We start from the raw sequence: 228,880 nt of genomic DNA, 5'->3' as shown, positions 1-228,880 counted from the left end.
ACCCTAACCCTAACCCTAACCCTAACCCTAACCCTAACCCTAACCCTAACCCTAACCCTAACCCTAACCCTAACCCTAACCCTAACCCTAACCCTAACCCTAACCCTAACCCTAACCCTAACCCTAACCCTAACCCTAACCCTAACCCTAACCCTAACCCTAACCCTAACCCTAACCCTAACCCTAACCCTAACCCTAACCCTAACCCTAACCCTAACCCTAACCCTAACCCTAACCCTAACCCTAACCCTAACCCTAACCCTAACCCTAACCCTAACCCTAACCCTAACCCTAACCCTAACCCTAACCCTAACCCTAACCCTAACCCTAACCCTAACCCTAACCCTAACCCTAACCCTAACCCTAACCCTAACCCTAACCCTAACCCTAACCCTAACCCTAACCCTAACCCTAACCCTAACCCTAACCCTAACCCTAACCCTAACCCTAACCCTAACCCTAACCCTAACCCTAACCCTAACCCTAACCCTAACCCTAACCCTAACCCTAACCCTAACCCTAACCCTAACCCTAACCCTAACCCTAACCCTAACCCTAACCCTAACCCTAACCCTAACCCTAACCCTAACCCTAACCCTAACCCTAACCCTAACCCTAACCCTAACCCTAACCCTAACCCTAACCCTAACCCTAACCCTAACCCTAACCCTAACCCTAACCCTAACCCTAACCCTAACCCTAACCCTAACCCTAACCCTAACCCTAACCCTAACCCTAACCCTAACCCTAACCCTAACCCTAACCCTAACCCTAACCCTAACCCTAACCCTAACCCTAACCCTAACCCTAACCCTAACCCTAACCCTAACCCTAACCCTAACCCTAACCCTAACCCTAACCCTAACCCTAACCCTAACCCTAACCCTAACCCTAACCCTAACCCTAACCCTAACCCTAACCCTAACCCTAACCCTAACCCTAACCCTAACCCTAACCCTAACCCTAACCCTAACCCTAACCCTAACCCTAACCCTAACCCTAACCCTAACCCTAACCCTAACCCTAACCCTAACCCTAACCCTAACCCTAACCCTAACCCTAACCCTAACCCTAACCCTAACCCTAACCCTAACCCTAACCCTAACCCTAACCCTAACCCTAACCCTAACCCTAACCCTAACCCTAACCCTAACCCTAACCCTAACCCTAACCCTAACCCTAACCCTAACCCTAACCCTAACCCTAACCCTAACCCTAACCCTAACCCTAACCCTAACCCTAACCCTAACCCTAACCCTAACCCTAACCCTAACCCTAACCCTAACCCTAACCCTAACCCTAACCCTAACCCTAACCCTAACCCTAACCCTAACCCTAACCCTAACCCTAACCCTAACCCTAACCCTAACCCTAACCCTAACCCTAACCCTAACCCTAACCCTAACCCTAACCCTAACCCTAACCCTAACCCTAACCCTAACCCTAACCCTAACCCTAACCCTAACCCTAACCCTAACCCTAACCCTAACCCTAACCCTAACCCTAACCCTAACCCTAACCCTAACCCTAACCCTAACCCTAACCCTAACCCTAACCCTAACCCTAACCCTAACCCTAACCCTAACCCTAACCCTAACCCTAACCCTAACCCTAACCCTAACCCTAACCCTAACCCTAATAGCGGATCTAACCCTAACCCTAACCCTAACCCTAACCCTAACCCTAACCCTAACCCTAACCCTAACCCTAACCCTAACCCTAACCCTAACCCTAACCCTAAACCCTAACCCTAACCCTAACCCTAACCCTAACCCTAACCCTAACCCTAACCCTAACCCTAACCCTAACCCTAACCCTAACCCTAACCCTAACCCTAACCCTAACCCTAACCCTAACCCTAACCCTAACCCTAACCCTAACCCTAACCCTAACCCTAACCCTAACCCTAACCCTAACCCTAACCCTAACCCTAACCCTAACCCTAACCCTAACCCTAACCCTAACCCTAACCCTAACCCTAACCCTAACCCTAACCCTAACCCTAACCCTAACCCTAACCCTAACCCTAACCCTAACCCTAACCCTAACCCTAACCCTAACCCTAACCCTAACCCTAACCCTAACCCTAACCCTAACCCTAACCCTAACCCTAACCCTAACCCTAACCCTAACCCTAACCCTAACCCTAACCCTAATAGCGGATCTAACGGATCTAACCCTAACCCTAACCCTAACCCTAACCCTAACCCTAACCCTAACCCCTAACCCTAACCCTAACCCTAACCCTAACCCCTAACCCTAACCCTAACCCTAACCCTAACCCTAACCCTAACCCTAACCCTAACCCTAACCCTAACCCTAACCCTAACCCTAACCCTAACCCTAACCCTAACCCTAACCCTAACCCTAACCCTAACCCTAACCCTAACCCTAACCCTAACCCTAACCCTAACCCTAACCCTAACCCTAACCCTAACCCTAACCCTAACCCTAACCCTAACCCTAACCCTAACCCTAACCCCTAACCCTAACCCTAACCCTAACCCTAACCCTAACCCTAACCCTAACCCCTAACCCCTAACCCCTAACCCTAACCCTAACCCCAAGCCCTAGCCAAACCCTAAACCCTAACCCTAACCCTAACCCTAATTCAATATGGCCGCCCGGACGTCCAATGCCCGAGAACTACATCTCCCGGCATGCTCTGGGCATCCAACATGGCCGCCCGGAAGTCCAGTGCCCGAGAACTACATCTCCCGGCATGCTATGGGCATCCAACATGGCCGCCCGGAAGTCCAGTACCCGAGAACTACATCTCCCGGCATGCTATGGGCAACAAACATGGCCGCCCGGAAGTCCAGTGCCGGAAAACTACATCTCCCGGCATGCAGCGGAATCCCAACATGGCCGCCCGGAAGTGCAGTGCCCCGGGAACTACATATCCCGGCATGCTCTGGGAAACCAATATGGCCTCCCGGAAGCCCGGTGCCGGAAGACTACATCTCCCGGCAAGCTCTGGGAAACCAACATGGCCTCCCGGAAGCCCAGTGTCCGAGAACTACATCTCCCGGCATGCTCTGGGAAAACAATATGGATTCCCGGAAACCCGGTGCCCAAGAACTACATTTCCCAGCACTCCCCAGAAAATTGAGCCTCGCAGCTTGCCGTAGGACGCCATTTTTTGCTCTGTTACATTACCGGTTTCGTTTTGTGTTTATGGAGGGTTTTCCCGCCGTTTTGGGGGTTTCCCCTCAATTTCGGGGTTTCACCTCTCCATTTCAGAGTTCTTCCCCGCAATTTTGGGGTTCCTTCCCCCAGTTTGGTGCTTCGCCCCCCCAGTTTTGGGGTTCCCCCTCCATTTTGGGGATTCCCCCCAATTCCAAGCCCCCCACAATTTTGGAGTCCTCCCACCATCCTTTCTTGGCCTGCCACCCTAATATTAAGGTTCTTTCCCCCAATGTTGGTGTTCTCACCACATTTTTGAGGTTCCTTCCCTTAATTTGGGGCTTAGCTCCCCGGGATCTGGGGCTTCAACCCCAATTTTGGGGGTCCCCCCAAAGTTTGGGGATTCCTCCCCAGGTCTGGGGGGGGGTCCACATCCAATTCTGGAATTTCACACTTCCATTTAAGTCTTCTTCCCCCCAATTTGGGGGTTCGCCCACCCTATTTTGGGGGTTCCTCCCCTAACTGGGGGGGACACAACCGATTTTAGAGTCCCCCACCCTCCTCTTTTGGGTTCCCCCCTAATATTAAAAGTTCTTCCGCCCAATTTTGGGGGACCCCACAATTTTGACGTTCCTTCCCCTAACTTGGGGCTTCAACCCTTCAATTTTGGGGGGCTCCCACCCTCTTAGTTTGGCCTTCCACCCTAATATTGGGCCTAACCCCTAAGAACCCTGACCCCTAACACTACGGCTCCCACGGATCTAACCCTAACCCCTACCCCAACAAACCCTAGAAACCCTAACCCTAAAAACCCTTACAGCCCTAACCCGATAAAATTTACCACACTAAACCCCTGAAGACTGCTGCTCTGGGGGGGTCCACATCCAATTCTGGAATTTCACACTTCCATTTAAGTCTTCTTCCCCCCAATTTGGGGGTTCGCCCACCCAATTTTGGGGGTTCCTCCCCTAATTGGGGGGGACACAACCGATTTTAGGGGTCCCCCCCAATTGTAGAGTCCCCCACCCTCCTTTTTTGGGTTCCCCCCTAATATTAAAAGTTCTTCCACCCAGTTTTGGGGGACCCCACAATTTTGACGTTCCTTCCCCTAACTTGGGGCTTCAACCCTTCAATTTTGGGGGGCTCCCACCCTCTTAGTTTGGCCTTCCACCCTAATATTAGGCCTCACCCCTAAGAACCTTGACCCCTAACCCTACGGCAACCACGGATCTAACCCTAACCCCTACCCCAACAAACCCTAGAAACCCTAACCCTAAAAACCCTTACAGCCCTAACCCGATAAAATTTACCACACTAAACCCCTGAAGACTGCTCTAGGGGGGGGTCCACATTCAATTCTGGAATTTCATACTTCCATTTAAGTCTTCTTCCCCCCAATTTGGGGGTTCGCCCACCCAATTTTGGGGGTTCCTCCCCTAATTTGGGGGGACCCGACCAATTTTGGGGGTTCCTCCCCTAATTTGGGGGGACCCGACCAATTTTGGGGGTCCCCCCCAATTGTAGAGTCCCCCACCCTCCTTTTTTGGGTTCCCCCCTAATATTAAGAGTTCTTCCGCCCAATTTTGAGGGACCCCACAATTTTGACGTTCCTTCCCCTAACTTTGGGCTTCAACCCTTCAATTTTGGGGGGAGCTCCCCCCCTCTTATTTTGGCATTCCTCCTTAATATTGGGCCTAACCCCTAAGAACCCTGACCCCCAACGCTATGGCAACCACGGATCTAACCCTAACCCCTACCCCAACAAACCCTAGAAATCCTAACCCTAAAAACCATTACAGCCCTAACCCGATAAAATTTACCACACTAAACCCCTGAAGACTGTTCTGGGGGGTCCACATTCAATTCTGGAATTTCACACTTCCATTTAAGTCTTCTTCCCCCCAATTTGGGGGTTCGCCCATCCAATTTTGGGGGTTCCTCCCCTAATTGGGGGGGACACAACCAATTTGGGGGGGACACCACCAATTTTAGAGTCCCCCACCCTCCTTTTTTGGGTTTCCCCCAACATTAAGAGCTCTTCCGCCCAATTTTGGGGGACCCCACAATTTTGACGTTCCTTCCCCTAACTTGGGGCTTCGACCCTTCAATTTTGGGGGGGCTCCCCCCTTACTTTGGCCTTCCACCCTAATATTGGGCCTAACCCCTAAGAACCCTGACCCCTAACACTACGGCTCCCACGGATCTAACCCTAACCCCTACCCCAAAAAACCCTAGAAACCCTAACCTTAAAACCCTTACAGTCCTAACCTGATAAAATTTACCACACTAGACCTACGCCTAAAAGCCCTAACCCTAAAAATTAAGACCCTCTAAACCCTAACCCAAAACGTAAAGATTCTCAAAGCCCTAACGCTGGAGACCCTAACCTTAAAAAAAAAAAAGACCTTAAAACCCTAACCCTAAATACCTGACCATAACTAAAACCCTAAGACCCTAACCCTAAAAACCCTATCAACACTAAAACCACAAAATACTTTAAAACCTTAACACACTAACCCCCAAACCCTAACCCTTATACCTCCAGCCCTAACAACCTTAAAATCCTAACCCTAAACCCTGAAAACCCTAACCCTGAAACCCAACCCTAGTGCCTTAGCCCTGAAACCTTAAAACCCTAACACCTTGTTAGAAACACTCTGTAACCAATAACATAGGCTCAGGCAAGAATCTCAGTGAAGTAGCATTTTTATTCACGATTGCAATGGCAGGCGTCCCACAAACTACCTACTAGTTCCATAACACAGTTTATATAAATTTTTTTTTCCTCTCGGTGACCAGGACCCTCCCCAGTTTCCCCATTGACTGGGTAATCCAAGTTCACGATCTACCCGGTGCTTCACTGAAAATACACAGCTGCTGGCCTGTTACAAGTCGATTTTCTTTTTTCCTTGACTGTTTTCCTCTTTGAGGTGGTAATGTTTCTTACACCGTGATTTCCAACCAATTGCTCTAAGGATTCTGGTTGTCTGCATTTCACAAGGTTGTCTGGTAAGCTTTCTTATCACTGCAAGCATATCTCGATACCACCTTCCTTCCCTCTAAACAATGTAACTCTGTGCAAAAACATTTTTATTCCCACAACCTTGATCCCCTTACCCTAAAATCCTTATTCCCTTTAACCCTAACAACTCTAACCACAACCCTAACCCTTCATATCAACCCCCCGACGCTAATGACACTGACTAATGATCCAAACCCCAAACTGCCCCAACCCCAGGAAACCGACAAAGAAACTGACATGAAGCTGAAAACTACAAAAAAGGCAAAACCCTGGATACAGACCCCAAATCACAAACACGCGACCAAAATGCTACAGAAAAGCCCCAGATGCAGGCCCCAAGCACTACAGCTAGGCCCCAGAAGCTCAAGACACATCCCAAAGCCAAAATGCAAGCCCCAAATGCTACAGAAAAGCCCCCAAACACCAGACGCAGGCTGCAGAAGTCTACAAGCGGGCCACGACCCACCCCCAGACGCAGGCCCCAAAGGTGTACAAGCAACTCCCCGCCCTCCCCAGAGGCACACCCCAAAGGTGTACAAACAGCCCCAAACCCCCACGACCCAGACCCCTACAGCATAGAAGCAGCTCCCAACCCCATCCCCCAAGGCACATGCCCCAACCCCCCCCAAGGCAGGCCCCAAAGGTGTACAAGCAACTCCCTCCCCACGCTCCCTCCCCAGAGGCAGGCCCCAAAGGTGTACAACCAGCACCCGACCCCCCCCCCAGATGCAAGCCCCAAAGGTGCACAAGGCAGCTCCAAACCTCCCCCCCAACCCAGGAGTCCAGTGTACGAGCAGCTCTCAACCCCTCCCCAACGCAGGCTCCTATACTGTACAACCAGCTCTGAACCCCCCCGCTCCCCAGACACAGGCACCAAGACCCCGCAGAGAAGGCCCCAAGGGTGTGCAAGCAGCTCCCAACCACCCCCCCCGAGGCAAGCCCCAAAGCCGCATACAGGGAAGCCCCTAGCGTGTACAAGCAACTCACAACCCCTCCCAACTGCAGGCCCCAAAAGCGTAGAAGCAGCTCCCAACTCCCCAAACGTAGGCACCTACAGTGGACAAGCACCTCTCAACCACCCCCCAGCTGCAGACCCCAAAGCTGTACAAGCAGCTACAAACCATGCCCAAGGCAGGACCCTGCAGTGTACAAGCAGCTCTCACGCCCCCCCCCCAGATACAAGTCCCAAAGGTGGACAAGCAGCTCCCAACCCCCTCCAGATGCAAGTCCCAAAGATGTACAAGCAGCTCCCAACCCACTTCAGATGTAGATCCCTACATTGTACAAGCAGCTCCCAACCCCCACAGATACAGATCCCTACATTGTAGGAGAAGCTTCCAACCCCCCCAGATGCAGGCCCTGACCCCACCCCCAAAACACAGTCCCAAAAGGTGTACAAGCAGCTCCACACCCCCCCCAAGACACAGGCCCCAAAAGCCTAAACATATGCCAAGCAAGTACTAATGCAGGTGCCAAACGCTACAGACAGGCCCAAAAGCACAGGCACACGCCCCAGATGCTCGAGGCCGAGACGTAACTTGGCTTTCTGAATTACTGGAAAGCGGCTTTCCTTCTCAGCGAGGTGTGCGCAGGCTAGACAGGATGGGGCTTCAGGCACCTCTTCACCTGTGGAAACACACTGCCATCAGGCACTGCCATGCCAGACAAGCTTTTTCTGTTAAAACACCCTTCTCAGATGCCCTGCGGCATTCAAGTGACCTGCTTTGCTCCGATTCTAAAGACTAGTGTCACAGCCCACCTTGCCTGTGGCACGTGACCAACAGAAGAGAAAGCAACCATACCGTTTGGAAACCGTCACTGCACGTGCCGCTCCTTGATGCTCTGTAACCTCTTCTCAAATCCTCAGCCACTTCTGTGTAGAGCCTGCCATGACACCTTCAAAGCAAGATGGATACCCTTCGCAGTCACCTTGTGCAACTTGGCCATTCTGCTCCACTGCTCCACTCACGACCAGCCTGCCCTTCTCGTGCTGCTCTTCAGAGTGCAGCTTGGCCCCTCTGAGTCTGTGCGAGGCACCTGCGAAAAAAAAAGAAAAGCATAGGCCGCGGCAGCATCCAAAGCCGCAGCACAGCTAGGACAGGTACTCTCACCTGCTCCCTTACTCTGCCCCCTCACCTGCCCTCGAGGCAGATGCTTCCATCTGCTCTCTTAAGCCAGCTACAACACCTCTGGAATATAAACAGGACTTTAACTGTATTTTGTGTAGTTAAGTAACTGCAGTGACAACCGCACCCCTAAAATAACTGCTACATCTGTTCATCGCTCACCTTGCCAAAACCAGCTCTGGTCGTGAAGTCCCAGGTTGTACGCTGTGTTTCAGCTTTAACAAATGAAAACAGTCAGAAGATAATCATTCAGATGCCAGCATTAGCACCCATCCCTCAACAACACAAGGGACCCCATGGCTAATTTTATCATTTCAAAACAGCAGCCCCCTTACCTCAGCACCTGGAAAGTAGATCAAGCCAGTCACCGGGTTGCCTACCGAGTCCTTGACAGTTCCAAAAGGAGCTCTTTCCTGTGACCAGTTCCTCCTAAGGTTTACCCCTCTACTGGGGAGGGGAACGAAATACATACAAAAAATCAAAACCCCACATCTGCGAGCTTTCAAGATTCAATGACAGACCTCTCCTCTAGCACTATTCAAGCACTATGCAAACAGCTGCTCGCAAGCAGCTCAAGTCTCCCCCTCCACATTTGCCAAACACCACGGAGATGACTCTGTGCCAGCTGCCCTTCAGTACGTGCCCAGAGGCAGAGCAGATGTCTTTGCCAAAACAGTCCGGACAATGTATTAGTACACCGCCACGTTAGCTACCATCACTAACTGCCAGGCAGGACAGCTCCAGGCCAAACACACACACACAGGCACGCTACAAACATTACGAACAAAACACACAACACAAGGCGCAAAAAAAAAGAGGACTCCCAGAGGGAAGCCATACAGCGACAGCAAGTCAGAACAGGTGCTCTGCAGCAGACCCAAGGAGAGACTCAAATGTCACGACATGCGACTGGAAGCAACTGCCAGAACTGGGATGATGGAGGCATAAAAAGCCTGCCTTCAAGGCAAGAGACCAGAAGGATGGGGAGTGCAAACCCCAGAAGAAAAATGCTTCGGAAATGAACTCCCAAGACAGAGCTCCTGATGAAGCCCACATGACTTCCGCAACAGCGAGGATGGAAACAGATGCCATCTGAAACAGAATATGATGCACAAGACCTGAAACACATCTGCGCTTTAAGCTGCGACTGCAAGTCAAGAAGTGCTCAGATAAGCCCTACGATGATGAAACAAGCATTTAGGACCTTTGGTGTGGCTAACAAGTTGCCCATCTAATCCGTCCAGTGGAAAAAGGCAATGAGGATATCAAGACCTGAGGAGCGTGTAACATATGATAATCGCATCAAGAAACATTTGATACAAAAAAATTACACGCACAGAAGAAATGATCTCTTTAGGCTCCCACTGCAAGACAAGAAATGCCCAGCTTCCGTTTGAGCATCAGCATTATTCCAGTGAGGTCAAGTGTTCAACACCCTCAGGACGGCTTCCCCAGGGCCTGCCAAGCACCAGGAGCAACAGCACAGCACAGACAACACAGAACACAGACACCAAGCTGGAACTGCCCTGCCTGGCACGTGCTCAAGCCCTACCTGACAGAATCCCACGCCCCCACACACTGTCTGACCGTGATCAATCCTAAAAAGCCCCATCCACAGCAATGACTTAAAAGCACAGACCCTCGCCCTATGTGTGCATTCAAAACCCGAAAGCAAACATAGCACTTGCCCCGCAACTTAGCTTGGGAATGATGGGAGGCAGGTTCCATCCTCATCAAGGAACACGAAGGCTAGCCAGGACATTGCTTCCGGCACGAGGCTCCTCTTCATCTGCAGAAATAAAGTGCCATCGGGCACTGGCACACCAGCCAAACTTCTTCCAGTGAAACACCCACCTCAAAAACAAAACAGTAGTCCACTGACCTGCTCTGCTACTGAAGTCAGATAGACCAACTCCAGACAACTGCCCTCCTTCCCCTGCCAACCACCCCCAAACACACAGTATTTGCCCCTGGACTTAATTCTCAGGGGTCACAATCCATCCTCAAGGTGGACCACAGAGGCCAACTAGGATGTTCCCAGTATCTTCTTCGTCCCCAGAAAAGAGGAGTCACCCAGAGGTGGGACCAATAGACTACCAAACCAAAACCAATGCCCTTTTCCCAACTTTTCTCCACTCACCTTCCCGATCCAGGCTTAGCGCTTCCATTTACTGTGCTGAGCCAAGGTCACGTAGCTTAGACCAAGGAGAAAGAACAAACAAAAATGACAATCCACAAAACAGTCTATACCCACTCCTCTTCTTTCCTCCCCTACCCCAACAGCCAAGAAGCCCCAGACCCACGTTCCCCAACCCAGTACCACCGCTTCGCTCACCTAACATCCCAAGGAGATGCATCACCCTCGTGCCTCATTCAAGTGTCCGTGCCCATGCCCTGGGCTACAAGAAACAAAAAGAGGAGGTCATATCCGTGATGGACACGCAAACAGTACAGCTCCTTGCAGAGGACTCAAACACAGAGACGAGAGCCAGAAAAAAAAAAAACACACCCTCAGGTCCACAAATACCAAAAGGCCATGAATGCACAGCAGCCCCAACAGGGGTAATCACAGACTTCTCCTTTACAGATGAGAACGGTGACCCTGCTCAGTCTCTCCGTAATACTGCACTTATGCGGTCAAGCCCCTTCTGATGCATACTGAAGCTCCTTGTGAAGCCTCTGGACAGTTATGCAAATGACTTGATATACCTAGAGATTAAAAGATAACTCAAAAAAAAAGGAACCGTACCCCACCATTTCCCAAAAACAAGTTAACCAGCAACACCTCCTAAGCACACCTCTATTACGTGAATTCCAAGCACTTAAAAACTAGAAGGCTGCAACGTCTAAAGACTCCACAGCCACACAAACCACAGGCAAAAGCTCCAAAAATAAAACAAACTGTCCCTAACCCTGAAAAAGACTACCCCTTACACGCCTACTGCTGCTCTTTTCAGACACATGCTTACACAGGGAGCTTCGATGATACTTATCTCCTAAACCCTGCTCCATCACTTTGCCACCAAGGTTATAACTTTCATAATATTTGCCTTAATTCTGCAGAAATCATAACGGACCCAGAACCACAAAGTAAACACACAAAGTAACACTGCCATCCTATCCGTAAAGACGCTATAACAATTACTCACCTGAAGAAGAGCTGCATGCAATACAGGCACCTATTACTAGATTGGTTTACTCTAACAGATCCTACTAGTTGTTACCTCACAAAGATGGGCGTACCGGTCTCTACTTGGAAACGCATCAGTCCATAGACTCTTAACCACCTAAAGAAACCTGCAACTCACTGAAGGAAAAACAAAGCACTTACCCCAAAGTGCAGCCCAGGCAGAATGAGCTCTCTGATGGGATGCCTGTGACTCAATGACCACCAGGCCCTCCCTGGAACCCAAAGCCAGTCACCTGGGAAAGGGGAGGGGCAAAACACAAGAAAGTAGAAAGAGGAGAAGCAGCAGCTGTGGTTTATTTTTTTTTGCTTCATCTTTGAATATTGAAAGCTTTTCTCCTCTACAACTCCTGTCTCAGGAACCAAACAGCATTCCAGTGACCTGCTTTGCTCCTATTCCAAGGACTATCACAGCCCACCTTGCCTGTGGCACCTGATAAACAGAACAGAAAGCAACCACAGCAGCAAAAGCCACTGCACCCTCAGGACAGTTACCCTCATCCCCTCCTTTACCTCAGCTGCTTACCTACCCCACGTGGCAGATGCTTCCACCCGTTCTCTGAAGCCTCCTAGAGCACCTCCAAAAGAGAAACTGGAATTTTACTCTATTTGATGTAGTTAAAAAAATTGCAGCGACAGCCGCACCCCAAAAATAACAGCTACCTCTGTTCATCACTCACCAGAGTCACTCCAGAGGTAGCTCGGGTCGTGACGTCCTGTACTGCACACTGCGTTTCAGCCTGAACAAAGGAAAACACAGTCAGACCATGAACATTCAGCTGACAGCATTAGCACCCATCCCTCAACAACAGAAGTCACCCCATATTTAATGTTTTCGTTTCAAATAGCAGTCCACTTGCCTCTGTACCTGCAAGTTAGATCCAAGCTCGAAAGGAACGGCCACCATCACCCATGCCACCTGGGAACACAGAAGGACAAAATGACCGCTGTGCTTGCAAGCGACCACCTGCCACATTGCTCCTCTGTCCCAAACAGCCTCACCTCAGACCCTCAGAGGGAAACACCTGAATGTCTTCCCTTCGCTTCAGATAAGGGATCACCAGGCTGATAAAACTCTCACCTTCCCTCACTGCTCCGTGACACGGGGATTTCCCTGTCCAAGACTGCACGAAGCCCCTGCAGAGACGAGAGAAAAGCACACCATGAGGCACCTCACAGCCACAGCGTACCTGCTGCAATACCTCTCTCTTCCCAACTCCTTTACTTCAGCTCCTCACCAGCTCTGAGATTCTTTGCTTCAGTTTCCCCATTGACTGGGTAATCCAGGTTCACAATCTATCCGGTACTTCACTGAAAATACACAGCTGCTGGCCTGTTACAAGTCAATTTTCTTTTTTCCTTGACTGTTTTCCTCTTTGAGGTGGTAATGTTTCTTACACCGTGATTTCCAACCAATTGCTCTAAGGATTCTGGTTGTCTGCATTTCACAAGGTTGTCTGGTAAGCTTTCTTATCACTGCAAGCATATCTCAACACCACCTTCCTTCCCTCTAAACAATGTAACTCTGTGCAAAAACATTTTTATTCCCACAACCTTGATCCCCTTACCCTAAAATCCTTATTCCCTTTAACCCTAACAACTCTAACCACAACCCTAACCCTTCGTATCAACCCCCCAACGCTAATGACACTGACTAATGATCCAAACCCCAAACTGCCCCAACCCCAGGAAACCGACAAAGAAACTGACATGAAGCTGAAAACTACAAAAAAGGCAAAACCCTGGATACAGACCCCAAATCACAAACACGCGACCAAAATGCTACAGAAAAGCCCCAGATGCAGGCCCCAAGCACTACAGCTAGGCCCCAGAAGCTCAAGACACATCCCAAAGCCAAAATGCAAGCCCCAAATGCTACAGAAAAGCCCCCAAACACCAGACGCAGGCTGCAGAAGTCTACAAGCGGGCCACGACCCACCCCCAGACGCAGGCCCCAAAGGTGTACAAGCAACTCCCCGCCCTCCCCAGAGGCACACCCCAAAGGTGTACAAACAGCCCCAAACCCCCAAGACCCAGACCCCTACAGCATAGAAGCAGCTCCCAACCCCATCCCCCAAGGCACATGCCCCAACCCCCCCCAAGGCAGGCCCCAAAGGTGTACAAGCAACTCCCTCCCCACGCTCCCTCCCCAGAGGCAGGCCCCAAAGGTGTACAACCAGCACCCGACCCCCCCCCAGATGCAAGCCCCAAAAGTGCACAAGGCAGCTCCAAACCTCCCCCCCAACCCAGGAGTCCAGTGTACGAGCAGCTCTCAACCCCTCCCCAACGCAGGCTCCTATACTGTACAACCAGCTCTGAACCCCCCCGCTCCCCAGACACAGGCACCAAGACCCCGCAGAGAAGGCCCCAAGGGTGTGCAAGCAGCTCCCAACCACCCCCCCCGAGGCAAGCCCCAAAGCCGCATACAGGGAAGCCCCTAGCGTGTACAAGCAACTCACAACCCCTCCCAACTGCAGGCCCCAAAAGCGTAGAAGCAGCTCCCAACTCCCCAAACGTAGGCACCTACAGTGGACAAGCACCTCTCAACCACCCCCCAGCTGCAGACCCCAAAGCTGTACAAGCAGCTACAAACCATGCCCAAGGCAGGACCCTGCAGTGTACAAGCAGCTCCCCCCCCACCCCAGATACAAGTCCCAAAGGTGGACAAGCAGCTCCCAACCCCCTCCAGATGCAAGTCCCAAAGATGTACAAGCAGCTCCCAACCCACTTCAGATGTAGATCCCTACATTGTACAAGCAGCTCCCAACCCCCACAGATACAGATCCCTACATTGTAGGAGCAGCTTCCAACCCCCCCAGATGCAGGCCCTGACCCCACCCCCAAAACACAGTCCCCAAAGGTGTACAAGCAGCTCCACACCCCCCCCAAGACACAGGCCCCAAAAGCCTAAACATATGCCAAGCAAGTACTAATGCAGGTGCCAAACGCTACAGACAGGCCCAAAAGCACAGGCACACGCCCCAGATGCTCGAGGCCGAGACGTAACTTGGCTTTCTGAATTACTGGAAAGCGGCTTTCCTTCTCAGCGAGGTGTGCGCAGGCTAGACAGGATGGGGCTTCAGGCACCTCTTCACCTGTGGAAACACACTGCCATCAGGCACTGCCATGCCAGACAAGCTTTTTCTGTTAAAACACCCTTCTCAGATGCCCCGCGGCATTCAAGTGACCTGCTTTGCTCCGATTCTAAAGACTAGTGTCACAGCCCACCTTGCCTGTGGCACGTGACCAACAGAAGAGAAAGCAACCATACCGTTTGGAAACCGTCACTGCACGTGCCGCTCCTTGATGCTCTGTAACCTCTTCTCAAATCCTCAGCCACTTCTGTGTAGAGCCTGCCATGGCACCTGCAAAGCAAGATGGATACCCTTCGCAGTCACCTTGCGCAACTTGGCCATTCTGCTCCACTGCTCCACTCACGACCAGCCTGCCCTTCTCGTGCTGCTCTTCAGAGTGCAGCTTGGCCCCTCTGAGTCTGTGCGAGGCACCTGCGAAAAAAAAAGAAAAGCATAGGCCGCGGCAGCATCCAAAGCCGCAGCACAGCTAGGACAGGTACTCTCACCTGCTCCCTTACTCTGCCCCCTCACCTGCCCTCGAGGCAGATGCTTCCATCTGCTCTCTTAAGCCAGCTACAACACCTCTGGAATATAAACAGGACTTTAACTGTATTTTGTGTAGTTAAGTAACTGCAGTGACAACCGCACCCCTAAAATAACTGCTACATCTGTTCATCGCTCACCTTGCCAAAACCAGCTCTGGTCGTGAAGTCCCAGGTTGTACGCTGTGTTTCAGCTTTAACAAATGAAAACAGTCAGAAGATAATCATTCAGCTGCCAGCATTAGCACCCATCCCTCAACAACACAAGGGACCCCATGGCTAATTTTATCATTTCAAAACAGCAGCCCCCTTACCTCAGCACCTGGAAAGTAGATCAAGCCAGTCACCGGGTTGCCTACCGAGTCCTTGACAGTTCCAAAAGGAGCTCTTTCCTGTGACCAGTTCCTCCTAAGGTTTACCCCTCTACTGGGGAGGGGAACGAAATACATACAAAAAATCAAAACCCCACATCTGCGAGCTTTCAAGATTCAATGACAGACCTCTCCTCTAGCACTATTCAAGCACTATGCAAACAGCTGCTCGCAAGCAGCTCAAGTCTCCCCCTCCACATTTGCCAAACACCACGGAGATGACTCTGTGCCAGCTGCCCTTCAGTACGTGCCCAGAGGCAGACCGGATGTCTTTGCCAAAACAGTCCGGACAATGTATTAGTACACCGCCACGTTAGCTACCATCACTAACTGCCAGGCAGGACAGCTCCAGGCCAAACACACACACACAGGCACGCTACAAACATTACGAACAAAACACACAACACAAGGCGCAAAAAAAAAGAGGACTCCCAGAGGGAAGCCATACAGCGACAGCAAGTCAGAACAGGTGCTCTGCAGCAGACCCAAGGAGAGACTCAAATGTCACGACATGCGACTGGAAGCAACTGCCAGAACTGGGATGATGGAGGCATAAAAAGCCTGCCTTCAAGGCAAGAGACCAGAAGGATGGGGAGTGCAAACCCCAGAAGAAAAATGCTTCGGAAATGAACTCCCAAGACAGAGCTCCTGATGAAGCCCACATGACTTCCGCAACAGCGAGGATGGAAACAGATGCCATCTGAAATCGAATATGATGCACAAGACCTGAAACACATCTGCGCTTTAAGCTGCGACTGCAAGTCAAGAAGTGCTCAGATCAGCCCTACGATGATGAAACAAGCATTTAGGACCTTTGGTGTGGCTAACAAGTTGCCCATCTAATCCGTCCAGTGGAAAAAGGCAATGAGGATATCAAGACCTGAGGAGCGTGTAACATATGATAATCGCATCAAGAAACATTTGATACAAAAAAATTACACGCACAGAAGAAATGATCTCTTTAGGCTCCCACTGCAAGACAAGAAATGCCCAGCTTCCGTTTGAGCATCAGCATTATTCCAGTGAGGTCAAGTGTTCAACACCCTCAGGATGGCTTCCCCAGGGCCTGCCAAGCACCAGGAGCAACAGCACAGCACAGACAACACAGAACACAGACACCAAGCTGGAACTGCCCTGCCTGGCACGTGCTCAAGCCCTACCTGACAGAATCCCACGCCCCCACACACTGTCTGACCGTGATCAATCCTAAAAAGCCCCATCCACAGCAATGACTTAAAAGCACAGACCCTCGCCCTATGTGTGCATTCAAAACCCGAAAGCAAACATAGCACTTGCCCCGCAACTTAGCTTGGGAATGATGGGAGGCAGGTTCCATCCTCATCAAGGAACACGAAGGCTAGCCAGGACATTGCTTCCGGCACGAGGCTCCTCTTCACCTGCAGAAATAAAGTGCCATCGGGCACTGGCACACCAGCCAAACTTCTTCCAGTGAAACACCCACCTCAAAAACAAAACAGTAGTCCACTGACCTGCTCTGCTACTGAAGTCAGATAGACCAACTCCAGACAACTGCCCGCCTTCCCCTGCCAACCACCCCCAAACACACAGTATTTGCCCCTGGACTTAATTCTCAGGGGTCACAATCCATCCTCAAGGTGGACCACAGAGGCCAACTAGGATGTTCCCAGTATCTTCTTCGTCCCTGGAAAAGAGGAGTCACCCAGAGGTGGGACCAATAGACTACCAAACCAAAACCAATGCCCTTTTCCCAACTTTTCTCCACTCACCTTCCCGATCCAGGCTCAGCATTTCCATTTACTGTGCTGAGCCAAGGTCACGTGGCTTAGACCAAGGAGAAAAAACAAACAAAAATGACAATCCACAAAACAGTCTATACCCACTCCTCTTCTTTCCTCCCCTACCCCAACAGCCAAGAAGCCCCAGACCCACGTTCCCCAACCCAGTACCACCGCTTCGCTCACCTAACATCCCAAGGAGATGCATCACCCTCGTGCCTCATTCAAGTGTCCGGGCCCATGCCCTGGGCTACAAGAAACAAAAAGAGGAGGTCATATCCGTGATGGACACGCAAACAGTACTGCTCCTTGCAGAGGACTCAAACACAGAGACGAGAGCCAGAAAAAAAAAAAACACACCCTCAGGTCCACAAATACCAAAAGGCCATGAATGCACAGCAGCCCCAACAGGGGTAATCACAGACTTCTCCTTTACAGATGAGAACGGTGACCCTGCTCAGTCTCTCCGTAATACTGCACTTATGCGGTCAATCCCCTTCTGATGCATACTGAAGCTCCTTGTGAAGCCTCTGGACAGTTATGCAAATGACTTGATATACCTAGAGATTAAAAGATAACTCAAAAAAAAAGGAACCGTACCCCACCATTTCCCAAAAACAAGTTAACCAGCAACACCTCCTAAGCACACCTCTATTACGTGAATTCCAAGCACTTAAAAACTAGAAGGCTGCAACGTCTAAAGACTCCACAGCCACACAAACCACAGGCAAAAGCTCCAAAAATAAAACAAACTGTCCCTAACCCTGAAAAAGACTACCCCTTACACGCCTACTGCTGCTCTTTTCAGACACATGCTTACACAGGGAGCTTCGATGATACTTATCTCCTAAACCCTGCTCCATCACTTTGCCACCAAGGTTATAACTTTCATAATATTTGCCTTAATTCTGCAGAAATCATAACGGACCCAGAACCACAAAGTAAACACACAAAGTAACACTGCCATCCTATCCGTAAAGACGCTATAACAATTACTCACCTGAAGAAGAGCTGCATGCAATACAGGCACCTATTACTAGATTGGTTTACTCTAACAGATCCTACTAGCTGTTACCTCACAAAGATGGGCGTACCGGTCTCTACTTGGAAACGCATCAGTCCATAGACTCTTAACCACCTAAAGAAACCTCCAACTCACTGAAGGAAAAACAAAGCACTTACCCCAAAGTGCAGCCCAGGCAGAATGAGCTCTCTGATGGGATGCCTGTGACTCAGTGACCACCAGGCCCTGCCTGGAACCCAAAGCCAATCACCTGGGAAAGGGGAGGGGCAAAGCACAAAGTAGAAAGAGGAGAAGCAACACCTGTGGTTTATGTATCTATTTATATGGCTTAGCTCAACAGCATGCAGGGTGCAGACAAGAGAACTGGGTTGTTTCTAGAAGCAACAATCCCCATGTTTTGGCTTCAGCTTTGAATATTGAAAGCTTTTCTCCTCTACAACTCCTGTCTCAGGAACCAAACAGCATTCCAGTGACCTGCTTTGCTCCTATTCCAAGGACTATCACAGCCCACCTTGCCTGTGGCACCTGATAAACAGAACAGAAAGCAACCACAGCAGCAAAAGCCACTGCACCCTCAGGACAGTTACCCTCATCCCCTCCTTTACCTCAGCTGCTTACCTACCCCACGTGGCAGATGCTTCCACCCGTTCTCTGAAGCCTCCTAGAGCACCTCCAAAAGAGAAACTGGAATTTTACTCTATTTGATGTAGTTAAAAAAATTGCAGCGACAGCCGCACCCCAAAAATAACAGCTACCTCTGTTCATCACTCACCAGAGTCACTCCAGAGGTAGCTCGGGTCGTGACGTCCTGTACTGCACACTGCGTTTCAGCCTGAACAAAGGAAAACACAGTCAGAAGACAAACAGTCAGCTGACAGCATTAGCACCCATCCCTCAACAACAGAAGTCACCCCATATTTAATGTTTTCGTTTCAAAACAGCAGTCCACTTGCCTCTGTACCTGCAAGTTAGATCCAAGCTCGAAAGGAACAGCCACCATCACCCATGCCACCTGGGAACACAGAAGGACAAAATGACCACTGTGCTTGCAAGCGACCACCTGCCACATTGCTCCTCTGTCCCAAACAGCCTCACCTCAGACCCTCAGAGGGAAACACCTGAATGTCTTCCCTTCGCTTCAGATAAGGGATCACCAGGCTGATAAAACTCTCACCTTCCCTCACTGCTCCGTGACACGGGGATTTCCCTGTCCAAGACTGCACGAAGCCCCTGCAGAGACGAGAGAAAAGCACACCATGAGGCACCTCACAGCCACAGCGTACCTGCTGCAATACCTCTCTCTTCCCAACTCCTTTACTTCAGCTCCTCACCAGCTCTGAGATTCTTTGCTTCAGTTTCCCCATTGACTGGGTAATCCAGGTTCACAATCTATCCGGTACTTCACTGAAAATACACAGCTGCTGGCCTGTTACAAGTCAATTTTCTTTTTTCCTTGACTGTTTTCCTCTTTGAGGTGGTAATGTTTCTTACACCGTGATTTCCAACCAATTGCTCTAAGGATTCTGGTTGTCTGCATTTCACAAGGTTGTCTGGTAAGCTTTCTTATCACTGCAAGCATATCTCAACACCACCTTCCTTCCCTCTAAACAATGTAACTCTGTGCAAAAACATTTTTATTCCCACAACCTTGATCCCCTTACCCTAAAATCCTTATTCCCTTTAACCCTAACAACTCTAACCACAACCCTAACCCTTCGTATCAACCCCCCAACGCTAATGACACTGACTAATGATCCAAACCCCAAACTGCCCCAACCCCAGGAAACCGACAAAGAAACTGACATGAAGCTGAAAACTACAAAAAAGGCAAAACCCTGGATACAGACCCCAAATCACAAACACGCGACCAAAATGCTACAGAAAAGCCCCAGATGCAGGCCCCAAGCACTACAGCTAGGCCCCAGAAGCTCAAGACACATCCCAAAGCCAAAATGCAAGCCCCAAACGCTACAGAAAAGCCCCCAAACACCAGACACACTCCCCAGAGGCACGCCCCAAAGGTGTACAAACAGCCCCAACCTCCCAAGACCCAGACCCCTACAGCGTAGAAGCAGCTCCCAACCACCCCCCCCCCCAAGGCAGGCCCTAACAGTGTGCAAGCAGCTCCCACCCCCCCCAGACGCAGGCCCCAAAGGTGTACAAGCAGCTCACAACCACCCCCCCAGAGGCAGGCCCCAACCCCCTCCAGACGCAAGCCCGAAAGGTGTACAACCAGCTCCAACCCCCCCCCACCAAGACGCAGGCCCCAAAGGTGTACAAGCAACTCCCCACCCTCCCTCCCCAGAGGCAGGCCCCAAAGGTGTACAACCAGCACCCGAACCCCCCACATACAAGCCCCAAAGGTGTACAAGCAGCTCCAAACCTCCCCCCCAACCCAGGCGTCCAGTGTACGAGCAGCTCCCACCCCCCCCCAACGCAGGCTCCTATACTGTACAACCAGCTCTGAACCCCCCCACTCCCCAGACACAGGCACCAAGCCCCCACAGAGGCAGGCCCCGAGGGTGCACAAGCAGCTCCATACCTCCCCCCCCCAACCCAGGCTTCCAGTGTACGAGCAGCTCCCAACCCCCCCCCCAACGCAGGCTCCTACACTACAACCAGCTCTGAACCCCCCCCACAGACTCACCAGACGCAGGCACCAAGCCCCCGCAGAGGCAGGCCCCAAGGGTGTGCAAGCAGCTCCCAAGCCCCCCCCCCCCAAGAGGCAGGCCCCAAAGCCCCATAGAGGGAAGCCCCTAGCGTGTACAAGCAACTCACAACCCTCCCCAGAGGCACGCCCCAAAGCTGTAAAAACAGCCCCAACCCCCCAAGACCCAGACCCCTACAGCATAAAAGCAGCTCCCAACCCCACCCCCAAGGCACATGCCCCAACCCCCCCCCCCCCAAGGCAGGCCCTAACAGTGTACAAGCAGCTCCCAACCCCCCCCAGATGCAAGCCCCAAAGGTGCACAAGCAGCTCCAAACCTCCCCCCCCCAACCCAGGCTTCCAGTGTACGAGCAGCTCCCTTCCCCCCCCCCCCCCCCAACGCAGGCTCCTATACTGTACAACCAGCTCTGAACCCCCCCGCTCCCCAGACACAGGCACCAAGCCCCCGCAGAGGCAGGCCCCAAGGGTGTGCAAGCAGCTCACAACAACCCCCCCCCCCCCCAGAGGCAGGCCCCAAAGCCCCATAGAGGGAAGCCCCTAGCATGTACAAGCAACTCACAACCCCTCCCAGCTGCAGACCCCAAAGCTGTACAAGCAGCTACAAACCATGTCCAAGGCAGGACCCTGCAGTGTACAAGCAGCTCCCAACTCCCCCCCCAGATACAAGTCCCAAAGGTGTACAAGCAGCTCCCAAGCCCCCCCAGATGCAAGTCCCAAAGGTGTACAAGCAGCTCCCAACCCCCCCCAGATGCAAGCCCCAAAGGTGCACAAGCAGCTCCAAACCTTCCCCCCCAACCCAGGCGTCCAGTGTACGAGCAGCTCCCAAACCCCCCCAGCGCAGGCTCCTATACTGTACAACCAGCTCTGAACCCCCCCAACCCCCAGACACAGGCACCAAGCCCCCGCAAAGGCAGGCCCCGAGTGTGCACAAGCAGCTCCAAACCTCCCCCCCCCCCCCAAACCAGGCGTCCAGTGTACGAGCAGCTCCCAACCCCCCCCAACGCAGGCTCCTACACTACAACCAGCTCTGAACCCCCCCCCCCACCCCCCACTCACCAGACGCAGGCACCAAGCCCCCGCAGAGGCAGGCCCCAAGGGTGTGCAAGCAGCTTCCAACCCCTCCCCCCCCCCGAGGCAGGCCCCAAAGCCCCATAGAGGGAAGCCCCTAGCGTGTACAAGCAACTCCCCACCCTCCCCAGAGGCACGCCCCAAAGGTGTAAAAACAGCCCCAACCCCCCAAGACCCAGACCCCTACAGCATAGAAGCAGCTCCCAGCCCCACCCCCAAGGCACATGCCACAACCCCCCCCCAAGGCAGGCCCTAACAGTGTACAAGCAGCTCCCAACCCCCTCCAGATGCAAGCCCGAAAGATGTACAAGCAGCTCCCAACCCCCCCCCCAGATGCAAGTCCCAAAGGTGCACAAGCAGCTCCAAACCTCCCCCCCCCAACCCAGGCGTCTAGAGGACGAGCAGCTCCCAACCCCCCCCCCAACGCAGGCTCCTATACTGTACAACCAGCTCTGAACCCCCCCACTCCCCAGACACAGGCACCAAGCCCCCGCAGCGGCAGGCCCTAAGGGTGTGCAAGCAGCTCACAATCACCCCCCGCCCAGAGGCAGGCCCCAAAGCCCCATACAGGGAAGCCCCTAGCATGTACAAGCATCTCACAACCCCTCCCAGCTGCAGGCCCCAAAAGTGTACAAGCAGCTCCCAACTCCCCAAACGTGGGCACCTACAGTGGACAAGCACCTCTCAACCACCCCCCAGCTGCAGACCCCAAAGCTGTACAAGCAGCTACAAACCCTGCCCAAGGCAGGACCCTGCAGTGAACAAGCAGCTCCCCCCCCACCCCAGATACAAGTCCCAAAGATGTACAAGCAGCTCCCCCCCCCCCAGATACAAGTCCCAAAGGTGGACAAGCAGCTCCCAACCCCCTCCAGATGCAGATCCCTGCAGTTTACAAGCAGCTCCCAACACGCACCCCCAAACGCAAGCCCATACTGTGTACAAGCAGCTCCCAATCCCCACAGATACAGATCCCTACATTGTAGGAGCACCTTCCAACCCCGCCAGATGCAGGCCCTGACCCCACCCCCAGACACAGTACCCAAAGGTGTACAAGCAGCTCCACACACCCCCAAGACACAGGCCCCAAAAGCCTAAACATATGCCAAGCAAGTACTAATGCAGGTGCCAAACGCTACAGACAGGCCCAAAAGCACAGGCACACGCCCCAGATGCTCAAGGCCGAGACGTAACTTGGCTTTCTGAATTACTGGAAAGCGGCTTTCCTTCTCAGCGAGGTGTGCGCAGGCTAGACAGGATGGGGCTTCAGGCACCTCTTCACCTGTGGAAACACACTGCCATCAGGCACTGCCATGCCAAACAAGCTTTTTCTGTTAAAACACCCTTCTCAGATGCCCCGCGGCATTCAAGTGACCTGCTTTGCTCCGATTCTAAAGACTAGTGTCACAGCCCACCTTGCCTGTGGCACGTGACCAACAGAAGAGAAAGCAACCATACCGTTTGGAAACCGTCACTGCACGTGCCGCTCCTTGATGCTCTGTAACCTCTTCTCAAATCCTCAGCCACTTCTGTGGAGAGCCTGCCATGACACCTGCAAAGCAAGATGGATACCCTTCGCAGTCACCTTGCGCAACTTGGCCATTCTGCTCCACTGCTCCACTCACGACCAGCCTGCCCTTCTCGTGCTGCTCTTCAGAGTGCAGCTTGGCCCCTCTGAGTCTGTGCGAGGCACCTGCGAAAAAAAAAGAAAAGCATAGGCCGCGGCAGCATCCAAAGCCGCAGCACAGCTAGGACAGGTACTCTCACCTGCTCCCTTACTCTGCCCCCTCACCTGCCCTCGAGGCAGATGCTTCCATCTGCTCTCTTAAGCCAGCTACAACACCTCTGGAATATAAACAGGACTTTAACTGTATTTTGTGTAGTTAAGTAACTGCAGTGACAACCGCACCCCTAAAATAACTGCTACATCTGTTCATCGCTCACCTTGCCAAAACCAGCTCTGGTCGTGAAGTCCCAGGTTGTACGCTGTGTTTCAGCTTTAACAAATGAAAACAGTCAGAAGATAATCATTCAGCTGCCAGCATTAGCACCCATCCCTCAACAACACAAGGGACCCCATGGCTAATTTTATCATTTCAAAACAGCAGCCCCCTTGCCTCAGCACCTGGAAAGTAGATCAAGCCAGTCACCGGGTTGCCTACCGAGTCCTTGACAGTTCCAAAAGGAGCTCTTTCCTGTGACCTGTTCCTCCTAAGGTTTACCCCTCCTACTGGGGAGGGGAACGAAATACAAACAAAAAATCAAAACCCCATATCTGCGAGCTTTCAAGATTCAATGACAGACCTCTCCTCTAGCACTACTCAAGCACTATGCAAACAGCTGCTCGCAAGCAGCTCAAGTCTCCCCCTCCACATTTGCCAAACACCACAGAGATGACTCTGTGCCAGCTGCCCTTCAGTACGTGCCCAGAGGCAGAGCAGATGTCTTTGCCAAAACAGTCCGGACAATGTATTAGTACACCGCCACGTTAGTTACCATCACTAACTGCCAGGCAGGACAGTTCCAGGCCAAAAACATAGGCACGCTACAAACATTACAAACAAAACACAGAACACAAGGCGCAAAAAAAGGACTCCCAGAGGGAAGCCCTACAGCGACAGCTAGTCAGAACAGGTGCCCTGCAGCAGACCCAAGGAGAGACTCAAATGTCACTACATGCGACTGGAAGCAACTGCCAGAACTGGGATGATGGAGGCATAAAAAGCCTGCCTTCAAGACAAGAGACCAGAAGGATGGGGAGTGCAAACCCCAGAAGAAATCTCTTAGGAAATGAATTCCCAAGACAGAGCTCCTGATGCGACCCAGATGACTTCTGCAAGAGTGAGTATGGAAACAGATGCCATCTGAAATCGAATATGATGCACAAGACCTGAAACACATCCGAGCTTTAAGCTGCGACTGCAATACAAGAAGTGCTCGGATCAGACCCATGATGACAAAACAAGCTTTTAGGACCTTTGGTACGGCTAACAAGTTGCCTTTCTAGTCTGTCCAGTGCAAAAAGCAATGAGGATATCAAGACCTGAGGAGCACGTAACATGATGATCACATCAAGAAACATTTGATACAAAGACCCGAGGAGTGCATGACACAGAACACACCCTGCAGAAGCAGCACTACAAGACAAATAAACAGATGGGAACTGTCCTGCCTGGCACATACACTCACACTACAAAATAACCCCTGCTCCTTCTATTAGCCTGGTGACCCAGCCTCAAGCAGCCTGAAGGTGACGCAGCCTCAACCACCCTCACAGTGGCACCAAGTATATTCAGCCGGCTGGCTCCATGCTGCTCCGGCTCCCAGCTCCCATCAGCCACACCACATATGCAAATACCAGGTGCCCCTCAACTTAGCTCTCAGATTGCTGGATGGTAAATTCCCTCCACCTCAAGAAATGCACAGACACTGAGAGACATCTTAGTCCATGGCCAGGCTCATCATCATCTGCAAAAACAGCGTACCAGCATTCACTAGCACACCGGCCCTGATGCCCACCTCCTCCGCAATACTGACTACCGCTGAAGCAACATACGGTTGTGCTCACCCGTTCCTCTCTGAGTCCAAGCTCCAACAGTACAGCCAGTATCACCCACACCACCTAGGAAAACAAAGGGATAAAATGATCGTTGTGTTCTCAAGTAATCACCCACCACACTGCTCCTCTATCCCACCCAGCCTCACCTCAGACCCTCAGCAGATTCTGAGGAAGGCCTGCTGCAGCACCTGCTAAACCAGGGGAAACACTTCAAGGACTTGCCTTAGGGGGACCTTGCTTAGGGACACTGACTGGGCTGACGACCCTCTCGCCTTTCCTCAGCACTCCACAATGTGGGGATTCACCTCTCCAAGGCTGCAGGAAGCACCCACAAAAGAAAAAAAAGGCAGATCCTCAGGCACCTCACAGGCACAGCCTACCTGCTGCAATACCTCTCTTTCTCTAGCTCTTTTTCTTCAGCTGCTCACATGCTCCAACTCGGCCGGGCCGGCACCACGGACTGGTGGTGCTTTCCACACTGCTGGAAAGCAGGCTTTATCCTCAAGGCACGTGCAGGCTAGATGAGATGGGGCTCCAGGCACCTCTTCACCTGTGGAAACACACTGCCATCAGACACCGCCATGCCAGACAAACTTTTCCTGTTAAAACACCCTTCTCAGATGCCCTGCGGCATTCCAGTGACCTGCTTTGCTCCGATTCTAAAGACTGATGTCACAGCCCACCTTGCCTGTGGCACCTGATCAACAGAAGAGAAAGCAACCGCAGCGCTTGGAAACCATCCCTGCACGTACTGCTCCTTGTCACTCTCCGGCCTCATCTCAAATCCTCAGCCACTTCTGTGGAGAGCCTGCCATGGCACCTGCAAAGCAAGACAGAGACCTTTCATAGTCACCTCGTGCTACTTGGCCATTCCGCTCCAACCCAGCTCATGACCAGCCCCCCTACTTAAGCAGCTCTTCAGAATGCAGTTTGCTCCTTTGAGCCTGTGCGAGACACCTGTGAAAGAGGAAGAAAAGCATAGGCTAAGGCAGCATCCTAAGCCGCAGCACAGCTAGGACAGTTACTCTCATCTGCTGCCTTACCTCTACCCGCTTACCTACCCCAAGGCAGATGCTTCCATCTACCCTCTTAAGCCAGCTACAACACCTCTAAAACAGAAAAGAGGGGTCACTTAGAGTGACAGTGACAACCACAACCCAACTATAACTGCTCCGTCTGTTCATCGCTCACCTTGCCAGAGGCAGCTCTGGGTGTGACGTCCCAGGTTGTACGCTGTGTTTCAGCTTTAACAAATGAAAACATATAAGGTAATCATTCAGCTGCCAGCATTAGCACCCATCCCTCAACAACACAAGGGACCCCATGGCTAATTTTATCATTTCAAAACAGCAGCCCCCTTGCCTCAGCACCTGGAAAGTAGATCAAGCCAGTCACCGGGTTGCCTACCGAGTCCTTGACAGTTCCAAAAGGAGCTCTTTCCTGTGACCTGTTCCTCCTAAGGTTTATCTAGGACTGGAGAAAAATAAAAACACTCCACATCTGCGAGCTTTCAAGATTCAATGACAGACCTCTCCTCTAGCACTACTCAAGCACTATGCAAACAGCTGCTCGCAAGCAGCTCAGGTCTCCCCCTCCACATTTGCCAAACACCACAGAGATGACTCTGTGCCAGCTGCCCTTCAGTACGTGCCCAGAGGCAGACCAGATGTCTTTGCCAAAACAGTCCGGACAATGTATTAGTACACCGCCACGTTAGCTACCATCACTAACTGCCAGGCAGGACAGTTCCAGGCCAAAAACATAGGCACGCTACAAACATTACAAACAAAACACAGAACACAAGGCGCAAAAAAAGGACTCCCAGAGGGAAGCCCTACAGCGACAGCTAGTCAGAACAGGTGCCCTGCAGCAGACCCAAGGAGAGACTCAAATGTCACTACATGCGACTGGAAGCAACTGCCAGAACTGGGATGATGGAGGCATAAAAAGCCTGCCTTCAAGACAAGAGACCAGAAGGATGGGGAGTGCAAACCCCAGAAGAAAAATGCTTCGGAAATGAACTCCCAAGACAGAGCTCCTGATGAAGCCCACATGACTTCCGCAACAGCGAGGATGGAAACAGATGCCATCTGAAACCGAATATGATGCACAAGACCTGAAACACATCTGCGCTTCAGGCTGCGACTGCAAGACAAGACGTGCTCAGATCAGCCCTACGATGATGAAACAAGCATTTAGGACCTTTGGTGTGGCTAACAAGTTGCCCATCTAATCTGTCCAGTGGAAAAAGGCAATGAGGATATCAAGACCTGAGGAGCGCGTAACATATGATGATCGCATCAAGAAACATTTGATACAAAAAAATTACACGCACAGAAGAAATGATCTCTTTAAGCTCCCACTGCAAGACAAGAAATGCTCAGCTTCCGATTGAGCATCAGCATTATTCCAGTGAGGTCAAGTGTTCAACACCCTCAGGACGGCTTCCCCAGGGCCTGCCAAGCACCAGGAGCAACAGCACAGCACAGACAACACAGAACACAGACACCAAGCTGGAACTGCCCTGCCTGGCACGTGCTCAAGCCCTACCTGACAGAATCCCACGCCCCCACACACTGTCTGACCGTGATCAATCCTAAAAGGCCCCATCCACAGCAATGACTTAAAAGCACAGACCCTCGCCCTATGTGTGCATTCAAAACCCGAAAGCAAACATAGCACTTGCACCCCAACTTAGCTTGGAATGACAGGAGGCAGGTTCCATCCTCATCAAGGAACACGAAGGCTAGCCAGGACATTGCTTCCGGCACGAGGCTCCTCTTCACCTGCAGAAATAAAGTGCCATCGGGCACTGGCACACCAGCCAAACTTCTTCCAGTGAAACACCCACCTCAAAAACAAAACAGTAGTCCACTGACCTGCTCTGCTACTGAAGTCAGATAGACCAACTCCAGACAACTGCCCGCCTTCCCCTGCCAACCACCCCCAAACACACAGTATTTGCCCCTGGACTTAATTCTCAGGGGTCACAATCCATCCTCAAGGTGGACCACAGAGGCCAACTAGGATGTTCCCACTATCTTCTTCGTCCCCGGAAAAGAGGAGTCACCCAGAGGTGGGACCAATAGACTACCAAACCAAAACCAATGCCCTTTTTCCAACTTTTCTCCACTCACCTTCCCGATCCAGGCTTAGCGCTTCCATTTACTGTGCTGAGCCAAGGTCACGTAGCTTAGACTAAGGAGAAAGAACAAACAAAAATGACAATCCACAAAACAGTCTATACCCACTCCTCTTCTTTCCTCCCCTACCCCAACAGCCAAGAAGCCACAGACCGACGTTCCCCAACCCAGTACCACCGCTTTGCTCACCTAACATCCCAAGGAGATGCATCACGCTCCCAGCTCCTCTTGTGCTCCGAGCATCTCCAGCATTTCAGGAACTGGAACCGCTGACACCTGGCGCGCCTCAGGAACGTGGCAGGAGATGTACTCTGCTCTTTCAAGGTGCTTCCAAAGCCTGCATAACAGGCAAAGCAGACTAACACAATCCACTGACCAACTCAGGGCCCACACTGCCGTCCACTCACCCTCGTGCCTCATTCAAGTGTCCGGGCCCATGCCCTGGGATACAAGAAACAAAAAGAGAAGGTCATATCCGTGATGGACACACAAACAGTACAGCTCCTTGCAGAGGACTCAAACACAGAGACGAGAGCCAGAAAAAAAAAAACACACCCTCAGGTCCACAAATGCCAAAAGGCCATGAATGCACAGCAGCCCCAACAGGGGTAATCACAGACTTATCCTTTACAGATGAGAACGGTGACCCTGCTCAGTCTCTCCGTAATACTGCACTTATGCGGTCAAGCCCCTTCGGATGCGTACTGAAGCTCCTTGTGAAGCCTCTGGACAGTTATGCAAATGACTTGATATACGTAGAGATTAAAAGATAACTCAAAAAAAAAGGAACCGTACCCCACCATTTCCCAAAAACAAGTTAGCCAGCAACACCTCCTAAGCACACCTCTATTACGTGAATTCCAAGCACTTAAAAACTAGAAGGCTGCAACATCTAAAGACTCTACAGCCACACAAACCACAGGCAAAAGCTCCAAAAATATAACAAACTGTCCCTAACCCTGAAAAAGACTACCCCTTACAGGCCTACTGCTACTCTTTTCAGATGCATGCTTACACAGGGAGCTTCGATGATACTTATCTCCTAAACCCTGCTCCATCACTTTGCCACCAAGGTTATAACTTTGATAATATTTGCCTTAATTCAGCAAAAATCATAAGGGACCCAGAACCAAAAGCAAACACACAAAGTAGCACTGCCATCCTATCCGTAAACATGCTATAACAATTACTCACCTGAAGAAGAGCTGCATGCAATACAGGCACCTATTACTAGATTGGTTTACTCTAACAGATCCTACCAGTTGTTACCTCACAAAGATGGGCGTACCGGTCTCTACTTGGAAACGCATCAGTCCATAGACTCTTAACCACCTAAAGAAACCTCCAACTCACTGAAGGAAAAACAAAGCACTTACCCCAAAGTGCAGCCCAGGCATAATGAGCTCTCTGAAGGGATGCCTGTGACTCAATGACCACTAGGCCCTCCCTGGAACCCAAAGCCAATCACCTGGGAAAGGGGAGGGGCAAAGCACAAGTAGAAAGAGAAGCAGCAGCTGTGGTTTATTTATTTTTGCTTCAGCTTTGAATATTGAAAGCTTTTCTCCTCTACAACTCCTGTCTCAAGAACCAAACAGAATTAAAGTCACCTGCTTTGCTCCTATTCCAAAGACTATCACAACCCGCCTTGCCTGTGGCACCTGATAAGCACAAGAGAAAGCAACCACAGCAATAAAAGACACTGCACCCTCAGGACAGTTACTCTCATCCCCTCCTTTACCTCAGCCGCTTACCTACCCCACATGGCAGATGCTTCCACCCGTTCTCTGAAGCCACCTAGAGCACCTCTAAAAGAGAAACTGGAATTTTACTCTATTTGATATAGTTAAAAAAACTGCAGTGACAACCGCAACCCAAAAATAACAGCTACCTCTGTTCGTCACGCACCAGAGTCACTCCAGAGGTAGCTCGGGTCGTGACGTCCTGTACTGCACACTGCGTTTCAGCCTGAACAAAGGAAAACACAGTCAGACGATAAACATTCAGCTGACAGCATTAGCACCCATCCCTCAACAACAGAAGTCACCCCATATTTAATGTTTTCGTTTCAAATAGCAGTCCACTTGCCTCTGTACCTGCAAGTTAGATCCAAGCTCAAAAGGAACGGCCACCATCACCCATGCCACCTGGGAACACAGAAGGACAAAATGACCACTGTGCTTGCAAGCGACCACCTGCCACACTGCTCCTCTGTCCCAGCCAGCCTCACCTCAGACCCTCAGAGGGAAACACCTGAACGTCTTCCCCTGTGGTGGTTTTACAGGGGTAGGCGACCGAGCTCCACCAAAACCGCTCTCTCACTCTCCCTCCTCAGAGAAGGACAGGGAGAAAATACAAGGAAAAAGGGCTCAAGGGTTGAGATAAGGACAAGGAGATTACACAGTAAATATCGTGATAGGCAAAACACACTCAGCATAGAAAGATAGAAAGATTTATTGCTTATTACTACACAATGTAGAGAAGCGAGAAACAAACGAAAGCAACCAAAAGCACCTTCCCCCCCAACCACCCTCTTCCACCTTCTCCCCCCCAGCGGTACAGGTGATCGGTGTTTATGGTCAGTCTATAGCGCTTCTTTGCCGCCACTCCTTCTCGGACGCCCTCATCCCCTGTGCTGTGGGGTTCCTCCCACAGGATGCAGTCCTTGGTCAACTGATCTGGCATGGCCTTCCCACAGGCAGCAGCTCTTCCAGAACTGTTCCAGATGTAGGTCCATACCACGGGGTCCATCCCTCAGGAGCAAACTGCTCCAACCTGGGTCCCCCACGGGCAGCAGCTCCTGCCAGCTCACCTGCTCCTGCGTGGTCCCCTCTCCACGGTCTACAGGTCCGGCCCGGAATCTGCTCCGGCAAGGGTCTTCCACAGGCCGCAGCCTCCATCAGTGCAGGTCCACCTGCTCCACCGTGGCCTCCTCCACCAGCTGCAGCATGGAACCCTGCTCCACCGTGGTACTCCGTGGGCTGCAGGGGGACAGCCTGCTTCACCATGGTCCTCGCCACAGGCCGCAGGGGACTTCTGCTCCGGCACCTGGAGTACCTCTCCCCCTCCTTCTTCACTGACCTTGGCGCCTGCAAGGCTGTTCCTCACTCCTCTTGCTCTCCCAGCTGCTGCATGGACCAGCGTGGTTTTTTTTTTTTTTTCCCTGTCTTAAATATGCTCTCACAGACGCGCAAACAACATCACTTATTGGCTCCGCTCAGCAGCGGGGCCCTTACCTAACATGGGGCAGCTTCTAGATTCTTCGCACAGAAGCCACCCCTAGAGCTCCCTGCTACCAAAACCTTGCCACATAAACCCCCCACGTCCCTTCACTTCGGTTAAGGGACGACCAGGCTGACAACACGCTCGCCTTCCCTCACTGCTCCGTGACACGGGGATTTCCCTGTCCAAGACTGCACCAAGCACCTGCAGGGACGAGAGAAAAGCACACCCTGAGGCACCTCACAGCCACAGCGTACCTGCTGCAATACCTCTCTTCCTAGTTGCTTTACTTCAGCTGCTCGTTAGCTCGATCTAAGATAAATGTGCCCGGGCGGCGCCGCGCCAAAATGTGCCCGGGCGGCGCCGCGCCAAAATGTGCCCGGGCGGCGCCGCGCCAAAATGTGCCCGGGCGGCGCCGCGCCAAAATGTGCCCGGGCGGCGCCGCGCCAAAATGTGCCCGGGCGGCGCCGCGCCAAAATGTGCCCGGGCGGCGCCGCGCCAAAATGTGCCCGGGCGGCGCCGCGCCAAAATGTGCCCGGGCGGCGCCGCGCCAAAATGTGCCCGGGCGGCGCCGCGCCAAAATGTGCCCGGGCGGCGCCGCGCCAAAATGTGCCCGGGCGGCGCCGCGCCAAAATGTGCCCGGGCGGCGCCGCGCCAAAATGTGCCCGGGCGGCGCCGCGCCAAAATGTGCCCGGGCGGCGCCGCGCCAAAATGTGCCCGGGCGGCGCCGCGCCAAAATGTGCCCGGGCGGCGCCGCGCCAAAATGTGCCCGGGCGGCGCCGCGCCAAAATGTGCCCGGGCGGCGCCGCGCCAAAATGTGCCCGGGCGGCGCCGCGCCAAAATGTGCCCGGGCGGCGCCGCGCCAAAATGTGCCCGGGCGGCGCCGCGCCAAAATGTGCCCGGGCGGCGCCGCGCCAAAATGTGCCCGGGCGGCGCCGCGCCAAAATGTGCCCGGGCGGCGCCGCGCCAAAATGTGCCCGGGCGGCGCCGATCACAGACCTACCCTTTACAGATGAAAAAGGTAACTTTGATACAACCCTGCTCAGTCTCTTGGTAATACTGCGCCTACGTGGTCAAGCCTCTTGTAGTGTGTAATCAAGCTCTTTTTAGTCCTCTGGAGAGTTACACAAGTGCCTTCATACGTCTAGAGATTCAAATATAACCCAAAAACACAAGTGGATCCCACCATCCCAAAAACAAGTGAGCCAGCAACCTCTGCTAAATATCCCTCTAGTAAGTGATTTCCAAGCACTTAAAATCTAAAAATCCATAGACTCCAACCTGCCCAAAGAACCCTGCAACTGACTGAAGGAAAAACAAAGCACTTACCCCAAAGAGCAGCCCAGGCACAATGAACTCTCTAATGGCATACCTGGGGCTCATATACCATTTGGCCCCGCCCAGCACCCAAACCCAATCACCTGGGAAAGGGGAGGTGGTAAAGCACAAGAAAGTAAAAAGAGCACAAGCAGCACAGCAGCTGTGGGGTTTTTTTTGGTGTTTTTTTTAGTTTTGTATTTTGTTTGTTTGTTTTTTGTTTTTCTTTTTTTTTTCTTTTAATCTGGTTTAGCTCAATAGCATGCAGACTGCAGACAAGAGAACTGGGGTTATTCTAGAGGCAACAATACCCATGCTTTTGCTGCAGCTTTGAATATTGAAAGGACAATATGACCAAGCAAGTAACTGAAATTTTTTCACCTAGAATTAGCTCAAACCTTTATTTATATAGAAAGAAAAATCTGGGAGCATAACAGATTACATGCCAAAAAAAAATCAATTCCATGTAATAACATCACTCGCAGGAAAAATCACGTACTTGAGTAGGCTATCTGAAAACCAAAAGGCTATGCTGATGGGTCAAAACACACTACAGGACAATGGAGCCTGGCCCTCTGCTGCACCAACTTAAAACTCATCCCTACACTCACCAAGGTGCAACCCCAGCCCAAACACAGACACACCATTTCAGCCTCAACACAGTTTTGGAAACTGCTGGAAAGCAGGCTTCAACCTCAGCGAGGCGTGCTCAGGCTACACGGGATGGGGCTTCAGGCACCGCTTCACCTACTGAAGAAGACCACCATCGGGAGCTGCCACGCCAGACGACCTTTTTCCTCTGAAACACCTTTCTCAGGAACCAAACAGCATTCCAGTGACCTGCTTCGCTCCTATTCTAAAGACTATCACAGCCCACCTTGCCTGTGGCACCTGATAAGCACAAGAGAAAGCAACCACAGCAATAAAAGACACTGCACCCTCAGGACAGTTACTCTCATCCCCTCCTTTACTCTATTTGATGTAGTAAAATAAGTGCAGCGACAACCGCACCCGAAAAATAACACCTACCTCTGTTCATCACTCACCAGAGTCACTCCAGAGGTAGCTCGGGTCGTGACGTCCTGTACTGCACACTGCGTTTCAGCCTGAACAAAGGAAAACACAGTCAGAAGATAAACATTCAGCTGACAGCATTAGCACCCATCCCTCAACAACAGAAGTCACCCCATATTTAATGTTTTCGTTTCAAATAGCAGTCCTCTTGCCTCTGTACCTGCAAGTTAGATCCAAGCTCGAAAGGAACAGCCACCATCACCCATGCCACCTGGGACCTCAGAAGGACAAAATGACCGCTGTGCTTGCAAGCGACCACCTGCCACTCTGCTCCTCTGTCCCAGCCAGCCTCACCTCAGACCCTCAGAGGGAAACACCTGAATGTCTTCCCTTCGCTTCAGATCAGGGATCACCAGGCTGATAAAACTCTCACCTTCCCTCATTGTTCTGTGACACGGGCATTTCCCTGTCCAAGACTGCACGAAGCCCCTGCAGAGACGAGAGAAAAGCACACCCTGAGGCACCTCACAGCCACAGCGTACCTGCTGCAATACCTCTCTCTTCCCAGCTCCTTTACTTCAGCTGCTCACCAGCTCGAACTGAGATTCTTCGCTCACAGCGCCACGGCAAACTCTGCCCGGGCCACACAACACACACGGCACAAGCTACATTGTTTAATGTTATAAGCGAGACCACGCAATTTTCTGGTCTATCGAAGATAATTTATTTATTAAGTAAGCAGGTACAAGCAAAACAGCGCTGGGCGGCTGGGGAGTCTCCGCTCCATCACAGCACGCAACTTTCCCTTTTCAGTGTCGCCGTTTTATAGCATCCAAGTTCGGCTTGTCAGGACTTGTTGAATCTTCTGAAGCTGTGGAGTTCGTTCTGTTTCTTTCAATGATCATGCGTTGTGCTCGTGTTCAAGGGTAGTAAAGCAGCAAACAGTATTTCACAGAGTCTTTGTTTTACCAAGGACGTTTATCCAACACCCCCTCCCCACTATCTACTTGCTTAGTCTTCCCCCTCAACAAGGTCGTAAACTGCAAAACCTTGTCTTCTCAGCAGATTCTCTGAATTCTTTTTAAAGACAATGAACAAACACCTGCTAATTTATCACAATCCCTCCTTTTTCTTTTTCTAACATATTTTGTTCATTGATGAATTTTTGAAGCACTTGTTTGCTCAATATTAAAGTTGCTGCGTCATCCTCCTCCTGTTCAAGAGATTCATATTTCGCACACACAAGCATAAGTTGAGCTGCCTCTAATCGGTTTTTTACAATTGTGATTATTTGATTGAATATACGTGGTCCAAAAGTTAGTGTAAATATGAGCAGCAACAAAGGTCCTGCTATAGCTGATAGCAGTGTAGTGAGCCAAGGTGAGTAATTAAACCAGGATTCGTACCAGTTTCGGTGGGCTTCATTCTCCCTTTTTCGTTTTTCTAGCCCTTCTCTCAATTTAGTCATTGTATCCCTCACCACTCCAGTATGATCAGCATATACACAACACTCCTCTCGTAGGGCTGCACACAATGCTCCTTATTGTAGAAAAATCAGATCTAATCCCCTACGATTTTGTAGTACTACTTCAGATAAGGATCGCACAGATTTCTCTAAAGCTTATATAGATTGCTCGATACGGGCCAAATCCTCATCTACAGCAATGCGTAACGAGGTAAATTCTTGGCTTTGTTTTACCAGAGATGTAATTCCAGTTCCGGCTCCTGCAGCCCCCAGAATCATCAGAGTGGCTAAAGTAAGAGCCGTAATAGGCTCTCTCTTCCTTAAGTGGTTTTTTGCCATAGCATGTTGGATGTACATATACTCCTCAGAATGGTAAAGAATCCTTGGGATAATTACTACCTGTACACAGAAATCATGAGACGAGTTGAACAATTTCAAAGATAACATGGAGTCACCCCCAGAGACGAACATACCCATCTGGTGTTATCTGCTGGTATTAACCATTTTTCTTTGTCTAACTGTGTAACATTTTCTGTAATATTGCATAGATGGAACTTCTCACCAGGGACCGTGCCTACGCATCTGCCATTCCCAGTTACTTCCGTTAACGTTATTGCTACATCCCTTCCCCAATTGCATTGAGGGGGATCGGTTTCGTTTGAACGGGTGGTCTCTCCCAGATCCCCAATGGCGTCGTAATATGGGGGCCTTATATCAAGACATAACCAGCAAGGTCTAGGCACGTCTGGATTTGTTTCATTCAACAACTGATAACTAGCATTCACGATTCTCCATATGTTATTCCTGGTCACCCCTTCATTTCTAATCCCGTACTCCGGGTTTACTGATTTATTAGCAACCTCCAGTGGTTTAGGGCTATTAGGAGTGTCCTGGTTCCAGTTAGGACAGAGTTAATTTTTCCTCATAGTAGCTGGTAGGGTGCTATGTTTTGGATTAGGATGAGAAGAGCGCTGATAACATGCTGATGTTTTAATTGTTGCAGAGCAGTGTTTACACCAGGCCAAGGACTTTTCGGCTTCTCGCTCTGTCCTGCCAGCGAGCAGGCTAGGGGTGCAGCAGGAGCTGGGAGGGGACAGACCCAGGACAGCTGACCCAAACGGGCCAAAGGGGTATTCCATACCATCTGACGTCATGCTAAACAATATATAGGGGTGGCTGGCCGGGGTGGGGGGCCGGCTGCTCGGGGATAGGCTGGGCATCGGTCAGCGGGTGGTGAGCAATTGCATTGTGCATCACTTGTTTCTTACACATTATTATTATTAATACTATTATCATTATCACTATTATTATTATTGTTATTATTATATTCCTGTCTTAATAAACTGTCTTTATCTCAACTCACCGGCTTCACTTTCCCGTTTCTCTCCCCCATCCCAGAGAGGGAGGGGGGAGGGTGAGCGAACGGCTGTGTGGTGTTTAGCTGCCAGCCGGGTTAAACCACAACAAGGAGTTAGCATTCTAAAAGCTTGTGTAGGCTGAATCCTCAAAACACTCCCCGACAGTTTCTGATTTCGTCCCACCCGTTGGGGACTCTTCGTCTCTTCCTTCTTTATATAGATGATGCCTCCCCTATCAGTCCCCCAGCAGTAGTTATCTGCTGAACAACATGGTGATCTTCCCATCTAATCAGGCTCCATTTAAAAGGTTTGTGAGGGTGCGCAGACCCAGGAACAGTGTAAACAATCGTACCCATTACTATGTATCGCAAAAAAAAAAAAATGGCTAGGGCCCATTTTCCAGAGTTCTTTACCTGGCCACGTAATTCCCCACCGTTTCACTCTCTGCCTCGCTTGTCGGTTCGGTTGCAGCGAACTACAAGGTGCAGGTTCTTCTCGGCAGCAGCAGTGTTCTTCAGGGGAGTTTCTCAGGTAACCGCGACCTTTTTCTGATCAAACAGGGTCCCCTCTCCTCCTTTTTACGATACATAGACAGTTAGACCATACTTATCGAGTTCGTTTCAACGTGAGCTTTAAGTCATCAGGGCCTGCGACCGCTTCCCATTCGCTTTTCTGGATCGGTCCTTTCACGCCACTGGCATGCGTTCACCCCTTCTCAGCCGTCCGGATAGCCGTCTCTGTGATAAGTAAAACAACATAGGAGCCTCCCCACCGTGGTGTTAAAGACATTTCTTTCCATGTCTTAATTAGAACCCTATCTCCAGGTGGTATCCTATGGATTGCTATATCTAGCCACCAAGCCTTTCGCTTGCAACTCCCTCCGTCGGTTCATAAGCTGTATTAAATAAGGTTTTAATTGGATATCCTGTACCTGGGGATCAGATGGCATCTCTAAATCATAAGGCATACCATACAGCCTTTCAAAAGGTGAGATTCCGACATCGGCTCGGGGCTATGTCCGGATATTCAATAGTGCAAGCGGTAAACATTTCACCCAGGAGGTCTTAGTCTCTATCATAAGCTTTGTTAGTTGCTTTTTAATTTCACCATTCATTCGTTCTACCTTTCCCGAACTCTGAGGATGCCAGGGAGTGTGATATTCCCATTTAATTCCCAGAGCCTTCATCGTGTCTCGGGATACCTTTGACACAAAGTGTGGGCCTCGATCAGAGTCAACTGCTTCTATTACCCCGTATCTGGGTATGATGCTTTCTAATAATATCTTTACCATGGTTTGAGCTGTGGCCCTTGCCGTAGGGAATGCTTCAACAAAGTTTGTGAGGTGGCCTACAATAACTAATAAGTATCTATAATCGCCCCGTTTTCGGAAGTTCAGTAAAATCTAATTGAATCTTTGCAAAAGGTCGATGTGCCAATTCTCGTCCTCCTCCCGGGACCCTTTTTCTCATGTGTTGAGCATTTACCCTCCGACAAGTTACGCAATCATTTACGATCCTCTTTGCTATATTATAAATCCCTATACACATATAATATGTGGCAAATTGATCCACCAACGCCTGAGTACCCCAGTGCGTCTGTTCATGAAATCTCCGTAGCACCCTCATAGCTACTGATTTTGGTAACACTTCCCGTCCATCAGGCAGTACCCATTTCCCTTTATCGTTTGTTTTTTTTTTTTTTGGAACCCCCATTTGTGTCATCTTGTCTTCTTCTGTAATAGTGAAACAGAGTAAGGGGAGGGGAATGGGTCCATTCGACCACAGGGAGTTAGTCGGCCTGCACTTGTAGCAGTTTTTATAAGGCGGGCTTTCTTCCTCAGAACAATTGCATTCAATCCCATCAACTCCCCATTCACTCCAGCAATCATAACATGGAAATTCCTTTAAGTCTTTCCCACAGTATTAAGTATTATATTAAGCATTTATATATTATGTTATTAATTATTATATATTAACTATTAAGTATAAGTATTATTTCCCACAGTCTGGGCAATCTTCCTTCATTCTTATAATTCTTCTACTCATTAATGCTGCCCTTTTTGCCTCCTGATCTGCTAGATTATTACCCCTAACCTGAGGGGTGAGGCCTTTTTGATGCCCTTTTATATGTACTACGGCAATTTCTTTGGGCTCTCTGATAGCTTGTAAAACCTGGGTAATCAATTCCTGATGTATTAAACCCTTTCCTTGTGAATTGATGAGCCCCCTTTCTTCCCATATTTTACCAAATGTATGTACTACCCCATAAGCATATTTTGAATCTGTATATATTGTACCGCTTTTATTTTTCAGCAATTTTAGGGCCCGCAATATGGCATATAGCTCGCAAGTTTGGGTGTACCAGCTAGGACTCAAAGGTCCAGATTCCACTATCTCAAAAGTTTTCCCATTTACTAACGGGAAGGTTTACTACCTTCCCTGGGGCACCTGATAAGCAGAAGAGAAAGCAACCACAGCAATAAAAGCCACAGCACCCTCAGGACAGTTACTCTCATCCCCTCCTTTACCTCAGCCGCTTACCTACCCCACACGGCAGATGCTTCCACCCGTTCTCTGAAGCTACCTAGAGCACCTCTAAAAGAGAAAACTGGAATTTACTCTATTTGATGTAGTAAAGTAAGTGCAGCGACAACCACACCGCAAAAATAACACCTACCTCTGTTCATCACTCACCAGCGTCACTCCAGAGGTAGCTCGGGTCGTGACGTCCTGTACTGCACACTGCGTTTCAGCCTGAACAAAGGAAAACACAGTCAGAAGACAAACAGTCAGCTGACAGCATTAGCACCCATCCCTCAACAACAGAAGTCACCCCATATTTAATGTTTTCATTTCAAAACAACAGTCCACTTGCCTCTGTACCTGCAAGTTAGATCCAAGCTCGAAAGGAACGGCCACCATCACCCATGCCACCTGGGAACACAGAAGGACAAAATGACCACTGTGCTTGCAAGCCTCCACCTGCCACATTGCTCCTCTGTCCCAGCCAGCCTCACCTCAGACCCTCAGAGGGAAACACCTGAATGTCTTCCCTTTGCTTCAGATCAGGGATCACCAGGCTGATGGAACTCTCACCTTCCCTCACTGCTCCGTGACACGGGGATTTCCCTATCCAAGACTGCACGAAGCCCCTGCAGAGACAAGAGAAAAGCACACCCTGAGGCACCTCACAGCCACAGCGTACCTGCTGCAATACCTCTCTCTTCCCAGCTCCTTTACTTCAGCTGCTCACCAGCTCGAACTGAGATTCTTCGCTCACAGCGCCGCAGCAAACTCTGCCCGGGCCACACAACACACACTGCACAAGCTACGTTGTTTAAGACACACGAGCTGGAACATTCCTGCCCAACAACCAGTGGCATCGCACAGGAAGGATGCCGCACGCTCCTAGAAACCAAACCTACCAGTCCTGAACAGCTCCCCTGCCAGACAATTCCCCACCTCCTCCTGCCAACCACGCTCAGCACACACACGATTTGGCCTTAAAAAAAAAAGTAATAACATACACACACAAAAAAAACTACTGAGCTCCACAAATGCCAAAAAGCCATGCACACACAGCAGCCCCAGCAGGGGTATTCACAGACTTACCCTTTACAGATGAAAAAGGTAACTCTGATACGACCCTGCTCAGTCTCTTGGTAATACTGCGCCTATGTGGTCAAGCCTCTTGCAGTGTGTAATCAAGCTCTTTTTAGTCCTCTGGAGACTTACACAAGTGGCTTCATACGTCTAGAGATTCAAATATAACCCAAAAACACAAGTGGATCCCACCATCCCAAAAACAAGTGAGCCAGCAACCTCTGCTAAATATCCCTCTAGTAAGTGATTTCCAAGCACTTAAAATCTAAAAATCCATAGACTCCAACCTGCCCAAAGAACCCTGCAACTGACTGAAGGAAAAACAAAGCACTTACCCCAAAGAGCAGCCCAGGCACAATGAACTCTCTAATGGCATACCTGGGGCTCATATACCATTTGGCCCCGCCCAGCACCCAAACCCAATCACCTGGGAAAGGGGAGGTGGTAAAGCACAAGAAAGTAAAAAGAGCACAAGCAGCACAGCAGCTGTGGGGTTTTTTTTGGTGTTTTTTTTAGTTTTGTATTTTGTTTGTTTGTTTTTTGTTTTTCTTTTTTTTTTTCTTTAATCTGGTTTAGCTCAATAGCATGCAGACTGCAGACAAGAGAACTGGGGTGATTCTAGAAGCAACAATACCCATGCTTTTGCTGCAGCTTTGAATATTGAAAGGACAATATGACCAAGCAAGTAACTGAAATTTTTTCTGCTGGAATTAGTTCAAACCTTTATTTATATAGAAAGAAAAATCTGGGAGCATAACAGATTACATGCCAAAAAAAAAAATCAATTCCATGTAATAACATCACTCGCAGGAAAAATCACGTACTTGAGTAGGCTATCTGAAAACCAAAAGGCTATGCTGATGGGTCAAAACACACTACAGGACAATGGAGCCTGGCCCTCTGCTGCACCAGCTTAAAACTCATCCCTACACTCACCAAGGTGCAACCCCAGCCCAAACACAGACACACCATTTCAGCCTCAACACAGTTTTGGGAACTGCTGGAAAGCAGGCTTCATCCTCAGCGAGGCGTGCTCAGGCTCCACGGCATGGGGCTTCAGGCACCGCTTCACCTACTGAAGAAGACCACCATCAGGAGCTGCCACGCCAGACCACCTTTTTCCTCTGAAACACCTGTCTCAGGAACCAAACAGCATTCCAGTGACCTGCTTTGCTCCTATTCCAAAGACTATCACAGCCCACCTTGCCTGTAGCACCTGATAAGCAGAAGAGAAAGCAACCACAGCAGCAAAAACCACTGCACCCTCAGGACAGTTACTCTCATCCCCTCCTTTACCTCAGCCGCTTACCTACCCTACATTACCTACCCATACCTGCAGTTAAAAAAACTGCAGCGACAACCGCACCCCAAAAATAACAGCTACCTCTGTTCATCACTCACCAGAGTCACTCCAGAGGTAGCTCGGGTCGTGACGTCCTGTACTGCACACTGCGTTTCAGCCTGAACAAAGGAAAACACAGTCAGAAGATAAACAGTCAGCTGACAGCATTAGCACCCATCCCTCAACAACAGAAGTCACCCCATATTTAATGTTTTCATTTCAAAACAACAGTCCACTTGCCTCTGTACCTGCAAGTTAGATCCAAGCTCGAAAGGAACGGCCACCATCACCCATGCCACCTGGGAACACAGAAGGACAAAATGACCACTGTGCTTGCAAGCGACCACCTGCCACACTGCTCCTCTGTCCCAGCCAGCCTCACCTCAGACCCTCAGAGGGAAACACCTGAACGTCTTCCCCTGTGGTGGTTTTACAGGGGTAGGCGACCGAGCTCCACCAAAACCGCTCTCTCACTCTCCCTCCTCAGAGAAGGACAGGGAGAAAATACAAGGAAAAAGGGCTCAAGGGTTGAGATAAGGACAAGGAGATTACACAGTAAATATCGTGATAGGCAAAACACACTCAGCATAGAAAGATAGAAAGATTTATTGCTTATTACTACACAATGTAGAGAAACGAGAAACAAACGAAAGCAACCAAAAGCACCTTCCCCCCCAACCACCCTCTTCCACCTTCTCCCCCCCAGCGGTACAGGTGATCGGTGTTTATGGTCAGTCTATAGCGCTTCTTTGCCGCCACTCCTTCTCGGACGCCCTCATCCCCTGTGCTGTGGGGTTCCTCCCACAGGATGCAGTCCTTGGTCAACTGATCTGGCATGGCCTTCCCACAGGCAGCAGCTCTTCCAGAACTGTTCCAGATGTAGGTCCATACCACGGGGTCCATCCCTCAGGAGCAAACTGCTCCAACCTGGGTCCCCCACGGGCAGCAGCTCCTGCCAGCTCACCTGCTCCTGCGTGGTCCCCTCTCCACGGTCTACAGGTCCGGCCCGGAATCTGCTCCGGCAAGGGTCTTCCACAGGCCGCAGCCTCCATCAGTGCAGGTCCACCTGCTCCACCGTGGCCTCCTCCACCAGCTGCAGCATGGAACCCTGCTCCACCGTGGTACTCCGTGGGCTGCAGGGGGACAGCCTGCTTCACCATGGTCCTCGCCACAGGCCGCAGGGGACTTCTGCTCCGGCACCTGAAGTACCTCTCCCCCTCCTTCTTCACTGACCTTGGCGCCTGCAAGGCTGTTCCTCACTCCTCTTGCTCTCCCAGCTGCTGCATGGACCAGCGTGGTTTTTTTTTTTTTTCCCTGTCTTAAATATGCTCTCACAGACGCGCAAACAACATCACTTATTGGCTCCGCTCAGCAGCGGGGCCCTTACCTAACATGGGGCAGCTTCTAGATTCTTCGCACAGAAGCCACCCCTAGAGCTCCCTGCTACCAAAACCTTGCCACATAAACCCCCCACGTCCCTTCACTTCGGTTAAGGGACGACCAGGCTGACAACACGCTCGCCTTCCCTCACTGCTCCGTGACACGGGGATTTCCCTGTCCAAGACTGCACCAAGCACCTGCAGGGACGAGAGAAAAGCACACCCTGAGGCACCTCACAGCCACAGCGTACCTGCTGCAATACCTCTCTCTTCCTAGTTGCTTTACTTCAGCTGCTCGTTAGCTCGATCTAAGATAAATGTGCCCGGGCGGCGCCGCGCCAAAATGTGCCCGGGCGGCGCCGCGCCAAAATGTGCCCGGGCGGCGCCGCGCCAAAATGTGCCCGGGCGGCGCCGCGCCAAAATGTGCCCGGGCGGCGCCGCGCCAAAATGTGCCCGGGCGGCGCCGCGCCAAAATGTGCCCGGGCGGCGCCGCGCCAAAATGTGCCCGGGCGGCGCCGCGCCAAAATGTGCCCGGGCGGCGCCGCGCCAAAATGTGCCCGGGCGGCGCCGCGCCAAAATGTGCCCGGGCGGCGCCGCGCCAAAATGTGCCCGGGCGGCGCCGCGCCAAAATGTGCCCGGGCGGCGCCGCGCCAAAATGTGCCCGGGCGGCGCCGCGCCAAAATGTGCCCGGGCGGCGCCGCGCCAAAATGTGCCCGGGCGGCGCCGCGCCAAAATGTGCCCGGGCGGCGCCGCGCCAAAATGTGCCCGGGCGGCGCCGCGCCAAAATGTGCCCGGGCGGCGCCGCGCCAAAATGTGCCCGGGCGGCGCCGCGCCAAAATGTGCCCGGGCGGCGCCGCGCCAAAATGTGCCCGGGCGGCGCCGCGCCAAAATGTGCCCGGGCGGCGCCGCGCCAAAATGTGCCCGGGCGGCGCCGCGCCAAAATGTGCCCGGGCGGCGCCGCGCCAAAATGTGCCCGGGCGGCGCCGCGCCAAAATGTGCCCGGGCGGCGCCGCGCCAAAATGTGCCCGGGCGGCGCCGCGCCAAAATGTGCCCGGGCGGCGCCGCGCCAAAATGTGCCCGGGCGGCGCCGCGCCAAAATGTGCCCGGGCGGCGCCGCGCCAAAATGTGCCCGGGCGGCGCCGCGCCAAAATGTGCCCGGGCGGCGCCGCGCCAAAATGTGCCCGGGCGGCGCCGATCACAGACCTACCCTTTACAGATGAAAAAGGTAACTTTGATACAACCCTGCTCAGTCTCTTGGTAATACTGCGCCTACGTGGTCAAGCCTCTTGTAGTGTGTAATCAAGCTCTTTTCAGTCCTCTGGAGAGTTACACAAGTGCCTTCATACGTCTAGAGATTCAAATATAACCCAAAAACACAAGTGGATCCCACCACCCCAAAAACAAGTGAGCCAGCAACCTCTGCTAAATATCCCTCTAGTAAGTGATTTCCAAGCACTTAAAATCTAAAAATCCATAGACTCCAACCTGCCCAAAGAACCCTGCAACTGACTGAAGGAAAAACAAAGCACTTACCCCAAAGAGCAGCCCAGGCACAATGAACTCTGTAATGGCATACCTGGGGCTCATATACCATTTGGCCCAGCCCAGCACCCAAACCCAATCACCTGGGAAAGGGGAGGGGCAAAGCACAAGAAAGTACAAAGAGCACAAGCAGCAGCAGCTGTGGGTTTTTTTGTGTTTTTTTTTGTTGTTGTTGTTGTTTGTTTGTTTGTTTTAAATCTGGTTTAGCTCAACAGCATGCAGACTGCAGACAAGAGAACTGGGGTGTTTCTAGAAGCAACAATACCCATGCTTTTGCTGCAGCTTCGAATATTGAAAGGACAATACGACCAAGCAACTGATTTTTTTTCAGCTGGAATTAGCTCAAACCTTTCTTTACATAGAAAGAAAAATCTAGGAGCATAACAGATCACTCATCAAAAAAAAAATCACCAATTCCATGTAATAACATCACTCGCAGAAAAATTCACGTACTTGAGTAGGCTATCTGAAAACCAAAAGGCTATGCTGATGGGTCAAAACACACTACAGGACAATGGAGCCTGGCCCTCTGCTGCACCAGCTTAAATCCTATCCCTACACTCACCAAGGTGCAACCCCAACCCAAACACAGACACACCATTTCAGCCTCAACACAGTTTTGGAAACTGCTGGAAAGCAGGCTTCATCCTCAGCGAGGCGTGCTCAGGCTCCACAGCATGGGGCTTCAGGCACCGCTTCACCTACTGAAGCAGACCACCATCAGGAGCTGCCACGCCAGACCACCTTTTTCCTCTGCAACACCTTTCTCAGGAACCAAACAGCATTCCAGTGACCTGCTTTGCTCCTTTTCCAAAGACTACTACAGTCCGCCTTGCCTCTGGCACCTGATAAGCAGAAGAGAAAGCAACCACAGCAGCACAAGCCACAGCACCCTCAGGACAGTTACTCTCATCCCCTCCTTTACCTCAGCTGCTTACCTACCCCACATGGCAGATGCTTCCACCCATTCTCTGAAGCCACCTAGAGCACCTCCAAAAGAGAAACTGGAATTTTACTCTAATTGATGTAGTACACTAACTGCAGTGATGGGCACGAAAATGTGCCCAGATGGCAGCAATCACAGACTTACCCTTTACAGATGAAAAAGGGGACCCTGCTCAGTCTCTTGGTAATACTACCGTGCTTATGCGGTCGAGGAACCGTACCCCACCATTTCTTAAAAACGAGTAAGCCGGCAACACCTCCTAAGCACGCCTCTATTACCTGAATTCCAAGCACTGAAAATCTAGAAGGCTGCAACATCTAAAGACTCTACAGCCACACAAACCACAGGCAAAAGCTCCAAAACTATAACAAACTGTCCCTAACCCTGAAAAAGACTACCCCTTACACGCCTACTGCTGCTCTTTTCAGACACATGCTTACACAGGGAGCTTCGATGATACTTATCTCCTAAACCCTGCTCCATCACTTTGCCACCAAGGTTGTAACTTTGATAATATTTGACGTATAATATTTGACATACAGGCAAAGACTCACAAGTAAGCCCCGCAATTCGGCAAAAATCATAAGGGACCCAGAACCACAAAGTAAACACACAAAGTAACACTGCCATCCTATCCGTAAACATGCTATAACAATTACTCACCTGAAGAAGAGCTGCATGCAATACAGGCACCTATTACTAGATTGGTTTACTCTAACAGATCCTACCAGTTGTTACCTCACAAAGATGGGCGTACCGGTCTCTACTTGGAAACGCATCAGTCCATAGACTCTGACCCACCTAAAGAAACCTCCAACTCACTGAAGGAAAAACAAAGCATCTACTCTAAAGTGCAGCCCAAGCAGAATGAGCTCTCTGATGGGATGCCTGTGACTCAATGACCACTAGGCCCTCCCTGGAACCCAAAGCCAATCACCTGGGAAAGGGGAGGGGCAAAACACAAGAAAGGAGAAAGAGGAGAAGCAGCAGCTGTGGTTTATTTTTTTTTTGCTTCAGCTTTGATTATTGAAAGCTTTTCTCCTCTACAACTCCTGTCTCAGGAACCAAACAGCATTCCAGTGACCTGCTTTGCTCCTATTCCAAAGACTATCACAGCCCACCTTGCCTGTGGCACCTGATAAGCAGAAGAGAAAGCAACCACAGCAGCAAAAACCACTGCACCCTCAGGACAGTTACTCTCATCCCCTCCTTTACCTCAGCTGCTTACCTACCCCACATGGCAGATGCTTCCACCCGTTCTCTGAAGCCACCTACAGCACCTCTAAAAGAGAAACTGGAATTTTACTCTATTTGATATAGTTAAAAAAACTGCAGTGACAACCACAACCCAAAAATAACAGCTACCTCTGTTCATCACTCACCAGAGTCACTCCAGAGGTAGCTCGGGTCGTGACGTCCTGTACTGCACACTGCGTTTCAGCCTGAACAAAGGAAAACACAGTCAGACCATGAACATTCAGCTGACAGCATTAGCACCCATCCCTCAACAACAGAAGTCACCCCATATTTAATGTTTTCGTTTCAAATAGCAGTCCACTTGCCTCTGTACCTGCAAGTTAGATCCAAGCTCGAAAGGAACGGCCACCATCACCCATGCCACCTGGGAACACAGAAGGACAAAATGACCGCTGTGCTTGCAAGCGACCACCTGCCACACTGCTCCTCTGTCCCAGCCAGCCTCACCTCAGACCCTCAGAGGGAAACACCTGAATGTCTTCCCTTCGCTTCAGATCAGGGATCACCAGGCTGATAGAACTCTCACCTTCCCTCATTGTTCTGTGACACGGGCATTTTCCCGTCCAAGACTTCATGAAGCCCCTGCAGAGACAAGAGAAAAGCACACCCTGAGGCACCTCACAGCCACAGCGTACCTGCTGCAATACCTCTCTCTTCCCAGCTCCTTTACTTCAGCTGCTCACCAGCTCGAACTGAGATTCTTCGCTCACAGCGCCACGGCAAACTCTGCCCAGGCCACACAACACACACTGCACAAGCTACATTGTTTAAGACACACGAGCTGGAACATTCCTGCCCAACAATCAGCGGCATCGCACAGGAAGGATGCCGCACACTCCTAGAAACCAAACCTACCAATCCTGAACAGCTCCCCTGCCAGACAATTCCCCACCTCCTCCTGCCAACCACGCTCAGCACACACACTATTTGGCTCTCAAAAGAAAAAAAAAAAAGAACATACACACACAAAAAAAACAACTGAGCTCCACAAATGCCAAAAAGCCATGCACACACAGCAGCCCCAGCAGGGGTATTCACAGACTTACCCTTTACAGATGAAAAAGGTAACTCTGATACGACCCTGCTCAGTCTCTTGGTAATACTGCGCCTACGTGGTCAAGCCTCTTGTAGTGTGTAATCAAGCTCTTTTTAGTCCTCTGGAGAGTTACACAAGTGCCTTCATACGTCTAGAGATTCAAATATAACCCAAAAACACAAGTGGATCCCACCGTCCCAAAAACAAGTGAGCCAGCAACCTCTGCTAAATATCCCTCTAGTAAGTGATTTCCAAGCACTTAAAATCTAGACATCCATGGACTCCAACCTGCCCAAAGAACCCTGCAACTGACTGAAGGAAAAACAAAGCACTTACCCCAAAGAGCAGCCCAGGCACAATGAACTCCCTAATGGCATACCTGGGGCTCATATACCATTTGGCCCCGCCCAGCACCCAAACCCAATCACCTGGGAAAGGGGAGGGGCAAAGCACAAGAAAGTAGAAAGAGAGCACAAGCAGCAGCAGCTATGTTTTTGTTTGTTTGTTTGTTTTTTCTGGCCTAGCTCAATAGCATGCAGACTGCAGACAAGAGAACTGGGGTGTTTCTAGAAGCAACAATCCCCATGCTTTTGCTGCAGCTTTGAATATTGAAAGGACAATATGACCAAGCAAGTAACTGAAGTTTTTTTCAACTGCAAGCAGCTCAAACCGTTGTTTTTATACAGGAAGAAAAATCTAGGAGCATAACAGATTACACACCAGAAAAAAAGATCAATTCCATGTAATAACATCACTCGCAGCATAAATCACGTACTTGAGTAGGCTATCTGAAAACCAAAAGGCTATGCTGATAGGTCAAAACACACTACAGGACAATGGAGCCTGGCCCTCTGCTGCACCAGCTTAAATCCTATCCCTACACTCACCAAGGTGCAACCCCAACCCAAACACAGACACACCATTTCAGGCTACACGGGATGGGGCTTCAGGCACCGCTTCACCTACTGAAGAAGACCACCATCGGGATCTGCCACGCCAGACCACCTTTTTCCTCTGCAACACCTTTCTCAGGAACCAAACAGCATTCCAGTGACCTGCTTTGCTCCTATTCTAAAGACTATCACAGCCCACCTTGCCTGTGGCACCTGATAAGCAGAAGAGAAAGCAACCACAGCAGCAAAAGCCACAGCACCCCTAGGACAGTTACTCTCAACCGCTCTTTTACTTCACCCACTCACCTAACCCCCGAGGCAGATGTTTCCATCTGCTCTCAAGCCACCTAGAGCACCTCTAAAAGGCAAAATGGATTTTTATTCTACTTTTTGTAATAACTTAACTGCAGTGACAACCGCACCCCAAAAATAACTGCTACCTCTGTTCATTGCTCACCTTGCCTGAGGTAGCTCAGGTCGCAACGTCCTGTATTGCGCACTGCATTTCAGCTTGAACAAAGGAAAACACGGTCAAAAGATAAACATTCAGCTGCCAGCATTACCACCCACCCTTCAACACCACAGGTGACCCTATATTTAATTTTATCATTTCAAAAGAGCAGTCCACTTGCCTCTGTACCTGGAAAGTAGATCCAAGCTCAAACGTGGCCACCTGCAAGGCCGGGGGGGGGGGCATTTGGCAGCCACCTGCAAGGTGGGGGGGCACCTGGCAGCTTTGCTCTAACAGACCCTACTAGTTACCTCAAAAAGATGGGCTTACCGGTCTCAATTTGAAATGCATCAGTCCATAGGCTCTGACCCACCTAAAGAACCCTGCAACTGACTGAAGGAAAAACAAAGCCCCTACCGCCAAAGAGCAGCCCAGGCAGAATGCCTGCCCTAATCATGTGGAAAATGGGAGGGGCCGTGCATGAGAAGAGATAAAGAGAGCAGGAGGAACAGCAGCCCTGTTTTTGGTCTGGCTTAGGTCAACAGGGTGCAGAGTGCAGCACAGGCAATCAGCCTGTTTCTCCTGAAAGACTTACCTTAGCTTTGGTGAAGGAAACTGACCGGGCTGACAACCCTCTCACCTTTTTGCACCACTCCACAACATGGGGAATTCACCTCTCCACGGCTGCACGAGGGAACTGCAGAAACAAGACAAAGCACACCCTGAGGCACCTCATAACCACAGCCTACCTACCTACTGCAATACCTCTGCAATACTTATACCTCTCTTCCCAGCTGCTTTACCTCTGCTGCTCTCCATCTCCAAATCACATTCTTTTAACTGTCACGCAGAGCGGTGGTCCTCCAGGTGCCATAGAGCAGCGCCATTATTTTTTTTCTTTTTTAATTTCAGAACAGCTTCCCTTCAAAACAGCTTTCCGCTTCCCTCTGGAAATGGACAGTAGGTCAAGCCAGTCACCGAGTTGCCAACGCAGAGCTTCACAGTTCCAGAAGGTGCTCTTTCATTCGACCGATTCCTCAGAAGTGTTACCTACCACTAGCAAAAGCAATAAACAGACTGCAAACAGGCACTGCCACATTTGACAAACTTCATGTTTTTAATTTTATCATTTCAAAACAGCAGTCCGCTTGCCTTTACATCTGAAAAGGCAGATCAAACCAATCACCAAGTTGCCGAACAAGAACTTGACAGTTCCAGAAAGTGCTGTTTCCTTTGACCGGCTCCTCCTAAGGTTTACCTACTGCTGGAAAAAAAGAAAAAAAGACTGTGCCAGCTGCCCTTAAGTACTCACCCAGAGCTTGAGTATTCGCCCAGAGACAGACCAGATGTCTTTCCCAAAAGAGTCAGGACAATGTATTATTGCACTGTTGGACCACCATGTTAGCTACCATCACTAATTGCCAGGCAGGACAGCTCCAGGCCAAACACACACGTAAAAAGGCACACTACAAACATCATGAACAAAACATGGGAAAAGAATTACTTTTCATGAATTACTTTTTCAAGAATTACTTTTACATGTCGTCTCAGGGAGGAAGTAACTACCCTGAGCAACGTGCCCTTACCCACTAGGAAGCTGAGCGGCAATGTGAAAAACTACATTTCCCGGCATGCCACGGAAACCAACATGGCCGGCAGGAAGCTCAAAACCCAAAGACCACAACTCCCGGCATGCTGCGGGGCACGAAGCCTGGCAGTTGCTACAGCGCATGCGCATCTCCTCCGTCTGCAGTACCTCCCTTTCGCCAGCAGGTGGGAGCAGAGAGCGACGCGTCACCGCAGCGCCGCTTCGCCTACAGCACCGCCCGCTGTTCGGCCACCAGGTGACACCAGGCGCCGCCGCGCCACCCTGCTCCATGCATGGGCGGAAACAGAACGGCAGGCACGGCTTCCCAGGCCGTCTGCTCGTTCAGGGAAGCGGCGGGAGCCGCGTGGAACACCACACAAGAACGGCAAGAAAAAGCACCCCGCTCCACTGGCACGGAGGAAGCAACTGCCCATCCTAAATGGCCCCGTGCTGAGCGGCAACGTGAAACTACAGTTCGCAGCATGCTCTGGAAACCAATGTGGCCGATCAAAAGCCCGGAGCCCAAAGACCACAACTCCCGGCATGCTGTGGGGCAAGACGCTCCCAGCCACCTGACCCAGCTGACGCCCCGCCCCAGAGTCAAACCCGTGCTTTCTGATCCGCCGCCTACTACCCCAGCCACAGGTCCCGCAGGACCCAGCCGCCCCAACACCCTTCCCTCCCCTCTGCCACGGACGCCCAGGCCCTCCCTCACCTGCTGCTCCGCAGCAGCCACAGCCTAGGTCACGCTCGCCAATCACTCCCTCTGCGCAGACCAATCCCAGCACACCTGGCCCAGGGAGCAAACACAGCACAGGCCTACCCCCACCATTGCTGCCCTTGCCCCCCCCCCCGCCTGCAGCCTCCCCAGCAGGGTGGCCCCCACACCCAGGTCGCTTGTCTGTGTCCATTGGCTCCCCCATGGACAATAAACACGGGGCCAACACCCCAGCCCCTGCCCCCTCCACACCCAGGAACCTGCACCTAGCAGCACGGCCACAGCCACTTACAGTGTCCACAAACACAGAGGGCAGCACAAGCCAGAAAGCAAACTTTATTAAACTCTTACGCAGGACTCCTGGGAGGGAGACTGCGGCAGAACTCCCTGCCCAGACATTCTCCCCTTCCCCTGGGGGGCTGCGGGGCTCAGGCATCCAGCAGGTCCATCCATCCGTCTCAGCATCCATGCCCTGGGGAACAGCTGCCTCCTGCAGAAATGGGCTGTGAGGCACAGAAGGAGGAAGAAAAAGGAAAAGGGCACAAGTGGGATACAAGCAGCAAGAGAGGAACTGGGTGGACAGACAGACAGCAGGGCAGAGGGACAGAAGAACCACCGGGGGGGCAGGGAGCGGGACAGGGGTGATCAACGGGGTTGGACAGAGAGTCCAACAGAGGCACAATTGCGACAGCCAGGATGACCGAGAGTAATAGCAGTTTTACTGACATCAGACAGCATTAGTTTGGGATGAAATCAGAGTTTTGGTTTTTGGATCAGAGATGACTCTGTTGAACAGTCTCTGCCTTTCCAGTATTTGAAAGGAAAAGGCATGAGGATAAGCACACAAGTATGAAGCTATTATTACCAACAGAGATGCTGGAAGTAGGCTTCTCCATATCGCTTTTGGTACTTGTGGAGTAATTGCCTTAAGTAACTAGGCAAATTAAACTAATATTCACATTTTAAAGAAAATGTGCAGCATTGAAAAAGCTTTCAGGGTGGAGGGTAGCTGCGCTACCTAAGTGTTCCCTAGGCCTCCAACTTTACATGCTATTGCACTAGGGGAACTTGGTGTGCTGACTCTAAGGAACAGTACAGAGCGTAGAGCAGAGTGGAGACACCACGGATAGGCTCTGTGATGAGACGGTGACCCGATGCTCTTATGCGCACCAAGACTGATAAGCTGCATGTTTACCATCCTTGTGAGAAAAATCTCAAATAATTTTCTTCAGACAGGATCTTCTGTGAAGCTATTTTATTCGTGATTGCAATGGCGGGCATCCTGTCAATCAGGAACGCATTTTAGTAAACAAATCATAACCTTTTATTCCCTATTACCCGACGCCTGATCACCTCCCCTGTTTCCTCATTGGCTAAGTACTACAGGTTCACAAGCTACTCGACGCTCCTCTATACCACGTATGTACAATTTTTGTGTTTTTTCAACCCTTTAATTTCTCCTTTCTTATGTTTTGAGAACTTTGTGATCTTTGTTTTACTGTTCTCACACTGCTCATCTTGTTTTTCTCAAGCTTCTACCTTATTTTGGAACAGTGAGGCCTTCTACTGTCCACTTATCTACAGGTGACCCATTCGGTGATAAACTGGAGCTGATTGATACAGCGGTGCACTAAGGGTTAAGAAGAAGGTTACTCACAGGCATAGAGTGGTAACCAGGCTAGAATAAGAGAAAGTGGGAACCAGTAAGAAGTTGCTAGGCTCGGACGGGCCTATAGAGGGCTATGCATGATCAAAAGGAATGCACTAATCAGAAGTCTGTAACTACGCACGCTAGCTGCGTGCAGTGCATGTAGCTGGTTCAGAAAGCTATATAATATCTGGCATTGGAACAATAAAGGGTCTCCATTTCTCGACTATTTTGGAGTCTGTGTCCTCATTCCCTTCACTTATCTACTTAGCATTTCTCCTTATTATGACTACACGATTACCTTGGAATACAGAAAAGTAATTCTCTACTGCAAAAACACAACTTTGTTTCTCACACCCTGAGCCAACCACCTGTCATGGTTTTGACAGAACGTTGTACTCTAGTGAACTTTTGCTCATTATATCATCACTATAATACCAAAACACACCTCCATCCCAAAAGCTCCATGCCTCCAAGCTGCGACCGCCCCTCACTGAGCACACGCTCTGAATTTCTCAGACCCCTATAGCTTTAAACGAAAGCAAGAAAACTTTACAAATCATAACCAAGATATGCCTGACTAGAGTCACTCAAGCTCCACCTAAAAGGGACAGAAAATAATCACAGAGTCATAGAATATCCCGAATTGGAAGGGATCCACAAGGATCATCGAGCCCAACTCCCGGCATCACACAGGTCAACCCAAAAATTCAGACCATATGACTAAGTGCACAGTCCAAATGCTTCTTAAACTCCGGCAGACTTGGTGAAGCGACTACCGCCCTGGGGAGACTGTTCCAGTGCTCAACAACCCTCTCAGTGAAGAACCTCTTCCTGATGTCTAGCCTGAACCTCTCCTGCTGCAGGTTGACACCATTCCCACGGGTCCTATCACTGGTCTCTAAAGAGAACAGATTGGTGGATAATGTAAATTGGCTTAAGTGAAAGGGGATGTTAGGGAAGATACCATCAAGAAGGATACCTTTCTGACTTCCGGGATCAGTCGACGGGCTGAGCCTCTCTTCCCCCCGCACTGGGATGTCGTGGGGTAAGATCTGAATGCTTGGTTGTACCAGGCGTCTCCGTAGAAACTCAGAAATCTCTAGAGCCTTTGTGCCTTTTAATGCGTTAATAGCCAGGACGAGTACCCGTGTATTTCATGCGTGCTCGCTTGCTTTTGCGGACAGTGAATTTATCGCCGGCAATTCCAAAGAACCTGTGTCCCTGTTGCTGTAATAAACTGCCCTTCGTTGCATTGTTCCTAGCTGTGACAGTTCTCATTGAACACAACTAGAGCGAGGGTGTCCTACGTTATTGGTGAATCCGTGACCCTGGTAGTTCAGTACCCCGAATCCGACCAGACCCGTAACAGTTATTCAGCTACGCCCCTTAACACGACAGTATTTCATAGAGAAAAACATTAAGCCTAAGATTTCTCATCCCTAAGGCCTTAGGGGGGCAGGCCGAGAAGGAACCAGAGATGCTTAGTATGTCTCCTGAGAATCGCAGCTTACAGTTACTACACGTCTTCTGGTCTCATGGGATGAGGCAGAGGTATAATTAATTCCTTCTCCATCTCTCTCTAAAGAGTTTTCCTCCTATCTGTGACAAAGGAGAAAAATGTTATGGTCGTGGAAGTCGTTATACAAAGCCACACTCAGTGAATTCACTATTACAGTTAAGATCGTTTTTAATCGAAAACACCTCAGCAGCAGTGTTACCACTGCAAACATAGCGCTGCACAAAAATTCAACTCAAGATAAAGGAAAGGGCGAGCTAAAAGGACAATTGACGTGACCGAAGGCATCTTCAACAACCATCTGGTAGATGGTTGTCCACAGCCCTTGGATTCCATGGTTGTCTTCCCTGCCAAGTGAATCCTGGAAGAACAAGAAAAGATACACAACATGTCCACAAAAACTTTTGGGGAGGCTACTGAAAAGAAAAACAAAAAAACAGAAACAGCATGCAGCTAGTACGTCAGTTTTGTTAACAGAGTAACATTAACATACTAGAAATTTCCACATTCTATGTAGCCCCAAGGTGGTGCTGGGTACATCCACTGATATTAATGGGGTGGCACGATGTAAGAGATAGTTAATAGACAAGGTACACCTGAGGTGCACAGATTGCATATTCCATGCGACAAAAAAGGCACAGCTTGGCACCCAGTTTGGATCAGCTTGTGTATGAGTCTGCTGATACGTGAGTATATACAGCAAGCAGACAAGTCTTTTACTCCACAGACTCAGTTTCATTTATGTATATACATACATATACATATGTGTATGTATCTCTCTCTCTCTACATATATATATATATAAACAAACAAACGTTGGGAACTTCATAACCACTTGAATAACAATCATTAGCTATGCCTACGCTGAAAGCCAGGACTATGCCTAAGTGATTAAGTAAACACAGAGTCTTATCTGTGAAATGCTGAAAATGCCCCATAACCACTGGGGGGCTTATGCACGGTGTACATAATTTTTACGCAAACATGCATCTTAATACACAAAGAGGAGGGGCGAGGCGGACAAAGGTTTTAGGGACGCGTCAAGACCAGAACAGCCACTGGGCAATCGCTCAGATGTGCAAAGCTCAGCTAAAACCTGCACAAATCCACCAAAAGAAGGAGGCTACCTACTTGTCTGCTTAAAATAACCTCTACAAAGAACGTATTACAAAATCAAAAACGAAACTATCATCCAGCAAAGCAAACGTCTGGAATACAATGGGCTAAAACTGACAGCTGAGGTTTGATTCTTTAGCAATTTCAAAGGTCTTCAGATCCTACCTGACTTCTCGTGCATGGTGGCGTTGCAGCACAGAAATGAGGGGAGCGGGAAGATCGCAACAGGCCAAACGCGGTGCTGAGCTCCTACAGGAGCTGGTGGGATAGCACTGACAAGAGTGAGACAGGCTGTCAGCCTTCTGCACGAGCTGAAGAAGAGGAGCGCCAGTGTCCGAAGAAGCTGTTTCTTCTCATACTTCATTTAATACACACCGTCTTTAAATCCAGGACGTCTTCTTAGGGAAGAGATAAAGAAGTAGAGTTAGCGGCTCCAAGGACACTTCAGGATCTTAGTTCTTTCTATAGTTAGCTGCTATCCACAAAACCAAACTAGTTAAAATAGAGAGTTACATTAAAAATTCTTGATAATAACAAAAGTATGGGATTTAAAAAAAAAGACATGCACGGAAAAGAGGTTAAATTATCTCATTCGTTTCTCAATTCCGCCACAAACTCCACGCTCAGCTCCTCTTAACTCACTCACCCCACTTACCCATCCAAACACAGGGCGGACGCAGCAGTTCTCATCATTCTTGGTAAAAAGACAACATTTTCATGTTTGCTGTCAAATATCATCTCTTTCCAGCACAATTTCCTGCAAGCTATGCTAACTCCTCCAGGCTTTTTAATATATGCTAGAAACTTCACTGTTTTATCTTAATGACCATCTCGGTGGAAGTCGCCGAGCTGCTATCTTTGATTCTGCTGTCTTCACAAATACAAATAAAACAGTACTTCAGCAACAATCTATGACAAACTAGGCAATACATGCATCTACCTCTTACATAAGAAAGGAAAGAATTTGTAGACAACATCCAGAAAGTATTACCTTGTTAGATATCAGAGTGGTGGGGCAGAATGACAATGCTACACAAGACTGTACTTACACTCCTGGGATTGCACAGGTTTGCTGGAATACAAAAACAATAAAGTAAGGTCACTATGCGGAACAAGTTCACTCACTCCATTATTACTGTGAATGACAAGAATATTTCAGTAAGCGTTCTTTTAAACCCATGGAAATTTTCAGATTTATGTCAATTTGGCTTCATGAAAACTGAAACTTGCAGTGCAAAGATCATTTATAAAAGCTGTAGCAGGTGAGCTTTTTAGGCACGGATTTTGTCACCTTTTTGGGTAATGTTCGTCTCTCTCCCTCATTACCCCCCTTCCCTCCCCTCCCCCCCCCAAAAAAAAACAAGAAAAAAGATTAAAGACCACAAACTGGGACTTCTCAGAGGTATGACTCCATTTTTCACCTTATACACACAGTTTCTTCGCTATGCTAAACTTTCACAATGACTGTATAATAGAGTCTTACTAATATTGTTTCTGTCTGTGAGTTTGATACTACTTCCCCAGGTTGGATGAAACAAGCATTTTTCATTGTGACGGACATCAAAATAAATAATGTCTCTCGTCAGCTATGGAGTCCTGCTGGCAGTATTACCAGCTCACACAGAATCCCATCTAGTTTTTGGGGTCCACCCCATCTATCCTCAGCAGTGGGAAGTTCTTCCAGAAGCAGACAGACTGTTATTCGTTCCTCAATGGAGCTGAGGCTCTGTAAGGCTTTGCTTTTTTCTTCCCTCACTCCCTCTTTTATTTCCAAGCTTTAACTTAAAAGCTAAGCTTGTGGGGCTGGGGGGAATCCTCAAATCAAATCCCAGCCCCAACATCCCATAGTCCCCTACTCTCAGGCCCAGCAATCTACAAATGCACACAATGCTACAGACTGTGGTGGGCAGGTCCTCCTGGGCAGGGATGTCGTCATCTTTTCAGGTGACGTTCAGCTCCCTGAAAGGGCTGAAATACCACATCCATACTCACTTCCCCTACTTGATTCGCACAGGTGTAGTCAGAGGAACAGGGCCACACCAGCACTCCCTGCTCACAAAGCTCACTGCCTACCTCCAGGTTTGCATCGTTTCCTTGTATTACTGTTAATTCTGACACATTTCTGCTATAAAAGCATATCTCAGTGGCATTAAACAACCAAATGCGTGGACTGTGCTGTCTGCAGTATTTTATCCCACACACTCCAATTACTTAATCAGCTGTTGAGCCCGTGCCTCGAGCAAGCATTTTGCTGGGTAACCATCTCCTAGTCTTGAGGGGACACGTGAGAATAATTTTTTCTTGGATAGTATTTACTTCAAATACTCCTGCCAGGCCAGTTTAAGGAATCCACAAATTCCACGGGAGAGAGGCTTGCCTAAATTGATTCTGTCTTTCTGATAATTTGCTCAATGGAGCATTTCTCCCTTCGGTATTTCTGGGGTAATGACAACGACTTGGATTTCAGAGAAGCAAGGTTTGAAAGGATAGGTAGTATCTTGAAATAGATCAGATTTCAGGAGTACAATCTCAATACATTCCAAAACCTAAATTCCACAATGCTGCTTCTGCAATCTGAGGGACAAACTCTTCTGCCACAGATGGGCAGGGATATCAGACCAGCGCATAGGAACACTTCAGGAGTCAGCAGAAGTGGTAACGAGAGCTGCATCACTCTGTGATAGATACCTGTGTCCGAACAAGCTTTCCTTCCGCTCACAGAGGAAAAGAGCTGGCGTCCTACAAAACGTCTCGCGTCTACCACTTTGGAGTGTTCTCAGTCAGCTTGTCTGTACTTCAACTTCCCTTTGAAGGAAGTAGCAAAGTACATAAAAACCTCCTTCCGGTAGCTCGGCACTGACCTGCAAGCCAGCACGAGGAGAAGGGCTGTGTCACACTTCAGCCCGGAGAAGAGAAGGCTCTGGGGAGACCTCATTACTACCTTTAAACACGTATAGTGGACTTACAAAAGAGACAGGCAAGGACTTGTTACCAGGGCCTGTAGCGACAAGGCAAGACAAGTTTTAAACTGAAGGAAGATAGATTTAGATTGAACAAAAGGAAGAAGTTCTTCTCAATGAGGGTAGTAAGACACTGAAACAGGCTGCCCAGAGAAGTTGTAGAGGCCTCATTACTGGAGGTACTCAAAGCTGGGCTGGATGGGGCTTTGAGCAACCTGACCTAGTGCAAGACGCCACTGATCGAGGCAGGGGGGATGGACTAGATTATCTTTAAGCGTCCCTTCCAACCCAAACCACTCTACGATTACGTGAAAGGAATTGCCTCCCAAGTCATTCTTGACTGACTACAATTAGCATTCTGGAAAGCCCTGCAAGCACTTGTTCATTATTTCTAGGGTAATTCTTAAAGCTGAAGCAGACCAAAGTTTTGTCAACAAAAGCCTTTCGGGAGACTACTGAAAGGAAAACCAAGCCAAACCAAAAAAACAGAAACAGCAAGTGGCTATTACATCAGTTTTGTTAACAAAGTAACATTAACGTACTAGGAATTTCCACGTTCTTTACCCTCCACCTTTAAAAAGTCACCCAATTCTGTCAGTGTTCACCATTAGCATTCTTTAAAACTTTCACATGGACATCTGAGAAAAACATTTCAAGTCCCTGTCATCGAGGGAGAAGAGGAAAAAAAATAGGGATGAGGGGGGAAGAAGCACAGCCATTCCTTTCCTCGGTAAGGTGAGCAAAAAGCTCAGGCGCTCAGCAAGAACATTCTTTGAAAGATAAAACAGAAGAAACTGCAGGTTATTTAACCTCAGCTTGTCCTGGTTTCAGCTAATATAGAGTTAATTTTCCTCCTAGTAGCTGGTAGGGTGCTATGTTTTGGATTAGGCTGAGAAAAGTGTTGATAACATGCTGATGTTTTAATTGTTGCAGAGCAGTGTTTACACCAGGCCAAGGACTTTCCAGCTTCTCTTTCTGTCCTGCCAGTGGGCAGGCTGGGGATGCAGCAGGAGCTGGGAGGGGATAGACCCAGGGCAGCTGACCCAAACTGGCCAAAGGGGTATTCCATACCATCTGGCGTCATGCTAAACAATATATAGGGGTGGCTAGCAGGACTGGGGGGACCAGCTGCTTGCGGATAGGCTGGGCATCGGTCAGCAGGTGGTGAGCAATTGCATTGCGCATCACTTGTTTGTGCACATTATTATTAGTAGTACTATTATCATTATTATTATTATTTTCCTGTTTTTATAAGCTGCCTTTATCTCAACCCACAGGCTTCACTTTCCCATTTCTCTCCCCCATCCCAGAGAGGGAGAGGGGAGGACAAGCCAACGGCTATGTGGTGCTTAGCTGCCAGCTACGTTAAACCACAACATGGCTATAGAGTCACATGTATTTGTGCCTGCTCATTTATTCATCTGCCAGTTTATTTTGCTACAGACCGTAGAAACTGCAAGGTTACCACCTTTTGTAACCGATGGGATCTTCGGTAGGAATAGCTGTCTAAAAGAGCCAACAAAATCCCCTTCATCGACAGCCATTTGAACTTTCGTCGTCTAAAAATAGTCCTACAAACATTCCCCGGGATGCTCAACTTCAGCATCTTTCCATTCAACTTGCGGCAGAACAAGCCCTTACCCTGAACATCTTCATCTGGCTCTCCTCTGCTAGCAGAGTAGTACTCTGATACTGACCAGTACGCGCTGCAGCCTACTCGCTTATGTGTATTTACTGCAATCTGGTTCGATATGCTCACAGAGAAACTAATGAAAAATCCGCCCTTTCTTTCAGAAAAAAAATAATAAAATAACTACGACACGGTAAGGAAAAAAAGCTGAACATGCGGTCCTTTACCAACGGGCAGATCCAACATCAGCACAAGGAGTTTTTGGTCATGTGAGCAATCACCTACACCAGCCATCAGGACAAGCCAAACGCACGCACATGAGACTCCATTTAAAAAACATGTAAAGTTCCTTTATAGCTTATGGAAGTAACAACCTACATCTTAGATGCAGTTAGACTGCATCGGTTTAGGGACTGCCTCCTTCCAAAAAAAAAAAAAAATCCTCCAATCTGTTCATCCGTTCACAGTTATGCAAATTCAATCAGGCCTTTGAGCCTGAGGTGCAGGAAAATTACTAAAGCACACCTGGATTTCACCCGGAGGTCGCTGCGACTTACCCGGACAGCTGGGACAGACGGGCTGCTCTTTCTCCTGGGAAACCTGCGACTGCAGCACGCCAGCTGCAGCTTTCCTCCCTTCAGCTGCCGCGCCACCTTCGCTCGGCGACAAACCCCGCGGGGGTCCCAGCGGCGGGGAGCTGCTTCTGCCCTGGTGAGCCGCAGGGAAAGGAGAGAGCCGGCCGTCAGCACGCGGGGGGAGGAAAACCTCCGAGGCGCAGCCCGACGATCGAGCGCAGCGAGGACCCGCGCCCGGCCGCCGCAGCCCCCACCCCTCCCGGCCCGACGCTCCGGGGAAGCGCCCCCGAAGGCTCTCGCTCGCCTCACCGCCGGCAGCCGCGCTCGCAGCCAGCGGCAACCTGCGCCTCCCGGCGCGCACGGCCCGGCCCCGGCCCCGGCCCCGGCCCCGGCTCGGGGAAAGACCGGCCGCACGCCACAGAACTACAGCTCCCAGCATGCCGCGGGACGGAGCAGTCCATCCGACACAGAGGGGAGTCGGCCAAGCGCACGCAACCGCCCCCCCCCCGCCGCTTCGCCCCCTTCCCCCCCAGCCCTCCGAAGCCCCGCGCAGTGCAGACGCCGCCGCACGCCCGGTCCGCTCCGCTCCGGCGCGGCGCCGCCCCCGCCCCGCACAAGGGCCGTTTCCGCAGAAGCTGCCGACCGCGTGGCGCCCCAACCGCCCGCCGCCTCGTCCCCTCCCGGCCCGGCCCGGCACCGACCACCAACCTCGTTGCGGCACCGCGCCTCGGCGGCCCGGCCCGAGCTGAGCCCAGCGCGGCCCGGCCCGACAGCTTCTGCCCATAGTGCCGGCAAGCCCTGCACGGCACCTCCGCCCTGCGTTCCTCCGAGCCAATCACGGAGCGTTTCCGCCCTGAGTTAAGGCTAGCCGTGACGCCACTTCCGCCCTCACGGTCCAGCCAATCACGGCGCCGCTTCCCTGTGGGAAGGCGACCCTCAGGCTGCCCCTGTGATGCCTTTTTTTATTTATTTTTTTATTTATTTTAAAGAAGGCGCGGGTGTTCTTGGTCCTCCCTCGTCAAGTATATCTGCGAGAAACGTCTCAAATAATTTTCTTGACACACGAACTTCTCTGAGGCTATTTTATTCGCGGTTGCAGTGGCGGGCGTCCTGCCGATCAGGAGCGCATTGCAGTAAGCACAGCATCAACTTTTATTCCCTATTCCCCGACGCCTGATCCCCTCCCCTGTGTCCTCATTGGCCGAGTACTGCAGGTTCACAAGCTACTCGACGCTCCTCTATACCATGTATGTACAATTTTACTTCTTTTTCAACCCTTTAATTGCTCCCTTCTTATTTCCTTTTTTTTTTTTTTCCCTTTCTTCTGTTTCAGGAACCTGTGATCTTTGTTTTACCGTTCCCAGCCTGCTCAACCTGTTTTTCCTCAAGCTTCTGCCTTATTTCGGAACAGTGAGGCCGCCTACTGTCCGCTTACCCACGTAGCGTTTCTCCTTATTATGACTGCACAGCTACCTCGGAATACAGAAAATTAGTTCTCTACTGCAAAAACACAACTTAGTTTCTCACAGTTCCCTCCTCTCCTTTCCTTACTCCTACTGTTGTTTTTGCACCTCTTCACGTACCGCGCTCTTGAGTTTCTCCAACGTTAAGGCGCAATAGTCTTCTTCGGATGTCACGGGGGATGGTAGGCGTACAAAGCCATTATTTTTACAATACCAACAAATAGTGGTTTGAGCCAATTCTGTTCAGGTAACCACGAAGTTAGTTTCTCCCAAATGTTTCTAAATGCCCAGGAACTGTCATCTTGAGCTACTCTATGTAGGATCTTTCCTCCCCACGCCCCCCCAGTATACTTTTTTCCCCCCAAATATCAGTCAAATCCGTCCCATTTGATCTACATCTATACAGCAACTAGCATTAATTACAGTGCACGCTCCTCCTTATGAGGTTATTAATGAATCGAATACTATTCGATTCTACAGTCCTATTTTTGCAAACTTATCAAACTTATTTTCTAGTTCTTCAGTTATAGCGGAGATATTTACAATAGCTTTTTCTAATTCACCCACCCCTAACCAAGGTAAAAACCGCCTTGCAAAGCTGTGAAATACTAGAGAATTTTACTAGAGAATTGTCTGGAGTCCGCTTAATCCTGCGTGTGGTCTCAAGGGGCCTTTGGCTTTGTGGGTCTTCAATAATAGTTACGTTTGGAATTATTGCCTCCAGGGTGCAAGCTCCCTTCCATCCCAGGGGCAACACCTTCCTGGCTTTATTGCCACGTAGCCAGTACCACCTCTCGCCATTTGGGACAGGCCATCCAGTTGCAGGATTCTCACGTTGCATCTGGCGTGCGCTATGTATATTGGCGTTCCTGTGGCTACCATATTTGGTGCAGTGTGGATTATTCCCTGCGTGGATAGTTCCACACCCAGGGTCAGTACTATCGCCCCCTGAGTTTCTATCAATGTTGTTTAAAAGGCACCTTCGATAACGCGGTATATTGTAGCCAGGATTACGCGCAGGGAGTGTGAGAAACACTCCGTAGCCAGTAGCTTAGGCTCAGGCGAGGGTCTCAGTGAAGCAGTAATTTATTCGCGATCGCAATGGCACGCGTCCCACAAGCAGGAGCGCGCCTACTAGTCACACAGTACGGTTTATGTACTTTCTTTCTCGACGACCGGGACCCTCCCCTGTTTCCCCATTGACTGGGTATTCCGGGTTCACAACCTATCCGACGCTTCACAGACACTACGTGGCCTTCAGTTGCCGGCCTGTTCAATTTCAAATCTCTTTTGACTTTTTTACTGTTTGAAGTGGTAATGTTTCTTCACTGATCTGACTTGACACCATGATTTTCATCTAGCTGCTCTGAGGAGTCCGGTTGTCTGCATTTTACAAGGTTGTCCATTAAGCTTTCTTATCACTGCGAGCCTCAACACTGCATTCCTTCCCTCTAAACAACGTAACTCTGCAAAAACAACATTTTTATTCCCACAATTCCCCCCTTTTCTTCTTTATAAATTGTTGATTTTTGCAAAACTTTTCTCTGCGGTGTAATTTGGTAGATCTCTTCCTCTTCTTCACCTTCTTTGCTTTCCATCCCCTCTAATATCATCACCTTACGTGAGTAAGGTGGTGGCTCCACGGTCATTTGTTTCAATAGCGCAGTTTCAGTGAACCGCTGTACTAGTCCTTTTACACAGGGGATAATGCAACAACCAAGGGTCGTCAAAACTCCTGCTGCTACGATCAAGGATGCAGATACGCACCCCAGGATCCTTTTCCATTTACCAGACCAAAATTCTGAACATCCCGCGAAGCAACAGCCGGTTCCTAATTACTCCGCCAATTCACTGGCAGAGGCGGGAAGCCCCTGCAACGCTCCACTTACAGCCCCACCCTCCAAACCACTAGTGCTGGGCATTAAAGTGCAGCAAACCACCGCACATCCTCACACACACACACCCCCTCCCGCGCCCACCACCCCTACCTCACGGCCGCTGCTCCACCGCTCGTCCCCGCCCTCCCGGGGCTCAACCCGCCGCCCTCGCCCACTCTCGGGCGCTCCGGTCGCAGCCGTGATCCCCGAGCGCCCCGCCGCCGCGTCGCCGGGGCCTCCCAGCGGCCCCTTCGGGCCCCCGCGCGCCCGATTCGCTCGGCCCCGCGCGAAATTTGCATGCCCCGCCCCCGGCACCGCCTCTCCCTCCCCGCGGCTCGCCGCCCGCGTGCCCCGCCCACCGAGCCCCTGCGCCCGACCTCCGCTCCGCGCTGATTGGCGCAGCTCGGCCTCCTCCGGGCGTTCGCCCCGCCCCCTCGCCCGCCCTCCCTCCCCTCCCCTCCGGCGGGATTTGCATGCCCCGCCCATCTCCCCGGAGCCGCGCCGCCGCCCGCCGCCTCATTGGCCGGGGCCCCGAGCCGCCCGCCCCGGCGGCACCGAGCAGCGCCGCGGGACCTGCGCGCGGCCGGCCGGGCCGGGCCAGGCCAGGCCGGGGGGCTCTCGCCGGCAAGGAAGGCCCGGCAGAAGGCTGCCGCCGGCGGGGGTCCTCCGACCCTCCGTTCAGCGCCTGCGGACGCCTCCGGAGCGAGGCACGGGGCTGCGGGGCTCGGCCCGGCGCGGCGACCGGGGGAGCGGAGCCGCCGCATGAGGAGGGGCTGCGAGCCCTGAGCGCGCTCGAGCCGGAGGGGAGACGCTTTGTCTGCTCCGGGAGCCGGGAGGAGGCGCGACCGGGACGGCGACCCGAGCTGGCCGCGAAGGGGTGTCCGGAACCGGGAAGGACGGCCGGGGGGCGGCTGCTGCTCAGGAACCGGCCGGGCAACCGGACACGCGTGCGGTGAGCAATTGCAGCGTGCGGCGGTAGTTTTGCGTGTGCGTACACGTTGGTGTCGTTACTTTCTCTTAATTTGCTGTCCTATTAAACTGTCTTTATCTCAACGCGCACGCTTTACCCACCCCACCCCCGATTCTCCCGCCTTTCCCGGAGGGGGGGGACTGAGGCAGCGAGGAAACGGCTGCGCGGCGCTGAGCTGTGCGGCAGGTTGAAGCTCGGCAGCCGGAGAGGCTCCCGCTGCCCCGGCATCGCGGCCAGACCCCGTCGCCTTCCCCTCCCCCGACAGCCGAAGGGCCGCCCCGCTACATAACCTGCTCCCGTAAAGCTGGCAAGCGCCGTGTGCTCGGGGTGCTGGAAGCAGCCACCGCAGGGCCGGAAACATAGCTTTCCACCCGGAACACCATCCTGGGCTTTGAAAAGCAAGTCTTGCGAGAAAAACCTCAGTAACTTGCTCAGACAGGGTCTTCTGTGAAGCTGTTTTATTCACGATTGCTGCAGCGGGGGTCCTGCGAGCGGGAGCAACCAGCAAAAGTCTATCGTAACCTTATATTCCCTCTTACCCAACGCTTGATTCCTCCCGTTTCCTCACTGGTTGAGTACTACAGGTTCACAAGCTACTCAACACTTGTTGCTATACCATGTATATCCAATTTTACTTGACCAACTGTTAATTTCTACCCCCCATCTTGTCTTGTGACCACAGGGCCCACGATCTCTTGCTTTTACTGATTTTGCACTGCTCGTCCTGTTTTTCTTACCTATCCTCCTTATCTGGGGACAGTGGGACCTTCCCCTTATCTGTTTAACGTCCTCTCCACTGCTGTGCTGCTGTCATGCCTGCACAATCACTTTTGGATGTGCAAGGTTAGTGGAATTTTCCACCGCAAAAACGCATTCTACTGCAAAAATGCAACTTTTTCTCACTGTCTCATGGCAACACGGCACGCCAGAAATAATTGAATCAGACAGTGGCACTCGTTTCCACAATGACCTCGTAAACATCTGGGCCAAACAGCATGGCATTGAATGGGTATACCACGTCCCTTCTCCCGCACCAGCATCCAGGAAAACAAACAAAGAAACAAAAAAACGCAATACAGCAGACTGATAAAGAATATGCTGAAAGCAATGGGTGCTGAGACATTCAAACATTGGGATGCTGTACTGGGTCTGGCTGGGATGGAGTTAACTTTCCCTGGGGCAGCCCACACAGTGCCGTGCTCTGCACGTGTAGCTAGAACAGCACCGGTGTCACAGCGGTGTCGTGTCTACTGCTGAGCAATGCTGGCACAGCATCAGGACTCCCTCAAGCCCCCCCCGAGCCAGCACCAGCAGGCTGGGGGTGGGCAAGAGGGGAGGAAGGAACATCAGCAGGGCAGCTGACGTAAAGCAGCCAAAGGGATGTTCCGTACCATATGATGCCACACTCAGCAATAGAAGGTGGAAAAAGGAAGAAGAGGGGAGGGGTGGGCTCTCACTGTGAAAACATCTGTCCTCCCGAACAATGGGTACATGCGTTGAGGCCCTGCTTCAAGGCCGTGGTCAAGCATCGCCCATTGGTGGGAAGTGGAGAGTGATTTCTTTCCTCTGCACTTCCACACAGCCTTTGTGTGTTTTTTTTTTCCCCCCTTTCCCTTTAGTTAAATTATTTAATAACAATTTTCCCTTAATAATTATTTTTCCTTTTAATTAAATTATCCTTATCTCAACCCATGAGTTGTTTCTTTCCTTTTCTTCTTCCCCTCCTCTTCTGAGGAGGGGGAGTGAAAGAGCAATTGTGGTGGAGTTCAGCTGCCTAGCAAGGTAAAACCACCACAGATGCACATGCAGCAACAGCCACCTGGTTAGTCTGCCAATCGAGCTAGCCCTGCCCAATCAAAACTCCTACACACATAGAAAGGGATAAAGTCCTTGCAGCGCATTTAAAAAAAGCAACCAAACAAACAAACAAAAAACAAAACATACTGGGGAAGACAGTCTGACTTATTCCTGCCTCAGGCAAAGGCAAAGCCATCCGTGGGATTGCTTTTGCTCAAGGACCTGGGTGCACTTGGCGGGTGATGCAGAAGTATGGGGCAGTCTGAAAACCCTCAAGGGTGTCTGGGGTGAGCATAGGCAGTCCTTTGAGTTGTACAATGTTAGTTGCCATGTAACACTGTATGTCATCTGCAGTCGCTATATGTCAACGGCATTACAGTACGAGTCGCTCAGATTAACGAAGAATGACAGCACGTGCACAGACACGCAGGGCTTTCCTTGCATACAGGGATCACCGTGCCTGCACGTGCGCGCACACACCCACCCCAACTTTCGGCGAGTCCTCCCGCTCCCAGCCTCAGCACACAGGCAGCCCTGCTGCCCAGGACTTCCACGATCCTGGGGACTCCTGCTTGCACTCACCTTCTTCCTTGCCGTAGCCCCAGCAACGCTCAGTAACCTCACCACGCTCTAAGGTTTCTCTAAGACCCTTCTGGACCCAGCTTGGCTGCCCCCAGGCAGCAAAGGGGCCGCAAGGCAGACAAACTGCAACTGCAGCCTCCTCATCGTCTTCCTCCTCCACCAGCCCTGCAGTTGCCATCCGCACCCAGGTGCAGCCCTTTTATGAGGAGGGGCTGCTGGGCTCACCACCCTCATTAGCCACACCTGGGGCTCCAGTGATTGGGGGTCCAGTGACAGGTTTTTAGTTTTTAGGGTTTATTTTTATTTTTATTTTTTTACTGGGGCCTTGTGACAGGTTTTTACTATCTTTTCCTAATCTTCTTCCCAAATGTCCCGGTTCTCTGGGATTAAACTCTCCTTTCCACATACAAACTTTACTATTTCAGATTATTAAAGCGCCCCGTTCCAATCGTAAATCCACAGGACTTCGGGAAAACACCTGAAGCACTCGGCCCTCCGTCTTCTAGACAAACAATACCACCGTTTCCACAAAGTTTACATTTCAACAGGACCAAATTTCAAGCTGAATGCCAATTTTTCTCATGCACTTTGTTAGTAAGCCCACGCAAAACAAGGAATCGCTCCTACGTATCCATCAGTATGGGGGTTTAAAAAGGTACTGAGGCCTAAATAAATTCGCTCTCCCCCTTCTTACCAAATTCCCAGGGCTCAAGCCCGAACCGCCAAAGAAGTGACTCTCCGTTCTACCGCTTTGATAATCAGTCAGCCCCGCTCCCCCCCCAGTACTTGGGAAACCGACCAAACACCACAGCGAACATACCCAAACTTCTCAACTGTTCCTTAGATAATGCTCCCGCCTTTCTCCTTGTCACACTCGAAACATTTAAGAGGATTACAAGCTACACCAGCGGGCCCGTACATTGGGCACCACCAGTCAACGCTGGGATAAAGCAGCGCTTCCTTTCGGTCTGTCGTGCGCTTCGTTCGTCTCCGGCCGTTCCCCTCGCGGAGAATACGGAACCGCGGATCGGAACTCCGCGCTCGCCTCGCGGCGATGCTGCGTCTCACTCACGCGGCGCAATCACGCAAAGAGGCCCCCCCGCACTTCTCGTTCATCCCACAGGAATATATCACTTAAAACAACAACCAGACTTGTTTGTAGCTCGCTTCACGACAATACTTTGTCTCAAACGCATACGCTTACACAAATGCTTTCAACACGACACACCCAGACACCTACAAATAAGACATACAATTGTTGCCGCTCCAATTAATATCCCTCCAGCAGCTGCAAATGTTACCCAGGTAACCTTGTCACAATTTTGAGAGGCCCGCTTACCCTTCTCCTGCTTCTTATACAGTCATTAGCGGGTCTGTCCCGGCTCCCAAAACTGGGATGCAGCGGTAACCTCGGGTTTGCTCGATCTACTCCCAAGATCGCCAGCGGCCGCTCGGTCGGTCAGCCTGTAGGGTACCCTCCTCCCATACGGGGACTATGCTGCACGCCAGACGTCTCTGCGCGATTTACCGGCCGCCCCGGCCACACGTACGACTTACAGGCCCTTCCCGTACTGTAAAACGCACCGTTTGTCTGCGGCGTCAGGAGGTCTTGGCCTGCTCCCGCGGTGAGCGGCTGAGAGCGGAGGCTCCTCCGAGGAAAATACTCGGGGTGCACCTAGGGGCATCCGCTCCGCAGTCGATCCCGCAGCCGAGCAGAGCGTCTCCTGGCTGGCTCGCCAAACTGACTTGTGGCAAACGGAGTCCACAATCAATAAGATCGTAAAGTAGGTATGTTTATTCAGCACTGGGCAGCACGGGGGGTAGTCCCACCAAAGTCGTGCGCACCCGACGCAGCAATTTGCCGTGGTTGTATGCAGCACAGGGTTACGTACGCATAAAGTTTCACGGTACGCCTATACCTATTCATAACCTGTCCCCGCTTCGCGTTAAAATCGGTTCCAAGGAGTTATTTCCATCAACTCCTCCCATCTTTGCTTGCACAGTGTCTCCTGGTGGGGTTCCTCGGGGGGATGAAGGTTGATGACTCTTCCTCGTCACCGCTAGTTGACCTCTTGTCTTTGCGCGGACTCAGTCGCTCCTCGGCTCTTGTCCATCCGCAGGACCGGTTTCTGCCAGTCTCTTAAGACAGGCTCACACTCTTATCGAGAGACTAACCTTGGAAAGGGGCCCAAAGCTTCTTGCTTTGATTGATTTGCACAATGCGCAAGAGTTAGCAAAGACGCTAAGCAGCATCCACTAGTTTAATGCTGTCGGCGCTCTCTCTCTACTCCGTAAGATTCTCCTAACTCCCCCTCTCAAAAGCAGCCCTTCAGAAACGTGCTGCCCCCCCCCCCCCCCGCCCGCAGTGCGTGACCTGCTGCCCCGGACGCCGGAGACGGCCGCTTACCCAGCGCAAAGGGACGGCATGCGCTGCCAGGAGCGCAAGCGAGCAGAGAGCCGTTCCGCCCCGCGGAAGGGGCAGCGAGGGGGGAACCGAGCGCACGCGCTGGGCCGCGACCTACCCTCCGCGGAGCCAGGAACCCTGCGGCGCTCCCTCACCCCCTGCGGCGGCCGGGCGGCAGCTGCCGGGGCGCTGCCCCGCCCCGCGCCCCGCCGCGGAAGGGAGGCGTTCCCCCGCCGAACACCGGCCAGCTCTGTCTTCGGACACCCACAGCACCGTCCCGCGGAACGGCGCACCGCCCCCGGAACCGGGCTCCACACCCAACTCCCAAGCCCAAAACGCCGCTCAAAACAAACTCCTCTCGACGCCGACACACAGCAAACTCAAAGCACCGCACACTACACTTCAGCTGAGTCAAAAGGCCCAGCCGCGGCGGCCGTTCCCTCCCCCCACGACACCCGATCCCGCGCCCACCACCCCTACCTCACGGCCGCTGCTCCACCGCTCGTCCCCGCCCTCCCGGGGCTCAACCCGCCGCCCTCGCCCACTCTCGGGCGCTCCGGTCGCAGCCGTGATCCCCGAGCGCCCCGCCGCCGCGTCGCCGGGGCCTCCCAGCGGCCCCTTCGGGCCCCCGCGCGCCCGATTCGCTCGGCCCCGCGCGAAATTTGCATGCCCCGCCCGCGTGCCCCGCCTCTCCCTCCCCGCGGCTCGCCGCCCGCGTGCCCCGCCCACCGAGCCCCTGCGCCCGACCTCCGCTCCGCGCTGATTGGCGCAGCTCGGCCTCCTCCGAGCGTTCGCCCCGCCCCTTCGCCCGCCCTCCCTCCCCTCCCCTCCGGCGTGATTTGCATGCCCCGCCCATCTCCCCGGAGCCGCGCCGCCGCCTCATTGGCCGGGGCCCCGAGCCGCCCGCCCCGGCGGCACCGAGCAGCGCCGCGGGACCTGCGCGCGGCCGGCCGGGGGGCTCTCGCCGGCAAGGAAGGCCCGGCAGAAGGCTGCCGCCGGCGGGGGTCCTCCGACCCTCCGTTCAGCGCCTGCGGACGCCTCCGGAGCGAGGCACGGGGCCGCGGGGCTCGGCCCGGCGCGGCGACCGGGGGAGCGGAGCCGCCGCACGAGGAGGGGCTGCGAGCCCTGAGCGCGCTCGAGCCGGAGGGGAGACGCTTTGTCTGCTCCGGGAGCCGGGAGGAGACGCGACCGGGACGGCGACCCGAGCTGGCCGCGAAGGGGTGTCCGGAACCGGGAAGGACGGCCGGGGGGCGGCTGCTGCTCAGGAACCGGCCGGGCAACCGGACACGCGTGCGGTGAGCAATTGCAGCGTGCGGCGGTAGCTTTGCGTGTGCGTACACGTTGGTGTCGTTACTTTCTCTTAATTTGCTGTCCTATTAAACTGTCTTTATCTCAACCCGCACGCTTTACCCACCCCACCCCACCCCACCCCCGATTCTCCCGCCTTTCCCGGAGGGGGGGGACTGAGGCAGCGAGGAAACGGCTGCGCGGCGCTGAGCTGAGCTGTGCGGCAGGTTGAAGCTCGGCAGCCGGAGAGGCTCCCGCTGCCCCGGCATCGCGGCCAGACCCCGTCGCCTTCCCCTCCCCCGACAGCTGAAGCTGTTATGTGTTATGTAGCCCCGCTACATAACCTGCTCCCGTAAAGCTGGCAAGCGCCGTGTGCCCGGGGTGCACGCTACTCCGTGCCCGGGGCGGCACCGACCACCAACTTCGTTGCGGCAGCGCGCCTCAGCGCCCCGACCCGGCCGCTGCCGCCCACAGTGCCGGCAAGCCCTGCACGGCACCTCCGCCCTGGGTTCCTCCGAGCCAATCACGGAGCTTTTCCGCCCTGAGTGAAGGCTAGCCGTGACGCCACTTCCGTCCTGGGTTCCCAGCCAATCATGGAATGCTCCTGCCCTCAATGACGGCTCGCTCGGACACCGCATCCGCCCTCACGGTCCAGCCAATCACGGAGCCGTTTTGGCCCTCGGTGAGGGCACGCCCTGACGTCACTTACGCCCCCGCTTCCCTCCCACGTAATGGGTCTCAAGGCAGTTTGTTCCGTTAAAGCGCGGCTGTGCTTCAGAACGATTGCATTTCTTGAAATCTATAGGAAGCAGTCCGTGAAATATGATCTCGGAACCTCGCCTTTTAAGCATCAGAGGCAAACGTGCTATTTGTATATGCTCCTTAGAAGCTAAACTGTCAGTCTGCAATTGTTTTACCTTTACTGCGACTCAGGACCGCACTCGGAGCACTGACTCAATGCCGTGTGTGCTGTCTCCAGCTAGCTGTCAGGCACACACTGCTCCACGGAGAAGTCAAATTTCCTCTGAAATTGCTTACCCAAACCAGTATGAGACGCAATAGGAAACTAGGGAGGAAGCAACCTCTCCTCTGCACTCAGAGTCCGTCCTGCCGTCAGCTACAGCATGGGACAGAAACCGTATTATTCAGATGCGGAGGTATCAAAGATGATCCTCTGAAGTCGCATCGGAGAACTTGAGGCTGGGGGCTGGCAGGAAGAAAAGTAACTAACAAGACAAGCCATCCTAAGTCTGTAAAAAAAAAAAATAGAAAAAAAGGAAAAAATAGAAAAAGGTCGGGGGGTGGGGGTGGGAAGCCAGTAAGAATCAGCCTGATAAAAGGTTTACAAATGAGATGAAGATGAAGAGGAGAAGGGGAGAGATTGTCTATGCAAGGCAAGAGACCCAGGAGGCAAAGGCTGAAGTCTAGGAAGGCAGACTAGAATGTGACGAGGAAACATACTGGCTTTCTATGAAGAACAGAGCTAGCAGCAAGGAAGTAATAATGGCAGACGAGGGAGACTAGTGCCTTTTCCTTTCACGTGAACATACTCCCTTCACTAGAGCATACTCCCCTTCAGTATGAAACGAGGACCAACGCTCACAAAATTCAGTTATAAAATAGGAAGCTGCCCTTTGGCAGTCTCTTTCTAAGTGCCCATACCCATCACTTGCTCCTCAAACACTTGCTCATATGTTAGAGAAATGCTCAATCCGTCTTGCTAAAAATACTAGCAGTGAGAGCCTAGACTCATCGCTCCACAAGTGAGTAAAAGCAATCATTCTGCCTCAGTGCAAACATGCAGTATCAGTATGGGACAGACCACTCACAGCCTAGAGCTTCTACTTTCTGTGCTTATTTTTTTTAGCATATATTCTTAACAGTTGCGATTTGTTATTAACAATCTATATTAAACATTTGATGTTTAATGGTAGCCTGCAACTCAGCTGCGTTCGGCATGGACAGGAAAGTGCTCATTGGTAGGAACCTCATAAATTGCAAGTTAAGCAGGGAACCTACGTTATAAGACACGTGCAGAAACCGCAGCACCTGAATGTAAGCTAACTCCTTCTCTACGCTGGGTATCAAAAACCAACCCTGCATAACTCTCGACATTGCAGAAGCAAGTCCCAAGAATGTGCCCGTAGAAAAAAAAATTGGGATGGCAACAGAATTCATTTCAGAAGAGTCTTTTGAGGCAAGACTTCTTGCAGCCTTCCAGTAACTCACCAACAGAAATACGCTTTTGTTATCAAAGATCTCTCTGCATTACAGTTTGTGACGTGCCAGTTTCACACATTTTCTAACCCAAGACCAGCTTCTCAATGCACCACTCGAACACAAAAGAACGGATTTAGTCTATGCTGCCTGAACTGTACTTTCCTCGGTCAGAAGGTAATATGGTTCGTTCTGGAAAGCATCATTTTTAAGTAACAACCTTCCCCACAGGGGCCAAACATTACGTTAACCAGCCCAGGAGATACTCATGCTATTTCATACATGACGATAACAGGGCAGATACTTTCTATATTCAATTTCTAAAGCGAGCCTCCTTTGGCAAAAGAAAACGCTATTTATTTATTTATTTAGATTTTTATTTTTTTTTAAACAATGCCGTGGGTTGCTGTTTTCAAAGGCCTCTCTGTCTTCTCTGATGAAGACATCTCTCATGTAATTATGGAAGCTGCAGCTGTTTCCACTGACAAGCTCTCAACGTCCTGGGCTCACTAACCTGTGACAGCCATAATATCCAATTGCAGGTGACAGAATATTCTAGTTCTGCTCATTTCCTTTGAGGCCCAGAAAAGCTCATGACAACAGGAGTACCATGAAAGGACCCATAATATTACCTTTATTTTCAGCTTCTTCTAAGTCCTTCTCGTTTGCCAAGAGAATTTCTTCTCTGTGATCAGGTAATAAGTCAGCAAGACGATAATCAATCTCCGCTCTCTGAAAGAGAAAAGCTTCTGAACTGCATCCTTATATGAAGTCCATGGTGTTTGACATCTGGCTCACTTCAGCTCATTTCTGCTGACACATCTTCTCACTGTCTTGACTCCCTGAATGCTTGGAGCCAGCTGATTTTTTCCAGGACCCATTTGTGTTATAAACCTGTATTTTAAGACTTGCCACGTGTTCCCAACCTTATAGAGTGAGCACATACTGTTCTCTCACCTGCTCAGGCTGCAGAGCTGCCAGGGTCCTGCCACCAGCTCGAGACCTTTCACCCTGCTGCTCTGCTGGAGGGCCTGCCAAAACAAACAAACAAACAAACAAAACACAACCACAAGACATGCAGACAAAGGTTACAGCCCATGTGGGAGGAAAGGAACGCTAACCTTTCATCTTCCAACTCCTTACTCAAAGCAGGAAAACAGGTACGGTCCTAATAGACATATCAAAGAAATTCACTGTATGCCAGAACAGGAAAATCTGTATCAGATACCAAAATGCTGCCACGGTCCCCGAGCACAGCCCTTTTCAAGGCATCACGGAGATTCAGCAAGATCATCCAGGTCATAGGGGACAAACAAGCTTGTATCAAAGCTGAGCAAAAGAATAGAAGGACGGCTAAATCTCAGGGCGTAGGAGAAAACTGAAAACAGGGAGGCATCCTTTGAAAAAGTTTAGTTAGACAACTAACGAAAAGAGAAAAGATTGCAAAACAACACGGGAATGTACAAACAGCACTGGAAGCCAAAAGCGGCATGCGTAACAGCTTGCAGAATAGCTGCTCTCTCCACGCCTCTCCCTGTGCACACTGAAGGGTTCTTACAGAAGAAAGGTTTTCTTCGTGGCATGGATATCAAAGAACCTGTCTCAAACTGAAACGATACAGAACAAGTTTTGAAACAGAAGCAGAAGTAACAAGTCAAAAGGCTCACGCAGCATTTCACTAAGGAGTTCTCAAGTAGCTCACAGATAAGCTACATTTTCATTTTTAACTCTCTTGAAATTGTCTGTAGGACAGATGACTTGAAATGTGACTAATAGGCCCGGACTTCTATTTCAGAAGCGTCCTACAGAAATTGCCAGAGCAGGAATTCCCACGTTAAGGAAAATAACAGGAGTTAAGAAAAGAACTAGTGGACACTTGATTAAGAAGACTTAATTAAGGAGTGTTAAAACAGCTTTTTAAAGCGAGGTCATACTTTATAAAGTAGAGCGTATTTTCGTGTTCTTTGAAAAAGAGTGACACACGCGAGGAGATAAGAGTTCATTTTAAAAAGTTACCTGAGTATTTAAAGTGTGTTTTGGAAGACAGAAGACAAAAGAAAGAATGGGAGTAACCACGTTCCATGGTAGAGGAAGGGTCGCAGTAAGATTTCACCTTTACTTTTGCTGTTCACCATATTTGTAATTGTCTGAGACGTGGGGTTACAAGATGAAAAGCTTTATAGCTGATACAAATTTATTGCAGTAGGACAAAGTGAAAAGCGCTGATATCGCACTTTTTCCCAGAAAGGAACTTCTCGGAAAAGGAGCTAAGTTTCCTGGTGGACACCAACTTGAACACGAAACAGCAATGTGCCTTTGCTGCAAAAGCAGCTGAGGGTATCCTGGGTGGCATTAGGCAAAGTATTGCCAGCAGGTCAAGAAAGGCGATCCTCCCCCTCTGCTCAGGAACGGTGAGGCCGCACCTGGAGTGCTGGGCCTGGGCCTCCCAGTACAAGAGAGACCTGGACACACTGCAAAGAGTCCAACGGAGGGCCACGAGGATGGTAAGGGACTGAAGCACCTTTCCTATGAGGACAGGCTGGGAGAGCTGGGACCGTTCGGCCTGGAGAAGAGGAGGCTTGGAGGGGATCTCATCGATGTCTGTAAATACACGAAGGGAGGGTGGAAGGAAGACAAAGCCAGACTTTTCTAACTGGTACCCAAGGAACAAAAAAGGAGGCAACAGACACAGGCCGAAACATAGGATGTTCCCCTCCTGTGGTTTCCTGAACATCAGTAAATACTTTTTTCGCTGTGAGGGTGACTGAGCACTAGCGTAGGCTGCCCAGGGAGGTCGTGGAGTCACAGTCTTTGTGAGGTTTCAAAACCTGTTTGGACGTGGTCCTGGAAAACCAGATCTGGGTGGCTCTGCTTGAGCAGGGGTGTTGGACTAGGTGACCTCTGGAGGTCCTTCCGACCTCAACCAGCCTGTGATTCCTTTGCAGCCGCTATGCAACCAAATAGCAAGTACAATTCAAAGCAGATAAACGTGAAGAAATGCAGAGGCAAAAGGGGAAATCAGGCCTTGGTACTGCACATAATCCTATGAAAACATCACCTCAATGCTCATCAGCATCGAAGAGCAACTTACACGTTTAAGCTTTTGGAAAAGGCCTAGGAAAGGCAACAAGAAACATCACCAGTCTAATCAAAACTCAAAGTTAGCCTTGCTATCTCATAAACTGAGGGTTCATTTGCATCTTGGATGCTACACAGAATTTTATTTTTGCCTATCTTAAAAAGGTCACAGTAGAATAAAAACAGTTTCAGCCAAGAGAAACAGGGATCACCAAACTTTTGGAACAGTTTCTGTAGAAAAGGACTAAGAAAAAACCTTTTTCATGTGACAAAGAGACGATGAGGGAAAAGACGATGTCTCATATCATAGAAGTTGAACAGAGATCGATCACCCATGTTCTCTTTCCATACAGAAGGCGGGGGCATCAAAAGCTAGCAGGAAGCAAACTTCAACGCTCCTCCTGCCCACAAACACACACAAAATAAAGGAAGCAGTTCTCCACATAGTGCTAGCTCCAGAGTTTACGCACAATACCTAGTTAAGGCTCGTGACTGCTGTGACCCACGGATGCTAAGTGTTTACATGGGTTCAAAGGATATGGCCGATTTTTACAAGAAACACATTAAGCGTTTTTATACTCAAAGGCATTGGCTTGTCTTAAAGTGCAAGTCACAAGTATCGCTCTATACTCGTTCCATTCTGCTAAGATCACTGATCTTTGGTCTGACTTTCTGCGGCCCTTGTTACATTGTCACAGCAACACAGAGGCAGGAAAACATTCCTACATACGGTAACAAAAGACCGAGTCATTAAAAGAACTTACGACAAAAACCCAAACTACACACTATCTTAGTTCAGCCGTACATTCTATATGCACGCTTTCACCCTGAAATCTTCAATAATAGATGATAACCTCTAAGACTAAAAGCAATACAAATTCTACCTAGTTCTTTGAATGCAAGTCTGATGCAGCAAGTCATCAGCTGGAAGGAACCCGAGCAGAGGATTCAAGATGTTCTATTCCAACATTAAAAATTACCTTTCAAAAGCCGTTTGTCAAGCAGAGCGTAGTTTCCCATTTGTTGAACAGGCAGGCCTAGCCAAATTTCGACCCTAAACTTCCAGGAAATCTCTACAGCTCCCAATGTACATGTTACTTCCGTACTCACCTGCAGGTTTTACCTCTGAAAAAAAAGTTCCAACTTTCTTCCCTTCCACAACATCTGTGATGACATGACCCGAGATCTTTGGGTGGGTTCCACTTGCAATCACTGCAGAGGTGCCTCCTTGGAGGGCCCGCAGAGCTGCTTTCACCTGCGATGAAGGATAGAGCCAGTTCCCGAAAATGCACTTGTTATTTGAATCCCCATGCTCAACACGAATTCTTGCTCCACTTTGATCGCTTACGTTTCCCACCTGGGATTTGGTTCCAAATGTCACAGATTGTTGGTCTCCTGGGTAGGATATGTCAGTGAGCTTTGCATCATCGGATCCTGGAGGGCTGTCAAAGAGTCCTGAAATGAATACTAAAAAACTGTTAATGTTACATATCTTCTGTTCCAAAGCTCACCAGGGAAAAAGAACTAAAGCCTTTGAGGCTAAAAACCTGTATTCCACTCTACAGGATTCAAAACTTCCACTGAACCCTCCTTTTGTGGAACTGAAAGGATGAAACACTAACATGCAGGCTCAAGATGTGTAACTTCACCGGAATTGTAGCTAGTGTGAGGAAACAGAATATCCACATGCTGAATAGTATCACGTACGCTGGGAAGTACCCACACTTCAGTGAGGTTAGAGAGAAAACCGGAAAGAAGTTTCCAGCTTTTATACGGTTCAGAATCAGGGCTGACACACAAGAGTGCACAACTGAACAAAGGACAGTCCTCTTCACCTAAAATCTCAGATGATATTCCCGAATGCTGTGTTGTACACTGATAAACCGGGCAACTTAGAAATATGTATAAAGGCTAACTATTGAGTTCTGCAAAGAAAGGACACAAGACTATAGACACACACTTATTCATTTTAAATAAATATTGTACTTTTATTTAACTATGTTCTGAGTTGAGCGATACTTCTGTTTACCTAACATGTAAACCCTAAACTCTACCGCCAAACTTCCCAGAAGTTCTATGCGAACAAACACGTCACAGATTAAAGCGCACAAGTGAAGAGTACCTGAACTCTTCCTTTACAGCTTGGGAAGGAAAGGACACTTCTTTCCATAAAGAAGATACCACAGCAAATGAATAAGCTGTGAGGAAATGGGAGCGGTGTTTTCGTTTGTTTTTTATTTTTATTTTTTTTTAAGTTGTTTGGACTATCATTTTTGTTATTTTTTTTTCCTGAGGCAGTCATTTCAACTAGAATCAACCATGAAATCCATCTGAAACAGCTGGAAGAAACTGTGGTTATGAAAAGCCAACCTCCTTCCTTCTCGGGGCCTACAATATGGACCAAAGTCCAGAAGCCACCGAAGGAAACACGTCTGGAGATGATAAAAAGAGTACGTGATTTTGTTGATGTCCTGGTGTGAAACTGTACCTACCACCTTCCTCTTTCTAGAAAAGTGCCTTCAGCATCAACAGGTGACAGACTTCACGGCAGTACAGCTCACAAGACTAGACCACTACCAGCCACACGTCTGGGAGACAGAAAAGCTAGCAAGCTCCAGGTATCTGGAAAGCAATATCCAGGACATGTAAAGTACCCATAAATCACTGAAAGACAGAATCCACTGCCGGAAGAAGCAAACGATTGTAGAATAGCGTTCGGCTTATATGCAGGGAAAGACTATGTATTTAGAATCAGGAGTGTTACTCGTGACTATATACAATTCCGAGGAGCTAGCAGAAGTACCGTAGCATCCACACAGGGCGTGCCTTCCAATCCTTTTACCGGCTTTGTTGCCCTCCTCTGTACGCTTTCAGGGATCTTAACGTTCTTTTTATATTGTAGAGCCCAGAATCGCACACAATATTGAAGGAGAGGCTTCGCCAACGCTAAATACAGTGGGAGAATCACCTCTTTTGACCAGCTGGCTACGCTGTGTTTAATATATCCCAAAATGCTAGACGATAACCTGTGCTTCTGAATCCTTTAGCTATCTTCCCAGGGCCCTGAAATTTATTTTGATTGAACACAGACTTCTTGCTGCAACTTTGTTGGTACCCACGTGAAAGAGCAGGAGTAGGGAATAATCTGAAGTTTGAACTAAGCTCATAAGCTCGCTAGCAATGTCCCTGATCCAAGCCGCAGGCTGGTAGAAAAGCTCTCGGTAAAGATGGTCTGGTCTGCAGATGGGAGCCTCTGTTCCCTTCAGAAGGCAGTCACCTGTGACTATAACCTGGCACTATTTCTTCACAACGCTGGCCTTGATCTCTCGATCACTCTGCAATTCCACGAAAGGAATTGCCTCCCAAGTCGTTCTTGACTGACCACAACTAGCGTTCCGGAAAGCCCTGCAAGCACTTGTTCATTATTTCTAGGATAATTCTTAAAGCTGAAGCGGGACAAAGTTTTGTCCACAAAGGCCTTCGGGGAGACTTCTGAAAGGAAAACCAGGCCAAACCAAAAAACTGGGAACAGCAAGCGGCGTGTACGTCAGTTTTGCTAACAGAGTAACACTAACGTACTAGAAATTTCCACGTTCTTTGCCCTCTACCTTGAAAGTGTCACCCAATTCTGTCAGTGTTCACCATCAGCTTCTTTTTTTTTTTTTTAAATTTTCGCATGGACATCTGAGAAAAACATTTCGAGTCCCCGTCATCGAGGGAGAAGAGGAGAGGAAAAAAAAGGAAAAAGAGAGGGGGGTGGGGAAGAAGCACAGCCATTCCTTTCCTCAGTAATGTGAGCAAAAAGCTCAGGCGCTCGGCAACAACAGAATCGTGGAATATCCTGAGTTGGAAGGGACCACCGAGGATCATCGTTAAGGATCACCGAGTCAAACAACGCGCTTTGAAAGACAAAACGCAGAACAACCTGCACGTTATTTAATCTCAGCGATGGAGTCACGTGTATTTGTACCCGCTCATTTCTTCACCTGCCAGTTTATTGTGCTACAGATGTTACAGAACACGCAAACTACAAGGTTACTACTACTTTTCGTAACCGATGCGATGTTTGGTAGGACTAGCTGTGTAAGAGAGCCACCAAAATCCCCTTCACGCCTGGATTTCACCCGGAGGTCGCTGCGACTTACCCGGACAGCTGGGACAGACGGGCTGCTCTTTCTCCTGGGAAACCTGCGACTGCAGCACGCCAGCTGCAGCTTTCCTCCCTTCAGCTGCTGCGCCACCTTCGCTCGGCGACAAACCCCGCGGGGGTCCCAGCGGCGGGGAGCTGCTTCTGCCCTGGTGAGCCGCAGGGAAAGGAGAGAGCCGGCCGTCAGCACGCGGGGGGAGGAAAACCTCCGAGGCGCAGCCCGACGATCGAGCGCAGCGAGGACCCGCGCCCGGCCGCCGCAGCCCCCACCCCTCCCGGCCCGACGCTCCGGGGAAGCGCCCCCGAAGGCTCTCGCTCGCCTCACCGCCGGCAGCCGCGCTCGCAGCCAGCGGCAACCTGCGCCTCCCGGCGCGCACGGCCCGGCCCCGGCCCCGGCTCGGGGAAAGACCGGCCGCGCGCCACAGAACTACAGCTCCCAGCATGCCGCGGGACGGAGCAGTCCATCCGACACAGAGGGGAGTCGGCCAAGCGCACGCAACCGCCCCCCCCGCGCCGCTTCGCCCCCCTCCCCCCCAGCCCTCCGCAGCCCCGCGCAGTGCAGATCCCTCCGCACGCCCGGTCCGCTCCGCTCCGGCGCGGCGCCGCCCCCGCCCCGCACAAGGGCCGTTTCCGCAGAAGCCGCCGACCGCGTGGCGCCCCAACCGCCCGCCGCCTCGTCCCCTCCCGGCCCGGCCCGGGGCGGCACCGACCACCAACCTCGTTGCGGCACCGCGCCTCGGCGGCCCGGCCCGAGCTGAGCCCAGCGCGGCCCGGCCCGACAGCTTCCGCCCATAGTGCCGGCAAGCCCTGCACGGCACCTCCGCCCTGGGTTCCTCCGAGCCAATCACGGAGCGCTTCCGCCCTGAGTTAAGGCTAGCCGTGACGCCACTTCCGCCCTCACGGTCCAGCCAATCACGGCGCCGCTTCCCTGTGGGAAGGCGACCCTGAGGCTGCCCCTGTGATGCCTTTTTTTATTTTTTTATTTTATTTTTTTTTTTAAAGAAGGGCGGGGTGTTCTTGGTCCTCCCTCGTCAAGTATATCTGCGAGAAACGTCTCAAATAATTTTCTTGACACACGAACTTCTCTGAGGCTATTTTATTCGCGGTTGCAGTGGCGGGCGTCCTGCCGATCAGGAGCGCATTGCAGTAAGCACAGCATCAACTTTTATTCCCTATTCCCCGACGCCTGATCCCCTCCCCTGTGTCCTCATTGGCCGAGTACTGCAGGTTCACAAGCTGCTCGACGCTCCTCTATACCATGTATGTACAATTTTACTTCTTTTTCAACCCTTTAATTGCTCCCTTCTTATTTCCTTTTTTTTTTTTTCCCTTTCTTCTGTTTCAGGAACCTGTGATCTTTGTTTTACCGTTCCCAGCCTGCTCAACCTGTTTTTCCTCAAGCTTCTGCCTTATTTCGGAACAGTGAGGCCGCCTACTGTCCGCTTACCCACGTAGCGTTTCTCCTCATTATGACTGCACAACTACCTCGGAACACAGAAAATTAGTTCTCTACTGCAAAAACACAACTTAGTTTCTCACAGTTCCCTCCTCTCCTTTCCTTACTCCTACTGTTGTTTTTGCACCTCTTCACGTACCGCGCTCTTGAGTTTCTCCAACGTTAAGGCGCAATAGTCTTCTTCGGATGTCACGGGGGATGGTAGGCGTACAATGCCATTATTTTTACAATACCAACAAATAGTTGTTTGAGCCAATTCTGTTCAGGTAACCACGAAGTTAGTTTCTCCCAAATGTTTCTAAATGCCCAGGAACTGTCATCTTGAGCTACTCTATGTAGGATCTTTCCCCCCCACGCCCCCCCAGTATACTTTTTTTTCCCCCCAAATATCAGTCAAATTCGTCCCATTTGATCTACGTATATACAGCAACTAGCATTAATTACAGTGCACGCTCCTCCTTATGAGGTTATTAATGAATCTAATACTATTTGATTCTACAGTCCTATTTTTGCAAACTTATCAAACTTATTTTCTAGTTCTTCAGTTATAGCGGAGATATTTACAATAGCTTTTTCTAATTCACCCACCCCTAACCAAGGTAAAAACCACCTTGCAAAGCTGTGAAATACTAGAGAATTTTACTAGAGAATTGTCTGGAGTCCGCTTAATCCTGCGTGTGGTCTCAAGGGGCCTTTGGCTTTGTGGGTCTTCAATAATAGTTACGTTTGGAATTATTGCCTCCAGGGTGCAAGCTCCCTTCCATCCCAGGGGCAACACCTTCCTGGCTTTATTGCCACGTAGCCAGTACCACCTTTCGCCATTTGCGACAGGCCATCCAGTTGCAGGATTCTCACGTTGCATCTGGCGTGCGCTATGTATATTGGCGTTCCTGTGGCTACCATATTTGGTGCAGTGTGGATTATTCCCTGCGTGGATAGTTCCACACCCAGGGTCAGTACTATCGCCCCCTGAGTTTCTATCAATGTTGTTTAAAAGGCACCTTCGATAACGCGGTATATTGTAGCCAGGATTACGCGCAGGGAGTGTGAGAAGCACTCCGTAGCCAGTAGCTTAGGCTCAGGCGGGGATCTCAGTGAAGTAGTAATTTATTTGCGATCGCAATGGCACGCGTCCCACAAGCAGGAGCGCGCCTACTAGTCACACAGTACGGTTTATGTACTTTCTTTCTCGACGACCGGGACCCTCCCCTGTTTCCCCATTGACTGGGTATTCCGGGTTCACAACCTATCTGACACTTCACAGACACTACGTGGCCTTCAGTTGCCGGCCTGTTCAATTTCAAATTTCTTTTGACTTTTTTACTGTTTGAAGTGGTAATGTTTCTTCACTGATCTGACTTGACACCGTGATTTTCACCTAGCTGCTCTGAGGAGTCCGGTTGTCTGCATTTTACAAGGTTGTCCATTAAGCTTTCTTATCACTGCGAGCCTAACTCAACACCGCATTCCTTCCCTCTAAACAACGTAACTCTGCAAAAACAACATTTTTATTCCCACAATTCCCCCCTTTTCTTCTTTATAAATTGTTGATTTTTGCAAAACTTTTCTCTGCGGTGTAATTTGGTAGATCTCTTCCTCTTCTTCACCTTCTTTGCTTTCCATCCCCTCTAATATCATCACCTTACGTGAGTAAGGTGGTGGCTCCACGGTCATTTCTTTCGATAGTGCAGTTTCAGTGAACCGCTGTACTAGTCCTTTTACACAGGGGATAATGCAAAAACCAAGGGTTGTCAAAACTCCTGGTACTACGATCAAGGATGCAGATACGGACGCTAGGACCCCTTTCCATTTACCAAACCAAGATTCCGAACATCCTGTGATGGAAGTGCCTGTTCCTAATCATTCTGCCAATTCACTGGCAAGGGTGGTAAGCCCTTGCAACGCTCTAGTTACTGTGCCATCTGGGGCAGTATTATTGGGTATAAAAGTGCAACAATGGTTGCTCAGTATCACACACACACACACACACACACACCTCCTTTCTCCGCGATCAACATATCTAATCTATTTTGTTTTCCCAAGCCATTTTGCTGGTGGCATCTAGTTGTTCAGCGATTTCTCTTATCGCATCCCTTGTATGATTTATGAATATCTGCTGACTATAATAAATACTCTTATTGATTGTTACCCACCAGAACAGCGACTCAAACCCTGCAGCAATTTGATTCCTGGCTTTCTGTTCATCGGGAACTCCTCTAGGCACCCCAAGAGAATCTATGTACCCTCTATCATCAAATGATATTCCTAAGCCTCTTTTACTTCTTCTGGGTATTTGTGATGTTTCTCTTTCAAATGCCAGGGTGAAGGGTATAGCTAATTGAACAAGTGCAAAAATGCCTCCCGAATTAGATGGTAGGGTGGACCGTAAGATCTTCCCTCCGCAGTACCACCACAGATCTGCCCTGGGGATCTCAAGTCTTGAGCAGTTTCCCATCAGGTCCTTGGTAGCATTCAAGGTCCTCGTGCACAAGGCAAATTCTCCCAGATGCCGGGTAGCGCTCACACCCTGCCCTGAGAGGCAAGCTGCATGGTCACCTTTAGCTGTAGAGAATGCAGGGGGAACCCTGATATTGCTATCACGCAAGGAAGGGAACAGCAAAGAGAGAGACTTACAGGCCTCATTTCCCCAGGCAGTCTTTTCTTGATACAATGCAATCATACATCGCATCCCCTGGGAATCCCTGGTCCACCCCAATGGGAAGGGCACTATCCGGGCAGTCGGTCGTCCCGAGGCACAAGCATAGCAAGTGCTACGGTTGAGACTCTGGACAGCATATTTGACCCATTCTATCCAGGCATTCACATCCCCATACCCTGTTTCAATCTCAAATGTTTGAACTGCCACATTTCAAAGAGAGCCTCCTGTTTTCTCTCCTGTTTTCTCCTTGAGTTTCTCCCTTTCTCTGATGGCAATAGAGGATCGTTTCCATACAGCTGTTCTCAATCTGGCTGTTGGGTCTCTCCCAGTTACTTGTTCTCTCTGCTCAGTTGTCATTGGGCATTTAAATCTCCACAAGCTAACACCTCACAAGCATCAAACATGACAGATTGTGGTACATAACCCTCTGTCACATTCACCCCTATTTTGACGGGGTATCCCATCTTACTATTATCTGGTCATGCCTTTTCCAAGTTGCCAATTGACCAAGCCCTTCTCTGAGGCCTACAGTCACTAGAAACAAAATTAATAGTTGATTTTTCCCGGTCATTATTTTTAACCCTTAGGTTTCCAAATAATTACCAATACAAAGAGTAAGATATATGTACCCTACTACTAGAACAAAAACCACTTGGGAGCACTTTGATTTGCTATAGGCCAGTCCTTTCTCATATAATTTCTGTGTTGTGCATTATTATTATTCCAGCCAGGATCAGCAAGGATCCTACTAGTTGTTACCTCACAAAGAAGGATGTACCTATCTCTACTTGGAAACGCATCAGTCCGTAGACTCTGACCCACCTAAAGACCCCTGCAACTGACTGAAGCAAAAACAAAGCACTTACCCCAAACTGCAGCCCAGGCAGAATGAGCTCTCTGATGGGATGCCTGTGACTCAGTTACCATTAGGCCCTGCCTGGAACCCAAAGCCAATCACCTGGGAAAGGGGAGGGGCAAAGCACAAGAAAGTAGAAAGCAGAAAGAGAGCAGGAGAAGCAGCAGCTGTTTTTCTTTTACTTTATTTTTTTCTAGCTTATCTGAACAGCATGCAGAGTACAGACCGGAGAACTGGCGTCTCTCTAGAAGCAACAATACCAATGCTTTTGCTTCAGCTTTGAATATTGAAATGACAATATGAGAAAGCAAGTTACTGAAGCTAACTGGAATTAGCTCAACTTTTCTTCTGCACAGGAAGAAAAATTTAACAGCATAACATATTACACCCCAAAACCAAAATCAATGTAGTAACATCACTCGCAGGAAAAAATGTAGTAAATGATGTAGTAACATCACTGGCGGCCCCGGGGCGCCTGCAGTACCCACTTTTGGCCACCAGGCGGCGGCAGAGGGCGCCGGGGGCGCCACCGCGCATGCGCGGCCCCGCGGCGCCTGCAGTACCCACTTTTGGCCACCAGGCGGCGGCAGAGGGCGCCGGGGGGCGCCACCGCGCATGCGCGGCCCCGGGGCGCCTGCAGTACCCACCTTCGGCCACCAGGCGGCGGCAGAGGGCGCCGGGGGGCGCCACCGCGCATGCGCGGCCCCGCGGCGCCTGCAGTACCCACCTTTGGCCACCAGGCGGCGGCAGAGGGCGCCGGGGGGCGCCACCGCGCATGCGCGGCCCCGCGGCGCCTGCAGTACCCACTTTTGGCCACCAGGCGGCGGCAGAGGGCGCCGGGGGGCGCCACCGCGCATGCGCGGCCCCGGGGCGCCTGCAGTACCCACCTTTGGCCACCAGGCGGCGGCAGAGGGCGCCGGGGGGCGCCACCGCGCATGCGCGGCCCCGGGGCGCCTGCAGTACCCACTTTTGGCCACCAGGCGGCGGCAGAGGGCGCCGGGGGGCGCCACCGCGCATGCGCGGCCCCGCGGCGCCTGCAGTACCCACCTTTGGCCACCAGGCGGCGGCAGAGGGCGCCAGGGGGCGCCACCGCGCATGCGCGGCCCCGCGGCGCCTGCAGTACCCACCCTTGGCCACCAGGAGGCGGCAGAGGGCGCCGGGGGCGGCACCGCGCATGCGCGGCCCCCCGGCGCCTGCAGTACCCACTTTTGGCCACCAGGCGGCGGCAGAGGGCGCCGGGGGGCGCCACCGCGCATGCGCGGACCCCGGCGCCTGCAGTACCCACTTTTGGCCACCAGGCGGCGGCAGAGGGCGCCGGGGTCGCCACCGCGCATGCGCGGCCCCCCGGCGCCTGCAGTACCCACTTTTGGCCACCAGGCGGCGGCAGAGGGCGCCGGGGGGCGCCACCGCGCATGCGCGGCCCCGGGGCGCCTGCAGTACCCACCTTCGGCCACCAGGCGGCGGCAGAGGGCGCCGGGGGGCGCCACCGCGCATGCGCGGCCCCGCGGCGCCTGCAGTACCCACTTTTGGCCACCAGGCGGCGGCAGAGGGCGCCGGGGGGCGCCACCGCGCATGCGCGGCCCCGGGGCGCCTGCAGTACCCACCTTCGGCCACCAGGCGGCGGCAGAGGGCGCCGGGGGGCGCCACCGCGCATGCGCGGCCCCGGGGCGCCTGCAGTACCCACTTTGGCCACCAGGCGGCGGCAGAGGGCGCCGGGGGGCGCCACCGCGCATGCGCGGCCCCGCGGCGCCTGCAGTACCCACTTTTGGCCACCAGGCGGCGGCAGAGGGCGCCGGGGGGCGCCACCGCGCATGCGCGGCCCCGGGGCGCCTGCAGTACCCACCTTTGGCCACCAGGCGGCGGCAGAGGGCGCCGGGGGGCGCCACCGCGCATGCGCGGCCCCGCGGCGCCTGCAGTACCCACTTTTGGCCACCAGGCGGCGGCAGAGGGCGCCGGGGGGCGCCACCGCGCATGCGCGGCCCCGCGGCGCCTGCAGTACCCACTTTTGGCCACCAGGCGGCGGCAGAGGGCGCCGGGGGGCGCCACCGCGCATGCGCGGCCCCGGGGCGCCTGCAGTACCCACCTTCGGCCACCAGGCGGCGGCAGAGGGCGCCGGGGGGCGCCACCGCGCATGCGCGGCCCCGCGGCGCCTGCAGTACCCACTTTTGGCCACCAGGCGGCGGCAGAGGGCGCCGGGGGGCGCCACCGCGCATGCGCGGCCCCGGGGCGCCTGCAGTACCCACCTTCGGCCACCAGGCGGCGGCAGAGGGCGCCGGGGGGCGCCACCGCGCATGCGCGGCCCCGCGGCGCCTGCAGTACCCACTTTTGGCCACCAGGCGGCGGCAGAGGGCGCCGGGGGGCGCCACCGCGCATGCGCGGCCCCGCGGCGCCTGCAGTACCCACTTTTGGCCACCAGGCGGCGGCAGAGGGCGCCGGGGGGCGCCACCGCGCATGCGCGTCCCCCCGACGCCTGCAGTACCCACTTTTGGCCACCAGGCGGCGGCAGAAGGCGCCGGGGGGCGCCACCGCGCATGCGCGGCCCCGGGGCTCCTGCAGTACCCACTTTTGGCCACCAGGCGGCGGCAGAGGGCGCCGGGGGGCGCCACCGCGCATGCGCGGCCCCGGGGCGCCTGCAGTACCCACTTTTGGCCACCAGGCGGCGGCAGAGGGCGCCGGGGGGCGCCACCGCGCATGCGCGGCCCCCCGGCGCCTGCAGTACCCACTTTTGGCCACCAGGCGGCGGCAGAGGGCGCCGGGGGCGCCACCGCGCATGCGCGGCCCCCCGGCGCCTGCAGTACCCACTTTTGGCCACCAGGCGGCGGCAGAGGGCGCCGGGGGGCGCCACCGCGCATGCGCGGCCCCGGGGCGCCTGCAGTACCCACGTTTGGCCACCAGGCGGCGGCAGAGGGCGCCGGGGGCGCCACCGCGCATGCGCGGCCCCCCGGCGCCTGCAGTACCCACTTTTGGCCACCAGGCGGCGGCAGAGGGCGCCGGGGGGCGCCACCGCGCATGCGCGGCCCCGCGGCGCCTGCAGTACCCACTTTTGGCCACCAGGCGGCGGCAGAGGGCGCCGGGGGGCGCCACCGCGCATGCGCGGCCCCGCGGCGCCTGCAGTACCCACTTTTGGCCACCAGGTGGCGGCAGAGGGCGCCACAGCATATGCGCGGCCCCGAGGCGCCTGCAGTACCCACTTTTTGCCACCTGGTGGCGCAGAGGGCGCCACAGCATATGCGCGGCCCCGAGGCGCCTGCAGTACCCACTTTTCGCCACCAGGCGGCGGCAGAGGGCGCCACAGCGTATGCGGTGCCCCGAGGCGCCTGCAGTACCCACTTTTCGCCACCTGGTGGCGCAGAGGGCGCCACAGCATATGAGCAGCCCCGAGGCGCCTGAAGTACCCACTTTTCGCCACCAGGCGGCGCAGAAGGCCCCAGGGGGCACCACAGCATATGCGCTGACCCAAGGCGCCTGCAGTACCGGATTTTCACCAGCAGGCGGCGGAAGGGGGCATTCAAAGGCGCCACCGCGCATGCGTGGCCCCTCGCCGCCTGCAGTACCCGCTTCTCGCCGGCAGGATGCGTCCTGAGGGCAGCAGGGACAGCTTCCCAGACCATTTTCCCAGAGAAAGCACAAACGAAAACAGCAGAAATTTGCACCCCACGCCGCCTCAGGGAGGAAGGGTCTGCCTTGAGCAACGTGCCGCTCACGGCTGGGAAGCTGAGCGGTGGCAAGCTGAAACAGTACATTTTTTATCGGGACAAAAAAGGCAGGGAGATAATAACAACGAACCCAACATGGGCAACGGGATGCTCAGAGCCCAATGACCACAACTCCCGGCTTGCTTGGGGAATGGTGCTCCTGGCGGCTTGACACTGCAGACACCATGGAGCCAGCCCCAGGCTTCCCCACCTGCAGCCCAGCACCCGCGGACCTGTGCCTGCCACCCCATGCCACCCCCTCCTGGGCTTTGCTTGCCCCAGCCGCCAATCCCCCGGGACCCGGCCTCCACAACGCCATCCCCTGCCCTGGGGGTCCTGCCGGGAACCCCCAGCCCCCTCCCCACTTGCGCCTCTGCAAGCAGCCCCCGCCACCCAGAGCAGTCCCCCCAGCATGGGGAGCAAAGACAGCAGTGAGCTGCCCCCCCACCCGGCAGGGCTGGCCCCGCACTCCGAGGGGTCGTCAGCATCCAGCGGCCGGTGGACACGGGGCCACGCCCCCCCTCCACACCCACCCCGCTACGGAACCTGCACCCACACACAGACGGCGGCAGCCACTTCCCCCGATGGCAACCACCAAAGGGGGCACAGGCCGGAAAGCAAACTTTATTAAACTGCTGTGCAGGACTCCCGGGAGGGGGGCTGCGGTGGGGCTCCCTGCCCGGTCGTTCTCCCCTTCCCCTGGCGGGCAAGGCAAAGAGCGGCGTCCGTCTGTCCGTCCGTCCCTCCCTGCGTGGGGAGCGGATGCTGGAAGTGGGCTTCTCACTGTCGCTGCTTTGGGCAGTTGCGGAGTAATTGCCTTAAGTAACAAGGCAAATTAAACTCATATTCACCTTTTAAAGAAAGCGTACAGCATCGAAGAAGCTTTCAGGGTGGAGGGTAGCTGCGCTACCTAAGCGTTCCCTAGGCCTCCAACTTTACGTGCTATCGCACTAGGGGAACTTGGTGTGCTGACTCTAAGGAAGGGGACGGAGCGTAAAGCGCAGTGGAAACACCACGGATAGGCTCTGCGACCAGATGGGGACCAGATGCTCTTGTGCACACTGAGACCGATAAGCTGCACGTTTGCTACCCTGAGCCAACGACCTGTCATGTTTTTAACAAAACACTGCACTCTAGGGAACTTTTGCTCATTCTAATATCATCATAATACCAAAACACACCTCCATCCCAAAAGCTCCGTGTCTCCAAGGTGCGACCACCCCTCACTGAGGGCATGCTCTGAGTTTCTCAGACCCCTCTACCTTTAAATGAAAGCAAGAAAACTTTACACCAAACATAACCAAGGTATGCCTGACTAGAGTCACTCAAGCCCCACCTAAAGGAGAGAAAATAGATGTAAACTGTCTTAAGTGAAAGGGGGTGTTAGGGAAGATACCATCACCAAGGATACCTTTCTGACTTCCAGGATCAGTCGACGGGCTGAGCCTCTCTTCCCCCCGCACTGGGACGCCGTGGGGTAATATTTGAACGCTTGGTTGTACCAGGTGTCTCCTTGGAAACTTAGAAATCTCTAGAGCCTTTGTGCCTTTTAATGCATTAACAGCCAGGACGAGTACCTGTGTATTTCATGCGTGCTCGCTTGCTTTCGCGGACAGTGAATTTATCGCCAGCGATCCAAAGAACCTGTGTCCTTGTTGCTGTAATAAATTGCTGTTCATTGCATTGTTCCTAGCCGTGACAGTTCTCATTGAACGCGACTAGAGCGAGGGCGTGCTACGTTATTGGTGAATCCGTGACCGTGATAGTTCAGTAACCTGAATCCGACCAGACCCGTAACAGTTAGTCAGCTACGCCCCTTAGCGTGACAGTATTTCATAGGGAAAAACATTAAGCCTAAGATTTCCCATGCCTAAGGCCCTGGGGGTCAGGCAGAGAAGGAACCCGAGACTCTTAGCCATGCGACTCCTGAGAATTGCAGCTTACAGTTAGTCACTCACCGTCTTCCGGTCTCACAGGATGAGGCAGAGGTATAATCAATTCCTTCTCCATCTCTCTGGAAAGAGCTTTTCTCCTATCTATGACAAAGGAAAAAAAAAAAAAAAGTTGTGATCATGGGAGTCAGTACACAAAGCCACACGCTGTGAATTCACTACTACAGTTAAGATCATTTTTAGTCAAAAAACACCTCGGCAGCAATGTTACCACTGCAAACATAGCGTGGCAAGAAAAATTCCACTCAAGGTAAAGTAAAGGGCAAGCTAAAAGGACGAATGACGTGACCAAAGGCAACTGCAACAACCATCTTCCAGATGGTTCCACAGCCCTCGTCCACAGCCCTCAGATTTCACGGTCGTCTTTCCTGACGAATGAATCCTGGAAGAACAGAAAAGATACACAAGGTGTCCTTTGTGGAGCCTTTGGGGAGACTACTGAAAGGAAAACCAAACCAAAAAACTAGGAACAGCAAGCGGCATGTACGTTGGTTCTGTTAACAGAGTAACGCTAACGTACTAGAAATTTCCACGTTCTTTGCCCTCTACCTTGAAAAAGTCACCCAATTCTGTCAGTGTTCACCATCGCCTTTTTTTTTTTTTTAATTTTCACGTGGACATCTGAGGAAAACATTTCGAGTCCCTGTCATCAAGGGAGAGGAGGAGAAAAAAAAAAAGAGAGGGATGAGGGGGGAAGAAGCGCAGCCATTCCTTCATTCCTTGCCTCAGTAACGCGAGCAAAAAGCTCAGGCGCTCGGCAACAATGTGCTTTGAAAGACAAAACACAGAAGAAACTGCATGTTATTTTATCTCAGCTGTAGAGTCACGTGTATTTGTACCTGCTCATTTAGTCATCTGACAGTTTATTTTGCTACAGACGCTACAGAACATAGAGACTGCGAGGTTACTACAACCTTTTGTAACCGATGCGATCTTTGGTAGGAATAGCTATCTAAAAGAGCCAACAAAATCCCCTTCGTCGACAGCCATTTGAACTTTTATCGTCTAACAATAGTCCTACAAACATCCCCCGGGATGCTCAACTTCAGAAACTTTCCGTTCAACCTGAGGCAGAACAAGCCCTTACCCTAGACACCTTCACCTGGCTCTCCACTGCTAGCAGAGTAGCACTCCGATACTGCCCAGTACGCGCTGCAGCCTACTCGCTTACACGTATTTACTGCGGCCTGGTTCGATACGCTCACAGAGAGACCCATGAAAAATCCACCCTTTCTTTCAGAAAAGTAAATAAAGACATACATACATATGACACAGTAAGGAAGAAAAGCTGAACACACGGGATGCCGTCCTTTACCGAGGGGCAGATCCAACATCAGCACAGGGAGCTTTGGGGCACGTGAGCGATCATCTACACCAGCCATCGGAACAAGCCAAACGCACGCACACGAGCCTCGATTTAAAAAAAAAAAACAAAAACAAACAAAAAAAAGTTAAGTTCCTTTATAACTTATGGAAGTAACAACCTACAGCTTAGATGCAGTTGGATTGCATCAGCTTAGGGACTGCCTCCTTCAAAATGCGCGGGCGGGTGGGAAAACCAGTCTCGAAAACCTGTTGCCTAACAGGAGACTGTTGCCTGCTCCTCCATAGGTTACGTTCCTCCAAGCATCGTCCTGTTCCTGGATTTTACCAGCCACAACGGGATGGTCCCACTGGCATGAGTCGGGGACGCTTCGCACAGGGTTTATTTGACGCTGAAGTAAGTCTTCTGCGGGTATAAGTAACGCAGCACGAGATGGAAAGTAAGCTAAGGCACCGTCTGCAGCACAACACTTGTGCGATATTGGACCTGAGGGGACCAGTCAAAGCCTGCAATAATCGCTGAACGGGTGGGTAAGTAGGGAGCCCTACGGGAAACAGAGTTCATGTTCTGCGAAGCTCTTTTCCCGTCAAGAAGAGGACCTTTTCTATTCAGCGTCTTTACCGAACTTTAGGCTACTTCCTATTCGCTTTGGCAAGTTAGCCTCCGTAGAAGCCAAGAGATTTTAAACTGCCAAGCACCATTGATAGCTCCTGTTCTCTGACGACAGGCAATTTCAATCAGGGCGCTAGTTAATAGGAAAGTCTGGCTCTGTTTCACGCAAATCAAGTACCTAAACCACAGACAGGAGTCTGCAGAAAGAATGCTTTAAAAGGTGAATTTAAAGAGAGGGATGATACTCACGTTTCCAACATTTCTGCAATGACTGTGGCAAAAAAGGCTGCACCAGGGACGTCTCTATCATTCCCTCTAGGATTTAGCAACTCCATACAGTTATGGGTCAAACACCACAGCTTCAACGCAAGGCAGACCTCGAAGGTCACGTTTCTGTCTGCGTATCGAGTTCCGCTGGAAAGCCCCCAGCCGCTCAATTCCCAAGCAACTTTGCCACGGCCAGCGCTTACCTGGAGTTTTGCTTTCTCTCGCTGCTCAGTACGGGCCCAAGGCCTCTTTTGTTGCACACAGTTCAAGCAAAACTCTCGGGACATAACCAACAGACAGACAGACAGGCAGAAATCACCGCTCACGTCTGTCTTGACCGACCACAACCAGCGTTCTGGAAAGCCCCGCAAGCACCGGTGTATTTCTAGGACAACTCTGAAAGCTGAGGCGGGACAAAGGTTAGCCTCTTGTACCACAGACTGAGCAACAAAGAGACAGAGGTCGACAGGCCAATTCGTTCTAGGTCTAAGAAGCTACTACAGCTTGGCAGGCACCATGCGGCTTTCCTTTGCGCTTCCCCGCGCCGAGTGGTTCGCGCTTCTGCAAATTCAATCAGGCCTTTGAGCCTGAGGTGCAGGAAAGTTACTAGAGCACACCTGGATTTCACCCGGAGGTCGCTGCGACTTACCCGGACAGCTGGGACAGACGGGCTGCTCTTTCTCCTGGGAAACCTGCGACTGCAGCACGCCAGCTGCAGCTTTCCTCCCTTCAGCTGCTGCGCCACCTTCGCTCGGCGACAAACCCCGCGGGGGTCCCAGCGGCGGGGAGCTGCTTCTGCCCTGGTGAGCCGCAGGGAAAGGAGAGAGCCGGCCGTCAGCACGCGGGGGGAGGAAAACCTCCGAGGCGCAGCCCGACGATCGAGCGCAGCGAGGACCCGCGCCCGGCCGCCGCAGCCCCCACCCCTCCCGGCCCGACGCTCCGGGGAAGCGCCCCCGAAGGCTCTCGCTCGCCTCACCGCCGGCAGCCGCGCTCGCAGCCAGCGGCAACCTGCGCCTCCCGGCGCGCACGGCCCGGCCCCGGCCCCGGCTCGGGGAAAGACCGGCCGCGCGCCACAGAACTACAGCTCCCAGCATGCCGCGGGACGGAGCAGTCCATCCGCCCCAGAGGGGAGTCGGCCAAGCGCACGCAACCGCCCCCCCCCGCGCCGCTTCGCCCCCCTCTCCCCCAGCCCTCCGAAGCCCTGCGCAGTGCAGACCCCGCCGCACGCCCGGCCCGGTCCGCTCCGCTCCGGCGCGGCGCCGCCCCCGCCCCGCACAAGGGCCGTTTCCGCAGAAGCCGCCGACCGCGTGGCGCCCCAACCGCCCGCCGCCTGGCCCCCTCCCGGCCCGGCCCGGGGCGGCACCGACCACCAACTTCGTTGCGGCACCGCGCCTCGGCGGCCCGGCCCGGCCCGACAGCTTCCGCCCATAGTGCCGGCAAGCCCTGCACGGCACCTCCGCCCTGGGTTCCTCCGAGCCAATCACGGAGCGTTTCCGCCCTGAGTTAAGGCTAGCCGTGACGCCGCTTCCGCCCTGGGTTCCCAGCCAATCATGAAGCGTATCCGCCCTCAATGACGGCTCGCCAGGACACCACATCCGCCCTCACGGTCCAGCCAATCACGGAGCCGTTTTGGCCCTCAGGGAAGGCACGCCCTGACGTCACTTCCGCCCTCGGTTCCCTCGCAGGTAACGGGTCTCAAACCAGTTTGTTCCCTTTCAACAATAACGGAGCGCGGCTGTGCTTCAGAACGATTGCATTTCTTGAAATCTATAGGAAGCAGTCCGTGAAATGTGATCTCGGAACCTCGTCTTTTAAGCATTAGAGGCAAACCTGCTATTTGTATGTGCTCCTTAGAAGCTAAACTGTCAGTCTGCAATTGTTTTACCTTTACTGCAACTCAGGACCGCACTCGGAGCGCTGACTCAATGCCGTGTGTGCTGTCTCCAGCTAGCTGTCAGGCGCACGCTGCTCCACGGAGAAGTCAAATTTCCTCTGTAATTGCTTACCCAAACCAGTATGAGACGCAATAGGAAACTAGGGAGGAAGCAACCTCTCCTCTGCACTCAGAGTCCGTCCTGCCGTCAGCTACAGCATGGGACAGAAACCGTATTATTCAGATGCGGAGGTATCAAAGATGATCCTCTGAAGTCGCATCGGAGAACTTGAGGCTGGGGGCTGGCAGGAAAAAAAGTAACTAACAAGACAAGCCATCCTAAGTCTGTAAAAAAAATAGAAAAAAAGGAAAAAATAGAAAAAGGTTGGAGGGTGGGGGTGGGAAGGCAGTAAGAATCAGCCTGATAAAAGGTTTACAAATGAGATGAAGATGAAGAGGAGAAGGGGAGAGATTGTCTATGCAAGGCAAGAGACCCAGGAGGCAAAGGCTGAAGTCTAGGCAGGCAGACTAGAATGTGACGAGGAAACATACTGGCTTTCTATGAAGAACAGAGCTAGCAGCAAGGAAGTAATAATGGCAGACGAGGGAGACTAGGGCCTTTTCCTTTCACGTGAACATACTCCCTTCACTAGAGCATACTCCCCTTCAGTATGAAACGAGGACCAACGCTCACAAAATTCAGTTATAAAATAGGAAGCTGCCCTTTGGCAGTCTCTTTCTAAGTGCCCATACCCATCACTTGCTCCTCAAACACTTGCTCATATGTTAGAGAAATGCTCAATCCGTCTTGCTAAAAATACTAGCAGTGAGAGCCTAGACTCATCGCTCCACAAGTGAGTGAAAGCAATCATTCTGCCTCAGTGCAAACATGCAGTATCAGTATGGGACAGACCACTCACAGCCTAGAGCTTCTACTTTCTGTGCTAATTTTTTTTAGCATATATTCTTAACAGTTGCCATTTGTTATTAACAATCTATATCAAACATTTGATGTTTAATGGTAGCCTGCAACTCAGCTGTGTTCGGCATGGACAGGAAAGTGCTCATTGGTAGGAACCTCATAAATTGCAAGTTAGGCAGGGAACCTACATTATAAGACACGTGCAGAAACCGCAGCACCTGAATGTAAGCTAACTCCTTCTCTACGCTGGGTATCAAAAACCAACCCTGCATAACTCTCGACATTGCAGAAGCAAGTCCCAAGAATGTGCCCGTAGAGAAAAAAAATTGGGATGGCAACAGAATTCATTTCAGAAGAGTCTTTTGAGGCAAGACTTCTTGCAGCCTTCCAGTAACTCACCAACAGAAATACGCTTTTGTTATCAAAGATCTCTCTGCATTACAGTTTGTGACGTGCCAGTTTCACACATTTTCTAACCCAAGACCAGCTTCTCGATGCACCCCTCGAACACAAAAGAACGGATTTAGCCTATGCTGCCTGAACTGTACTTTCCTCGGTCAGAAGGTAACACGGTTCGTTCCGGAAAGCATCATTTTTCAGTAACAACCTTCCCCACAGGGGCCAAACATTACGTTAACCAGCCCAGGAGATACTCATGCTATTTCATACATGACGATAACAGGGCAGATACTTGCTATATTCAATTTCTAAAGCGAGCCTCCTTTGGCAAAATAAAACGCTATTTATTTATTTAGATTTTTATTTTTTTAAACAACGCTGTGGGTTGCTGTTTTCAAAGGCCTCTCTGTCTTCTCTGATGAAGACATCTCTCATGTAATTATGGAAGCTGCAGCTGTTTCCACTGACAAGCTCTCAAAGTCCTGGGCTCACTAACCTGTGACAGCCATAATATCCAATTGCAGGTGACGGAATATTCTAGTTCTGCCCATTTCCTTTGAGGCCCAGAAAAGCTCATGACAACAGGAGTACCATGAAAGGACCCATAATATTACCTTTATTTTCAGCTTCTTCTAAGTCCTCGTTTGCCAAGAGAATTTCTTCTCTCTGATCAGGTAATAAGTCAGCAAGACAATAATCAATCTCCGCTCTCTGAAAGAGAAAAGTTTCTGAACTGCATCCTTATATGAAGTCCATGGTGTTTGACATCTGGCTCACTTCAGCTCATTTCTACTGACACATCTTCTCACCGTCTTGACTCCCTGAATGCTTGGAGCCAGCTGATTTTTTCCAGGACCCATTTGTGTTATAAACCTGTATTTTAAGGCTTGCCACGTGTTCCCAACCTTAAAGAGTGAGCACATACTGTTCTCTCACCTGCTCAGGCTGCAGAGCTGCCAGGGTCCTGCCACCAGCTCGAGCCCTTTCACCCTGCTGCTCTGCTGGAGGGCCTGCCAAAACAAACAAACAAAACACAACCACAAGACACGCAGACAAAGGTTACAGCCCATGTGGGAGGAAAGGAACGCTAACCTTTCATCTTCCAACTCCTTACTCAAAGCAGGAAAACAGGTACGGTCCTAATAGACATATCAAAGAAATTCACTGTATGCCAGAACAGGAAAATCTGTATCAGATACCAAAATGCTGCCACGGTCCCCGAGCATAGCCCTTTCCAAGGCATCACGGAGATTCAGCAAGATCATCCAGGTCACAGGGGACAAACAAGCTTGTATCAAAGCTGCACACAGCTTGTATCAAAGAGACTTGACAAAGAGCAAAAGAATACAAGGACGGCTAAATCTCAGGGCGTAGGAGAAAACTGAAAACAGGGAGGCATCCTTTGAAAAAGTTTAATTAGACAACTAACGAAAAGAGAAAAGATTGCAAAACAACACGGGAACGTACAAACGGCGCTGGAAGCCAAAAGCGGCCTGAGTAACAGCTTGCAGAATAGCTGCTCTCTCCACACCTCTCCCTGTGCACACTGAAGGGTTCCTACGGAAGAAAGGTTTTCTTCTTGGCGTGGATATCAAAGAACCTGTCTCAAACTGAAACGATACAGAACAAGTTTTGAAACAGAAGCAGAAGTAACAAGTCAAAAGGCTCACGCAGCATTTCACTAAGGAGTTCTCAAGTAGCTCACGGATAAGCTACGTTTTCATTTTTAACTCTCTTGAAATTGTCTGTAGGACAGATGACTTGAAATGTGACTAATAGGCCCGGACTTCTATTTCAGAAGCGTCCTACAGAAATTGCCAGAGCAGGAATTCCCACGTTAAGGAAAATAACAGGAGGTAAGAAAAGAACTAGCGGACACTTGATTAAGAAGACTTAATTAAGGAGCGTTAAAACAGCTTTTTAAAGCGAGGTCATACTTTATAAAGTAGAGCGTATTTTCGTGTTCTTTGAAAAAAAGTGACACACGCGAGGAGATAAGAGTTCATTTTAAAAAGGTACCTGAATATTTAAAGCGTGTTTTGGAAGACAGAAGACAAAAGAAAGAATGGGAGTAACCACGTTCCATGGTAGAGGAAGGGTCGCAGTAAGATTTCACCTTTACTTTTGCTGTTCACCATACTTGTAATTGTCTGAGACGTGGGGTTACAAGATGAAAAGCTTTATAGCTGATACAAATTTATTGCAGTAGGACAAAGTGAAAAGCGCTGATATCGCACTTTTTCCCAGAAAGGAACTTCTCGGAAAAGGAGCTAAGTTTCCTGGTGGACGCCAACTTGAACACGAAACAGCAATGTGCCTTTGCTGCAAAAGCAGCTGAGGGTATCCTGGGTGGCATTAGGCAAAGTATTGCCAGCAGGTCAAGAAAGGCGATCCTCCGCCTCTGCTCAGGAACGGTGAGGCCGCACCTGGAGTGCTGGGCCTGGGCCTCCCAGTACAGGAGAGACCTGGACACACTGCAAAGAGTCCAACGGAGGGCCACGAGGACGGTAAGGGACTGAAGCACCTTTCCTATGAGGACAGGCTGGGAGAGCTGGGACCGTTCGGCCTGGAGAAGAGGAGGCTTGGAGGGGACCTCATCGACGTCTGTAAATACACGAAGGGAGGGTGGAAGGAAGACAAAGCCAGACTTTTCTAACTGGTACCCAAGGAACAAAAAAGGAGGCAACAGACACAGGCCGAAACATAGGATGTTCCCCTCCTGTGGTTTCCTGAACATCAGTAAATACTTTTTCGCTGTGAGGGTGACTGAGCACTAGCGTAGGCTGCCCAGGGAGGTCGTGGAGTCACAGTCTTTGTGAGGTTTCAAAACCTGTTTGGACGTGGTCCTGGAAAACCAGATCTGGGTGGCTCTGCTTGAGCAGGGGTGTTGGACCAGGTGACCTCTGGAGGTCCTTCCGACCTCAACCAGCCTGTGATTCCTTTGCAGCCGCTATGCAACCAAATAGCAAGTACAATTCAAAGCAGATAAACGTGAAGAAATGCAGAGGCAAAAGGGGAAATCAGGCCTCGGTACTGCACATAATCCTATGAAAACATCACCCCAATGCTCATCAGCGTCGAAGAGCAACTTACACGTTTAAGCTTTTGGAAAAGGCCTAGGAAAGGCAACAAGAAACATCACCAGTCTGATCAAAACTCAAAGTTAGCCTTGCTATCTCATAAACTGAAGGTTCATTTGCATCTTGGATGCTACACAGAATTTTATTTTTGCCTATCTTAAAAAGGTCACAGTAGAATAAAAACAGTTTCAGCCAAGAGAAACAGGGATCGCCAAACTTTTGGAACAGTTTCTATCATTTTTGTTGTTTTTTTTCCTGAGGCAGTCATTTCAACTAGAATCAACCATGAAATCCATCTGAAACAGCTGGAAGAAACTGTGGTTATGAAAAGCCAACCTCCTCCTTCCTTCTCGGGGCCTACAATATGGACCAAAGTCCAGAAGCCACCGAAGGAAACACGTCTGGAGATGATAAAAAGAGTACGTGATTTTGTTGATGTCCTGGTGTGAAACTGTACCTACCACCTTCCTCTTTCTAGAAAAGTGCCTTCAGCATCAACAGGTGACAGACTTCACGGCAGCACAGCTCACAAGACTAGACCACTACCAGCCACACGTCTGGGAGACAGAAAAGCTAGCAAGCTCCAGGTATCTGGAAAGCAATATCCAGGACATGTAAAGTACCCACAAATCACTGAAAGACAGAATCCACTGCCGGAAGAAGCAAACGATTGTAGAATAGCGTTCGGCTTATATGCAGGGAAAGACTATGTATTTAGAATCAGGAGTATTACTCATGACTATATACAATTCCGAGGAGCTAGCAGAAGTACCGTAGCGTCCACACAGGGCGTGCCTTCCAATCCTTTTACCGGCTTTGTTGCCCTCCTCTGTACGCTTTCAGGGATCTTAACGTTCTTTTTATATCGTAGAGCCCAGAATCGCACACAATATTGAAGGAGAGGCTTCGCCAACGCTAAATACAGTGGGAGAATCACCTCTTTTGACCAGCTGGCTACGCTGTGTTTAATATATCCCAAAATGCTAGACGATAACCCGTGCTTCTGAATCCTTTAGCTATCTTCCCAGGGCCCTGAAATTTATTTTGATTGAACACAGACTTCTTGCTGCAACTTTGTTGGTACCCACGTGAAAGAGCAGGAGTAGGGAATGATCTGAAGTTTGAACTAAGCTCGTAAGCTCGCTAGCAATGTCCCTGATCCAAGCCCCAGGCAGGTAGAAAAGCTCTCGGTAAAGATGGTCTGGTCTGCAGATGGGAGCCTCTGTTCCCTTCACAAGGCAGTCACCTGTGACTATAACCTGGCACTATTTCTTCACAACGCTGGCCTTGATCTCTCGATCACTCTACAATTCCACGAAAGGAATTGCCTCCCAAGTCGTTCTTGACTGACCGCAACTAGCGTTCCGGAAAGCCCTGCAAGCACTTGTTCATTGTTTCTAGGATAATTCTTAAAGCTGAAGCGGGACAAAATTTTGTCCACAGAGGCCTTCGGGGAGACTTCTGAAAGGAAAACCAGGCCAAACCAAAAAACTAGGAACAGCAAGCGGCGTGTACGTCGGTTTTGCTAACAGAGTAACACTAACGTACTAGAAATTTCCACGTTCTTTGCCCTCTACCTTGAAAGTGTCACCCAATTCTGTCAGTGTTCACCATCAGCTTCTTTTTTTTTTTTTTAAATTTTCACATGGACATCTGAGAAAAACATTTCGAGTCCCCGTCATCGAGGGAGAAGAGGAGAGGAAAAAAAGAAAAAGAGAGGGGGGTGGGGAAGAAGCACAGCCATTCCTTTCCTCAGTAACGTGAGCAAAAAGCTCAGGCGCTCGGCAACAACAGAATCGTGGAATATCCTGAGTTGGAAGGGACCACCGAGGATCATCGTTAAGGATCACCGAGTCAAACAACGCGCTTTGAAAGACAAAACGCAGAACAACCTGCACGTTATTTAATCTCAGCTGTAGAGTCACGTGTATTTGTACCCGCTCATTCCTTCACCTGCCAGTTTCTTGTGCTACAGACGTTACAGAACACACAAACTGCAAGGTTACTACTACCTTTTGTAACCGATGCGACCTTTGGTAGGGCTAGCCGTCTAAGAGAGCCACCAAAATCCCCTTCACGCCTGGATTTCACCCGGAGGTCGCTGCGACTTACCCGGACAGCTGGGACAGACGGGCTGCTCTTTCTCCTGGGAAACCTGCGACTGCAGCACGTCAGCTGCAGCTTTCCTCCCTTCAGCTGCTGCGCCACCTTCGCTCGGCGACAAACCCCGCGGGGGTCCCAGCGGCGGGGAGCTGCTTCTGCCCTGGTGAGCCGCAGGGAAAGGAGAGAGCCGGCCGTCAGCGCGCGGGGGGAGGAAAACCTCCGAGGCGCAGCCCGACGATCGAGCGCAGCGAGGACCCGCGCCCGGCCGCCGCAGCCCCCACCCCTCCCGGCCCGACGCTCCGGGGAAGCGCCCCCGAAGGCTCTCGCTCGCCTCACCGCCGGCAGCCGCGCTCGCAGCCAGCGGCAACCTGCGCCTCCCGGCGCGCACGGCCCGGCCCCGGCCCCGGCTCGGGGAAAGACCGGCCGCGCGCCACAGAACTACAGCTCCCAGCATGCCGCGGGACGGAGCAGTCCATCCGCCCCAGAGGGGAGTCGGCCAAGCGCACGCAACCGCCCCCCCCCGCGCCGCTTCGCCCCCCTCTCCCCCAGCCCTCCGAAGCCCCGCGCAGTGCAGACCCCGCCGCACGCCCGGCCCGGTCCGCTCCGCTCCGGCGCGGCGCCGCCCCCGCCCCGCACAAGGGCCGTTTCCGCAGAAGCCGCCGACCGCGTGGCGCCCCAACCGCCCGCCGCCCGCCGCCTCGCCCCCTCCCGGCCCGGCCCGGCCCGGGGCGGCACCGACCACCAACCTCGTTGCGGCACCGCGCCGCGGCGGCCCGGCCCGAGCTGAGCCCGGCGCGGCCCGGCCCGACAGCTTCCGCCCATACTGCCGGCAAGCCCTGCACGGCACCTCCGCCATGGGTTCCTCCGAGCCAATCACGGAGCGTTTCCGCCCTGAGTTAAGGCTAGCCGTGACGCCACTTCCGCCCTCACGGTCCAGCCAATCACGGCGCTGCTTCCCTGCGGGAAGGCGACCCTGAGGCTGCCCCTGTGCTGCCTTTTTATTTATTTATTTATTTTTTTTAAAGAAGGCGCGGGTGTTCTTGGTCCTCTCTCGTCAAGTCTGTCTGCGAGAAAAAACTCAAATAATTTTCTTGACACGCGATCTTCTCTGAGGCTATTTTATTCGCGGTTGCAGTGGCGGGCGTCCTGCCGATCAGGAGCGCATTGCAGTAAGCACAGCATCAACTTTTATTCCCTGTTCCCCGACGCCCGATCCCCTCCCCTGTGTCCTCACTGGCCGAGTACTGCAGGTTCACAAGCTACTCGACGCTCCTCTATACCATGTATGTACAATTTTACTTCTTTTTCAACCCTTTAATTGCTCCCTTCTTATTTTCTTCTTTTTTTTTTTTTCCCCTTTCTTATGTTTCAGGAACCTGTGATCTTTGTTTTACCGTTCCCACGCTGCTCAACCTGTTTTTCCTCAAGCTTCTGCCTTATTTCAAAACAGTGAGGCCGCCTACTGTCCGCTTACCCACGTAGCGTTTCTCCTTATTATGACTGCACAACTACCTTGGAATACAGCTCTTCACGTACCGCGCTCTTGAGTTTCTCCAGCGTTAAGGCGCAATAGTCTTCTTCGGATGTCACGGGGGATGGGAGGCGTACAACGCCATTATTTTTACAATACCAACAAATAGTTGTTTGAACCAATTCTGTTCAGGTAACCACAAAGTTAGTTTCTCCCAAACGTTTCTAAATGCCCAGGAACTGTCATCTTGAGCTACTCTATGTAGGATCTTTCCCCCCCACGCCCCCCCAGTATACTTTTTTTTCCTCCCAAATATCAGTCAAATTCGTCCCATTTGATCTACATATATACAGCAACTAGCATTAATTACAGTGCACGCTCCTCCTTATGAGGTTATTAATGAATCTAATACTATTCGATTCTATAGTCCTATTTTTGCAAACTTATCAAACTTATTTTCTAGTTCTTCAGTTATAGCGGAGATATTTACAATAGCTTTTTCTAATTCACCCACCCCTCACCAAGGTAAAAAACACCTTGCAAAGCTGTGAAATACTAGAGAATTTTACTAGAGAATTGTCTGGAGTCCGCTTAATCCTGCGTGTGGTCTCAAGGGGGCTTTGGCTTTGTGGGTCTTCAATAATAGTCACGTTTGGAATTATTGCCTCCAGGGTGCAAGCTCCCTTCCATCCCAGGGGCAACACCTTCCTGGCTTTATTGCCACGTAGCCAGTACCACCTCTCGCCATTTGGGACAGGCCATCCAGTTGCAGGATTCTCACGTTGCATCTGGCACGCGCTATGTATATTAGCGCTCCTGTAGCTACCATATTTGGTGCAGCGTGGATTATTCCCTGCGTGGATAGTTCCACACCCAGGGTCAGTACTATCGCCCCCTGAGTTTCTATCAATGTTGTTTAAAAGGCACCTTCGATAACACGGTATATTGTAGCCAGGATTACGTGTAGGGAGCTCAACTTCAAAATTTATTCTTTCCCAGGACTGAGTATGATCTGTCATTTTTAGAAATCTAGAGTATCCAGACACAGTTGCTGCTGGAAACAGCAATCAGGGACAAGGCCTTTTCAGTCTTTCTAGGCATCTGGGTGCAAATCCAACAATTATTTCAAGATAGAACTCGAGAGATGTTCTGGATTCATTGGAAATGCTGATTTTTCCCTCTATCCTACCAGTAATCCATTCAGAATAGGTATTACTAAGATCAACTTAAAATACAATATTTCTCTCTCTATATATATACACACCCCTATAATAATTAAGAAATACTAATTAAGCAAAACAATAAAAATCACAAACTAATAAGGATTCTTCTCGTAGGGATTAAATACCCCTGCCCCCCTTCTCCCACTTCCAGGGGGTGTTCCCTGTAAACACTCCAATTCTGTGTAATTCAATCCCTTTTACTCATTAATTCAGTAAGAATTCTTCTGAGGAGAAGTTAAACGTTTACAATGGATAGTTTTAACAGTTTGAACCTTAAAAGTCTTTGTTAATGCAGTCTCTCAGGTATCAAGTTAACTGATGCTTTTACCCAGGTATGAGTCCACCCTTTCTCAGCTGTTCTTCCTGCCATCTCAGTAGTCAGGAGCACTTGGAACAGTCCTTCCCACTCAGGTTGCAGCTTCGAATCTCTGCATGTTCGCGTCACAACACAATCTCCTGCTCGGAATGGATGGATCAGGACTTCCAAGGCCTCCAACCTTACATGCTATCGCACTAGGGGAACTCGGTGTGCTGACTCGGAGGAACGGGACGGAGCGTAAAGCGGAGTGGAGACACCATGGATAGGCTCTGCGACCAGATGGGGACCCGATGCTCTTGTGTGCACCGAGACCGATAAGCTGCACGTTTACTACCCTGAGCCAACGACCTGTCTTTTTTTTGACAAAATGTTGTACTCTAGTGAACTTTTGCTCGTTATATCATCACTATAATACCAAAACACACCTCCATCCCAAAAGCTCTGTGCCTCCAAGGGGCGACCACCCCTCACTGAGGGCGTGCTCTGAGTTTCTCAGACCCCTTACCTTTAAACGAAAGCGAGAAAACTTTACACCAATCATAACCAAGGTATGCCTGACTAGAGTCACTCAAGCCCCACCTAAAGGAGAGAAAATAAATGTAAACTGTCTGAAGTGAAAGGGGATGTTAGGGAGGATACCATCACGAAGGATACCTTTCTGACTTCTGGGATCAGTCGACGGGCTGAGCCTCTCTTCCCCCTGCCACCCTCCGCACTGGGACTCTGTGGGGTAACATTTGAACACTGCCCTTCATTGCATTGTTCCCAGCCGTGACAGTTCTCATTGAACGTGACTAGACCAAGGGCGTGCTACATTACTTAGGTGAATCCGTGACCATGATAGGTCAGTACCCTGAATCCGACCACAACTGTAACAGTTACTCAGCTATGCCCCTTAATGCGACAGTATTTCATAGGGAAAAACATTAAGCCTAAGATTTCCCATGCCTAAGGCCTTGGGGGGCAGGCAGAGGAGGAACCCGAGACTCTAGAAACGCTGTACTCTAGGGAACTTTTGCTCATTCTAGCTTAGAAATAGCTAAGCTGTTTGGGATGACATTTTCTGGCAGGGAAAGGTAGTGGTAAGCTTGAAGCAGAAATGGACTGTGAAAACACTTCAACCAACCGATACAAGTTTTGCAACTGAAGATGACACTCTGTAATGAGAGGAACTAGGAAACCCTGAAACTCCCCACCCTCTCAGGCTTCCCTATATAAGTACCCTGGTACCTCGCACTAAGCTTGGGTTTCTTTTTTGTTTGTTTGTTTGGTAGGGTGGAATTCTCCATCCACACCAGATTTCACCTATGCCTGTCAAAAGCAAGTTTGTCTGTGTGCCTGACCTGAGCTCTTGCACAAAAATTCAGCTACGTATGTTTGGAAATCAAACTCTCTTTCGTTTTCTGGACTTTGCTATAGCTAGTTAAATATATTACCTTCTTGTTTGGCTAGTGTACTATAAAGTATTCATTTTCTAAGCAAACCATGTGCCATAGGGCTCCTGGCAAACGTCAAATAACTGATAATCACTAGTATCTCCAGTACAATCGGTTAATTTAGTCATGGGAAAATCTGACTGACTGCCACATCAGCTGACATAAGCCAGCACGTGGAAGCACCCACAAGTAACATGCAAGAAGCCTGCCTGCTGGTCCCTTACACACAAACTTCCACCTCCCTTTCCACCAGACACCAAAAAGCGCCTTCCCTGCCCTCCTTCTGAATGCTGTTTTTTCAAGCTGTTGCTGCGACCAGAACCACTCCGGGGGCTCCGCAGATCCTTTGAAAATGCCCAGCTTTGTGTGGCAGCGGACTGGGGAGCAGCCTGAATCCCAGGTTTCGGATTCTGGTTCATCTCTGGTGAGATGATGGTTACTACGCATGCTCGCTGGCAGTATGGATGTCACGCGAGGTGTTGAGGGGGGGCATTCGCACCAGCCCTGTCATTCAGTTACAGAAGGCACAATTCCCCTCAGATTTCAGCCTGGCCTTTCACTGCCTAAAGTCAAAGAGCAGCACCACCGAGAACGACAGAGCCACACCAACAGTTATTGCATTGTGGTGGTTTTACAGTGCTGGGCAGCTAAACTTCACTACAACCTCCTTCTCACTCCTCCTCTTCAAAAGAGAAAGGGGAGGGAGAAGAAAGTATGCTGAAAAGAAAAAAAAAAAAAAGAAAAGCTCATGGGTTAAGGATAATTTAATTAAAGGGGGGGAAATATTAAAAAACAAACAAAACCAACAAAAACCAAAACCAAACCAAACAAACAAAAGGCAAAGGCTGCGCAGAAGCACAGAGGGAAGAAAGAAATTACTCTCTACTTCCCATCAGCAAGTGGTGTTCGGCCAAATCCCGGGAAGCAGGGCCTCTACACACAGCAGTTGTTTGGGACCACAGCTATCTTCAAAACGAGAGCCACCACCCTCCTCCTCCTTTCCCACCTTTTATTGCCGAGTGTGACACCATATGGTACGGAATATCCCTTTGGTTGGTTTAGGTCTAGGCTGGTTGGTTTGGTTGGTTTAGGCTGCCCTGGTAATGTCCCCTCCCCACTTCTTACCCACCGCAAGTTTGCTGGATTTGGGGGGTTTGGAGAGAGTCTTGGTGCTATGCCAGCTACATCAATCGACAAAACACTGGTGCGATACCAGTGCTGTTCTAGCTACAAGCGCAGAGCACAGCACTGTATGGGCTGCTGCAGGGAAAGTTAACTCCATCCCAGCCAGACGCAGTACATGCAGAGAAAGATTTTCAGGAAAGAATTTCCCTTCACAACACAGTTCCCTCTGCTTTTCTTTGCATGTTGAGGGTGTTTTGGAAAAGTGTTTCTCCCCACGGCACCAGGGGAATTCCCAGAGTTTCCCTCCTGTTCCATAGCAGAGCCCTGCATGTAAATGCTGGGCAACCTATGGAGAGTGCCTGAGAAAAGCGGACGGGGGCATCACTTCGCTCCACCCTTCCTTCTCGTCATTTACATATTTTTCTTGTGGTCACCTCCTAAAGACTGACTAGTTTTTGGGAGAATGGACTGTGTAAGTTTACACATGTGGACAATATCTGTAAAATAAAATACACGGTAGGTAAGAAACGGGCTGTTACAAAGGTTGTTTTTAGAGAAAGCACCACACGAAACAAGGATGCGGTGGGTATCTTTGAATGACTTTCACAAGTCCTGGCACCACCTCACAGGAGCGAGAAGGAAAAAAAAACAGTGACGGCGGCCGGGCGGGGGCTGCACGAGCAGCAGGCGGAGGCAGGGCACGGGGAGCCCTGGGGGCCGCGGGGCACAGCAGCGAGGGCCCGGCGCTCACCGCCGCTGCCGCCCTGCCGCCGGCAGGGTCCCGCGGGTCGGGCGCTTCTCGCTCGGTCTCCGCCGCCCGCTTTCCCCCTCTGCACCCAGCCGCTCGGCTGCCACCCGCCTGCGGGCGGAGCCCGGCGCCTCGCGCACCCGCTCTCACCGCGCGAGGCTCCGCCGACGCCCGGCGGCTCCAGCGCTCCGGGCGGCACCTCCGCCGCCGCCCTCGGGCCCCGCAGCGCCGAGCGCCGCCCGGGGCCCCTCCTCCGCACCGAGCCGCGCAGGGCGCAGAGCGCACAGCCCGCCCCGCGGCCCCCGAGGACACCGAGGGCCGCGACAAGGCCTCCCCGCGGCGCTCCCTGCCCCGGGCGGAGCGGGCCCGGCGCCCTCGGCCTGCCTCCGCAGGGCAGCCGCCGGCCGCAGCGACCGCCCGGCGTCCCCAGGCCGGCAGAGCGCCCCCTCCCGCCGCGGCCCCGGCCCGGCCCGGCCCCGCCCGCAGCGGGCGGATCGCGGCGCGGACGCTGCCCCGGGCCGGGCGGGGGCGGGGCGCCAGGGGCGGCTCCTCGCCGCCCCCGCCCGGCCCCGGGGCCCGCCCGACGGCACCGCGCATGCGCCGGCGGGGCGGGTGGGCGGAACCCTCCTCGGCGTCGGCGGCGTGACGTCACCGCGCGGCCCCGCCCGGCCCGCGCCGCCGCCGCCCAGGGCCCTGTCGCGAGCTCCCGTACCCGCGGGCCCGGAGCTGCCGGGGGACGAGCAGCCGCTCCCCGAGCCGCCGGGGCCCGGAGCTCACCCGCACCCGAGGGAGCCGGTGGCGCTGCGCAGCTCCGGGCGTGCCGCGCCCTTCCCGAGCGCCGCGCGCGGCTCCTGCTCGGCTGCGCGGCCGGGTCCGGTCCCGCAGCGCCACCGCTGCGCCCCCGAGCGGTGAGCCCGGGCGACGCCTTCCGCGCGCAGCCTTTTGCTGCCCGTTTCCTGTGTCGGCGTTGCTGCGGTTCCCCGATGCGGGTCTTCAAAACCGACGTGCATCGAGTGGCTGCCCCGTGGCTCGCGGGTTTTCTGTGACGTGCCCGCCGGTGCCGTCAGGAGAAGGGTGGCTTCCGCTCGCTGCCTTCGGTAGCTCTCGCTATTTCACACACAGACACGTAAACTAGGCCCGAGGGAAGGCAAGCGCTCCCCGGCAAAGTACTGCATCGATCTCCTGCGGTCGCTCAGCCTAGTGGTTCTGGGCCGTTGCGTTGTTCACCAGTAGGTGACGGGAATTTTCAACCTGCTGTTGCCACGACCACCTTATTGTTAGCGATGCAGGGGCCAGGCAGAACACCCGCGTATGCATGTTGCTGGCTCTGTGCAGAACGCAGCTGAGCTGCCTACAAGAAGCAGGTCTTTGTACCCTAGCTTAGCCCCACGAAGAATCTTTTCCCGTTCTTTCATCTACCTTTAGTTCCCACAGGCCTTCATTATGAAGATTTCAATTGATTGCTGCTAACATACACTTGAATCCAAATGTTTGTGCTATTCATAGTGAAACGCTCATTCAGCTAAATGCTTGTCTGTGTCAGGGCTCTTTTGATCAAACTGAATGAAAGACTTGACCAGATGTTCTGCATAGCCCCAGGTCACATGAAGGAATTCACCAGTGCAGGGACGCCGTGCAGTAATAAAATCTCTCTGAATTATGCAGCATAGGTGATGTCTGGGGTTCCAGCAGACAAAAGGAAAGTTTTTGCCAGGGCAGGACTTTATCTGTCTTTAGAAACCGTTCAAGGGCATCCTTCCAGGTGGAAGGCAGACAGAGGTAGCTACGTGTACCTAAGACGATTCTTGAGATCCAGAGAGCAAAGTGCAGGCTGTGCACTGACACATTACTCACTCATTCTGAACATCTGAGTTTGTTCTCTTTCCTAAGAAGGACGTTTGGCAGTGCATTTAGCTCCCATTACCCACCTCGGTGACGGGATATCTCAGTGATAGGAGCCCCAGTACCCTGACAGCTTTGCTGTCCCTGCAGCTCCTTGCTCCCTCCCTACAGGGTGCAGCCAGCCCCCTCCACTCCCTGCCACCTCTATCCAGAGGCTGGGGAGGACAGGGAACACAGGGAACAGAGCTGTAGAGAGCAGCTGGGCCTGTGTGCGCCCACAGGCAGAACTGCCTGTTGTCCCCTCAGAATGCCTGGCTTTGTCAGACCAGGTGGCGTTTTCTGTGCTCTTATGCTATGGGACAGAGATCTTCCACCTCAGACTCTTTGCTATGCCTGAGCAATGCATGATCCTAGAGCCTGCTGATATTACACTTTTTTTTTTTTTCCAGTATAATGCAGAAAGAGGTTCTGCTTGCTCACGTTTCTGCCCTGTGGTTGCAGATTTCTCTTGATTTTCCTTGTACTGTTCTTCCAGTACCAGGGCTTTGTCAGCCACCTTCCTGGCTTTGTCAGCCTCCCCTGTTACAGGCCACTTTTCCAGCTAGCTGTAAAAGTCACCTTTCAGTGCTGTGACACCTTTCTTGCGATTCCCTTACAGCTCTCGAAGTCTCATTAGAACAAAAGGGGGCACTCACACACCGCAGTCTCGTCTGCATGGGCCATGTTGGTTTAACGCTCTCGCTGCCTGGAGTGCAAGAGCTCTGACCAGCAATCATTCGTCACTGTGTAGTTAATTCTCCAGTTTGAAACTGACTGCCTCTGTTAAGAATCCTTCTTCATAAATGGATGGTAAAGACATGCTCTTCAGGTGCATGTGCTTACTTAAAGTTGCTCTGCACTGTCTCCTACTCAAGGAGAGGCTAGAATTTCCATCAGTGGCAAAGATCCTTTCGTCTTAGCCACTCAATGGCTTTAAACTAAAAGAGGGTAGGCTTAGATTAGATATAAGGAGGAAACTGAGGCACTGGGACAGGTTGCCCAGAGAAGCTGTGGATGCCCCATCCCTGGAAGTGTTCAAGGCCAGGCTGGATGGAGCTTTGAGCAACCTGATTTAGTGTGAGGTATCCCTGCCCATGGCGGAGGGTTTGGAATTAGATCTTTAAAGTCCCTTCCAACCCAAACCGTTGTATGATTCAGTGGTCATGCGATCTCATCGCATCCTTCTCTGCTTCCTCCTGCTCAACAGTGCTAGTACATGGACAGGTTGCACAGTGCAATGAATTGCATCAGGGAACTTCAAATTAACCTGTCAAAGAAGGGGGAAACAGCTATTTTTAACCTCAGTTCCTTCACCTAACTCATTACGTGGCCTCACAAGCAGTTTACCAGCGCAAAGGTGTTAAGGTCTTTAACAGCGCGCAGCAGCTGTCAGGGAGTACATGGCTGCTGCCTAACACAGCATGTCTGTGCCATGAAGCACAGCCTCAAGGTGCCTGCTGTGGACCAGCAAGATCAGAGCCAGGCCAGCCCAGCTCTTTGTGCAGCACAAGCTTCCCTGGAGACCTCCGTGCCTGGCCCATTGCCTCAGAGCTCTGCTGGCCTTTTACTCCATGTACACCTTCCCCTCGCCAATCTCCTTGTGCCTGCCCTGTATACCCAGATTCTATTGTTGCTTTTTGTTCCATACTTGCTGAGGCATGAAAATGTATGTCAACTGCCACTTCAGTCGATCCTCATAGTGTTTTTTGGTTGTGATTCTTGCTGCTCATACATCCACTTAAGCCTTCTGCCTGAGCATAGGCACGTGTCAGATTCCATCTGTGTGTCCTACAGTGTCTTCAGGCTGTGGCTTGGGATCAGCACTCAGACTGAGCCTGGTTTTTCACTGAGCCACATGCAGATTTACTGGGTTCACCACATACGACTTGCTCATTCGTTGAAAGGGCTCCTTAGCCGCTCTCCATGTCTGATAGTCCCTGGACCAGATGGAGCAGAGGCTGAGCTCTGTAGGTGACTCCTACAATCGCGGTATCCGGCAGCAAGGACACCTGCCCTGGAGAGAAGACTCCTGGCTCCTGGTCTCTGTTCCTAGTACCTTTTTTTTTTTTTTTTTTTTTCATGCAAGCATGAAATACAAAGACAGCAGAGACCAAATGCACCTCCAGCTCCCAGCACAAGGGTCCTGTCTGCCTTCTCTGGCTCTTTTTCTGCAAAATGCCCTGCTTCAAAAGGAAAGAAGTGGATGGCAAGAACCATTCCTTACCCTTTCTCCTAAAAGGGCATGGTGTGATAATTTGAAATGTGCATGCTTCCTGTAGATGAGGAGATAATTGGACTGGTTATCTTGCTTCTTGAGCACGTACTTCAGACTAACATGGACCTGGGGGAGAAAGCTGTTGGACGGCAGGAGAAGCCTAAATTTGGCAGTGTACGTTACACTGAGAAAAATCCCTGGACTGAAGCCTTCACATGGCTTAGAGAAATACTTATTATCCAACCTGTGCTAAATGGCCTCGTGGCAGAAAGCAGTTCCTGGTGCTGTTTTGTCTGGAGCACAGACGTAGCCGACACAACTTCTGAACCAGAAGGCCAAACAAGCTGGTCCCAAAGTGCTGCAAAGGGTGGGAGACAGCAGAAGGGATCTTTTGCATGGCACTGCAAGGGTCACACCTGTCAGTCCCCTTCTCTTTCCTCAGCCACCTCAACAGCCTTCTCGGCCACATCTTCACACAAGGTGGTAACTGAACATACGCACTCTGTGGGGAAAGGTAACCTGATTACTCCTACAATAATTTTATGTAATTATATTGAATTATTTAAATAATACAAAACCAACAATATAATAATCGTACAGTATTTTGTACAAATATAATGTATAATATGGAATAAATATATCAAATATTTATAATATGTAGAACACAAACTATGATAGGTTTATAACTGATGGCACTATAAAACCTTCTCATAACAAATCACCATATAATATTTAATGCTCAAATTGAAAATACAGTAATTTTCCTTGTTAAGGAAATTACTTCATATGGAAAACCTTTCACTATGCAGGTGGGTGCAGGTGGAACAGGGGACAAGGGAGAGCTCCCCTACATTTCGCAGTATTCAAAACTTGAAGGCCTTGGACAAGTAGACAAGGCTGTGAGCAAGCTGATGCACCTGCACCTGCTCTGAGCCCTCCAGAGGCTCTGTCCCCATGGATGTGACTCTCTGATTTTTGACCTCTGGGAGCACTGCAGCCACACAATAAATTACAACACACACATGCCAGGCAGACTAGAGGTTGCTCAAGTCTTCTGACATGCCCATTTTTTTGAGTGCATCTCTGTTATTTTGTGACATGAGTTGGAAAAATGAAAGGAGAAAGAAGAGAGAGAATTAAAGATCAAGGATCAGATGTTAAATCCTGCTCGTTCACTTGCTGGTATGAAAACAGTTTGTAAGTGTGCATTCACGATTAACAGCAGACATACTTTATATCACTGTACTCTGCATGCAGTCTTTTAACAGATTCTGATCGTGCCTGTAAGTGAATCAAAAAACTGCAGTGGGAATTACTCATATCTATAAAAATATGAATGAAATTACTGTCATAATTTAGGCCTTAAAGCCGAGGAGCAGTTAAAACCAGACTGAAATTTTATACCAAATCATAACTCTAAAATATCTCACCCTAAAGATGCTTCTCTTGCATGCTTCCTGGTATGGCTTCAAAGGGCAAGCCCAGTATTGTGGAAACATCAGTACTCCCAAAGACCAAAAACCGGAAGACTTCTGTTTGCTTAAGGATTCCGCTACATTCCTCCCTGAGGCAAAACAAACCAGTAATCCTCATTGTTACAGAAACATAGCACTTCACATCTGTTTATCAGTATATAAACATTAAATGATTAATAAAAAATTAACGCCAAAATGCTTTATTTGAAATCTACTGAAGTTAATGGTAGTCCTCAGTACCCTGGGATCCAGCTTCTCGTAACCCAGAACAGCAGAGTTTTCTATTAGCGTTATCACACTTTTGCCTGTAGAAATGACCCCTTCGGCACAAGGTGGAAAGGCATGGGGAAGGCAAGCTTCTTTGCAACAACATGGGGTACGGATGCCCATGAAGATCCAGGACAGCCCCTGCCCGGCCACCACCTTCATGGAGAGTTTCCGTACAAACCCACAGCCTCAAATGTCAGTACAGAAAATCATTGCTGTGAAAATACATTCATTTTTTTTCCACACACCACAGAAGAGAAGTGTTCAATATCCCTCTTCTTCTTTTTTTTTTTTTTGCATTCAGTTCTGTTTTAGGTGAAATTGTACCCACCTCTGAAAAATGCTATGAGACTGGTGCCTGGAAAGTATTACACAAGTATGGAGGAAAGAAAAAGTGTGGTCATGTGTGGCTGGGGTGATTTCTTCTTGACAATATTAAGAACTGAGGAGCTCTTGCAAACGAAAGGTTCTATCCTGCCGCCCATACATAAACAGGTCTCCAGCTAGGCTTTGCATGACTGTGACATATGGGATGAGACCCTGCGTTAGCAGGAGGAACCAAGTGATGAGGTCAGTACAGGATAATGGGAAAAACCGAACTCTGCTACAACTAAATGTCACGTTGATAAACGCAACTTCACTGTTTTTTATAAACAAAATTAAACTTAATTTGCTTCACAGTAGCTAAGGTGCCGTTAATTCAAAACCCACAGAATAACTCATTGGACACAGTTAATAGTCAGCAGACCACATAGGCCAGGCTTTGAAAGCGTTTAATATTCACTGAAGTGCTGCTTGTATCCAATTATAACTCACTACTTGCCATCTTAATAATTTAAATCTGTCCACTCTTTAGAGAGGAAAAAAAAAAGCACTAATCAAAGACATGAATGCACCTTTTGCTTTTGACAGCATTAAATTAAAACTAAATGGTAGATCTTGAATGAGTTACTCTGCAAGAATAAAGGCATTAATGAGGTAATTTCATTATAGAGGCTCATCCAAGCCTATGTGAAAACAAGGGAAGTAAATGGAGAGGAAAGCCACGGAGGAAATTAGGGTTCCTTCCACACTAATTAATGTTTTGGGGCATTTAGTACAGGCACCAAATTAACTGCTCCAAAGAACTCAATTGAAAAAAAAATACATTGTTGCCCTGCCATGTAATTAGAAGACAGTACAAGTAGAACACTTAATGAGTATAAAGCCAGCCTTTAACTTATTCTGCCCAGCTTCTGAAAACATGTCATTGTGGAGGCCTAAGTTTAAGGAAGCACCAGGCATACAATATAGGATTGTTTAGGTCCTTCTGTTCGGTGAGCTGTAAACAGGTAGCCCTGAATGAGAGACTCTGGGACTCCTGGGAGGCCCGGCTTCCCAGAAAAAAAAAAAAAAAAAAAAAAAAAAGTCTTAAATGCATCCAGAGGAGAGAAAAAAAAAAGGTGAATAGGCCCGGCACAGCTCGCCCAGTGAATGCTCACTGCTGTCTTAAGAGATTACATGATGTTGTGCCACCCCCTCTCATTGAGTTATCTTTACACTGCTTTTGTCTCCTCTAATTGGAGCTGATGAGGTGCTAATTGGTTGCTTTTCTAAAAAGCAGCGCTTAAGCACTGGCAAACAGAGTAAGACAGCGTGAGTGGAGTTAATGAGGGCTTAGCACCCCCCACCCCAAACCCAAGCAACCCCTCCGCCTCGTATGAGCACACGAACGCACAGGCAGGCGGGCCTTCCCGCTGCCACCCCCGCACCCTGAGGGGACGTGACTGAGTGTGGGGGCAGCTCCGCGCTGGCCTGGGCCTCGGCAGGCAGGGGCGGTGCCGGGCACGCAGCCGCGCACCGCTCACCCCGGCCCTGCGGCGCCCTGCCCGGGCACGCCGGCGGCTGGCTGCGGGCTCGGCCCCTCGCCGCTCAGCGCAGCGCCGCCGCCCGCTGCCACGGGGCACGGCCGGGCTGCGGCGGGTGCCGGGTGCCCGGCGGGGCCGGGCCGAGCCGCGGGGACCGCGCAGAGATGGTTCTTACCCGCCGACAGAGGCTGCGGAGGGGCGGCTTACACCTCACGCAGACAAACGCAGGCGAGGCGGGTGCGTTCGTCCCCCGCCGCTTTGCCGGCCACGTGCGAGCCGCGGCCGCCGCCAAGGGAGAGGCCGGCATCGCCTGGGCTCGGCGGCGGGGCCGGGCGCGGCACAGGCGAGGCCGAGGTGGCAGCACCGCGTGCCGGCGGTGCCCCGGTGGGCCGGGCCCCGAAACCGCGGGAGGTTGCTGCTTCGAAGTACCCCGCTGTCCTCGTAAAGCGAGGCGCGAGCAGCTGTGGCACGCTCGACTGCAAGCGCCCCTTTAGAAGGACGGGTGCCCTTGCTTGGGGGCGAGCGTGCTGCCGTTCTCCTTGCTTCGGCTTTTGGCGTTTTGCACACTTAAACTTTGGCCTTTTGCTACTTAAAATAGGGTATGCAATTAACAACTCGGACGTCATTTTCAGTAACAACTCAAACATGGAAATACCCTAAATATTTTGAACCCCATGAAAGAAAGAAAAAGACCCTTTTTTCAAAATGCTTTGCATGTTTTTATTTTTTTTACTTTTTTTTGGCCAGTTTTATGCAAAGTATTTTGATTAGCGTACATAGTGTTAAACCTCTTGCAAGTGGCTGCATGGTTAACTACAACTGCATCTGGAGCTCCTAGATCCCATTTTTGCCATATCCATACACATTTCCTAAAAAAGGCTTTGAGTGATGCTGAGTAGCCTGCATCTTACACCTATTTTGTAGGTGGGCTGATATTGCCTCCGGCATTTCTACACCAATTCTGGAATTCCCTGTTACTGAAAGTATTCCGAGTCCTAGCGAGAATGTACAAAAAGCAGCTGGTCTATTGCTGATGTTGCCTGGCAACAGGCAAAAATAATCCTGCAAGTTATTTGAACGGGACGCTGCAAACATCACTGCTGAAAACAATCTGCCATTTCTGAATCTGTTTATATATAGTCTACACAGACATGTTGCATGATCTTTCAGTAGCTGCAAGGTTGTATTTTTCACATGTACGTCATATGTATGGGCTCCGGAGAGAAGTTGGCCAATGATGACAAGTTTGTCCCCTCTGTCACAGGCTCATTACCACCATCCAGTTCTCCAAATCATTCAAAACTTCTTGGCTGAACAGTTTCATATTGGGAAAAAAAAAAAAAAAAGAGGACGAAGCAGATAAAACTATAAAACATACAAGAAGATGATGCATCTTTTGTTAAGACAACTCAGATGGTCTATTCATGCTGAGGAGAAATTAACAGTCAAGGCTCCCTCTTTCATCACTTTTATCCTTTTTTTTTCTTCCCCCAGCAGTTGGAAAAACCAATTAGTTTGCAAACAGCCAGTTACATGGGGAGGTGTTTATGCCTGGTAATTTGTCCCCCTATTCACATCCTAAATAGGATTCTGTTCAATCTTATGCACGGGCACTTGCTTTTCTTTTGGTTGTCATGAAAACGAGGGATTTCTTGCTGGCTGGTAGAAAGAAACTTTCTAGTGGACAAAGTTACAATTAAGTCCTCTAAACGTGTTCCTAGAGCCATCCACCTATTAAAGCTCAGCGGAGTTCTTTGCTCTCAAAAGCCCCAAACGATGCAGAACTAAAAAAAAACCACCTTGGTTCCCTTTAAGGCTAATTGAGCAAATATATTTTCTTCCCCCTGCCCCTAATTTATGCACTTAAAAATCTTCATGTGTTTTCCACAGCAGGTATGATTGTGCCTGCAGAGATCTACACTCTCACCACTGCTGCCTGCTGTGTTCTCTCAGAATGCTTGCAGGAGGTAGTCCCTTGGGTTTCCTGTGTTTCCCATGGGATTAATAGTTTCTGGTTTACCCCAAACCAGTATGACATGAGTTGTAAAATCACATGCTGTGCATGCCAAGATGTAATCCTTAAACATATCTTACCCTCTTTCCATTTCCTCCTCCAGTTTACTTTTTGCCTGGCTGCAAGGTGCTTCCCAGGCCCCCTCCCTTCCTAATGAGCACGTGCACCATTTAAATAGGAATGACCTTAATTCTCTGAAGGTGAAGATGATCCTGGTCCTAAGGAACAAAGAGGCAAGAGAGCCGAGGTCTCTACCCAGCTCCTCGTGTTCCCAGTCCTGCTGGATGGTGGCGTTATTGCTCTGGCTGTGCCTCATCAGCTGCAGCTTGGGGGCACATGCAGCACTACTACACCTAATGAGGGAGATGAAGGTGTCTTAAACCACCTCCCCTTGTTGGTAGGTTTGAGTCTGGAAGCCTTATCTTTTCCTGCAGAAGTGGTAAACAGTTTAATGGTTGCAAAGTGCATGGAGCAGATGTCACACGGCAAAGGCGGTATCACACCAGTAATTAGCGTCACACCTGTTGTTTCTGCTGGGGCTGGTTCCTTGGTGTACCTTCAGGCCAGCTCGCAGGCGAACCTGAGCCAGTGGCTCCTACCACCAGTGGACAACAAATCTGTCATCTCTGACCTGAGAGGGGATTTGTCAGCTGTCCCTCTGTATCCTCGGTACGGTGGCACAGCATCTCACGTGGAAAAGCCACTTGCCTGCCGCTGCTGCTGTTGGTAATGTCCCTAGGGAAAGCAAGTAGCACAGGAGAGGCAGGTGAGTGAAACTTCCCTGCCTTTCCTCATCCTTCTTTCTGCTGCTCTGTACAATAAAGTCTGAAAATGTCTCTTCCTGAATATTGGTCGCTTTGGAAATGTCAGTTCAGCACAAACGCTCCTAGGCTAATGTTTATTAATTTATGACTAAGCATTATTTCTAAGGTTTAGTTTTGATCTGGGAATAATAATTAGCAAATGGTGTCTCCTGCCATTGTTTAAATCTGTGATGGCATCCCTAAACTGGTGGCTGAGGAGGATGTGCCTTGCCTTTACCTCATACTCATGATTTTGCTAACTAGCCTGCTATTTATTGTGGGAACTGGAGCAAATATGAACACAAAGCCTTCTGCGCAGTGAAAATCATTTGCTTCCTTTACTATGGAATACCAGCATTAACAGTATTTCCTTAACAAAAGTGCTAAAAAGAAAAGGGCTGGAATGGAACCATTGTGGAAGTCGACAGCTTGCTGAAGAGTATCTGAGAGCCATGTGGGAGCTACAAAGCCTCGCCATAACCTCGTTTGCGCATTTCTCACTACTTAAGCTGTGGAATGTCCGACTTGATCCTAGGGCTCACTTGTTACCCTTGGTAAAATTTTGGCTGGTACATCTGCTAGATCAGATGCTGAATTGAGACCTGCCAGGAATCAGGTTAAGCTAAAAGCTTTCCTTGGACCTCAGTGGCGCTGGGATTCTGATCCTGCCTAAATACACTAATATGACTAATACGAAGATAGGTACAAGAATTACTTTGCAGCCTGAACTTTGTTAAGTCAGGCAGGATATTTTTATTTGTTCCACATCAAGATAAATTCATGCCAGTGAACTTCCAAGCAATTTTTGGCACAGCTGAACCTTTGCCTGAGCTCACTCAGAAGTCACCTGCAACACCATACCATGCACCACAACAAGGTGTGGAAGACAACTTGCAGCCAAGAGAAGAGCCACAGAACATTTTCTGCAACAAAATGGCATCATAATAATGTTTGAACAAGGATACTTTATTTTAGAAACTCTGATGTTAGTCCAGGCCAGGGGAACCAAAGATGTAGCACGATAAATAAAATAATAAAATAACCAATGTTCTCTGTACCTATCTCAGTCTGTACAGTGTTTTTACGTGCAAACAAATTATTACTAACAACACTGCTGAAGTCCTTTAACTGTCCTGGTAATACCACTTGAGGAATTAGATACTATTGTGACTTTTTTTTTAGCCTGGAACCGTGAAATACGAAGAATAAAGCAGAGCAAGGATTATCACAGGAAGCAGATAGAAAGGAAGGAATTCTCAGAGATGATCTGTCCTGCATAGTGCCAAGCAGACACTGCAGCACAGACACTTTTCGCAATAAAGCTTGTGCAGAGATGCTATGCCTTGTCAGCACTCTCTCCAGGTACTCTGCAGTTGTAACAAATACAAAATTTCCGGTTTAAAACCAACACTCGTTTAAAGCCACTATTCTTTTTAACAGTTACTTGTCGACACAGAAGGTAAATTTTTTTTTTTTTTTAAAAAAAGAACCACTTTAATGTTTGCTGGGCTGTGGTGTGCTCCCCTTCATCTAATCTTTACTGATGTAAGAAGTGTGCCTTTACTGACAGCTGTGTTTTCCAGATCTCTCCTCCTTGCAGTGCTCTCCTTTGGTCAGTTTTCTGTGAGCAGCAGTATACGTAACGCTCACTGGAGACTTGCTGGGGCCAGTGGCTGCCACAAACATGACAGGTTCTCAGCTCACCTTCATCACAGTCTTCTTTTTATGGCAAGTTCTAATGTATATGTTTGAGAGAGTGGAGTGTCTCAATTCCCGCAGTGCCAGCAGCGGTGGTCTAATGCTAAACAAAGGCTGCACATGAAAATAGCAGAGAAAAGGTGAAATAAAAATTGTCCTCATTTATATATCCACAACGGAGACGCATTTACAAAAAGCATGGTATAAAGTTAGATGTACCTGCATTCCAGATCCAAGAATGGGCCCAACTGTTAAAATGGATAGTATGACAATGTCATCTGATTTTAGCAAAAAGTAGAGAATGTTTATTTGTTTTGAAGAGAGCTTTGAAAAAAACCTGCGTGGTTCTTTCCCTCACAGATCACAGGAGATAGCTAAGGTACAAATGAATTGAGAAAGCATTTCATATCCAATAGGTCATCAAATAGGTACTCTTTGTACCCTATAATATTTCAGTAATGCTGCTTTATAGCACAATAATTGGATTTCCTAATGTTTCTTACATTAAGCAATGTTAACAGAAAATGTTATCTTATTTGCTTGTTACAAAGCCTCTTCCACTGGAAAGCCTGTATATTTTCATAGAAATAAAAGCTAGTGAGAACAAGGAATTTCTGAAGTCAGGGGAGTTGATTTTAAATTGGATAGAAATCTGAAAGTTCCTCCAGAGCGAGAAAGAAAAACGTTGTTTTCCTGGTTTCAAAGCTAAAAATAAAAGGTATGTGTCCGAACGAGCTGCTTGGATGTTTTAGCCATGCCTGTGGAGTTAACCCACCGTGCTTGCCCCGACAGATCTAGGAGATTGTCTCCGAGAGCCTGCAGCCCTGGGACGGGGAGTCATGCCCCGAGCTGGGGTGCCCCGTGCCCTGCCGCCCGTGGGCACGGCCCGCAGCCAGCCAGAGGCTGACGTCGGGCTCGGAGGCCAAGCGTTAGCGGCGGCAGCTTGCGCAGACACCGGCCGCCTCACGCGGAGCGAAAGCTGTGGATGATGACCGAAGAAATTTCAGCTTACAAAGACACGGGGTCTGTCAAGCGTCACTGTCGTGGACTTCTCTCTACCTCACTCGGCAGAACGCTCCCACTGGCTGCAGCCTTTGTCCTGGAGTTTTTGGCGATGACCAGCTTTGTGGGCGTTTGTTTCCAGCACTGGCTCACCAGGTGGAAACGCAGCGCGGGCTTCAGTGACGGCCTGACCCCGGTGCCAGCAGCTCTCTGCCGGGGTTGCCGTGGAGACAAAGCTTCCTGTGCGTAATCCAAGCTTATCCAGCTCCTTATCCTACATGTGACCCTTAATTACTTGCTAAATTAGAATGGTTTTCTGAAAATCACAAGGGGAGGTTAATATGTTCTTCCAGAGCTGGTCAAGCTAAGATGACACCAAATTCACAGGGAATTCAAATTACATGATCCCTGAAGGCGTCTCTTTGAGAAGGAAGATGAACTTTCCCAATGGGAGGCAGTGTGCCATGATAATGCTTCTGTCACTCACTTTCCTTGCCCTGCTTGTCTAGCTACAGCTTAATCCGGTAGGAACAATGTAGTAAGTAAATATCAGGTTGATTAATTATGGTGCAAGATTCAGTAACCGCTTGTCTTCTATAATTAACATTGTAATTGAAATTAAGTAGTACGCTTCATACATGGATTCCTGGACTTGGAGGAGGAACAAGGGAGAATCCTCAAGGCTGCAACAGGGAAATTAAGGAATTAATAACAGGGGGGTCAAAATACTAATTGTCTCTTTAAAGCTACGGTACACTTTAAGATACTCTTCATGCAAAAAGAAAAATGATTTTACTACTTCTAGATGTCTTAGTAGAGACGAAACAGAGTTATCAGTAAAAATATTGCTAAAGATTTCTGACAATACACTCTTGTTTCACCAATTTGATAAATTGAAATTATAAGAAGAGGTGCACAGTGGTTTTCCTTTCCTTGGTTTCCTGTGACATGCTACTTAACAAGGAGTGAGCCTTTCACTTGCATGAGAAGCTTTATAAAGCTGTGCTAAAAATGCTGTGGCATGGTTTCAAAAAAAAGCACAGTCTGTCTCAGCATATGCCTGTCTATTGTGAAAGGTACGGTAGTTCGGGTCTGTGTACATATGCTTGCTCGCATGGATACACATAAAAATCAGTGACTAATCATTAAGATGGGAAGAGCCTAGGCAGGTAAGTGCTGCCTATAGTCTGCAGTATTTCAGACTTCTCTTTGTTTAAGACATACTTGTATCTTACACTTCAGTTACGGATACGGTCACTTCCGTTCCTGCTCAGAATTCCCAAGTACAAGACAACATACCTCAGAAGTTTGTCACTAGCACGACAAGCAATGGTTCCCCCAGCACTTTTTAGAAAGGCTTCACTGTGGCCTAATTTTTTTTTCCATTTTCTTTCCCCTGTCTCCTAGGAATGTGGTCTCTTTGGCATATCCAAAGGCTCACAGCATTTCAGGCTGAAGGACACATTCATGTGCGCTGTATAGTCACAGGGTCTTAGACTTCCCTGCTGAGACCTCTGAAAAATGTGATGGCATTTTTCTGAGAATAATGACAGAGAAACCTATGCCATCTATTGCTTGGCAGGATCCGAGACAGTTTTTTGGTTCATTATGTTTATAAGGAATTTATGATCCTGTCGATGGATCTTTGTACAAAGAAGTGTCTTACGAAGATGCATTTCTAGATGTGTGAGAGATTAGTGAGCACTATATAGTCACACTATCTTTGGCATCTCTGCTCATACTTCCAGCAATATGATCATGTTTTTCTGAGTGAGCATCAACCCACTGGTAACTGGACTGATGATGGCAAGTATTTTCTCAAATGAAAAGGCTGTCAGTCCCTGCTAATTCAAGAAGGTTTCAGTCCAGTGAACCATTTTCTGCTCTCTCTTTGCTGAACCATCACTTCCCTGTTACTGTATTTGAATTAAAATGTCATTTTCAGGACAGAAATGAAGAAATTTCTTACAATTAAGAAACATTTTCTGCTTCCTTAATAGGAAAAAAAAACAAAAAACAGTGAGCTCATGTAGTCAAAACAGCTCGAAGGGATAGTTCTCTTTCTCGACTGCTAATTTGTGTAATTTGGAAGTCTCTGGGTGTTTTGCTGTGTGTCAGGGTGGACTGCAGGGAAGCTTTCTGTGCCTGGAAAGATGACCTTTAAAGGAGTGAGTTTCCATTTTCAGATGAGGTGTGATGAGGAGTCCTCCATGCACAATTATTAAGACAGCCTAGTACCCACGATAAAATCTTTGAATGCCATCCAAATTACTGAAAGCCACCTAGTTATTTATGTGAGCGCACACACAAATATGCACGCACCCTTTCCACCTCCAGTAGAGTATTAGACTTCACACATTACATCTGCACTGAAAGACTCCTTAATAACAGGGTTTGGTGAGCCCTATGACATCTGAGGGTGGAAGGAAGCTTTCCAAGCACTTCTTCCAAAAGTTTCGATTTTCACAGAATTAGAAAGCATTTTAAGATGCTTTCTTAAGCATTTGGAAATACATAGATATATATATTTTACATACACACTGTAAAAAAGAAAGCATTTTAAGATATTTCTTAAGAAATCCACCCTTCTTTTAGTTTCTGCATTCAAAGTATAGGGAGTTACCAGGATGGAAAAAAGGATTACTGATATTCAGCAACCTGCCCCCTCCTCTCCTGTCCCCCTTAAAACACCAGGAATAAGGAAGGGAACTTCCTGGTTCTACTGCCCGTTTTGGAGAAGGATTTGTTCAGAAACATGGGCCAGATCTTCACATTCGTTACAGGAACCTCATGGCTACCATAAGAAAACAGACACACACACAAACCAGCAAATTAGAAGGGTTGAAGAGACAGAGAGAAATGGAGACCACAGGGTCTGGTGGCCAGAGGTGGGTGTGGTGCCCAGAGATAGGTCTGACACAGATTCCCCTGGGGACAAAGGAATTACCTTTCTCTGTCAGTCTAGTGGAAACACACAGGGGGACCTGCAAAATGTCGTGTCCTCTACTATCCCTTTGTGTAGGTTAAAGGAGTGGAAGAATAGAAAGGGCGAATATGCTGTCATCTAAAATTATCTTTTTAAGTGCTAGGCTGCGACAAGCTGTGATTGGTTCCTCTCAGAGCAAAACCAACTGGGGAATGAACGTATCTGAATAAGAGATCACTTCTAAAAATGCTGATTCTGTTGTACCATTAGATTGACATCTCTGCTAGGAATGAAGATAATCAATATGAAAAAAAAAAACAAAACAACAACAAAAAAACCGGATATCCTAAACACTTGAGATTGTGTCCAGCTGCTCTTGAGCTATTTCATCTCCACCCCTGGTTTATTTCGTTGGTTTATATCCTTTTGATCTCTGTCTTGAAACTTGAAAAGAAAACAGTTGTACAATAACGCTTTATAGTCTATGGCATATTCCATTTCAGGTAAAAGATACATAAGTACAGTTCAGCCTGGGTTCAGTTCAGTCTGGAAAAGCTTTTCAATTCCCTGTGACAAAACAGCAGAATAGTTCAGAAAAGAAGAATAACAAAGCAAGCAGAGTGCTTGAGGGATCTAACGATGGAGGCAGCAAGATCCTTTACTTACCCCAGTCTGGCAATTAACTCACGTACAAACAGTTTTACGGGTTTCACGGTGACCAAGAGACTGCAGCAATGTGGTCTCCCGGAGTGCAGGGTATGGCAGGTAAGCTCTGGGGAATCTGGCTGTGGTGCTTCAACCCACAGGCTTGTCACAGCGATTCTCCAGCTCTTCCGGGATCACCACTGCCTCAGCAGGGAATGGCAAGGGCTGTGTACTGGCACATCAGCTGTTCCTGTTCTTAGCTCAGCATATAATTTCAAATGTGGCTTTATCAGCAGTTTCCACAAAGAAATTTATCTGAGGCTTGAGTACGCCCTGCTTGTGGTCACCTCCTCTAGCACCCTTTTAACATCTTCACCAGAGCGATCTTGCTCAGCAGGCTGGGGCATTTACTTTGTTTCAAGGGTGATGATGGAATATTTCTGTTGTCTAAAACATGCAGCTAGGATTCACTGTTGTTTTCAGTTCAAGTCAACAGCAAAAATTCCACTGATTTTAGTGGAAGCATCATCTGATCCATGGTAATTTTTTATGTTGTTGCTGAGTATTGGTGTTGGAAAGATGTTGGGAGCTATCCATCCAAAAGCAAGTAGGTTAATCCTGCAATTAATTTTAAGAACTACATTTTGCCAGCTTTTAGTCGGAACTCTTTTCTTCTGACCTTTAAGGAATCAGCTAGCGATCTAACATCCGTGAGGAAGGATGTGCAAGCCACAAACTGCAAGAGCACTATCCTGTTTAATCTAGGAATAGAATGTAAATTGTTATTATTTACATGGTAGAGAGGAAAAATCATCTCCCCTGAGCTGCTAGTGACACTCTTCCTAATGCAGCCCACGCTGCTGTTGGACTTTTTTGCTGTGAGGGTGCTATTGCTGTTCTATGTCAAACTTGTCCACCAGGACCCCGAAGTCCTCCTCTGCAGGGCTGCTTTCCACCAGGTCGCTCCCCAGCCTCTCCCGGTACATGGGACTGTTCCACCCCAGGTGAAGGACTTTGCATTTCAATTTGCTGAACTTTATGAGATTCCAGCAGGCCCATTTCAGCAGCCTGCTCAGGTCCCGTGGGAAACAGACCCACTGTCACAACTCAGGCCTAGGAAAGAGATAGGCTTGGTTTCTTCCTTCTTCTAGGTGGAATAGCACTAAGAACGTTAAAGCAAGTGTGTGTGTGCGTAAGTAGTGAAACAGTGGTTGTTCACGATACTCCATATTCTGAACACAGTCTTAGCTGGGCAAAGCTGTGTTGCCTCTTTGACTGTGTAATGCCTAGGGGTTTGTTTCTGTTCTTGGACTGTACAGATGAAAACTTCAAATCAGGAGAAAAGCCTGAAAAGGCCACGAGAATAATGTTTATAGAAAAATGCAGTCTGTGATGTTCCTTTTCCACAAAACTGCAAATCTTTGGAGGAATCATGTTCTGCCTTTGCACAGCCATGCATAAAAAGCTTGTTGAGATCCCTGGTCTATCATTTCCAGTCATTACCGTAGGCACTGACAGAGAATAAGTGAAATGTGCATGCTTTCCTTACAAAGTCTTCGAATATGTTCACCTCCAAATTAAAATTCCCTTTTGGAAAGGTGGTATGTGACTAAAGCATTGCTGTTGGAGTGTCCTTGGCTGCTCTGAAGTGAGCTGAGTGCTCATCTCATGGATAAAACAAATTCCTTTTCTGTTTCATCAAATGCAGATGATGTTGAAAAGTATACTCCTGACCACAGCTTGAGACTGAAACAAGCAGGAAACTCTGCAGAGGAAGAAATAGGTGATGCTGCTGAAGGATGGTGAGAAAAAGAGGGGGATCAGCTATCAAGCCATTCAATGTGAGATTCGACATGTAAATGAAGGCACGGGATAGAGATGTCTACTGCAGACCTAGCTTGCGCTATTACTGATAGGAAGAAAACAGGACTCCTAAGGTACACGTTGATGTCTTTTAGGCATCCACTTAAAATGAGATTACCCTTGCCCCGAAGTGCTCGCTTCTCTATGCCGGTTATACAAGGAGCCCAGAACGGCCATAACAGATGTAAATGCCTATCCTGTAGATGCAGATGTCTAAAAAGTGAGGTTGATCTGCTATGTAACCACAGACAAGCCAATAACTAGCTACTTTAGGCTACCTTATGACCACATTCCAAAATTTTTCCTACTTTAACGACAGGCTGCACTCCTGTGCTGGGCGGGTGCCGCAGCCCCGGCCCAGGCTGCCCAGAGAGGGGCTGGGGCCAGGGGCACCCAGGGCTCCCTGCCCACCCCGACCAGTCTGTGAGTCTGATAAATATGTTGGCATCACGTCCTCAACTAAGCTACACTGGCCAACCTTCCCATATGTGTGCAATTTTAATGTGCAAAAAAAACCCTCATGCAACATTTACTGATAATTTATGCTGCTGAAGATGACGACTTACATGCATTAATGAGGGAGTCCTTTGTGCTGGTGTAAATTGTGCACAGTACTGTGCATTCTATGGAAAAACTTGGAGGGCAACACCTTTGCAGACTTGGTACAATGATAAATACGTTCACGTAAACAAAACATTATACAAAGTGCAACGTATGCTTGCAGAACTAGGTATCTTTAACAGAGATTTTCTGAGATAGAAGTTATGAGTGAGGCTGCAGTGATCTTGACAGTAGTCATCACAACTAAAGTGGACTTGAAGGAAGATTTTTCTTGCAGTTTGCTCTGCTGGGGCCTTCCCAGAATAGCAACGATGTTACCCACATGTTCAGATGAAACGGTCAAACTTCCATGGCATTAATCAAATCTTTCTGGCACGGCAGGGCTGAGAGTTTCACAGTATAAATGCAAAGTACACAAAGGGAAGGTATGATGATAAATGGTTATTCACTATTCCTTTGAATAAAATATTTTGAAGTTTGATATCCCTACAGTTTGTCACTTAGACAATGTATATGTAAAATAAGTATTTATACATGTAATCTCTAAGCTCATTTGGTCTACACATGTTCATACAGTTTGATTACTTCATTTTCTTCTTCAACCGAGGGAGATGAGTGGCTGAAGTGAGAGTTATGTAGAGGAGTTTTCAGTACAGAGTGAATGTACAAGCTAAGTGGAGTTTTGACAGTATGGCAATCAAGAATTAAACATATGGTGACCTGGGAAATCCTGTTCCCTGACTACGGACTGCTGTGAAATAGTCTGGAGTTTCACATGCTGTGTGACAATTATGAAACAACTCTGAATTATCATATAAAACAAAGGGACACAATCGGTCAAATGACAGATGAATTGACAGCAAGAATGATGTATGCAAGAGTAACTGCATAACGTTCTATTTTACCTACTAATACACTGAAACAATTTTATATAATGTCATGAAGTTTTGCAGTACAGTGTCTGTTCTGCAAATCATGTATTGGTCTGTGCTTGTGCCTCTAAGTAGTAGAATTTCAGACATGCTTATGTATGTGGGTAGGTAAGAGATTTGTTTCAAGGCTAGTGCTTTTGGTTTTTATTCTTTCAGCACGGTTCAATTATTTTTTGGCATGACAAATTCCAAGATTACTGCCAAATGTATGATGTAGACAGGACAGGGCTTCATGCTGTTCTATTCAAATCTCTGACGCATATGCCATTTTATCCTCCCAAAGTAATTGTAGCATATCGTATTGCCAGTGTGTTCCACATTTCTATTAGGAAAATCACTTTCTAGATCTTTACAGAAGAGAGAAACAGATAAGTTTCCAGTCTAGTTAGCTGCCAGGAAGAAACTCGCGATTCCCTGAATATCCCCCACATCTGTACTCCAAAACCCCCCACCCAAATATATTCTTATTTAGAGATATTTTAGAATATAGTTGGATACTACACAAAACCAAAAATCGAGTGCTTCTTCCTCTGTATTGACAATTAACTAATCAAGAATACAAAATATGCTTCTTTAAGTTCTTCTGAAGTTCATCTTAGAGATATTTTGCTGGCATACAACCTGATCAGTGTATTTGCTTTGTGTAATTGAGGAAGCTCACATACCTTTCCCAGTTAAGGTGTCAGGTTTTACTTTATCTATGCTGAAGTATATATGCTATCGAAAACCAGAAACAACAAACAAACAAAAAACAACAAAACAAACCGAACTTAACCTCTCCCGGACGACTCCAAGATCATCTCCTTTACGAGGCTCTGAACCCGCTTGCTTACTGTTAAGTTGCTCGTACTCCCAGGTGTGGACTAGTGGACTAGAAAGGAGCTCGGAAACGAGTGGATACGAAAAAGCCAGAACGAGACACGAGGGCGGAAAGGCCCTACACAACCGAACGAGCACATGAAAGCCCTCCCCCCGCTGCTTACTGTCTCCGGGAAAGAGGCGTGCGAGCGACGGTACCGGAGGCGGCTTCCGCGCGCAGCCGGGCCCTGCCGGCCGCCTGAGGCGGGGGCGCGGGGCCGCCCAGTGCCCAGCAGTCGCCGCATCCTCAGCTCGGCGGCTCCGCCCGGCCGGGCGGCCTGCGGCTCCCTCGCGGCGGGGGCTCCTGCCGTGAGAGAAACCCTGTCAATGTTGCGTTTGTTTTCCGCGGGGTTCGCGACCGGCCTAAAACGCGCTGACGGAGCCTACGTAAGCGGGGCCCCTGCTGAGGCGGCATCGGCGAGGGACGGAGCGCCTTTCTCCCCTCAGCCGCTTAACGGGACGCCGGGCAAACGGCCGCGCCGCAACCGCGAGAATGGCTCGGCCCCGCCCGCGGCCAGGAGCACGCCGCCGGCCGGCCAGCCGGAACCTGGCGAGGCCCCCCGCGGCCCGGCCCCACAGGCGCCCTGAGGGGACGGCAAATGCCCGGTCAGCGCTCCCACGGGAGGGCCGCGCACCCGCCGGACTGGGCAGCGGCGGCGGCCCCGACGGCTGTACGGCGAGGCCCCGCCCCGCCCCGCCCCGCCCCGCCCCGCCGGGCCCGGCCCCGCGCTCGGCCAATCGGGCGGCGCCCTGTTGGCTGTGCCCGGCGGCCGGCAGCACGGCCCAAGATGGCGGCGCGCGCGCGGAGGGGCGGCCTGGCGGCGGCTCTCATGGCCGGTGCCCTGCTCGCCCTCGGGCGGGCGGCGGCGGAGGGGGGCCCGGCGGCGCCGGCGTCTCCGCACCGCCGGTTCGAGTACAAGTACAGCTTCAAGGGGCCGCACCTGGTGCAGGCGGACGGCACGGTGCCGTTCTGGGCGCATACGGGCAGTAAGTGCTGGGCGGGGGGCAGCCGCGCAGGGGGCTGCGGCCGGCCGGCGACGGCGCCCGGGGAGCGGAGCGGGCGGGTGGGAGCCGCCGCGGGCCGGGGCCGGGAGCCGGGAGCCGTGGCGCAGGTGGCGGGAGCCGGCCGGCCGCGGCCGGGCAGGTTGCGGGCTCGTAACCGGGGTCGGCGGGTCCCACGGCGGCCGGTCCGGGGGCAGGAGCCCGGCTCGCGCGGCCCCGGCCAAGGCGCCGAGGAGCCTCGGCGGTAGTGGGGAAGCGCCGGCGGCCGCTCGGGAGCTGCCTGAGACCGGTCCGGAGGTGGCGACGCGTCCCTGCGGGCAGCCAGCCGCCAGCCCCCGGCCGGCCGCGGTGCGAGGGCCGCGCGGCTCGGCTCCGCCGGGCTCCGGAGCGGCGGGAGGCGAGGCTCCGGAGGGCAGCGGCCCCTGGTCGCCGGCGAGTTCTTCTCCCTCCCAACGCCCCCTCCCGCTGTGAAACGCACCGGTGCTTTGGGCCTTCCTGGCCGGTAGCTTCGGCCGTAGCGGTAACTTCTGCTGTTTGCTTTCTGCCAGATTTTAATTTAGCTCGTTTTGGTTAGCTCGAGGATATTACGTTTTAGCTCTGAAGGCTATTTGATGTTAATGTTAAGTTACAAGTGACAGGAAGGAACCTGTCTACACGTTACGTTCTTGCTTGCTTTTTAAAGCCAATTAGATGTTATTTCATAAGTATGAATGACTTCTCACTCCTCCCTTCTTTTTCCCTCAACTTGTGCCTTTTTTTCTTTTAAACCGCTAAGCAGAAAACTAGAATATCTGTTTGTAAAAAGCAGGAGGGAAAACAGTGATTTGTGGAAAAAATCCTACAGTGCTTAAGGCAGGAAACAAAACCTGACTTTTTTTTTAAATTTAATTAGTACCTTAACGACCAGACCCATGTTCTGTTCAAGCTGTACATCGCACAACCAAATGGAAGGTGAACAAGTACTCTGTAAAAGAACAGTAACTAACTTCTTAGCAGTAAGGATGGTGGGTTTGTTTGTTTGTTTGTTTTGTTTTAATTCTCAAGTGATTGAGTACTCCATTAAAAAGCTGTTTTGAAAACTAAAGCTAAAGTGACTGGACAATTTTGTTAATTTAGAGGACTTGTTAAATGGCTGGTTACACATTCACAATACTTTTTGTTATATTTAATGTTGGTTCCTTTCTTTTCTAGATGCAATACCAAGTGCAGATCAGATTCGAATAACAACGTCTTTGAAAAGCCAAAGAGGATCAGTGTGGACAAAAAACAAGTCAATATTCGAATATTGGGAAGTGGAAGTGACCTTTCGAGTTACAGGAAGAGGCCGCATTGGAGCTGATGGACTGGTATTAAAAATTTGATCTAAGTTTAAAAAATAGACATACTTCATAAAGTGGCTCTTGGCTTACAGCTCTTAATTTCTTTCTGCAATAGGCAATCTGGTTTACGGAAGAACAAGGCATGGAAGGTCCTGTTTTTGGGGCAGCTGATAAGTGGAACGGTGTTGGAATTTTCTTTGATTCCTTTGACAATGACGGAAAGGTTAGTTGGAAGTAAACTCTTCTAGCAGAGAGAGAAAATTGATTTCCTGCCTGTTTGATACATATAGCTTTGTGGGGAAAAAATAGAATGCCATTTTCCTATTTCCCCCCACCTTTCGCTTAAAGGGCTGATTTAATATAGTCACGTTTTTCTTAATATAATTTCAGCTTGACCTTTTCCACACACTTTTTCAAGTGTTTTTTTTTTTTTTTTGGGGGGGGTGGGGTGGGTAGGGAGTTCAAGCTTCAAAGTTGGAGTGAATGAATCTACTGAATATTAGCTCATCTGTTAGGTTCGGAGAGAAAATACATTGCACGTATGTATAAGCTGAAATTTGGAATGTCCATGCACAGTTCGCAGTGTTGATAAACCTGAAGAGTTATACTTTGGAAGAGCCATGTTGCGCAGAATATGCTACTGTGCAGATTTGTGTCTCTTCTCAGAGATGCTCTTTTTTGTGGAACAAATCTGCCTTGAGCAGCTTGGTAGCATCTGTGTCAATGATGATAGTTGCTGTTTTTTTTTTTTTTTTTTCCTACTTTCATCTAAAATTCAGTAACTTTGCTATAGGTACCTGCTTTTGAGTTTTTTGAGTTTTCAGTTTTCCAGTCCAGAATGCCTCGAAGGTCCTCGGAAACTCTAACAATATGCAGTTGGTCTGCTTTGCTTTTCTGGTACTGCTTTGGCTTTTTTCCACTGTTCTAGCTACTTATTTGTAGGTGTAAAGGTTTAGTGTTTGTTTTTTTTTTTTTTCCCCTGCAGATGGATATCAATATACAGCAAACTTAAAAGCTGACAGGCTGAAGGTGACATTTATAATTTAGATCTTGAAAGACAAGAATTAGTGTTGTTCAACTTGCTAAGAATTTTAAAATCTTTTTTCTTCCTCTTCTGACTCCTGGCCGGGTTATGGACTTTTGCATAGTTTAGCTGGCTGAAGAGGCCATCTGTCAAAATTTGCACATGGATGGTTCTGTTTGCCAGGACTTTGATAGTATTGGGATTAAAATCGTGATAAGTTTAGTCACTGTGATGTGAAATCTTTTTTTAGAAAGTGATGATGTGTCGCTTCTAGTCAAAACGAAAGTCTGTGTCATGCCTGCGTTGGTCTGACGTGTCTTAAATACTAGAGTCTGTAAGACTTTTTTAATGATAGCCTGTTACTTTCTTCAGTCCCAGTGTGGAGAAAATCTTCCTGGTATTGTTTTTAGTATGTTTGCTGGAAGGTGCCTGGGATGTAGCTGAGCATCAGCCTAATATGTTAGCATCCAGAAGTAGACTTCACCTAGTACTTCAGACTCAAAGTGCCCTAGTTATGAAGTTGATTTTAAAAATTGCAAAGCCTATTTTTTTCACTTCTTTCTAAGGCTGTAGGCTCTCGTAGAGTTGAATTTTTATTTCTCTGTAGACATGGTGAAAAGAGCTTTTCAAAAAGGAAAAAAGCAGTTTCATAGCTCTGAACAGCTGAAATAGTAAGAACCACGCTAAATAGAATCATAGAATCATTTAGGTTGGAAAAGATACTACGTTAGTATCTGTCTACTATGCTCTAAAGGATACTAGGCTTGGGTTGCGTTCATTAATGCTATGAAATAGAACTGGTTTTACACACTTTCTGCAGAATATATGCAAATATGTTTGGAATAATACAGTAATACTGTTGTTACACTAAAAAAGACTGTTAAGAAGATGCTGTTTAAGTATTTCAGTGGTACTGAGCAGGTGTAATGCTGATACTGAAGCAATTCGTCTAATCAAAATCCATTGCTGAGAAGTAGAACCTATGGTGTATTTCTCTACACCATGCACAGTTCTGTTGTCCCAATATAAGTAATGAGGGAAAGCAATCACATGCTTTAGTTGTAGTGGTCTCTTAAAGTATTAAAGAAAAAGGACCACTTGCTTCCTGTCACTGTGAATAGAGAACGATGTCATTTCTTGGATTCTTGAAATCCACATTTTGTTTTCTTAACAGTTGGGAATCTGTCCAATTGGACAGTAAATTCCTGTGGGAAATGATGAATGGTAATGTTGAAGGGAAAGTAGAGATTATCTCTGAAAACTTGTGCTCCTATAAAAACTAGAGTTAACTTTCTAAACTCCTGTAGGCATCTAGAAGAGCACTGTAAATTTGTTCTGCTCTTACCGTTTCAGCTTGTTCTCATTTTCTAGCAGTTTAAATAACTGGGGATATGTTTGACAGACTGTGTTTAGCCAGTGACGGATAGATCCTGAGTTGTTTTTTTTAGTGACTGATAGAGTCAGCAAGATGTCAACATACAGCCTGTTTGAATGTTTTTCTGAGTTACGTAGACAAAGTCAGATGTCGTAAGTCATCTAGGAGTTCTAAGATCTGTATATCTGCTACATATAAAATCCATAGATAAATTTATATTACTGCATTTATCAAATGATGCTAATCAGTAGCATAGCCAAGAACTTATTTTTTTCCCCACCCCTAGCTATACAAAGAACATATCTGTCTCTTGTAAAGTATGCAGTATGACACGCTACTTCAGTCATCTCGCTTTCTGTACTTCAGGATGACATAAGAATAACAACACCTGTAGTGTTTTTGTAGCCTATGTGCTTTATCACAGGAAGGCCATCAGTGATGTCACATAGTTCTCTTTGAATTAAACTATCCCATTTGTTTGCTATTTGTTTTTCTAGAAAAACAATCCTGGAGTGATTATTGTAGGCAACAATGGAAAACTTCTGTATGACCATCAGAAGTAAGTTTATTTTCAATGTTGACTTAATGACAAATGTTTGTTTTTGAATGATGAAGTGTTGCATGAAACTCTCTGAGAAACTTTTAAAGGCTTATTTTATATGGAACTCTTCTTTTTATGTATTCCTTTACATCTACGTTTTTCTATTTGTTAAAACACTGTTTTAACAGCACAGGAATGGGCAACTGATGGATATTTAAGCGTTATGTGGCCTTAGGTGTGGGTGAACTCAGACAAGTGGAAGTACAGACTTTTTACCTCGTCATTGCTTATGGGTGTGTTCCATACACAGCTTATAGATGACAAGAGTGATTAGCTGAAAACTAATTGATTCTTAGTAAATTAATTGGTTTAATTTTGATTTCTGACGGTCTATTGTCAACAGCACAGTTACTTTTTTGGGGGGGGGAGGGGGAAGGGGGGAGGTAGTTCTGGGAAGAGAGGCATTTAGTTTACCTGGTGTGGTCCAGCCTATAGTTAGTTTATGTGTGTGGGAATATGTCTTAAAAGCAGACTTCCCCATTGCTGTTTCTATCTATAGTGTCCCATGTAAAGCATTTAGTACTGTTGAGCCCAATACTCAAGCTCAATAAACTTGAAAAGCTCAATACTCAGTACAACTGAGAGACATCTTTTGCAACGGCTTTTACATTTTGAAAAAATAGTGTGATGCTTCTTAGTGATACAATGATGCTTTTTTGTCTTAGCTGATAAATCATAAGATATAGTTTTATGCAAGTTGTCTTCTTGCATAGTGATGGTTCCACTCAAGCATTGGCCTCATGTCAGAGGGATTTCCGTAATAAACCCTATCCTGTTCGAGCAAAAATTACATACTACCAAAAAACACTGACTGTAAGTACTCTGAAATGATCTAATTAACTCATGTTTCTCAGCTTTTCAAGTGTGAGATTGGGGGATTTGAAATAGTTGCTACAAAGGCGTCGTATGCGATTTTCAATATTCTTGAAAATGTTGAGCTCAGTAGCTTGGAAGCTGGAATGAGGTGCAGTATGTGCAAATACTAGACAAGTTCTTTCAGCACATCTGTAGCTTTCTGAGCTGACTTAGCAGGTATTGCTGATTTTTCTGACGTTACATGGGGTTCAGTCATGCTGCTGTATTCATATGTGCTCCGACCCCTCTGTGTTGCTGTTGACCGGCCTGTAAATGTGTCCCAAAGCCAGCATATGTTCTTCAACTTTCATGCAGTTGAGCAGTCCCTGAACTTGAACACATTTCTCAAGCTGATCAGAGAGCTTCCAGTTGATTGTAGGGGATTCTTAAAATATGATTAAGAAAAGAGCTCTTTGACAGCACACTTAAATTTGTTGCTTGAGAATTCCCACCTCCAAGAAGCAGTAGGGCTTTGAATGTTAAAGAAGATAGAAAAACACTGGTGTAAGGGGGTGTTGAAGACTTCTTAAATACTATTTGGATGATCGTGAGTGCCTCCTAAATACAGGGAGAAAAATGGTAATGTGGTGCTGGGTTGGGACAGCTATGAAGTATTTCTTTCTTGGCTTCTGATTTCTACTGAAAAGATACTGTTCATAGGCATTAGCCAGTTACAACATGCAGCTATCATTTTTTAGTAAAAGTTTCTCTAAAAGTAAACATGAGGGCACCTAAGAGTGGACCTTGTACTCTGTTGTAATGCTAAAAGCTATGTGTTAGACTTTAATGAAAATTAAATTGCAGACTCTGAGGATGCTCTCTTTTTGAATGTGCCTAATCCCTGATGCCTTATCTAGAAGCTCCTCACCCAAGTGGTGTGGCTAACCTTAGCAGTTCTCGGAGTGCTTTGGTGGAGGAAGAGAGAATCTCTAAGCTTAGGATCAATCGAAGAGCAGTAAGGATGACTGTACTAGACTGGACCAAAAATATGCGTTGCCCAGAGTCTTATTGGGATGTATACTTGATAGATTGGCCTTTAAGGATCACTGAGTCAGGGATATCTTCAACAGGAGTTAGTATTATTAGATCTTGATGAATTTTTCCATGTGTTAATTTGTTTTGCTGTTTCTTAAAACAGATAAGTAAGTTTTTATATCTCTTATGTCTGTATAGTATGTCCTCTTAAGCGATGAATAGAAAATATGGAATTCTGTTCATGTTGAACTTTGAATCAGGCCTTTCTTCTTTAAAAAAATAAAAGTAAGCTTATGCATTTCCCTAGTAGAACCTTCTTCAGAAATGAAATAGCTGCTTTCAGAAGCCAAAAAACTATGAAGTTGCCTGATAAGTTGTATTTGTGTCCATTAGTATGAATTAACAAAGCAATTAACCAGATCTTGCTGAGTAATTTCTCAAATAGATTTTTGTGGTTAAAACTATAGGTGTTTGTTTTTCTAGGTATTAATTAACAATGGATTTACTCCGGATAAGGAAGACTTTGAATTTTGTGCTAGAGTGGAAGATATGGTGTTGCCATCACAAGGATATTTTGGAATATCTGCAGCAACAGGGGGACTTGCAGGTAGAAAATGTTAAATTGTAGTAGACAGTGTGGAGGCTTGCAAGAGACTTTTTTTTTTTTCTTTTACGGCTGGTGTTGATCCATTATACTAATTTTTGATCTAATCTCTTCCTGTTTGAACTAATCTCCTCCTGTTCCCAGATCACTGAAATGCGTAGATCTTTTTCACGCCTAGAACAGAAATACCTTTAGTTTGTCCTGACTAAGATGTTGATCAGTCTCATTTGCTACTGCATAAACTTGGGAGGGCTTTGGGAGGATACTCTTAGCTGGAGACCCTTTACAAGTTGGAAGGTTGACCTGAAAAGTTGCAGGATATTTTATAATATTTAACAGCACTCTTTAATATTGTTGTTTTTTTGTTTGTTTGTTTAATCCAGATGACCACGATGTCCTGTCTTTTCTGACTTTCCAGTTGACTGAGCCTGGGAAGGAAGTAGTAAGCGTCTCTATGCATAACTAGTACAATATGCTAATACATGTTTTATGTATAGCACCAGATCTTGGCATTTTTTTCTGCAGTCATAATTAGCATCCCTGTTTCTGAATTTTGGCATGGAGCTGTACTGTCATCTGTTTTGGAAAAATAAGATTAATACTATAACGTTTTGGTAGTTTTTTAGTTACATTTAAGACCAAAACTCTTGAAGTAACACTGAATCAACGATAATCCTGATATTAAAACAAAACATGCAAAGAAAACAAACAAAAGTACACTTTGGAAAGTGGACAAATTTGTTTTCGCTTTCAACTTTCCATTCCTGTAGAACACTTCTGTACTGTTAATCCTCACCTATTCTTGTAAAACTTGACTTCTTTATAATTGCAGAAAGTACGCTTTTTGGGAAGAAGCCATGAGTTTCCATGTGAATGTCTGGTTTCTTGCTTCTATCTTAATATATTAATGCATTTCACAAGTTGTCATGCCATCAAATCTGAAGTCTAGACAGCATTTGCTGGACAGTGTGTGATTACAGGAGTGAAAGAAAATCTTTTCTCTCGCCCATACCTTTGATAATGTTTTAAAGCCCACACCAGATGCAGAAATTCCTCAAAAAGATAAAGAAAAGTATCAAGAAGAGTTTGAACACTTTCAACAAGAATTGGATAAAAAGAAAGAAGAATTTCAAAAGGAGCATCCTGATGTTCAAGGACAGCCAGGCAAGTTATTTGAGCAGTTTTTGATTTCTCAAGGAAAATACTTGCTTTCCAGGATGTTCAAAACTAGGGCCTGATATTGTGGCATGCTGATCTTACAAAGCTCCTACTGATTTTTGTATCCCTGTACCATATTTAAGAATCTTTGGTCTTGTGTTTGTGAAGTGGTTTCTGTAATATGAGATCTCTTTACTCCTCTCTGTGACTTCCTGAGGAGAGGAAAAGGAGAGGGATGTGCTGGACTGTGTTGCCTGGGAGCTGATGGCAGGATGCATGGGAATGGCAGAAAGCTGTTCAGATTGAATATTCGGAAAAATTTCTTCACTGTAGGGGTTGTCAAACATTGGAACAGGCTTCCCAGTGAGGTGGCTGATGCCCCAAGCCTGTCAGTGTTCAAGAGTCCTCAGTAATATACTTTAACTTTTGGTTAGCCCTGAGGTGGTCAGGCAGTTGTTCTTTGTGATCTTTGAAGGTCCCTTCCAACTGAACTATTCTGATTCATGCCTGTATTGAGAAAAAAACAAATGAACAGAAACATATATAGAATTTAGAAATATATCCAATTACTGGAAGAAATATATTAAATTACTGGAAAAGTATGTTAGTGTGGAAACTTTAAGGGTGCAAGAAAAATGATGCAGTGCAACTTACGATGAATGCATGTGTGTTAACAATTACCTGTGCTTTTTTTTAAACCAGCGGATGATCCTTTTGAAACTGTAAATGATCGTGAACTGAGGCAAATCTTTGAAGGGCAGAATCGAATTCATCTTGAAATCAAGCAGCTGAATAGACAATTGGACATGATTCTGGATGAGCAGAGAAGATACGTCTCTGCAGTCACAGATGAGATTGCTAAAAGAGGAGCTGGTGTTCCAGGTCAACAAGTACAGGTAACTCAAAAAGTAAACTGCAGTTGATATCTCAGCCTAATTTCGAAAGGGCAATCAATTACTTTTTCTAAGATATGTTGATTTGTTTTTTCTCATCCTTTCCTGCCCCTGACACCAGGTTTCCCAGCAAGAGATTGATACCGTTGTGAAAACTCAAGAAGAGGTCATTCGACAAGTGAATGAAATGAGGTAAATGCTTTCCTTTCTTTTCTAAATATTAAGGCTGTGTTTTGAATTTTATTAGTTTCCACCTTTTAAGCCAAATTTATTATTTCAGTAGGAGAATATGGGTAAACTTGAAATTTCTATATGTGTTCCTTAGTGATGATTGTTCAATTTCTGTAATAAACATAAGTTTGTGTCCATACAGTGGTTAAGCCCCCTCATGTGCAGCACTTTATCATGAGGTTCTGCTGCAAAAGCAAGGTAAGGAGAGCGCCTTTGGAAACAGTCGGTATCTGTAGAATGGCTAGTTTGGTAACCTGCTACCTCATGAAAATTCCTTGCTCTGATTTTTAGAGCATTGGTAACAACATGAGCATGAATGCCTTCACATTATAGCTGGTGAATCTTAAAAAAAAAAAAATAATAATGCTGTACTGGAGTATCTTGTCATTTTATCAGGAGTACGTGGACAATAGGAGTTACATAATATATAAGATATAATAGTTTTTTTTAGTGTAAGCAAAACCTGTTAAGGCATGTAAGTCTTCTGAAGGGAAATTTTGTGCAAAGAAAATGTGCAGATTCCATTTCCACTGGGAATTGTTATTCATGGAGTATATGAAAAGGTGGTTCTGTTTCTAAGAGCTCAAGAACAAACAACAAAAAAAAAATCCACAGATACCACTTAAAATAAATAAATAAATTAAAAATTTAAAGTCTCTGAACTACCAGGGGCAAAGGGTTGTCATCAGTGATGCAAACTTCAGCTGGAAGGCAGTCACTAATGGTGCACCTCGGGTTGGTAGTGAGGCCATTATTCTTCAAGCATCTTTATTAATGATGTGGACAGTAAGACTGGGTGCATCTCCAGCAGTTTTACAGGCGATGCAAATCTGGGAGTAATGTTTGATACTCATGTGGTTGTGCAACCATTCAGTGAGACCTGGACAGGCTGGAGAAGTGTTCCAAGAATCTCATGAAGTTAAAGGCAAGTGCAAAGTCCTGCAGCTGTGTAACTCCATCCATCAGTACAGGCAGGGGACTGATCATGTGGAAGGCAGTTTTGTAGAAAAGAACTTGACTCCTGGTAGACAAGAAGTTGAATGTGGGACAGCAGTGCGCCCTTAAGTCAAAGACCACGAACGGCATCCTGGGCTGCATTAGGCAGTGTTGCCAGTGAGTCAAAGGTGATGACTCACCTTTTACTCAGCATTGGTGGCACCACATGTGGAGTCCTGGGTCCCCCAGTATGACAGAGGCATGGATGTACTAGAGGGAGTCCAGTAAACAACCGTGAAAATGATTAAGGGCACACAATGAAAGATGAGGGAGCTGGGACTGTACAGACTGGAGAAAAGGCTCAGCAAGGTCTTAACAATGTGTGTAAACATCTGATTTTGGAGGTGATGGGGGCTGGGGAAGATTTGGGGTGTGGGTGGTAGGGGAAGGAGGACAGAGCCAGACTCTTCTCACTGGGTACCCAGTGACAGAATGGGAGGCAGTGGGCACAAACCTGAAATACAGGAAGTTCTGTTTGCTCTTCAGACGTAGAAAACAAAATTTTGCTTGTGATGGTAGTGAGACAACTTCTAGATTGGTTGCCCAGAGAGGTTTTGCAGTCTCCATCCTTGGAGGTGCTGGAAACCTGACTGTGACTGAAAATACCTTTTTTTATTTAGTGATAAGGGAAGTTGTCAAAAAAAAGTTTTTCTAATTTGCGAATATTTAATGGTCTAACGTTTATTTGCTGTGTGAAAACTGCCTATCAGCTGATACTGATGCATCTTTTTGTAGCAAAAGATAATCACAGTAAAGGAGACTGACAGACACAGAACTTGCCTGATTGAGTTCAGTTTTGTGTCAATCTTGTGGGACTTGTCGGAATCAAACGTTAAGGCTCCTGATTTTATTTTTGTCTTGTTTTGTCTTTTGTCAGAGGACTTTTGCCAGGACTTTTAACTTTCTCAGGAAGCTTCTGTATCTGCAGGGACACTTGCAAGTTCCCAAATGATTAATAGTTCAGCTTTTAATGGTTTTTTTTTTTTTAAATTGATAGAGAGGTATGCTGTACTTTTCTAATTAAGTTACCAAATGAAGCAAAGATCTCCATCTTTAAGGTTCTATACTGCTAAAGTGGGTTTGAGAAAATGCCTGTCTTTCAAGGGGGTGTTTGTATACTGCTTCCAAGATGTTTAACAATAGCTGTTAGCTGGAATGTCTTTAAGTTGGTTTACCACTTCATTTTCAGAAGTTAAAATATTTTACTATTTTTTGTCTTAAAAAAAATCAATTCTACAACTTGATATTGTAGTGTATAAGCAATTGGTTTTTTGTTGTTTTCTTTTTTTTTTTGGGGGGGGGGGGGTGTTTTTCCCCTCTGGTATTAGTTCAGGGGCAGATCTTGTCATTCATCTAAGTAGGTCAGGTTTTTTTGTACAATGAAGATTAGAGTGCTTCTGTTTTTTTTTGCACTTGTTCTTCCACGAAAGCTTTAGCATTAATATTCTTGACAAATCTTTATACCTTACAAGCAAATTAGATTTTCTTGTTAACATTGGCGGTCTGCCCTTTCAGTGACTACTTACTAGGTATGAGCTTGTGTAACGTCTTAATATTTTTCTTAGATTAAAGAAATGTTTTATTTATAGATAGAAACGAACAGCCCGCTGTTGGTATTGCTGGTTATCCCAGAGGAAAAGGACTTACTGTCTTAAGTAATTTTCTTGTCAAGATTTGGGGATTTCTTAATCATCTGATTACAGAAGAATCTTGCATGTTCGTACAGTAGAAACAAACAGCATGATATTGTTTATGCAAAAGTAAAGTAAATTAAATTTGATACAGACCATGTCTATTTAGGGAAGTTATTTTGCTTTTAACAAAGTGGATTAATCTGGGGGAAGGCGGGTATGCCGATTTCTGTTCATTACGTAGGGATGCTGGTACAAGGAGAGGGATGTACCAAATGAGTCTCACTTGCATTCTAGCACTGAAAATAGTGGGCCAAGATAAACAATGTGACAGATGTGGATGAACAGAATTACAATCAGCATTTATTAGGCAGTGGTCATGCTGTTCACTGCATGGGTTTCCATGGGTTAGTTACGAAAAATTTCCAGTGGAAAAACTTTCTTCTAAAATAAGTTATTACAACACTAATTCAAAGAACAGGTAAATATTAACCAATTGACTTTATACAATAATAACATAAAAATATAAAACTTCTGGATTATATGCTAATGCTATTTAGGATATGTTAATTTAATTCATGACAGATGGAGTTGTTGTGTTTTTTTTTGCATTAATTTTGCCTGTATAAATACTATTGGTTCAAAGACAAAAATAGTAGAATGAGTGAGAGATGTCTTACCTATCTTTGTTTGCAGCGGCTTGTAGAAGCAAGCAGCTGTCTTTTGTTAAACCCTTTTGATAACTTTACTTCAGTAGCTTTGTTTTTAATATTGCAAATACTGAGAGTTTTGCAGAAATCCATGCATGCCTAGAGTGCAGCACAATATCTGTATTTAACAGAAATAAAACTGGAAAGTGGGTCGTCTTCCAGTGTGCTGAAGTGGGATTGACTTTTCACAGACATGGCAGGAAAAGGGGAATTCTTGGATCATTATTGGAAGTGAGGAGAAATCTTTTTTTAATGGATATATGCAGAATATCGATTGTCTCATGTGAAGTTGATTATCTGCGTGATATTTAAAAGGAAAAACTAGTAGTCTTCCGTTTGGAGAAGAGTATATCATTAATCCAACATTTAATAGGGGCTACAATTACTAAGTGCCTCTTTTTTTTCCTCTAAAGTGGTGTATCTGCAGCTTGATATAATTGACTAGATTAATTCAACGTGTAGCTCTGACTTAGCATGTAGTTACTTCAAGTAGTTGAGCATGCTGCATAATTTTTGCCATGATGAGACAGCAGCTGTGAAACTAATATAATACCGTATCTGTGTTTGCAGTTTTTACTTAGATTTGTGGTAGTGCCTTTGAATCTGTATGGTACTTTTTTAAATTCTGTGTTTTGAACTTTAATGGCATGAAGAGCAACTGATGCAAAGCTAAAAGATGAGCACCATCTTTATGAAGATTCTTTGTAAACACTTAAGTTTTGATGCTTAACTTGCAGTTTTCATAATGAATATAAACCATTTAAAATCAATAATAAAATTTTGTGTAGCGCTTATGTATTGTTTTTACCGGTTTTCCCAATGAATGATATTCTAGTGTTTTTTTCTTAAGGTGCAAGTTAAATTGCTGACCACTGTACAAAGAGTTAGGACTTTACCTTGAAGGCATCAAAGTAAGCTCTAATCTGAAGGAAAATGTAAAGTTTTAAGTAAATTAAACAGGAATCCAAAGACATACATTTTGATTGCTTATTCCGTTAATAACGAAGAGATTAACATTCACATGATAACTATTTTAGCTGAAAATAATCCTCTTTGCAACTGAAAAGAGACATCACAGTAAGGGAAAACTATATAAACATATTGACTAGGACTAAGTGTTTTTCTCTCACTGATTAGTTCACCTCAAACAAAACTGGGTATGGAACCTCAACTTTTCAGGGATTTAATGTGATTTGTTAGAGCAGCAAAATGAATTCACATGAAGACAATATTAAGTATTATGACAATGCATATGGGAAATGAGTTTCTCATATAAATGATAATCATGAAACAAGGATGTATCTAAATCTTTTCTTATCCCTAAAGCCTCTTCTTTATTTTTATTTCTTACATGACTGCTTTTATTTATTTATTTTTATAAAACAGCTTTGGCTTTCTTCGAAGATTGTATTATACTCTGTTTATCCTAAAGCTTTGGCAAGAGCCTTAGATAGACTTGTTTTAGACTTGATCAGTCAAGCAAAGCAGATGTCTAGCAATAGAATATTTGCCAGATCTTGTTTTCTGTGTGACTTAGGGAGGTAGCGCACTATACAAATTGAAACTGTCTGTAGAATCACATATTAAAGGCAATAGTTTGGTTAAGGAATTACCTCTTGAGAAGTATTCTTGGAAGCCAGAAAAATATTTTCTGCCTTTTTGGGTACTTGTGTATTTCAGACTAATTTTAATGGACTGAAATGTGTGCAACATAAATGCTGTTTATATAAATAGTGTTTTGTATTGAATGATGTTTTGTTGTCCATCTTGCTTTAGGAATTCCATGGCTGATACTCTGAGGCTGATCAGTGGAGCTCAACATCCTGGTTCTGCTGCAGGAGTCTATGAAGCAAGTCAGCACTTTAATGACATCAAAGAACACCTTCATGTAGTAAAAAGGGACATAGAGCATTTAGTACAACGAAATATGGTAATTTATGTGCTGTTAGTGTAAAGCATGACTGTAATGCTTTTTTATTTGGCTGTTGGTAAAAAGCTGGGATAAGCCAGTATGCAATTTACAGAGCAATTAATCCTTCATTAAGCTGCTTCGCTGAAACTGCACTGCCCTGACCCAACTGCATGATCTGTGTCTTGATGAGAAGTTTTGCACAAAGAGCATGATTTTTAGTCTAGCTTCTTGTGGAAACAAGGTCAAGCAATTAAGTTTTGTAGGTGCTTTTGTGTTTGTACCGCTGCGTAACAGCTCTATACATAGGAGACTTTTTAAGCTTCTGCATAGAAGGGAGAGGTTTAAACAGGGGAAACTTAGGAAAGCTCTGCCTAAGATACGTAAATGTTAAAGATGACTCTGTTAACATTCAGGAACACCTTAGTCTTACCTAGATAGCAATTAAGCTGACTTAGCTTATGAACCCATACAAGGTTGTTCTTTCCCCTGTGGTCCATAGGTTATCGTTAGTCAGCTTATCTGAGAAACAAAGGGGAAAGGGGAAAGTGAAAAACAGGGAGTTAAATTAACTTTCTCAAAGTAGTTGTCGTTTTTGTCTGTTTTCTGATTATGTTTCAATTTTTAGATCATGGTGCAAAGATCTCGTTTTGTTTCTTGCGTAGCAATCTTTTGATGGCATGTTGTTTCTCTTCTCAGATAACACTTTTCTTATTTCTTAGCCATCCAGTGAGAAATCAAAGTGTCCAGACTTGCCACCATTTCCATCATGCTTATCTACAATGCACTTCTTCATATTCATAGCGGTGCAAACAGTGTTATTCATTGCTTATGTCATGTATAGGTAAGTATATCTTTCTTTAACGACAACAGGGCAAGTGATTTTAGAACTTCTGAGTAGAAATGCAATTGCGATGATATGATTATATTAATCTTCTTTAAAACAAGCAATCGTTCAGATTGGAAGAGACCTTTTGAGGTCTTCAGTTCAGCCTTGTGCTCAAAGCAGAGTTAACGCTGAATTCAGAGCAGGTCGTTTAGTCAGACTGGTCAGGTCTTTAAAACCTCGAAGGATGGAAAATTCACCTCTCTTCTGGACCCATTTTCCAATATTTAATTACTGTAATGAAGTTTATTTCCCTCCCCCTTCCCCTATATATCTAGTGGGAACCTGCTCTGTTTCTACTTGATTGTTATCTATCATTGTCATAACATGCATCTCTAAATAAACTGCTCCTGTCTCTTCAATGACATCTTCTGGGTATTGGAAATTGCCATGAGACCTCTCGAAACCTTCTTTTGTCTAGGATGAACAAGCCTAGTTCCCCATGCCTCTCCTCCTGAGGCATGCACTTCAGCCCCTGACCATCATTGTGGTCCCCTACTGGACTTACTGACGTTTATTAATATCTTAACAAAATCTGACGTGATCTGAGTTTTTGCTACATGTGGCTAACAGCTATTGTCCGATTTGACAGATTTGTCAGTGAACTTTTTTTATGATACATATCCTATGTAAGAGAGAGATGAGGAGATGCCAATGTTTTATAGAGTTCTTAATGTTGGAGGGGTGTGGTTTTTTTTTGGTTGGTGTAGTTCTGTTTTTACATTGGGATGTTTGCTCTGTTCTCTTCTTCTTTGTAACGTCATAATGTTCAAATTAAATGTCAGTGGAAAGGAAAACCTATTGAGAATATGGACTTACTTGTTTGGTGGTCCTGTCTCCTGTTTCTCTCATACATGGACTCTTTCTGGAATAAAAGGACCAAAATAGCTGCAGTGCTATTCAAAGAGAAGATGCAGTTTGCTACCTCTGTGGAAGGATAACTAGTATTAATATAATGTAAATGCTGCTGTGATAGCATCAACTTTTATTGTATGTTTGCTGCTCCACAAAGTGGAGAGATTGTTTTGTTTTGTGTTTTTTAAATTTGTCATGTTATGTCATCAACTGGGAAATGACTTCCAAGATAAATGAGGAGCTGGTCACGTTCAATTCTTTCAGATGCCATTGTACTTCTATTTTTTTGTGTGTGTGTCTGTATCTACTACGGTATCTGTATCCACTAAGGAAAATAATTATTTTCTGTGCCAGCGTGAAAAAGTCCTATTTCAAGCAAGTTCTTATGCTGCTTAATTGTACGTTTCCTCTTCTGTCATGATCTTTAGGAAAATCAGATATAGAGAAGCTTTAGAGAAAATCAATTAGAGAATTTTAATAAATTAATAAGCTGTTCCATAGTTTTTCTACCCAGAATGTTTCCATGTGATGCAAAATTGGAACTACAGTCATGCTTCCTTTATATTCGTGAATAGAGTAAATTATATACTGTTTTTGTGATACAACTTATGTTTGATTTCTTTAAGCTTCTGTTGAACGGGAATGGAATCTTTTAATCGCAAAATAAAAGAACTATCTATCTAAACCAGTTAGGTAATCTTCTACTGTACATACTTAATGAATTCTCTTCTGGTTTTTCTTTCAGGAGTCAACAAGAAGCAGCAGCCAAAAAATTCTTTTGATGACCTCTTCCTTTTGTGTGTACATAACAGCAGTATGTATGCACAGAAAATCATACAGTTCTGTAAATGAGGGAAAACTTAGTGTTTGATATACTTCAATATTGTAAATTATTTAATTTTGGTAAACCACCTTCTCATTTCAACAGTTAATATTGAAGTTAAAAATGGACTGGGGAGCAGCAGAGCAAATGCTAGGTAGGGGAAGGCTGCGGACCCTATCTAGGGCTCTGTTCTCAATGAGGTTTCTGATAAATACTGGAAGGTGTTTACTGTACAGTGTTTACTGTATTCCTCTTCTTTTGTTAGAATTTCAGAGGAGGGATTTAAAATAAGCATGTTTGGTGGCTGTTGATAGTGGTAATTTGTGAATTGATGATTTGTGCAGAAAACTTGCCACTAAGTATCCATATCAGATTTAGAAAACAACAACAAAACACACACAGCTCTCCAAAACCCTCTAAAACCAAAAATTTAAAGCAAAACAAAACTACACCTCTCTATTGTGAGGGAGGAAAACTTGTTATAAACATTTCATTTCTTTACTATTTGGATCTAATGGCTTAAGAATGATTTTGGAAATTCTAACTCTTTGTGATATACAGATTTTAACTTTTCTTTAGTACATGGACACAAAGACAGGTCTGCTTACTGTTAGGTTAGACTGATACTTGTTATATAACAAACTATACAAGATAAGCAAACAAAAGCTTATCTCCTTATTTTGGGTTCTGTTTTTAGGCAGTGAGCAAAAACGCATGATCAAGTAGTTTCTTCAGATTTCTTTTTTGTAGTTTCAAGTCTGTCTGTAATTTTGTTTGGAGATTTTTTTGGAACTTTTTCAACAGAGATGCCATTGCTTTATACCACTTTCTATCTGATTTTAAGATATATTGAATTTGGAAATATGCCTTTACTGTTATAAAGCTGTCTTGTGTCTATCATGTATCAAGTACAGATGCTTTGATTTAAACATTGACATGGCAAGTATTCTAAACTACAAATATTGAATGTGAGTAACTTTCCTTGCAAGCTGTTGCCTCAGACATGTTTGTTAGTCCAACAGCTATTGTAGAACCAGTATTGTGTATCAATTCCTGGTTTAATACCAAACGTGTAAGATTGAACGTGTGTGTTTTTTTTGATGTTGCTAATTAGATGAACATTTGTTTCAGAAATGAAACAAAGCAGAAAGCCCAAATTAGAAATGTGAAATTAATTTGTTTTGACTTGTTTACATATCTGTGGTAACTTTGTCTTTAAGTTGTTTACGTGTAGAGTTAGAATAGTTTTGTTTTTCTTCTAGTTCTGTAAAATCCACAAATGTCTCTGGATGTTTCACTTTTAATCCCAAATTTGTCTGAAAACCTGCAAAATTTTTCTGGAATCTAGTATACTACTCCTGCAGTTCTCCAGTCTGTTCCTTTAGGAGTGCAACGCATGCTGCCAAATTCACTGTTACGAAGAACACTTTTAGCATTGTGCCTGACAATTTGGAGAAATGATAAATCTATGCAATGCATTTTTTTACTGAAAAGGCAGTGCCCAAAAAGTGGGTGTCTGTGCTATACCAATAAAATTATACTACCTACACACCTATTTACATAGCTACGCTATGTAGTATACTGGTATAGTTTTATAGATTCATTTCTGAGGTTGAGATTTTGGTGTACTAATTGGAGAAACTACTGCCTCAAGCTCATCTTGCTGGATAAATAGGATAAGTCAATGAAAACCTTTTCAGAGAATACAGAGTAACGCACAGGAATTTATCTATTCAGTTCTAACACCAGCAAATATTTACAGGTGCCTTGACTCCAAGCTATTACAACCCTGACTTTTTTCACTAAGCTTAATATATTTTCTTAAATTGTTCTGAAGATACATGTTGTTGTTCTTGTCAATTGCTAGCTTTCTTGCATCAGTGCAACACCTAAATGAACTCCCTCCCTCAAAGCAGGCTTTGCAAGACCCTTTGTACAGAAAGGCTAATGACTGTATTCTAATGAATTAGGTGCATATAGGTCTGGCGTAATGAGGAACAGCTCCAGTGTATGCATTGGAGGAAGCCTGTATTTCTTGTTACTGTGAATTTCTCCAATTATAACTCTTTCAAAACTGGACGCCCCATACTGTTGTGTGTTTTTTTGGGAAAAAGGGAAGGATGGGGCTGGGGGTTAGGGATAAACTTGAATCTACAGTCGTATCCCATATGGGGTTCAGCTTCTCTGTTTACCCTGCTAGTATATCTGACCTGTCTCCCGTGTGGGAACCATTTGCATTAGGGAGCAGAAGGTCTGATGTGTAACATCCTACAAGTGATAACTTTGCTTCATGCTTCATTTCACAGTCATTGCTCCTTGGAACATCAGTAATTGCTTCACAACTCACTGGATCAAAGGAAAACTCCCAATTACCCAGACCAAATTTTGTCCTGGCTGCTCTTGAAGTGCTAGCAACAAATCTGGATTTTAAGAATTTTTGTCAGTCAATGTAGCCTTTTGATATGGCTGCCTACAAGAAGCTTCTCTCAACACCGATAACGTGTTTCATTTTGCCAAGTAAGAGTTCAGGACTAAGAGAAGAAGACAACTTGCAATCCAATTTGACAATACGAAGGGAGAGTGAATCTAATAACAGTATTTGAAGTGTAAACGATAAGCGGCAAATACTTTGCTGTCACAAGGGAATCTCATTGTATTAGAGTATACTAAATAAATGGTCATACCTGAATCTTTCAAGCAAAATTCAGTAGTTCTAAATTACCTAACTTCCTGTTTGAAGAAAATCTGACATTTATCATTGATTGCATCAATTACTGTAACACAGAAGACTGTCTACTGTTTTTTTTTTTTAAAAAAAAAAAACAGCTGACATTTCCATATGTTTGTTTCTAAATGATGTAAACTGGTGGTTGGAGTTTGGAGATAACCTTATTTGAATAAAGATGCATATTTTTAGTAAACTTCTTTCTTTTAATCTGGTATGTGTTACTGAAGTCAAAGTCAGTGTATTGGAAGCATTCTTGACGCTGTTCTTCAGAACAAAAAAACACAACTCAAACATAACTCTAATCAGAACCGGATTCGCTCAAAAGCTTGTGTGAAGAGTATCAGATATGTAGGGTCAGGTGAAAAGTACTGTGTCAACTTCGAAGTCTCTTAACAGTAAATCAAGTTGTTTGCTGGCTGCTTTGATCATACAAAGTACCTAATTTTTTTGAGCTGACGATTGCTGGTATGTCTGTAGTTCATTCTCAGAGTTCCCCAAACTGCCCTCATCTGGGTGCTCTGCCCTGGTTTATTAAAAAACAACATGTCTACCAAAACAAGATAGTCTCAATGGGTTTTGTGTGCATTTTTTTTTTAATTTATACTGTTCTGTCCAGTAAACTGAGTCGTCTGTGGTAATCTCTCACAGGAAGATTAAGCATCCCTTCATTGACTATGATTTTTCCCCAACCAGGAACAAATTGCCTGATAGGTGGGTGGGTCTTGACTTGAACCTATTCAAGCTGAGAAAGACCTAAAATACCTATTTCTGTCTTTCTCTACAAATGGTCTAAAGTTCAGACTTACATAAAAGCATCATCCTGTTCTAGAGGGATGAAGAGGTGGAGAGTCTGGGCCCTTTCAAAGAATGCTTAGCTACTTCTGAATTACGTAGTTGGTGTTGTCTGCTGTGACCCTGTTCTGGGAACACGTTCTCAGGTCTGGATGCTTGCCTGTCAATAGCATTTTTGTGCTGTCTTCTTCTTTTGGACTTTGCCCTTTGTGTATTGCCTGTTTCAGGACTCCAAATTCTATTCTGAGGTTGCAGATGCCTCTGTTCTTTAGATACTGAACTCGGGCTTTTTTTCTTTTCATGTTGTCCTGTTCAGATAACACAGGAAATGAGCCTTTAATTATGTTTTCATTTAAGTTATAGGGAAATGTTATTGATTTAAAGCCGAGGAAGTAGCAACACCAGCACTTAATAAGCAGCCGACTGTATGTTTTCATTAAGCCTGTGATTCCTGTAATCAACAAAAAGCAGTAAGTGGTTTGTAACCAGTATAGGCAGTGGTTACAGTACCTCTCAAGAGCAGGAATTACCCTGGAGATGCCAGTCCTTGACACCCAGGGTAGGTAACTAGGTAGCACTGTGAGCAATTTGTTCCTTATCGGACTGAGTGTTTATTATTTGCTGAATCCATTATGAAGTCAGCAGTTCACTAGCTAGTTTTATTTAGTCTTACAAAGTTTCACAGCTAGTCTGTGTTTCTTAGTGTTTTCCAGTGCTGGTAGTGTCAATAACTTTTAAAGCACTTTCTGTTGTCTTCCATTTCAAATCAGACATTAGAAACCCTTTTGCTCTTAGGTTCATGAGACCTATCTCAAGACCTGGAGGGCAAGATCTCAGGTTCACAGCAACCACTTCCCAAGACAGTTTTCAGCTTTCTTGCCTTCTCAGTTTCTCATTGTGCAAATGCATCTTATGCAGCCTTCCTCTCCTTTCTCTTTTAGGCAGAAAGGGGTGCCAGCAATATTTCTGTAGTGATCGAAGTCAGGGAAAATTCTCATCAGTAAAGACCAGTAGCTCAAAGAATAACAGACACACCTATAGAAGTCTTTGAAGCCTAGTAATTGAAATCAGTGCTGCATGTCATATTTGTGAGCGCACTGCGCAAACGCACTGCTTCTGTTGGAGTTTTTGATAAAGATGAGCCAAACACTGCAAGAGGACTTGAGAAGCAGTTGGCACTAAGGGGTGATGTGGGCCAGCATTCTAACACTTAATCAAATGGCTGTCAAAGCTCAGAGAACATGCTAACAATCAAAAGGTACTTTTATCTGATCTTAAATTTCCCTTGTAGTATGATTGTCTGTGATGCCTACCATACTGTTACTGCTTACGTGCATTTTAGGATCTGTGCATGAACACTGCCTGCGTATGACTTTAGGCTGCCCATTCAAACGCTTCTGTAAGCCACTAAAAGCCTCTTTGTGATATGTACATGGTTTGTATGGTACCCTTTTGTCCTGTGAACTTGGGTGAGATATAGCTTGGAGATGAAGCAGATCAAGAAGACGATCCTCCAGCTTCTGATGTTCACATTTCTGTTAGCCTTGCTCAAGCAGTGTGTGTGAAGGTCAGCCTGACAAAAACTTTTATCCAGAGTTGTGATGTCCTCTTTCTCTAGCCACCTCTATTGCTAGAGATACCTGAATTGATGAAGCACCTTCTGCTCTCTCTGTGTTCTGAGGAACATGGGGCAAGACACCTTTGTGAATCAGGTATCACTTCAGGAAAAAATTATAAATATTTTTTCTTTTCAGAGGCTTCCTCTTAGACTTGTCAACTTCAAGTCAAATGATCTATAAATAGCCCTTTCTTGTTGCTTCTTCACCTCAAAGCTGTCTGCATAAGGGAAGGGGGATCCTGTGGTCTTGTTCTCCGTATTGGGTTGCTGTACTGCTCACAGTCAGAGTGGTCACCCAAAGGCTGGCTTCTTCCTGGCAGACTCTAGATTAGGCCAGTTTGCTGGGCTTTCCAAGTACCGCCAAAATGAGTGAGGTCTTGGCTTTAGCAGAAGGCAGAAGAGTTGCAGGTTAGAGCCATCCCTGCTTGTATGTATCACGTCAAGTCCAGTAAGTGGAGAAAAAAAGTAGAAAAGCACCACTTAAAGCACACGTACAGAATGATGAGGCAATAACATGTCATGTTCCGGTGGAACTAGCATGCCTGCACAGCTACAGGGAACCTGCAGTAGGCCCACAGTGCTGGCTAGTTGTCAGCTCACTTGAACAGAGGCTTCTCTAAAATGCAGAAGGATGGGAAATGCAGGATACCATCAGCCACTCTGCCCTTGGATGCCTCAGAGGGGCAGCAAGCTGAAACAGGGAAGTCTTTGGGTGCGAAAGAAAATCAGACTAACTATTGCCAGGTCCATTTTGAAGTAACTCTCTGTGAAGTAGAAGCAATGACATCTTATGTATAAACTAAATGCTGGATTTTTAGTTTTCAAATTTTGCCGGGTCATAAATTTTATTTAATTTAACACATTCAACTTCAGAGTAAGGTATACTCAGGTTTAGCATTCTCTACTTAAACTGGGATGAGCTATCTGACTTGCATGATCTCAGTTCTGTTAAGCATTTGGACAAGTACAATAAGGTTTGGAAATCAAGGTCAAAGTTGATCAGATGCAAAAAGGTGATTCTTCCCACAAATTCTTGCAACATATGCATAGCTCTGAAAGTGCACAGTGATTATCAAAATCAATTTTTATTTAGAAAAAACACAACTGTTTCCTAGGTATAGTTAATCTATCAAAGAAATTTTGTTGTGATTTGGAGTTCTTGCTGCTGAGTGATACTCTGTTTCAAAAATAAATTCAAAGGTTCTTGTTTAATCACTAATAATCCAGGATTACAAAAAGTCCTGGTATTTTTTTTTGTTTGCTTTTTTTTGTGTGTGTGTGTGGTGTTTTTTTTGTTTGTTTGTTTGTTTTTCCATTTTAAAATAGTAATAGGTCTGCTTTAATTAGAAAAGCTCTAATACAGATTAAGGCATTAGGCAAACTAGAAATCCTCCCATCTCTCAGTGAAATTATGAGAGTGCTAGGAGAACCATTTAGATAATCAAGACTACAGGATACTTCATTATGCCATGTGCAGCTAGTCGTAGTACAATAAATATTCAAAACTCCAAATCATGAACTTTTCAGACTTAGTAGGTAGTCAAATAGCCTATGATCTAGGTAGTAGATCCTGCAAATCTTCACCCAAATAAACCTGATAAGGCTAATGATGTGAACAAAAGTTTGAAAGATTAGAAACCTAGCACCAGCAGTCCACATCGAGGCTATATAATAGCTCAGTAAGATTTATTTCTCCTTTATTCTATGCAGCACCAGTCAAGGTGGTGATCTAATTGGATAGAGCCTAGGGAAGAGTGAAATAAGCCACAAGGAATGAAGACTAAGAAAACACAATGTGATTTCCTTCAAAAGAAAAAAGTAATGATGACAGTAATGCCCCATTCATCTGTGAGACAAACAAACCGTATGAAAAGGGAATTAAAATTCCATGTACTTTCTGTCCAATGTGATAACATACTAATGGATAAAAATGATTAGTTTTGTTTGTTTTTTTTTTTTGCTTAATGAAGAATTCCAGTTTTCAAATCTCATTGGACTGTGTAAACCTCAAAGGATTTTCTGCTCAGCAGCCCAAAATTTGCAGTTTTATTATGGCCATTTAGTCAACCAGGCTTTTATTTCACTTTGATTGTTTCCTTGGAAATTTTTTGGTCTTTCTCTTTGTGAAAGTGAGACTTTTGAGATGGAAGATGTCAAAGGGATGTTGCACACAGTAATTTTTATATATATACACATATATATAATTAGCTTACAGTATTAATATAAAAAGTAGGTAGCTGCATCAAATGATTTTTTTTTTGAGTAATCTGAACCATCTGCCTCTAGATATTAAGGAGTTCACTCTTTAATCCAGATTATGGCTGACAAACTGGTTTTGGCATTCACGTTTCACTAGCGCTGTGCCCTTGAAGAGCTGCTGTGGCTGTAGAAACTCTCTTATGACTGTCAGTTTTGAAAACATTTTTTTTGTTTGGCTTGGCTTTCTTGTAGTTGTTTTCTTGTAGCTTTTTTTTTTTTTTTCTTGAGAAGAGGATGGCCTTCCTAATGAAAAGTATGTTGAGCAACCAGGTAAAGAATTTGGGACTTGGAGGTGGAGGGGAAGAAAACAAAGAAGAAAGCACTCCTTCCGACCCAGCAGCCGCTGCAGGAATGACCAGAGAGGAGTATGAGGAATATCAAAAGCAAGTGGTTGAGGAGAAGTGAGTACCTGATCCTTATTACCAGTATGGGGCTGATTCTTTGTAACTTTGTGCAGGTAAAAATAACCCAAGGAAAAGACAGACATTCCTAGGGTTAGGGTTAGCACTCCAAGCATTTATTTATTTATTTACGTTTAAGCAGAAAAGTCTTTTCTGAAGCAGATTTCCAAAATAAAACTTCACCAACTGTAAATGATAAACTATTGTGTTCCCCCTTCTCCACCTCATCCTACAACTCTTTCCTACACGGTCCTGCTCTCACCACAGCTTGATGTGTTGGATTAATTCTTAATTGGAGTTGCCTTATATATAACATTTTTTTCACATGTACAAAGGTGGTTATATTGTAGCAGTTGATTTTAAAATGCATATGATTTGCTCTCCTAGAACTCCATGTGTAGTACACTTTACATATATAATTCTTTCTTGGTCCATGTTTATCATGGCAGACACAGAAAAAGTAATGAGTGCTATGTAAAACAGCTAATATCTATCTAGAGAAAAGTTTTAAGATGGTTATTTCTTATAGTTGCATTTTCGGTTACTTTTCCTAAAATCTACTTGAATAAAGCAGAACTTTTCAGATGATTAAATGTCATGAATGTAATTTTTTTTTCTGTAATTATAATCTTTACCACTTGTTATGTTCCAATATCAAAACAGAAGTAAAATAAAGGACTTTTAGTGTAAGTCAAATCATGCATAATTACAAAGAAAACAATTGACTTTTAAATCTCAGGTGCATCTGTTCTTCTAATGATCAATTACATAATGGTTGTGTAAATCCTTCACATAAGATGATTATAGGTGAAAGGTTAATGACTGATGGAATTTGAGGTATCCAGGTCTGTATTTAGCAGCAGCCGTTTCTATCATAAAACCTTAGGTGGGTAACATTCACTTTTGGATAAAATGCAGAATGTTTTGCTATGTCTTTTTGTCACAGGATATTTGAAAGAGAGAGAATCAAGCCAGGATTCCTGGAATGGGAAAAATGCAGGAAAAACTATTATTTGTATGAAGTTTTCAAGTGTGGCACGTCTGTTACATACAGAAGTGTATTGAGGAGTCACTGCAGGAGCACTTCTGAAAGTACAATTTGGAACTACAGTAGGAACATCTGCAGTACTTTCAGAGAGAAGATGTGGCCGAGGACAGCACATGCTGTGTGGTTATGTAAATGTGTGTCAGAAATCTTTGGCACAGGCAGAACATCTGCTTTAGGGCTGTCTGGATTTTAACCCGCTTTCAGCTGTACAGAGTGGAGGTCAGGGAGGTGAAGTGCCTTGCTGGAGTCATATTCAGGCAGCGTTTGGCCCTTGATACATGACTGTCCTGTCTTTTTGTTTGTTTGTTTTGTTTTGTTGTTTTTCTTTAGTTATTTTTTGTTTTGTTTTGTGACTAACCCGCAAAAATGCAAGGACGGCTGTTTCTCAGCAAAATGCGTGATATGCAGAGACAAACAGCTGGCTTGTGCCAGCAGTCTCCAGCATGGTTCTAGAGTTTGTCTCCAGCATCACAGGAGTGTAAAAGCAAGAGGGGGGCACCAGTTTATGCTGTACACCAGCTCCTGGCTGTCATGCAACGACCCCTATATCCGTTTCCTGTAGCCACAAATCTTCACGTTTCTGGGAATAGCTAAATCCTCCAGAACAACAGGGTGTAAGATCAGGGCCCAGGCAATGGTGGAAGATTGCCAAGTCTTCCTGTGATGCCAGGACAAGTGAAAAGCTCAAATCTACCTGAATAGAAAATCTCCTCCTGCCCCCAAGCCTCACAGAGCACCCAAAGGGATCTGTAACATCATGGGGAGCACTACCCTGTGGGAACATATCCCGACACCAGCCTGGGCCAGTAAGGGCTCCTGTGGAGAAGGAGTGGGCAGGAGAAGAGGAAGGTTGAGAAAGAAGGCAAAAATGTGCTGGAAGTGCAAAAAAATCCCTTTTCCCAATCATCCCATCTATTACTGGCTGAAAGAAGTTTAAGATGGCTTCCAGCTGATGTGAACTAGTTCTTTTAAAAAATGAGAGAGAGAGAGAGAGAGAGAGTGATGCAAAAACTCTTATGTGGAAGCAGAGGAAAGGTAATATTTCATTTCAACACGACAAATTTTCAACATGACAAAATATTTATACTGGAACAAAAACAATTTTGCCTGAGAATTTCTATGAGGCTTCTTCTGGAAAAAAAAAAAAAAAGTGGGAAGGTGAATGATATCAAATGTTACCAGAAATCTTTGACAACGCACAGTTTGAAATAAATATCTAAGTAATCTAACAAAGAATTTTTAAATCGAATTTTTAAATCGAATTAAAGCATTTTATAAAATCACAGGCAGAAGAAGCACTTTTCCACAGAGAGAAGCTGTGGAATTAGTTGTGATAGGATGTTTTGGAGCAATAAATGATTCAGAAAAGACTGGGAAAATTTACAGATGACAAAAGCCATCTAAGGCTATTGAAGATGATGTAGGGCCAATTTCCAGCTCCAGCAGTCCCTAAACTACTGGATTTTGGAAGCTGGACAGTTATGATACAGGATGCCTATCCTGCTCTTAAATTCTTTCTTTGTCTGCTACTGTCCACTGTTGTAGACAGGACTCTAGGATAGGTGAACTTTTTGGTCTGACCTAGAAAAAACGTTCCATCACCATGGGTTTCCAAGCTAGAAGAATGTCCTGTTAGCAGAAGAGGAATATTGCCATCACTGTAAGTGCACCTGGTGGGATAAGCAAGGAACAAGCATAAATTTTCTGCTCTGTGTATTGGAATTGCTACAGTGAGCAATAACAGCCTGTACTGACACAAACTCCAGACAAGCAGTATTTCATTCTCCATAGTACTTAAGGGAGGTGCACCGAGAGCAAGCTCAGGATTCAGGAATTTGAGCCCCTGAGCATCACTTTGTTGTTATCGCTCCTTTTGTGCCTCTGAGCAAGTTACATGACTTCAGGAATATCTTCGGCCATTGTAAAAGACAGTATTTTATCAGTATCTTGAAGAAACTTTTTTTTTTTTTCTTTTCCTTTCTGATATCCAGGATGGAAAGAGATGCAGCCTTTGCACAGAAAAAGGCAGAGAGAGCCTGTCTGAGGGTTCATCTGAGAGAAAAGTACAGACTCCCTAAGGTAAGCCTGTAGTTTGTGACTTCACCTACCTCAGTGGCTGTTTTTAGAGCAGACAGCGCCCGTGCAGAACTCTGAAAGCAGCCAACTGCCTTCATTAGCAAGATCCCTGCTGCAGCTCAGTACAGAACCCAAGGATGCCACAGCTATGGATTTTCCTAGTGACTGCTGGTTTTAGACCCCTTTTTTCCTGCTCAGCAGATGAATTAAATGGAAAGATTCTTGTAGTAATCTCTGTAATGTCAGGTCTGAAATAAGAGACCGGGCAAGCTGGACATTTGGTCTGTCTGAGCCTTACAGCTAGTACATATGTTCTTAAATCAGCAACATACACCAGTTAAATAAAATATATATATATAATAATAATAATAAACCAGAAAGTTAATAAGCAAAACTACTGAAAACTCTTCTACAAGCTGGACACTTGAACTCTCCAAACTTCTGAATGCTCATTTGTACTATCGTCTTTCAAGTAGGGCAAACAAACTGTCCATTCTTTTTTTCTTTAGTGCTGCTTTTCCTTGTTGCTGCCTTACTTTGTAAAGTATTCCCAGAAAAAAAACAAAATGCAGATATCAGAAGCTGCAAACAACAGAAATCTGGAGGTTTGTTAAAAGCACGAAGCAGCCGTGATAGCTTCTGGATCGTGGCAGAAAGCCTAGGTGGCACTTATTTTGCGAACAGTCAGTCAGTCTCTTCTGTGGGAGTGAATCAGAGGAATTTTCTCCACTCAAGGTTGACAGAGGAGGTTGTTACACCATGCACAGTACTCCAGGGCCAAGGGGTATTTACCCAAGAGTTGTAAAGGACTTTCAGATTATGAATGGCCATGCTTACTGAGGTACGCTGTCTGCCATTGAACCTCAGAAGGTGGCAAATGTGAACATGTTTTCAAAAAAAAAGCTCCACAAAATATAGAGGGGAAAATAAATCAGTAACTGACTTATTTAAAGGAAATGTGGGGAAAACTACCAAAGATAGCTAGCAGATATATGGGCAAAAAGCACGTGATGGGAAGAAGAGAAAAAAGACCTTTGTGTCAGACAGCCCAACCTTTCAAATCGATCAGCATGCTCTGATGAGATGACTAATTATACGGGTGAAAATGATTAGTTTTAGTTAAAAAAAAAAAAAGGGAAGGAAGGTCCATGAAGTACTAAATATTTAAAAGCTAGGAGAAAAAGGACAGTAATGATCAGTCCTCACAATGGAGAGGGTAAGCAACAAGATTTTGAGAAAAATATGAGCTGTTTAACATATTTAGTAATTCGCTGGGGGAGTTCAATGTACAGAAGTGTTAAGGGTGTTGAAATGAAATCTTGCTTAAGCAGTTACAGGAAACGATAATGACAGTGAGTGAATGAGCAGTGAAACGCTGAATGAGGTGCACTGCAAGAGTAGTGAAAGGGGAAGAAAACCCTCCCTGTCTCTGCGTGTTATGGATGGGTGGTTTCAAATGAACTGCTACCAGTCAAGAAAGAGATCTCAAAGTCATTGCAAATGAGTCACAGAAAACATCAGAGGAGTCCTCACTGGTGTCTAAGGGGAAATAGAAAGTTCAAGAATCATTAGGAAAGGGATAGACACCAAAATCAGAAAACATTATTAGGTTACATTAGCAGTCTTTAACAACTTGAAACTGGAATGCAGTTTTAATCACTCTGTCTCAAAATGACAGGAGAACAACAAAAGCAATCTGAAGTATCGAATGGCCTTGGCACACGCATTGGTTAAACATGCCTGTGAGGGGATGCAATGGAGATGTGTCAATTCATGACCATTGTAAAGGAAGTAAATAGAGAACAATAATACACTATTTCTAAACATCAGATGAAATCACAAGTATTCCACAGAAAGTTTCAATCACTAGCGGAAGCCTGAGTGCTGATGTTACGTTAGATACCTGTTTTCTTATAGTTGTTAGATTAGAAGAATCCCATCCCTGTGCCCTACGCTCTGACTTTTGTTATCTAAATTCCTCTGAATATACAGTGAAAATATGAAATAACCCCCCCCCCCGTTTTTTCCCCCAAAGGACAAGGAATATTGTTTTCCACTTCATGCAATATCTCCCTGTCATCCGGAAGCATTTAGTGGTGCTCTACTCAAACATCTGTAAAGTTGAAGTTATATTTGGTTCCCATTCATTTTGAAGAAGTAACTGAAGACTCATCTGTGCAAATTACTACTGTGCACTTATGGACTCCCTAAAATTTGAGAGTGTTCTCTGGGCCACAGAATTGAAAGCCTATGAGTTAGTTCAACCAAGTGTTTTTTGGCATGCGGGTGTTGTCCATTTGTTATGCTTTTCCATTTTATCCAGAGTACGCTGCACTGTTTGCTCCAACACAGAGAAAATAACTCGGGATTCTGTGCTTGGAAAAATTGTTTTTATGTTATTTTGTAAGCTTCTTCAACAGGCAGGAAAGCAGTAGTATGGAACAGTGTTTGCTCAGAACTGCTACTGCCAGGAAATGTTAGAGTTTTTGAAAATTTAATTTATATCCCTCAAGGAAGCATTTTCTTCTTAGCAGTTTTGGAGTTTGCTTATATTACTGCTACTTGCCTGCCAGCTCTGAGTCATTACCATTTATTTTCTGATCAGTATTTCTCATTGTTTTGCTGGTTAATTAAAATGGAGGAAGGTGAAGAATCCATCATATCTACACTTAGCTGCCAAAAAAAAATAGTACGTAATGCAATACAGCCACTTAGGGACTCTGTCATCAATGGAAAGAAATGAGCACTTCTGGCCTCATCTAGCCAAACCTCCAGATAGATGTTTAAGGTGGAGTTGGCTCACCTCCCAGTGATGCACGCCTCCCACAGAAGGGGTCACATCGCTACGTTAGACTAGCTGAAGTTAGGCGAGAAGCATTCCACCCCTAATCCATAAGACACTGGTTCTTATACTCTGCTTTAGCTGGAATTAGCAAAACAATCCCATCTTTCACTCTATGCTCACAAACTTGAGCTTGAATCTGAACTTAGTGAGATGCTGGGGTGTCCTGAATTTCTGGGTTGGGTCCCTAAGCATTGCCAGCTTGGTTTTAAGAGGAGAGATCAGGCTGTGATCTCAAGTCTTACTGACAGGACAGTGAATAGCAGAAGATTTGGATGGCCTTGCAACTTTTGGCCTTGTTTGTCAGGCACTGTAGAGCACTACAGTGAGGAAATCAATGCACCAAAAGGCTTCGATATCTCCTGGAGAACAAGGAAGTTTATCTTTGCTTGAATCAATGCTGTCTTAAGCAGCGTTATAAATAGTTCCCAGAGACTGTGTAGTTTGGACTCTTACAAGGAGGGAGAAGAATATTTGTGTCTTGAGCTTACTGAATTTCTCTACTATGCACATGCATAACATTTATTCATTCTATGCTCTGGTTTCTCATCTATGGTTCAGCCTAGCAAGCACTGCGGCTCTGCACGAGGTGCCCGTGACACAGCTTCTCCAGCTGCTGTTGTTGGCCCGGCAAATTCACTGGGTAAAGGGGGGAAGCTCAGGAAGCACTCCCTTCCCTGAGCGCGTCCTGATACAGACGGCAGTGACTGCACTCCCGCAGCCTCCTGCCCTGCAGGGAGCCTTCCCTCTGCTGAGCCCAGGCTGCGTCTGTCCCTGGGCTCGGGTCTGTGCACAGGCACTGAGAAAAGGTCACTTCTGGAAAGGCTTTGCGGATTCAAGTTTGTGTAGCCTCCTTATTCCTGTATTGTTAAAAAGTCATGTGAGTTCTCCCAGTAATTACTGAGCCTGAGCACTAGTGGTTTATATGCTATTAAACTGCTCTTAGCCTGGTTACTCTTTCAATGCTTGCAAAGGATTTCTTAAGAGATTTATTTTTCCAGCTTCCTTAAGATGCACTTCAGGTACGTTATGTGAAATACAACTTCAGTGACTTGCTGAAATTTTGTCATTTGAGCAAATGCCTCCTGAAAATGCCTTCTGGCCATTGCCTGGATTTCCCTGTTTGCTTTTCCCTTCACAAATATTGTTACGACCTTGTGATCTGTGTGGTCTCTGTGTTTTTTTCCCTCTCCTGCAGTCAGCAGATTTTGGGGCTTGCTGGTCCATCAGTCACATGAAGATATGGATTTCTCTGTGTTTTGGTGGCTCTTGTCATGTCACTCAGCTTCCAAATGGGATGAACTGAGTTGTGTTTAAAGTCCTATGTTCTTGCTCTGTGATGCATAACTACAAAGGTATTCAGGTGATAAACTCCAAGGAATTTCAAGAAAATTAAGAAACCATCTTCCTCATTGATTTTGAGCCCAGGTAGATAGATTTTTTCTTATTATATCAGTGTAATTACAATATTCTAGCAGTAAGTAGCCCACATTTTCCAGCCCTTTCTGTTCTGGGATGAGACATTTAATTGGGATGATGGTCCTAGTCAAGGTTGAGAACTATCCATGAAACTTCTCCATTTCTATATTAATTAAGCAGCAGTGATGGAATTAATTATCAACAGGAAGTCCAACATACTCAAAATATTCTCCACTAACAAACTATTAATACTCCACGGTATTTCATTTGTGATTGCTCAGGGTTGCCATCACAGAGGTCATGTAACAGCAGGGAACACTGAGTCACCCCGAGGCTTGTTGTGACCCAACTTAAAGAAAAGCTGAAGGAAAAACCTTCCCAGGAGCTGCCGAGTCCTGCAATTTTAACTTTGTCAAAGCACAAGCATTGCAAAGTGGTTGTGCAAAGCTGAAGCTTCAATAATATCTTCTGATGTCTACCAGAGAAAAGTGTTTTACTGAAGTGAGGAAGAAAAATGCAAGGTTGCACAGCTGCAGACCTAGAGCACTGTGTTCAGCACTGGGGTCCCCAGCACATGGATGTATTAGAGTGAGTGCAGAGGAGGCCACAAAGATGATCAAGGACTGGAGCCCCTCTCCTATGCAGACAGGCCGAGAGAGTTGGGGTTGTTCAGCCTGGAGAAGAGAAGCCTCCGGGGAGACCTTACAGCGGCCTGCCAGTACTTAAAGGGGGCTGCAGGGAAGTCGGGGAGGGACTCCTTGTCAGGGGGTGTAGGGATAGGACAAGGGGGAATGGCTTTAAACTGAAAGAGGGGAGATTTAGATTAGATATAAGCAGCCCTTACTGCAGTTTTGGCCTCCGCTTGCTAGCCCCTCAGACACATTACCTGGCCTGATCCATGTACTGGGATCAAAGTCAAATGTAACTGAGTAATTTTAAAACCTATCCTAGAGCGCGTAGGGAATAAAATTGAATATGTATGCTTTTTCTGTGGAAAGCACAACTAAATACTAAAAAGTTGGCAACCATCTCTGATGCACTGTTTAAAGAATTACCTACTAAAACATCAAAAATGCCAGAAGTAAAGGATTTAGCAGTGAAGCAATTACAAATTAGGAAACAAATCAGGAAACCTAAGCTCAGAAAGTGATTATATAATGTAAACACCAGTTATAAATAATGTATTTCTTCTATGAGGTGGCAGACGCTGTGTCTAACCCTGAGCTGTCAAAGGCCCTCTAGTGCCATTTTCATAAAACTGCACCACTCTTATGTGAAATCACAATTATTTGCTTGAACCTAAAGGCAAACTTTGCAATTTGGTTGAAAAGTGAATGAATCTTGTGACTTAGATAAAATCACACCATTTGTATTTAACCAGTCTGGCAAGCCTCATTCATAATCTGTGGTGAAAAATGTTTTTTTTCTCTAGCTTTTAAAAACTTGTCTTTTTGCAACCAAAAGCAAGCAAGCAAGCAACCAACCAAAAACAAACAAACAAACAAAAAAAAAAGGGAAAATATTCTGTGGAGAAAGCCTCGCCTAAGCTACTTCCACTCACCCTTCCCTCCAAATGTATCAAAGTTGAACAAAACTTTCATAAGCAAATTTGAAGTGAATACAGTTTTATATAAAAACTCATTTCAGATCAACAAACTCTGTAAGGGCATTTGGCTTTTAAAATTATCTGAAGACATACAGTTTGTCATTTTCAAAAATGGAGGACTTCTGCTACGCCTATTGCTTCTCATATAAGTGACTCCTTTAAATCAAAGTATGATTGGCCTTCTGCAGGTTGCTCCCAAGGCCACACACTTACTTGTACTTAGACTCGTACTTACACTTTACTCTTTTTCACTGCCCAGAGGTCTTGGTATTATGGCTGAGTGTCCCTTTAAATAGACACACACGTCTGCACTGTGTAGTCTGATGTTTCCAGCAGGTACTGGACCTGCGTACCGCCTACGGACTGCACAGACCGTCTGCAAGACATTGGACCTGCCTGGGCTGAGCCGAAGCCGCTGAGTGCCTCAGCTCAGCCGTGCAGTCCTGATGAGGCAGTCAGACAGACAGACAGACAGACTGTGCATGCTGCCTGCACACAGCACAGGGCCCGAGGAACGTGCGGGATCCATGCTGTGTGAATAAAGCTGATTTTTTTGTTTCTGCAGGGGATGTGTTAGGGAGCAGTAGGCAGCTGCTCACAGCTATAGCCTGGCGTTGGAAAGTCTAGCCAAACACAACTCATCTTCAGATTCCCTCTGAACAGAATGTCTAACCAGAAGAGAAAGAGATATGCCTGGAGAAATGTGGATATATGTTAGCTCTGTGCATGACCTGTGTCATACATGGGATATAAGGAGCATCCACCATGCTCTTCTGTATTCATCAGCTGCAATATACCATTTGTTCTGGGCTGCAGGTACTCAACAGAATGACAAGAACAGAAAGAGGAAAAAAATATCCTGGGGGCGAGTTTAGTTACAGAAAGATTAATTATGCAAAACAGGGAAGTACAAGATTTTAAGTGGTTGATTGGATTGTTGGCCTAAATCTCTAGACATCAGCATTTTCATTAGTGGACATGTAGTAAAATAACATTAGATTATTTGTTAGGCTTTGTTTTCCTTTTTGGAAGCATGTGCTGAGACAGCTACTGAACAGCTTTTCCCCACATCCTCTTCACACTCCGTAAGGCCCTAAAAAGTGCTACTTCCAAAGGCTTAAGCATACCCACGTACCCAGCTCTCGCATAAAAGCCAGCGGAGCAAGGTGTCTCTGTGGTTTTGGAAGTCTCCCATCTGCAGTGCTCTCTCCAGTTCTGGGAGGGTGTTAAGGCCTCTGCAGCTGCCCCTGGCTGACCTCCTACCGGTGCACTGCTGCCTCATCGTGCCCAGGGCATGCAGCAGTGGCCTGCCCTGTCTCCAGCAGGATTTGGCTGTGGTACACACTAAGCACAGCTTCAGTAACAACTACAGAGGACCTGCCTCTCAGGTAGGACAGGAGCTCTAAGCCAGCAAAGAATTTATTAAGCATATACTTTGCTTCTCTGATTTGCAGTGGTTTCAAGTAATTTGGCAGGACATGCTTTTCTTTTCATTTTTTTCTTCTATTTATAGAAAATACTTCTACATTTATTGCATGAAGGTCTCCTTTCTTCTCACCAACATTTATAAAAACAGGAAAAAAAAAAGATATTATTACATACATAGCATATGTCCCTGAAAAAAAAAACAATTCTATGACACAAAATTATGCCAGCAAAATGCTCTCAGACTTGTGACAATGTAGACCAGCTACATTAGTTATTCTGAAAAATGCAAGTCATAGCAGGTAGCGCATTATGGGATAGAAACTCTGAATATTGCCAGTATCATTCACTAGCACACATTGCAAATGAAAGCATGAAACTCAGGACTAAGCAGGGCCCCCTTTTCAGTTCAAAATCTAAAGCTTCATGCTATCTGGGACAGATTTATAAGAGAAAGCAGTCCCTTAATGAACCTAATCCTATTAACAGAATTGTCAACTTAGGTTTGTCATCAGAAAGATGTTTTTAGTCGTGAGACATTTAGTCTGTGGACAACTTTTGCCTCTGCAGAGTACTCAGTGCATCACCTCCATACAAAACAAAATGCATTTTTACCACTTGTTTGAACATTCATTTTGAACATTCATGCCAGCTGATTTCATTCCACTTGCTTTCTTGTAAGCTGCTTTCTACACACACAGCAGGGCAGGGCCACCTTAGCATAGATCTGGTATCTAAGATAGGGTGAAAAGAGATGTTCCACCATAAGCTATGTTTTGAAAGCTAGTGATTTGATCTCATCTAGTTTAGTTTTGTTTAAAGAAAGGCTTCATCTAATATACCAGTAGTGTGGGACCAGACTGAGCAACTCCACTAACTATGGAACTACCTTGAGAAACTTCATTTCCAGAATCAGGGAAGAGATATCAGTAATTACTAGTAAATACAATAGAGAAGATCAGGCAGGAAAAGAAGATGGTCCTGGTGAGTTTGTGTTTGTGGGAACACAAATTACTTTCAGCATCCTTTTATTTGAAATTTGGAAATCGCACTGTCCCCTCTGTGGTTTTCCTGAAGAGCTCTGTTTATGGTCAGAGGAGTGTCATCCAAAAATGTGTATGCTAAAACCTTGCTAATGCGTAGTGATGCAAGTAATAACGTGTGCTTAAAAAACAAAAAACAAACAAACAAAAAAACCAATGAAACAACCAACCAAAAAACCCTACCCAACAATAAACCCTTTTATTCACTTCTTGCCTTCTACTTCATCCTGCCCAGTGCCCTACCTGCAGTCCCAGCACAGCCATGGACATGGCGCAGGAGAGGCTCGCGGGGAGAGGCCAGGCCAGCACCGTGATGCTGCATCGCTCGCGGCAGCTCCTGCTCGCAGGTCAAGTCGTCGGTGAGCTCTGGTTCTGTACACAGCTGGTGCGCTGCAGGGGACAAGGGACAGGATCAGGTCTGGGTTCTCCTACCCGGGTCCTCCGGGTCTCTGCATATAGGCACAGGTAAATTTTATGGCAGGAAGCTAACCAAAAGGAAAATTATGTATCACTTAGTGATGCTGGAAAACAGTTTGGCTCCACTGGGGATTAGTCAGTAAGCTTTCATCACTTTTGCTTACAGACTTGATATAAATAGCCTGTTTTCTGCTTACAGCTGCCTGCCACGTTTGTACAGAGAACTTGGTGCTGGATCGTTCCCTTAACAAAATGGATCTGGCCAAGTCTGATCCATTGACCCCCATTACTGCACCAGGTGCGTAATCGGGGTCAAACAACATTCCCAGGCACTTGGACTCCAGCATCTGTGCTGTTGAATCGTCAGAATAGTGTCTGTCCCGGTTTTGGCCTGGGCATTCTCCCAAGCAGTTCCCAGGGCTGGTCTGGGAGCTGGGACAGGCATTCCCAACAGGGAGTTAGATGGGACCACCCTGTTTTGTAGGGCAAGAGAGCTCAATAGCATAGCTGTGGGTTGTTGCAGGCCAGCTGGCCTTGGGGCAAGAGACCAGTGCCAGGCATATGTAATTTGCTAGGAATAGATGTTGTTTCTGTGTTCTCAGAGACCCTAAAAGGGTGGCTGAGCACTTGCAGAGACCTGGAGACTATGGAGATAGGAGAGCTAATTCACGAGGAGACAGGCCATTCAGCCTGCTGTAGGTTTACTAAGGGAAGGGGGGCTTTCTTTATGGCTTTGTCAGAGGCCACCCCAACCTGTCCTATCCACCAGCACTGCCTATCTGGGATGCTGTCTCTGGTCCAAGATGGGTGTATTCTGATGCAGGGTAGTGCCTCCATCACTACCGGAGCCGTACCTGGCTTTGAGCGAGTAACGGTCCCCGCCTGTGTGCATGTTGGGACAGCAGGGAGCTGCAGACCCTGCTTGCACTCTGATCCCAGGCTGCTGCCTGCAACTAACAGACATAATTGTGCATTTCCAGCACCGCATTCCTGCTCCGGGCTTCCGAAAGTGTGTGCTTGGAGCTGCATGCTCACTGTGTACACAGATACTTGCAGCAGCATTTACCTGACTTTAAGAACATTCTGTGGGAAAATTGTCCCATCTCTTCTTGTGAGAAAGCAAAGCTTGTTTCCACCAGGCTTAAAAACAAACAACAACAACAACAACACAACAACCTCCCCCCCCCCCCCCCCCCAACACTGGGTAAAATCAGATGTTTAAGGTAATGTTTCCATTTAAACATCCAAGTAACAGAACCAGATCTGACAACTTTTAGAAGAAAAAAGAAGAGGTAATGTGCATCTTGCTGGCTTCTTTGCTTGCTGTTGAGCAACCCTCCTGTGTTGGAGCTCGTATTAACTCTACTCAAGGCCAGGCTATATATCAAGAGGATAGAAGCAGGTGGAATTTCAGTGACTTTGGCAGAATTGTGCTGCTTTCCACCACATCTGTATATATTCATCTTTGGTCAGAGATCACTCTGAAACCCCAAACTGTGCCATGCATCATGTCTCAGACTTCAGCAGGACAGGGGACATTGCTGCAAAAACATGCCAAACAGTAATTCAACTTGCCAAAGTTGCCTTCATGTGCATTGTATGGCCATTTCTCCACATAATATACGCTAGCATGCAGTGATGATAAATTATAAGTAGTTCTAAAGGAAAGAAAATGTGTCATTGGCTGCTTAGGAGGACTTCTTCAGTAAGTAGCCCAGTATCTTTTTATCATCCTGTACTGTAATGTGGGACAGTTTCAAAAGGAAAACTCCTCTGATAGCTATTGCTTGTGGATTAAAAGCTTAAACCATTGCTCCTGCTACACAATCAATAAAGAACAATTCTGCTGATTGGGATATTGTTACTAGCTCCCACAGATTTGATGGCAGCAAACCATATTCAACAGGATTAAGAGATCTCCTTACTCATTTTAGCTACATGATTGAGTAGCATCAATCATGATAAACCTCTCTGTATTGTTCAGAAGAAATGGGGGAAATCAGATTGAAGGGAAGTATAATTATTACAAGCATAATACTGTGCAAGTAAATGTAACAATAAATAGTGGCTATGCAGTCAAGCATACCAGTCTGCTTGTTCTTGCAAAAGCCTGAAACTACACAGCCATTGCTCATATACATCCTTCCATTCACTCTTGCATTCATTCATTCATGCAAACCCAAGACCCCTCTCACTCTCAAAAACACCTCCTGCTGACAGCATTGCTACTTATTCATATCAGGCCTTTGCTGCTGCCATGCTTCATTTTGGAGATGTAATGAAGCATTAATGCTTATCTTTGATGTGTGAACTGCGTCAAAATATCCTGTTCTTCTGAGCTCAGGATCCATCAGAATCCACAATAAAATGTGAACAAAATCGCCATTGTTTGAAAAATTGACATAGCCCCACTGATAGAGTGTTTCAACAGGCGGGCAGGAAGCAAGTGTGCCTAGTGCTTACTGTATCTCAGCCCTTTTAATTGCTTAACCAGTTCCTTCTCTTGTCTCTTTTTGCTTTCTCAGACGTGCACCAAACCTCCATCCTTTCTTTTGTTAAGTCCTCCTATTATCCCACTTACCAGCACTACAGCATTGCTCTGATTATGTGCCAGGCAGCCCCTGCTCTTCATCATAACTTGGAGTGCCAACCAAAGGCCTAGATAAGGTTTAGACATGGTCTGGTGAAGATGGAGACCTTTTCTCCAGTAATTCTAAGTTTTCTTACACTGTGTGACCTTCGTATTGTGAGAAGTTCTAAGTAGAAGATACTTCATATTAAACACTCAAACTGGGCAGGCTCCTTTTACAGTTCACTGAAAACCTAGAAAGACCTCAGTTGTGTCAGAAATCCTATTTGCATTAATGCAGCTTTCTTGATGCCCCTCTTCCAATGCAAAGGGACTTAAAAGGGGAAAGTCATTTACTGTCCCTTCCCATTGCTAGAACAGCGAGCTGCTACAGGGGCTTGGCATTGGCATGGCCGAGACAGAAACTGCAGGGCCTGTGTCAAACCTTGCTGAAACCAGTTTTCGATAATTACCAAATCTCATCTCTCCCTTACTCTCTCTTGATTGCAACTGCTGCAGGCCATTTTCCAGTCTATTCTCCTGTGCATGTCTACCTATTAAAATGGCAGGTATCCAGATGAAATGCTCTCTGGTTTAATATAAAATCTTGTACAGTATGAGCATTATCTTTTTTTTTTTTTTAACTATTATTATTTAATTGCTTCCTAACAGAAAGCATATGAAACACAAAAGTAGTAGCAACCTTCCAGGTTGAAACTCCAAAACAGGAGTAGAAAAGAAGTTTCACAACTAGTGTGACTTGAATGAAACTGAAGTATTGAACAAAGTGCTGCTGATATACTTGTGGGTACTTGTAGACCTTAGCATAGTGAGCTTTTTGCAGACCTCATTGCATACATGTGTGTACAGCACCTGATTTGGGAGGGGGGCTGCTATTCATTATGTAACTGTAGGCGATAGTTACGCATTGCATGATAGTGGTAGATAATTCAGTTCTGGGGCAGAAGATTCTATTCATGATTACAGCCCTGTTGCTACAATATATTTCAATGCAAATATCTATATGGTGAATTTACTTGCTGATCCATTCTCTAATACAAAAGGTGGAAAGCAGTAAAGCTGATCAAATAAAGCCCTGTGGCTATTAGGCTTGCATTATAAATAGGACCTATTTTTACTTTAAGCAAAATATACGTCATTTAGCAGCTCAGATTCACACTGTTTTTAACTGTCATTTATTTTACCTTCCCAACTGTAATGAAAACAAAAAAGTAGTCTATCAGGCAAATGCCATACTTATTTTCATATAATGAAATGAATGGAGGATTAACAGCAATCTGTCAATAACCTGAAAAGAAATGGCAGAAAAAGTGAGTTTACTTTCTATGTTAGGTAAGAAGAGCTAACGCCTACCATGATATTCCAGTGGCCAGTTTCTAGGAAGTTGACCTCCGTCACTCAGTACCTGCATCTGTCTGACTCCGGGGCAGCTTCCAGCAGGCCACTGGAATACCAGTGGTTTTCTTCCTGATCTTGGCTTGGGTTCTACAAACTGACACACCGCCTACTTTTACCTGAAAGCATTACAGATTCACAGCTACAGCCATCCTGGCATGCATGTGGAGCACAAAGTAGCCTTTTATTTAAAAGTGTAGTATCTTAATTTGCCTATATACATACATACATACATATATATATATGTATATAAGAAAAATTGCAAAACCCAAAGCGTCCAGTGCTGAAGGGAAGGGTAACCAAGATGCAGCCCAAAGCTTGTGCAAGACAGCAGCACAGCCTGGGCTGTTCACCTTCTCAAGGAGGTAACTACAGTGGGACAGCCGCAAGCCTCATGGAAAGACTAGCCTAGTGGTGAGCGCCCTAATGAGGTGTGCCAGGTACTGCTGCCCTGCGGGCAGGACCCACACCAACCAAACCAAACAACCAAACAAACGAACAAAAAAGAGGCTCATTAGGTCCTGGGGAAGCAGAAATACTCTCATGTACTGCTTTTATTTTCTGTTTTGTATCAGAGTGAATTGGATGAGAATCAAATACAGATGGCTGGAGATGATGTGGGTTTGCCAGAAGACCTTCAGAAGATGGTGGCAGAAGATCAGGTAGAAGAAGAGGACAAGGACTCTATCCTGGGACAGTTGCAGAATATTCAGAATATGGACATGGATGCGATCAAAGAAAAGGCACAAGCCACCTTCACTGAAATGAAACAGGCTGCTGAGCAGAAGTGTTCTCTGATGTAGAAGAGGCACCGCTATCCCAGGGCTGTGAATTCAACCTTGTCTCATGGGAGTGGGGGGTGAGGGCAGGCAGAGGAATGCACTTAGTTCTATAGAAGTAAATGTAAATATAAAAGAGAGAGAGAGAGACTTTAAAACCTCCAGGGGGTCAAAAATTAAGTGCTGTGACTTGCTTAGTGCAAAGTTAGAAATGATCCTAATTTTTTAACATGACATTTTTCCCTGGGAAAAAGATGGCTTAAAAAAAAAAAGCAAATATTGGGGAAAAGATGTGCCTTTTTCCATTTTTTCAAACTGATCAAAATGCTACTAAATGTATATTTTTTATTAAAATTGTGCTTCTGTTGCATAACATATAGGTAATCACTCATTTAATACTGCTTTCAGAAGGAAATATATATATCTGTAATAAAATGTCTGTTTCAAACATTTTGAAAGAAAATCAATATTCAAATGTTGACATTTTTTGCAAGACCTTTTTTTTAAAAAAAATGTTTTTGGACACCTCTGTACTACATATAGCAAAAGGCAAAAAGCATAAAATGCTACAGCTTGGGACAATAATGTCATTGTACATAGGAACGAGTGGCCTTGTAGGAAACCAAGGCTTGGTAGCTATCAGTGAACCACAAACAACGAGCAATGCAGATTCTTCCAGGCTGCTCCAGTGTCGCATCCTGCCGGTCTTCAAATGCAGCTCAAATCTAAGCTGTTAGAACTGCCCCTCTTCTTGGCTTCTGTGTGAGCCACATTCTGGGGCTTGGAATACCAGCATGTAACTTGTATAGGCTGAAATGAGCTCACTGCATTTATTCTAGGAGGTAGCTCCGCACAGAGCTAAACATAAACCTGGCCTCCCTGGAAGACTATGCCCAGGCAGCGCACCCAAACCCTGAGAAAAAGTGTGTCTTTCGCTGGTGTTGAATGACTGAGTCCGCAGCACAAGCCAGACCCATTTCAACAGCCTTAGGTTCAGGACCAAGCAAAATTCTTTTTTTTTTTTTCTTTTTTTTCTTTTTTCTTTTTTCTGTGGAGAAGCTAAGCGGGTGCTGGCCTGACAGCTCCCACTCCTCACCAAGGGGGGCTGATGCTGGGTAACAGCTAGAGCAGCCCAGCCCCATATGAGCACCCAGCTGGCTGCGTGTGCCACTGGCCCAGAGCCCCAAGCAACCTGGGCCAGCACAGGGCACCTCTCTGGCCCTGCGGGGCAGAGCCCTGGGCTTAAGGCAGATGTGAACATCGGTCTGTCTCTGCACTTGCACGGCAATGATAGCTATCACGCATGATAACCCATACAGGGGCCATACTGCTCTCACACATGGCTGATGCATACAATGCTGCTCATGAGGAGCCCAAATATTCTGTGAAATGAAGTACTTTGTAAGTTCTGCAAGAGCTAGTCCTTGAATGAAATATGCAGGTGATTGTGTGTAGCACCTTCCTACAGGTTTATAAGTCTCTCTCTTTCTCTGTCTCCACCCAAACAAGTAAAAATATTCATTCAATATGAATAAATCCACTAAATATGATTTGTCTCCTTTCTTTCTCTTTCCTTCCCTCCTAGCTTCCCTTCCTCCCTCTCTCCCTTCCTCCCTCCCTTTCTCCCTCCCTCTGCTCTGCTCTGCTCTGCTCTCCTCTCCTCTCCTTTCTCTTCTCCAAAGCACAAAAGATTGGTCTACAAAGCACAGAGTGCACTCCAGATGTGCAATTCACCCCGTTCTGAGTTCCCTTTGCCAGTGCTGGGTCATGTCCTTCACCACCTGTGGAATGGTGGTGGCTCTGCCAAGCCCTGGTGAGTTAGAGTTTTGTGGAGAAAAATTGGGTGGTCCTATGGATTGGCTTTGTGGAAGGCCCCACCACCAGCAGGGAGGATCTTCTGGGGGCTGCAGAAGACAGCTGGGTCTCCTCAGACTTAAGCACAGGAAGAACACCTGCCTCTGTACCTGGCAACTTAAGTCCCCTCACTGGGGCAGCACAGAGCAGCTTGCCACATGCACTGGGACGGCACCTCTCCCTGCAGAGCGGGACAACAGCCACCCACATGCACAGCGGCAGTGCCAAGGGGCAGACAGACACAGAATCTGCCACGTGCCTTGCGTGCAGTGCTTTACTGGTCACTTGGGAAGGAGGACAAATTCTCCTTTTCGGCAAAACCAGCTCTGCAGGGGGGGGGGGGGGGTGCGGTAAGGAGGGAGGTTTACCTCTCTCCTGCTCCAGCACTGTGCTTGGTGCCACGACTGCCACGGAGCACCGCCCTACCACCTTCTGCTGCAGCACTGGCATGGCACATACAGCCTGGCCACAGACCCTGTCAATCCTGACCCTGGCTTGCAAGCAGATGTACCAGTTTGACCTCAGACCTGCACAATGATCACTGGGCTGTGTGTGATGCTGGTTACACTCACCAGGCCTAGACCCTGACTTGTGGACAAACTTCCCAGTTTGGCCTTGGACCCACCTCCCCATCGCCATTCTGCTTGGCCATCTGGATTCTCTGGTGAATCCAGAGAGCACCTGCAGGCTGCCCTTGTGCCTCCACGAGCCAGAGCAGGGCTCAGCCCTGGCTGGAGAGTCCCTGTCCTGCCAGCTGTGCACGCTGCTTGGTCCGATCCCGCTGGGAGCTGCTGGTACTGGGAGCTGGCCATGATGCCAGAGCTGCCAGTGGAGAGGCAGACAGAGGTGGCAGATGCTGGCCCTGTCGTCCATGGGACACCTCTGTGCAGGAGGGTTCTTGGCTGCATGCGATCATCTTGGGAAAGCTTGGCAATGACTACTCAAATCTAAGTCGCAAAGTTGTTTTAAAGCCTGTTATTAAACATTTCCCCCACTGCAGTCCCCAAGAAAACATGCTTCCCTCTGTATTTATATAAAGCTGGTAGGTGTCTCCATACCATTTTGTTACTTTACAGGGTGAATTATTTTATCTCTAAAACACCACAGTAAACAAGTCTAAGACTTTTGACCTTTGAATTAAAATGTGCCTGGGACATCCTGAAAATCTTATTGAAAGCAGCTGGTGGTTTAAAGGAGCTAATTAAGTTCGTCAGCACATATAGGATCAGCATTTTCACGGTTTAAAGGGTCAGAGAAGAAAGTACAGTCAGAATCACCAAACAAGTGATTAACAAGATTCCAAAAAAATGTCAGGGTTAGCAGAGGCAGGCAGGGCTGGGAGGTGGCTGGGGGCTGGCGCGGGATGGGTCAGGGCCCGCCATCCATGGCAGGGGATGCTGCCTGGCCCTGTTCCTGGCCACAGCCAAGCTGATCTGCTGCTGGAGCAGCCTGGGCTGTCTTTGGCACCATTTTTAGAGTTGTACATGTAAAAACTCTCAGTCCTGCATGGCAGAGCCAGGCTGGGTCGCATGAGGTGCTGACCTCTGCTCCAGCTGGCATCTCCCTGGGCTGCCAGGGCTTGCGCCTGCTCCCGGGCTGGCACTGGGCGTGCCTGGGGCTGGTGGGGCCGGCGCCGCTGCACCAAATCGTCCCCGCAGCTCTGTGTGGGTCAGCATGATGGCCAGGGCCTGGCCGCAAATCTGCCCTGCTGGCTGACCCCGGGCAGCAGCGCGGCTCATCCCTCTGGCACCAGCTGTCCCCATCCTCCTGCAGCAGCTGCGGAACTACGGGGTAAAAACTGCCCTGGCTCCCACAATTGTCTGGGGATTCAGGAAGTTGCCCCAGGCGCTGTCTGGAGGAGCCATGTGCTTATTTTAGAAGGCAGGAGTGGTGGTGCCAGGCAGCAGAGGTAGTGCTGAGGCCCCGCTGGGCTGCGGGCAGGATAGAGGGGCTGACAGTGCACAACCGTGACAGCCGGCACCCCAGGACCGCCACTGCCAGGTGGCACCTCTGCCACAGGAAGCTCCCAGTGACCCGTGGGCAAGGGCAGCAGGCTTGGGGCGAAACCAGCGGACCCCAGAGACGGCAGGGCCCGCAGCACTCCCAGCTGCCCGCATCCCCAAGCAGCCAGCATGGCCTCTGGAGTGCAGGGATCCCTCAGAGCTGGGCACAGCCATCAGCCTCAGGGGTGCAGCATTTCTCAGGGGTGAAGCATTCACAGGGGCTCAGCACTGAGGCCTCCCCACAGCTCATTAGGTACTTAGCCCTGGGGACAATTCATAGGGAGCCTGGAGCACAGCGGGCAGGCGAGCAGCATGCTGACCCCGATCTGACTCAATGGATATAAATAAATGTATATAAATACATCAGTGTGTATAACTACATCAATCTACATAAATACCTGAAGAGACGATGCAATGAAGAAAAAGCAGGCTCCTGTCAGCGGAGCCCCGGCGGCTCCCCCTGCCCGCCAGGCCGCACTTCCGGGCCGGGCGGGTGCCGCAGCCCCGGCCCAGGCTGCCCAGAGAGGGGCTGGGGGCTGCTCGGGGAGGTCTCCAGCAGCCGCCTGCACGTGGGGCTGGGCACCCTGCTCGGGGGGCTGCCGGGCCGGGGGGGCCAGGGGCACCCGGGGCTGCCTGCCCACCCCGACCGGTCTGTGAGTCTGGGATTCTGATTATGTGAAGTCTTAAGGACAATAAAGTAAGGTCTTTCACTAAATAATCTTTCTCCTAAGGCTGCTGGAACCTAAAGAGTTAGTGCATGTGCATGCATGTTTGTGTGTGCATGTGTATGTGTGTTTTGTGCACGTGTATGCAAATCCATGTGTATATATGTGCATGCACCTGTGCGCGTGTGTGCATATGAGTATGTGCTGTATGTGCTGTATGTGCACATGTGTGTGTGAGCTGCACGGAAGAGCAGCAGATTAAAAGCGTTAGGTCACATGGGAGCTACTGCTGGACCTGCCCTACCTGGGATTTGGGTTCTTACAGTTAATAGGATCGCTGGAGCTCAAGGCCGTCATCCCATCAAGATAAATGTCTCTGGTGCCCACTTTTAAGCAATCCGAATTCAATTAGGCTAATTGGAAAACAAGTAAAGAAGGATTTCATTAATATAGCCATACAGCGTGAACCTCCACTCCCCCGCCCTGGACGGATGTTCAAGCGTGGCAAACCCAGTGCCCGAGCCCTCGCACCAGGCCCGTGCCACTCACCGTCCTGACGTGGCCACCCCCACTCCTGCTGCAGCCATGGCTGCTCCCGTGCCCGCCACCAGGGCAAGCACTGGCAGCAGCTCGCTCCAGCCAGTGCTCCCTGGGGTTTCTGTCCTGGTGGGGAAAAAAAAACAGCTCTCCTAGAGACGGAGGAGAAAAATCCCACCAGAAAGGAATCAGGAGGTGACTGTCAAGGTACAAGTGCTGAAGCGATGGGGAGGCAGCAGCTTTCTCATACATCATGCTTTCAAAGAGGTTCTTGAACTGCAAATTTCCAAACTTCTGCAGAGAGAAAAGCAAAGTCAGTTTTTATAGCTTTTAACAATCTGTGATGTGATTCAGAGCATGCAAACTGCAGCAGGGTACAGGTTCCTGCTGGATGAATATTCCCCCCACATTGTCAATTTGCTGTCTGACCTTGAAAGTCCTGTTCATCTCTCAGGGTGGCAGTCCCTGCTGAACATCACTGGTCTGGAGAATGATTTCCCACCTGCAGACTGACTTCAGCTTCAGATGTCTTCTCTACAAGGCAGTAAATTATTTCAGCTTGACATAAAGACAGGAGAAAAGGAAACAAGATTCTGGGGCATTTTATGGTGCCAATTTCACTGTGCAAAGCCCCATCCGGTACACCTGTCTTAACAGCATCAACAGGTTCAAAATTATTCCCATTTACTCTTCATTATGCATAAACCAGAAGTAGGCATCGGGGACAGCTGTACTTTAGAGATTCTCCATCTCAAGAATTCTTGTTAGCTTCCAAACATAATTTCAGCAATAACTGTCGTAACAATGCATTGAAAAAAAATAATAATAAATTAAAAAGGTGGTGGAACAGGGGCCACCTTTGGAAAGGCAAGTAATAAATCCCACCTACTTGGTTACCTAATGAATATTCTCAGATCTGATTGCCCTGTACATTTCCAAAGAGAAATGGTCTTTGTGAAGCTGTGATATACCACAGCATCAATTTTTTAGGCTTCATACCTATGAGACATATCCCAGGAGACTGTGACAGCACAGGATTTAGCTAGCAGCCAGTGCATTAGACCCAAAAGGAAATGTTCAGATGCTTACCTATCATTCGCCACCCTAAACTCTGTTAGTCTCTGACTGTTAGAGAAACCATCAGAGTTTCTGTGCTGCAGTCAGAACCTCCCTCCTCAGCGCCATCTGATGCCTCCTGTGTGTGTCAAGGCACCGCACTCTGCGTGCATAAAGCAGGGCAAGAGAGAAAAGGCAGCTCCAGAGCTGGAAGAGACGGAGCTGGTCTCTGCTCTGCTACAGTTTTTTCCATATTTTTACATGTTTTGACCCGGGGAATTGCTGCTTCCTTCAGCAACTCCACTCCCCTGCAAAAAGGATGCTACAATGACACAAACAGCTCTAGACAGAAAATACACCTGTAATGATCTACTGCTGAGGAGGGAGGAGCCTGCTCTACTGGGGAGGAAGGTCTCTCATGTACGGTGTGCAATGTGTACCCTGCTTTGGGGTGGAAGTCTTCTGCTGTATGTCACGTTGCAAGCAATAGCAAAAATTTTGAGTCTTGTTCCTGTATTTGCCAATTTTGACAGGAACCTGAAAAGCTGCATTTGTGCCAAGATCCAATACCCTTAGTGGCTCTTAACTGCCAGGCCAGGGTCTGACCGACAGGCTTATGCTGCCTCATCTCACCTTGCTTACCTTGCTTTTTTTTTTTTTGTGTGTGTGTGTGTGTGTGTGTGTTTGTGTGCTACAACAAGCAAAAAGGATTCCCAAGTGTGCCCAGGGTTTCTGGAGGAACAGGCATGTTTTGTTCTGGTTGTGAGTGCCATAAAAACCCAGCTCCAAATTAGAAGAAATTAGGGACATTGCACAGTTCATTCATCTTCGCTAATGGAGTTCTTGGGAAATACACATGTAGATTAAAGGAACACAATGGCCCCTGGCTGATTGCTTTGAGTACCCTCCAATGCCCCTACAATGGTATTGACTTGCTTTTTATATCGTGCACAAAAGCCATACTAACCTTTTTTTGTCTCTTCTGTTGGCCTCTTCCTTCTTTGCCAATGGATGGCTGAGCTTCCTCCCACCCCCCCCCTCCACCTCCCCCTGGAAGCAGTCAGTGAGGGCAGACCTCACCTGGAACTATTAGGAAAAGCTGCTGAGCTACAACAAATTAACTTTGCGACATCTGACCATAACCCTTAAAAAGGTGTGGTTAAGGGCTGAAGCAAACACTGCCAATCAGGAGGAAGACACAAAAATGCAGTGAAGATTTCCTGAGGGAAGCAGTCGTACCTTTCAGTAGCTAGTGTATCTGGAAGAAGCAGTACTGATGTTTTTCATTCACATACACCCTCCTCAGGCTCGAAATGGAAGCATCTTCGAAGCTAAATGCAGGCTGAAAACCACTCTGGACGCTATTGTGTTTTTTACTTTAGCTGGGACAAAAGATGGTTGGTACCTCAAAGAAATGGGCAGGTGCTAGCAGGAAAAAGTGATAAAGAGAAGGAAAGAGAAAGGCAGGGAAAATAATAATGCAGGAAGAAGTAAGTTGGAGGCAGGAGACACGATGCTGTTCCCCAGTTAGGACTGTGCGGAGCCCATGCCCTCCACCAAGCCCGGTTCAAAGCGAGGCGTGGGATTCAGCTCTCCACCTCACCTTCAAAAGCAAACTGTAGATGTCCCATGCACCCTGTCCTGCCCTCTAGCCTCCAGCCCCACTCCCTCAGCAGAGGACAGGGATGTCGAATTGGCTCCGCTCACATGGCCTGTCCTCTGTCCTCTTGGGAGTGATACCAACAACTTGAGCCCAGACACCATCCCCCCCGCGCCGACACCTCCGGAGCCCATCCTCCCGAAAAGCCCACGTGCGTTTTCACCTGGTCAGTAAACATGACTTGGAAGGCTGCCGGACCCAGGGCAAGTACCCCGTCGGGGGACCACAGCATCAGCTTTTAGCCCCGGTGCTTTTCACCCTCTGCATTTAGCCGCGGGACAGTGCCACGGCCCCCTCCCGCCTCTCATCTGAGATGAAAACCGCCTCCGCGGCCGAGGCGCCCTCCAAAGGCACGGGACGGGCGTGGGCTGGAGCTGCCGGGGAGAGAAGCGAGTGTGCGGGGGTGCTCCGGGAGCCCCTTCCCCGGGCCCGTCCTCCGCGCTGCCGGCAAGCGGCCCCCGCGGCCCCGGGCCCCGCCGTGCCGGGTCGGTGCCCCCGCCCGTCCCACGACGGCTTCCGACGGCGCTCGGCCGGCCGCGGGGCTGCAGCGGCGGGGCCCGGCGGGGCGCCCGGCCAGCGCCAGCCCCGGCGGCAGCGGGGGGGCCCCCAGCCCCGCCTCGGGTGGCGTCGCTCGGTGCCGTCCGGGGCCGGCGGGGCGGGGAGAGGCGGGGGCAGTGGCGGCGCTGGGGGGGACGGGGGGGCGGGGGGTCAGCGGGCGGCGGCGGCGGGGCCCTGGGGACGCCCTGCCTCCCCGCCAGGCCGGAGCGGCGCGGGGCCTCGCCTTCCCTCTGGCCCACCGCCCCCCGGCACTCCTCCCCCGCCCCGAGGAGGCCAGCCCGCCGGGCGGCGCCGTGCCAGAGCTGCCCGCGCCGCCCCGGGGCCGGGCGGGAGCGCCGCCGCGCCGGGACCCCAGGCCGGCCGCCCCATGCACCCGCCCGGCGCCCCGCTCGCCATGGCCGAGGGCGCCTTCTCGCTGTCGGCTCCGGCGGCGCGCAGCCCCGGGGGGAACCCGTCGAGGCTGCACAGCATCGAGGCCATCCTGGGCTTCACCAAGGAGGACGGCCTCCTCGGCCCCTTCCCGCCCGACGGCGGCGCCGGCAGCGCCAAGGAGGCGGACAGGCGGGGTCCCCGGCACGGCCTCCCCAAGATGCCCGGGGAGCCGCCGCCGGCCGAGCGGCAGGGCCGCCCCGAGCGCTTCCAAGGTGAGCGCGGCGGGCGAGGGGCGCCGGGTCCCGGGCGGGCGGGCGGCTCTCCCCGCGGCCCGGGGCGGGCCCGGCCGGGCGGTCGCGCTGCCGCTGACTCGCCTCTCTCCCCCCGCAGAGCCGTACTGCCCCGGCAGCGCCAGCCCCGAGCTGCCCGCCGGCGGCGGCGAGGGGAAGCCGTCGGACGAGGAGCAGCCCAAGAAGAAGCACCGGCGGAACCGCACCACCTTCACCACCTACCAGCTCCACGAGCTGGAGCGCGCCTTCGAGAAGTCCCACTACCCCGACGTGTACAGCCGCGAGGAGCTGGCCATGAAGGTCAACCTGCCCGAGGTCCGCGTGCAGGTAACGCCCGCGCCCGCACGGACGGCCCCGGCCCCGGCCCCGGCCCCGGCCCCGGGAGTGCTGGTGCAGCACGGCCCGGCCGGACCCGGCGCAGCCCCGCGTTCCCGGCGCCGGCAGCCCCCGGCCCGGCTCGGCCCGGCCCCTCACTCGTGGCAGCGGGAGGCGCTCAGCCCCGCCGCGCCGACGGCCCCGTTGCTCCGGTGCCGCTGCCGCCAGCCCCGGCCGGCGCCCGGCCGAGCGGCCCCGCGGGGCGCGGGCCTCCGCCGCAGCTCCGGGCGCGTCTCCGGCCGGCCCCACTCGCACGGCCCCGCCGCGGCGGGCGCAGCTTGGCCCGGCCGGCAGAGACCTGCGGAGGCCGGGGCCGTTTCTCATCCGGCCGCCGCCGGTTAAGCGGCGTGTCGCGCTCCAGGGGTCCGGAGCGGCAGAGCCGGGCGGTAGACCTGGGAGCGGCGCGGCCCCAAGGTGGCTCCGTGCAGCCCATGCCCGGCCAGCGGCAGGGTGTCTCCACGGGGCCCTCACCGCGCTTCTTCCCCGAGCCCACGGGAAGCACCTCCGAGTCCGCTCCTGCCCCGGTGCCTTCTCCTGCCCTGCCCTGCCCTGGTCCATTCCCTCTGCTCCATCTCGCGTGTCCCTCTGTGCCTGGGAAAACCTCTGCCTTCCACGGCAGTGGCAGCGCTGTCCGGGGGCAGCGGTGCCTGGCTAACACGGCTGTGCTTGCAGGTGTGGTTTCAGAACAGACGGGCCAAGTGGCGGCGGCAGGAGAAGCTGGAGGTGACCTCTATGAAGCTTCAGGACTCACCTATACTCTCCTTCAACCGCTCATCGCAGGCGACCCCCATGGGCCCCCTCAGCAGCAGCCTGCCCCTGGAGACGTGGCTCAGCCCGCCCGTGCCCAGCAGCACGGCCCTGCAGAGCCTGCCTGGCTTCGTGGCCTCTCCGCAGAGCCTGCCTGGCAGCTACACACCACCGCCCTTCCTGAACTCTCCGGCCGTGACCCACGCGCTGCAGCCCCTGGGGGCAATGGGGCCACCACCGCCTTACCAGTGTGGGGCCACCTTTGTGGACAAGTTCCCCTTGGACGAGGCGGACCCACGCAACACCAGCATTGCTGCCTTGCGGATGAAGGCCAAGGAGCACATCCAGTCCATCGGCAAACCCTGGCAGACGATCTGAGCTCCCTCTTCCAGCACCTGGGACAAAAGCACTGGGAAGGCTGGTACCGGGATGCCCAAGGGATGCCCTTGACCCGCTCTGGCTCCCCTGGATGAGGACCTGACAACGGAGGGCTGTCCCTCACACCAGCTGTTTCCCCATGCCCTGGCTTGCTTTGTATTTTGTGGTCATTTTAATCTCCTTTTCCACATGCCCTGCGGAGTTAGGGGTCAGATCATAGCTTAGGAAAAAAATCTCTTTCGTTCTCCCTTCTTGGCTGGATGCTTTAGTTGCAATAAAAGCTGAAGTAGGGCGAAGAGTGGCGTAGGGTGGCTGGGAACCAAGGCCTGTGTGATCTGGGGAGGGTTTTCTGTTTGCACCATTAAATGGCACAACTGGTGTGAAGGCTGTGCGTTGTGTGTCTGCACAAGGGGGCTGCCCAGGCCAGGCCCTCCGCTGCCTCTGGCGTGCGGTGGGGAGCGGCAGGCCTGGCCGTGGCCCTCTCCCTCCTTGCAGCCCAGCCTTGCTGGGGGTCTCCTGCTGCCCCCTGCCCCTGGCTGTGGTGGCTCCCCTCAGCCACTGCTGGGGGCTCTGACGGGGCCAGAGATGTGGTCCCATGGTGGGCGCACACCCAGCCAGTGGCTCCATGCTCTGCAAAGAGCGGCCGGGGTCCACCAGGGCCCAGCTGCAGCGTTCCCGCACTCAGCAGGGCAGCCCGGGGGCCAATGGGATTTGCTGCCCCCACCCTGGGCTGCCGGCCCATGACACCACCTCAGAGAAGGGTCTGGCAGGTCCTGCAGGCCCCTGGCTTCTCAGCCCAGCCGCTGCTTGGGGGCTGACTGGGGCAGCTGGCCTGGCAAGGCTGGGGTGCTGGCAAGGTGCTGGGCCACGCTCATCCCCCCACTGCACAGCACCCTTCCTGAGGTGCCTAAACTAAATCTGCGGCATCTTTATTTTCCATTATCTCCGTTACTGCCCGTAATGGGGCTGAGAAGCTGTAATGAAACACCCCTTCTCCTCCACTGGGCACGGGGCGCTCTGCACACTCTGAAGGTTGTGGCAATTAACGTTTCTCATTAGGGAAGGGAGAAGGATGCACAAGCGCCCTCATTGTGTCCTGGGGATGATTCAATGCAGGCTGGGAGACCTCTCCTTTCACCATTTCCCACTCGTTGTGGCCAGACAAAGGCTGGCTTCTAATTATATTTTCACAATCTGTGCGTATCTTTAAGAGTCCTGTCAGAAACAAGTATGTCAGCTTTGTTCAGCTTCACTTCAGGGAGCTTTTTAACCTCAGACAGCAGTTTCTAAACATCCCTTCACAGCCTCCTCCACAGCAGCCCCATCCGTTGTCTGGAGAGCTCCTTTTGCAGATAATAATGAGAATCCCTTTATTTTGAAAACGCCTTTCCCTCCCTCTTTGACCTCTGTGTGCATCCAGCCTGCCTCTCTGTATCAGGCCCCGTGCTGTGTCTGGGCTTCCCTTCCCCAGCCGTGCTGGCCTGGGGGGCAGGTAGGTGCAGTGAGTGCCCTGCTGCCCCTTTTACAGGTGAGCTTTGTTTCTATCACCAAGGATGCCCAGAATACAGGGCTTGCAGTAAGACACATCTCCAGTGGCTGTGAGGGAAGGATGTCTCCTTGTGTTTGAGATGTGCCTGCACACCTGGGCTGTGTCAGAAACAGACACATGCTAACAGATGTCTACACAGGCTGCACACACCCTGCTACCCCAGCGGCAGGAACAGTCCTACTTGGTGTTACTCGGCTTAAAACCCTCCTGCACATGAATGCATTTAACTGTCACCCAAAACCTATTTCCCGTGCTTGTTGCTCAAATTAGCAAGCAAGACCCCGAGATTTCAGTGGTGCTCTCCCACATTTTGCCGCTATTACCCTTCCTCCCTGTTGCCTCCCATTCTCCTATGGCCTGAAAAGTCACTTGAAAGACCCCCCCTGACTTTCTGTTCAGCACCGGAATCAGCATTGACGCTCAGTAACTTGAGAGAGTGAAGCACTAGTAAGAGACAGTGACAGGACAGCAAAGTGAAGACACCTATTCACTTTTATCAAGCACTTGATCCAAAATCTGCAAGCAAAAAATGATAATTACGTCAAGCTGCAGCGATTGTTCTTTTACTCGGATATTAAGCAGGTCTTTTTTTTGCATTTTGTAAATGTGAACCCTGCAATGGATTATCTACACACAAAGATAAGTTGTGTGCTTCAAGGAAAGTGACAAGTTTACTGCCAAAAAGAAACATTCTAATCTGCTAAACATGAGTGGTCACAGAGAGGTAAATATTTTTTAAAACCAATAAAGGGACAGAACTTGCATCTCTCTTTTACCTTGTCTGGTTTCCTGTATTCCTACACTTTCTTTCAAATTGTCCCATTCCATTTTAAAAGCTCATTTGTTCAGTTTGTTGTAAATATCTTCTCCTCCTTAATTGGGTGCTGAGTCTAATAATCCTGCCTCGGCTTGTTAACTGTACAATGGCAGTCAGAGTTAATGACCCATTAGTGATTAATTCCTTAACCAGCATCTAATTGCTCACTGTAAAACCTTTTCTTAAAAGTGGATTAAATCATCTAGATCCTTAACCACTTCTTTACTCTAACTTTGCTAAGGCTCTTAGCCTGGCTGTTTCTGAGTGATCTATTTCTTCTTTTGCTTAAATTGTATTAGCAAGCTAGTATTGTTAGTGTCTATATTTGACTTCTTTGCAACATATGAAGTTCTAAGAAAGAATTATACCAATAAAAGATTGCGAGTGAAAATATTAAGATTTCTACACCCTTGCAATTAAGACAATTTCAGACAGAAAACGTTGTTATGCTAACCATGGCATTTGAGAGAGGTGGACTTGTAGGGACAGGGTTTGTCAGCGGTACGGTGCCGCTCATGGCAGTGTGTAGGCTTTGGTGGGTGAAGCTGTAAACACTTAAGAGTTTTCAGAAGAGTGGCCTGGTCTTCGCTCAGTGTCCTGGTTACGGGGCATTTGGCAGGGGCTGCCCCAGGAGACTCCTGAGAGGGATTGGTACATGGGGACAAATCCTTGCCACCATTCCACACACAGATGTGCACAGGTGCTCGCCTGGGGGTACCGCACCTCCTTGCTCAGGGGATGTGATGAGCCGGGACAGGCAAACCTTGCTGGGACCGGGAAGCAAGACAGTGTATGTCTGCTACCGGTCAAAAGGCAATCGCTCATAGTTAAATTGGCCTTGGGGAAGGCAGCCAGTATCAGCAGCTGAGGAGCTCTTTCCCCTTTCCTTCCAAGTTGCATTTTAATTGAATGAACAGGCTGAGCTAGGACCCTAGCTATGTTTGGAAAGCATTCCAATACATTTCCAGGTAAATCCCACACGACCTGTCTGAGCTTCATGTTTTTTACCTGGGGAGAGGATGGATAGATATACATTTATTCATATTATACAGACCATGAGATCACCCACTTTGCATTGGGCTTCAGAATTTTGGAAAAGTAAAATCGAATCGCTATCTCTGCATCTGCTTCATCTGTAGCAATCTCTCCACTTGCAAATGAGGTTAATCCTGGGTGATTTCTCATTAAGATATGAAATGTGGAGAGGCGGATGGCTTTTCCTGAGAAGTCTTTCCACCAGGCTTGGCTGCTTTTACCCAGACAGAAATCCCGGGCTTAATATAGAGAAGTGCTCTGTAAAGTTTTGTACAGGTCAATAGCATGAGCTATGCAGGAGAAAAGACAATTATCATCAAGAGCTTCGAAGATCTCTGAATTAGTAGTTACAAATAAAATGTCATCATGAAACTTGGTCTCAATGCCACCATTTCTCAGCAAAAAGTATGTTCTAATCTCTCTTCTTTCACAACCCTGCTCAAAATCCTGTCAGTATTCAAGAAAACTCACAAAGAATCCTGACCTATTTAAGTTGAGTAGAGTTCTGACCTGCAGTTCAGCTCAGCTGCTTTCCAGTGAAGCAAGACTGGCTCTCTGTCCAGGCTGACTCTCAGTCCCTGCTGGATGGGGTCAGGAGATGTGGCCATGTAGGTTAGCACTCCTTAGTACCCCCAGCTGTCACCCCTCTGCAGCAGCGAGCTGGCCATTGTGTCTGCTCCACAGCCATGACAGGTCACAGCCCCAGAGATGAAAGCACACAGAGGTCAGTCACAGTTTAAATTTATTTTCTGAGCTGTGGGGTCTGGGGCAATTTTGTTCCCTTCCTCTGCTGAGGACTTGTTAATGTCTGCAGGTGAGATGGAGACCTGAAGTTTTTTCTTTCCAGCTGCCTCAGCTACATCTGACAGGGGTTGCAAGTAAGAACTTTTAGCTACCTACTATCCAATAACCTCGAGTACCTGTTCCCATCTCCTGCCCACATCTGTCTTCAGTTCAATCTGTTGGGACATACTGTGAATTCCAGCTCCAACAGGCATTAATTCAAGGGTTTTTCCTTCATCTACAGTGTTTTGGGGCCAGACATTCAAGTTCTGTCTTCCATGCAGTCAGCATTGTCCTGTGTCACTGATGCCATGGGATATAAACTTGAAACTTTATTGACTTCCTTCATTATAGTTTGTCAGCCACTGAGTACCCATTTATAAAATCCTGTCATGGGAGCAAATGCTGGAATAAATCATACAAAAGAGAGCAGAACAAAAAGCAAGGAAGGAGATACTGATTAGGACATTATCACCCTGACAACATTACCAACTTTTCTGGCACAATGAATATGGTGTCTCCTCTCTCCTAGCATCTCCATGTCCTGCCAATGGATCATGTGAAAATTGGCTGACATGCGGCTGTCATCTCTTTGGCATATGAAATTTCTGCCCCACTAAGAACTGTGAAATAAGCTTTTCTCTGTATAGAAAAGAAGTTAAAGTCAGCTAGCCAAGACTTTCAAGAAAGAGTTTAACTGTAGGCAGTAGGAATTTGGATGGCAAGAACTGAAGCTTTGGCAACTGATACTCAAAGAAGGGAGTGTTGGGGTAAACAAAGAGGATGGTGTTCCAGTTGCTGACCATCTCAGGTAGGTCAGATGTCCCTCTATTGAATCCTTCTCAGCAAGGAGGCAGCTGCAAGGAGTAAGAACACTGGACAAACCCAGAATACCAAGGAGGGGATGCTAGTTTTAAGCAATGTTTTTAAATAGATGGCTCCTCAGAAAGTCTGGCCCACCAGCAGCCCTCTCCTGCTCAAATGCCACTGCTGGCTGCAGTATAGCTCAAACACAGCATGGCTTGTATGGTAGGCAAATCTGCAGATGGTTATGCAGATGCCATAAACCAGTGTTTATGGTGAACCCATCATAAACATGCTGCTCCCCTATCCCCTCCCTGCAAGATCCTGCCAAATACTTTCTAGTTTATTAGATGCTGCCTCTGTGGGACAGGAGAGCGCCATTTAACATGCAGAGAAACTGAGGCACAGAAACACATGACTTACCCAAGCTGAGACAGGGATGGTACAACTGAGTTACCTATGCATATGCTTTTAGTGACATTTAGGAACCCCTTCGGGCAGCCTGAGCCATCCACACAGGCCTGGCACATACCACACAGGCTTTGCAAGAGAGAGAACCCTGCTCCCTCAGACCCACAGCCAGAGGCCAAGGCTGCTGGCAGCAGTAGGTGCTGTGCTTAGGATCCCACCTGGAGTCTGTACGAAGACTGCCTGAGCCTTTGGATGGCACTTCGGCTTCTGGGCTAGGCTTCTTCTCCTTCCTGGGTGTGCAGCACACGCACACCTTCACTCCAGTGCCTTTGGCCACATGAAAATTCAAAGCCACCTTCCCAAGCGCCCTTCTGATTTGCCTCAACCCCTTGCTCCACTCTGCCTTCATCACTGACAGGGCAGGATGGGGGACGACTGATTTAGATGTATAAGTAAAGCTTTCCAGGGATGGCACCATATCCCTGAGGGTGTGTGGTGCTGGCTGAGCTGCAACATGCTGAGCAAGGTCCTTCTGCCTCGTGCGGTGTGAGGGAGGGGAGGCAGGGCTGGAACATCGTGAGAGCAGAGGGATTTTGCTGAGGTGCTAATCCTACCTGCGGGCCAGGTCTCTCGCTGTCTTAGGGCACGGCGGTGATCGGCCAGAAAAAGGAGAAATGGAAAGCGGTAAGCAAGCTTGAGTGCCAAAAGCCCTGGGCCAGCGGGTAAGTACACCGGGTCTTCGCCGTGGCTGGCGGAATTTGGGATGCGCGCTGTGGTGACCGGAATTTGCCCTGGAGCCCAGGATATCTGCAGCGAAGCGCACAGGTAACCACCAGCGGTCCAACTGACTGCTCGGCGCGGCGGAGAGCCTGGAGCGACGAGCCCGGCGCTGGGCGCCGCGGTGCGCCGGCACGGCGAAGGGCCGGGGGCGGCCGGGAGCGGCCGGGGGCGCCGAGGCCCGGGGCTGCGTCCGCTGCGAGGCATCTGCTGGCCGGGGGCGCCCCCTGCCGGGGCCGGGAGGAGCTGCTCCGCCGGGCGGCTGTGGAGGTCCGTGAGGCGGGCCCGTGCTGCGGCAGGGCAGGCCCCTCGCCGATGCGCCGCGTCGTCGGCTCACCGTTCCAAGGCACGGCTGGGTTCGGAGGCTCCCCCGGGTGCCCCTGGCCCCCCCGGCCCGGCAGCCCCCCGAGCAGGGTGCCCAGCCCCACGTGCAGGCGGCTGCTGGAGACCTCCCCGAGCAGCCCCCAGCCCCTCTCTGGGCAGCCTGGGCCGGGGCTGCGGCACCCGCCCAGCACAGGAGTGCGGCCTGGCGGGCAGGGGGAGCCGCCGGGGCTCCGCTACGGCCCGCAGAAGAGTCGGGAGATGCTATTTGCTATCACAGTCAATATCCCCATAGCTGTGCCGCTCAGATAGAAACTGGATGTTCACACTAGCCTTAAACTGGTCCTAAAGGTCCTAAAGCCAAATCTTCCATCCCCTTAAGCATGCACTTCAACCGTACAATCATGCCAAAGGAGGGCATAGCAGCGAACGAGCAGGATATTGTACATCCCATTGCCTGGACAGAGTGCCAAACTCAGAGCTGTGAATTGCCTTTTGTAGCCTGGCCGGCCTCAATGCTCAGCTCCCATCATGAGATCCCTCCAACCTGCACAGCTAGCTTGCGAGTGCCTGGAGTCCATTGTTTCCATCAGTCATGCATCTTAGATGCATAGTTTGTGTCTGGGCTTGCACACGACTGCCTGAACCTAGAGTGGGCAATGTGGAAGCCAGCTCATGCCTGAGTGTCTCAGTGATGCCTTTTCCAGATCCTTCCCCAGCAGTCAGTGCACACCGGTGTACCTAAGAAGTCCCTAAACAACTGCATCAGAGAGTCAGATGTATTCAGACCACTAGCTACAAGGCTTGATGCTCCGAAAGGGATGAAGATGTCTCAGCAGCGGTACTGAAAAATGGGACGCTCTGACAGCTGGCTCTGACCTGTACTTGCCTAACATCTTGGCAGCCTAGCAGTGCCCTGCTCTGCAAGAATGTTCCTTGCAAGGTCCCTCCAGTGCAAGTCCTGTTCTCTCTTGCCTACTTTCTCCTTAACCCTCCTAATCTTTTATCCCCAAGTGCACAGTGCCTCAGCCTGTGCTCTGGTGTTTAATGAACAGCAAAGGCTGGTGCCTCTGCTGTTGTGGTGAGTAAACAGCTCATGGGCTGTGGCACTGCTGTTTTAGGAGGCACCATTTTCTTTCTTATTCATTCTTCTTTGACCCAGGTCTGTTACTCCTGTCACGATGAGTCAGTCTGTTACCAAAACTTCCAGACCCTTCTTGTAGCTGCATCAGATAGGCACAGCTATGAGCCCATGACTTGGACAAACACTCCTGCTCCACAGCATGGGCCAAGGAAGGTAGAAACTACACTGAAGATTGACCTTTGTCCAGATCTGCTTCTCCTGCGTTGTGCTGGGCTTCCCCTCATCCTTACGGTCTGGTCTGTCAGTGCTCTCATTTGAGAGGTGGCAGCACATTATCTCCTTGTCTGGGTCTTTGATGAAGGGACTCTCCAGTTGGGTAATGAAAACTACAAGTAAGCAAGGAGCATTGCTTAGCTATAATGTGTTGTAGCCCCACAAAAGGTGTCACTCACTTGTTCTCCTGGGAGGCAATGTTCTTCCTTTAGACTCCTGTGGAAACACGATGGTGCTGGACCTGCTAGTCACATCTGTAGGAGTGCGTGCGTGTGTGGGAGCGTGCTCAGCTGCCGCTTCGCCTCTGAGTCAAACGAGGCAGAGCATCGCTCAGCAGACCTGCCTGCTGCCTGCCGTGGCAGTGCGTCGCGTTTCCTGCACTTGGTGCAGAGCTACCTTGGGAAGGCAGTGTCAGCTCCCCTTTATTGAACAAAAGGACAGGCCAGGGAGCAATTCAAGAAGAGCTTCAGTGGAAAGTGAATCATTCTATTGTATCTTTGTTACTAGCTACGACACAGCCAATTTCCATTTTATTAAATAAAAGTATAAACTCGGCCTTTTTGTTCAAACTATTTATTGCAAATGTTGAAATGTCATGTAATTTTAAACTAAGAGATGAACTGATTAGATAGACGTTGTATAATTAGTTGGAAGACCCTTCCACGACAATTATGCATATCAAAGCCATTTAAGTGAGAAAATGCAACCTTTAAAATGAAGTAGAGCGTAGTCATTGCTGAAACATACAAGAATATTTGTATTTAGATATTTTACTCAAAGGAAATATTGTTTACAGAAAGGAAACCTTGTTGATTATCTGATACAATCAAGTGCTTGTGAAACATAGTCTCTTATGGAAAGTATTCCATTTCTTCAAGGTTTAGAGACCTTCTTTCAGCTTGGAGTGTTCTCTTTCATATTCACAACTTGAAGCAAATACTCCATCATCTAATAAAGAGAGAAAAATAGTATTTATAGATGAGTCCTGACAAAAGTCACTCACTAAGTTAATAAGTCTAATACACAGGCTGCTCTGTGTATTCACATAACAAACAAATTCCTAATAATCTTTCCAAAACAGACCTCATTTGTCTCAGCTTAATAACCAACTGCTGAAGTATGAGGAAAGTCGTTCTCCTGAATAATTCAGTCTGCCATCTCATTTATATAATGTCTCATTAGTGATAAAAAGCCAAGTCACAGAAACAATTTAAAGCTTATTTTCCAGCTTACTTTTTACACTTAGACCAGCTTGCAGAAGAGATTTCCTTTCTGCCCTTTAACTACTTTAATTGTAGTTTATTCACTGAATAAAGAGCAGGCGAAGTCTTCATTTGCTAATTTCATTTGCATTAACTGAAAATAGGAGAAACTAACTCAGGCACACCACCCTAAGCCTAATTTCCTGCTATGCTCAATTCTTGGCCATTTTGACTGTCTGTGTGCAATGATACTTATCCTCCTTTGGTTCAGTCCACTAGAAAGGGTTTTTTTAATTATTATTATTATTATTTTATTGTTATTGAGAACTGTACAGCACAGTGTGAGCATCAGTGGTGAAGAACGCACTGAGTGAATTTGAGCTAAGAAACAAGACCCTGAATTGAATTACCTGAAGGAAATATCTGTATTTACTTCTGCAGCCTCTGACTTTGGGGGTAGTAACTTCTGACCTTAAATTTAAAGTTCAAAATTTAAACTACATCAGTTACTTTTGAAAAATTCCATGAAATAAAGCCTGTATCAATACATTGCTTCCCAACAGAGCCTGTCTTCACTTACGTTCAGCAGATGGGAGCATAGGGTTGCTCACACACGGTGAGAGACTCCTTGTGGTTAGCATCTCCATGAGTGCTTACCCAGTCTACGACAATTACAGCTGCCTTGATCATGATTTGGTCTTGGGAAGGCTATTTCATCAGCTGAAAGTAGAGTTCGTGATTCATCTTTTCTTGCTCACATTTCAGCACCGCAACTCAGTAGACGATTTCACAGTGAATACTAATCCACTGTAAACATGGTGGCTGGTTCCTCCTAGAGCTGGTTTCTATTTCAACTCAAACACAATATGGCTGGAAAAGTATCCAATGCCGAGTACAAACTTCTCATATCCACTCCACCATCATCATCAGTTTACTCTACTTGGCCACCTTCCACCTAGGCAGGTAGCTAATTTCATCCTTCCTGTACACAGACACCTTCATTAGCTGTGGTACAGCAGCACTTTAAATGAAGGTGTTGCCTGCACCAAGTATATTCAACATGGAACTCCTCCCATCCAGAAAAATCTACAGAATCAAAATCCAAAGGTCATTTACACTCTTCTGTCACTGCATATACGTATGTCCGAATTTTGTATGTACCAGAATTCCATCTTTTTAAATAAACATTGCCTCTTTTTAAAAAGATAACAATTACCATTATTTAAAGGTTTAGGAAATTATCACAGTCTTCTAAAATCAAAGCTTACATTTAATCTTCAGGTCTTCTGCATCAGGAAGGCAGATCTCAAACAGATATATATAGATATATAGTTTTTAGGTGCTGGGTTTTTGCTTTCTGAAGCCAATGGGAAAAATACCTTCCATCTTCTCTAGACTGCATATAATCAGCTGTTTGTGTCCAACAGACAGAAAGGACAGCTTTGGCATTCCTTTCATGATTATGCTTTACTTCGGAATAGAGACAAGCTAACTTTATGCATTGGAAACAAAAGGTTCTATGGCAAAATGAGGTTCTGCCAGTTGTTGTATGTCTTAGTTACAGGAAAGACATATTTATTTTACCCCTCATTTGAGAATTCTGGAGACTTAAGGCAATAATCTCATTATTCCATGTATATGTTCAATGTCTGACCCCAAAACTGTGGATATTAATTTAGGGTAAAAGTACACGTGAATAGAATTCAGTAAGGGCAATATCTGGCCTTTTTAAGTAAGATTTATTACCAAATAGTTATAGACGTCAAAATATTTCCCTCTTTACATAGCATAATGGAATTTGTTTGTCTAATTTGATTACAAAGCTGCACACAGCAGAGCTGAGGATGCGATAAATAGCTTACTTTTTAGATAGTATTAATCACAGTTATTATAAGCATCACTGTCATAAAGCCATAGCCAGAAAGAAACATATGGACAGCATTCATATCAGTGGTGTAAGAGACGTAAATCATGACTTAATTTAATGAGTAAATCTTTATCCTTATGCAAGTCAGCGACAAGGTATTCATTGACCACTGCACTAGGATTTCAAGAGGGAGACCAAGGTGAAGTTAGCTGAGGAATATTAACTATGTAATATCACTGCAGAATATGGGAAGAAAAAACTCTTCCCGCTAATGTCTTTAATGGTGTGTGTTATTCTTTCTATACTGTTTCAATGTCACCCAGAAGAATCCTGCAACTCTATCACCATTTCTGAATCTCATGCGTTATAAAGAAAGGAGTTTTCTAGTACATTTTGCAGTTTACTTGATAAATCTTTTAGACTCAGAGTACTTTCTGCAAAACCTCACTGATATCCTTCTGAGTGCATTTCACAGGATTTTCCAAAAGAACAGGGGTGAATCTGTACTTGTACCAAAGCCTTGTTACCTCGTGAACTAGGACTCATAAGTATACTAACTTCAGGGAGGAAGAGGCTGGTCCTAGGTGCACATTAAAGCTTGTCTGTAGCCACAGATTCTTTCTGCGTGACCAGAGATGACCACAGTAGTGGTCCGCATCATCAGCCAGAGAAACTGATGCTTGGGGGAAAAAGACTTTGGCGTGAGCCAAATGCAGAGCTAGGAGCTGAAGAAACCCTCCAGCTCAGCTGCTCCATCCCCTGGGGCTGCAGCGCCTTGAAGGCAAACATGATAATGGCACCTGGAACGGCAACAGAAGGGAACAGCTGGTGTGATGTGCTTTGCACACAATGCTCTTTGCCTTCTCTCTGCATGCACGCCTGTTTTTCACACTAGCTTGTTTTTGCTGAGTTGATACAGAACTTGCTGTTGATGTGGTCATCTCAGCATGAAGTGCTAGAAAATAAAAGAATATAACAACCGAGCAACTTGAAGGGAATCCGGACACTGCAATCTCTTGAACACCTGCCGAATTTATGCCCAGCAGCAAATCAGTTCATAAGCAATATAATCTGTGACTGACAATTTCTAATCAAGAGTAAAATCCTACTTGACTGAATGACTAGTGCATTAGGCACATTTCTAGTAATTTTCTGGACAACACACAAGTTAGAGGAAGCCAATACGTCACTGTAACACAGAAGTTGACTTTAAGGAATATTTTTACAGGTTTTGTCTTACTTACATCTTTCCAGCTGCTATTGTCATCTGTCTCCCAGGTATTCCTCGTATACCAGGGAAGCCCTCCTTTTAAGAAGTGAGCACTTTTATTTTCATTCCCTTCCAGCAGCCGTAGCAAATATTTGGACATTTCTTCCCACTGCAGAGAGTCATCCAGCTGCTTGATATTTTCAGGTAGTGCTGAAAATGGGATCTTGCTTTCTTCTTCATAACCATAAGGAAAATCTCCAGTGCTCTTTTTCCCCATTAAATGTCCTGTAAGAACAATGACTGTAGCATGAAATTCACCCAGACAGGCATGGATTTGATAGCTCAAACATCAGCTGGAAGTTCAAATTGACCGATAGTGTGAGGGAAGGAGAGGGAAGGGGAGAGAAGAGAAGGGAAGATGTTGAAACTGAAGCACAGCTGGGACTGGAGATGTTGTCGGTGTTGTGCACAACTGGTTTCCTACACTGGCAGAAGGAATGTTTCTCCAAACTGGGCAGAGATGACCACACATTTTGCCTAGAGCTAGGGAGAGGCACCTGGTTAGATTTGCTGGAATAAGGACTGGACGGAGAAGCTGAAAGTCTTAGACTTTCCTTGCCTTGATGTGAGATGTGGGAACTCTAATATTAAAGTCTACGCTCCAGTGCCTTTCCAGCAGCTGAACTGGACGCGTTTTTGCCATCCCATGCTTTGCTGCCATTAAAACGCAATCGTAATCGGCGCTGGGCTGCGAAGGAGACCACCGGGAGTGGCCGGCTCCGTGCTGAGCACCCGAGGGCAGCGGCTGCGCCTCGGCGCTGGGCAGCTCCAGCTCCTGCCCAGCTGCCCTCGGGCTGGCCTCTGGTTCCCGGTCTGAGCACGGAGGCAGCGGGAGGCGACACGGTCACCGCGTACCCCGCGCCCTCGTGCAGCGCAGCCCCGTACCGCGGAGCGCGGCGCGGCGGGGCCGGCAGCACCGGGGCGGGCGCGGCCGGCGTCGCCCCTCCTGTAGCGCCCGTGCGCTCGCCAAGTCCCGGCACCGGCACCCCGTGCCGACCGGAGCCCGGCGCTCCCGGCCGCGGGGGAGACGGGACGGCCCCTGGCGGGGACGCGGCGACCGAGGGGACGGCGGCGGCCGGCGCAGCAGGTGGCCCGGAGCCCGACGGGGCGGGTCGGGACGGGTCGGGACGGGGCGGGTCGGGACGGGACGGGACGGGACGGGACGGGGCAGATCGGGACGGATCGGGACGGGACGGGACGGGACGGGACGGGGCGGGGCGGGACGGGACGGGACGGAACGGAACGGAACGGGTCGGGTCGGGACGGGACGGGACGGGGCGGGTCGGGACGGATCGGGACGGGACGGGGCAGATCGGGACGGATCGGGACGGGACGGGACGGGACGGGGCAGATCGGGACGGATCGGGACGGGACGGGACGGGACGGGACGGGACGGGACGGGACGGGACGGGACGGGACGGGGCAGATCGGGACGGATCGGGACGGGGCGGGACGGGTCGGGTCGGGACGGGGCGGGTCGGGACGGGACGGGGCGGGTCGGGACGGGACGGGACGGGACGGGACGGGACGGGTCGGGACGGGACGGGACGGGACGGGGCGGGTCGGGACGGGACGGGACGGGACGGGACGGGACGGGACGGGACGGGACGGGACGGGTCGGGACGGGTCGGGTCGGGTCGGGACGGGACGGGACGGGACGGATCGGGACGGGACGGATCGGGACGGGACGGGACGGGACGGGTCGGGACGGGACGGGGCGGGAGGGAACGGGACGGGACGGGACGGGACGGGACGGGACGGGACGGGACGGATCGGGACGGGACGGATCGGGACGGGACGGGACGGGACGGGACGGGTCGGGACGGGACGGGACGGGACGGGTCGGGACGGGACGGGACGGGGCGGGTCGGGACGGATCGGGACGGGACGGGTCGGGACGGGACGGAGACTTACCCACAGCCCAGTGGCTGCCGCGGGGATAGATCTTGGTGAGCGCGGGGGAGCCGCCGGGCTGCAGGGGCGCCGCGCCGCCCTGCGCCGCCAGCAGCGCCAGAGCCAGCAGCGGCAGCGCGCCGGGCCGCCGGGGGCCGCCGCCGCCCATCCTGCCGCTGCCGCTGCCGGTGTCCCTGCCCGTGTCGGTGCCGGTGCCGGTGCCCCTGCCCGTGCCCGTGCCGCCGTCGAGCCGCCCTCCGCTGCGGGCCGGCCCCCGCCCGGGCTCCAGCTCCGGCTCCGGCTCCTGCTTCGGCTGCGGCTGCGGCTGGGCCAAGCGCTGCCGCCGCCGCCCCCCTTTATACGGAGCCGGGACCGGGCGCGAGCGGAGCTCCCGCGCCTGACGCCTCCTCACGGGGCCGGGGCTGCGGCCGCCCCCGGCCCCCCGTGCCTCCGGCCTGCCTCCGGCGGGGGCGGGGGCGGCCTCACGCAGCCCGGACCCCCCCGCTCCGGCGGGGGGAGGCGAGGGGACGCCGCTCCCGGGGTTCTGCGGCCGCCCCGTCGGGTCGCTCTCCCCAGCCGCCCCCGCCGCAGCCCCGGCGCCCCTCCACCGGCTGCCCCGGGGCCGCTCGCCCTGTCCCGGCCGCTCACGGGGGCGCCGGGGGGTCCCGTGCTTGCGGAGAGCGCCGGCCATTTCGCTCGTAGCCGTTTTCTAATTGCGTTTGCAAGCCAGCAACTTCAGAGAAGTCTGTGCTCCCCTCGCCCCCTTCGCCTGGCGGCTGTGCTGCCCTGCGGCGGCCGCGGGCGGGCCGGGTTCCCTGCGCCGGGCAGCCCGGCGGGGCCGCGGCGGGAGCGGAGGAGCTGGGCGAGGGAGCGCGGGTGCAGGCGCCCGGCTCTGCCCAGGGGAGGCTCTCACGCTGCCAGGCCAGTCTGCAGGACCCGGGAGCCAGGGTGTATCACAGTATCACAGTATCACAGATTTCTAGGTTGGAAGAGACCTCAAGATCATCGAGTCCAACCTCCGACCTAACACTAAGTACTCCACTAAACCATATCGCTAAGCTCTACATCTAAACGTCTTTTAAAGACCTCCAGGGATGGTGACTCCACCACATCCCTGGGCAGCCCGTTCCAATGCTTAATAACCCTTTCGGTAAAGAAGTACTTCCTAACATCCATGTCTGCCTTCCCTCTCTGTTGCATAACTGCTTTTTGGAAGGACTCTAAGGTCCAAATAAATCTGCCCGCATACAGAAAGCATGACAATGTCCCCAGAACTGATTTGCTGCTCTAGCCTGAGATGACCGAACAGGTTGACAACTTTCGGAAGAGCTTATGGGAAAAAGTTGCTCCAGCATTTTTTTGAGGCAGAGAAACCATTGTAAAATGACAAAACGCAAAGGACAGCATCATTTTAAGTTCATTGAGAGAGAAGATCTTGGGCAAAGAGTTCCTTTTAATTTTCAGCATTGCATGAATTTACTGTCAGAGGTGTTTATGAATATGACTCTCAGGTTTGCAGGACTTTCTTCTTGCCTTGAAGAGAGACCCTGTAAACTTTCCAGCACTCTGAGGCACCCAGAACGGGCTGACTTCCTGATAGTTAACGGGTGAAAGGATTTCCATCCTGAAGAGATGCTGAAGAGGAAAGGGTGGGTGAGTCGCTGAAGGAGTCAACAGAGGACTGTGGAGGCCATGAAGAACTGGAACAGTTAAGTGCGTACTCAGCTTCAGGTACGTAGATTTGGTGGAGGGAAGGTGGATGAGTAGTAGAAGCATGTGGAGTCCTGATGTGCTGTTTGTCCCAGAAGAGAACAGACACAGGGATGTAGTCGTGTGGAACTAGCACAGTTTGTGTGCTGGTTTAGTGTCTAGAGAAATGTGTCATGATACAGTTTACGGGGCTGACTGCAAGGGACTTGCCAGGTCCTTCAGCTGACCCCACAAATCTGGAACCGAACTATACCCATAGTTCTTTCCTAATGGAAACTACCGTGGGTGTAAACTAACATAATTAGTGGGCAAATCATCTAGCACAATCACTTTTGAAGTCAATTGTGTGGCCTACTGTATGAGCTGAATTGTTCCCTTGTTTAGTCTTAGTTTATTGCATCTCCTTTTACTGCTTCATGCGATTCATTCCTTTATTTTGGTTATTAATTATGCATTCTTGTTTAATTTACAATAGTATTTCCATGCCTCAATCAGGAGTTTCAGTGCGCAGCCTGTGGCACAGCTACGGAAAACACGTGCTCTGTGCTGAGCAACAGATGATCAGCCACAGCATTGCCACCCGTGGGAAATTCTAATTGTTCATCGCAATTCGAGACAGGAAATGGAAAATTCAGAAAACTGTCTATTTTCAGAAGAAAGCAAAGCAAAACGTTTGGCTTCTCTAAGTCGCCATACTGGAAGCCCTCCAGCCGTCCTCGCCTCCCTGCCTGCTGCTCTGGAGCCACTGTGCCGGGGCCCCAGCGGGCTCCCCGCTGCCCTGGCCTTCCCGCCCCACGGCCCCCGGGCCCATGAGCACAGCATGGTGCATCACAACCCCGCATGGCGTGGCCCCGTAGGGCCAGGGCCCGGTATCGGCAGGGCAATGGTCGGCTGCTGGCACTGCCACATCCACACGGGCTAACCTGGGAAACCACTTGCTTTCTGCCACTACCTTCTGCACAGTGCTTTTGTTACTTTTCAGCCATTTCTGGTGGTTTTGCCTCTGTTGCTTTCTGTCGGGTTTATTGCTGATGAACAGCATAAACCAAGGTTGAAACCCTCTGATCAAAAAGTCACATATGGCTGTGTACAAGACCTACACTGTTAGCAGGCTTTGGCTAGAAGTGCCAAAGCATGAATTCTTACTCAGTTGGTTGTTGTCAAGCACTCCTAAGTCTCACTTGCTACAAACACTATCCAAACAACTAAACCTTTCTCAGATTTTGTATACGTACTACGTCTTCGTACATTTCATGTGCTAAAGGATGTGCCTTCACATTAAATCTCATTTCACCCTGCGTTAGGTTACTTTAATTTGAGTTTTCTCCTTATGCACTTCCATTTTTATATCTTGCATTATGGTCTTAATTTGTTTGCTCTTTAGATCATTAAAATTACAGTGAAAAGTACAGATCTACTGAGTTGATTGAACTTGGGTTTGAATTTTCTTTTTAATTGGGATTGGCTTTTTGAATTGAGGGACATTTTTTGCTGAGAAAAAAAAAGAACAAAACCTTATCTTCAGGGTTTTGTCATAAGATGCATTTTAAAATCATGTTAACTACCCCAGACATTCAACTGGCTTACCTGAAGCAAGCCACCAAGAGGGTTTTTGGTCTTTCTGGAAAAGGAAAACAATAATTTTCCTAAACTAAAGCAACCCTAGAGGCCTGTTAATCTTTTTAGGTTCTACCTTTGCTTTTATACTGACAGCCATCTTGACAGCCTGCTCTCATCATTGTATTCAGTGGAAGCTTATCCTCGCTCTTTTCAGGAGAAAAAGACCTTAGTAAGATCTTCAGTCCCACAATTTGCACATGTATCTTGATTCATGCACACACTCAACTGAAACCCATGAAGACGGAACTTAAATATAGAGCCCTCAACATATCTACAGAGAGTATCAGAGACAGACTTGTGCTTTTCCAAAGGAGCCTAGGCTCTGTAGAGCCTAGGCTTACACATACCCCAGAACATATCGTATTGTTTGTAGTATGTGCTGGACACACCAGAAACTCTACTTCATTTGTCTGTAAGATATAGCTGCCTGGTGAAAAGCTGCCTTTCTTTGGGGATCAAAACATCCATCACGGCGTTCTCAGGACCTTCCTCACCCTCTGTCAGAATGTCTGGCTGCCACTTTGGCAAATCTAATCCATGAGAGCCCAGCAGAGGTGAGCTGACCTGCTCTTCCATGCCTTGCAGTGGGCTGAAGAGAAGGTGATGCTTGAACAGTTGCACCTGGACCACTGAGGACAGCCCCACGACTGGCGGGCACAGAGCGTGCAGATGGCAGGGAGAGGCAGCGGCACCGGCCCTGACCAGACTAGGACTCTGCGACAGCCGGCGGTTGTTTATCACAGCCCCACTAGGTGCTGCTCGAAGGAGGCAGGCTATGGCCTGCTACGTGAGCAGCTGATCCTGCACACAGCACCTCGCTGGGTGAGCCGTGTCACTGGGTGCAGGACGTCTCAGTCCCAGGGGAGCACGTGCCTGAGTGATGCTGCTTGCCTGTGGCCTCAGAGGAACTAGGCAGACAGGTTAATTAAATGAACTGAATCTCTTCGATAAAAACTCATGCAGCTTGACAACCCCCTCCCCAGGTCCTTAGTGGCTTTCATGGAGTAGGAGAAAATGGCAGCATCTTCGGACTGATGGGGCATGAATTGGTGCACTGTGTACCCTGCCTCGTCTTTCACGGGGTTGTAGCTAGAACTGGGCTGCAAACACGTGAATGAGCAGCGCAGCACATGGAAAACACACCTGCAAAAAGAACCAAGTACTAGTTCTCAAGCAGAAAAACCCAATCTTTAGGACATAAAACCCAAACCTCCATTTAAAACTAAGCCAAAGCACAGCAAGGATGCTGAATAATTCCCATCTGCAAATGCATAAAGCGGGCAAGAGGGGCATCTGAGGCCCTGTGACGGCTGGGAGCACCTCCACCACGACAGCAAGAAGCCAGGCAGTGGAGCGCGGGGCAGTGCATTGCCACCGGCAGCCCACACGCTGCCAGCCTGGCCCAGCTCCTGCGAAGTGCGGCCGGGAGCCGAGGTGCCAGGGCAGCAGGGGCGTGAGGCACAGCCGTGTGCCCTGCCTGCACCTCGCCGGCAGCAGAGCAGCAGCCAGGGGTGAGGTCTTGGCACTCAGGGAAGGATGTGCTCCAAGTCCAATCGCCATGGCAGGGCTTGTCCTTGGGTCACAACTTGGACCAGGCGCAGGCTGAGGACCGCTGGCCAGGGCTGCGGGGATGGGCCCAGGGATGAGCCCTCTTCCCTGGCCTCGCTGCCACCACTCAGCCCAGCAACAGGGCTGGCCCACTGCTTCGACATGTTTGTGCATTACAAGCATGTCTTTGTTTACTTCCTCATAAGGATAAAAAAGTAACATGGATTTATCCTAATTCTTATTTTTTCTATTAACCTCTTCAGGAAAAAAAAATAATTTAATAATATACAGAAATAATGTACTGGAACCCCCACAACAGGAAAGGATCCAGGTACAGTAAACATATGCAATCAGTTTAAGTGACTTGTTCATATGAGACAACCTTTCTTTCTTAAAGAAGAAATCCAATAACATAAATTCCCATAACGTAATAACATAATAACATAAATTGTGAATGCCCCATCCCTAGAGGTGTTCAAGGCCAGGCTGGATGAGGTTTTGGCCAACCTGATCTAGTGGGTGGCATCCCTGCCTACGGGGGGGTGGGGGGGGGGGGGCGGTTGGATTTAGATGATCATTCCAACCCAAGCCATTCTACGATTCCATGACTCTATGAAATTCATGGTTGAACTTCAAGAAAAAGCTTTCTGTGTTTTCAGATACCTTTCTACTTGCCATGTATCTCTTTCCCTGTGGCAAAGTGAACTACTGTTGCACTTCATGGCAGAAAACAGTAATGGGCTTTAAATGCTGATATCACAATAGCACTGTTTATTTTGCTTCCTTCACATTTTAGACAAATATGATTGTTCTATCGGCAAGGCAGTTTTTATGGAAATAAAAAGGGATAAAAGAAAAATGGTGTACCTTTCATCGTTTTCTTTGTAGTGATTCTGACGTTACAGGTAGCTATGGCATATATACAGAGCAAACAATGGTTTAAGCATATCAGCAATGTAATAATAGGGCACGATCACTAAGGAATACTTTGTAAATGTTGAAGATGCTGAATGGACTAGTCTTCAGTGCTCCGAACCTGTACTGAGGGCAGGCGTTCTGCAAACAACCTGAGCACTGACTCTCAGCAGCAACAGTTCCCTGAAGAACTGCAGACATTTTTTCAGAAAGGAGCTCCACAACTTTGCAGAGGATGAACAACGTGAAATGATAAACATTTATTTAACAAGGCACAGTTTAAGATATTTGGCATCGTTTGTACCTCATTTTAGGAAGTCCTAGACCTTGACAGTTGAGGCTTAACTAAGGTGATGGCTTATTGCACATTTAGTGTGTGTCAGAGGGCTGCGTTAACCATCCCTTCTAGTGTTGTGATTTTATTTTATTTTTTTGTGGTGAAGGGGTTCAATATTTTGAGAACCCAAGTGGCAAGCATTTATGTTTCTGCATTCTTGAGAACTGCTGTTGGCCAGATGCAGGCAGTCCCAGCTGAGCCTTCCCAGAGAAGACCAAATGCTTCAAGCCACACAGCTGTGCTGGCAGTCTGGGGGAGCACAGAGCGATGGGACGCGAGCTGCGGGTACGCAGGGCTGGGACAGGTCGTTGGCAGCCTGAGCTGGCGCACAGAGGTGCTGGGGCTCTCCAGCCAGTGTGCCCGGGGCCTGGAGGTGAGGGGGGCAGACCCTGGTGGGCCACTGGGAAAGCTGGAGGATGTGGCACAGCTGTGAGCCCTGCGAACATGCAAGGACCTCTGTCTAGAGAAGGGCACAGGAGCAGTTTAGGGACATTCTCCCCATGCAGGCTGAGCTGTTTCAGCTGGACTTCCACACCAGCTGTGGCTGAGCTGTGCAGCAACCCAGCAGGTGACTCATCTGCCAATTTGTCAATTTGCAACTAAATCTATGGAAAATAAGTACCATGAAAATATAAAACTACAGGTTTTGTTTCCCAAATGTCAACTTTCTTCCATATTTAGAGGCTAAAGCTGGATTTATAAATATGATACATGTTTGAGAAAATAGAGCTGAGGAAACTGCATGACAGAAGTCTAGATAGCTATTAGATGAAGCGCAGAACAATTGTAGGTGCCAGAAGGGACAGGCATTTGCAAGCCACAAGGCTATGAGGAGGCCCCAAACTCCATACACAAGAAGCAAAGCAGGAAAACAGCATTTCACTAAGCAGCTGGCAAATAGGTGGATGTTTCTTGGAAGCAGGGGCCAGCGTGGCCAGCCCCTAGCCCCTTGGGCTACCTTCAGGCAACCAAACACAGCCCCAGCTGTGCTGCAACTGTTGGAGCATGGCCCTGGCTAGGGCAGTGAACCAAGGCTTCGGGTCTCCCTCAAGAGAGCCATGCTGCGTGCCCTGCCTGCCAAACAGCAAAAACCCAGGTGGGACTCCTTCTTTCTCCTTCTTTCTCCTTCTCCTTCTCCTCCTCTTTCCCCTTCCCCTTCTCTTTTCCCTTTCCCTTCCCCTTCCCCTTCCCCTTCCCTTTCCCCCTCCCCTTTTCCTTCCCCTTCCCACAAACGTGACCTTCAACTTGCTGGAAAATGATGTCCTAACATAATTACAAAAGAAATGGAGCTTTGTCCATAATGGCTTTTTTTTTTTTTTGGTAAAACTCAAATCCAGACAGATATTCATATTGCAAACAGCTTCAGAATTGAGATGGTGGCCACATCCACATCAGGTTTTTATAGATCTACATATAGCTACAGACTACATGTACACACCATACGTGTTTGTAATTTCTGCTGATAGCATAGTTACACGCAAATGATAGAGAAGCAGAGTTGGTTCCATGTGCAAAAGTAATGTACTGAAGCATAAATGGTGACAAAAGAGATGGAATATACTTATTTAAGCCAAGCTGTGTAGCAGGGAAACGTATTGAATTGTTTGTCATTTATGTGGCTTACGTTTTGTTTGCTTTAGGCCCATAAGATGTTCAAAGAAACACTGATAAAATCCATGCACACCAGTGAAAATGTTGTTTTCATCACTGTTGCTTGCTATCTTGATTAAACACAGAGAGAAATGACTTGCTAACAAGGCTTGAACTGGAATTCTCTCTGCATTTACTCCACACACATTTTATCTCTACCAACGCAGGCTGCAGGTAAACCTGAATATTGGGGCTGTTAGAAGCTGTATGAAATACTATGGCCAAGATATACCAGAGGTCAAATTAAACATAGCAAAACTTGTTTTTTCCTTTCTTTTTAAAACTGGAAAGTTTCAGGCTTCCAGCTTCAGAAGGCTCCTTACCAGGGTACTGTGAAGTCCTAAGGCAGCTCCATAGAAACAAATGGAAATTAGGTGTGCAACCTACCTTCTGGCTTCAGAAAACATACTTATCCACAGCTCTTGACACCTGAATTCCTGTGGAAATCAGCCTAAGGGGTGTACATCTTGCTAGCACCGAGCACTTGATGCCAGGCCCCTCGCAGCCAGACAGGGAAGGTTTCGGGATGCCAACTCTTCTCCCCCTGGGTAGGAGTAAATGAGGACTAAAAGTCATTTCAGGACAGACATACAGCTGTCTGTGGATGCTTGTGCCTTCTCTCTCTTTTGCCTTTCAAGGAACTATCAGTGATGGGCCTGGGTCTCTTAAGTCAGTAAGACAAAGATGTGGAAAAGATGTGGAAAAAATGTGGAAAAATGTGTGATTAACGGAAAAGGCAGGAAAAAGTCTGAATCATCTTTTCCGATATGTTAAGAGGTGAGTGCTGAAAGCATTTCTTTCTGAGTGATAAATCCTGTCAGCAGCATTGATGTTCAAAATAAGACAAACATCTTAAAAAGCTAGGCTATTCACGTTATGCAGAACTGCAAAGCACTTCTCCTGTAAAAAGCATGTGCTGCATAATTTGCATTTTTTTATCCTCTGAGAAAAAGAGATGTGATTAACGAAGCTTAATATACAACATCATTTCCTCTCCACTGAGAAAAAGACTTCACACTCTACAGAAGTGTTATGATTACAGCTCAAAAGATCTAACATAGTTATCTATGGTCTTGGACCCAGAAGACATCCTAAACCCCTGGATAGTTTTGTTTCATGCCAGTGCACTGCCGCAAACTAGAATTTCAGTGACATGGTGGGGAAATGATAGCTGAAGAAAGAGAAAGTGGGCTGGGAATCAGGAGAGCAAGCAAGAAGGGGTCAGGTGGTGTCCTTAGAATTTTGTGTCTTATGGCTTTACACATGATCTATCTAATCACATTTCTTTTCTCCTATCCGCCCACCCCAGACATGGAGGATCCTCTCAGCTCAGGCTACCTAGCATTTTCAGGAAGCCTTAGGCTGCAGGAGTGTTGCCACTGGACAGTGCAATGCAAACCACTCGCAGCAGCTACGACAGCCACTGCTCAGCAACACGCAGTGGGTTATGGGCAGAGACTGGGTCAGGTGGAGCTTTCACAGCATCAGCTCAGCCACGGTCTGATCAATCTCAAAGTATTAATGTTCATTTCCTGCTGCTGTTGGAGAATTCTTAATCTAAGGGTGCACATTGCTACACGGTTTGACTTCCCAGCTCCATAGTACGTGGTATTACTTCCACTACTTCCCTGGTGTTCCTTAGAAGCCTGCTCCATTAGTTGTTTCTCAAAGCAAATACAAATGCATTCTTAGAGCAAGAGCATATTTGGTTTTGAAGCACAGCAGTGAAAAACATGCTACAGCTGGGAAAATCTAGCAGCTCACAGTTCCCAAAAGCTAAACCTGCTCCTCCTCCTTTGCGTTTATATTTCTCCTGTTTGTTTTCCAGCAGAAAGCTACTAACTTCATCCTGGGTTTGCACGTTGCATTGGCTCCACTGAACACGAGAGCTGATGCAGATGTTCCCATGTGGCCTGCAGTAGGAGGATTGCTTGGGCTCAGCAACAGGAACATGGAAAATCAGTCCAGCTGCAGCACGTAAAGTCACCGTCAAACTTGTTCTCAGCAAGACTAGTAGGAAAAGCTTGCAATATCCAGTTATGAAATGTATCCAGGAGCGAACTGCATTCTCTCCACTGCAGACACTAATATTTAGGAGACTAAATCATTCAAATATTGTACAGTGCAATATACTCACAGCAGAAAGGAAACATTCTCCTGATAAGCATTTCACCATTGCAGCTCATTTATCATTGATATCAACCTAAGAACTAAAGTATTTGTTACATTTATTGAGCTAAATGAAAGGCTTTCCATCAGAAATTTATATTCTTGGAAAACTTTTTGTGCTCCTTCCCTGACTTCTAATCTAAGGAAATTAATGAACAGTATTCTCTAACTAGATTATCAGGGACATAAATGGTTGGCTTAAAGTGGCTCAGACAGTAATGGAAATGCAGGACAAAAACAGAATCAAGAGCAGCTCAACCCAGTTGGCCAGGACAGGAGGCCAACAAAATAGGCCTGATAAAAGCGGCACCAGTTAGCAAACTAATGCAGTTTATCCACAGAAAAGGGAAGCTTTCCAAGCTGGAAGTGAAGCTTTTGTATATGGTTCTGTACAACCATAGATTAATTTGTTCAGTGCTTATTTCCTTCTAATGCAGAAAATGATGAACATGCAACCATGTTGTCCTTCAGCTCTCCAGCTTTTCAGGTAGTAATGTTCCCACCTACAGATGTAGCTGGAGAGAGGCTCCACGCAGTTCCTCACATACCAGCTCTCTAACCTACTATGTCCAAAGGGTAAACCACAAGGCCTCACTTCATTTTATGACAGATAGTCTGTTCTTGAATTCTCAGACACCTCAACAAACTGGTAAAGCAAGGAGACAGAAGTAGTCAGCATTAGACATCTCTTTCCTACACTATCAAGCATAGGAAACAAGAAATCTTCAAAAGGAAATCAACACAAGATTGAGCCAGCAACGTGCACTTGCAGCCCAGAGAGCCAACCATATCCTGGGCTGCATCCGAAGCAGCACGGCCAGCAGGAGAAGGGAGGGGATTCTCCCTCTCTGCTCTGCTCTCGTCAGACCCCAGCTGGAGCCCTGAGCTCAGCTCTGGGCCCCCAGCAGGAGAAGGACGTGGGCTTGTTAGAGCAAGACCAGAGGAGGCCGCAAATGTAATCCAGGGGCTGGAGCACCTCTCCTACAAAGACAGGCTGAGGGAGCTGGGGGTGTTCAGCCTGGAGAAGAGAAGGCTCCAGGAAGACCTCATTGCAACCTTTCAGTGCCTAAAGGGTGCCTACAGGAAAGCTGGGGAGGGACTCTGTCAGGGAGCATAGCGATAGGACAAGGGGAAACAGCTTTAAACTGAAAGAGGGAAGATTTAGGTTAAACATTAGGAAGAAGTTCTTTACTACGCAGGCAGTGATGCACTGGCACAGGCTGCCCAGAGAAACTGGGGATGCCCTGTCCCTGGCAGTGCTCAAGGCCAGGCTGGATGGGGCTGGGGGCAGCCTGGGCTGGCGGGAGGCAGGGGGTTGGAACACAATAGGCTTCAAGGTCCCTTCCAGCCCAAACCACTTCACAATTCCATGAAGATAAAACAACCCAAATGATAAACTTGGCCCATTATTATAGGTCTGTCCAGAATCCCACTCTCAAAGGTAGAATTGACTGCAATTGTATTGGAGTTGGAATAAATTCTAATTTCAGGAACACCGGTCCGGGGGAACAGGACTTACTACCCATACACTGCCTCCAAAAATTATTTTTTCTTAACTGGAATGGTACACTTCCAGAAAGACTGCCTTAAGAATACCTAAATTATTCTGACATGCTATTTATTATACTCGATTTTATTTCTACACAAATTGATACAAAATAAGTCATTTTTGTAATACAGTTTGTTGTGAAAACTGCTTAGACTGCTTAGTAGGACACAAAAGAAGTAATATTACTTGGAAAAATTCAGCAGTTACCTGCCTTTCAGCACTGGCAGTTACAACAGAGAGGGTGTCATTATTGTATAATAGCATATTTTTGTAGAGGTGAGGGATTACAGAAGAAACAAAACTCCATAGGAAAAAAAGCATCATGCTGTTCCTTATCAAAGAAACAAAAACAAAGCGAGTAAAGAAAACAAGTTTTGCTTTGTTGATGGTACAAAATTGACATTTGAATCCAAGAAGAGAAAGATCCAGAACTTCATGTAAGATGGTTATCAGGTAAGTTTTAAAATGAAAAAATCAATTTTATGTTCAACAGTCTTTAGGTGTCATATGACAGGAGAGAACAATACATCCTCAAAACAGGAATTTGGGTTATGTTTTTCCCTTATTGGTAATATTTCTGAAGCACGCAACTGTGCTTCTCATTTAGTAATTCATAAGTATTAATAAATCCCCACAAAGATTTTTTGTTAGCTTGGTCTTACGGCCAGGAACGTAAAGGCAGAAAGGTTAATACCTTGAATTCTAGAATCATGTAGAGTTCCTAAAAATCCAGCCATTAATTGTTTTTGTCTCTAGCCCATGAAGGAGAAAGTTTCACATTCACAAACAAAACAAAACAAAACAAAACACACTACAGTTCCATTTCTCAATTCTTAATTGCAATGAAAGCCCATTTCTCATTTCCCTCCCCTTCAGACCGTATCTAGACAACTTTCTTTAGGCATCAGTATGACTAACCTCCTACAACTCACCACCTGTTCCAACCCATATGCTATGTCTTTATTAGTGATGATAGAATAGTTTGCAAGATTGTGAGGAGATTGAGTTGACAAAAGATCAAAAATAATCAAGCAAAATAACTGAACACGCAGGAAGGACAAAATAGGTTCAGTTGCAGTATCACTTTAAAACAAAAAACCTTCATCAAACCACAGCGAGATCACTGTATTCTACAGCATGTTAAGAAGTGCCATAAGCTACTCTAGCACAACAGTCAGTGTCTCCCCTTTGCAAAAGGCTAACAAAGCGATATTTATTTCAGATGGTAAATTTGCCATTACATAATTAACCAACAGCCAATAGCTTTAATTGCACAGTTTATTTAGACAAGACAAAAGTTTGCACAGCTTTGTAACAGTATACAGAAAGTAAAACATCTGAAATATATTAGGCTTTTTCTCCTGTATATTTAATTTCGTACTTTGTTCTTGGAAAAGTGATTTTTTTCCTTTTCCTTCCTTCAGGATTCCCGTTTCAGTAGTACATAAGCTCCCATTACTGCCAGAAGAGCATACTGCAGAAGAAAAAGAATGAAGACTGATTACAATTTCTTTTAAGAGAAGCTTTGAAATCACAAATTGTTTGAAACATGCCCTCTACACTTTCTAGATGAGTACACAGTTATTGAGTTGTGTTCCTGTAGAATTACAGCAGTATTTTGGTGTGATCGTATTCTTTATAAATAGGCATCACAACCGTATATGCTTAACTCATTACATTCTATACATGGTTTTCAAATGATTAAAAATTGTCAGTTCTACTGGGTAACAGTCAAGCTAAAATAAGAAAGCATGAGAACACTACTTATTTCATATTAGCTAACAACAAAAATTTATTAGCATGTATCACAATTCCTTTCATATTACCTTTATTTGCTATTTTATAGTTTTAAGTATTCGAAGCATTTGTATACATACCTTAAATTTTGGATAGTCATTCATTATTATAGTTACCATACCAACATAGGGCAAAAATCTGTAATTGACAAAACAGATGAATGTAAAATAAACCCTCAAAAATTACATGGCCATGTTTCAATGTTACTCAGTCTTGAAAACTTTAGATAACGGATTTCAGAGAAAACAAAAACAGACAGATAGCAAGGGCTTTAAAGACAGTATGTACTTGATAATGCAAATTTGGGAGCAAGATTTCTGACTCCCTACTCCTTCCATCATGTAAATGCTTCAACTTGCTGAATATTATTCATAGCGTTAAAAGTACACATGCACCCCAAAAATGGCAAGTATCACCAAAATGAGGGGTACTGGCAAAAGCAAACCTAACATCCTGCAACACATCAGAATCAGTTTTTCAGTTGTTGTGAAGGTATAAAAGCCACATGATCTAAAACAGAAAGAGTTTTAAGTGAATATGGAACTTAAATTAACATTTAAATTAACATAACAAGCAAATAAATATTATTCCAGAAAAGTAGTTTGTACTGTTATGCGCGTTACCATACTTATGACGGCTTATGGAACACTTATTTTAGGCAAGAAAAATACAGATATATAACCTGATATAGAAAGTCCTACTTTCTACCAGGGTTGGCCCATGCCGTTAATCTTCGCCCACTTGAACATGGCAGAACACGCATCGAGCTTCTTGTTGCATTACTAACATTCTCCTAGCCCAAAAAATGCTTTGCAACAGGCTCTAAGCAAAAGTGATCAAAATCACAAGTGTGTAAAACCATCATTTACACTTGTCAGTAATGCGCACCTGAGGTGGGAATTAAGTTTATATATCTCAACATACATACATACATATATGTGTATATATATGTGCCTATGTATTTCTTAGATAAAAATTTAGATTATTTGAGAAAAATCTTAAGAGGTTGAATTTTTATCTCGACTGGGGAAGAAGATAAAAGCTCAAACTTTGCATAAGATTCCCATGAGATGTGGAAACATTTCCTAGTAAATTCTAACAACTGCAAGGATAGATTGGTTAATTTTTATTCACTGGCGAATTATTTACGTTGTGTGCTGTTTTTCAAAAAAAAAAAAAAATTATTCCCAGTCTGCATTAGTGAGAAGACTACAGAACGCAACTTTGCCAGGTAAATTAGTTTTATTACCATTTTATTTATGAAATTCAATAAATACCACAACAAATAAATCCAAGAGTGGAACTGATGTTAAGTTTAATTTTTTTCTATATTAGCTATAAAGAACAGACTTTGCATTACTCACCCTCTTGCTCTTCCAACAACATCTTTCTTCTCTAACCAGTTCTGACCTTCTTTGTACAAGCCTCTATCATCAACTTCATTATTATCACCTTTGGTCAGAAATTTGATGTTCCCATTTTCTCTAGAAGGCAACGAGGTGATAAAGTAAATACCACTTAATTTTAAAACTACAATTGACATCTACAAAGCACAATGAAGATGAAAAGTACTACAAGATTAGATAACAATGTTTACTTCCAGTCCTGCCTGGCCTGCTTATTTAACAAACACCATTAAATCATTAACATTTCAGTCTTTACTGACAGAGTCAACAGATTTTAACAAGAGATATTTTTCCTAGGCTGTCATCTGATGTAAGCAATTACACAATGAATATGAAAGGATATTATGATTGGATATTTTCTGTCCAGAACTGGCACTAAATTTCCTTAACAAAAGCAGGATATGCCAATCTGGGCAATCTGAGGGAAACAAAACAAAAGAAAACAAAAAATCCTCTCTATTTGCAATAGAATAGAAATTTTAAGCTAAAAATAAGACAAACAAACAAACAACCTAGAAACAGTATTTTATTTATCAAAGATCTCAACAGTGCAAAAAGTTAAAAGGCTTGTGCTTTTTTCTTTTTATGACAAAATGTTGAGTAAGACCCCATGAAGTCATCGCACACTGCAGAATGAATTTAACTGAATTTCAACCACGAGGTTCATGAAGCATGAGGTATACCCCCAGATTTTCCTATAGTAAATAGCAAAACAACACAATGCTTTAAGTACTTCTCTTTTATATATTTAACTCCTAGTAATCGTATTTTCATCAAAATAAAGTCCTGTCCTCCTTTTGATGCAAGTAAATACTGAGGACCCCTTAACACAGCTGCAAATCTGCATCAAAATTAAATATTCTGTCAATACTTTGTCACTGCAATACACTTTCAAGTCACTTATTGTTTAGCTAAACAATACAGGAAGTTCCTGGCAAAACTTCATTTATCTTTGTTATTTGTTAATGGGGCAGATAAGAAATAATACACGTAACAAGCCTTGAAATAGCATTGGGTGAACAAACTATTAGGTGCGGTTTTTACTGACATGTATGGGGAAAGCCAAGTGATGCGAACAGCTTCAGTAGGTGGCACTCTTTCCCCCACACGAATAAACGTACGCAGTGCTCGGAGCCTGGCTGCTCCCCTGCAGCCAGAGCTGATGTTCTGACTTCTCCCGGCCATTAGACGGCTCATTCCTTTTGTAGGAATACAGGTTTTAAACCCTTAACACAAATCATTGACTTTCCCTACCGTTTCAAATGGGCAGAGTATCTTAGACTTTGTTTTCAACATGATATAGTTTAACTGTTGCTGTTAGAAAACTTGCCATGTTTTGCTCCCTTTTAAGCATTATGCATGTGCAGATGATACGTGCAAGATTTTGGTTCAACACTCCCATTCAAACAAAAGTTAGTAGGTTTCCAGTCTTCAAAATTATTTTTCTCAAAAAGCTGCTAATTGCCAGTACTGATATCAATAAATAAGGAGCTTTTATGAAGACAAATTAAGTATATATAAAAAAAAAGAGGTAATTCTTGGATATAAGTATTTGTTTTGAAAAAGCACCAGAGACAAGATGCTACAGAAAAGACGAAGACTTGCAGTTCATAGCCCAGGCCTCCCGAGAAACAAATATGACAGCTCTTGCCACTTCCACGCTACCTTTTCAGTGTGCAGTAGAAATAGACCTGCCCTTCCTACATTTGGGAAAGGACTGTTTATCATACCAGATGCATTCAATAAAGGTAAAAACAACTAATCTGCCTGTTGCTTTTGAGCAAGAATTGTTGTTGGTGTTGTGACTAAAACAAAAATCTTTTCTCAATGAGTCAAATCTCAGTCTTCTGGAAAACCTCAGACAGCAAAGGTCACGTACTTGTCAGACTTATCTATAGCTCTGATTCTCTGTCTTTGCCTCCTTTCCACAATTTGCCCTGAGAAATAGCTATTTCTCATAACCAAAGACCCAGTTCTACAACAGTCACTATGCAGTGCAGTCTGCTCCCACACACATTGCTACCGATGGGAAAAAAAATGATGTGTACAGCTTGTGTTTCTGGACTCCTCTTTGGCACAGGTTTACCTATTTTGAACCTGACCAACTTTGCTGAGGGACAGGAGCCAGAGTCTCAAGAAGCATGCCACAGAATGGGGAACAGAAGCAGATCACATCCTAGAGACAAGCTGTATCTTAGAGCAAATCCTTGCCTGCCTTTTTCACAAAATATTACCTAATTATAACGTAAGTGAAAGTCATGGTGTAGAAAACTATATTTAGAAACAAGAAAAATGCCAAGTTGCATTACTTTTCATGAATTTTGATTACTCTGTGAACTATTGGAATGTCTCTGCCTTCAACCTTAAAAACAACTATTTCACCGGCTCGGATTGGGTCATCATGGAAATTTGTTAAGAACAACAGGTCTCCCCTGTGAAAAGCTGGTTCCATGCTGCCACTACAAACAAAGAGAAAAAGAAAATGTATTAGCATTATAGCAAACAAAGGAAGAACCACAAATACAAAGCAGTTAATTCTTATGGATAAACTCACAATTTTAACAGAAATCTGTAGCTTCCACCATTCAGCCACACCATACAGACATTTAACACACAACCGAAACCTCATTAAGCTCCAAGCTGAGCCAGCCTATAGAAGACGTTCCCACTGCCTCAGTGAAAGAAATAAAACAAATAAGCTCTATAGAAAAGTAACAGTATTGTAGCTATTATGAAGGAACAAAACGAGCCATTCTGCTTAAGACAACTAATCCATTAGCAAAAAGCCAAAAGATGTTTCAGAGCAGCACTGGAAAGACTTCTCTACATTGAGTTTAGCTAACATGAGCAAGACTCGTAGCTGCACCAGTGATTACTACTAATGACCAGAAAAGTCCATGCCTTTTCTCCAAAGCCAGACACAGTAGATATGGGTAACATCCTTTAATGTAGGACTCCAGATCCCATTACCACCTGCACTAACAGACTTCTCCCATCAAAATGCTGTTATTTCCCGCGTATGTTCCTTACTGATGCACACTCAATTTCTACGGGGCTGAATCTTCCATTAACGTGTGTTTAAACTTCGTGTATTTGGTCAGCACTCAGGGGCCTCCAGGACTGGGTCTTTACATACCAGAAGTAAGTTAGCATTGTGATAGAAGTCATGCAGAAGCGTAATTTACTAAAAAAGCAGCTTTACTGTAATGGAATTTTAAATGCAGAAATGGCAAAAAAGAAATGAACAAATAAACCTGAAATTGTTCAACGCCTTCAGAAAGTGCAATACGCTTACTGAATTCTTCAGGCAACAGAAGCTTCACAGCATTACACGTATTCCTACTAAAGCAGAACTGAGTTTTGGAATCATAACCCCTCCGTCCAAGGATTGCTATTCCCAGATAGTAATACTGACGACCAATCTCGGGTTGTTGATGGGTACGTTAAGGGAACAAACCTACGTTTTCAAAGGTTTCACTCAATTACTGCTTCCATAAACTTCACTGAACTAGATCGCAACTACGAGGAGCTTCTGCTCAGCGCCCGAACAGAGACATAGAAGAAAATAAGTGTTTGTGGCCTGCTTCACGTAGGTGACGCTCAAAACCCCACACGTAAGCAGAGGGCACGGGAAGGTGCCCGAGGGCTGTGACAAGGCTGCCCGTGGCCAGGAGCGCCTCCGCCCCCGCCCCCGCCCCCACCCGCACCCACCTGAGCACCACCACAATGGGGCTCTCGCTGCCGGTGACGACGATCAGCCCCTTCCATATCATCAGGGCGGAGGAGACGATCATGGCGAAGTTCAGCACCTGGTAGTAGAGCTGCAGAGACAACGGGCACGTCTTTGCGCGCCGCCCCGGGGGCACCGCGCAGCCCCGGCGGGCAGCCGGGCCGGCGGCCCCGGGGCCAGACCCGGCCGCCCCGAGACGGGCTGCGCTTGCTCCGCCTGGCGACGCCCGCTAGGTCGGCGCCCCCGCGGCTCGCCCCGCCGCCCCCCGCCGCCACCCGCCTGCCGCTTGTTCATGCGCCGCAGGTCCCCGAAGAGGTCCATGGCGGCCCCGCCGCCCGCCACAACGGCCGCCGCGGCTCTGCAGCGCTACCGCCTGCCCCGAGCGAGGGGCTCCCCGGGAGTTGTAGTTCTCCGCCGCCGCCCGCCCCGCTCGCGCTCGGTGTCGCCGCGACCGCTTTGGACTACAACTCCCAGCATGCATCGCGGCACGAGGCCCCCGCGGGCGAGGACCCTCGCGTCCCGCCGCCACAGGTGCCCGGCCGGTTTGCTGCCTGGAGGGCTCCCGGCGGGGAGCCGCGGCCCCGCGACAGCGCGGAGCGACCCGGGCCCGTCTGCGGGGCGGCGGCGCGGCGGCGGCGGCCCGGGAGGCCGGCGCTTTTCGGTCAGGCACGTGCCGGGCAGCTCTCGCTGGAGGCGTGGGCGCGGCTCATTGGCTGGCCCGGCCGGACGGGCGGGGCAGGGCCGCCGGTGCCGGGAGGGCGGGCGGCGCCGGGCAGGCGGCGGTGGTGGGGCGGTTCCGGCAAAACAGAACGGCACAAAGAAATAAAAATAACGGGGGCTGTGCGCCGCCATCCGTCCCGCCGGGGCACCGAGCGCCCGCCGGGGCCGGGGCCGGGGCCGGGGCGGCAGCAGCAGCGCGCCCGTGCGGGGGCACCGGCAGCGCCCGCACCGCCCGGGGCCTGCCCGGTCCCGCGGCAGCGCCACGAGTGGCGAAGGGCGGGAGCGGCGAGTAGAGCGCTCCGGGGCGAGGAGGTGGCCGCGTCTGGCTGCGCCCCGTCGTCCGGACCCGGCTGCTGCCGTGGCACCGGGGCTGCTGCCGTGGCACCGGGGCTGCTGCCGTGGCACCGGGGCTGCTGCCGTGGCACCGGGGCTGCTGCCGTGGCACCGGGGCTGCTGCCGTGGCACCGGGGCTGCTGCCCTGGCACCGGGGCTGCTGCCGTGGCACCGGGGCTGCTGCCCTGGCACCGGGCTGCTGCCCTGGCACCGGGCTGCTGCCCTGGCACCGGGCTGCTGCCCTGGCACCGGGCTGCTGCCCTGGCACCGGGCTGCTGCTGCTCCGCACTGGTGGCCCCCAGGCTCGCGCTGCTCAGGTTGCCTCTCGCTGATGCCCTGCAGGTGCCCCGAGGCGGGTCAGCACGGGAGGTGACGCCGTGTCAGCCGTGCCCCCAGTGACAGGAGGGGCTGGGGGCGCTGGGGCTGCTCGGCCTGCGGGAGGAGGCTGGGGGAGCTGCCCGCGGCCTCGGGCACCCGCGGGGAGGCAGCAGGCGAGGAGGCGGACCGCTCGGCGGCAGCCAGCCGCGGGGCGAGAGGCACCGGGCAGAGACTGGCCCGCGGGAAAGGCCGCTCCCCGCTGGGCTCCCCTTGCCGGGGAGGGCGGCACCGGGGCGGGCCGCTCGTGCGAAACCCGGGAGCCCTGCAGCCCGCTCGCGCGTCGCGAGACCGGGAGGGCCCTCGCCCATCCGCGCCCGGGCACCGCGCTGCGCTCGCGGCGCGCCTGCTGTGGCGCTGCTGCAGGGGGCCTTGGCGCGGCCGCCTCGTCCGCCCGCTCAGCCCGAGTCCCAGAGCTGCCCTTTGAAACCAGGAGCGGGGGCGTCGCCCCAGAACGGGGCCGCTGCGCATCCCTCGGGCCGCCACAACTGGCCACGATGCAGTTTGTCGCTGTGCCCGTCTGAGCAGGTGCAGCGTTCAGAAGTAATTGCTAAGACAGACGTGGGGAAGGAAAACGCACAAGAGCAAACCCAGAGGTGGCTAGAAGATTTCCAAGTTTTCTCTGTTTAATTAAGCTCTGAATTAAAACACTGTGGAACAGTGGTATTTAATTTTTAAAAGACTGTGATCTGCCCACTGTAACGCTTGATAGATTCTTGCCCAGCAAAAAGTTTTTTTGTAATTCCCCTGGAGTAGGCTTTCATAACGTGCTACTTACTTAGACTGATTAGAAAAATAACAATAGAGCTTCTCCGTGTACGAATCTGCTTGGCATTTTATTTTTTTTAAATAAAGATTCAGACAACGTGATCATATATTGCAATCAATGTAAACGGGATTAGCAAGTCACAGTCTCTTGCAGGTGATTCTGCTACCCACAAAATCTGTAGCTGCGTATTGTTTTTTTGGCATATTCTATGGTGTATTGAGTCCTTTTGCAGAGGTGCCCATATAAGACAGAGGCAAGGCAAAATAAGGTAGTAGTTCAGTGAAGCTTTATGAAGAGCCCAAACACCTGTTGGTTACCTTCTGCCCACGATGAAACCGTGAGAGTTGTTATTGTGCGAGGGTGGTCATATGGCTTTGGGGTTTTTCATTTGCTCCTCTAATTAAAAATAGTTAATTACTGATTCTCTTAAAAGAGCTCGTGGTGTCTCACATGTTCTTCTTTTTGAAATGAGTCTCTTCATGATGAGTAAACTGTCAGTAACGGCTTCTGACTTGTTTTTAGGTGCGTACTGTGATGATGATTTATAATCCATGCCTATTTATGAGCCTGTACTAGTGAAATCCTCCTTCTCAATAGCTGACTGCTCCCATAAACGCATTTCCCACAAGACTGATATTTATACAACTGAGAAATGATGATCACAAAGCTACTAATTAAAATATAACACACAAGCTACTTACTATCTAATTGCATTTCTCTCCCAGAAAATTGTTCCTTTCAAGGAAAAAAAAAGTCCAAATTATACTTGTTTACACCAAAAGCCTGGTACTTTTAGAGGTACCTGGAGTACCTCTAAAAATTTAATTGAATATACCATTAATTTACACTGAGGCAGCAGAATTGAGTTTAGCATCGTAAGTCATAGGCAATGATAAATCATCTGACAGTTAAGTCTTTGTTAAATTTACTGTGTGATTGGAATGAAATCTTTACATTATTTCTTGTGGTTATAGAGGGACTTTTCACTTTAGCTATTAATTCATGATATTAATGCAGAATATCATATTTGCTTTAAATATATATATATAACAGCTTTTGTTCCAAAATCCTGTGTACCACTCCCAAATTCCTATTAAAGTAGAATAAGTTTAAAGCTTACTTTGCATTTAATGATATGTTTATATATAATTGTGAGAATTTGGCACTTTTCTATTACCCATCTCCTCTAAGCAAGTTTAAAAACTTATTTGCAAAGTTATGCTGGCTGTGATTTTGAGAGCCATTCAGGTTGGTTAACCACATCTCTTCCACTAAGCTGTTTCAGACTGGTTCAACAACTGAACAGTGCACTGCTGTGATGCATGATTGAAACCTAGCTGGCCAACTGCAAACAAACTCTGCAATCCTCAAATATTGCAGCTGCAATATGAAAAATGGACTGCACAGATACAAGAAAGCATGGCCAATAAGCCACGGGCTAGCTGATGTTTTGCTGTGCTCTTGTGGTTGCTGCAATCCAGAATAAATCATGAGGCTTATGAAGTTATGATTTCTCTTTTGGTTTCTTTCAGGATTTCGCTAGTGCAAAGACCTAGGAGGCTATTGTGCTCTTACAGCTTCCTGCAAATGTAGCTCTGTACAGTCTCGCTGCAGTTAAGAAGTCACAAAATGAATGGCTGAAAATACATGGCTGAATTTGCATCCAAGACTAGAGTTGCAATGCTGCAATATGCAGCATGAAGCCAAATGGCTGACAGGAGAATGATCTCTGTTGTTGTATGTAGGTAGTGATTTAATTCACAAAACATTCACAAAGCAAAAGTTATTCTTGCCTGCTGTGAATTAGGAATGCATGAATTCTTAGGTTTAAGGACAAGCCATTTAGCAAGGAAATGGCAGCATCTTAGAGGAAATAAATGCCCAGAGACTGGGCAGTGCTAGAATGGTTCTTTGCAGTCACTCCCGATGAAGAAAATAAAAAAGGAAACTCATGTGGTAAATTCTAATTTGGCAACAAGTAGAAAGACAAAGCAGAGCTAGTCTCTAGAGAATTTAGAAAAGAAAGAATGCAACTTTGAGTGACCCAGGAGGACTGAAGCCCCTTAGTCGTTGTTGTTTGTTTGTTTTTTGTTTGTCACAGAAAATGCTACATTCTTTTCTCTAAAGCACAAATCTACACTTAATTCTGAGACCAGAGTACATTTGACAGTACCTTTGGGAAACAACTTGCTGTTGCTTAGCTTTCCAAAGCTCAGAAGACACTTTTAGGCACCCATTGTTCTTGATCAGTCAAGGGAACCGTCTCAGGATCACACTTTTCCACAGACGCTAGGATTCACCCACACTTCTGCCAGTGGCTTTGTTATTTTACTGTCTGGATGGTTTTGATTATTAAAGGTTACGTGTGTTTTTGAATTTTTCCATTCTCTGGATGTTTGACTTCAATATTTGTATAGCAGATCTTCTGAAGCTCTACGGCTAGAAAATTATGCTAATTTTTTTAGTCCACAGAAAAATGTAGCTCTTGACATTCTGTCTGTATTGCCAGACCTTTCCAAACATCCAGGCATTAGTGCTACCTACATATATATATATAATATTTGAGTTACAGCTCTTTGTTTTCAAAGAGATTGGTCGTGGGCAAATAGCTAGCACCTTGCACCTGAGCTGAAAAATGTAGGTTAATAGAGAAAGCTGCAGAAGTCCATTTGCAGCCACTCAGGGTAAAGCACACACACAAAAAAAGCAATAACTGACTTCCTGAGTGAGCACTTTTTTTTTTTTTTCTGCGTACATTTGGACCTATTCTCCTTCCTGTTCCTCTCACTCAACAGGCTATTAGAGCAGTCAGTAATGCACGCAGAGCTGTCCAAAAGCGACGGGATGCCACTCACACCGATCTCTTCTGGCTCACCCTCTCTTCTGGCTCCTCATCCTTGGAGCACTAAGTTGCCCAGAGCAGTAGCAGCATCGCAGTGCAATTAAGTGGAAAGCCACCTTCATTGCTCTGAAAGAAGCTTCCATTATATCTGCCAAGGAACAGCTCTGAAAGGGAAAAGATGCATGCCAGAGAAAGGATGTATTTCAGAAGAAAGGGATTGAACTGTGAACGTCAACAAGCAGCTTGCGTATGCACTAAACACGTCTCCCTCGAACCTGTGCTTTGGAAGTAACACTGGCTTGTGTTTACACTGCAGACAATACTGTTCCTCACCCGCTTGGCCAGCCTCAGTTTGATTTTCTTTTGCTATGTTCATAAGCAGGACCATGATTACTTTCACCCATTACCTCTGGTTTGCTGTCAGAGGAGCTACACAAGACCAGGTGTCTCTGTGTTCAGAACTTTTTATCCAACTTTACATACTTGAGCCAAGCCCTGGAGGATTCCACATCAGCCCCACTGTGTACTTCTCTTCAGCTTCTCCATACAATCAGTCACTGGTCACTGTACCATTCTCTGAGGCACAAAGCTGAGGTGATGACAGGGGATGGGCTGGACTGGTTGCTGGAATGTAAGCCTGCCTCAGGTGCCTCCATCTGCAAAAAAACACATTTCTGACAAAGACGGGGATGCTAACTGCTCCCCTGCGGCAGCATCCAGGAGCCTTTGTTACCCATTGCTGCTGATGTGTGGTTTATTGGCTTTGTTATCTTCAATGCTTCGGTCGCATTCATTTTCACGTGCACAATATTCATGGACACGCTGAAGGACTGTTTTTTCTGTACATGAAAAATGGTACGGTATAATATGACTCCACATACACATCTTTTCTTCCAGAAGTGATTTTGAAGTCATTTCAGATGCCTCTGTTCAACCACACATCAAGTAGACTCAGGAAATGCTGCATGTCTTTCCTTTGAAATCCCATTAAAGTTCCTTAAAACTGGACACCGAACAAGCAAGACGTGCAAAATGACCTGTCATTGTTGGAAATGTAGACCTTCATGTTTGGGTTATTAATGGGCCTTTCTGACTTAAGTCTCACTCTTCTGAGAGAGTTTTCTTTCAGTGGCTGAAAACCTAAGTATAGGCATTTCCCTGGGGCTTGGTGTAGGCCCTGATTTATCTATTATTTTCAGTGCATGCATCCGAGGGGCATTTGTATTTTGCCATGGAGTCTTATTTTGGTTTTGTATTACATTTAAATTTATCTGCCCTTTATCTCAATAAAATTCCTTTCTTTGCTTTAAGAATAAATGCTAGGTGGACAGCAATATATATATTTTTTTTAATTTAAAAAATCTCAGCAACAATTTCTTTTTAAATAGTCTTTCAGAACTCCTCTCCTGTCCTGTCCTGTCCTGTCCTGTCCTGTCCTGTCCTGTCCTCTCCTCTCCTCTCCTCTCCTCTCCTCTCCTCTCCTCTCCTCTCCTCTCCTCTCCTGCACCCCAATGGATTTTTGTGTGCACCTCGCTTTGGAGCCTGCCTGCTTCGGAGCACATATGGCATCTGGCTTGTGTACCTTCTCTCATGAATCTTGCTATCTGTCTCGGTAGTTGTCGAGGATCTACTGATAGGCACAATTTTCAAGCAAAATGTCACTTTGCAAGGTTGTATTTCTAAATGTATGAGTCAACATTTTCATTCTGCTCTGCAACCCATTATCTGGATAGCTAATGTGGTTACAGCTGTGTGGATGTGTTTCAGGGAATCGTTTGTTAGTAAAAATAATTTTTTGTTTTGTTTTTGCTGGGGGGGGGGGAGGCGGGGAATAGGGAGGAATCAAACTATCTGAACATTTGATTGAATTTAGAAGATAATAATACACTCTTTTCATTCCCCTTTCTCCAAGGACTAGACAAAAATCAGAAATAACTGGAAAAATTTGTTTAGAATTTTTCAGGTGAAAAGTGTTCTTAATTTTTAAAACTACTTAAGAGTAAATAAGGGGGCAATAAAAAAGTTCAAAAAAAAATCCAACAAAAGGAGATATTTCATCCTTTTCCAGCAGGAATCTCTTGGTGAGCCTGAGATGTGTGCAATGTGTTAGGTGTCACTTTACTGCTGGGGACGGGGAGGGTGCTGAGCTGGCTTATGGGATTTTTTGTTTCTTTTTCTCACAAAAGAGAAAGCATCAGCGATAAAGCAGTAGCAGTAAGGATTGATGTTTTTGGGGTGCTGTGTGCCCAGGCCCCGATGCGCTGATGTCCTGCGTTTCGGGGATGTGATGAGCGTGTCTGGTGCGGGCACTTGCAGCTGCTGCCCAGGCCCCGGGCGGCTGGGTGCAGGGGTGAGGGCGGCGGGGGGCGCGGGGGCACCCCGAAGCCCCCCTGCTGCCGGGGGGACGCGGCTCTGGAGCGGTGCGAGCCGCAGCTGGGGCTGCTGCAAAGCCGGGAGGCTGACGGCAGCGTTTGTGTGGAGCAAAGTTCACGACACTTCTGGGCCGTCACAGCGCATTTTCATTCCTAAACGGTTTTGACTTCTTTGGCGAATCTCATTTGCAGCTCTTAATTTCTTGTCACCACGTCTTGAACTATCAGTGCCTCCTCCATGATCTCTTCTCCCTTCTGTAACTGTTTTACCTGGGAAGATCAGCAGTGTTTCAGGCTGATAACGACACCCATTTACTTTGCTATTTGCTTAACCTGCGCTGAAGGACAGAGGCTAAAGCACTGCCCAAGAAAACAGAAAAGAAATTATACGTGTGATGGCTCTTGGAGGCCTCAGTCATAGCAGCACAGAAGTTGATCTGCTCCATGGTAACTGACTTCACTGGAGATGAATTTGGCCTCCGGCCACAGAGCCTCCTATTTGTTTTTGTCTTGACTTTTATGAGCATTTAGAAAGCGCTTAACGTTACATGACTGGAGCACAGCATGTGTGGGAAACGTCTCGGTGAGGTAAACCATCCAGTGCTGGAGCTGCATGATGGAGACATTTTTCTGCACATAAAGGGCCCTGTTCGTTTTGCTAACAGCAACAGTATGTAAATGTAATGGTCAAGTGGTATTTTGAGAAAGTAGCTCCTCCAGTTGCGGTCTGATTCCATTCATCAAGAACTGCTCTGCATTTTAACTGGGAAAGTGACAGTCACTTAAAGTAGGAAATATCGTCGTCTTTGACCTCGAATATCAATCTGGCTCACAGTGCTGTGGTGGCGTTAGCGGGCACACTCAGGGCACTGCTTACGATGCAGCGCGTCCATATCACCACTATCACATTAGAATCCGTGAATACAAAACAGCAGAATTTGAGAATATAAAATAAACAAACTGGATAAAGGCTTCTGCCAAATCACATTAGGGGACACATCTGTGAGGGAGACAACATTCAGATTATTTTGCTAGTAGTCACTTTACTGCTCCAAATACATTTTTTTCCCTTCAGAGAAGGAACCGGGGTGTCAGAAAAGACAACTGTAGAGCCTCCAGTTCATCTTCTAGAGGAATCCAAGTCATTTCCAGCGCCCTGCTCTCCCTGGGCCTCTCACGTGCCCTGTCGCAGCAGAGGCAAGTGCAGTGCTTCGCGCGGGCGGTGCATTCGCCCTGCAGCAGAGCTCCCTGCGCCGCTGCGGGCGTGCTCACCGTGCCCAGCATCCTCCGCACGTCTCCCTGCCTGCTGGTGGCCTGCAAAGCTCAAAAATTAATCCTGACGAAACAGCTTTTGTATGGCCGCTGTCGTGGAGAAAACGCAACCGTTTCAGAGGACGGAGACACGTGGCTCCACGTGCGCCCACGCCCAGCCCCAGCCGCAGAGCCACGCTGCGGGTCGGGTGCTGCCCGCTTGCTGTTTGCCGCCTTCTGGCCTCGTTTCTCTTTTCACTCCATTACTCAGCCTTTGTCCTTCTGGGAGCCTGGACGGGTAACCTTTTGGTGATAATCTGAAATTCAAATACGAGGAGTTCACTCCTGAACTGCCCTAATATTTGAGAAAGGTTTTAAAATAAAATAGGCTTTTCTGTGTCCCGTTATTAGCCTGGCAGCTGTGCGTGAATGCCAGGCGCGGTGAGAAAGGTAATATTAACAGAATGAAAAGGTCAGAGTTATATAAAAATCCTTTAAAAACTAAATAGGCCTGGCATGCTGGATTCCCCATGGATAAGCAGCGGTTAAGAACTGAGAGCATCTGGGCCTTCGGCAGGTCGAGTTCTTCATCTGCAAATATCCCCCAGAGGCAGGAAGCAGCCGAGCTTGGCAGCACAGCAGGAGGAGGTCGTGACAGCATCGCAGCCTCCAAGAGAAAACTACAGCTAGGATCGCAAGGAGTCTAAAGCCAACCTGCCCAGATCAGAGCAGAGGTTTGTCCAGCTCAAGCCTTGTCTCTGACAAAGCCCAGACTACCGTCTGCCCAGAGGAGGCTCTAAGAACAGGGACTGCCCAAGACAGACAAGCTGTCTTTGCATTTGAAGCTCCCTGAGTGAGTATTTCTTCCAGGAATTTGTCTAATTACTTTTTGGTGCATATAAACTTTCAGGGTCTGTTGCAGAGTTTCCCAGCTTCACTACACACTGGATGTAGCACGTCTGAACACCACACCTCGTTTAGATGCCACTGTGTCTCATGAAGGGAGACGTCATTCCCTGTTCATCATCACCGTGGCTTTGATAACCTCTGTCACACCTGCTTTGCCCATCCCTTACCCCATTGTGATGTCCCCTGTACAGAAGTCAGAGGAGGCTTCATCGCCTCCTCGCGCCGTTCGCACGCCCGCAGTGCCCGTGGTGCCCCGAAGCACGGGGCCCGCCGCGGCTGTTCCCCAGCATGGGGTGTTGCTTCTAGTGGGGCTGATTGCCCTGGATGCGGTGGCTCTGGCTGACCCAGTGTCCCACTTCCCCTTGCCCATTGTTCTGTCCTGCCTTTCTCACAGCCTTTCACAAGGGCATTTTGTTGCTGGAAAATTGAACATTTTGATGTCTCAGTGTGGCCCCATGCACAATGTGAAGGGCCAGCTCCACGCTGTGCTATTGTAAACTCACATGCTGTCATTCTCTATCACTTTCCCACTGGTAAGTGGGCGAGTGTCCCCGTGAAGCTGTTTGCATTCAAAGCTTCCCCTGATCTTTCTTTTCTCTTAATGTGTACTACATCCTTGCTGGCCTGCTTCTGTGCTGTTGCCTGAAGACCCGCCAGGTACTGCCCACACACCCTCAGCCCTGGGAAAGCCTTGTGCCCATCCAAACCTGCAAACCAGGCAGCAAAGTGTGTACATACCACGAACTGCAAGAGCGGGGGAGAGTTTCACTCTTGAAAGCTTTGCTTTTGACCACTAAAGCATGGTTTGGTGGGCTGAAGGGGTGTGAGGTGGAGAACGTGTTTGGCCGCTGCTCAGCAGAGCCCGCTGGGACGGGGCAGCCCTGGGGCATGGCAGCACCTGGGGGCCCCAGCCCTGCCCCGTGCCCATGTGCAGCCCCTGGCTCTTACTTTGTTTTGCCACGGATCCTGCGATTTCTTTATTGAAATGGACAATGACGACAGCGTCGCATTTCTTGTCAGTGAATTCTTGTCTGTAAAAAGAAAAATCACATTTCTTGTCTGTATGAAATCAACATTTAATGCTCACAGTACTTTAGGGTGGAGGCTTGATTTTTATTTTTTTTTCTTTAGCATTCTGTGCTGCATGATGTTACAGTCTGAGGGAAAATGAAGGAACTGGTGAATGGACCAGAGATCCAGAGCTCCCAAAATAGCTTGACAACAACAACAAATTTGTGCTGATTTTTCTTACCCAACACAGTTGCTAATGTTAGCATAAAAACAATTATCTTAGCACCTTTCATGAACTCTATCATGCTCCCCTGAAGTCTCTACTACTGATTCTCAGCCTCAGTTGGAAAATTCTGGGGGCTGAGATAAGCGTTCAGGAGGCAGAAGAAGCCAGTGGCTGGACAGGATGGGGACTTCCCAGCAGTGGCAGAGGCAGCCCAGAAGCTTTGCCACCTTTTGAGTGGTGCAGTGTGACAAGCTGAACTCCATTGTTTTTATCTTACCCTTGAGGGAAATACATGTTTTTCCTACTAAATACCACCAATGCTGTAACAAGTTCATCACAGGAATCAGGAGCACTTGCACCAACACTGTAATGAGACTTTCCCTAGCCCAAAACACACCAGCTTCACCAGTCCTTGCTCCGATTGTTTGCCAGTGGGTTTGGCCGTTCATCACACAGAGAGCGCCGAGCCAGGACATCTCATCTTCTCTCTGGCACTCCACGGCCAGCAGCGCAGGACAGACCTGCCCAAGGGACGGCCCGCAGTGGCCCACCGCTGGGACAGGAGGCACCGGCGCCGGGCACGCCTGCACGCCTCTGCCGAGGCTGGGCGGTGGGTACGTGGCTGCTGCCCTGCTCTGATCCTGAATGGAAGAGGTGGGACAGGCGCACGCTGCTGGGGCCACAGCTCTGGTCAGTGGTCATTACATCTCTGAAAAGGCATTTGCAGTCCTGGTAAAGAAGCTGGGTACCTAGAAAGAGGTCCTAGGGAAATTCCTACCTTGCTGAAGAGCAGAAAGGATTGACTGGGAATGCACATAACAAGTGGGAGGATACGCATACATATATATATAAATGTATATATATATATATACACACACACACACACACACACACATATACACCTGACAGGCCCCTGCTGAAATCTGAAATTCCTGCCTTTTTACTGGATGAATTGAGTGAATCAGCCAAATGCTAACCCCAGACCTGACACTAACCCTTTGTTCTGCCTGCCTAAATGCTCCCTGAAGCCTTAATTAGTATTTCCATTCTAATCTGCTTGGAGAGTTGATGCGCAATGCTAAGTACCTTTGTGTTCAACCAAAAGAGTGGCTGCAAAACAGTGGAAGCTAAACGATCCCTTTCCTACCTCACAGAGAGGCTCTATGAGATTTAATTCATTACTGTTAAGTCCTCAGAGGGAAGCAGGTGTAGCAAAGAGGTGTACTAATGTCATCATTATAATTGACTGTCAGTGTCACAACATTAATTAAAAGCAAACAATTCAAATGTCAGATCTCAAGTAAAAATATGTTTAAATATATTCTGTATAGTTTACATGAGTAAATGATTCTCCTAGCCATGCAAAATGAGTTTTTTTTTGCCATTCCATTTGTACCTCACGTTGCTCTAGGAAGTATTGTTCACTGCCTGGTCTCAGGAAATCATCTTCCCTAGGAAGCCCTGGCAGGGCTCTGGGGCTCCGTTTGTATGCTGCTGGGGCCTGGCTTCTGCACCCGAGGCTCACTGCAGGGCCGGAGGCCTGAGGGCTACTCGCCCGCCCCAGGGGACCGGCTGCAACGAGCTGCCCTCTGCGGGGTCCCACTGCGTGCTCTGAAAGACGCACTGTCCTGTCACTCCTGTCTGTCCTGGCTTTCCCATGTTTTATCTATGGCGAAGTTGTATCTTGGGATTTGCTTCCTTGTCTTGAGGGAAGCACCATAAACTCACAACACACATACACCAGGCAAAGTGACTTTAATTTGAACCCCCCCCAGTGAATGTCATTGCTCGGTTCGCGCACCAGCAGAAGCCTTGGAGGCTAGTCCATGCTTTTCAAAGTATCAGCTGGACAACCAAACAGAGAGGACAGAAGAGGGGAAGAGGGCACAAATTCATTTCATTTCTTTTCACCCCCTTCCCTTACCATAGCCCTCCAGCAGCTCTCCCCAGGTTCCCAGAGTGCTGTGGCTGCACCTAGCTGATTGCTACTGGTTCCTTGGCATGAAAATGCACAGACATCTTCTCTTAGGCATTTTCTTCTTTGTGCTGTCCTTGCTGGCTACATAGCACCGTTGTCCCTTAAAATGCTTTCTGTTTGAAAGCCATGCCTCACAGCAAGGATGGTGGCACTGCCCCCTGCTCTGCAACAGGGCTCTGCTCAGCCTCTCATCCAGCAGAGAGAGTTAAACCTTCACCCAAGCAGCTGCTGGTAGGGGACAGGGGACCAGCCATGCTCCACACCAGTAAAAACATATTTCATTAATAAGCCACTTCATTTCAAATGTGCCTGCATTTCGCATGCTATTTGGGCACTACTTGCTTTTGCTTTTCCCTCTGTAAGCAAGTGTGACTCCTGAGGGCTGGAGTGAAGATGAGACCAGCATGCACAGGACCATGACAAACTTGTGTGGTTTCAACAGCAGAGGAGCCATAACTTCTGAAAGTGTCAGGCCAAATAAAACATGAAAACTTGCTTTGCCCATGATCAAGCCAAATACCAAACAGGTTGGTCTTTACCAGGCAATCTCCCCTTGGACAAGACCAACTTCCAAGCAGTAGAGTCACAACAGGAGAAACTGTTTTGAGTAGTGCTTGGAAATGGGATTGGATTTCCATCTACCGTGGAAAGAGAGAGAAGTACCTAACAGGCCTTTTTCATTACTAATACCTATGAATCTTGATGACTCTTTAATTACTCAGAAGATACAGACTGAAAATTCCCAGACTCTGTGGGACTAGGTAAGAAATACAGGTGATCAACATCATGAAATTAGTTGTCCTGCTAAACCTTTTATTTTCCTTTATTTTTTAAAAATCATTATTATTATTTAGGTCTGTTTTACTGTTTGTTTGTTTAAAGAAGCAACATTTATCTAAGGAACTCCTGTCCCCTTATCTAGCTGAGAGGATTTCTGTCTGTCAAAAGGAGACAGTTGGAAGAGCGGACTGCTGGCCTGGAGGAAAAAGCTGTACTTTCCCGGTGTACCCAAGTGGGTAGAAACTGACACAGAAGAAACATGCCTAGAGATTATCAGGCAGTTCAAAACCCACCTTCCATTGAACCTTTCACAAGATTAATTGAAGTAGAGTTAAATCCCTCTTCCACTTAGAAAGGGTCGAACAGAGCCAACTGCCAAGAAGCTGAACTCTACTCAACTGCCCAGGCAAAAAGAAATCCCACGTGGCCACTTGGTGCCAATTACAAGG

At 48.3% G+C, this 228,880-nt stretch overlaps 8 protein-coding genes and 5 long non-coding RNA genes across 74 annotated transcripts; 5 read left to right on the top strand and 8 right to left on the bottom strand.

Annotated features, from left to right (window-relative positions):
- Nucleotides 1-7,541: 7,541 nt before the first annotated feature.
- On the bottom strand, nucleotides 7,542-51,806 carry LOC310888660 (uncharacterized protein). 37 transcript variants are annotated; one of them, XR_014575999.1, is made up of 51 exons: nucleotides 50,829-51,286; nucleotides 50,289-50,746; nucleotides 50,081-50,182; nucleotides 49,492-49,544; nucleotides 48,152-48,292; nucleotides 47,553-47,687; nucleotides 47,419-47,469; nucleotides 47,231-47,290; nucleotides 42,364-43,558; nucleotides 42,222-42,280; nucleotides 42,041-42,100; nucleotides 37,451-37,774; nucleotides 34,569-34,703; nucleotides 34,435-34,485; nucleotides 34,247-34,306; nucleotides 30,758-32,087; nucleotides 30,570-30,629; nucleotides 30,420-30,469; nucleotides 28,854-30,322; nucleotides 28,659-28,719; nucleotides 26,884-28,307; nucleotides 26,713-26,765; nucleotides 26,205-26,630; nucleotides 25,950-26,071; nucleotides 25,744-25,836; nucleotides 25,531-25,584; nucleotides 23,421-25,430; nucleotides 23,157-23,244; nucleotides 19,561-19,760; nucleotides 19,325-19,459; nucleotides 19,191-19,241; nucleotides 19,002-19,061; nucleotides 18,848-18,899; nucleotides 18,388-18,479; nucleotides 17,566-17,765; nucleotides 17,392-17,455; nucleotides 17,197-17,251; nucleotides 15,392-17,111; nucleotides 14,733-15,271; nucleotides 12,700-14,556; nucleotides 12,464-12,598; nucleotides 12,330-12,380; nucleotides 12,142-12,201; nucleotides 11,992-12,039; nucleotides 11,606-11,894; nucleotides 10,784-10,983; nucleotides 10,610-10,673; nucleotides 10,415-10,469; nucleotides 8,610-10,128; nucleotides 7,951-8,489; nucleotides 7,542-7,774 (listed from the first exon to the last, which is right to left on the bottom strand). XR_014575999.1 is itself a non-coding variant. In XM_083815582.1 (40 exons), the coding sequence occupies exons 14-19, from the start codon at nucleotides 39,956-39,958 to the stop codon at nucleotides 28,875-28,877; spliced, it is 381 nt and encodes a 126-aa protein (XP_083671708.1). In that variant the 5' UTR covers nucleotides 39,959-39,970; nucleotides 40,133-40,188; nucleotides 40,649-41,714; nucleotides 42,041-42,100; nucleotides 42,230-42,280; nucleotides 42,364-43,558; nucleotides 47,231-47,290; nucleotides 47,419-47,469; nucleotides 47,553-47,687; nucleotides 48,152-48,292; nucleotides 49,492-49,544; nucleotides 50,081-50,182; nucleotides 50,289-50,749; nucleotides 51,789-51,806; the 3' UTR covers nucleotides 13,679-14,556; nucleotides 14,733-15,271; nucleotides 15,392-17,111; nucleotides 17,197-17,251; nucleotides 17,392-17,455; nucleotides 17,566-17,765; nucleotides 18,388-18,479; nucleotides 18,848-18,899; nucleotides 19,002-19,061; nucleotides 19,191-19,241; nucleotides 19,325-19,459; nucleotides 19,561-19,760; nucleotides 23,157-23,244; nucleotides 23,421-25,430; nucleotides 25,531-25,584; nucleotides 25,744-25,836; nucleotides 25,950-26,071; nucleotides 26,205-26,630; nucleotides 26,713-26,765; nucleotides 26,884-28,307; nucleotides 28,659-28,719; nucleotides 28,854-28,874. The 37 variants fall into 37 exon arrangements, 5 of the variants coding, with proteins under 5 accessions (XP_083671712.1, XP_083671711.1, XP_083671710.1 ...); XR_014576000.1 differs by having other exon boundaries at nucleotides 42,230-42,280; XR_014576010.1 differs by lacking the exons at nucleotides 42,041-42,100; nucleotides 42,222-42,280; nucleotides 42,364-43,558; ... (6 more) ...; nucleotides 50,289-50,746; nucleotides 50,829-51,286 and adding exons at nucleotides 39,582-39,631; nucleotides 39,714-39,790; nucleotides 39,912-39,970; nucleotides 40,133-41,696.
- A 1,225-nt stretch (nucleotides 51,807-53,031) lies between these two features.
- LOC310888662 lies at nucleotides 53,032-70,352 on the bottom strand. 5 transcript variants are annotated; one of them, XR_014576031.1, is made up of 6 exons: nucleotides 70,336-70,352; nucleotides 61,222-61,372; nucleotides 57,066-57,146; nucleotides 56,240-56,472; nucleotides 54,422-55,319; nucleotides 53,032-54,340 (listed from the first exon to the last, which is right to left on the bottom strand). It is a non-coding gene; the product is annotated as an uncharacterized lncRNA (long non-coding RNA). The 5 variants fall into 5 exon arrangements; XR_014576032.1 differs by lacking the exon at nucleotides 70,336-70,352 and adding an exon at nucleotides 67,929-67,947; XR_014576033.1 differs by lacking the exon at nucleotides 70,336-70,352 and adding an exon at nucleotides 64,691-64,826.
- A 3,839-nt stretch (nucleotides 70,353-74,191) lies between these two features.
- LOC310888606 (uncharacterized protein) lies at nucleotides 74,192-81,854 on the bottom strand (the record flags this gene model as incomplete). Its single annotated transcript, XM_083815482.1, has 7 exons — nucleotides 74,192-74,350; nucleotides 74,469-74,568; nucleotides 74,794-74,867; nucleotides 78,025-78,169; nucleotides 78,272-78,369; nucleotides 81,060-81,418; nucleotides 81,772-81,854. The coding sequence occupies 7 exons, from the start codon at nucleotides 81,852-81,854 to the stop codon at nucleotides 74,346-74,348; spliced, it is 864 nt and encodes a 287-aa protein (XP_083671608.1). The 3' UTR covers nucleotides 74,192-74,345.
- A 7,744-nt stretch (nucleotides 81,855-89,598) lies between these two features.
- Nucleotides 89,599-103,137, bottom strand: LOC310888658 (uncharacterized protein). Of its 12 annotated transcripts, none has more exons than XM_083815573.1 (11): nucleotides 103,006-103,137; nucleotides 102,269-102,419; nucleotides 98,013-98,086; nucleotides 97,691-97,787; nucleotides 95,768-96,100; nucleotides 95,250-95,649; nucleotides 94,532-94,682; nucleotides 94,202-94,285; nucleotides 92,944-93,090; nucleotides 91,686-91,763; nucleotides 89,599-90,544 (listed from the first exon to the last, which is right to left on the bottom strand). In XM_083815573.1, exons 6-11 carry the CDS (start codon nucleotides 95,475-95,477, stop codon nucleotides 89,733-89,735), a joined length of 1,500 nt encoding a protein of 499 aa, XP_083671699.1. In that variant the 5' UTR covers nucleotides 95,478-95,649; nucleotides 95,768-96,100; nucleotides 97,691-97,787; nucleotides 98,013-98,086; nucleotides 102,269-102,419; nucleotides 103,006-103,137; the 3' UTR covers nucleotides 89,599-89,732. The 12 variants fall into 12 exon arrangements, with proteins under 12 accessions (XP_083671699.1, XP_083671695.1, XP_083671700.1 ...); XM_083815569.1 differs by lacking the exon at nucleotides 103,006-103,137 and adding an exon at nucleotides 102,596-102,798; XM_083815574.1 differs by lacking the exon at nucleotides 103,006-103,137 and adding an exon at nucleotides 102,596-102,798 and having other exon boundaries at nucleotides 95,768-96,057.
- A 93-nt stretch (nucleotides 103,138-103,230) lies between these two features.
- Nucleotides 103,231-106,661, top strand: LOC310888665. Its single transcript, XR_014576046.1, has 3 exons — nucleotides 103,231-103,542; nucleotides 103,632-103,922; nucleotides 105,286-106,661. It is a non-coding gene; the product is annotated as an uncharacterized lncRNA (long non-coding RNA).
- Nucleotides 105,135-130,258, bottom strand: LOC310888663. Of its 2 annotated transcripts, XR_014576036.1 has the most exons (6): nucleotides 129,956-130,258; nucleotides 125,224-129,872; nucleotides 116,442-122,466; nucleotides 114,108-114,241; nucleotides 109,294-113,179; nucleotides 105,135-105,851 (listed from the first exon to the last, which is right to left on the bottom strand). It is a non-coding gene; the product is annotated as an uncharacterized lncRNA (long non-coding RNA). The 2 variants fall into 2 exon arrangements; XR_014576037.1 differs by having other exon boundaries at nucleotides 109,365-113,179; nucleotides 125,224-130,241.
- LOC310888666 lies at nucleotides 118,909-123,685 on the top strand. Its single transcript, XR_014576047.1, has 2 exons — nucleotides 118,909-119,046; nucleotides 119,465-123,685. It is a non-coding gene; the product is annotated as an uncharacterized lncRNA (long non-coding RNA).
- A 50-nt stretch (nucleotides 130,259-130,308) lies between the features above and the next one.
- LOC310888657 (protein ERGIC-53-like) lies at nucleotides 130,309-150,699 on the top strand. Of its 2 annotated transcripts, XM_083815567.1 has the most exons (14): nucleotides 130,309-130,555; nucleotides 131,762-131,916; nucleotides 132,005-132,112; nucleotides 134,786-134,847; nucleotides 135,603-135,702; nucleotides 137,203-137,326; nucleotides 137,707-137,765; nucleotides 138,355-138,487; nucleotides 139,184-139,377; nucleotides 139,496-139,566; nucleotides 144,719-144,872; nucleotides 145,574-145,695; nucleotides 147,338-147,406; nucleotides 149,722-150,699. In XM_083815567.1, the coding sequence occupies exons 1-13, from the start codon at nucleotides 130,357-130,359 to the stop codon at nucleotides 147,372-147,374; spliced, it is 1,518 nt and encodes a 505-aa protein (XP_083671693.1). In that variant the 5' UTR covers nucleotides 130,309-130,356; the 3' UTR covers nucleotides 147,375-147,406; nucleotides 149,722-150,699. The 2 variants fall into 2 exon arrangements, with proteins under 2 accessions (XP_083671693.1, XP_083671694.1); XM_083815568.1 differs by having other exon boundaries at nucleotides 130,314-130,555; nucleotides 147,338-150,699.
- LOC310888664 lies at nucleotides 138,494-180,141 on the bottom strand. 8 transcript variants are annotated; one of them, XR_014576040.1, is made up of 6 exons: nucleotides 179,208-180,141; nucleotides 177,342-177,446; nucleotides 176,925-177,206; nucleotides 176,109-176,788; nucleotides 166,916-167,062; nucleotides 138,494-138,988 (listed from the first exon to the last, which is right to left on the bottom strand). It is a non-coding gene; the product is annotated as an uncharacterized lncRNA (long non-coding RNA). The 8 variants fall into 8 exon arrangements; XR_014576041.1 differs by having other exon boundaries at nucleotides 176,109-177,206; nucleotides 179,208-179,393; nucleotides 179,572-180,141; XR_014576042.1 differs by having other exon boundaries at nucleotides 176,109-177,206; nucleotides 179,208-179,393; nucleotides 179,792-180,141.
- Nucleotides 153,712-176,155, top strand: LOC310888659 (complexin-4). The gene is made up of 3 exons (XM_083815581.1): nucleotides 153,712-155,213; nucleotides 158,253-158,340; nucleotides 171,650-176,155. Exons 1-3 carry the CDS (start codon nucleotides 155,047-155,049, stop codon nucleotides 171,875-171,877), a joined length of 483 nt encoding a protein of 160 aa, XP_083671707.1. The 5' UTR covers nucleotides 153,712-155,046; the 3' UTR covers nucleotides 171,878-176,155.
- Nucleotides 180,142-180,495: 354 nt separating the features above from the next.
- LOC310888581 (retinal homeobox protein Rx2) lies at nucleotides 180,496-187,065 on the top strand. Of its 2 annotated transcripts, none has more exons than XM_083815385.1 (3): nucleotides 180,496-180,830; nucleotides 180,949-181,163; nucleotides 181,896-187,065. In XM_083815385.1, the coding sequence occupies exons 1-3, from the start codon at nucleotides 180,554-180,556 to the stop codon at nucleotides 182,346-182,348; spliced, it is 945 nt and encodes a 314-aa protein (XP_083671511.1). In that variant the 5' UTR covers nucleotides 180,496-180,553; the 3' UTR covers nucleotides 182,349-187,065. The 2 variants fall into 2 exon arrangements, with proteins under 2 accessions (XP_083671511.1, XP_083671512.1); XM_083815386.1 differs by having other exon boundaries at nucleotides 180,518-180,830; nucleotides 180,949-181,175; nucleotides 181,896-187,064.
- Nucleotides 187,066-190,774: 3,709 nt separating this feature from the next.
- Nucleotides 190,775-196,669, bottom strand: LOC310888618 (gastrin-releasing peptide-like). The gene is made up of 3 exons (XM_083815492.1): nucleotides 196,456-196,669; nucleotides 194,516-194,766; nucleotides 190,775-191,150 (listed from the first exon to the last, which is right to left on the bottom strand). Exons 1-3 carry the CDS (start codon nucleotides 196,601-196,603, stop codon nucleotides 191,097-191,099), a joined length of 453 nt encoding a protein of 150 aa, XP_083671618.1. The 5' UTR covers nucleotides 196,604-196,669; the 3' UTR covers nucleotides 190,775-191,096.
- Nucleotides 196,670-209,196: 12,527 nt separating this feature from the next.
- LOC310888580 (signal peptidase complex catalytic subunit SEC11C) lies at nucleotides 209,197-215,303 on the bottom strand. The gene is made up of 6 exons (XM_083815384.1): nucleotides 215,145-215,303; nucleotides 214,847-214,956; nucleotides 213,445-213,594; nucleotides 211,094-211,213; nucleotides 209,810-209,867; nucleotides 209,197-209,406 (listed from the first exon to the last, which is right to left on the bottom strand). The coding sequence occupies exons 1-6, from the start codon at nucleotides 215,184-215,186 to the stop codon at nucleotides 209,353-209,355; spliced, it is 534 nt and encodes a 177-aa protein (XP_083671510.1). The 5' UTR covers nucleotides 215,187-215,303; the 3' UTR covers nucleotides 209,197-209,352.
- Nucleotides 215,304-228,880: the final 13,577 nt, after the last annotated feature.

The sequence above is a fragment of the Anser anser genome (genome assembly GCF_964211835.1).
Source record: "Anser anser genome assembly, chromosome: W".
Lineage (NCBI taxonomy): Eukaryota > Metazoa > Chordata > Aves > Anseriformes > Anatidae > Anser > Anser anser.
This window is presented reverse-complemented; position numbering and strand designations above follow the sequence as displayed.

Coding starts and splice junctions, on each gene's coding strand:
- LOC310888581 (XM_083815386.1), top strand. CDS start 180,554: ATGCACCCGCCCGGCGCCCCGCTCGCCATGGCCGAGGGCGCCTTCTCG. Junction 180,831..180,948: donor CCGCCCCGAGCGCTTCCAAG/GTGAGCGCGGCG, acceptor CTCCCCCCGCAG/AGCCGTACTGCCCCGGCAGC. Junction 181,176..181,895: donor TGCCCGAGGTCCGCGTGCAG/GTAACGCCCGCG, acceptor CTGTGCTTGCAG/GTGTGGTTTCAGAACAGACG.
- LOC310888657 (XM_083815567.1), top strand. CDS start 130,357: ATGGCGGCGCGCGCGCGGAGGGGCGGCCTGGCGGCGGCTCTCATGGCC. Junction 130,556..131,761: donor GTTCTGGGCGCATACGGGCA/GTAAGTGCTGGG, acceptor TTTCTTTTCTAG/ATGCAATACCAAGTGCAGAT. Junction 139,378..139,495: donor TTCCAGGTCAACAAGTACAG/GTAACTCAAAAA, acceptor CCCTGACACCAG/GTTTCCCAGCAAGAGATTGA.
- LOC310888580 (XM_083815384.1), bottom strand. CDS start 215,186: ATGGACCTCTTCGGGGACCTGCGGCGCATGAACAAGCGGCAG. Junction 214,957..215,144: donor GGCGCATGAACAAGCGGCAG/GCGGGTGGCGGC, acceptor TTGTCTCTGCAG/CTCTACTACCAGGTGCTGAA. Junction 213,595..214,846: donor CCCATTGTGGTGGTGCTCAG/GTGGGTGCGGGT, acceptor CTTTGTTTGTAG/TGGCAGCATGGAACCAGCTT.
- LOC310888659 (XM_083815581.1), top strand. CDS start 155,047: ATGGCCTTCCTAATGAAAAGTATGTTGAGCAACCAGGTAAAGAATTTG. Junction 155,214..158,252: donor AAGCAAGTGGTTGAGGAGAA/GTGAGTACCTGA, acceptor TCTGATATCCAG/GATGGAAAGAGATGCAGCCT. Junction 158,341..171,649: donor AAAAGTACAGACTCCCTAAG/GTAAGCCTGTAG, acceptor GTTTTGTATCAG/AGTGAATTGGATGAGAATCA.
- LOC310888658 (XM_083815573.1), bottom strand. CDS start 95,477: ATGTGGTGTCCTGGCGAGCCGTCATTGAGGGCGGATACGCTTCATGAT. Junction 94,683..95,249: donor GTGCCGCAACGAAGTTGGTG/GTCGGTGCCGCC, acceptor GCGGCTCACCAG/GGCAGAAGCAGCTCCCCGCC. Junction 93,091..94,201: donor GGTCAAGACAGACGTGAGCG/GTGATTTCTGCC, acceptor TTTTAAATCGAG/GCTCGTGTGCGTGCGTTTGG.
- LOC310888618 (XM_083815492.1), bottom strand. CDS start 196,603: ATGGGCGGCGGCGGCCCCCGGCGGCCCGGCGCGCTGCCGCTGCTGGCT. Junction 194,767..196,455: donor CGGCAGCCACTGGGCTGTGG/GTAAGTCTCCGT, acceptor TTGTTCTTACAG/GACATTTAATGGGGAAAAAG. Junction 191,151..194,515: donor ACAATAGCAGCTGGAAAGAT/GTAAGTAAGACA, acceptor TCTCTTTATTAG/ATGATGGAGTATTTGCTTCA.
- LOC310888660 (XM_083815582.1), bottom strand. CDS start 39,958: ATGGTGGCCGTTCCTTTCGAGCTTGGATCTAACTTGCAG. Junction 39,791..39,919: donor AGCTTGGATCTAACTTGCAG/GTACAGAGGCAA, acceptor TCCTTTGTTCAG/GCTGAAACGCAGTGTGCAGT. Junction 30,470..39,577: donor GCATCTGCCGTGTGGGGTAG/GTAAGCGGCTGA, acceptor TTTCTCTTTTAG/AGGTGCTCTAGGTGGCTTCA.